The 254,154-nt window shown below is 41.9% G+C and overlaps 6 protein-coding genes and 2 pseudogenes across 12 annotated transcripts; 3 read left to right on the top strand and 5 right to left on the bottom strand.

The window, feature by feature from the left end:
• Positions 1 to 1,212: 1,212 nt before the first annotated feature.
• Positions 1,213 to 18,621, bottom strand: ISM2 (isthmin 2). Its single transcript, XM_060127614.1, has 5 exons — positions 18,342 to 18,621; positions 9,550 to 9,792; positions 8,082 to 8,433; positions 5,918 to 6,001; positions 1,213 to 4,630 (listed from the first exon to the last, which is right to left on the bottom strand). Exons 1-5 carry the CDS (start codon positions 18,471 to 18,473, stop codon positions 4,113 to 4,115), a joined length of 1,329 nt encoding a protein of 442 aa, XP_059983597.1. The 5' UTR covers positions 18,474 to 18,621; the 3' UTR covers positions 1,213 to 4,112.
• Positions 18,622 to 23,918: 5,297 nt separating this feature from the next.
• On the bottom strand, positions 23,919 to 140,254 carry SPTLC2 (serine palmitoyltransferase long chain base subunit 2). Of its 6 annotated transcripts, XM_060127254.1 has the most exons (13): positions 140,037 to 140,158; positions 117,291 to 117,368; positions 113,253 to 113,447; positions 103,033 to 103,187; positions 100,937 to 101,085; positions 98,726 to 98,850; positions 97,181 to 97,274; positions 94,029 to 94,134; positions 92,616 to 92,835; positions 90,191 to 90,317; positions 46,438 to 46,573; positions 43,659 to 43,788; positions 23,919 to 29,198 (listed from the first exon to the last, which is right to left on the bottom strand). In XM_060127254.1, exons 3-13 carry the CDS (start codon positions 113,376 to 113,378, stop codon positions 29,079 to 29,081), a joined length of 1,488 nt encoding a protein of 495 aa, XP_059983237.1. In that variant the 5' UTR covers positions 113,379 to 113,447; positions 117,291 to 117,368; positions 140,037 to 140,158; the 3' UTR covers positions 23,919 to 29,078. The 6 variants fall into 6 exon arrangements, with proteins under 6 accessions (XP_059983237.1, XP_059983137.1, XP_059983319.1 ...); XM_060127154.1 differs by lacking the exon at positions 117,291 to 117,368 and having other exon boundaries at positions 140,037 to 140,254; XM_060127425.1 differs by lacking the exons at positions 23,919 to 29,198; positions 43,659 to 43,788; positions 117,291 to 117,368 and adding exons at positions 53,652 to 53,718; positions 69,642 to 69,682 and having other exon boundaries at positions 46,456 to 46,573; positions 140,037 to 140,254.
• Positions 67,326 to 68,519, top strand: LOC132520555 (small ubiquitin-related modifier 1-like). The gene is made up of 2 exons (XM_060149583.1): positions 67,326 to 67,702; positions 68,413 to 68,519. The coding sequence occupies exons 1-2, from the start codon at positions 67,405 to 67,407 to the stop codon at positions 68,517 to 68,519; spliced, it is 405 nt and encodes a 134-aa protein (XP_060005566.1). The 5' UTR covers positions 67,326 to 67,404.
• LOC132519875 (protein transport protein Sec24C-like) lies at positions 120,038 to 122,974 on the top strand (annotated as a pseudogene).
• A 33,726-nt stretch (positions 140,255 to 173,980) lies between the features above and the next one.
• ALKBH1 (alkB homolog 1, histone H2A dioxygenase) lies at positions 173,981 to 203,769 on the bottom strand. Of its 2 annotated transcripts, none has more exons than XM_060127729.1 (6): positions 203,573 to 203,769; positions 201,210 to 201,318; positions 197,376 to 197,538; positions 184,654 to 184,744; positions 175,987 to 176,180; positions 173,981 to 175,155 (listed from the first exon to the last, which is right to left on the bottom strand). In XM_060127729.1, exons 1-6 carry the CDS (start codon positions 203,762 to 203,764, stop codon positions 174,750 to 174,752), a joined length of 1,155 nt encoding a protein of 384 aa, XP_059983712.1. In that variant the 5' UTR covers positions 203,765 to 203,769; the 3' UTR covers positions 173,981 to 174,749. The 2 variants fall into 2 exon arrangements, with proteins under 2 accessions (XP_059983712.1, XP_059983761.1); XM_060127778.1 differs by having other exon boundaries at positions 197,376 to 197,505.
• Positions 203,770 to 203,845: 76 nt separating this feature from the next.
• On the top strand, positions 203,846 to 215,231 carry SLIRP (SRA stem-loop interacting RNA binding protein). The gene is made up of 4 exons (XM_060127028.1): positions 203,846 to 203,968; positions 211,299 to 211,357; positions 214,562 to 214,669; positions 215,119 to 215,231. Exons 1-4 carry the CDS (start codon positions 203,872 to 203,874, stop codon positions 215,188 to 215,190), a joined length of 336 nt encoding a protein of 111 aa, XP_059983011.1. The 5' UTR covers positions 203,846 to 203,871; the 3' UTR covers positions 215,191 to 215,231.
• On the bottom strand, positions 208,823 to 209,506 carry LOC132519232 (RAD52 motif-containing protein 1-like; annotated as a pseudogene).
• On the bottom strand, positions 215,232 to 251,247 carry SNW1 (SNW domain containing 1). The gene is made up of 14 exons (XM_060126910.1): positions 251,195 to 251,247; positions 246,567 to 246,720; positions 242,341 to 242,502; positions 234,688 to 234,783; positions 234,489 to 234,595; positions 233,450 to 233,554; positions 231,107 to 231,176; positions 230,359 to 230,424; positions 228,623 to 228,739; positions 222,497 to 222,638; positions 219,618 to 219,714; positions 216,504 to 216,621; positions 215,999 to 216,162; positions 215,232 to 215,922 (listed from the first exon to the last, which is right to left on the bottom strand). The coding sequence occupies exons 1-14, from the start codon at positions 251,206 to 251,208 to the stop codon at positions 215,724 to 215,726; spliced, it is 1,611 nt and encodes a 536-aa protein (XP_059982893.1). The 5' UTR covers positions 251,209 to 251,247; the 3' UTR covers positions 215,232 to 215,723.
• Positions 251,248 to 254,154: the final 2,907 nt, after the last annotated feature.

Below are 254,154 nucleotides of genomic sequence, written 5' to 3'. Positions count from 1 at the left end.
TACTGATCCGGCTAATTTAGACCCCCAATATCCTCCTTCGGCTTGAATTAATCAACAAGTGCTGGGCTGAACTAATTTGCATCTAGTTCAGCATTATATCTGCTTCCTGGGGCTTCAAACAGATACTTTTTGATAAACTACCTGTGCTCTAGCTTGAATCAAATCAAGGACCCCTTGGGACTTCCCTGGCAGTCCAGTGGTTAAGACTCCGTGCTCCCAATGCAGGGGGCATGGGTTCTATCCCTGGTCAGGGAACTAAGATCCGGCGTGCTGCACGGCGTGGCCAAAATCAACAAAAACAGCAAATCAAGGACCCCTCCTAACACAGAGACCAGTGACAAAAAAGGACCCCTTTCACATCTGGCGGGAGAGTTACCAATTCCAGAATACCTAGGAAAAATCTGAAGTGAAGTTTACAAGTGTCTTAGTAATAACCAAAGCACCAGGCAAAGTTCCTGTTATATGACAGCTCGGTAACATTCATATCCCCAGGACTGATGGCTGTTCCAATTTTCACCACTTCCATTTCACTGATAACATTTTGGTTAGCCATCGGAGCCTAAAAAGCAGAATGACAGAGCTAAAAACAGAACTTTGGACTTGGGTTTGAATTGTAAATGTGTCACTTCCTAACAAATTGGGCAAATTTCCTCATCTGTAAAATGGGTAGTATAATAGGTACCTATAAGAGCATTAGAGATGGATGTAGAAGCTCTGGCCCCCGGTGGCATGTTACCTGCTGACTTCTGGGCTCCCAAGCCCACACATGTTCCCTTGAGCAGGAATTGATCTTCTGAAAATCTGGTTAATTGGCCAAATTGCAAATCCTAGGCCAAGGGTTCTCCTCAACTAAGAACCTCCTGAGGGGAACCTGTTAAATGCAGGAAAGTGGGCTCCACCCCTAGATACTCTTAGTGGGTGTGAGGTGTGGCCTGTGACCTTACATTTTAATATCCCAGGTGATATTGATACCAGGGGTGATTTTGAGAAGCACTTCAACATGTTAAGAAAATCTAATTGCAATTAGAGGAGCCAAAGAAGCACATCTGGGTCCCTTTTGTGAACGAGACAAAGGATCTGAAACATCCTGTCTTCCAAGAGACGATGGAGGCCAGCAGGATCTGGCAGGTTTGTACTGTTGGTTGTTTTAAACCCTAGTAAGAATTCAATGTGACCAGTCTTTTTTTTTTTTTTTAATTTATTTTTGGCTGCGTTGGGTCTTCATTGCTGCGTGCCGGCTTTCTCTAGTTGCGACGAGTAGGGGCTACTCTTCGTTGCGGTGTGTGGGCTTCTCATTGCGGTGCCTTGTTGCAGAGCACAGGCTCCAGGTGCACAGGCTTCAGTAGTTGTGGCACACGGGCTCAGTAGTTGTGGCTTGTGGGCTCTAGAGTGCAGGCTCAGTAGTTGTGGCACACGGGCTTAGCTGCTCCACGGCATGTGGGATCTTCCCGGACCAGGGCTTGAACCCACGTCCCCTGCATTGACAGGCGGATTCTTAACCACTGCACCACCGGGGAAGCTCTCAACGTGACCAGTCTTGCCTAGCCTAGAACCTTTTACGGGGTAACCCAGAGGAGGAAAAATGGGGCAAAAACAAACATCCAGGTGGCTGGGGCAGCTAAGTTAGAAACAGCTGTGGTGTTTGTGCTGGATGCGTAGCCACGGATGGCTCCTGGTGTCCGGGATGGGAAGAACAGCCAGGTGAGCCAGGACGGCCTACACTGGACCAGAGGGGGGGAGGGTCCTCTCTGATTTCATGGGCCTCTCCTGGCTCTGATACCAGCGGCTCCTGAAATCCTCCCTTTAACAGGGTCAGCGACCCCTCTGTGATTCTTTCTGCTCACACACAGGTGTTCCCTAAGCCGGCAGCCACCTGCACAGCATCTCTTTCTCCTTTGTACAGTTTGAATAAACACCACTTTATAGCTGATCAACGCCCCAGTCCCTTCAAGACTCCTTTTCAGCCCCCTTTTCTTTAGTTTCTCTCACCTGTGGCCTGACGTGGTAGCAATTTAGCATGTCACTTGGATTAAAAATGGGGCTGGTTAAGTTCAGTCTGGGTAATAGACAAAGCATTAGGTATAGATTAAATTTAGGCAGTGTGTTTAAGTGTCAAGGTAAATTATATTAGAAAGGAGGGGAATTAGCCGTTTCCTGGGAAAACAGACTCTGGGATATCTCTATCTTGTTATTTATTTTTTTTAAGTTTCAGCTAAAACATAATTGAAACATTCCTGTGCTAATCGTATTGAATTCCCCAGACAAGAGACAGGGAAGGGAACTTGGCTCCCACCTAGTGACCCGAGATCCTGGCCTCTCTGACCCTGTAATATTCTAGTTGCACCAGAGTGCTGTTAGACGGTGATCCCGGACCAGACTAATAAGCCTCCCTCTAGGTGTGATGTAATTGGAAATATCTGGCTTTCTGAGTTTCTCCAGGTAGTGGCTCTGAACACACCTTGTCTCATTCTGCTTCCTGATGTGACTTCCCCAAATGCCAGAAGTGACAGTGGAGTGTGTGGCAAGGGTACCAACTAAGGTAGGGGTCTCTCATAGGTGTAATTCTTGGGACAACTCTGCATTGGATCCCCTTGCAGCAAGTTGCTTGGGGAAGTGGGGTCACTTCCTCTGGTGTAAATGCAATTGATCTATCTGACCAAAGGACTTGGAGTGAATGTGCCCCTAAGGTCCTGCTAGCTCTTCCCTGCCTCCTAGGTAACCCTTTACGAGTTTGAGTAAAGATAACCAAGTAAAGATTACCTAACTGATGTTTAGTCTAAACTAAACTCTGCACCCCGGACCTCTGCCTGCCCAGCAGGGTTAGGTAATCACAAACGCAGTCCAGGGGAGCTTGGCTTGGACTGTAAGCAAGGGCTCCCTACACCCCTCTGCTCTGCTGGGGCTCCAAATTCTTCATCAGACAGAATTTGAAAATAAAGTGCTTTATTGCTGAGGTTCCCAGAGAGTTTCAGGGCAGCTGCTTAGGGGCTAGGACTGAAGTTCCCTACTTTTGGAGGCTTTTATGAACAGAGACAGTTAGTTGGGATATCAGCACTTCAACCCCGCAGAAGGCAAGAAGGTGTGGTTGCAGAGGGAAGGGGAAGATGAGGGCTGAGGGGAGGCAGGGAAGAGGCACGAGGTGTGCTGGGAGAGCTGATCATATGCATCTCTTCCCAACTCTGAGCTCAGTGTGTTCAGCGACATCACCTTGGGACCCTGAAGTGGGCCACAGTGGGAACGTTTACACCACAGAAATTGCCCAAATGCTACAAATTGAGGCTGTCCCCCTGCCACCCCCCCGGGAGAGCTGATTTACCAGCTCACCCTGCACATGACTCATCCTTCTGGGCTGGTTCTGAACCCACCCCAAGCCTGGCCACTGTGCTCATTCAGGGCGCTGTGATCTCCCAGCCCCACACATTCCTACAACCTGGACAGAACAGAGGTGAGCTGGACAAAGAAAGAGACCAGCATTCACTGATCCGTTCTGCACCTGGATCCTGCCTTGTCTTGGCTGCCACGGCCTGTCTCTCCACTTATGGTCCCACTGATGGCCTTCAGCCCTAGACTGAAGTGGTGTCCAACGAAAGGCCGCTCGGGGCTGAGGTTAACCCTCCCAGCGGGGATGGGCAAGTGGGCCACGTGCGACCGCTCAGCGCTAAGGAGGGCTGCTGGCCCAGGGCTGGTTGTCTGCTGGCCCGCGGGCCGGGATGACGAGACTGGCCCTCACGGCTGGGGCTCTAAGTGACTCACTGCAGGTCCCGGGAATCAGGGTGTGTGGAGAGCCGGGCACACACCTGAGCACAGAGGGAGAGGGAGGACAATGGGTGTCCAGGCTGCGACAGCACCTCCCAGCGGGCAAGAGGTAAGGCCGCCACAGCTACGCATCTCGGGGCAGACCCGGGGACCTTGGGAGCTGAGCTCCCTCTTCTCACCCTGGGCCTTATACACTCTTCAACCTTTTCCCCAACCCCACACCAACACCTGGGGTGCTAACCTCCCCGCCTCAGGTTCAAAGGCAGAGGGCTCGAGGCACCAGACTGGCCTCACCAGGTCTGGGCCAGGCAGGGTGAGCGGCCCGTGAGGAAAGTTCTCCAGCACAGCAGCCCTCATTAGAACTCCTTGGCCTCCTGCAACTGCGCCAGGTATTCCTCCTCGGGGGGGTTGTCCGTGCAGGCCCGGCCATTGTTCGGGGGCCGCACGGCGTGGTAGCGGCTCCAGTCCCCCTTACACAGGATCCAGGGCAGCGTGTCCACCTTGAAGTGCAGCTCGGGCGAGAAGTCGGTGCTGACGAGGTCGGGTGCGCCGGCGCCCTTGCCTCGGGTCAGCAGCCGGCTGCCCGCGTCGTAGCAGCAGTGCTGGGCGGCCAGCGTGCTGCTCTCCCCGGACAGCAGAGAGCGCAGGCAGAAGCGGGCCGTGGGCTGGTACACGTCCAGGCGCTCGCGTGGGCCGCTGGCGTCCCTCCACCGGAAGCTGCGGCCCTGGTGCTCGTCCTGCAGGCTCACGGCGCTGGACACGGCCTCCAGCGGGTACGCACACGGGCAGCTGGGCAGGTCCTGCAGCACCTGGCTCAGGTACTTGGCTAGGAAGTCACTCTTGCAGTTCAGCCACTTCTCACAGCTGTCCACATCTGCAGAGGGCAGGGGAGCGTGGGAAGGGGACCGGTCAGCCCCTGGGGTGGGGGGGACTGGTCAAGGGCCAATGCACGGAGGGGGAAGGCCTAGGCCCCAGCTGGTGCAAAGCTGTGCCTTGGTAGGGCCGTAGGGGCAGGAGGGGAAGGACCCACACCAGAGCGGGGGGCAGTCTGACGTGGCCGCCGCTGTTAACAGATAAGGGCAACCACACACCACCCAGGCAAGCTGAAGCAACAGGCCGTAGCCGAATGGACATCGGCCAAGGGGCTGGAGGAGGGGCCTACAGCCCCTCTGCGGAGCTAGGCCTTGTCCCTTTAGATGCTGGATGGCAGGAAAGATCCTGGGATCGTGGGGAATGAGCTGGGGTGGGTGGGGGCAGGGACAGCAGTTTTAGCCTCTTGGTAAGAAAATGTTTCACTGTTTTCACCACTGGCCCATTCTTGTTCTTAACTTTGCCTTTCTTAGGCTCATTCTGTCTTTCTGGGCCCCCTGTGACCCCTCTGTCTATGCTGCCCTCCCCCCCTCTCCCTACCTTGGAAAATGTGGCCTCTGGCCCAGGCCACCCAGAACAAACTGCTCCTCCCTCTTTGCGGCAGACCCTTGGGCCCACTTGGCAGTGCTGTACCTAAGTGGGTTGTGTGTGTCTTTCCCCCGAAGACCTGAGCCCCTTGAGGGCAGGGACTGGGCTTGGGCTTCTGGGAATCCCCTGCCCCACACAGGGCCGGGTGCACCCTCCCGGCTCAGTGAGCTTCTGTGGCGTTGAGCTTAGGACCCATCTGCAAGGGGGCTGTGGGCAGCTGCCTGCCTCCTTGTGGGGTGCAAGAGACACAGATGTGGAGTGTGCTGGGGAAAGCGCGGCCCGCTCCAAGCTGCCGGAAGGGGCAGTCCTGGAGCTCTGGACCCTGACCTGTTTTTGAGGGCAACTGCTCCCCAGACAGAGCCTGCCAGGAGCCTCCAAGAGTGACCAGGGAGTGGAAGCCAGAATGTCCCCAGCCTATCCTGCTGCCAGGGAGCGTACGCCCCACTAGATGGTCTCCAAGCTCTGGGCTCCCCTCAAGACCTTCTTCCCAGCAGGAATATCAGGCTGGGAAAGGCCAATGGGCCTGGCTAGGGGGTTTGGAAATGTTACGGTCCCCTTGCTGCGGGGGCTAACCTTCCACCTGGCAGATGTACCCTCTGCCTCAGTGGATGGAGGCAAGATTCCTGCCCGCGCGGTGAGGCTCCACCCTCCCGAGAGAGGTTTCCCCCAAACCCCCAGGGGCAGGGCCTAGCCCCCCACTGACCTGGGCTGAGCATGTCCGTAGAATTGTGGGCCAGGGGCCGCCACCCCTCACTGGGGAAGCCCAAGGGGTCCTTGTCCTCAGCGCCTTTGGGAAGAGAGGAGGCCAGGCTGGTGGTGCCGCAGGGCACCTCTGTGCTCCCGATGGGAGCCCAGCCCTCACTAGGCTCTCAGTGCCCGCGGCATCTGGGACAGGCCTGGCACGGGGCAGGACCCCCGTGTGTGTGAGCTTCCTGCCTCCCCTCTCCCAAGCCCACCCTATGTGGGCTTACACGCCCACATTCCCAGGGGACCAAGTCCAGCGTGTAAGCCGCTCCGTCTGCAGGAGCTGCGGCTCATCTCACCAGGACGGGGGGCAGGTCGCAGGCACGGGACTCAGTGGCAGTGCAGGGGTAGCCACAGGGCCGAGTCCTCTGCCGCTGCCGCTGCCGCAGTTCCCACTGCAGGGAGACCAGGGGCTCCATTCCTCTTGAAGCTGGGTCTGCGTCAAGGCAGGCAGCCAGGGGTGAGGGAGCAGAGCCCACGGGGTGCCTTGGTGCGAATTAGCAGAAGGCACCCCTTCCTTGGGAGGATACGGCCCGGGCCAGGACGCCCCTAGCGGACAGAGCACGGGCTGAATTTCAGCCCCACTAGTCTGCTCATCTGGGTACCCCTGTGCAGTGAACACCCGGGCAAATGCAGGAGGTGTCACAACTCCCAGCCACCCACTCTGTGCCCACACAGCAACGAAGAGGTAAAGCCACCTGGAGGCCACCTGACCACTGCTGAGGGGACCTTGGGCAAGTCCCCCAACATCTCTGAGCTACAGTTTTTGTGCCAATCAAAACCAAGAGTGACAATACTTCCCTGGCACTGGGGGTATTAAAGAATGTCCCTGCTCCCCACGTCCTGGTCTGAAGGACCCAAAATGCACCACGACAGTACCCACAAGCCTTTGGCTGCACGGGCCTGAGACCCAGGGCTCTCTGTGGAACCCCCAAAGTACTGACACACACACCCAGCTCTCTCCTCGCTTCCCAGGCAGGCCTGAGCAGGCTGGTACCAAGTGTTTAAGGAAAATCAATGGAAGAAAAGCTGAAGGTCATGAAAATTCTGCCTGTTAGCTTACATGACTTTGGTGAAATGGAAAAAGCCTGCTACGACTTAGTCTGAACCAACGATGAGACACCAGGGCTCTGGGGAGAAGTGCTGTAACTGTGTGTGAAACATGTCTGTACCCAGGAAAATTGAAACTGCAATACGCAAAAATAAAAATGCCTGTCATGGGGCAGGGGACAGGCTTTAGGCGATATTTTCTGAATAGTCTACGTTGTTATGTTGCTTTCTAAAAAAAAAGTAATAGCCAATACTTTATTATGTACTGGCACTTTAAAAGTACTAACTCACGGGCTTCCCTGGTGGCGCAGTGGTTGAGAATCTGCCTGCTAATGCAGGGGATACGGGTTTGAGCCCTGGTCTGGGAGGATCCCACATGCTGCGGAGCAACTAGGCCTATGAGCCACAACTACTGAGCCTGCGCGTCTGGAGCCTGTGCTCCGCAACAAGAGAGGCCGCCATAGTGAGAGGCCCGCGCACCACGATGAAGAGTGGCCCCCGCTTGCCGCAACTAGAGAAAGCCCTCGCACAGAAACGAAGACGCAACACAGCAAAAATAAATTAATTAATTAATAAACTCCTACCCCCAACTTCTTCTTCTTAAAAAAAAAAAAGTACTAACTCACTTACTACTCTCTATACCCAATTCTACGTAGTCAGGGTTGTGCCCATGTCCATTTTAGAGAAGAAGGAACTGAGGCCCAGAGAGGTTAACCTGCCCAAGGTCACTCAGCTGGTGAGCAGCAGACCCAGGGTTCAAAGTCACACAATCTGAAGGTGAGGTCAGTTGTGAGTGGTGGGATTTATAATATTTCTTAATTTGTTGGAAACGGATATGAATATATATATTATTAACAAATGTCTGTTCTGCTTAGGGGATCTCAGGGCTGTTGTGAGGGTCAAATGTTTGAAAAACAAACAAACTTTGCAAGCTATGGGTAATGCTTGCCTGATGATGGTGTCTGCACAGGCCTAGGCTCCAGGCCTCCCCAGCTGCCCCTGCCCGGGAAGCTCTCACCCCCATTTCCACTCAGGACCCCCAGAGCCGGGGATGTCAAGATGGGGGAGCTCACCGGAGCTATCAGGCTCCTTGAAGGCCCGGTCCCCGGGGGACAGCCAGCCCCGCTCCCAGCCTCCTGCGGCCCCACTGAACCCATGCTCTTGGTCCTCGTCGTCTTCCTCGTCGTGGTCCTCTTGGTCCTCACTCTCACGGTACTCTGGAGGGTAATCCTCCTCTTCCCCCGCGGCTCTGCCCTTGAGACCGGGCCTGCCTTCCTCGCCCTCCAGGTAGCCCCAGAATAGGGGCCAGAAGAGTTCCTTGGCCGGCAGCCAGCTGGGGGCCCCCTGGGACCAGCGATTGCTAGGCTCAGCCAGCAGGTCCATCTCCACCTCAGCCTGGGGGTCCTCCACCACTTCGATGGTCACCTGCAGAGGTACAGACACACCCGGCCAGTGAGGGAGGGCTCAGAGCCAGACTCCAGAGGCAGGGGAGAGGACAAGCCTGGGGGGAGGGGCAGGGGCAGGGGGAGAGGCCCGACCTTTTCTCCAAACCAGCCCATTCTTTTGGTCCACCTTCTTGGTCTCCCCGGGCACAGAGGGTCACAGTGTAAGACCTGGCTGTGCATCAGAATCTGCTGGAGATTCCTGAGCCCCTGACCCCACCCCAGACACGGATTTAACTGGTGTGTGAGGTAGGGCCAGGCGGAGTGGTCCTAGCACGTGCCAGGGTGGAGACCCACTCATTTAAGAAAAGCTGGCCTTGAATTCTGGCTCCACCAGCCCACAGGCTGCGCAACTGCTGGGGCCACGGACGGCCCTGAATCTCCATTTCCTCATTCTAGGGCCGGAAGATGAGACCAAATGACAGCAGATCCGCACAGCAGCCCTGGGGAGGCTCTCGCCCACTACATCGTGGACAGGAGAGAAGTAACGTGAAACCATTTATGTGAAAGTGAACTTTAAAAACGTCACTTTGGGCTATTACAAAGCGATAGGAGGTCACAGAACAAAATTTGGGGAAAAGAACAAGCAAAATATAAAGAAGAAAATGGAAATCACCCATATTCCATCTCAGGTAACATTTTGGTGATTAACCTTCCAAGTTTAGATATATAGACACACACACACACACACACACACACACACACACACACACTCACACACACTTTTAAACAACTTTAGAATGTTGTGTGTTCTATATTTTTGTGACCTGTTTTCTCTTTTGGTGAAAGTGTTTTGTAAGCTATAGATGGTACACAAAATGCAGGAATTATTGTCATTAGGGATTCGGGACTGATGGTGGAGTATGTAAACTGGAATTCCACCAACCCCTCTAGTTTTCTCTCCCATAAAGCCCCTCTGGTGGGCAGGCCACCACCCACTGCTCCACAGGCAGGGCGGGGGCTGTCACCTTCTCCGACCTGCACAGGACCCCTGCCCTCCAAGCAATACCGGATGGGACGCCTGACTTCAGAGCTGAGCTCTTCAGCCCAGCTTCTCTCCAGGTGTCCACTGGGCCCACGGCCCCCCCGTAGCTCTCACCTGGATATTGGGGTTTGGGGCACTCAAGTCTGTGTTGGCCAATCCCGGCAGCTTCTGCAGCTCCAGCAGCAAGGGAGCGTCCTCCAGGGTCCCGGGCAAGGAGGTCTTGTCCAGGGTCAGGGCTGCTGGCTCAGTGAGAGCCCAGCGTCTGTGTCGGCGCAGCCCTGCCTGGAGGCGGGCTCTGGAGAGCAGAGGGGTCTCCTCTTCTTCTCTAGGAGAGTTGGGGTCTGGGGAGGCCGAGACCTGAGGGAGAGATGGGAGGGAGGGGTGCCTGAGGTCAGCGCCCATGCGAACCCGGAAAAGGCTGGTGGGGGGCGGGAGCAGGGGGAGATTTGGGAGCCCTGGGAGCAGACCAGGTCACAAACTTGCCTGGAGACCGTGTATCCAAACGTGTCTGCTTTAACACCTCAGAGGGTGGACGGCGTCCACAAAGCGCTCGGGCAAATGATGCCAGCGCGAGGCACGAGAAGGAGGGTTCAAATCAGGTTTCTACACATGGAAGAAACACAGTCCAACCTGCTCATTTCACAGATGAACAAACTGAGGCCCAGAGGGGAAGTGAGATGTTCAAGGCAGTGGCTCCAAAGTGCAGTTTGCAGACACTTGCCTCAGAATCCCCCAGGGCCCTTGTCAGAGAACAGACACCCAGGCCCTCCCACGTCAGGGCAGGAAGGCTCAGGAAGGCCGACAGGGCCGTGGGCAGCAGACCCAGGCCCTTCCCCGCAGCACACTCCCCTGCCACCTGGCCTTCCCAAGCCATCCGTGCGGGGGCTGTATCTCTTGGCATCCCTGACCATAGCAACCTTCCTCCGCCTGCTCACGTGGGGCCCGGCCCCTTTTCCTATTCCAGGCTGCTTGTGTGGCCGTCTGTCTGCCAGTGAATCCCCTCCACCAGCCAGTGCCATGAGGTGCACACTGGGACTGTCCTTGATGCAGCTCAAATAGTAAGTGAAAGCAGTCCTGGATGTCTCTGACTCTTGCTCTGGCCTTCCCTGCTCAGACGGTGGAGCACTGGGTCGGCACCTACCTCCAGGCTGCAGCCATTGCCCAGGTCTCTACACCAGGGCAGAAAGAGCCCTGTCCAGGGCTGCCTGGTGAGCCTCAGGGGCCAGGAGCCTGTGGACCCTGCCTCACCCAGGTCACAGCCTCACCCAGGCCACAGCCTTCTTTCTGCCTCTACACCAGGGCAGGAAGAGCCCTGTCCAGGGCTGCCTGGTGAGCCTCAGGGGCCAGGAGCCTGTGGACCCTGCCTCACCCAGGCCACAGCCTTGAGCCCACCTCCCGCCTCATACCTTGGACAGTGTGGTATGGCTGAAAAGCATGGGTCTGGAGAGTCAGATCAGCTTGGGTTCAAATCGCAGCTCTCCTTCTCACTTGCTCATTCAATTTGATGATTTCCCATCAACAAAATGAGAATAATAATTCCTACCTGGAAGGATTGTCAGAATTTTCTTTATCAAACACTTCCACAGCATCCCCTGTGGCAGGCACTATTCTAAACACTTAAATCACTCATTTAATCCTCCCAACAACGCTCAGAGGTAAGGGCTAGCTGTCATCTCCATTTTGATCATGAAAACTAAGGCACAGAAAAGGCAAGTAACTTGCCTGAGGTCACACAGACATTTACTGTTAGAAGCAGGGTTTGAACCGGGCAGCCAGAGCTCACCCTCTTAACCAGCATGCTCCAACACTGCAGGTGGGAGCGCTGAGAGTCTACTTCACAACTCAGGGGCTGGATCAGTCTTGTTTCTCATGTCTCTCCCCTTTGACTCCCTCCTTCTGTGGTCCCCAGAGGCCTGGCTCCAAGGCTCCTGCACTGGGACTTCCCTGGTGGTCCAGCAGTTAAGACTCCACGCTTCCACTGCAGGGAGCATGGGTTCGATCCCTGATCAAGGAACTAAGATCCCGCATGCCATGTGGCGCAGCCAACAAAACAAAACAAAACAAAAAACAGAACCAAAACAAACAAGGCTCCTGTACTAAACACCTGGTCCCAGGGCAGCCGTGGGCCCATCTCAACCGGGGCCCAGAGTCTCTGGATGAGTGAAAGTGTTCTGGTCCAGATAGCTGGGACGGATGAGCAGAAGATGGATAGATGAGTAATGGAACAACCCAACCCCTTCTCTGGCCAATCCTGGAGGCCTGGAGCATCCCCAGATGCCACCTTCCTAGCAGTTCCCACCCATCATTCCACGGAAGCCCTAACTGTCCCCGAGACTTTGCTCAGCAGTTCCTCTGTCTGCAGCCTCTGGGCACAGAAACAGGCAGACTTGGGGCAGCAGCATTTCAGGGTCTGCAGCCTTTCTAGCTGATTTAGATACCCCAGCCTCCTGGGCACAAACACCAGGTTTCATCTGTGGACATTTGGCAATGACATTTGTAGTTGTCACAGCTGGGGCGGGGAAGGGGGTGCTACTGGCATCTAGTGGGTAGAAACCAGAAATCTTAACAATGCATACATAGCACAACCTCACAGCAAGGATTATCCAGCCCAGAATGTCAACAGTGCTGCAGTTAAGAGACCCTGCTCTACAGTCAGGCTGCCTGCGTCTGAATGCCAGTGGTGGCCTAGCTTCTGATCTGTGGGACCCTGGCAGGTGACATAACCTCTGTGAGCGTCCTCATCTGTAAAATGGAAACGGTGATGGGACAGAGCTGGTACTGAGCAGGCATTCAAAGTGCCCGTTTCCAGCCCTCCCCACCCTGGTGCCCAATCGGACCAGACGATGAGCAGAGACCACAGAAAGCCCTGGCTCAACATCACAGCCACACACACCACCCTTCCTCTCTTGGAGCCTCCTGCCCTGTGTGTCAGCCCCTGGGGAACTCCCCGGAGCGGAGGGGGACATCTGATCTTAGTTTGGGTTCCCTGAGAAGCCGACCCTGAGACAAAGATTCGAGGGCAAGTGGTTCCTTTGGAAAGTGATCCCTGGAGACACCAGCAGGGAGTGAGGCAGCAAGTCAGGGAGGGAGGCAGCTAGTAAAGAATGCTCCATGAAGCCAGTGACCACGGTGCACGACTGGAGCGCATCCCACTGGGCGCCTCAGTTATGCCATCGGTCATCGGCTGAGGGAGGCTGGGTGGGGGAGAGGATGGGCACTCCAGGCGCTTCGGGCTGGCCGTGCACAGCTCAGAGCAGGCCCTAGTACCAGCAAAAGCCCTCAGGCAACTGGAAGTGAGGCCTGCAGGGATGTGCGCAGAGCACTCAGAGCCCTGACGTGTAAGCACCGTCTGAGCGCATCTTCCGTACCGCGCCTGGACCAGGCCCTTTACATACCTTCTGACGCTTACTCCAGCTAGGGTGTAAGCTCCGTGCAGGTAAAAATGTTTGTCTGCTTTGTTCACGCTGTATCGCGTGCCTAGCACAGTGCCTGGCACGCTACAGGCGCTCAGTAAATCATTTCTGAGTGATTGAATGAATGCCAGCAATGATGAGGGGTGAGTGTGACTATCTCTGTGTTAACGATGAGGCTGTGGAGGCTCAGAGAGGGTAAGGGGTTTCCATAAGGTCTCACAGGTTACACTATGGGAGCTTAGGTTCAAACTCAGCTCTGCCGGATCTCAACGCCCAGGCATCGGTGCACACGCGCCTGCGCAGACACTCAGGCCAATTACCCCTCAAGCGCAACCCCCTCTGCATTCAAAAAGCGCTTCGGCTTTCATCTTCTTGTCTGGCCCCGAAGGTGGTGGTAACGAGTGCAGGCTGGAGGCCACATCACCTGGGATCAAACCCCAACTTGGACACCTACTGGCTGTATGACCGTGGGCAGGTTACTTAATCTGCCTTAGTTTCTCCTCTTGTAAATTAGGGAAACGGCCGGCCATCCCTGTCTCATAGGGCTGTTGAGTTAGAACGGCGCCTGGCACATGCAGTGAGTGTTACCTAGAGGTGGTGATAGATAGTTCTCAGAGAGAGAGCAGGCAGCGCCCCTCTCACCAGCACGGTGTTGGTTCTTTACATCTTACTTGGTTTGAAGACCGCCCCCCTCCACTACTGATGCAGATCTCTGGGCGGTGTATTTCCATGACATTCTGAAGCAACTTCGGAGGCTCCCGCCTGTTTAAGAACACCTGCCCTATCCCACGGGACCACCTCCCACATCTTTTATGCTTCAATGTGGAGTTTCACACGTGTACAAATACACAGCTCCATTCTTTTGGGGATGGTGTCATTACCCAGATAAACATGAGATATATAGATATACACCAAGATGTGTCCCCACCATTCATTCTCTCTCTCTCTCTCTCTCTTTCTCTCTCTCTCACACACACACACACACACACACACACACACAAACACGGGCCCACGCGTATGTTCCCAGGCTTGGCAGGGCAGCCCTGACCCATGTGTTTCCAGTTAACATAAGAGCCCCCCCTACCCACAAACCCTTACTGCATTGCTTGAGCATTGCCTGCTAACCTGCTTCAGCTCCCCTCACAGTCCCCCCACTCTCTCTTCTCCCCTCTGCCTCCTCTCAGGGGTCAGGAACTTGTTCCGGATAATGAAATCCAGTTGCCAGGTGCAGTCCAGCATCTCTCCTCCGCGCAGCCACTGCTGAGGCCCGGGTGCATCCCTACAGAGCCCGGCTGCACACACAGTCACCACGGCTTCCCGGAGGTGCTGGAGCCCCATCATTCAAAGGCGGTTGCTTCTCCAGACAGGCCAGAGGACCACCGGCAGAGGAGTGGGGTTGGATGTCACCCTCCTCACTGGTGTGCGCTGTTCTAACCCAGCCCACCCTGGCCTGGGAGGGAGACCTACCTCAGAGCACACCCTCCAAGCACCAGGGCTGGCTTCATGCTGTGTGACCCGTGCACTTGTACAGCACGCTGCACAGGGTTTACTGCTCTGCTGTTGCCATCTTGAAATGCTTAGAGACCCCATGTTTTCATTCTGCACTGGGCCCCATGAACTACGAAGCCAGTGCTGTCGAGCACCCTGCAGGTAGGACCCAATGAATCCTCACAACCACGAGGTACCAGCATCACCCTCACTTCCTGGAGGAGGCAGCCAAGGATCCGAGAGGTGGAGGAACTTGCTCAGGGTTACACGGGGGGCTGGCAGACCAGGTTTTGAGGCAGATGATCTGGCTAGAGAGCCTGTGCTCTTAATCCTTGTGCTTTGCCAGCTCCGGGCACGGGCAGCACCTTCTGGTTCACTGCCTGCCACTGTGGGGTGCGGAATGTGTCGAATGAACAAAACACTAGGACAGGATGTTCTGCTTTTCATATCCATCCTTCCCGTTGATCCTCATAACAACCAAGTGAGGTGAGAAGGGCAGGGACGATTAGGAGACCGAGATCCAGTGAGGCTGGGACTTGCCTGGGACCACTGAGCAGCCCAGCCTCCACGTCTCAGTTCCTGACCTTCCTTCTCTCCCTCAACCACCTTTCCAGTGGTTCCGACCTCTCAGAGGGAGAAGAATGGTCTGGAGGGAGAACAAAGTTCACAGTCAAGAGGCGGGAAGGTGCCCAGCTGCAGGAGGTGGCGGAGGGCAGGGCCACAGGCTCGCCTCACACAGACCTGGGTTCCAGTTCCCCTTCTGTCAGTTGCTCACTGATTAGGCCAGAAAGACCCCAACCAAAGAAGGCCTATCTTCAGAAAAATACCTGCTTCTCGGTGCCACCCACCTGGCAGATGAGACCTTTCAACCCACCATGCCCCTCCTGCAGTCCAGGCCCTGCTGCAGTCCAGGCCCTGCTGGATGACGCACCAGGACTGAAGCGCTGCCTAAGTACCCCTACCACGTGCATGACGCTGACCCGGGTTTGGGGAGCTCCTTCCTCTGTGTTTAGTCCTTCATCTCAGCCTGCACCCTCACAAAGTACTTCCTCCCATGGCAGCTGAATCCCTGCTGCCGCAGCATGAAATGTGCCCAGCTCTGCCCCGTGGGGGAATCCTTCCTGCGGGACAGTCCTTGAAGCCAAGGAGCTGCCCTCTATCAATTCTTCTCTCTCGCCTAGTTCTAACCTCCATTACCCTCTTGTGGCTGCAAGTCCCCAGCTCCCCTCCACCCTGCCCCAGGGTCTTCCCTTGCTGGCCTAGGAGGTGGTGGGTGCCAGGGTTAGGTGCCCAGGGGCTGGAGAATTAAGCAAAGCTGGGTTTGGACCCTGGCTTAGTTATTGGACCCATTGTCAGTTTCCTTGTCCTTCAAATGAGGACAACAAGACTATAGGAACACAAAATGCCCTGCAGCTGTTTGGGTGGTGTTCTGATCCCGACTAGAATAGAAGATACCCAAGGCAGAGCTGTATCATTCTTTGCTCGTCCAGCACCCAACAAATTGCGTGGCTCCAGCCCCTTGTAACGACGAGGCCACCCACGCGGACAGTGCTTTCTCGCCCCGCATGCCACCCAACAAAGTGGGTTCTCATTCCCACTCGACTGTGGGAGTAAACTGAGGCTCAGCAGCAGGCCTGCCCGGAGAGAGGATGGCATATTTTGCTCACGATAGTAATGATTTCAAGACTTTAGATGAGCAGGCTGGAGCATGACACGCAAAGGTCTCAGTGTAGCTCTGGAAAGACAGACCTGGCTCCCAATCCCAGTGAGGCTTACCGTCTCTGTGCCTCGATTGTTTTCATCTGGAAAATGGGAATGATGCCCATGTCAGATATTTGACAATGAAATGACATCATGTTAAGTACTTTGTACTGAGTCTGTCAGGCCCAAGCGATGCTTACTGCCCTGCAGTCATCCTACACCTTTGGATCCGGGGGGGGTTTATGTTCTTCAGCTTCTTCACAAAGCCCCCTGGGCTGGTCAGTGATGTCTGACACATCACCAAGGCCCTAGAATAGCAGTGCGCACTCTCTGAACACGATTCCTCAGCTCACACCTTCGACGTGCGACTGCTTTAGCACACATCATTCACACATGGGAAACAACGCTTGAGCTGGACGGGACCATTGGAGGTGACTTAGCCCCTCCTTTCAAATGTCGGGAAATTGTCCAAGGGGAGTCACACATGAGTTAATAACCAGCTGGGACCAGAACGCCAGGCCTCGGGCTCCAAGCTCTGTTTTTCCTCCACGCCAGTAATTTGTTTGAAAATGTTTCTGAGGGCTCTGCCAGGCTCTGTACCAGGGCTGGGGATGTGACTTTGGCTCTGAAGTAACTCATCCTCTGGGCTGGCCTTGGGGGAAGATCTGGCAAACATACTAAAAATAATTACAATCAAAGGGGTAAGTAAAAATGTATTTATGCCAATTCAGTTCATTTTATTTTCCATTGTCATCTCCACTGAGGCAGTGGACTGGCCAGAGGCTGTTCAGTTCCTCTAGATTTGTCTTCAGCTGTGGCTCCTAACAACGGGCAGGAAGAGGGGGTATCCCACAGGAAATGACGTCTGGCTCTGGGCGGCGGGTGCTACAGGCATCTAGTGGGTAGAGGCCAGAGATGCCGCTAAACATCCTACAGTGCTACAACTCACAACAAAGAAGTGTATAACCCCAGGATGATGGTAGTGTGGAGGTTGAGAACGCCTGGTCTATAGGACGTACTCTCAACAGGGGCAAAAATTAGATCTTGGAGGAGGAGGCAAAAAAATCTAAGTATTATTGCAAAACAATGGTTTGTAACACTCCAAAGGGCCTTAGTGCATGAATAGAGAGCATATCTGTGGTATTAAAATTTCATGGGGGAGGCACTTAGAACCAATAGAGTCTAAAAATCTCCTTAGGAGGGAGGGCAGTCATGAAAAAAAGATGGACAAACAAGGGTCCACAGAGACCACCCCCCCCCCTCAAATGCAGGGGACATGCTTTCTTCCCGTTGCCTCTGGAGGGCCTCAGCAGCCTGGGCACTGACAGGGCCCCAAGCTCAGGCTCTCGCCCACTTCACTGCTCTCCTGCACCCGCCTCGGGCCCTGAGTGTCCTCATCTGGAAAATGAGAAGAGCCACTGCGGCCTCCCCCTAGAATTGCTCCGTGCACTGAGAGGCCAGGACCCCCTGCCACACGGGCCTGCTCCCGTGAACCCTGCAGCAAGTCTGGCGGGCTTTGTCCCCATGGGGATGAGTCCGCTGTGGTCCAGGAGGGAACGGCTGGACCGTTGACCCCTGGCGACGGGAGACGCGGGTTTTGACAGACGGTGATTTCTCTTCGTGTCTAAACTACTCTTGGTCTCACTCCTCTGTCTTCAGTCGCCCGCAAAAGCCCACTCACAGCCCCTCCCCACCCCCAGAAAGCGCTCCTCTACCTCTTACCGACCTCTTCTGCTTGTTCAAGTACCTAATGATATAAAGGTCCCACCCAGCAAGTTGGAGGCCCCCACTTACTACCTCACCTTCTCTCAATTCACACCCTAAAGGACCCAAATCCTTTGAAGATTTGATTGAAGAGGCTGCACCAGGGGCTCACTTCGCCGCTGGAACCTCAGCAACACCCGCCCGCCACTCCGCAAAGCGCTGCGGTCCTTGAGCATCCTCCGGACTCCTCTCGGAGCGCGCACCTGAACCTCATGGCTGCAGGAGAGGTTCGCTCAGGGCGAGGCAGCCGCGGGGACGCGGCGGGCGGATGGGAAAGGAAGCCGGGAGGCTGGAGGGTGTCTGCGCACCAAACTCAGCACAGAAGTAACGTTTCTCCCCAGGGTGACCTGCTTCACAGCCCGGGGGTGTTTTCCGCAGGTCCGGCGCACCTGGCCACCGCCCGATGCCCGCCGACGTCCGGGCCGGTCCCGCCCCTCGCACTCGGGGGCCACCACTCGCGTCCCGGTCCTGCTCCCCGCGCGGCCAGAGCTGGGGGCCGGGGGAGCAGGGACCCAGCGCGCCGCAGCCCGCGCCGCTCACCTCCGCCAGCCTCACGTGGCTCCAGCCGGGGCCCCGCGGCTTCCGCAGGGGGAGCGCTCGCACCGCGGCCAGCAGCGCGGTCAGCAGCACCACGCAGAGGGGGAGCGCCGCGCGGCCGGGGAGTCGAGGCATCCTCTCCCTCCCGAGGCTGCTCCGCCCGGCGTCTTCGCGCCTCCCGGGCCGCTCCGGCGAGTCGGTTGACGCCGGGCCTCGCCTCCTCCGGGGGCGGGAGCGCTGGGACGGCGGCGCAGGCCCGGCAGCGCCAGCGCTCAGGGCTCGGGAGGGGAGCTCCGGCGGCCGCGGGGGCGCGCGGGGCGGGGGCGCGCGGCTCTTCTCTCTCTCTCTCTCTCTCTCTCTCTCTCTCTCTCTCTCCTCTGTCTCTCTCTCTCTTCTCTCTCTCTGATCTCTCTTCTCTCTCCTCTCTCTTCTCTCTCTTTTCTCTCTGTCTTCTCTCTCTTCTCTATCTACTCTCTCCTCTGTCTCTCTTCTCTGTCTCTCTCCTCTCCTCTCTCTTCTGTCTCCTCTCTTCTCACTCCTCTCTCTTCTCTCTCTCTCCCTCTCTCTCTCCCTGGCCCGGCGTGGGCGCCCCGGCTGCTCTCGGGTCGGCGCTCGGGGTGTCCCCCGCCCTCCCCGGAGGGGTGGCTCCTCGCGCTCCCGGACAAGTCTTGGCCCAGCGGGCGGCTCCCTTTGATCTGGCCGCCTCCCCGCCCTGAGTGCCCGCCGCTGTCGCCGGCGCAGCCCCAAGCGAATTCCTGTTCGGGGAAAGTCGCAGCCCGCCTGCCGGCGCTCTCCAGTCCAACTGTGCGACTCCTGCGGGGTCCTGAGGGCGACGCCGGGGCTCACCGACCGCCAGAGCCTCGCGGGCTAGGGACGCGCCGCAGCTCAACGCGGGAGCCTTCAGCTCTTGGGCAAATGTGCACCAAGGTAGGGTGGCTTGGGGAGGAAGGCCTGGAAGTAACTCCCCCAAGGCTCTTCCAGCTCCCCTGCTGGAGGTGGAGACTCGAAAAAACACCTGCCACTCTGCACCCAATTTCCCAGCACTTCAAGAGCCAGGAGAGAGCTGAGACTCAGATGTGAGGATAAAGTCCCGGAAGGACAGCAGCTAGCCACGTTTGAAGGAGTGGTCAGAGATCCTGCCCTGCCACTGGGTGTCACCTAGTTTCATCCTGGGTAAAACAGTGGGGCCACCCACTCCCTCCAGAGGGACACTCGTGCAGGGATCCTCCCGTGTAGGGCGTGCGGTCATGAAATAAAACCTCAGCTTATGATAATGATCAGGGACTATGAGTGGCAGTGACGATTTTCATGGCTGGGGGCTGTTAGGGACTGTGAGCTCCGTGACACAGGGCAGGTGGGGTGGGGTTTGGACAGGTAAGTGAGGAGCAGTCAGAAGGCATTATTAGGAAGATGCCTACCCAGGGGCCATATGGAGGAACACAAAGGCTTCCTGGTTTCTGGGCAGGGACAGCAGATCCCTGGAGGTGCTGGGAAGGATGCCAGAAACCTGGCCATAGGGTAAAATTTGGGATCTGGGTTTAGCCTTAGAAACTCTTAGGAGACTAAGCACATTTCTGAGAAACCATTCCTATCCCTAACAGCACTGCCCAGGACTCTGCAGTTGTTGTTGTTATTTTTTAAATAAATTTATTTATTTTTGGCTGCATTGGGTCTTCGTTGCTGCGTGCGGGCTTTTCTCTAGTTGCGTCGAGGGGGGCTACTCTTTGTTGCGGTGCGCAGGCTTCTCATTGTGGTGGCTTCTCTTGTTGTGGAGCATGGGCTCTAGGCGCATGGTCTTCAGTAGTTGTGGCATGGGGCTCTCCCTCGCCGGCTCTAGAGCGCAGGCTCAGTAGTTGTGGCGAACGGGCTTAGTTGTTCCGCGGCATGTGGAATCTTCCTGGACCAGGGCTCGAACCCATGTCCTCGGCATTGGCGGGCGGATTCTTAACCACTGCGCCACCAGGGAAGTCCTTCTGCAGTGTTTTGAATAGTGCATCACAGGGGTTAGTTACAATGCCGATCTGGAGTCCGCCACAGGGGTTTGAACCTTGCTTCTATCATTTACTAAGAAGGTGATATTATTGGGCAAATTCTTTGACCCCTTGGTGGGTGCTTTTGTCATCTGTAAAAGTGTGGGGTGTAGGGAGGGGCTACCCACCTCACAGATGTGAGGAGTAAATAAGAATCTAAGGACTTATATTAGGATGAACTACATGAAGTTGCCACTTCTGGGTCAAAAGGGTCAAATGTTGGCAATTTCATGTGGTTCAGCCTAATAAGATGCCTGGTACATGCTAAACACTCAAATATTAGCCCAAAGAAATCTAGCATTTGAGCAACCTGCTACGCCATATTGTTTTACTAAATGCGAGGCCACTGTGTTCTTTGTTTTTTAGGATTTTTTAAAAAATTTTTTTGGATTTTTTTTTTTTGTAAAACTATTTTCACATCCAGTCGAATATTTTGTCTTTTCATCAAACTTTTGAACCTTCCCCCAGATTAAACATGAAGTTTGAAAATAAGGAATTCATTCATTCATGTGTATCTGTCTCCAAGTCAGTAACTACCGCTAATGGGAGCCCTTCCCCTTACCTGGCCAGCTATAATAGCCTCCCGATTAGTCCTGCTATATCTACTCGTTCTCACTCTCTCCTCCCCAGATGCTGTTGGTTATTCTTTTCTTTTTCTAATCAACTTTATTGAGATATAACTTACATAAAATAAACACACCTATTTTAATTGTACAGTTCAATGAGTTTTGACAAATGTATACATCCAGGTAACTACCACCACCATCATGACTTAGAAATTTCTCATCACTCCAATATCCTTCTGTGCACTGCAGGAAAAATAAATATGCTTCAGTGGAAAATAATGCATTGTCTACATACAGTGCATCCTTTTAAGTTATCTGATTCTAGTCTTTCATTGTCTTGGGGCTGTTTTACAACTTTGTAGGTTGTAAGTAACTAATAGCAAAGCAAAATACTTCTTGTCTATATAAATGCAAATTCTGTCCTGTTCTGTGGAGGTTCCATTGACCTCCCTCCCGCTGTGTGGAAGAAATCAGTTTTGTCTTCATTTGTACATTCACTTCAGTATTCCTGACCTATAAAGTTTCTGTTTTTCAATATCTCCCTTGAATTGGCTGTAATACCCTTAACAGTTTTCTCATTAATGAGTTAAATAAAATCTTTCATTTTTACATCTGTAAGAGAGTCATGATTTTATTCGTTTTTGAAAATTATCTTTTAACAGTCCCTTTGTACAGTTAATCCCTACCTCCCTACCCTTGGCTCCTGGTAAGCACTTCTCCACTCTGTCATCATAGGTTAGTCTTGCCTTTTTAGAAGTTTGTATCAGTGTAGTCACATTCATGTATTCTTTTGTTTGGCTTCTTTCTTTGAGCATGGTTTTGAGGTTCATCCATCTAGTTGTAGGTGTCAGTAATTTGTTCCTTTTCACAGCTGAGTAGTATTCATCATATGACCATTCTGCTGCTTTTCCCATTAACTATGATAGCATTTGGATTGTTTCCAGGTTGGGGCTATTACGAATAAAGGAGCTATGAATATTCAAGTGCCAATTCTCTTGTGGACATGCTTTCACTTCTCTTGGGTGAAATTGGTGTCAAAAACCTGCCAAATTGTTTTCTCCAACGGCTGTACCATTTTGCATTCCCACCTTTGGCAACACTTGGTATTGTAATTTTTTTTTTTTAGTAATCTTTTATTTATTTATTTATTTTTGACTGTGTTGGGTCTTCGTTTCTATGCAAGGGCTTTCTGTAGTTGTGGCAAGTGGGGGCCACTCTTCATCGTGGTGCGCGGGCCTCAAGCGGGGGCCACTCTTCATCGCGGTGTGCGGGCCTCTTCACCATCACGGCCTCTCTTGTTGCGGAGCACAGGCTCCACACGCGCAGGCTCAGTAGTTGTGGCTCACGGGCCTAGCTGCTCTGCGGCATGTGGGATCTTTCCAGACCAGGGCTCGAACCCGTGTCCCCTGCATTAGCAGGCAGATTCTCAACCACTGTGCCACCAGGGAAGCCCTGTAATTCTTTTTCTATTTAGCCATTCTAGAGGGTGGGTGAGTAGTAGAATTTTATTGCAATTTTAATTGGCCTTTCCTTAATGACCAATGATATTGAGCATTTTTGCATGTGTTTATTGGCCATTAGTATACTTCCTTTTGTGAAGTGTCTGTTCAAATCTTCTGCCAATTTTTAATTTCATAATCTTGCCTTATTGAGCTTTAAGGACTCTTTATATATTCTAAACAGAGAGCCTTTGTCGGATATATGTATTCTGGACATTTTATCCCAGTCTGCAAACTACATTGTCTTCTCAAATTTTCATTCTGATAAAGTCCAGTTTTATCAGTTTTTTTCAGTCATGCTTTTCGTGTCTGAAGAAATCATTGCCACCTAACCCAAAGTCACTGATTTTCTTTAATATTTTCTCCAAGAAGTTTCATATTTTTTTATTTTTTATGCTCAGGTCTATGATTTGAGTCAACTGTGGTATGTGACGTAAGGTTGAAGGTCCTTTCCCCATTTAATTAACTTGGCACTTTTGTCAAAAATCAGCTAACCATACACATGTGGGTCTATTTCTGGACTCCCTATTCTGTTTTATTGTTCTATATGACTAATCTAATGCCAGTTGCAGTCTTGGTTACTGTAGCTTTGTACAAAGTTTTGAAATCAGGTAGTATAAGTTTCTTTACAAAATTGTTTTGACTATTCTAGGTCCTTTGCATTTCCACATAAATTTTATCAACTTGTCATTGTCTACAAAAAAGCATGCTAATGGGTATTTTTTTTTTAATTTTTAAAAATTTATCTTATTTATTTTTGGCTGCATTGGGTCTTTGTTGCTGCGCATGGTCTTTCTCTCGTTGTGGCGAGCAGGGGCGACTCTTCGTTGTGGTGCGCAGGCTTCTCATTGTGGTGGCTTCTCTTGTTGTGGAGCACGGGCTCTAGGCACGCAGGCTTCAGTAGTTGCGGCACGTGGGCTCAGTAGTTGTGGCTCGCGGCCTCTAGAGTGCAGGCTCAGTAGTCGTGGTGCACGGGCTTAGTTGCTCCGCGGCATGTGGGATCTTCCCGGACCTGGGCTCAAACCCGTGTCCCCTGAACTGGCAGGTGGATTCTTAACCACTGCGCCACCAGCAAAGTCCCAAATGGGTATTTATTTTTTCAATGCTTACAACTTTTCACTGGTTTTCCCCGGTGTGTAAGATAAAGTCACCCAGGGCGGCAGCCTCTACCACCTCCTGCTGAGCCCCACTTCACCATTCTTGCGAGCATCAACCACACCCTTGCTTTCAGATCCTCCAATCCTTAGAAAAGCTTCCTCTATCACCTCTGTCTAAACTAGACACTGGTTCCAATCTTACCAGGCTCTTTGCCTTTCCTTCATGGCACTTAGCAGTTTCTAATACAACATATATGGTTCACGTGCCTATGTGTTTACAAAAGTAGGAACCATAACTTTCTGTTCGCTGTTATTGGTAATGCTCAGTGCAGTGCCTGGCATGGAAACAGCACTCAGTATTTATTGGTTTAATGAATAGAGGCAGATACAGCTTTCAGAGTATTTTATTGGAGCAAAACAATATATTTCATGGGATGATTCTTAAGTCATCTCAAGTTGTTCCCCTTCAGCTCTTAACAGGCACTCTCAAAATGGATACACCTCCCCCAACCCATCATTTATAGCTTGACAGTCATCCAACAACAACAGCAACGAAAAGTCATCTGGCAAAAAAAGGAGACCAGGGAGGGGTGTGGGTAAGGGAGAGAGTGACATTTTAACACAACACTAAATTTTAAAAGGTTTTATTTATATTTCCCCTTCTCTTTCTCAGATTGTATGAGCATTACAGGACTGGAGAAGGGTTATCACAGCACCTCTTGCAAATTCCAGTTTACAGGAATGAAAAAATATGGGCCAACAAAATACGATCTCGGCTCTCCATAAGCTATTTCTCTATTCTTATTTTCTCTCTTTCCCCCTTCTTAATGTTAGCTACCTTTATCCAGAGAGGGATCATCAAGACTGTTGGCATGCTGGCTGACATGGTGATCTCACCAGTATCCTGTGAAGAACCGTCAAGGATGCTTTTTATCGTTCCAACCATTAACACCACTGAGATAACAAGACCTAACATCAAGGGGGAAGAGAAGTCACCACTCCCCCCTAGTCAGTGATATGTCCCACACTTCCTTGGAAGGCCGGGAACTGTGTTGGAAAAAGCAGACACTGAGTGGGCTTAAGGCTCCTTGTGTATGGAAGGGTCCACTATCCACGCAGACAGCAACAAGGCAGGACACTTGGCACATCAGGGCACTGCTCTAATTTTGACCTTTCATTCAACCTCCCTGTAACTGCTCCAGAAGAACAGAGCTTTGGGTGTGCTTCATTAAAAACACAGTAAAGGCAGTTTAAGAGCCACTGAATTCTTTATGGTCAGTTTAATAAACTCATCATACCACAAAAAAAATCACAGTTTATAAGGCCATTTATCACGTGCACTACACAGTAAACAAGACCTTGCCCACAGCTCCCCCAAGTCAGTCACAAGGATGACTGGGAATGTGATACCTCAGACTCAGCAGAGACATTAGAATAAACATTTCCAATGAGGGCTCAAGCTAGCCCTTTCGGTTTCCTCCCTAGAAAAGGCTCAATCTATAGCAAAAGGTGCTTAAAAAACAGAAGTCACTAGAAATGACAAAAGGGGCAACAGCATTTTCTACACATTAAAAGCAAAGGGATCACTGGCCAGTCCTGGCATTTCCTCTGTATGATAAGGGAGGAAGCCAGCCTTCTAACCCAGCTATCTGGGCACATGGCAAATGGCTAGGAGCCTGAACACTGCATTTCATGTGGATAAAGCTGAAGAGAGAATGGACAAGCTTTTCTTTATGTGGAAGGTGTTTTAATTAACTGGCTTAATGGATTAAGAAAACAGCTGTTCAACAGCCAAGAAGAATCCTTTGATTTTCGTAACTCCCTCTTCATAACTCCTTTGGGCTAAGATGATTTTACCTGTGTGAAGTACTCAACAGTTCTTGACCTTCATGAAAGTGGACAGAGGAAAACCACAACTTTCCCATTTTTTCTAACCACATGGGTTATAGCAAGTACAGATTAAAACCTATTCTGGCTTACCTAGAACACCAGGAAAGACACCCTGGGAATTAGGGCACAGCAATTCTTTATACAAGAGAACCAGGAGGGACCTCCCTGGCGGTTCAGTGGTTAAGACGCCGCGCTTCCACTGCAGGGGGCGCGGGTTTGATCCGTGGTCGGGGAACTAGGATCCTACATGCCACGTGGCACAGCCAAAAAAAAAAAAAAGAGAGAGAGAGAGAACCAGGAGACAGTCAATTGTATTTAACCTTTTCTAGGTGGTTTTGCCACAAATTCATACAAAACAAGAACCCAAATTCTCTTTCTTCACTGCCTATGACATGACTAGAAGTTCTGTGCTGCTGCCCAATCCAGTATGACAAGGGGCCAGAGATTCTCATCAATTTGGAAAGAGGCACATGGGGGAAGAAATAGGGCCTTGGCCTCTGAAAGGGCATCAGGCAAACACGCAGCCCTCAGTAGTTGTGTCGGGTTATTTCTGTTCACCTTCCATGACTACATGAGGAAGAGGGGTGTCTGACCATATGAAATCCTCACCTTATCACAAAAGTTTAAGACAGTGACGAGAAGTTCTTCAAACAAGCAAACAGTACTCTGGGCTCTGGAGACCAGAATGTTTTTTTAAAGGGAAAAAATGTTCCAAAGCAAAGCGAAAAGTTTAGTGCTTCAAAGACCCTGCCCCTGAACATTCTCTTTCAATGCTCTAGAACGTATGCCATATTCTACGGTAAGGCTTTTAAAATAAAGGTGGGAGGAGAATCTGCCACTGCCACTTGATCCATTCTTTGGGTGTGATTTTGATGTCCCCTAGTTATAAACTTCCTGGTTTCTGATGTGATCTGCAGAAAAAAGGTGGTATAAACCTGAAATGGATGAAGACAAAGCTAAATAAGAGGGATGAGAAAAAGTAATGAGGATTAGTCACACCTCTATCGACTAACTCTGATGACCAGCCTTGGTAGTAATGGTTAGCTGATGCCTGTTTGAATCCCATCAGATTCTTGAAGTAGGCTGTGTTAAACCATGTACTAAACAATACTTATTTGTCCCAGATTTCTACTCATTCCCAATGACAGTATTTATATACACTTGTGTTTCCCCAAGTGCTTGGTTAAGTAATGATATTTGTGATATGACTGGACCCTAGATTTATATTACAGTTTCAAGAAGAGACAACCAGTGTGTGTAATGTTTTGTCCTCTAGAAAGTAGAGGTCCTAGAGAGATCACAGGAGTTTTCTCTCTTCAAAATAAATCTGTAACTTAACTGCATTTATCCTGAAATAACTGCATAGCAAAGTGATATATATATATATTTAAATGCCCATATTAAGTGACATTTTAAGTTGCAGTGACTTCATGCAAGCCAAAATAAAAGACTGGCCATTAAGTTCATTGCTTTAAGTTTGTGACTTCTGCAAACCCTACATCACTAAATGGTAACTTCAGCGCAAAAGCTCTCTGGTTCTAATGGGGTTCTATGGTGAGGACCTAGATGTGCAGGAAAGGTTAGTAATGTATTTTATTTTACAGGACTAATTACTTAGTTACCACAATCTTTTTTACTTCAACTTGTACATGCTAAATGCAGTCCCGGCATCTCTACTTGGTTCTTTTCACTTTTTTCTATTCTTTAAAAAATTAAAATAAAACCTTGGAATATTTCAAGGGCTTAAGGCTCTCAGATGCTGAGAGTGACCAAAGATAACTTAAGACATGAAAACAAAACTTCACAAACAATAGCATTGCTTACATCCTCCACTACATGTATCTGCACAAAAATACCACAGCTGATGACAAGATGCCCAGGAGAATTTGGACTGAAAATTTTTACCAATAAAAGGAGTGATTTCAAAAATAGAGATGTACAAAACTACTTTCACACAATGTTTTTCCATTCTGTTCCCAGTCCTTCCCCTATAATACTAAAAGACAAGCTGATCTTGGGTATAAAAAAAGTCAAAAGTTCTCTTCACTTAAGCTTTGGTCAACAGAAGAAAGTAAGAACTTTAACATGGTGATTTTCAGATTTGCTCTTTGGTCAAGCAGTATAAAGCTCGCTGAAAGAAATCCCCTTACTTGGTATGAAAACAGAGTCAAAATAGAGGATCCCAGTTTAGCAATAAATAAGTGTTCAGAATTTCTCAGGGAAAAAATAAGGGGTAATGGAAGGAGATGGAGCCCCTAAAAGCCCCAGATGCCAGGTTAGAACTGCATTAGGACATTAAGAATAAAAGAGAAACATCACTCAGAGTGATTTTTTTTTTTTTTTTTTTTTTTTTTGCAGTATGCGGGCCTCTCACTGTTGTGGCCTCTCCCGTTGCGGAGCACAGGCTCCGGACGCGCAGGCTCAGCGGCCACGGCTCACGGGCCCAGCCGCTCCGCGGCATGTGGGATCCTCCCGGACCGGGGCACGAACCCATGTCCCCTGCATCGGCAGGCGGACTCTCAACCACTGCGCCACCAGGGAGTCCCCAGAGTGATATTTAAATGGGTCATCTTCTAAAAAGGGTAAGTTAATAAACTTTAATCCTTAAATTAGGAACATGACAAATGATTTCTGAGCGGAGATTTACCAACATTCTCCTTTATCAGTTGAAACCCTAATATGGACCCAAACCCAGGCAGAGGCTGTCATAGTTTTGAAAAGTAGAAAGCAGTCAGAAGGAGACCACAGACATTCTACAAGAAGCAGTCAGCCCTCTCCCTGCTCTCACCACGCAGGAGGGCGCATCACTCTGGAGCAGCTGTGTACACAGAAGGGTGCGGTGTGAGTCGACTTCGGCACCGAGGTCTGACCAGAGGGGGATGTGGGTGCTTTTAAAACATTTAAGTGTTTTAAACAGGGGGTGGGAGTGTTAGATTCCAGCTTGGGAAGAACCCAGAAACTGGACATGCCCTCAGATGGTGACCATTACGAAGAAACATTTGATGGTGAAGGAAGATATCATCTGGTGACCAGAACAAAATGGAATAAGACCAAGCCTTGGAGGCTCCTGGCCAGGGAGGGATATACAATGACAGGGAGTTTCAGCAATGTTAGTGTTTACTACTTTTCTTAAATGGCTAAACTTAAGACACATTAAAACGCTTTGGTTGATTACGTGACTGGTTAAACAAGGATTCCAAGGCTGGCAACCTCTGAGACCTGGACTGGAAGTAAGTGGAAGGCACTTGCTCCCCAGGAAGGAGGGCCAGGTGAGTCTCGAGGCTGTAGTGCCAGGCCCAGCAGGAGCTTTGGATGGGCCCACATCTGTGAGGCGGCTGGGAGAGGAAAATGGCCTGCGTGGTTAGCCAGAGACAGGGTAGGGTCAGTGTGATTTCACAAGTAGAATAGTTATAAAATAAAACATTTTTTAATGGACAAAAAAGCAAAGTGAGTCACCTCTCTTTTTAAAGGTGATGTAGCAAAGGAAGGATGTGAAGCAGTTTTTCACTATTTACAAAATATCATTTAGAGTGGAGGTGGCCACCGTCAGTAGTTGAGGAAATCTCTTGCACAAGAAGTGTGGTTCCTGCAACTGGACTGGAAAGGCCACACACTCTCCTGGGTGAGGGAGAGTTCCTTTAGGGGAGCACCAAAAGGCTCAGTCTTCTGTTTCTTCATATGTAGTCTCGTCAAAGGGCCTGTCCAATAGAGGTACCGACCGATGACGGGAATATTTCAGGTGCAATAGGTCCCCAACTTCATCTATCTCCTTTAAAGCCTAAAATATACAAGACAGAGCAGAGGTTAGTCAGAGCCAGGAGGAGGAAGACACAGTTGGTGCCTTATTTTTCTAAAAACAATCATGGCAAGATTATCCTGTGGTGGGACCATGTCCAATGCATTTACTCTGAGAAGACTAGAGTCTAGCAATGGAAAGAGCTGCTTTTTGAGCAAGGACATCGGGCTGACCATGAAGAACAGGTTGTGAAGAGCAGGGATGCAGAATAAAGGGTATAATTCATCAAAATAGGACATGCTGGGACTTCCCTGGTGACGCAGTGGTTAAGAATCCGCCTGCCAATGCAGGGGATTGGCAGGGGACAGAGGTTCGAGCCCTGGTCCGGGAAGATCCCACATGCCGTGGAGCAACTAAGCCCGTGTGCCACAACTACTGAGCCTGTGCTCTAGAGTCTGAGAGCCACAAGTACTGAGCTCGTGCGCCACAACTACTGAAGCCCACATGCCTAGAGCTGGTGCTCCACAACAAGGGAAGCCACCACAATGAGAAGCCCGCGCACCGCAACGAAGAGTAGCCCCCGCCTGCCGCAACTAGAGAAAGCCCGCGCGCAGCAACAAAGACCCAACGCAGCCATAAATAAATAAATAAATATTTTTAAAAAAGAGAAAGAGCATTTTAATATTTTTAAAAAATATATGACATGCTTGGAAGAAGAAGGAATATGTATCAGGAATTTGCCAGGCTGGCTATAATTTGTCATTTCTCCTTTTACCCTCCAGTACTTGCTCTTTCTGTTATCACACTACCACAAAAGTGAGGAGAAGTCTGCACTGGGATGCTTCCTAGATGCAAGATGAAGAGAGTCCCCAAAGTGGGCTGCTGTGCAGACTTAGTAAGAAAAAGTGGAAGCCAGCAAGGAAAGGAACAGAGCCAGCATTTAAACTCAGGTTTGATTTAAAACCCCCAAATCCTACCATTGAGAGATTATCTTGTCTTTCCATCAAAAGTCTCTCAGTATAACTTTCTTTTCTATAAAACCTGCTCTTTTATTTTTCAAATATGTTTCTTATAAAAATTAAAACACTAAGACAAGTGATGAAAAGTCTCTTCCTGATTGCAATTACCAGGTAGGCCTGGTAATCTGTGTATGGTTTCTTATACGTACTTAAAAACAAACAAACAAAACCCAACTCCTGGTTGAAGTATACATACATACAGCAAAGTACACAACTCATAGTTCACACAGTTAACTTTCCAAAAAGCAGCACACAGAGAGTCAGAATAGAGAATGACAATATAAGAAAGGGATATATGTTCAGAATTTCTTAGAAAATGTTTAATGGAAGGACAAGGAAATTCCAAGCCCCAGATACCTCTCAGAAAAATCCATGGAAGATAGCAAAAATTTTGGAATCCTAGATTCTAAGGCTTTCTAATAAAAGCACCTGGCTCAGGTCACAGAATGCATTTTCAGGTCATGGCAGCTCTCCAGCCCTGTTATTCACTCCCCAAGCACATGTGGATGTTGCCTAGTGGGTCTAATAGGCCTCAGCTCTGGAGACAATGGCTCTATCTAGGACACCATCTCATTAGACTAAGAAAGGGTAATGTGGGCAGTAGAAGCCCTATTGCCTAAGTCTGACTCTCCAAATTTCCATCACATCATATAAATCTTCTGTCCACTCTCATGGTTGTAATCCCATATGAAAATGTACATCTTCTAGTTCAGAAAAGGGAATCAGTTGATTATCAGTAAATAGACACATATACCTGTTCCTAAATTTAACTTTAAAAAAATCAGTGTTTGTAGAGAGGAAAAAGAAACACCAAGAAGTAGTATTCCTTATTTATTCTAGCATAAGAAAAAAATACTCTTCACTCCAAATGTGAAAAATATAAAAAGCAAATAAGAGCTGGACTTCAACATGCTATCTGAACAGTGGTACCTTTGAGAAGAGGTTTAATTAAAAGCTCCATATAGAAACAATTTAAGATAGAATTTCAGCTGAGCGAACCCATTAACTGTTTATTCCCCTGACCTCTGATACAGGATTTATTAATTTAAAACAATACATGACTTACTAAGATCACAAAGTAAAGGATATTCAGAAGAACATGATATTTTTCATCAATTAAAAAAGAAAATGAATAGAGACAAAAAAAAAGCCACAGTAGCCCAAAGGGATCTAGATAACAAGATTATGACTGATACCACACCAACTATCTCAGATGAATGGGTTTTATTAAAGGTAAAATTATGCGACTTCCCTGGTAGTCCAGTGGTTAAGACTCTGTGCTTCTAATGCAGGGTGCCCGAGTTCAATCCCTGGACGGGGAACTAGATCCCACATGCCACAACTAAAAGAGCCCACATGCCGCAACTAAACATCCCGCATGCCGCAACGAAGATGCCGTGTGCCACAACTAAAGACTTGGTGCAGCCAAATAAATAAATAAATAAATATTAAAAAGGAAAAAAAGAGATAAAATTGTAACTAGAAACTGCTGGTCATGATGTGGGGTTACCTGGTTAGATTAGGAATAATGAAGCATTACAAGTACCAACTGTTAACAAATAGTCTACACTTACACTGAACCTCCAGATCACAGGGTAAGATGGGTTCTTAGGGAAAAAACATGTTAATTTAGGGTTGAGTATGGCCCTTGAATAAGAGAATATTCTCGGATACTTGTGCACCCCTGAGCTAATAAGCTTGCTCTTCTTCTTTTAAAAAATAATAGCTTTATTGAGATACAATTCACATGCCAAAATATTCACCTTTTTAAAAGTTTACAATTCAGTGCTTCTGAGTATATTCACAAAGTTGTCAACTTTCATCACTATCTAATTTTAAAGCATTATCACCTCAAAAAATAAACCCCCTACTCACATCCTCATTCCTCCTTTCCTAAGCCCTGACAACCAGCAATCTATTTTCTGACCCAATGACTTTATTTCAGACATTTCATATAAATGTGGTCTTCTGTGTCTTCTTTCACTTGGCATAATGTTTTCAAGGCTCATCCATGTTGTAAGGGTACAAATTCATTCGTTTGCATGTGGTTATCCAGCTGTATAGAACCACTAGTTGAAGAGGCTATACTTTCCCCATTAACTAGTCTTAGCCCCTTGTTGAAAATTCAATTAGCCATAGATGTCTGGGTTTATTTCTTGACTCTTAATTCTATTCCATTGGTCTATAAGTCTATCTTTATGCTAGTACTCCGCTGTTTCAATTACTGTAGCTTTGAAGTAAGTTTTAAAATCAGGAAATTTGAGTCCCCCAACTTCTATTTTCTTTTTCAACATTGTTTTGGCTATCTGGGGCCCCCTACAATTCCATATGACTTTGATGATCAGCTCTTCTACTTCTTCCAAAAAAAAAGCCATTGTAATTTTGATACGGATTGCAATGGATCTACAGATCTTGCTGTACTCCATATTAACAATACTAAATCTTCCAGCCCATGAACATAGGGTATCTTTCCATTTATTTAAATCTTCTTTCATTTCTTTCAGCAATGTTTCATAGCAATATGCAAGTCTTTCACCTCCCCTGGTTAAACTTATTCCTAGGTAGTATATTCTTTTGAATGCTCTCATAAATGAAATATTAATTTCCTTTTCATGTGTTCACTGCCCGTGTATAGAAATACACTAAGTTTTGTGTCTTTTACTCTGCAATTTTGCTGAATATATTTATTAGCTCTAGCAGATTAGTTTTTTGTGTGTGAATTGTATAGCATTTTCTATATACAGAATCATGTCATGGGGCCCATTAATAAATGAAAGTTCATTTTTATCTCATAATTTTCATGTTTACATCCATAAAAAAATCATAAGACAAAAGTCATAAGACAAAATCATAAGACATAAAAAAATCATAAGACAAATCATAAGGTTTGTTGACTTCAACAAACCTGTGGTTTCAAAAAATGCACTTTATGCTTAAAAAAACCTAAATGGGGCTTCCCTGGTGGTGCAGTGGTTGAGAATCCGCCTGCCAATGCAGGAGACGTGGGTTCGAGCCCTGGCCCTGGAGGGTCCCACATGCCGTGGAGCAACTAAGCCCACGAGCCACAACTACTGAGCCCACATGCCACAACTACTGAAGCCCACGAGCCACACCTACTGAAGCCTGTGTGCCTACAGCCTGTGCTCTGCAACAAGAGAAGCCACTGCAGCGAAGAGTAGCCCCCGCTCACACAACTAGAGAAAGCCCACGCTCAGCAATGAAGACCCAACGCAGCCAAAAATAAATAAATAAATAGATAAATAAATAAACAAATAAATTAAAAAAAAAAAACCTAAATGGAAGGCAAAGTCAAATAATCCTGCAAGTGGATCTTCTGAGAAAAATATTAGCACTCTCAACTGGTAAACACGTTTGTTGGCAACAGAAATCTAACAAGATATACTGGTTACATGTAAATTATTTCTCTCTTTTTTTAAAAAATTATTTATTTATTTGGCTGGGCCAGGTCTTTAGTTGTGGCATGCAGGATCTTCATTGCAGCATGTGGGCTCTTAGTTGTGGCATGCTGGATCTAGTTCCCTGACCAGGGATTGAACATGGGCCCCCTGAATTGGGAGTGTGGAGTCTTAACCGCTGGACCACCAGGGAAGTCCCTAAATGATTTCTTGAATGTGTACAGTTATCAGGAGTAAAAACTGTTATAAAACACAGTGAATTACTATAGCCATTGCATTTAATGACACATATTTTTTTAAAAGGTGTGCTGGGCTTCCCTGGTGGTGTCGTGGTTGAGAGTCTGCCTGCCGATGCAGGGGACACGGGTTCGTGCCCTGGTCTGGGAAGATCCCACATGCCACAGAGCAGCTAGGCCCGTGAGCCATGGCTGCTGAGCCTGCACGTCTGGAGCCTGTGCGCCGCAATGGGAGAGGCCACAACAGTGAGAGGCCCGCGTACTGCAAAAAAAAAAAAAAAAAGAAAAATAAAAAGAAAAAAAAGGTGTGCTGAAACTCCTAAACACCCAAATAAAGTAGAGTGGAAGAAAAGTTGATATTGCTGGGTTAAAAAATAATCAATGAAGAAATTCACCAGTAAGATTTTTGAGTAAAGGGAAAATCTATTGGAAAAAATCCAAAAGGTATAATCAAGATAAAAAAGAAGAAAAACAAAGATACAGTATCAATAAACTGAATTCAATTTCAGTGTCAGAAGAAGATTAAGAATATACTCATACTGGTAGGAGTTTTGCTATGAAGAAATAGGGAAGAAAAATCAAAATCTTTAGCAGTTAAGAAAATTAAAATGTCAATTAAACTTTTAAAAACATACATTCATAATATTCTTTAAGATTAGTAGCTCTCCAATGAATTAATATTATGATATTTCTATCAACTAATTTTATGCAAATATGTTCTAGAGCTCTATAAACTCTCAGAAAGTAATACTTATGTAATATAAAGTCTGAAATCTTGAAGATGTTAGAGACAAGATGGTGGAATAGAAGGACTTGAGTTCACCCCCTCTCACGAAAACACCAAAATCACAAGTAACTGCTGAACAACCATTGACAAAAAACACTGGAACCTGCTAAAAAAGATATTCTACATCCAAAGACAAAGAAAAGGCCACAATGAGATGGTAGGAGGGGCGCATTCACGATATAATCAAATCCCATACCCACTGGGTGGGTGACCCACAAACTGGAAAATAATTACATGGTAGAGGTTCTCCCACAAGAATGAGAGTTCTGAGCCCCACATCAGGCATCCCGGCCTGAGGGTCTGGCATCGGAAGGAGGAGCCCCCAGAGCATTTGGCTTTGAAGGCCAGTGGGGCTTGATCACAGGAACTCCACAGGACTGAGGGAAACAAAAACTCCACTCTTGGAAGGCACACACAAGGACACAAGGGAAAAAGCAGTGACTACATAGGAGCCAGGGCCAGACCTACATGTTGGTCTCGGAGGGTCGCTTGGGGAGGTGGGGGGGGCCGATGTGGCCCACTGTGGGGACAAGGTTACTGGTGGTGGAAGTACTGGGGAGTACTCATTGGCATGAGCTCTCTGGGAGTCTGCCATTTTGACACCAAGACCTGGCCCTACCCAACAGCCTGTAGGGTCCAGTGCTGGAATGCCTCAGACCAAACAACCAACACAGCGAGAACACAGCCCCAACCATCAGCAGACAGGCTGCCTAAAGTCTTCCTGGGCCCACAGCTGCCTCTAAACACACCCCTTGACATGGCCGTGTCCACCAGAGGGACAAGACCCAGCTCTACCCACCAGTGGGCAGGCACCAGTCCCTCCCACCAGGAGGCCTGCATAAGCCTCTAGACCAGCCTCACCCACCAAGGAGCAGACACCAGAAGGAAGAGGAACTACAACGCTGCAGCCTGTGGAATGGAGACTGCAAACACAGAAAGTTAGACAAAATGAGATGGCAGAGGAATATGTTCCACAGAAGGAACAAGATAAAAACCCCAGAAGAACAACTAAGTCAAGTGGAGATAGGCAATCTACCTGAAAAAGAATGGAGGCACAGACCAAGAAGGTACAAGAAATGTATTACAAAGAGCTAGAAGATATAAAGAACAAACAAACATAGTTGAACAAAACAATAACTGAAATGAAAAATACACTAGGGGGAATCTGTAACAGAATAAATGAGGCAGAAGAACGGATAAGTGAGCTGGAAGACAGAATGGTGGAAATCACTGCAGCAGAACAGAATAAAGAAAAAAGAATGAAAAGAAATAAGGACAGTTTCAGAGACCTCTGGAACAACATTAAACATTAGACCAACATTCGCATTACAGGGATCCCAGAAGGAGAAGAGAGAGAGATAGGGCCTAAGAAAATACGTGAAGAGATAATAGCTAAAAACTTCCCTAACACGGGGGAAAAAACAGTCACCCAACTCCAGGAAGTGCAGAGTCCCATACAGCATAAAACCAAGGAGGAACATGCTGAGTCACATATTAATCAAATTGACAAAAATTAAAGGCAAAGAGAAAATATTAAAAGCAACAAGGGAAAAGCAACAAATAATATACAAGGGAATCTCCATAAGGTTATAAGCTGAATTTTTCACCAGAAACTCTGCAGGGTAGAAGGAAGTGGCACAATGTATTTAAAGTGATGAAAGGGAAAAACCTACAACCAAGAATACTCTACACAGCTAGGCTCTCATTCAGTTTTGACGGAGAAATCAAAAGCTTTACAGACAAGCAAAAGCTGACAGAATTCAGCACCACCAAACCAGGTTTACGACAATTGCATAAGGAACTTCTCTAGGTTGAAAATAAAAGGCCACAATTAGAAACAAGAAAATTACAAATGGGAAAGCTCACTGGTAAAGGCAAACATACAGTAAAGGTAGGAAATCATCCACACACAAATACGATATCAAAACCAACAATCATGAGGAGAGTACAAATGCAGGATATTGGAAATGCATTTGAAATTAAGAGACCAGCAACTTATAACAATCTTGTATGTAGACAGACTGCTATACCAAAACCTCATGGTAACTGCAAACCAAAAATCTACAATAGGTACACACAAACAAAAAAGAAAGGAATCCAAACACAACACTAAAGATAGTCATCAAATAACAAGAGAACAGAAGAGGAAGGGAAGAAAAAAGACCTGTGAAAACAAATCCAAAACAATTAACATAATGGTAATAAAAACATACATATGGGTAATTACCTTAAATGTAAATGGATTAAATGTTCCAACCAAAAGACACAGACTGGCTGAATGGATACAAAAACAATACTCATATACATGTTGTCTACAAGAGACCCACTTCAGATCTACGGATGTATACAGAGTGAAAGTGAGGGGATGGAAAAAGGTATTCCATACAAATGGAATTCAAAAGAAAGCTGGAGTAGCAATACTCATATCAGACAAAATAGACTTTAAAGACTGTTACAAGAGACAAAGAAGGACACTACATAATAATCAAGGGATCAATCAAAGAAGAAGATATAACAATTAGAAATATATATGCACACAACATAGGAGCACCCCAATATATAAGGCAAATGCTAACAGCCATAAAAGGGGAAGTCAACAATAACACGATGATAGTGGGGGAACTTTAACACCCCACTTACATCAATGAACAGATCATCCAGACAAAAAATCAATAAGGAAACACAGGCCTTAAATGACACATTGGATTTGATGGCCTTAATTGATATTTATAGAGCATTCCACCTGAAAGCAGCAGAATACACATTCTTTTCAGGTGCACATGGAACATTTCTCCAGGATAGATCACATGCTGGACCACAAAGCAAGCCTCAGTAAATTTAAGAAAACTGAAATCAAAGTATCTTTTCCGACCACAATGCTATGAGATTAGAAGTCAATTACAAGAAAAAAACCTGTAAAAAACACGAACAATTGGAGGCTAAACTATATGCTACTAAACAAGCAATGGATCACTGAAAAAATCAAAGAGGAAATCAAAAAATACCTAGAGACAAATGAAAACATGATGATCCAAAACCTATGGGACACAGCAAAAGCAGTTCTAAGAGGGAACTTTATAGCAATACAAGCTTACCTCAGGAAATAAGAAAAATCTCAAAGAAACAACCTAACCTAACACCTAAAGCAACTAGAGAAAGAACAAACAAAACCCTAAGTTAGTAGAAGAAGTCATAAAGATCAGAGCAGAAATAAATGAAATACAGACTAAAAAAAACAATAGAAAAGATCAATGAAACTAAAAGCTGGTTCTTTGAAAAGATAAACAAAATTGATAAACCTTTAGACAGACTCATCAAGAAGAAAGGGAGAGGGCTCAAATCAATAAAATTAGAAATGAAAAGGGAGAAGTTACAACTGACACCACAGAAATACAAAGGACCATAAGATACTACTACAAGCAACTATATGCCAATAAAATGACAACCTAAAATAAATGGACAAATTCCAAAAAGGTACCATCTCCCAAGACCGATTCAGGAAGAAACAGAAAATATGAACTGACCAATCACAAGTACTGAAATTGAAACTGATAGCAGTTAACTAATTTCCAAAACTAATTTCCAATAAACTAATTTCCAAAACACCCAACAGGGACTTCTCTGGTGGTCCAGTGTTGAGACTCTGCACTTCCAACGCAGGGGGTGTGGGTTCGATCCCTGGTCGAGGAACTAGGATCTCACATGCCATGCAGCGTGGCCAAAAAATAAATAGAAATAAAAATACTGTGTGTGTGTGTATAAAAACTCCCAACAAACAGAAGTCCAGGACCAGATGGCTTTGCAGGTGAATTCTATCAAACATTTAGAGAAGAGTTAACACCTATCCTTCTGAAACTATTCCCAAAAATTGCAAAGTAAGGAACACTCCCTAACTCATTCTATAAGGCCACTATCACCCTGATACCAAAACCACACAACAATGCCACAATGGAAGAAAATTACAGGCCAGTAACACTGATGAACATGGTCGCAAAAATCCTCAACAAAATACTAGCAAACTGAATCCAATGATACATTAAAAGGATCATGCACCATGACCAAGTGAGATTTATCCCAGGGATACAAGAATTTTTCAATGTCCGCAAATCAATCAGTGTGATACACCACATTAACAAATTGAAGAATAAAAACTATATGATCATTTCAATAGATGCAGAATTTTGACAAAATTCAACACCCATTTATGATAAAAACTCTCCAGAAAGTGAGCATAGAGGGAACCTACTTCTGGGAGTTGCCTGGTGGCCTAGTGGTTAGGATTCAGTGCTATCACTGCAGTGGCCTGTGCTTGATCCTGGTTGGGGAACTGAGATCCCACAAGCCACGTAGTGCAGCCAAAAGAAGAGGGAACCTACCTCAACATAGTAAAGCCCATATATGACAAACCCACAGCTAACATCATACTCAATGGTGAAGAGTTGAAAGCATTTCCTCTAAGATCAGTAACAAGACAATGATGTCCACTCTTGCCACTTTTATTCAACATAGTTTTGGAAGTCCTAGACACAGAAATCAGAGAAGAAAACGAAATAAAAGGAATCCAAATTGGAAAAGAAGTAAAACTGTCACTGTTTGCAGATGACATGATACTATACATAGAAAATCCTAAAGATGTTACCAGAAAACTACTAGAGCTCATCAATGTATTTGGTAAAGTTGCAGGATACAAAATTAATACACAGAAATCTGTTGCATTCCTATACACTAACACCAAAAGATCAGAAAGAGAAATTAAGGAAACAATCGCATTTGCCGTCACATCAAAAAGAATAAAATACCTAGGAATAAACCTTCCTACGGAGACAGAAGACCTGTACTCTGAAAACTATGTGATGCTGATGAAAGAAATCAAAGATGACACAGACAGATGGAAAGATAAACCATGTTCTTGGATTGGAAGAATCAATATCGTCAAAATGACTATACTACCCAAGGCAATCTACAGATTCAATGCAATCCCTATCAAATCATCAAGGGCATTTTTTGCAGATCTAGAACAAAAAATCTTAAAATTTATATGGAGACGTAAAAGACTCTGAATAGGCAAAGCAATCCTGAGAAAGAAAAATGGACCTGGAGGAATCAGGCTATACTCACTTCAGACTATACGATAAAAGCTACAGTAATCAAAACAGCATGGTATGGGCACAAAGACAGACTTATAGATCAACGGAACAGGATAGAAAGCCCAGAAATAAACCCACGAACCTATGGTCAATTAATCTGTGACAAAGGAGGCAAGGATATACAATGGAGAAAAGACAATCTCTTCAATAAGCAGTGCTGGGAAAACTGGACAGTTACATGTAAAAGAATGAAATCAGAACATTCTCTAACACCATATACAAAAAACCCCTCAAAATGGATTAAAGACCTAAATGTAAGACCAGATACCATAAAATTCTTAGAGGAAAACATAGGCAGAACACTCTTTGACATAAATTGCAGCAATATCTTTTTGGATCCACCTCCTAGAGTAATGAAAATAAAAACAAAAATAAACAAGTGGGATCTAATTAAACTTAAAAGCTTCTGCACAGCAAAGGAAACGATAATCAAACAAAGAGACAGGACTTCCCTGGACAGTGGTTAAGAACCTGCTTGCGAATGCAGGGGACACGGGTTCAATCTCTGGTCTGGGAAGATCCCACATGCGGCGGAGCAACTAAGCCCATGCGCCACAACTACTGAGGCTGCGCTCTAGAACCTGTGAGCCACAACTACCAAGCCCATGTGCCACAACTACTGAAGCCCATGTGACCTAGAGCCTGCGTACCGCAACTACTGAGCCCATGCGCTACAACTACTGAAGCCCACATGCCTAGAGCCCACGCACTGCAACAAGAGAAGCCACGGCAATGAGAAGCCCATGCACCGCAATGAAGAGTAGACCCCAGTCACCGCTAAGTAGAGGCCGCGTGCAGCAATGAAGACCCAACGCAGCCAAATAAATAAACAAACAAACAAACAAAGAGACAGCCTAGAGAATGGGAGAAAATATTTGCAAGTGATGCGACCGACAAAGGATTAATTTCCAAAATATATGAATGGCTCATGCAGCTCAATATCACAAAAACAAACAACCTAATCAAAAAATGGGCAAAGATCTACACAGACAATTCCCCAAAGAAGACATAGAGAGGGCCAAAAAGCACATGAAAAGATGCTTAACATCACTAATTATTAGAGAAAAGCAAATCAAAACTACAGTGAGGTATCACCTCACACTGGTCAGAATGGCCATGATCAAAAAGTCTACTTAACAGGGCTTCCTTGGTGGCGCAGTGGTTAAGAATCCACCTGCCAATGCAAAGGACACAGGTTCGAGCCCTGGTCTGGGAAGATCCCACATGCCACAGAGCAACTAAGCCCATGCGCCACAACTACTGAGCCTGTGCTCTAGAGCCTGCGAGCCACACCTACTGAGCCTGTGTGCCACAACTACTGAAGCCCACGCACCTAGAGCCCGTGCTCCACAATGAGAGAAGCCACCGCAACAAGAAGCCCACGTACTGCAACGAAGAGTAGCCCCTGCTTACCGCAACTAGAGAAAGCCCGGGTGCATCAATGAAGACCCAATGCAGCCAAAAAAAAAAAAAAACAACAGTGGACCAGGCTTGACTAGACATCATGGTACTCTTCACCACTGCACACACTTCAAAAAAAAAAAAAAAGTCTACAAAGTCTACAAACAATAAATGCTAGAGAGGGTGTAGAGAAAAGGGAACCCTTCTACACTCTTGGTGGGAATGTAAGCTGGTGCAGCCACTGTGGAAAACGGTATGGAGGTTCCTCAGAAAACTAAAACTAGAACTACCATATGATCCAGCAGTCCCACTACTGGGTATATATCCAGACAAAACTAAAATTAAAAAAGATGCATGCACCCCTATGTTCCTAGCAGCACTATTTACAATAATCAAGATATGGAAACAACCTAAATGTCCATCAACAGAGGAATGGATAAAGAAGGTGTGGTAATATATACAATGGAACATCACTCAGCCATAAAAAAGAATGAAATAATGAAATAATTTGCAGCAACATGGATGGACCTAGTGATTATCATACTAAGTGAAGTCAGACAGAGAAGGAGAAATATCATATGATAACATTTATATGTGGAATCTAAAGAAATGATACAAATGAACTTATTTACAAAACAGGAATAGACCCACAGACTTAGAGAACGAACTTATGGTTACCAAAGGGGAATGGTGGGGGTGTGGGATAAATTAGGAGTTTGGGATGAACATATACACATGACTAGATATAAAATAGATAACAAGGACCTACTGTACAGCTCAGGGAACTCTACTCACTCCTCTGTAATAACCTATATGGAAAAAGAATCTGAAAAAGAATAGATACATGTATATGTACAAACTGAATCACTGTTGTACACTTGAAACTAACACAACATTGTAAATCAACTATACTCCACTATAAAATAAAAATTTTTTAAAAAATAAAAATAATCAAGATACTGGTGAGAAGACAGACACCTAAATCAATGAGACAGAACAGACTTTTCAGAAATGAATTTACACAATATATTCAACTGATTTTTGACAAAGTTGTTAAGGAAAACACATGGAGGCATGATAGCCTTTTTTCAAAAAATGATGCTGAATATGAATAATAGCCTAAAAGACCTCTAAAAACTTGATAATATGAAAATAAAAGATCAACAATGAAACTTGGACATAAACTTGTACAGATACTTTATCACAGAAGATACACAGATGGCAACTGGGCACATTAAAAAAAAAAGGTTCAACAACATTTGTGATTAGGGAAATACAATCTAAAGTCATCATGTTATCCAATATACATATTAGAGGGACTAGAATTTAAAAGTTTAATGGATGCAGCTTCAATCCCTGGTCGGGGCACTAAGATCCCACATGCTGCAGGGCAACTAAGCTCAGATGCCACAACTAGAGAGAAGCCTGTGCACCGCAGTGGAGGATCCCGCATGCCATAACGAAGATCCCGCATGCCGCAACTAAGACCCGACGCGGCCAAAAATAAAATAAATATTTTTTAAAAATTAATAAGCCAATCCTAATTCAGAGAGAAATAAGAAAAACATTAGAAATACTGATATTGATACGAAGGTGTGCTTTACTAAAATATATGGGATTCCACTGACACGGTGTTCATTGGAAAATCCATATCCAAATCAAAAAGTTAGAAAATAATAGCAAAATAAACCAACAGAAGGATAAGAAAAAATTCAAAAGGGAAAAATACACTAGAAATTCTAAAAAAAAAAAAAATTAAATAAAAAATGCTAAAAAAAAAGTCTGAAGTCTCAGGTGTGAAATAATAGCATATTAAGAGAATATCAAGAGATGAGAACATATTAAGAGACCATAAATAATTACATTCAGTAATAATTATGAGCTCCTACTATGTGCCTGGCACTGTGGTAGGTCCTGGGATACAGAATGAGAAAAATAGACTTAGTCCCTCCTAAAGATTTATCTAATGGTAAAGATTGCCATTAAATAATTACAGGTGTAAAGAATTTCCTAGGGGAGAGTCTTAGGATTTCCAGAAATATCTAGCCAAGAGGGTTTGGGAAAACCCTTGAGCAAGTTTCTTTTAAGTGGAGATGTTAAGAATGAGTAGCAGTCAGCCAGGCAAAGGGGAGAGAAAGGTCAAGAGAGAAACTGCCACAGACAGAACAACCCACGAGAAAGCTCAGGGGAGAAACAGCTAGAGTAGAAAGAGAATGTAGAGCTGTAGAGATCATAATGAGAGAGAGTGGAACAAGATGAAGCCAGAAAATTCTCTAGAGCCCTGATCATGCAGTGTCTGGTGGGTGATGCTAACAGTTTTGCAATTTTTTGTAAATAGCAATGTATTAAGCAGCATTGTGCACTCCCTCCTCTACTTCACCAGTAAATATCTCAGGTGCTCAGAGAGCATCAGGACCAACAGATGATTAATTTCATCTGATATACAGGCCTTCTTAGTATAAGGTATATTACATCAAAGTGAAAATGTCTACTTACAGTATCAAGCATTTCTTTGGTATGAGCTGCTGACAGGCAAAACCTGGCTCTGGACTCAATGATTGGGGTAGCAGGAAATCCTACCACAACTACACCGATATTCCGCTTTAGCATCTCCCGTCCAAAGGCGCTGCAGAGGGAAAACAAGAAAAGAAACCAGGAAGAATAATAAATCACACAGTACAAAGGCCTGAATGATGTAAACTCTTGGGTGATACAGGCACTAGACAGTTCTATGAGGAATTTCTTCTAACTTCTATGAAAGTTAAAATTGACAGTTTACAAAGACTTCTTTCATTCAATCCTAAAGTGGTCTTCTCCCAAATAGTTTCCTTCAGAAAGGTGAAAGAATATTGTTGGCACAGACCAATTTTTAATAGGGCTTGCCTAAAGTAATTTGCAACTGTAGCCTTAAGGTGTCACTGACATGTAACAGTCGTTCAGAGGTTTCAAAATGAACTTGAGTTTAAAACCTGGTCCTTGCAGGCTTGGCAGTTTAAAAAATTCTTAAGATTAAGGATGCAAAGGATCTGGACATCTTTCTGCTGGCAGAAAGGCCAAGCACTAGCCTTCCAGACCAGGCATTTTTTGGATTGACTTAAGTGTTGAGCTGCCTTTGTAATTCAGGGTTTCCTTTGGTGTTTGTGAGGCCAGCATCCCCAGACTTCAGATGACCACCCAGACCACAGTTCTTGTTTAACCCCCCCATCCCAAGTCAAACTCGTGGCATGTGACCTTACTCTACATCTGTATCTTGCCTAATTAATACAATTCTAACTTTCATGTAAATTTTGTTATTTACTAAATTATGTTATTCTTTGTGCTTTTCTCTTGTTGACCTACCTTATTCCTTTCTGACTTTTCCCTTAGCTGTTTAAAGCATTTGTTTGAGAATAAAAAATTCCACTCACTTTAGTAATAGCACCAGCTTTCCCCACTCCTAGTAACAGTACATCCTCTTCAATGTGTTTCCTTTGTGTCAGGCCAAGTCCTGCATCTTTAGCACATGCTCCCGAACTGTCTAGTGCTTTATTCCAATTCTGCCTTACTCTCTCTAAATCTTAATTATAACGTACATAGTCAGTTTCACCTGTATAGAAAAATTAGACACAGTCCTCTCTAAAGAAAGCGTTCTAGACTAAGTCAATCCTCCAGAACAGGTAACTTTTTGAGTTTATTTATGATGATAATTCCATTTAAAGAAGAATGAGGGAAATCCTATACCTCTGCTTTGGTGTAGGATTCCCTCATTTCCTCCATCTCCTCTGAAGGCCATAATGCCAATTGCCCATATGACTTCCTACTGGAAACTAAACTCCTCTTTTTCCCTCAATGAGCACCCTTTCCCAATATCCCCCATTCACTAACTTTGGAATCACCATACTTCCAGGTTCCCTGATTTAATTTTCCCTCCTATATTCACTTTAATCAACACTTATTGAGTGCAAGGGGCTGTGGTGGGCACTGGGGATTCAAAGATGAATAGAAATATTTGCTCCTTTAATGAGTTCCATTAAACCTGAGAAATGATCCTTACTCAATTTTATATTTACAATCCAGTCAAAACTCACAAATCTGAAAAGATGTGCCTTTTTTACTGAACCTATACTAAGCAGATGACTCCTTTATTTTATTTTTAAAATAAATTTATTTATTTTTGGCTATGTTGGGTCTTTTTTGCTGTGCACGGGCTTTCTCTAGTTGCGGCAAGCGGGGGGCTACTCTTCGTTGCAGTGTGTGGGCTCTAGGTGCGTGGGGTTCAGTAGTTGTGGCACGCGGGCTCAGCAGTTGTGGCTTGCGGGCTCTAGAGCGCAGGCTCAGTAGTTGTGGCGCACGGGCTTAGTTGCTCCGCGGCATGTGGGATATTCCTAGACCAGGGATCAAACCCGTGTCCCCTGCATTGGCAGGCGGATTCTTAACCACTGCGCCACCAGGGAAGTCTGACTCCTTTATTTTATATCTCTGGTGCAATTTTGCACATAATTATTTTGCAAATAATTAGATTTGTCCACTTCATATCTGCTTTTCATATATATTTTGGTTTCGTTATACATCTGTACTTCTCAAATACATTGAAAGCTATTCCAGGGCAAAGATTTCCATTATACACGCCTTGCACAAGCCAGAGAGGCTGGTGTAAAGTGCACATCTGACCTCATGGCTCACTGTTCCCCCTTGGGCACTGTACTTCAGCTCCACTCACCTCCTGCTAGTCTTCCATCAGCTAAGTATGTTCCTGCATTGTGGCCTTTGCACAGAAGCTTCTTCCTCCAAGTGGCTAACTTGCTCAGCTAGTTCAAGCTCAGATGTCATCTTCCCTTACCCCTGAGGCTGTCGAGGGTGACCACCCCATTTAATACTGTAATCTGCCCACCCACAGTGCACTCTCAAACCCCATATCCTGCTCTTTTTTTTCCTATAGCCCTTAACACCTTCTAGCGTATTACATAATTTCTTTATTTATTACGTTTGTCTGACTCTTGCCCCAGTAGAGCATAAACTCCACAAGGACATGGGTTTTTCTGTGCTTTGTTCACTGATCTATCTCAATCCCCCAGAAGAGTGCATTAAACTCAAATGTTTGTTTAAGGAAAGACTAACAAGTTAACATATTTTACAAATTGGAATCCACTTGTTTAATCTACGGCAGATCTAGCAAACAAAGGTTAACATAATGAGGCCAAGACAATTTTACCTAACAAAATATATAAGCCTGGTCTCACATCATGGTAAACCTTAAGTCTAATAAGAGGGCAATCTGTAATCTGCAAAAAGGTACCCAATTTTGGCTGGCATGTAGAGCATCAGAGGCACCACTGGAGAATCTTCATTTCCATAGATGATGAAGCCCATATTTTTCAGACGTCTTCTGAAATATCTGACGTTTTCAGCTAACTGCTGTATACACTCTTTGCCTGGAAAATCATGGGGAGGGAAACAAAATAATACTAAGAAAGAAGAAGTGGAAAAAGACAGCAATCTCCTCCATCTCTATTCTATCAATCAATTCTATGTTTTGTTTCTTCCTTTCCCATATAAAATATTTTTGCACAGTAAACTGTATGGAATAATAAGTAGAAACAAATATATCTTGCGTTTGTATTCTGTCATAGTAGGTGTTGATAGCAGACTTTATAGTAATGTACAAAATAAAGTTTAATGACCAGTATTTCCATGGCACATTAGCATCTTCAAACATTTTCATTGATACTACCTCATTTAACACTCTACCACCCCTTTACAGTAGGTTGGATAATTATCATCATTCTCATTTTATATATTAGGAGACTCACAAAGGTTGTGAGTGGCCTACAGTTACACAATAATGAGTGGCACAGTTGACTAGAAGCTAGGCCTCTCAACTTCAATATTCATTCCAAAAACCGTGCTGCAAATAATTTTACACATAAGACCAGAGACAGAACCATTCAGAGCCCCATATTTTCCTCTTAAGAGTTTATGTTACCATTTCCCTAAAACTTCTACCAGACAGCAATAGCATACACATATAATAATGTAAAAATCATATTTTTAATCCTACTTTGTTCATCTTCCCTAAAACACAAATGGATTAAGACACACATTTCTCTAACTGCTGATTGACTAAATATTTGGCCTGGTTTTGACTTTATGGTAGGTCAATCTATGAACAGATGTCCAAAAACAATCGTTCTGTTACAGAGAGCAAGACATAAATTCAAAAGATCAACTTGCAAAGGGCTAAGAACTGTTTAATGGTTTTCTAAATCACAAATACTCACAAATAAGAAAAGGTTGCAGTCATTTTCACATATATTAGAAAGCAAGCAAATTCATATTTTAAAAAATACAACCATACAGCTCAAAGGTAAGTTAATCAATTGCAAATACAGATGACTAACAAATGTCCTTAGAATCAAAACACTAACATATCCGTCATTGATGGGAAACTACTCTAGATAAGTTTGCTGCAAATAACCCCAAATTAATACTCTATATGTAAATAATTTCAAGTTGACCGGAGAAGCAAATACAAGCTTAGATTAGTTTAGTGTGAACCCTGAAGAACATCACTTAACTTATGACATACATCTTACACATATTAAAACAGACATTAAGGTATGTTAAGTTTATGTTGACAACTGATGAGCCACGTACTCTAATTTTCCCCTAGAAATACCAACACATGCTTACTCTACATTTAGAATAAGAGACTTCCACTTCCAGCCATGATAAAGTACTAGGAACCGGATTTTCTTTCCTGTTTGTAAACAACAGAAAGCTGGACAGAGTATATTACAAAATGGTTTTCAGACACTGGGCCCCAGGCAGTGGGGGACTGTGCTGCTGCAGAGAAGGGAAAACAGAAGTGAGTCTCTGGACTGTCCTCATACCACCTGGAGACGGGTTCCGGGCTGCTCCAGGAGTGGGGACCTAGTCTTGTCAGTCGAAGACATCAGATTTTGGAGTTGGGGAGGCTAAGGTGGCTAGAATTTACTGGGCACACAACAGGGGAGGAGGAAGGTGCACGAGAGACCTTTGGGGGTCTACAGAAGAGCATGTGGCAAAGCGCTGATCTGAACACGTATGAAAAGAAACTATGAGGGGCTGGAGAAAGCTCCAACAGAAAGCAGCAGACTGAACAATTCCCAGCACTCATACAGGTGGGAATAGCTTCTATTTTCACCAACCAAAATGGAGAGACCTCAGAATCACACTAGTAGTGGAGCTAAATTAGCCCTAGACTAAAACTTGCTCTGGCCCACCCTAACACCCCTTAAAAGCAAGTCTTAAAAGGATCCAATTGATTCCAAGAACAAAGTCCAACATTATTACCTAAATGAATACAAAATGCAGCCCCTAGTAATGTAAAATTCACAATGTGTGACGTATAATAAAAAATTCTAGGCATTCAAAGAAACAGGAAAATATGACCCACCAACTAGGAGAAAAGTCTATCAATAGAAACAGACCAGAAATGACAGAATATTAGCAGACAAGGATACAAAAATGCTATTATAAATATACTCCATACATTCAGAAAAGTAGAGGAAACATGATGAAGACAGAAAGAAAATACATAAAAAGGGAACAACTGATACATGCAAAAATGATGAATCTCGGGGCTTCCCTGGTGGCGCAGTGGTTGAGAGTCCGCCTGCCGATGCAGGGGACACAGGTTCGTGCCCCGGTCCGGGAGGATCCCACATGCTGCGGAGCGGCTGGGCCCGTGAGCCATGGCCGCTGGGCCTGCGCGTCCGGAGCCTGTGCTCCGCGACGGGAGAGGCCACGGCAGTGAGAGGTCCGCATACCGCAAAAAAAAAAAAAAAAAAGATGAATCTCAAAAGGATTATGTTAAATGAAGTAAGTCAGACACAAAAGACTATACTCTTGTGAATTCATTTACAGGAAATTCTTAAAAAGACATAATTACAATGATAGAAAACAGATTAGTGGTTGCCAGGGAATGGAGAGAGGACTGACAGCAGAGCGGTATGAAGGGGACTTTTCAGGGGCGACAAAAACATTTTATACTTCAGTTATGGTATGGTTACATGGCTGTATACATTTGTCAAAACTCATGGAATTACACACTTAAAATCGGTGAATTTTATTGTATATAAATGATATTAAAGGTTTTTAGAAACTGTGTGACACATCTGCTAATTTAGTGTACATTAATTTTTCCTGTACCACTTATTATTTTACAACTTGCTACCTTTTTCTTATCACAAACTACCTTTTGTTAAAATATTTTTTTCTTATTCCAAGATTATCAAGAAAAATTATCAAGGAGAAGAAGAAAAGCTAAGAGATTTAGACCTTACCTTTTCCACCTATGGCTATATCATTCTAAGCAAGTTCTCTGTAACAAAAGCAAGTGGAAATCTCAGTCTCACCATTCCTTGTCATCTGTTCCTTGACAAGAAGAGTCCCAAAAGAAAACACATCTAAAATAACATTCATAGGCAAAACTGGAAGATACTGAGAATAGGCATTTAAAATTCCCAACTTATATATCCTTATTATTGCTGAATAGTATTCCTTACCAAAGATATACCACAATTTGTTTACCCATTTATGTGTTAATGGACATTAGACTTGAGATTACCAACTTTCATTTTGGCAGTTATAAAGTTCAGATTTAAAAGATTTCTCTCTGAGGGACTTCCCTGGCAGTCCAGTGGTTAAGACTCTGTGCTGTCAATGCAGGGGGCACAGGTTTGATCCCTGGTCAGAGAACTAAGATCCCACATGCCATGTGGTGCAGCCAAAAAATTAAAAAAAAAAAAAAAATTCTCTCCTAAATAGAGGATGTGGATAAAAGGGACCCTTGTACACTGCTGGTGGGAACGTAAATTGGTGCAGACACTATGGAAAACAGTATGGAGGTTCCTTAAAAAACTATTGATAAAAATAGAACTACCATATAATCCAGCAATTCCACCTCTGGGTATATATCTGGAAAAAAAGAAAACACTAATTCTAAAAGATATATGCACCCCAATGTTCACAGCAGCACTATTTACAGTAGCCAAGACATGAAAGCAACCCAAGTGTCCATCAACAGATGACTGGATTAAGAAGATATGGAATATATACAATGGAATATTACTCAGCCATAAGAAAGAATGAAATAATGCCATTTGCAGCAACAGGGACGGACTTAGAGAATATTATGCTTAGTTAAATAAGTCAGACAAGGAAAGACATATACTATATGGTATCACTTATATGGGCATATATCTGGAAAAGATGAAAACTCTAATTCTAAAAGATACATGCGCCCCAGTATTCACAGCACTATTTACAACAGCCAAGACATGGAAGCAACCTAAACGTCCATCGACAGATGAACGGACAAAGATGTGTGTGTGCAAGTGTGTGTGTTTGTGTATACACACACACACAGTGGAATATTACTCAGCCATTAAAAAAAAGAACTAATGCCATTTGCAGCACCATGGATGGACCTAGAGATTATCATACTAAGTTCAGACAGAGAAAGACAAATATCATATGATATCACTTATATGTGGAATCTAAAAAAATGATGCAAATGAACTTATCTACAAAACAGAAATAGACTTACAGACTTAGAAAACAAACTTATGGTTACCAAAGGAGAGAGGGAAGGGGAGAGGGACAAATTAAAAGTATGGAATTAACAGATATAAACTACTATACATAAAATAGATAAGCAAAAGAATTTACTGTATAGCACAGGGAATTATACCCATTATCTTATAATAACCTATAATGGAATATAATCTGCAAAAATAATGAATCACTGTGCTATACTCCTGAAACTAACACAATATTGTAAATCAACTATACTTCAATTAAAAAAAATTCTCTCCTAAATATTTATTTAAGCATCTTAGTCATGCCCAAATAAGGGAAGAATTACTATAATTAGCAACTAACAGCTCAGTTTCATTTGCTTCTAACTGCCTTAGGTGGATATGGTAAAAGAATGTACTACAGTTGACCCTTAATCCATATAATTTATAGTCGGCCCTCCATAGCTGAAGTCTGCAGATTCAACCAACCAGGGACCACGTAGTATTGCAGCATTTACTGTTGAAAAATATCTACATGTAAGTGGACCCGGGCAGTTTAAACCTCTGTTGTTCACAGGTAAACAGTATTTATACTTTATACACAAAGAAACAGGCCCATAAATGTTAAACTACTTTCTCTAAGGCTTTTCATTCAGTAGGAGGAAGATCAAGGTTCTGACTCCCGTTTAGCGCTTTTTCTTCTAAACCACAGCAAGAAATTATGTACTTTTCAAACTTTCAAGTGTTTAACCCTTTACTGGGTAACAATATCTGTATTTTACTTTTTAAACGGCACTTACTAGCAATGAATAGGATAGGGATGAATGGGTGAAGGAGCCTAAGACACAAGGCAAGTATGAGACAAGTGGAAAGTAGTTCTTCCAATAAACTCATCTGGAATAGCAAACTGCAATCATCACTGGTGAGTAGGGAATAAAGACTGAGGGGAAGAATCAAGACCAGTGCTGGAGAAAGAAGCAAACTCAATTAGAAATAGTGGTCATAGTGAATCCCAGAAATTAAGTGGTCTGTTTATCCAACAAAACTACTAGGCTGAACCATGAAACTGCCAATATTTGACTATTTTTGACCTTAAAAAGGCGATTTCTTCTGATTCAACCTAATAATTTCAAAGATAATAATAGGAAAAGCAGCCAAGTTAAGTTACTTACAAATCAGTAAGCTTTTGCAGTTATACGTATTGGGAAAGTGGTTATCCCTTATTCCTGAAGTGACACTGAATTTTAAAGACAACACTGTTACCCATTTTGAATTAAATATCATATAAAATACCAGTTAATATTAATACAAGAAGCATGGTACTTAAGTCCAATCTGCTAGCTCAGTTCTAAAGAGTTTTCTTACTGCAGAGCTGCAGCAAGTATTTGGTCTAACACAAACTTAAAAACAAAGAAAGGTTAGCCTTGTTAAAAAAAAAGATACTGGGCTTTCCTGGTGGCGCAGTGGTTAAGAATCTGCCTGCAGGTGCAGGGGACACAGGTTCGAGCCCTGGCCCGGGAAGATCCCACATGCTGCGGAGCAACGAAGCCCGTGCATCACAACTACTGAGCCTGCGCTCTAGAGCCCGCGAGCCACAACTACTGAGCCCACATGCCACAACTACTGAAGCCTGAGCGCCTAGAGCCCGTGCTCCACAACAAGAGAAGCCACCACAATGAGAAGCCCGCACGCCACAACGAAGAGTAGCCCCCACTCGCCGCAACTAGAGAAAGCCCACACACAGCAACAAAGACCCAGTGCAGCCAAAAATAAATAAATATATTAAAAAAAAAGATACTAACTCTTAAAAGGTCTTTATCCTTGCCTCAGAGAGAACACAGATGGTAATATAAGAGATCAGCATTCTTCTCTACTTTTCAAACATAAATCTTTACTTTTAAGGGTGATAAAAAGCATAAAAGCAATTTAGAGAAAACCTCTGTACTGATTCTCTTGAAGTTCACAAATGAACCTTACTGTGTTGGCTGTCCTTCTGGAATTTCTTAATACAATTTGTTAGAATGAAGCCATTTTTAGAATCTCTTCAATTAAAACCTACAGCCTGGCATGAAAGAGAGAAAAGTAAACACATATGTGTAGTTAATGTCCCAGAAAATGTAGCAGATAACTTTAACTGGTCATTTTTTAGTCCTGAACTTCTTGTAATAAATTTTATGCTAAGGAGGGAAGTAATGAATATGATGGATCAATAGGTTGTGATGGCATCATTAGTTTTAAGAAATAATGATGGCATCATTATTTCTTTTAAGGAAATAGAAAGCCTAAAAAGGGTGGAAGATGGAGGTAGAAGGAACAGCACAATTATCTACGTATTGATAACCATTATATATTGATAACTTTAAATCACTTTTACAATACAGAATTACAAAGAGAGTTATATTTATTAACCACTGCTAAACAGATTTGCAGTTGTACTAACTGCATTCCAGACATTTTCAAAAGAAATATTTTTACCAAGTCTTAATCCAGATTTCTCTGGGTTCTCAGGCTTGTAATCTTAGGGTTTGAAGGAACTACTCTGTTATTACTCAAATAAAATTCTGTAAGCCCTCCCAGACAGTTATTAATCAGAACAGATGGTGTTCCATGAGATAAAAATTTTCTGAAGTCTCAGGGCCAGTTAAAAAAAAAAAAAAGATAAGATCTATGCACAAAACAAGAAATACAAAAGGTAGCAGATATTTTGTCTTAAATGGCATTAGTGCTAACTACTCAGAACTCAGGCTTCAAAAAATATAGCAAGTACTCACCTGTTCACACAGCAATATAACTTTCAATTTAGCTGATGAGCTTTTATATAACTTATAATCAGCAAAATGAGTTTGAGTCTGCAACTTCAAAAAAAACATTTCCGGTGTTAACCAAAATCTTTCAAAATAAAGGACACAAATATGACTGATGTTCAGTCAGAGTTGATCCCCTAACTCACATTATACTCCATTACACAGCTCCTAATCTTCTTAGATTTCCTGGATATGCTGATATAATCTGCCTTCCTGGGAAAAATAAAATAAAGTTACTGCTATTCCTCAGACTTATACTTTCCAATTAATCATAATGGGCTAGAAGAATTTGAAACTGAAGAGCTTCTTCCCCCCTCCCCACTTCTTCTTAAACGTCATAATATCAAAGCACATACGGGTTTTCTCAGTTTAGGGTTCCCAAAACAGAATACATAGCCCCAAGAATGGTTTCAGTTAGCTTTCAGCATTAATTAGGAGTTATGGGACATAAGGCAGGATAAAATATGGAAAAATACTACCCATCACCTTCTTCTAATTTATACTATCAAAGACATTACATTATGGATATTTCACATAATATCTCTTTAATACTTTATGTCTAAGAATTGAACTTAACTATCAATCTTTCAGTTTACTCATCTGTCCAAAGACTTATTTTTACTATCTGGAAGGTTACTTTTTCTAATATTTTACCTTGGTTGGACTATACTGCAGAGTGAAAAGGAACATGTTTCACTCCTGTGGTTTTTCTCTTGAAAAGCATCTTCTTTAAAAAATAGAATAAACTCAGACATCCTCAGTGTTTACTCTGCCTATGTTAAACACATGTCTCCACTCATATCTAAAACTGGAGCTTATATCTTGAAGACTTCTTACACAAGTCTTTATAGTATCAGGTAACTCAAATCACATGCAAACTATGTTTTCAAAGGCTATTTCCAAAGTAATTATGGAAGCTTCTAGTACTGACTCCCTTTAAAGCAAAGAAACCATGTAACATAGTAAGCACAGTGCCAGGCTCAATAAATGCTTCTTCATTTTCCTTTTGCCGGTAAAGCAATTTCTAATCAGGGTAAAATTATATTTAGCTTCAGTTATTATATCTCTAAATATTACCAAGTCAACTACTAACCAGCCTTACTTCCTGATAAGATACTACTTTATAGTCTTCCATAAATGAATGGACGAACGTGTTGATTTATATTAATTTAAACGAACTTGGCATTCTTTTGCACTAGTGGTACTATATCTAAATCCAATATTAGGACAACAGCTCCATCTCCTCAGCTGGAAGTACTCTGGGCTTATGCAAAGGAGGAGTTAGGTGTGCCTTAATTACTGCCGTTATAGCAGCTCCAAGAACTGTAAATAGTTGGCATGGCAGAAAATCTCAGATGCAATCACAATGACACTTTCAAAAGAGACAAGTAAACCTGGGCTAAGAAGAAGAATTCAAATTCCTTTCTTGCTCAACACTTAAAACCACAGCATCTTTCATACACCACATCCGTAACTTCTGAGAAGAAGAAGAGACTATTTTTTTTTTTTTTTTTGAAGAACAGACTATTAGTAGACATTCTCATCTCTCACTTTTGGAAACAGAGGCAACTCTAAGAATTATTTTGCAGCTGAGGAAACTAACCTAACACCCGAAGAGGTTATGTAATTCCAAGTGGAAGGACCAGGATTTGAACTCTCTGATTCTTCTGGTTTCAGACTGTTGTCTTAACCACTACTCACTGATCCACTTTGGCTTCTATATTAAGTAGAACTGACTAAAAGGAAATATTAGGAATAAAACGCCTAGGAATAAACCTACCTAAGGAGGCAGAAGACCTGTACTCCAAAAACTGTAAGACACTGATGAAAGAAACTGAAGATGACACAGACAGATGGAAAGATACACCATGTTCTTGGATTGGAAAAATCAATATTGTCAAAATGACTATACTACCCAAGGCAATCTACGGATTCAATGAAACCACTATCAAATTACCAAGGGCACTCTTTGCAGATCTAGAACAAAAAAAATCTTAAAATTTGTATGGAGATACAAAAGACCCTGAATAGCCAAAGCAATCTTGAGAAAGGAAAATGGATCTGGAGGAATCAGGCTCTCTGACTTCAGACTATACTATAAAGCTACAGTAATCAAAACAGTATGGTACTGGCACAAAGACAGACTTACAGAACAATGAAACAGGACAGAAAGCCCAGAAATAAACCCATGCACATATGGTCAATTAATCTACAACAAAGGAGAAAAGATAAGCTCTTCAATAAGTGGTGCTGGGAAAACTGGACAGCTACATGTAAAAGAATGAAATTAGAACATTCTCTAATACCATACACAAAAATAAACTAAAATGGATTAAACACCTAAAATAAATGTAAAACCAGATACTATAAAACTCTTAGAGTAAAACATAGGCAGAACATTCTTTGACATAAATCACAGCAATATCTTTTTAGATCCACCGCTTAGACTAATGGAAATAAAAACAAAAATAAACAAATGGGACCTAAATAAACTTAAAAGCTTGTACACTTGAAACACTATGTATAACTGAACCACTCTGCTGTACACCTGAAACTAACACAACATTGTAAATCAACTATACTCCAATATAAAATAAAAATTAATTATCTGGCTCTGCTCTCAGGAAAAGATGTGGTGCCCAGAGACTTCCTTTCATCCTGCATTCTTCTTCCCAATTTCCACTGTAAGATTTGTCATTCCCCCATCTTCCAAAAGGGGGCATCCTACAAAATTTTGGTCAACCATTGCCAGTGTTTTTCAATAAGACTGCTATTGGCATTTGGGGCATAACAATTCTTTGTTGTTAAGGCTGTCCAGTGCCCTGTAGAACATTTAGAATCACTGGCCTCTCGGCAATAAATGCCAATAACATCTCTCCATAGCCCAGTCTGTGACAATCAAAAATGCCCCTAGACTTTTCCAAATGTGCCTTAGGAAGGCAGCACTGTTGCTGGTTGGTTGAGAACTCCTATTGGTCCTGTTATTTCTTTATAGGAACCATGGATTTCTTTTCTTTTGTATCCTTAAACCTGAGTTGGAGATGCGTTAGCTATATGATTTGGGGCATGTTTTTATGTCCCTTAGATTCAATTACCACATTTACTCTAGAGGAAGATATAAACGTGGGGCAATTTGATATATTTAGAGTACAAAACCACACATAGGAAAACCTAATATAAAAATACAAGCTAACTGATTAACAGTATATTAAAAGTACCATATACTTATGGTTAAGTAGGGCCTTTATTCAGTAGGCCCTTTCTTTATATATGTTTGGATTCCTTTCTGGAATTTTACTTCCATTTCATTAACTGGACTGTTACAAATTATTATAGCTTACATATAATATATAATTGCATGTATAATTTATATATAAGATATATATAATTACTTGTATTTATAAACTACATATATAGCTTATATATAATAAAATTTACTCACCAGTTCCTCTACTCTTTGGAGTTTTTCACCTCAATTATTATTATTAATTGAGATATAATTCACATCCTTTAAAATTCATCCTTCTAAAATGTACAATTCAGTAGTTTTTATCTATTCTGGACATTTCATATAAATGGAATCATATAATATGTGACCTTTTGTACTGGCCTCTTTCACCTAACATAACGTTTTCAAGTTTCATTCATGTTGTAGCATGTATCAGTACTTCATTCCTTTTTATGGCCGAATAATATTCTTGTACAAATATACCACATTTTGTTTATTTATTCATGAGCTGATGCACACTTGGGTTGTTTTTGATTTTTGGCTATCATGGATAATGCTGCTATAAACATTCCTGTGCAAGTTGTCATGTGGACATACGTTTTCAATTCTGTTGGGTATATACCTAACAATAGAATTTCTGGGTCATATGGTAACTATATATTTAACTTTTTGAGGAACTGGAAACTGTTTTCCAAAATGGCTGGGTTATTTTACATTCCTGTCAGTAATATGGGAGTATTCCATTTTATTAGATCCTTACCAACAATGTTATTGTTTATCTTGTTAATTTTAGACATCCTAGTGGGTGTAAAGTGGGATTTTGTGGTTTTCATTTGCATTTTCTTAATGACTAATAGGTTGACCATCTTCTCTTCTGTGCTTTTTGGCCATTTGTGTATCTTCTTTGGAGAAGTGTCTATTCGAATTCTTTGCCCTTTTTTTTTTTTTTTTTTTTTTTCCGGTACGCGGGCCTGTCACTGCTGTGGCCTCTCCCTTTGCGGAGCACAGGCTCTGGACGTGCAGGCTCAGCGGCCATGGCTCATGGGCCCAGCCTCTCCGTGGCATGCGGGATCTTCCGGACCGGGGCACAAACCCGTGTCCCCTGCATCGGCAGGTGGACTCCCAACCACTGCGCCACCAGGGAAGCCCTCTTTGCCATTTTTATTTTATTTTATTTTATTTTATTTCTTTTAATGATTGCTTTTATTTATCTATTTATTTATTTTTGGCCGTGTTGGGTCTTCGTTGCTGCACGTGGGCTTTCTCTAGTTGCAGTGAGTGGGGGCTACTCTTTGTTGTGGTGTGCGGGCTTCTCAATGCAGTGGCTTCTCTTGTTGCGGTGCACGGGCTCTAGGAGTGCTGGCTTCAGCAGATGTGGCTCACGGGCTCTAGAGCACAGGCTCAGTAGTTGTGCACACAGGCTTAGCTGCTCTGTGGCATGTGGGATCTTCCTGGCCCAGGGCTCGAACCCGTGTTCTCTGCATTGGCAGGCAGATTCTTAACCACTGCGCCACCAGGGAAGTCCTGTCCATTTTTAAATTGAGTTAATTTGAGTTGTAAAAGTTCTTTATATATTCTGGACACTAGACCCTTTTTAGATATATGGTTTGCAAAATTTCCTCCCACTCTGAGGGCTGTCTTCACTATCTTGCTGGAGTGTCCCTTAAAGAACAAAAGCTTTTAATTTTGATTCAGTCCAATTTATCTATTTTTTTCTTTGGTTGCTTGTTCTCTTGGGTGTCATAACTAAGAAACCACTGCCTAATCCACAATCATGAAAATTTTACATCTATATTTTCTTCTAAGAGTTTTATAAATTTAGGGACTTACTGGCAGTCCAGTGGTTAAGACTCTGCGCTTCCAGTTCAGGGGGCACGGGTGTGATCCCTGGTCGGGGAACTAAGATCCCACATGCCGCGCAGCATGGCCAAAAAAAAAAAAAAAAAAATAAGAGTTTTATAAATTTAGCTCTTACATTTAGGCCTGTGATCCATTTTGAGTTATTTTTGTATATGGTGTGAGGTACGGATCCAACATCATTCCTTTGCATGTGGATATCCAGTTGTCTGAGAATCATTTTTTTAAAAGACTATTCTTTCCCCAATGAAATTGGGGAAACTGTCCTGAATACCAACTAACCATAAATAGAAAAGTTTACCTCTGGATTCTCAGTTCTATTTCACGGTTTATATATCTATACTTATGCCAGGATGACAATGTCTTGTCACTACAGCTTTGGGACATGTGAGTCCTTCAATTTTGTTTTTTTCCCGAGACGATTTGGCTATTCTGGGTCTCTTGTTTTTCCATATGATTTTTAGGATTAGCTTGCCTATTTCTAAAAACAGGCAGCTGGGATTTTGATAGGTATGTTGCTGAATCTACATACTTGAGGAGTATCACTACCTTAACCATAGTAAGTCTTCCAACCCATGAGCACAGATATCCTGCCATTTATTTAGGTCTTCGTCCTGTTCATTTTTGTATATTTTTTTCCTTGGGTGGAATTACGTAAATATTCTCAAAATACTGAATTGAGCTGGGAAGATAGGGCAAAAGGAGGAAATGAATAAACACATTAAATATAAAATGATATGTTCCTAATTTGGAGTAAGAATAAATAATGTTTCTCTTTTTTTCTACTTCCATTTCTAATTTCCCCTAATGGGAATGGAATGTGTTTTTAAAGTAGTTGAAAGGTTACAACTGTTGGCAAAAAATATGGAACAATACATTGCCAGTGAGAGACTGTAAACTGGTACTTTGCTAAAAATGGCAATATATGCTGAACCTAAAGATATGCCTACTCTATGACCCAGCAATTTCATTCCTAAGTACATATACCCAACAGAGTTATGTACCAAATGGCACGGGTAAGAATGTCACTCTTAATAACAGCCCAAATCAGGAAATAACCCAATTTCCGTCAGCAGAATGAAAAAACTGTGATATATGCAAACAATGGGATACTGGACAGCAATGAAAATGAATTATTGTTTCACCAAAATATGTGAATGAATCTCAAAGACATATGATGAATAAAATACACTAAATTCAAGAGTGATTGTGTGTACTGTATTGTAGGTAAGATTCCATTTACATGAAGTTCAAGAACAGGCAAAACTAATATATAGTGATAGAAGTCAAAATAATGGTTATCTTTGGCAAGGAGGAATGAATTGGGAAGAGGTACAAGATAACCTGGGATACTGAAAATGTTCTACAACATGATCTGGGTGGTGATTAGACAAGTGTGCATTATTCACTAAACTGTATGTTTAAGATTTCTGCACTTCACTGTATCCATGTCAATACTTCAAAAAAAAATAAAAATAAATTTTAATTATTTGGGAAATAAACTGGAAAGAAAACTGGAATGAGGTTAAATGTCTGATCTCTCATTTTATAATCTTAAGTATATCTAACTACTATTTAATAATCACCGTTTTACTTAAAAAACAAAACCAAAACAGAACCATCTAGACATTATAGGGGTGGGCTCAAGCATTTTCCTCTTAGCCTTTGTTGTTTAAGACAAATCTAAAAAAAACCCAAACTTTTTAGTGCTGGGTGTTCCAGGAATTTGTAAGACAGGGGAAGTGTTATGAAAACAGCACTTTGGAGTTAAAGCCCTTGCCCTGAGGCAGGAAATGAAAGCATAAAGGGATTGGCCCTTCCTTTCTTTCCTTTAAAAAAAAAATCCTATGGGGACTTCCCTGGTGGCGCAGTGGTTAAGAATCTGCCTGCCAATACAGGAGACACGGGTTTGATCCCTGGTCCAGGGAGATCCCACATGCCATGGAGCACCTAAGCCTGTGCACCACAACTACTGAGCCTGCACTCTATAGAGTCTGTGAGCCACAATTACTGAGCCTGTGTGCCACAACTACTGAAGCCCAGGTGCCTAGAGCCAGTGCTCCACAAGAGAAGCCACCACAGTGAGAAGCCCGCGCACCACAACAAAGAGTAGCCCCCGCTCACCGCAACTAGAGAAAGCCCACGTGCAGCAACGAAGACTCAATGCAGCCAAAAATAAATACATAAGTAAAATTTTTAAAAAATCATATGAATGAACGCACAAATCAGACAATACTGGCCAAAAAATATTTATTTTTCATCTGTGCATCTACTTTCATTCCCATAAAGTTATTTTTTCCTAGGATGTTTTAGTATCAGTTTTTCTTATACATACTTTGTCGAGAGAGAGGCTCATAAAAGGTGGCACCAAGTATTACTAACACATCTGGTTCAGACTGCCTACTGTAAGACTGCCTTTTAGGAGAGCTATGGGACATTTGCATATCTTTAATAGGGGGAATTGCTGGGATTCCTGACTCCAATTAGTCAGGAAATCAGAGTTCCAAAAATAACTTTTACTTCTTCCAAGAAAGGGGAAGTGGGTTGGCAAGTGAAAACTTAGATTTGACACCAACAGTAATAAGAATTATTCTGTAATCTCTGAAATTTTGGGGAGCCCAGTGGAAACCAACTGATTTTGAATCCCTATCGTAACAGCTACCTATTTTTATAAAAATAAATATGCACATCTATAAAACTCAACAGAACACGTAAATTTGTTCCGCATCTTATCACTTACTCCATATAAATGATGAACTCTTTCATCACATTCAATATTGTCAATTAAAACAAAAGTGCTCATATTTGAGAAAGATGACCAATTTATATTGGTAAGTCTATCAAGTAAGAGTTTTTAAAAAACCCTGCATGTACAGCAGTTGTGTATATGCTTCAGGATTTCTCAGAGAAACTTAAACATTAAAGAAGCTGAATTTAGGGGCTACTAACATTTTTTAAGCCTCAGGGCAGCCTAACTTTAAGATATAAAACTATTTTTTAAAAAACAGAAATCTTGTACATAAAAATAATTAAATAATAAAGATTTCGTTTATTTCAGTATACATTTGCTAGAGATACAGGAGATACAAAAGTGGTATGATAGCCATTACACCAAAGGCAAAAATCTCACCAGGAAGACTACACAGAAAGGGGAGAATACATTACGTGCTGGCTAAGCACACACTAGACAAATCTATCCTGAGCACCCATCTATTATGTGCCAGACCCTGCTCTAGGCCCTGGGTAGACTGTAGCAAATAAAAGACACAAAAACCCCTGCCTGCTACGAGCTTACATTCCAGTACGGGGGACAGACAACAAAAAAGATGAACGCCTCACTCAAGCACTCATTCTGCTCAAGCGCTGCCTCCATAAAGCGTCAAGACCCAAAAGCAAAGCACACCTGCATTTCCAAGGACCAAGTAAGCCAGTCTGGTTGGAGCTGAGCGAGCCACGCAGGGAAGAGTGGGACCAAAGGAGGTCAACAAAGGGCCAAATCGTAAATTTATTTATTTTACTTATTTATTTTTGGCTGCGCTGGGTCTTCGTAGCTGCACGGTCTTCCTCTAGTTGTGGCGAGCGGGGGCTACTCGTCCTTGTGGTGCGCTGGCTTCTCATTCTGGTGGCTTCTCTTATTGCAGAGCATGTGCTCTAGGCACATGGGCTTCAGTAGCTGTGGCATGTGGGCTCAGTACTTGTGGCTCACGGGCTCCAGGGCACAGGCTTAGTAGTTGTGGCACACAGGCCACAACTGTGGCTCCGCGGCCTGTGTGATCTTTCTGGACCAGGGCTCGAACCCGTGTCCCCTGCATTGGTAGGCGGATTCTTAACCACTGCGCCACCAGGGAAGTCCAGAGGGCCAAATCAGAAGGGCCTCATAGGTCTTCATGTTAAGACTCTGACTTTAAGAAGCAGAAGCCCTCTGAGAGAGTTCTTAAACAAGACTGGCATGACCTCCTATGCTTCAACAGGATCACCCTGAGTGATACATTTAGAAGAGAGTCAAAGACAGAAGCAGAGAGAGCACTGGAGAGATGACTGTGGTTTGGACTAGGGTGACAGCAATAGGTATAAAAAGTGGAGGGAGGATATATTTTGAAGGTAGACTAAACTGTTACCAATGCTTAAAGCACATAGAAAATGCTAAATAAACATTTAATGAAAGAATGAATCTTGAAAGGTGGGAGAAACCAATGTGAACTAGAGTACTCAAGAAAGGTATCAGTCATAAAATTTTACTGGTACTCTGCATGGATAGCTCCTATTCCTAATTTTCAGCATTGTTCATTTATCTGAATCCTTCTAAACCATTTTTCGCTTGACTGATCCCTCTAACTGGTTATTAAATCCAGGTGAAAGTAGACAGGAGTCTAAGTAAAATAAATAACAGTGGGGATTACAGTGAAGTAGAGAGGTTCAAGACATTAAGCAGGCATAATCCACAGGCTCTGGTGATTAAATATATGGAATAAAAAAGGAGAGAAAATATAATAATGATCTCTTCTTCGGACAACTTCATGAATAAAAGATGCCATTATCTGAAATAGGGAACACAAAAGAAAAAGCAGGTTTGAGGGGAAACAAATGGAAAAGGCTAAAAACTTTAGAGAAACAAAACAATTTTGGGAAACAAGTATTTTTGGAGTCTAAAGGTCTAAAATTAAGTATATCAAGACTATTGCTTCCAGGGATTTCCCTGGTGGTCCAGTGGTTAAGAATCCGCTTTCTAATGCAGGGGATGTGGGTTTGATCCCTGGTTGGGGAACTAAGATCCCACATGCCAGGTTTCCCTGGTGGCGCAGTGGTTGAGAGTCCGCCTGCCGATGCAGGGGACACGGGTTCGAGCCCTGGTCCGGGAAGATCCCACATGCCGCGGAGCAACTAAACCCGTGCGCCACAACTACTGAGACTGCACTCTACAGCCCATGACCCACAACTACTGAGCGCGTGTGCCTAGAGCCCATGCTCCGTAACAAGAGAAGCCACTGTAATGAGAAGCCTGCGCACCGCAACGAAGAGTAAGCTGGTGCAAAATTAAAATTTGGTTCCTCCTTAGGTTAAAAGGACGAGCGTTTTTTCCCCTATTCGTCTGCTCTTGATAGTAAGATTATAAAAGACAGATCTTACGTTTTGTCAAAATAATCACTTACGTTCTATGTTGCCTTTATCAGATCTTTGATTATTTAAGTAAACCTAGTCCTCTCAATATTAAAAGAGCTAAGTTTTGCACAGTACTAAATATATAACCTTCAATAATTGCCTGAGAGGGCTTCCCTGGTGGCGCAGCGGTTGAGAGTCCGCCTGCCGACGCAGGGGACACGAGTTCGTGCCCCAGTCCGGGAAGATCCCACATGCCGTGGAGCGGCTGGGCCCGTGAGCCATGGCTGCTAAGCCTGCGCCTCCGGAGCCTGTGCTCCGCAGCAGGAGAGGCCACAACAGTGACAGGCCACAACAGTGACAGGCCAGCATACAGCAAAAAAAAAAAAAAAAAAAAAAAAAAAAAAAATTGCCTGTGAAATCTTTGTCACTTTGATTAAATGGATAACTGAGCATTGTTCCACAGTGACCTATGATCCTATTTGACGAAGTATTTTTAAAACTTTTGATATTTTTGACAAATTTCAAAAATAAAATTTTAAATAAAGCCTTTTTTGACTTAGAAGTAACTCTGAAATATTATTTCAAGGCCCCTGAAATATCTCAAAGATTGGTTCTCTCCTTATAAAAAGGGATATGTTAAGCTAACTAGGCTTATTTCATATATTAAATTACATGGGAAGCATTTCCAAATAAGTAATAGTAAACCTTCTTTATTGTATAGATATATGTTATAAATATTTCAGAAACTATGTGAAATTCCTAGAAATCTGGTATGTCCTGAAATAATGTTATCAGTCATAATTCTAGTTATCTTAAAATATTGTATGTCACAGAAATAACCCAATTTCCTTGTCAACTGCACTGTCATCAGATCTCTAACCATGCCAGGGTAAGAATTTATAGAATTCTAACTTAGAAATGGATGACTTCATAAAACTGTTAACAAAAGATCAAAACCATGAATTAATTCCATGGGACTAAATGAACTGATGAAGATGATTATAATTTTTATGACTTTTTGTTTTAAATATTGTCAGTTCTTTCATGCTTTGTCAGAGTCCCCATTTATGTTGAATTCACAAGCTGACAGACCTCTCACAATGTGACTTCCTTATCTTTTGTTATTCGTAGGCACCATTAAACACTGTGTGGGAGGGGAAGTATCCTAGCAGAACTCATCAGCTTTTTGTTCTTGCCAAAATTATGGAGTAAATTCTAACAACCCTAGAATGAAACTGTCCTCCAAAACTGCTAAATAGGCAATTAATATCCTCATTTTCTTCCCTCCCATAAATGACTACTAGTCAAAACTCTTCTAATCCTGTGGTGTTATTTATGTGCCACTGCTAAAAGTAACGCGAATAAAATTATTATTTGTATATATGTATATTATTTGTATATATGTGTATATATATGCATGCAAAAGAAATCTGTAGACTATATGCCAAATAACTGACACTGGTTATTCCTGTTTATTTTCTGTGACATATATTTGGGTTTTTGAAAATGAGCATGTATTGCTTCTATAAACAAAACAAGAATGAATGAATAGGTAAATTCATTTAAACGTAGTATTAAAGGGTTAGGACTCGGCACTTTCACTGTCGTGGGCCCGGGTTCAATCCCTGGTTGGGGAACTAAGATCCTGCAAGCCGCACGGTGCGGCCAAAAAAAAAAAAAAAAGGAGTATTAAAAATCTGTTTTTGGATCCTTAACAGGCTGATCCCCGAATTGCATATTTTCATACAGCAAGAGGACTCAAACAAAATAAAACTATATAGAAAAAGAATTCCAAAATCAGAACTTAAATCAGAACATAAAAACACATCTTCATATTTGTACAGATAAACATAAACTCTATATCCATCAGTTTTACTTGTTGGTCTCTTACTTTCATTAATTAGAATCATATAACAAAGTTCCCAAATTAATTCATTTGTTCTTCTTGGCTGTTACTGATGATCTACTTTCTAGCAAATTGCCAAGGGTATAAACATCATGTATGGAACCAACTAAAAATTAATTAATGAATAGAAACTAAAATATAAAGTTAACTGAACTTAATATTGTAAAACTGTCAACATTTCAAGGGAACCAGACTTTAGAACCCAAAGTTGGGTCTTCACTGTCAAGCCCAGTATGGAGGGAAAAAAGTTGATAGGCTTAGACAGAGTTTATTCACTCATTTACTTCTCCTGAAGCTGAAAAACATTAGAGGCAAATTTCAGTATCCAAAAAAAAGTGGGCTAATCAACTGAGGATACTGTGATGGCTTTTTTTTTTTAAATATTTATTTTTATTTCTTTATTTGGTTGCACCAGGTCTTAGTTGCAGCAGGCAGGCTCCTTAGTTGTGGCTCACGGGCTCCTTAGTTACGGATTGCCAGCTCCTTAGTTGTGGCATGTGAACTCAGCTGCGGCATGCATGTGGGATCTAGTTCCCTGACCAGGGATTGAACCCGGGCCCCCTGCATTGGGAATGCAGAGTCTTAACCACTGCGCCACCAGGGAAGTCCCCGTGACGGCTGATTTTATGTAACACCCTGACTAGGCTTCATGGGCCCCAGATATTTAGTCAAACATTACTCTGTATGTGTCTGTGGGGGTGTTTTGAATGAGAGTAATATTTAAATTGGCTGACTGCCCTATGTGGGTGAGCCACATCCAATCAGCTGAAAGCCGAAATAGTGCAAAAAGGTCCCCCCAGGTAAGAAGGAATTCCTCCTGCCTGTTAAGGTGGGACATTTTTTTTTTTCCTCCTGCCTTCATACTTGAACTGAAGCGTCAGCTCCTCCTGGATCTTGAGACTGATGGTATCTGGACTAGATCATTTGGGTCTCCAGTTTGCCTGCTGTAGATCTTGAATCTTGTCAGTCTCTATAACTGCATGAGCTGATTCCTTATAACATCTTTCTCTCCCTCTTTCCCTCTACCTCCCTGTAAAAATACTACACAAGGAAAGCCCAGCAAATGCTTTATGATGATGATTTTAGCACTGATGCCTTAGAAAGCGTGGAACCCTCTCCAAGAGACAGCAATCTATTCATTTGACCAAGTTATTCCAGGTCCAATGGGACTTAGATGATACTTAACAGAAAATTTTCTTGATTAATGGCCATACTTTTACTTAGAAGTTAAGAACAATTTCTAACTGCTGTTAGAGCCACTTATCTTCTACTCTCTTTTCCACTTCTCTCTGCAAATGGCCACAATCCCCAGTACTATCATTTGAAGTATAAGCATAGAATTGGAAAGAATACTAACCCATGTAATTACTGTACTTCACTTAAATGGTTTTGGTTATAAAGAAGAGATAAGAACCACTCCCCACATCAAATATAAAAATGACTAAGTACTTCTTTTATCCTTTATCAACTGCAAAAACAAACAGCTCTCCAGGACCCGGGAACAGAGCACCCTATCACTGACGGGGTGTTGTTCAGGAAAAACTGAATGGGAGACATTACTCAAAATCACATATAGCAGCAAATATCTTAGAATAAAAAATCTTGTAGCCATGCTCTCTATATATCCCCACAAGAGCAGGCAGGCTTCCTAAATAATTAAAAACTGAACAAGTAGGAGGCATAGCAGAAGTCCCTCCAGCCATAGTGTTGTGTTGTGGGGAAGAGACGGATTTGTAAATCCTAGAGCAAGGTTCTGCCTACCCGAGGCCACTGCTGGGTGGAGACCCTGGGGGAAGCCACTGTCACCATGTCTGACCAGGAGGCAAAACCTTCAACTGAGGACTTGGGGGATAAGAAGGAAGGAGAGAACACTAAACTCAAAGTCATCAGACAGGATAGCAGTGAGATTCACTTCAAGGTGAAAATGATGACGCATCACAAGAAACTCAAAGAATCATACTGTCAAAGGCAGGGAGTTCCCATGAATTCACTCAGGTTTCTCTTTGAAGGTCAGAGAATTGCTGACACTCACACTCCAAAAGAACTGGGAATGGAGGAAGAAGATGTGATTGAAGTTTATCAGAAACAAATAGGGGCATTCAATGGTTTAGATTTTTTTTATTCTTCTCCCTCAATCCTTTTTTTATTTTTAAAAATAGTTCTGGGCACTTAAAAAAAAAAATAGTTCTGGGCTTCCCTGGTGGCGCAGTGGTTGAGAGTCCACCTGCCGATGCAGGGGACACGGGTTCGTGCCCCGGTCTGGGAGGATCCTGCGTGCCGCAGAGCGGCTGGGCCCGTGAGCCACGGCCGCTGAGCCTGCGCGTCCGGAGCCTGTGCTCCACAACGGGAGAGACGACGACAGTGAGAGGCCCGCGTACCGCAAAAAAAAAAAAAAAAAAAAAAAAAAAGTTCGTTTGTAATGTAGTGTTCACCACAGAATTGAAAACTGGCACCGCATCTCTTTAAAACATCTGGTAATTTGAATTCTAGTGCCCATTATTCATTACTGTTTGTTTTCACTGTGCTGATTTTGGTGATCAAACCTCAGCCCCCTTCATATTGCCCTCTCCTTTTTAAAAACTACATGTGTGCACAGAGAGGCCGCCTTTTCCAGGACTGTGCATTTGCACGCTTGTGATAAATAACAGCGACTAATGCGAGTGTTCATAATGACTTTCCAATTGGCCCTGAAGTTCTAGCATGTGATTGCTTCACTCCTGGACTGTGACTTTCAGTGGGAGATGGAAGTTTTTCAGAGAACTGAACTGTGGAAAAATGCCCTTTCCTTAACTTAAAGCTACTTTTAAAATCTGAGGGTCTGGACCAAAAGAACAGGAATATCAGGTTGGAGTCAAGATGACAGAGGTGGTGAGAATAATGACTAACTCCAAAGATGGCTTCACTGCAGAGAAAGCATTTTAAGATGAAAGAAAAACCTTGCTTGAGGGGCTTCCCTGCTGGTGTAGTGGTTAAGAATCCGCCTGCCAATGCAGGGGACATGAGTTCGAGCCCTGGTCAGAGAAGATCCCACATGCCGTGGAGCAACTAAGCCCGAGCACCACAACTACTGACCCTACGCTCTAGAGCCTGCGAGCCACAACTACTGAGCCTGTGTGCCACAACTACTGAAGCCCGCCCGCCTAGAGCCCGTGCTCTGCAACAAGAGAAGCCACTGCAATGGGAAGCCCGCGCACCGCAAGGAAGAGTAGCCCCCGCTCGCCGCAACTAGAGAAAGCCCGTGCACAGCAACAAAGACCCAGTGCAGCCAAAAATAAACTAAATAAATAAAAAATTAAAAAAAAAAAAGAAAACAAAAAAAAAACCGTGCTTGAAGATCCCAGAAAAGTTCTACTTTTCGTTAGCAGTTAAAGTTATTCATGCAGAAGTGTATACAACAGAACACTGCTCTTTTTGGTACTTTTTGGCCTGGGATATGGGTTTTAAATGGACACTGTCTGTACCAGCTTCATTAAAATAAACAAAATATTTGTTTAAAAAAACTGAATAAGTAAAGGTAACAGTGGGGGGAAAAAAACCTTTTCTACAAGTAGTAGCAAATATTTGGTACTTGTTAAAATTTTGATACTTTTTGCTTATTTTATGAATCTTACAAATGTATAGATACTGAAGTTGATTTTCATGCCAACAGAAATATATTGATAATTAACAAGGTTAAACCATGAAGGAACTTCTACTTCATGATATATATATTTTTCACATTTAGATGATACCGTAGTTTGTGAGTTGGGCAGAAGAGGGATTAATCCTTAACTAGGTCCTAAAGTTTTCTTCGTTAAAGAATCAGTCTCTTCTTCATTCATCTTTCTAAATCATCAGTAGTCACTCTCTTTGAACAGCTCTAAAGTGAGGGGGCAAAGCAGCAGACAACGCTCTCAACTCTCACCACAGCACTTTCTAGATCAATAAATTATGTACTTGTCACAAGTATCCAGTCAGGATGAATCATGAAGAGCAGCAACTCATGGCCTCCTGGAAGGAGCAAGAGAGACAAAAGAATGCCAGCAAACACACAAATCAACTGACCTTTATGGTCATCCTTAGTTCTTTAACTTCTACATGAACACCTGCAGAGATGTAGATGAAAATTAACATCATTATATCTAAAAATATCTTAAAATACCAAAAGGGACTGGAGAAGGAAGTAGTGGTGGAAGAGAGAATAGAGCATAGGATGTAAAAAAAAAAAAATCAATGAAGCTATTTTTAAAACCACACTATGCTGGAACTTGAATTTATCTATTCATGTTTTTCACATGACCTCAGACAAAGAAGAATAAAGTATCCTATTTAAAAATGTTACCTTGGGACTTCCCTGGTGGTGCAGTGGTTAAGAATCCACCTGCCGGGGCTTCCCTGGTGGTACAGTGGTTGAGAGTCCACCTGCCGATGCAGGGGATATGGGTTCGTGCCCTGGTCCGGGAAGATCCCACATGCTGCGGAGCGGCTGGGCCCGTGAGCCATGGCCGCTGAGCCTGTGCGCCCGGAGCCTGTGCTCCGCAACGGGAAAGGCCACACAACAGTGAGAGGCCCGCGTACCGCAAAAAAAAAAAAAAAAAAAAAAGAATCCACCTGCCAATGCAAGGGATACGGGTTTGAGCCCTGGTCCGGGAAGATCCCACATGCCGCAGAGCAACTAAGCCCGTGCGCCACAACTACTGAGCCTGTGCTCTAGAGCCTGCCAGCCACAACTACTGAGCCCACGTGACACAACTACTGAAGCCTGCACACCTAGAGCCCATGCTCCGCAACAAGAGAAGCCACCACAATGAGAAGCCCGCCCACTGCAACAGAGTAGCCCCTGCTAGCCGCAACTAGAGAAAGCCCGTGCGCAGTAACGAAGACCCAATGCAACCAAAAGTAAAAATAAATAAATTTATTAAATAAATAAAATATAAAAATTAAAATGTTACCTAAAACAAAAGTAAAAGAAATATTAGCTAAAAGGCAGGGCAGACTGACTTTAATAACACTTAAGTCCCAATTAAATGGCACTAGACAATCTTCCCGTTAGGCTCTTAAGAGTTCCAGGGAACAGAGGAAAATAAATGTACCTTTCTGCTTCAGTGAACAGTCTTGTAAAAGGGATATTTATAAGGGACTTTCAGGAAGCAAGAGTTCAGTAACTTTGGAACACTGAAGCAAAATGAGTGGGAACTAGGTTTACCATCTTCTAGACGCAGCCCCTGTTTTGCTAGACCGTCAACAAATATCAAAGTGCTCAGCTTGGGCAATTGTTAAGTTAATGAACATCAAAGGAGACAGCCCGCCCCTCCCTACCCTAGGGATACTGTTCTAAAGCAGCCCTTTGGTTCTTTATCTCCCTACAAGAATGCATACAAGTATTTGAATCTACTCTCCCATTATTACTACTGCTATTTCTCTCCTCAACAGCTAGAGCAGCTCCTTAACACCAAGCACTGCACAGTGAATTCCTGTCACAAGCACTTGTTTATCACCCTCTCCCTAGTAGTAGTTTAATCCTTTAACTAGTTTTAATGCCCCAAACTAGGATTTCCTGAGGACTGCCACAGGATGTGCAACAAGCAGCAGGGGCCAAGGCTTTAAGTTGTTGATTCAATATCATCAAGAATTTTTAAAAATGGTTGCTAATGCAGAGCCAGAAACAGGGCCCTAAACAAAAGGAAGAAAAGAGGCCAAGTGCCTCTGAAAAATTAAGGAACTGAGTTTTAAAGGGTGCCAGCTCACAATTAGGACAGAAAGGCTTAATTTGTCCAGACTGTCCTACTGTCCTCCTTTGGTACTGGAACATATTACAAGCTACTTTTAGACAGAAAGGAAGGGATGAGGAAATATGCGTACTGTGGTCAAGCACCCACGGACAGATGAAGAGGGTTAGCAGATACAGCAATCACTGGTGAAAGCGAGGCTTGGAATTAAACTAGTTTCAGAGGTAGAAGGCAAGGCAATAAGTAAGAATTTCACAAAACTGATTAGTATTGAACATTTAAAAAAAGAGTATATAGTGAGCAAGGCCTTTTGTAGGTTACGTACGAAATTTGAGAATCTGAATTAATGGGCTATAAAAAATACAAGTAGCATTAAAAAAAAAATAAAACAAAGTAATTCCAACCATCCTTAAGAGACCTGAACATAGGTCTCTGAATCCTTAGTTGTCTCTTTTCCCTCTCCTAATTTGTTCTAACTTCACCTATGCCACTGATTCATTCAGCAAGGACCACCAGCTCTTTAGAAGGAAGCATCAATGCATTTAGATTTCCAAAAACAACGAAAATTGGCAACTTAACATCACCACCAAACTCCTGTTCCACAGGCCAATATTTCCCTTATTTTTCTTTTAAAAGAAACAGATCAAATATCTTGTCTTCCAATTTCCTTTCTTTTCCCCAATTACCACCAATCAGTAGAGTGGCTTTTGGTTCTCATTGATGTAAACGAGCTCAAGAAAAAAAGAGAGAGAATCCTCAAATCTCTTAAAAGTTAGTTTGCATTATTAATTGAGATTTTATTTAAAATGCATAGTCTAAGGCCTTTGTCCACCAAGACTCATGGTCTGGTGAAACAGACTCGAATCCTCATTTTTAACAAGCTCTATAACTGTGGTGCTCAACCCTGGCTGCACATTAGAATCATCCGGGGTGCTTTTAAATAACATCCTGCAGGAGCCTCACCCCCAGATAGGCATGGGTCTGCAAAGGGGCGTGACACTGGCATTATTACTAATTTTTAAGCTTTCCTGTGTGTGACCAAGGTTAGGAACCACCATACTAAAAGTAACTTTGACGCAGGTGGTCCATGGACAAAGTTTGAGAACAGGGGCTTAAAAGAGTACACCTTAATGAGATCCTTCTGAAACTCATTCCACATATCTACGTCAACGTAGATAGCAGGCAGACACAAGTATTTAGATAATTTATTTTTTCTAAACCACAGGTGACAATTAAAAAAAAAATCAGGGCTTCCCTGGTGGCGCAGTGGTTGAGAGTCCGCCTGCTGATGCAGGGGACACGGGTTCGTGCCCTGGTCCGGGAAGATCCCACATGCTGCGGAGCAGCTGAGCCCGTGAGCCGTGGCCACTGGGCCTGCGCGTCCGGAGTCTGTGCTCCGCAACGGGAGAGGCCACAGCAGTGAGAGGCCCGCGTACCGCAAAAAAAAAAATCAAATGCTCTTCAAAAAGCTCTCAAATCTTAAGGAAAGCCTTAAGGAGGATATCTGTTCTTAACTGAGAAGAGTCCATCTATCTTGTCACTTATTTATACATATTAAGTATTCCTGTGGCAATAAACTGCAATAAAGTTGATGAAAATCTAGGATCAAGTCTCCTAGATAAAGCCCTCAAAAATAATTCTGGGGGGGCTTCCCTGGTGGCGCAGTGGTTGAGAGTCCGCCTGCCGATGCAGGGGACACAGGTTCGTGCCGCGGTCTGGGAAGATCCCACATGCTGCAGAGTGGTTGGGTCTGTGAGCCATGGCCACTGAGCCTGCGTGTCCAGAGCCTGTGCTCTGCAACGGGAGAGGCCACAACAGTGAGAGGCCTGCATAATGCAAAAAAAAAAAAAAATAATAATAATAATAATAATTCTGGGGGAGGGACTTCCCTGGCGGTCCAGAGGTTAAGACTCTGTGCTTCCACCGCAGGGGTCACAGGTTTGATCCCTGGTCAGGGAACTAAGACCCCACATGCTGCACAGTGCAGCCAAAATTAAATAAAAGAAAAGACAAATAAAAAAATAATTTTTGGGGAAAAAAAGCAATTCCAACTGTGTTAATATTGAGAAAGGGACTTCCCTGGTGGCACAATGGTTAAGACTCTGTGCTCCCAATGCCTGGAGCCCGGGTTCGATCCCTGGTCAGGGAACTAGATCCCACATGCATGCCACAACTAAGGAGCCCATGAGCTGCAACTAAGGAGCCCGTCTGCTTCAACTAAGACCCGGCCCAACTAAATAAATAAATAAAATAAATATTAAAAAAGAAAAGATTGAGAAAGTTATTCCTCTTCAACAAACAAAACAGAGACTGGGCTATAAAGTTGACAAATTATAAGTGATGAGAAGAAATGGTCATTCATCTCACCCAAACAGTAAATGAACAAATCAAATCATGGAAAAAAATCTTTAAAATTAATTTTATTATGAAATAAAACTAAGGTAGTTCACCCACTTCAATCTTAAAAAAATAATAATAATGTGATTCACAGTAGTTTAATTAAGAGTTTAGTTCCCTTATATCATCTTACCACATCGTCTCCAATATGAGGGGCATCGACTTTGGGGCTCCTTTCCTGTCCAAGGGGAACATCCTCAAACTCCTTATTTATGTTGTGCATTAATAACAACATTCTACTAAATGAACAAGTCTACATTTGCTCAAAGGTTAGCTTCCAGCCTGCTGCCTGTGGGCATCTTAACAGCCAGCTTAAAACAAACTCTGAAACAAGATGCAAAAGGAGAGACCACTCTTGTGGCAAGAAATTTTTATTAGCACTTGGATTTGAAAGAAATAAATGGGAGTGGAAGAAGTAATAGACAGACCGTGCTACAAAAGCTCTTGAGTATTCAGGATAGATTTCTGAAGCAGAGAGGGAGGTTAAAGGGGTTACTGATCCATGGAGAGGAAAGAGGTAGGCTTTCATTTGTAGGGGCGATTACTCACAACTAAACTTAGCTGTTTTTTTGAAAATTCACAGACAAGAAATCAGAAAATTAAAAATAGATTATGAAGTGGATGGAGTTCAGGAAAGCCACATTCTACTTGAAGACAAAATATTGAGAAAACTTATCTTGTGTGTGAGCTCAATTTTCTCTACCTGTAAAGTGGTTATACTGCTTGCTGATTTCAGAAGGCTTTAGCCATTCGTTAAAAAGCCCTTTTTGCTAGGTAATAAAGAGGCTACTTTACAGAAAGAAAATCTTTTTCTTTGATTGCTGGTAATTTACTAAAGTGATATATATTCCATAGGAAAAATCCATTTAGATAGAAAAATTAGTAAGAAACATAAAATCAATAAGATCTGAATTTGCTTCAAATAATTAGCTGGATTTAAGGAAGTTTAAGGGGGTTTTTTGGGGGTGGGGGTGAGGGAGGAGGAGAAGGAAGGAGGGAAAACAAGAAAAGGGGAAGCTGAAACAAAGAAGAATTTATTTGTGGCTCTGAAACCAGTCCTTTCTGGAATCTTACCCCTACCACTAGACTATACGCATTTTCAAAGGCAAGGATCATGTATTGTTCAACTCTGTACCCCTTAACAGCATACCCACCACAGGATACAGAGCAAGTGCTTGAGAAATGTTTGATAAATGAAGAATTAAATATTTCTCAACAGTGTTCTAGGCTGTAAGTTACAAGAAAGGAGGGATCTAATCTACTCTCCAGCATTAGATATACTGCTAAACTGTACTGTGGCTAAGAATTAAACTGTGTTCTCTAGAAAACTTGATTTATACTTAGATGAATCTCTAATAGTGAAATAAACAAATTACATAAAAGCAGATACATAATAATAAAGAAAAAAGTGGAACCCAAATATTCCTAGGCTCAGAAAGCATAGGGATTGGAAAGAAGGGTACCCAGGTTCAACCAAATGAAAAGCCTGCCTGCCAAAGGTAACGAGCGGATGTCAGCACCCCCTCTCCAGAAGCAGGAAATTCTCTTTATGACCACTCCCACCGCCACCCTCTCTCAAGACTGTTTTCTTTAAGGGTTCTGCCCCCTCAGCATGGGGATCCTGGAATGCTTTTAAAAAAAAAAATGTTTTAAAAAAAGGATGGGCAGAGAATCTGAATAGAAATTTACAAAAAAAGCTTCTCAGTTCTAATTAGCTTTTGACAGTTCTTGGGATTCTCAAGGTGATCATTTAACACCTCATTAACAAGTCTATTATAGGAATTAATTCAAATGAGCCAAACCGAATTTTAATTAAACCTCTATCTGCCCAAGGTATTCTTTTTCTTCCTCCTATGCCAACAGCCACCTGAATGAGCTCTCAGTTCCCTTCAATACTAAGAAGTACAAAAAGTGCAGTTTTCTACAAAGAAAGTTATTTCTGTCATCATATTAAAATTTATCTAGTAAAATGTACCTATCTAGTTTATTTTGTTCCACAATTTGGCCATTCTGGCTTAACATTCAAGTATACAAGCAACGTACTTTAAGAACCCATCCATTTTCTAATATTTCTCGATCATGTGTGTGTTCATTCATTCACCAAATTTATCAAAAGGCTACTAGATTTCAGACACTAAGCTAGGTGCTGTGCTTGTTATTAACTACATCTTTGGACAGAAATAAAATACATCAAAACACAACTCTGGAAAATGGAAAAGCGCAATTTTAGTTCCTTTGGTCAGACATTTTGCCTTGATTCATAAATAGATCTTACAGCTAAATTTCTATTACTGGACGTGGATTAGTGACGTGTGAAGTAAAATCTAGAATTTCAAATGTCTTGTGTAATTTGTCAGAATTTCCTAGGTCTCATTTTTTTCTACTCACCAGCCTGTTCTAACTCAGTATGTCTACTCAAGGTACAAACACAATTCCTAACCACTGTTATCTTAGGTAAGACAGCTCTTAGGTGGTTCCTAGGCAAGACGGCTCTCAGTATCTACCCATCACTGTAGTCACATGGCCCTCTCTTCTTTGAGAAAAGGATAGGAATTGGAGGGGAAATGTGGAAAAGATTGGGAGAAAGAAGAAAGGAGTGCTTACAAAGTAGGGTAGGGAAAGGATCTCAACTGCCCCTGCATGCTGCAGCTTTTCTGAAGGCTCTACACTCTCATCACCGAAGAATAACAAGTCTTCCCACAAAAAAGATGAAAACATTTATCAATAATCAACCACAGACTATTTGTGTGTATGTTTAAGGCTTACTTTCAAACTTATCTTAGGCAGGATTTACTTTCATGTAAGTTATTAATGTACTCTGGAGTCTAAAACAAAAAAGGTTTTACATATAAAAGTAACATATTCAATCTGGTAAAATAAAATTCTAATAGTACAGAAAATTATTAAAAAAAAAAAAAAGAAGTTTCCCTCCTCCACCCAGCCACCTCCATTCCCACTCCCAGCAAGAAGTTCCAGGCTCTGTTTCTGGCTCTCTTCGTGGCTAGTACCAAAATGCTGAATAATAAACTTACACCTCTGCTGCCTCTTCCGTCAACCCTGGATGGTGCTTAGATAAGGCATCTGTACTCCTACTTTCCATGTTTCCTCCACTAATCACCACCACTTTTTGTAATACTACTATTTTAAAATTCTTCTAGTGGCTAGTTATCTTTATAAATTTAAAGACTATTTCTTTCTTTTTTCTTTTTTTTTGGCTGTGCTGCGTGGCTTGCAGAATCTTAGCTCCCCAACCAGGGACTGAACCCAGGTCACAGAAGTGAAAGCACCGAGTCCTAACCACTGGACTGCCAAGGAGTTCCCTAAAGACTATTTCGTAATTTCAAAATGTGTTGTTTATAAACTTAAGACGGTATCTACTGACTCTGAAGAGAAAAAATAAAGTATGAATACTAATAAGATACACAGGACTCAAACTTAATTCATTCAGGACAAACCCAAAAATTATTAGACATGCTGAATGTGGCAATAATAAACTTCATATACTCACTGGAATTATGCTATTATTAGCCAATTAGCGACATGTTAAAGAGAAAAAAAATCAAAATTCAGTAACATAAAATACTTGAGATATACAGTCAAAATTACAATGAGGGGGGGCAATAGAGGGGTGAGGGGTGGGAGGCACAAACTATTGGGTGTAAGATAGGCTGAAGAATGTAGGGTACAACACAGGGAATATAGCCAACATTTAGTAATAAGTGTAAATGGAAAGTAACCTTTAAAAATTGTTTAAGAAGTTAAAGATTTTTTAAATAAAAAAATCTTATTTACATTTAAAAAATTGCATGAAAAGGCTTAGAGAATTGCAGTGAAAAGGCTTAGAGATTTCATTATATATTCAGTATTTAGGACTGGGACAACATTGTAACATCTATCATATAAGTCTATTGATTGACTTACACACTTTGAAGAAAACATTGTGTTCAAACATTAAGCACTGGCTCTGTGAGACAAAATTATAAATGTGAGATATAAAGTTGTGAAACATGGCTTTTGGAAGGAAAAAATGAATCAGCACAAAGGTGTCATAAGAGACAGCATTTCACTTTGCTGTGAAGAATGAACAGAATTTCGGTGACAGGAGGATGAGCATTCTGTCAGAAGCACCAAATTGGTTTAAATGAGGGTACAGGAAAAGATGGTTAAGCTAAAGTCAAACTATAGAGGATCTCAAACATCATATAAAGAATTGAACTTTATTCTGTAGGCAACTAGGAGTTACTAAAGACTGTTATTCTATATTTCGGCATCTTTAGGCAGACACCAACAGAAGCTGTATGTTAGGAAGATTAATAAGTGGTACAGGAAAGACTGGAGCAAGGAAAATGCAGTTATGAGTGGTGCAACTGTTTAAGGAACAGGGAGTCAGGGCCTGAAACAGTCATATGGCAGTGGGAATAAGCAGAAGTGACAGGCAGAATCAACAGATTTTGACTTAGACATGGGGAAATGTGGCTACGATTTCAGGCCTACATAACCTGAAGACAGTTACATATTTAGTTGAGAAGATGAAGAGAGGATACAATGAGAAAAAGCAGCATAATTTCTGTGCTGTTCCTGTTAAAGATACGTAGGCTGAATCTTAACCACGAGGAAACACTAGATGAACCCAAATTGAGGGATATTCTGTATAATAACTGGCCTGTAATTGTTAAAAGTGTCAACGTCACAGAAGTCAAAGAAAGACCGAGGAACTGTGACTGAAGAAGAGTAAAGAGACGTGACAACTAAGTACAAAAGGTGACTCTAAACCACATCCACAGCCTCAGGATGCTAGTCTGAGGAACAGACAGTAATAATGTATCATTATCAGTTACTGAAATAATTAATAACATGTTCATATTAGTTAATCAAATAACATATTAGTGTAAATTTCTTGCTGTGGTCGGTTGTATTATAGTTCTGTAGGAAGTACACACTAAAGCATTTGGGATGATGGGGCTTCAGATCAGCAACTAACTCTCAACTGGTTCAGGAAAAAAGGTTTTTTGCGGGCTGTACTTCCAACTTTTATGTAAGCTTGTGATTGTTTTACGGATAAGAAAAAGATTTAAAAACATTATGATGAGGGGCTTCCATGGTGGTCCAGTGGTAAAGAATCCACCTTCCAATGAAGGGGATGTGGGTTCAATCCCTGGTTGGGGAACTAAGATCCCACATGCCTCGGGGCAACTAAGCCCACATGCCACAACTAGGGAGTGTGCACGGCACAAACTACAGAGCCCATGCGCTCTGGAGCCCACGTGCCACAACTAGAGAGAAGCCCTCGTGCCGCAACGAAGAGCCCACGAGCCACAATGAAAGATCCCGCATGCCACAACTAAGACCCGACACAGCCAAAAATATAAATAAATAATAAAATAAATATTAAAAAAAATTATGATGAGAAACATCAACTCTGCCATATGACTACAGGTCTACATCACAGAATTTAGGGACAAACATTTGAAATTATTGTGACTTTTTTTTCATAATTTTTAGTTCTCTTCCCCAGCCCCCAGTTCCTTAAAGCCAACAGGGAAAAGCAAGAACACCAAGGAAGATTAGAATGCTCCTGTTTTTCCCTACAATGTCCATTTGTTTCCAGAAGTTGCAGGAAGTTTCAAAAAATGAAATAATATATACATTTAAAAATAAAAGACAGGAAAGATGATCGTTGTACAGCAACAAGAGACGTGCACTACATATCCACAAGGGTCCATATTGGGCCAAGAAAGAAGAAAATAAATACTTTTGTAGATGTAATATATGAGCTCCTTAAGTTCCTAAATCAGTCTCAAAAATGAAATTGTGCCTCAAATTTATGATCATATATAAAATGCTAACAGCTCCAATAACAGAGTAGCTTAGAGAAGATATAAAAATTCATGATCTTAAAACACACACACACACATACCTTTCAAACACTGTATGTTCAGAAAAGTGAATCTGAGTCTCAAAGGGGTAAGGGTGTGGTAATGAGATTAGAACCCATAGATGGTAGTGCAACTGGCCCAGGGAAAAAAGCAAACCAAAAAAATACTGTGCTGCTCAAGATGGTGGACTAGAAGGACATGTGCTCACTCCCTCTTGCGAAAGCACAGGAATCACAACTAACTGCTGAACAATCGCTGACAGGAAGACACTAGAACTCAACAAAAAAGATACCCCACATCCAAAGACAAAGGAGAAGCCACAATGAGATGGAAGGAGGGATGCAATCACAATAAAATCAAATCCTATAACTGCTGGGTTGGTGACTCACAAACTGGAGAACACTTACACCACACAAGTCCACCCACTGGAGTGAAGGTTCTGAGCCCCACATCACGCTTCCCAACCTGGGGTCTGGCAACGGGAGGAGGAATTCCTAGAGAATCAGATTTTGAAGGCTAGAGGGATCTGACTGCAGCACGTCAACAGGACTGGGGGAAACAGAGACTCTACTCTTGGAGGGCACACACAAAGTAGTGTGTACATCGGGACCCAGGGAAAGGAGCAGTGACCCCATAGGTAGGTCTGGAGACTGAACCAGACCTACCTACTAGTGTTGGAAGGTCTCCTGCAGAGGCGGGGGGTGGCTGTGGCTCACCACGGGGACAAGGACACTGGCAGCAGAAGTTCTGGGAAGTACTCCTTGGCGTGAGCCCTCCTAGAGTCCGCCACCAGCCCCACCAAAGAGCCGGGTAGGCTCCAGTGCTGGGTTGCCTCAGGCCAAACAACCAACAGGGAGGGAACCCAGCGCCACCCGTCAACAGACAAGCGGATTAAAGTTTTACTGAGCTCTGCCCTCCCCAGAGCAACACCCAGCTCTACCCGCCACCAGTCCCTCCCATCAGGCAGCTTGCACAAGGCTCTTGGATAGCCTCATCCACCAGAGGGCAGACAGTAGAAGCAAGCAGAACTACAATTCTGTAGCCCAAAGAACCAAAACTACATTCATAGAAAGACAGACAAAATGAAAAGGCAGAGGACTATGTACCAGATGAAGGAACAAGATAAAACCCCAGAAAAACACCTAAATGAAGTGGAGATAGGCAACATTCCAGAAAAAGAATTCAGAATAATGATAGTGAAGATGATCCAGGACCTTGGAAAAAGAATGGAGGCAAAGATCGAGAAGATGCAAGATATATTTAACAAAGACCTAGAAGAATTAAAGAACAAATACCTAGAAAAATAAAAGAACAAACAAACAGAGATAAACAATACAATAACTGAAATGAAAATTACACTAGAAGGAATCAATAGCAGAATAACTGAGGCAGAAGAACAGATAAGTGACCTGGAAGACAGAATGGTGGAATTCACTGCCCCGGAACAGAATAAAGAAAAAAGAATGAGGGCTTCCCTGGTGGCGCAGTGGTTGAGAGTCTGCCTGCCGACGCAGGGGACATGGGCTCGTGCCCTGGTCCAGGAAGATCCCACATGCCGCGGAGTGGCTGGGCCCATGAGCCATGGCTGCTGAGCCTGCGCGTCCAGAGCCTGTGCTCCGCAACGGGAGAGGCCACAACAGTGAGAGGCCCGCGTACCGCAAAAAAAAAAAGAAAAAAGAATGAAGACAGCCTAAGAGGCCTCTGGGACAACATTAAAGGCAACAACATTTGCATTACAGGGGTTTTAGGAGGAGGAGAGAGAGAGAAAGGACCCGAGAATATATCTGAAGAGATTATAGTCAAAAACTTCCCTAACATGGGAAAGGAAATAGCCACCCAAGTCCAGGAAGCACAGAGAGTCCCAGGCAGGATAAACCCAAGGAGAAACACACTGAGACACACAGTAATCAACTTAACAAAAATTAAAGACAAAGAAAAATTACTGAAAGCAGCAAGGGTAAAATGACAAATAACATACAAGGGAGCTCCCATAAGGTTAACAGCTGATTTCTCAGCAGAAACTCTACAAGCCAGAAGGGAATGACATGAAATATTTAAAGTGATGAAAGGGAAGAACCTACAACCAAGGTTACATTACCCGGCAAGTATCTCATTCAGATTCAACAGAGAAATCAAAAGCTTTACAGACAAGCAAAAGCTGAAAGAATTCAGCACCACCAAACCAGCTCTGCAATAAATGCTAAATGAATTTCTCTAAGTGGAAAACACAAGAGAAGAAGACCTACAAACACAAACCCATAACAATTAAGAAAATGGTAATAGGAACATACATGTCGATAATTACCTTAAATGTGAATGGATTAAATGCTCCAACCAAAACACACAGACTTGCTGAATGGATACAAAAACAAGACCCAAATGTATGCTGTCTACAAGAGACCCACTTCAGACCTAGGGACACATACAGACTGAAAGTGAGGGGATGCAAATGGAAATCAAAAGAAGCTGGAGTAGCAATACTTGTATCAGATAAAATAGACTTTAAAAAAAAGACTGTTACAAGAGACAAGGAAGGACACTATATAATGATCAAGGGATCAATCCAAGAAGAAGATTTTACAATTATAAATATGTATGAGCAAACACAGAAGCACCTCAATACATAAGGCAAATGCTAACAGCTATAAAAGAGGAAATCAATGAAAACACAATAATAGTGGGGGACTTTAACACCTCACTTACTCTAGTGGACAGATCATCCAGACAGAAAATTAATAAGGAAACACAAACTTTAAATAACACAATAGGCCAGACAGATTTAATTGATATTAATAGGACATTCCATCCAAAAATAGCAGATTACACTTTCTTCTCAAGTGCGCACGGAACATTCTCCAGGATAGATCACATCTTGAGTCACAAATCAAGCCTCGGTAAATTTAAGAAAATTGAAATCATATCAAACATCTTTTCTGACAACGCTATGAGATTAGAAATTAATTACAGGGAAAAAAATGTAAAAAACACAAACACATGGAGGCTAAACAATACATTATTAAATAACCAAGAGATCACTGAAGAAATCAAAGAGGAAATCAAAAAATAACTAGAGAGAAATGGCAACGAAAACACGACAATCCAAAACCTATGGGATGCAGCAAAAGCAATTCTAAGAAAAGTTTATAGCTATACAATCCTACCTCAAGAAACCAGAAAAATCTCAGATAAACAATCTAACCTTACACCTAGAAGAAATAGAGAAAGAAGAACAAACAAAACCCAAAGTTAGTAGAGGGAAAGAAATCATAAAGATCAGAGCAGAAATAAATGAAATAGAAACAAAGAAAACAGTAGCAAACATCAATAAAACGAAAAGCTGGTTCTTTGAGAAGATAAACAAAACTGATAAACCTTTAGCCAGACTCATCAAGAAAAAGAGGGAGAGGACTCAAATCAATAAAATTGGAAATGAAAAAGGAGAAATTACAATGGACACTGCAGAAACAGAAAGCATCATTAAGAGACCGCTACAAGCAACTCTATGCCAATAAAATGGACAACCTGGAAGAAATGGACAAATTCTTAGAAAGATACGTATAACCTTCCAAGACTGAACCGGGAAGAAACAGAAAATATGAACAGACCAATCACAAGTAATGAAATTGAAACTGTGATCAAAAATCTTCCAACAAACAAAAGTCCAGGACCACATGGCTTTACAGGTGAATTCTATCAAACATTTAGAGAAGAGCTAACACCCACGCTTCTCAAACTGTTCCAAAAAACTGCAAAGGAAGGAACACTCCCAAACTCATTCTATGAGGCCACCAACACCCTGATACCAAAACCAGACAGAGATACTACAGAAAAAGAAAATTACAGGCCAATATCACTGATGAACATAGATGCAAAAGTCCTCAACAAAATAGTAGCAAACAGAATCCAACAGCATATTAAAAGGATCGTACACCATGATCAAGTGGGGTTTATCTCAGGAATGCAAGGATTCTTCAATATACACAAATCAATCAATATGATATACCATATAAACAAACTGAAGGAGAAAAACCATATGATCATCTCAATAGATGCAGAAAAAATTTTTGACAAAATTCAACACCCATTTATGATAAAAACTCTCCAGAAAGTGGGCATAGAGGGAACCTACCTCAACATAATAAAGGCCACATACGACAAACCCACAGTAAACATCATTCTCAATGGTGAAAAACTGAAAGCATTTCCTCTAAGATCAGGAACAAGACAAGGATGCCCACTCTTGCCACTATTATTCAACAGTTTTGCAAGTTCTAGCCATGGCAATCAGAGAAGAAAAAGAAATAAAAGGAATACAAATTGGAAAAGAAGTAAAACTGTCACTGTTTGCAGATGACATGATATTATACATAGAGAATCCTAAAGATGCCACCAGTAAACTACTAGAGCTAATCAATAAATTTGGTAAAGTTGCAGGATACAAAATTAATGCACAGAAATCTCTCGCATTCCTATACACTAACAACAAGAGATCAGAAAGAGAAATTAAGGAAACAACCCTATTCACCATTGCAACAAAAAGAATAAAATGCCTAGGAATAAACCTACCTAAGGAGGTAAAAGACCTGTACTCAGAAAACTATAAGACACTGATGAAGGAAATCAAAGATGACACAAACACATGGAGAGATATACCATGTTCTTGGATTGGAAGAATCAATATTGTAAAAATGACTATACTACCCAAAGCAATCTACAGATGCAATGCAATCCCTATCAAATTACCAATGGCATTTTTTCCAGAACTAGAACAAAAAATCTTAAAATCTGTATGGACACAAAAGACCCCGAATAGCCAAAGCAGTCTTGAGGGAAAAAAACGGAGCTGGAGGAATCAGACTCCCTGACTTCAGACTACACTACAAAGCTACAAAATCAAGACAATATGGTATTGGCACAAAAACAGAAACATAGATCAATGGAACAAGATAGAAAGCCCAGAGATAAACCCACACACCTGTGGTCAACTAATCTGTGACAAAGGAGGCAAGGATATACAGAGAAAAAACAGTCTCTTCAATAAGTGGTGCTGGGAAAACTGGACAGCTACATGTAAAAAGAATGAAATTAGAACACTTCCTAACACCATACACAAAAATAAATTCAAAATGGATTAGAGACCTAAATGTAATACCAGACACTATAAAACTCTTAGAGGAAAACATAGGAAGAACACTCTTCGACATAAATCACAGCAAGATCTTTTTTGACCCACCTCCTAGACTAATGGAAATAAAAACAAAAATAAACAAATGGGATCTAATGAAACGTAAAAGTTTTTGCACAGCAAAGGAAACTATAAACAAAACGAAAAGACAACCTTCAGAACAGGAGAAAATATTTGCAAACGAATCAACAGACAAAGGATTAATCTCCAAAATATGTAAACCGCTCATGCAGCTCAATATTAAGAAAAAACAAACAACCCAATCAAAAAATGGGCAGAAGACCTAAATAGACATGTCTCCAAAGAAGACATACAGATGGCCACGAGGCACATGAAAAGCTGCTCAACATCACTAATTATAAGAGAAATGCAATCAAAACTACAATGAGGTATCACCTCACACCGGTCAGAATGGGCATCATCAGAAAATCTACAAACAACAAATGCTGGAGAGGGTGTGGAGAAAAGAAAAACCCTCTTGCACTGTTGGTGGGAATGTAAATTGATACAGCCACTATGGAGAACAGTATGGAGGTTCCTTAAAAAACGAAAAATAGAATTACCATATGACCCAGCAATCCCACTGCTGGGCATATACCTAGAGAAAGCCATAATTCAAAAAGACACATGCACCCCACTGTTCACTGCAGCACTATTTACAATAGCCAGGTCATGGGTGCAACTTAAATGCCCATCGACAGATGAATGGATAAAGGAGATGTGGTACATATACACAATGGAATATTACTCAGCCATAAAAAGGAACAAAAATTGGGTCATTTGTAGAGACATGGATGGACTTAGAGACTGTCATACAGAGTGAAGTAAGCTAGAAAGAGAAAAAACAAATATCGTATATTAACACATATATGTGGAATTTAGAAAAATGGTACAGATGAACCGGTTTGCAAGGCAGAAATGGAGGCACAGATGTAGAGAACAAACGTATGGACACCAAGGGGGGAAGTTGGGGTGGGTGATGGGGTGGTGGGATGAATTGGGAGATTGGGATTGACATGTATACACTAATATGTATAAAAGAGATAACTAAAAAGAACCGGTTGTATAAAAATAAATAAATAAATAAATGCTGTGCTAATTACAGCTTATTTAAAGCCTCTATAATTTAAATTAATTTATAATTTATAATTAAAGCCTCCTATAATTCTTTGAATTATTTGAAACTGAAACAGGAGGAAAAAATAAATAAATAAAGGAAATCAAGTTCCTGGTGACTCTTTGCTGTCTTTAGTCCCATCTGCAAGGGAATTCCATTGGCTCGGCATCCTGTGTGGTGAGAAAAGCTTCTGGAGTGGCCCCACAGGAAGGACTGTTTATGATGAAATAAGTTTACACAACAGAGAAATATAAAACATGCAATATATAAAACTATTATGTCTTACAAGAAGGAGAAGATATTATGTCAAAAATGAGCTTTTTCAAATAATGCTTAATATTTGTATGCCTGGTAACAAAAGTCAGAGAATAATAGTACGGACATGGCAAGAAAACCAGCTTCTTACTTTTAATATTCCCTTAAACCAACATTAAATCTAGGACCAAACCCTAATATTACATGATCTTTTCCCCTCTCATTCCTAAATAGAAATCATATGTGAGATATTTACCACAAAGTAAAGAAAGATTTCTTCCATTTGCAATATCAGTATTATCATGTAACAGTCTCTTCTGTTCATATATGGGTTACACTTTGCTTCCCCCATTCCCAACTCACAGTGCTACTGAAATTCACTGAAAGGAAAACCACTCGTATAGGTCTTAGGCAAATCTGACTCTTTCTAGACAAATTTCTTCAAAATATAATCATGGGTATATTATATTCTGTACTTTTCATGAAATCTGAAGGGGCAGTAAAATTCTTAACCTATCTGAAACAGGCCACAAGCCTGCCAATACTAAAAAGCCCACAGAAACTATTCAAGAATTTGAGTTTGATACTAGACAAGGCAAGAGAACCAGTGTGTCTGTGTTCTCATATCAACCTAACACCCCTGCAGGACAAGAGTCTCCCCGCTGTCCTCACCTCACTCACTCATCCTCAGGCACTCTACCTATACTATTATGCTCCTGCCACAGTGGCCTTCATACTATTGCTGAACATGGAGTCACCTACATCTCGGGGCCTTCTAGCCCTGGATTTTCAGGGTTAAATTCCCACCTCGCTCAAGCGCTCCATAAAATCTTACCTTCTCAGTGACCACCCTATTTAGAATTACAAACTGTGTCTCCAGGACTCCTCAACACCTACCTTTCCTGCTTTTTCCCAGAGTACTTACCACTTTCTAGCAACTGTATGATTTATTTCCCTTATTAGAAACCCCGCAAGGCAGGAATTTGGGGGTATTTTATTCTTTGATGAATCAGCACCTACTACACACTGCAGGCACTCAAATATTTGGTGAATGATTAATAAAACTTCAATTTTTCTATGGTACGGTAATCTCTGGGATTAATACAACAGCCCACTACCCTCTACAGCCCCAGTAACCCCCAAGTGTACACCTCATTCAAATGACCTGCTTGGATGCCCACTGCCTATGAATTCTGATTCACAGAGTCTAACATGTAGTGAGATACTCAATGTTTGTGGAATTAATGAAATTCAATGTTCTGAACATATGAAATTAAGTTTCTCTTAAGGTAGGTGACTTCCATTATAAAATCACACTCAGATAATTAATTGCAGATACCTCTTTTTTAAAGGTCACCTTAAGGCATAGTCAAAAGGCTACTGTCTGGTTCCACCTTTTTTTCTTCAAGGACAATGAAAAGATGCATTAAATGATGTCATAGGGCTTCCATGGTGGCGCAGTGGTTGAGAGTCTGCCTGCCAATGCAGGGGACACGGGTTCATGCCCTGGTCCGGGAAGATCCCACATGCCGCGGAGCGGCTGGGCCCATGAGCTGTGGCCACTGAGCCTGTGCGTCCGGAGCCTGTGCTCCGCAACGGGAGAGGCTGCAACAGTGAGAGGCCCGCGTAGCGCAAAAAAAAAAAAAAAATGTCATAAAAATAAGCACTGCCTTAACCCACTCAAATCTAAAAGCAATCAGGCCAAATTTAAATAGGATCAGGTAGCAGGCTTTATGAGAAATGGTTAGATTTTTATTATCCTCTATTCTGGGAGAGAAACAACATAACCAGCACAAGTCTGTCACACTAATTAAAAGTTTTAGGGACTAATTTTAAAATATATTATCTAAAGGCTGGTAGTGGCAAGTTTTAAAAATGGCCACAAATTCTTTGACCTGCCTCCCATTTGCAGTGGAGTCTGATTCCCCATGCCCTGCAATCTGGGCTGGCCTTGGTGACTTGCTTGTTAACAACAGATCACAGAAGGTCATGGGGTTTCAGCAGGTTCTTTGGGAATGCTCGCTCTCTGCAGGGTCCTATCTGGATACCTGGTCTCCATGCTGTGAGGAGCCCACGCCACATGGAGAGGACACGTGAAGGTGCTCTGGTCAACAGCCTCAGCTGAGCCCAGCCTTCAAGTCACTCCAGCCCAAGTGATGTGTAAGTGAAGAAGCCTCCAGATGATCCCAGCCCCCAGCCATCAGAGTCTTCCCCAGCCGCCTGGGTCTTCCAAGTTCAAGCCCCAGACACTGTGGAGCAAAGACAAGCTATCCCTGCTGTGCCCTGACCGAATTCCTGACCCGCAGAATCTGTGAGCATAATAAGATGGCTGTTGTTTCACACCACTAAGCTTAGGGGGTGGTTAGAGAGGCAACAGATAAACTGGAAAATGAGTGCTAACCCGAAGTCTATATCTAATTACCATATTTCATTTTCTGTCTACCAGTAGAGCCTAGATTTCATTATCTAGCACAGATAGGTCATTTATCCAGAGGTCACGCATCACGTGGATCCATGCTCTAGGATAGGGCAAAGAAATTATCTACAGTAACTTTGAGAGCTGTTACCATTCGTTTTTCAGTCACCTAAATCTGTGTGCTGAGTCAACAAGGCTGATGCACCTATGGCAAATAACTAGCTAAGTGCTAGCTACGTGTATATATATATATATATATATATATATATATAAAAAAAAGCATAGATACACATACATTTACATATATGAACATATATGTACACTTAGGTCAAAGCATACTATTTCTAGTTAATACCTTATATGAGAGAGAGAAGATAACACTGTAGCTTTGTTAGCAGGGAGCTTCTCACAAGGCTCCATGTGGTGTTCACGACATTAATGAATTATATTCTTCCCCAAAGAATCAATTTATGAAACTAAAAATGATCAACACTTCCAAGAGACAACAAGGATGCATGTACCACAGATCAGAAAAAATATTAAGGGAAAATTCTGATTTAAGAAAACAGGCTTAAATCAATGAAAATGAGACATACTACTTTTTTCTTGTTTTTCAATGCAAACCAGATCAATCCTACCACAAAATATTATACAGCTGAAGAGTAGAGAGCTCAAGGCTGATAACATGAAATATTTCACTAGAGCAAAAGTGATTTTAGAAGTATTAAAAAAGCAAAGAGCAAATGTATGTCTCACACTCACAATGGAGATTCTTCTCAAAGTGAAAAAACAAAACAAAAAAACCCAATTGCTCCCCCTTTATTATAACTTTTCTGTAGTCAACACTGCCCTCTAGTGATATAAAAGTCAAATATCAGAAAGCGAACATCACTGTTGGTTCACTTGAGTATGTTTTAGTCAGAGAATCTAGTTTGGACTACAAATCCCACCAAAGACAGAATAAATAGATTCAGGATGACCTTTATTATATACTGTATGTTAAATTAGAAACTCTTTTAAAAGGTATTAAATCAAGGACACTAATTCACGGAAACAGCAGCTTTTAAATACTATGGGAACAAAACATCGCTACACAGTGAATTACATCTTCACATAAAATTATGCAATTCAAGAAAGACCCTGAAGGGCTTCTCTGGTGGCGCAGTGGTTGGGAGTCCGCCTGCAGATGCTGGGGACACGGGTTCGTGCCCCGGTCCGGGAGGATCCCACATGCCTTGGAGCGGCTGGGCCTGTGAGCCATGGCCGCTGAGCCTGCGCGTCCGGAGCCTGTGCTCCGCAGCGGGAGAGGCCACAGCAGTGAGGGGCCTGCGTACCGCAAAAAAAAAGAAAGACCCTGAAGACTTATCACCTAAGATATGAGAATACGTAGGATAGTGAGATTAAAGCCTCACCATCTGTAGACAAGAAAATTCAACAGGAAACGAGCCAGGCTAGTTCTCATGGTGTATGTAAACACACTGAAAAGTGTCCCTAGAAACCAAGACCTCACATACCTGCCAGCGCTGCCCATTAGTATACCTGACTCCTCCTTTTAGGAAAAGAGCTCAAGAAAAAGAGTACTTTTGGTTGCTAAGTGTTTACTGAGCCCAGGAAATTTTCCAAGAAAAGAAAGACTTACCAAGGGTGGTGCCGTCCTGCCCCGTGATGCACTTCATAGAAGTGATGATCTGCTCCACAACAGGTGGTGACAGTGACGTGGCATACACTGCACTATGAGAATGTGTCCGCAGGTAGTCGATCAGCTCCTGGGGAGTTCACAGAAGCAAGTCATTAGAGGCAGTGCGTGAATTCACCGGCAATGTCACTGCCTTCCTCCCAGGTGACAGAAGCCTCCTCCCTTCAATAGCACTGGAATAGGCACATCTATCTGAGACACGAGATCAACCAATACGGTCAAAGCACACTGTCAGCAACAACCGGGTCAGACACATGGCAACATCCTTAGGCTTTTTTTTTTTTTTTTTTTTTGGCTGTGCTGCGCAGCTTGTGGGATCTTAGTTCCCAGACCAGGGATTGAACCTGCGCCCTCAGCAGTGAAAGAGAGGAGTCCCGACCACTGGGCCGCCAGGGAATTCTCTGTTTCGTTTTTTAAACGTGCCACAACATGAAAGGAAGAAGAACTAGCTTTAAAGAAGACCTCTAAACTTAGAGAACGTATCATTTAATGTTATAAACAGCTCTGCAATGCTAAATTCAACAAGAAAGCGTTTGAATTGCTGTTTAGATACAACCTACTTCTAAGTATTACAGAAAATATCATTTGCATCTTATCCCATGCCTGCAAAGCTCATCCTTACATTCCCAAATAAGAGACAGGTCTCTAATATCAATTTTAAAGACACTAAATGTCCTCTCCAGATAAACAGAGATTTATAAAGTGATATAAATGTGGCAAAAGTTAAACAGAAATTCATTGGGTCTTTCATAAGGACGCTAAAGCCATCTCACTGAATAAAAAAAAAAAACTTGTCTGTCAGTCACAAAAATTTCAAAACAATCAGTTGTATATCTCTATTCTCTGATACCTTTTAACTTCACTAAGTCTTTATATAAAATGTGCACACAAAGAAGCTTATGTTCCAGAACCAAAACAGGAGACAGAAAATGCCACCAGAAAACAGTGTAGATACTAAAAATTGTACAAAACCAAAAAAAACATAAATACACGGTACCTCAATGATCTCCCAGAGTATTATTTTTCTATCCTTTTGTTTAGCAACAAATCTTACCAAAAACCAATCAATTCTCCAAAGTGAGCCTGGTCCTTTCAAAAATTGAAGTAAATATCTATTGAACTTGACTAAAACCACTGATAATGGGGTTTCTCTAAAAGACAATGAATTATTAAGAGAAAGTCCATGCTTTAAGACTCCCAGCGTCAAATTTTAAAGAGGAATTTAAGGACATTTATTTAAGGACATTTAAGCACCTATCATGTACTATGTACAAATACTTGACATACACTGTTTTTTTTCCTAATACTGGAGAGTTTTTTAAAATAACAGTTTTATTGATATACAATTCACATACCATAGTATTCACTTTTTCAAACTGTATAATTCAGTGGCTTTCAATATATTCACAGAGCTGTGCAACTTTCATTACTATCTAATTTTAGAACATTTTCATTACCTCAAAAAGAAACCTCATACCCATTAGCAGTCACTTTCCACTTCCCCCATCTCCCGAGGCCCTGGCAACCACTAACCTATTTCTGTCTCTATGATTTCCCTATTCTGGATATATCATATAAAAAAAATACTTTAGCCTTTTGTGACTGACTTCTTTAATTGAACATAAGGCTTTCAAGGTTATTTCTACGTTATAGCATGGACATGTATTATTTTTTAAACCTTAACTACAATCTTATAAGCCAGGCACATTTATCTCTGTTTTCCTGATAAGGAAATCGGAAGGTTAAATACTTTGCCCAAGGTCTCATGAAGTTTGGGAAATACTCAAACCTAGGGCTCTGTCTCCATGGTTGAACCATTTCCACCATGCTACATTGATTCTCAAATACCCCAGAGTTCATTACGTAATTTTTGAATTGGAAAATACAATGCCTTGTTAGTACACGAGAGCTAGCAGAGTAATCTTTTTTCTTCCTGTCTTGATGCTCACCCAAGATGCATCTGAATCCAAGGGTAGGGGAAGAAACTGGTCTTCTATCCCCCACCAGTTCCTCTGACATCCCCCACTATGTTTGAAATAGTGAGCACAGCTCAAACCCAATAGAAGACTATGGCAAACAGGCAGCACCACTGTGCGTTCTTTTATACAAGAGGGTATTCTGTACTCAGACCAGGATGTAGTTTAGAACGAATAAGAAAACAACAATGAACAGAACCAGCTTATCAGAGTCACTCACCAGGCAGCTGAAGTGTGAAGTGTGCTGGCATTATACGCCTAAATCACAAACAAATTTAGGATCTCCACATCCAAGTTTGGGACTCTATCTGCTAAATGTGAGTAACCAAATCGAAATCTAGTAGCCAGTACCTTTATGAACCTTAACTGCTTGATTCTCGGGGCCCATTTACCTTCTTGCCTCCGATGTATCCTCCAGCAGCACCAAAGCTCTTTGTGAATGTTCCCATCATAATGTCCACATCCTCAGGATCCAGGCCAAAGTAATCCACCACACCTCGGCCTGTAGGGCCCAGAGCCCCAATGCTGTGAGCTTCATCTAGATACAAGTATGCCTTGTATTTCTTCTTAAGGGCAATCACTTCAGGAAGGCGAACAATAGATCCCTCCATGCTGGCAAAACAGGGTAAAAAATACACACACTGAGACTTCTTAACTCTCAAAAATTAGGAGTTGGACACTTTATTATTATTAATTTTTTAAGTTTACTGCCTTTCTAAATGGTCTGACAACTCTGCCTGTGGTTTTTTTTTTAGCAGTTTTAACAATTCTTTATTTCCTTGGGTTCATACTAACTCAGGTGAACTTCCAGACAACTTTAGAATAAAAAAATTTTCCCCAGATATATTACACTTGTGGTCCATAATCTTCTCATTCGGTCTCAACAATACCATTGGAACCAAGTTGCAATCTATATTATTAGTCTTCTACATAAAACATGTAACAGTTCTTAACTTACTTTTCCAGTACATTTTATAAGGCAGTTCTGTTATTAACTCACTACTCTCTTCCAGCACTTATTAAATCTTTGTTCATTAATAGACTGCAATGGTTTTTTATCCCCCAAAGGAAAAAGAAAGGATTAATATTTATTGAACATCAACAAGGTGCCGAGTTCATTACACTAGTTTTCCATATTCAGAGTTACAACAAGATTTGGGAACAAGAAAAAATAAGATTACCCTCCAAAGGCTAAACTACAAAGCAGCACATGGTGAAGGAAATTAGCCAGCCTTAAAAGAAGCATACCTCTGGTTTTAAACTGGCAAAGAAAGACAATGCCATGGATAGGCAGATATCTAAAGGAAAGGAGACTGGATCTTTTAAAACAAACACCAGAATACAAGTGATCTTAATTCACCACAGAGGGACAGAGGTCACAGTAGATTCTTCTGAAGTTTGTAATTATAGGCAACATTAGACTTTGCATCACATTGCATGTGTAATTAAAATTACATGAAAAGAATAAAAAACATTAGGAGAGGAGAGAATAAATGCAAGGGCTGCAAATAGGTAAGCAAAATAAAGTATTTCTTAAAATTAAATGGCGTGTAATTTGTTCTGACATATTAGGAAACATATTCCAATTCTTGCCCCTATGTATAAACCCCCTCTACAAACAGTGGAAAAAATAAAGGAGCCAAATAGAAAGGAGATCTGGAGATCATACAGCATGATGGAAAGAATAAAGAAGAGCCAGGTATTTTAACAAGTCAGAAACCCTGTCTCCTTAGTTCCAGAGGAGTCTAGATTAGTCTATGACTCCATGGCGCAAATCAGACATAAGAATAATAAAGCAGGATTACCTATATATTCCCTCCACAAGGATTAGAATTTTCTTCCAGGGCCTTCGTGTCCGAGGTTGACCATAAACAATGGCATCTTTCAACAACTTCTCTAGGCTTTGCATATCTATGGCACACAAAAAATAATTTCAGCACAAAGTATCTTCCTCTTTGCTAACTTTATTCCTAAAGTGCAAATATACATTTCTTATTCAGGAAGTGTGTCTCAGATAGCAAAGGACATTAACATAATTAGAACTGGGCAGAAAAAGATAGGGCCAAATGGGTAAGCTACTGCTGGCTTGAATTAAAATCTCATCTAGAATGTAACAAGTGTTCAAAACCACAGAAACTCAACTAAATGAGTGTGGCACAAGTGATTCAGTTGGTTAGCATGCTTATGAAATGACCAGTGTTTCATGTGAAATACCTTGCCATTCAGTTAGCTTTTTTTGTATTTATACAATCAACTGTATCTTTAATCCTAGTGAGTCACTCAGAAGTAAATGCATAAAGAAGGCTGAGCAAGAAAGTGTGAATGAAGTACTACAAATACATGCACCTCCTAAGAAGCAAAATATGGGAGAAAAGCTTCAAAGTGTACACCCCATTTCCTTTCACCTAGGATATATTCAATAAAAGCCTGCTAAGTAGCTTCATCTTGGTAGTGGGTTGAATATACACCAGTCTGGGCAAGCATGAATCTATGTGTTAGCAAGCTTGGCCATCAGTTGAGACTGTTCCATGTCTGACTTGACCAGTTGCCTGTCCACAACCAAGGTCTTCTGGCTCTGTTGGTCATTAAGGTGGTTAACAGGCCCAGGAAACACTTGGCTAGTACTACCACTAATGAGGAGCATAATTTTCCTGTTAAAGACAAATGCTTTGAAGACCACTGCTACCACCACTACAGACTGCATACTTAAAATACCTGCCCTGAAACAATGCCCCTACGAACCCCCCGCCCAAAAATCTATGCAACATTAAGTCTAGGGTGTGTTTACCAGGGGTGGGAGGCATCCCATAAATCTGATTTTATATTCTTTACTGTTCATCACTGAAGGAAGGGGTTACAAACTTACATGAATTTGCTCTCTTCATAAAAGAAGAGAGCAAATTGGCAGAAAAGAGAAATAAGATAATAAAAACACATACTACAAACACAAAATGGCCAAAAGCTGTGACTGTGTTTACACCTTTGGTTATTCATAACAAAATAATCTATCTGCTATCTAACCTAGAGATAGGAGATGCTCCCACAAAGTAAAAAGTCTCATCTGAAGCCACTAGTCTTGCTGCAGAGGGCGACATGTGGCAAACAGCAGGAGACAAGTAAAAATGGACTCATTGTTTCAGTTTCCTCTGTTTATATACAGAAGGGAAGGGAAAAATAAACACTGATTCAAAATTTTAGATGAAAGGAAATATCTATGGAATGCTTGACCATATTATCTACTCAGGAAAAAAAAAATTCAATATCTCTCTCATAGTATACTCTCCAAATCCCATGTAAACTAAAGATTTAGATAAAAATGGGGAAGGCCATTACACAAAATCCAAACAAAAGTCTTAAGACAATAAATGTGACAACATAAACATTTTAATAAGTCTACACAGCAAGACACTAAAAACAAAGTTAAAAATAAAAAATACTGCAACATAAAGGGCTTTATTAATCAGTAAAAAGAGAAACAGTTTGGGGCTTCCCTGGTAGCACAGTGGTTGAGAGTCCGCCTGCCGATGCAGGGGACACGGGTTTGTGCCCCAGTCCGGGAAGATCCCACATGCCGCAGAGCGGCTGGGCCCGTGAGCCATGGCCGCTGAGCCTGTGAGTCCGGACGGAGCCTGTGCTCCGCAAGGGGAGAGGCCACAACAGTGAGAGGCCCACGTACCACAAAAAAAAAAAAAAAAAAAAAGTTGCTCAACACTTAATAATCAAAGCAATAAAAATTAATATGTTATTGGACTTATTAGATTAGAAAAGATTTTAAATGATGCATAATGGCCTATGTTGGCCTGTGAGTAGAAACAGTCACTGTTTTTGAGTTGAGTTGTTGTGTAAAAATTTGTACCATATTTGGAGGCAATCTGGAAAAGCATAGCAAATTTATACCATTTTAACCATGCATTCTAAAGACTGCTGGGAATTTATCCTAAGGTACTAACCAGACCAGTGAGCAAAAATGTGAATGTTAAGTAGTACTGTTTCTAGCAGAAAAATTCAGAAACAACCTGGATGTTCAAACTGAGGGATGGACTGAATGAGGGCACTGCCTGCCACCCCGGCATTATGGGAGGAGGACAGTCACACGTACTCCAAAGTTCCCGATGTGTTGCAAGAAAACAGCAAGTCACACAACAGTGTTTAATAAATCCCATTTACATAAAACAAAATACTGTATATATCTTTCTCACTGTAAAACATTTTATACAAAACAAAGACAAAAGGAAGAAAGTTATTACCATCCATAAACCTCCATCCAGAGGCACAGACCTAACATTTGGGCGTATATTGTTTTAGCCTTTTGTCTATACATGTACACAGTCTGGTAAATGATGATACTGAACAGCTTGGTAATCTTTCCTCTCTACATGAGGGTTTTAACTTGAAAAGTTATGCATTTTTATTGTGATTATTTTAATAATGCACAAAGATATTTCCATTTAGAGAGAAAGGTCTGGCTTAGTGCCACTCTTCTCCGTGCTTATACAGCACCTGTTCATATCTGCATTTCAGTATTCGTCTGTTGTATTCTAACTACTGGTTTGTCTATAGTCTCTTTAGCAACCCAGTCAGAGATCCTTGAGATCAGGGAGCTTGCTTTATTCACCTTAATACCCCTAATGTTATGGCAAGACATACCACAGGCATCTAGCAAGTGCATACTAAACAAGTGACTTGTAAACAAGGAAGATGAAAAAGTTCAAAGTAAAAAAAAAGAACAATTTTTTTTTCAATGTTTTTACTTTGTACCAAAAGGCTTCCTTCAGCCTTTATTTTTATTCCAATGAGAAAGATAATAACTTTTAAAAGACTGGACCAGAAAGACATTTTAAATGTTGCTACTTCAGTTTCACTTGTATTTCCTATTAATGTAATTAATGTTACCACTGCCACTAACCCAAAGAATATTACACACTAAAGCCAGCAGTAAATTCCATAACAAACTCACTGTTGTGCTTGAAGACTCGAATGGTTGCTCCTGAGAGTCTGGCTCCTAGAACCAATGATGCATGGTTCAGTTCATCACTCAGAATCAGGCAACCCTGCAAAACCACAAGCACAGGAAGGTAAGAAGCTGGGGGGAAAGGTTTAGTTAGCCAAACTACAAAATGCTAAAATCATTAATAATTATATCTTATTAAGGAAAGCCTGCACAATGGCAAAGTTATCAATTTGCTCTGAAATCTTTTATTATATTAATATTATATATGATATTGATATATTTATTAGTTTATATTATAATAAAATATTATATAAATCATTATTACTGTTTACATGCTATAACTTTTTCCATCCTTTTACTTTTAACCTGTGTCTTCAATTTTTTTTTTTTTTTTTTAATTTTGGCCATGCCGTGTAGCTTGCAGGATCTTAGTTTACCCAAATAGGGATTGAACCTGGGCTCACAGCAGTGAAAGCACTGAGTCCTAATCACTGGACCAGGGAATTCCCTGTGTCTTTAAATTTAAAGTAGGTCTCTGGTGGAAGCCTATTTAATTTTATCTAGTCTGACAATCTCTATCTTCTAATTGTAATATATAAACCATTCATATTTAATATGATATCAATATAGTTGTGTTTAAATCTCTTCTCTTGCTTTTTGTTTTCTATTTGTCCCATCTATTCCTTGAGGAACCATATATGTATGTTAACGTAGTCCAAGTACCTCATTTCAAAAAGGAAAATTTGAGGCTCAGAAAGGTTGTGACATGCTCATGGTCACACAGCTAAATCTGACCATATAACCAACCAAAAAAATCTCAGGTCTTCTGCTCATTAATACACTGATTTTTCAATATACCATGCCTAGATATCAATGTTAAAATGAGATGTGTAGGGCCAGCCCTTGAGGGCCCTTTCAAGTTGATAGTGCCAATCTGTTAAAATGTGATTTACAAGGTCTCTTATCTTTTATCTCTTCCACTGTCCCCTCACAAACTCTACCCACAGAAAATAAGATACATACATATATATTACTTTTATTATTTACCTATATTATTACTTTTAACCTATATTATTACCTATATTATACATATATGTATTATATATATACACACACATAATTGGCCCATATATCTCTGATCAACATGCATTACCATAAGAACAAGTATTAGGGACCTATATATTTTCATATTTTTCTATTACAAAAAAACCACCTGATAAATAATTTCCAAACTAAACATCCTTTCTTCCATAATTTTAGTCTTTTATGAGAATTTAGTTATGAGAATCCCTTTAAAACTGTATGAAACGAAGAAGGCAAGAGTCATCTAATGGAAGGAGAAAAGATCATGGGTTCCAGAGAAAAAGCTTCAACTGATAAAAGTCTCCATGGGATACACTTACACACAAATTATATAAAATTTTATGATAGAAATATCTTTGGGTAAACTATGTTTAAAGTTTACAAGAGCTTCTGGCTTGCCTGAATGCCTTACAAAACAAAAGAAGATATATACGAGGGAGTTTTCATAAATGACAGACTAAATCTTACTTTGCTAACAAGAGCAGGAATGTTCATTGAGTTTGTTGCAAATCCCATGCCATATGTCATAGCAGCTTCCACTCCCAAGAAATTTGCCACAAGCTTCTCTAGCTCTTCATGCTTGTCCAGGTTTCCTGTGTGATGAAGTTAATGAAGTCAATACCACCAAACCCCAAATCTAAGAATTACTCATTACTTTATAAAAAGAAATCATAGTCTATGTGTTATAACCTTTTCAGACTAAGGTCTATGAAGGAGTCAGTATTACGAAGAGTAAAGGCTCATAAAGAATACAATAGTTGAATAAAATCAGATGCAGCACCTGTGGTGGCATTTCTATAAAAAGGGTTGCCAACAATTTCTCCCATTCCTGTTCACACATGCTGGTTCCAAGTCTATGCCTTAAGGGGACTGGCAGCATCTGCTTTTATACATTTGAAGTCAGCTGCCATGTAAAATAGTCTAACTAGCCTGTTGTAAAGACAGATCATGTGGACAGGGAGGGGCTCTGGAGGATGAGGGACCATGGAAGGAAGGGGCAGGGCTCACCACTCAGCTGAGGCGCCAGACATGTAAGTGACACTATCTTGGATACTCTATCGTCAGTCATAATGCTCCACCCAACTCCACATGGAGCCGAGATAAAATGTCAAGTCCTTTCCAAATTACAGAATCACAAGCAAATAAGTACATGTTTCTGTTTTAAGCCACTAAGGTTTGGAATGATCTGTTATGTAGCAAAAGCCAAGTTAAAAAACACCTTCCCTCACTTTGTATTATGATTTTACATCAAATGCTCAAATTTTACATCAAGTGCTCAAATCCTTAAGGACCGAACAACACTGATTAACGATAATGGCTGCATGCAGAGAGAAAAGCAGCAGAGAAAGAAGACTGCTGAACTTGGATACTCTGTGTCCTCAAAGCTTAAGCAAGTCATTTATCCTCTCTGGGCCTGTTTCTTATCTGTTAAATACCAATAATAATATTTGCTCTATCTACCCCATGACATTGTTGTAAAGATCAGAAGGGATAAGATGTTCAAGAAATTTATACAATATAAAGCGCCGTAAAGACATAAGGTGGGCTTCCCTGGTGGCGCAGTGGTTAAGAATCCGCCTGCCAATGCAGGGGACACGGGTTCAAGCCCTGGCCCGGGAACATCCCACATGCCACGGAGCAACTAAGCCCGTGTGCCACAACTACTGAGCCTGCGCTCTAGACCCCGTGAGCCACAACTACTGAGCCCATGCGCCAAAACTACTGAAGCCCACGCACCTAGAGCCCGTGCTCCACCACGAGAAGCCACTGTAGTGAGAAGCCCACACACCGCAGCGAAGAGTAGCCCCCGCTCACCACAACTAGAGCAAGCTCGCGCACAGCAACGAAGACCCAATGCAGCCAAAAATAAATAAATAAAAATTAAAAAGTATCCTTTTAAAAAAGATGTAAGGTATGATTACTCTATGTCGTCACTGCACAATGCTCCCTTAACCACATCACTGGGGATAGACCCATGTGAAATAATAATGAATTGTTGTTTTAATCTACTAAGTTTTGGGGTGATTCACAGTAATAAACATCCAGAAAGTTGCCTTATAACTTTTATGGTTATCAGTTCTCTTGAACAAAATGGAAAAATTAGGAGTCCTCCTTTGAACTTAAATAAATCTCTTTGTAGCAATCTGTTCACTTTCACATTTTATAGACTTGTAATAATAATAAAAGAGTTAATGTTTATTGAGGGTTTACCATGTTACAAGCACTTTACATGAATTAGCTTCTTTAATTCTTGAAACACCTCTATAGTGTAGGAATTATTATTAGCCCCAATTTACCAGTATGGAAGCAGATTAATGCTCATATGCCCATGAGCTCAGTACTAGTAAGTAGTACTCTCAATCACTATCATTTGCAAAAGCCAATAAAGTCAACATTTAAGTTATAAATGAAACAAATACTTAATGGAACTTCTCTAGAGATGTTCTGTAAGTGTAACACAATGGAAAAGATAAATATATCTCAAAACACACTGAAAGCATTAAAATCATCCATCACTTCAGAAAAATAAAGCATTCTTTTTACCTGATCTGAACTACATGGGAAAGTATGTATTTGGATGCTCTATACAGTATTCTAGCTCTATCTCAGTATTATTCCCTCCTGAGTAAAAAAGTTAAGAATAAGAACATCAGCTGGCCAAACAGAGCCTACACTTACCAATTTCCTGCCGAGTGCTGCACACTCCAACTCCATATTCCTCCAGGACTTTGGCAGCCGCCTCTTGACATGGTCCAGTATTCCGTGCAAACCCAAGATAGTTGTAGGAACCCATGTTTATAACATCTTTAATTACATTCCCTGTGTACCTGTATTTCAATAGCATAAAAGTTCATGAAACTCAAAAGCAAATCAAATACATGTGATAATAAACTTATTGATAATACAAAAGGAAGCACCATCTATAGGAAGTAGAGAGAATATGGTCTAGATGAAAAGCAACTCAAACTCACTACCAATTAGGAAGACGGAAGTTAAAACAAAATACCAGTTTTTACTTATCAATAGGGATGTTTAAAAACTGACCATATCATGGGAATTCCCTGGCAGTCCAATGGTTAGAACTTGGCGCTTTCACTTCTGTGGCCCTGGTTCAATCCCTGGTCAGGGAACTAAGATCCTGCAAGCCATGAGGCAAAGCCAAAAAACATTTTTTTAAATTTTTTAAAATAAATAAATAAAAATAAAAACTGACTACATCCAGTGTTGGCCAGGACACTCTCATACGCTGTAGATAAGAATATCAGTCAGTACCTTTCTTTGGAGGGCAGTTTGACAGTACTTCTCTATTAAAAGATATACATATCTTTGACTCAGCAATTCCTACACACATATAAAAGGATATACGCTTAAGGATCCTTTAAGAGTCACTACACAATTTGTCTACTGTGTCCCTTTCCCAGGCACACAGACCAGTGACTTTCCACATGGTGGAAGCTCAGTCAGCCTGGGACCCCGAGTGAGGACAACATGGTTCAGAGGCTCCACCGATCTAAGATGGACATGAAGTAGGGACAAGAAATAAACTGCTTCTGTCTCAACGCTGAGGTTTTGGGGGTTTTTAACACAGGATGGCGTAGCCCAATCTACTCTACATTATATGTATCTATACTGTAGAACACTAAGCAGCCACTACAAATAGTGAGCCTGCTGTGAACGTACACAGGAAGGATGCTGTTACCGGTATGTTAGCAAGTAAAAAAAGCGAGATATAAAATAATTTCCATAGTATGATCCTATTTTTGTAAATCAAAAACTACCTGTGTGCAACCCCAGTAGTACAATATACATATATATACACGCCACAGAAAACATATTGAGGAATAATATACAATAAACTGATAACAATGGTCACCTCTGGGAAGTGAGGATTTGTGGCGAAGTGGATTTGCAAAAGGATAGTGGTTAGCTGTCATAGGGGACCTTCAGTTTATTTGTATTACTTGTCTTTTTTTTAAAATAATGACCATACAACCATGTACAATATAAACAAAACAAAATCTTACGAATATAAAAAGTTTTCTAAACAATTCAATCCATTTAAGTAAAAATACTCCTTGAATCATTTGAGAAATCAAAATATCCATAAATAAATTCAGATAACTGATTCTGGTAAATGGCATAAGAGAAAGGATGTTTTTTCTTTGTGTGAGTTTTTTTAATAAGTCAAATTTTGTTTTCAACTATAATCCAACACAGTGACAAACATAGTAGCAAAATGCATTTAAAAAATCTCAGGACTTTCCTGGTGGCACAGTGGTTAAGAATCCACCTGCCAATGCAGGGGACACGGGTTCAAGCCCTGGTCCGGGAAGATTCCACATGACGCGGAGCAACTAAGCCCGTGCACCACAACTACTGAGCCTGCACTCTAGAGCCCGTGAGCCACAACTACTGAGCCCTCACGCCACAACTACTGAAGCCACCTAGAGCCCATGCTCCGCAACAAGAGAAGCCACCACAGTGAGAAGCCTGCACACCGCAACAAAGAGTAGCCACCGCTCACCGCAACCAGAGAAAGCCCGCGTGCAACATCGAAGACCCAACGCAGCCAAAATTAAATAAATACATAAATTTATTTTTTTTTTAAAAATCTCAGTAACAATGAACAATATGAAAGGAAACTAATCATGCTGTATTGTACTCTCAGCTTCCACTCCTATTTTGACCGAATATTCAAATTGCAATACAACATCTTCTGAAGTGAAGAAATTCTTTTTTTGTTGTCAAGAAACAATTTCCCAACTGAGACTCACTTGAACGACCAGTTGTAATCATGAGACTGTCTCTCCATGATGTCCACCCTGGCCCCAGGCACACTGCAGATGGGCCGATTCCAGTTGTCTCTAATCCTCATGTAGAGGTTCCTTGTATAGAAGTTTTCGAAATCCTGATACAATGACACAAAGTCCTGCCAAAAAATGGTGAAAATACTATAAATTAAACTGAGTTCCTTTGAAAGTTTTGCAACTTCCCTTTCTGTAATGCAAAAGCACTTTAGACTAAGACGTCAATTATACAGAATTAATTGATATGGAAAACATTGGAAAGGCATCAATTCCTTATGTTATTTTTAAACAACTCAATCAGGTAAAATTCACTTAGCTTTGACCATTGAGCTATAAGAAATGGTTGCAAGTAACTATCTGACAGCTTGAAAGTAGAGCCAAAGAATTTAACTTAGTAAAGCAGGCCTCATAAAAATAAACCTGGTTTGTACAATTCTGTCATTAAATGGTTTTCTTTCCTAAAAACCTTAAAAACATGGCTCTTCTGCCCCACCCCCACCAGTAATATATTAGGGGAAATGCCATAAAAACCCCTATAATTCCAGTTTCAACCAAGAAAAATAATTCCAACATTAAGATTTCATCCTCTGCATATTTTCAAGGATCAAAATGAAACAAATCCAAAGAAAAATTATAAACAAGAAACACTAAAAGGTAGGTTATAGAAAGACAGCTACTTGAGGTTTCTTTCCTTGGATGGGCATTTTTTAAAAATCTCAAAATGGGACTTCCCTGGTGGCGCAGTGGTTAAGAATCTGCCTGCCAATGCAGGGGACACGGGTTCAATCCCTGGTCCGAGAAGATCCCACATACTGCGGAGCAACTAAGCCCGTGCGCCACAACTACTGAGCCTGCGCTCTAGAGCCCATGAACCACAACTACTGAAGCCCACACACCTAGAGCCCGTGCTCCGCAACAGGAGAAGCCACCACAATGAGAAGCCCGCGCACCGCAAGGAAGAGTAGCCCCCACTTGCCTCAACTAGAAAAAGACCGCACGCAGCAATGAAGACCCGGTGCAGCCAAAAAATAATTAAAAAAAAAAAATCTCAAAATGAATTTTCATGATCAGGGATTTAAAGCTCACCCTTCCTCCCTGAAAATAAGTTATGCTAAAATTTAAGTCTGTAAAAATTAAGTCACAGTGGAGCTTTAATTAATGCACAATGTTCTGCTCAGAACACAGTGACCAGACCACACGAGGTCTACTTGAAGGTAAAGAGTAAACCAAACAAAAAGAAAACTGTACTACAGCTTTATGATAGCCAGCAAATCACTGAGCTTCTAGCCCTCAGATCTGGCTTGGTGCCAATCTAAATTCATCTTTTAAATAAGCTAGTCAAAAACATTAAAAGTTTAAGCCTTATTCTGTAAAAGATTTTCATTGCTAAAGAAGGCTCTACATAAAAGTTTAAAATTAACCTTCTCTGACATTGGACTCTAGAAGTGCCTACTAAATAAGCCTCACAGTAGATAAGAATCTCCTTAAATAAAGCTAAGCAGAGTCACGAAGAACTCAGGAATTTGTGGTAGCTGATACCATCTCTCCTGCAACTGGTTCTAACATTTACATTTCCTAAAGAGAAAATATCCATAAATAATGTGTCTGTCACAATTGGAAATTTATTACTTAAATACTATGTCCCGTTTGATAGTCTTTTCTTTCAACATACTGGATCAATTAAAACTGGAACAGAGACACCCAAATTCTAATTAAGGACTTTCCTTTAACTATTATTCACCATGCATTTATTTCACAAAGGAAAAAACAAAAAACCAGTCTCCAGTCCTTCTCAATGGGTAAACAGTACTAACTCTTCTTGATCTCATTTCTTTACAACTTCCTAAAACTGCACATCAATCTTAAAGGTATTAACTCAAATACTTGAGAGAAATACTTCATCATGGACAAGTTTTTATTAGCGACAAAACGCAGTATTTTTTGCTTTTAGTATATAAATATCAGAAAAAACTTAGAGTCCGGTCCTATCTACCAGAAGGGTTACTAAACCCCAAAGAGAAAAGGGCTGCAGACCAGAATGAGGTGAGCTTTGGGTAACCTGTGACAGAGCTGTCTGAGGTTAGGAGGGCAGGGATGGGCTCTGATCTGAACAGAGAGACCGCCAAGATCAGGGAGCTCTGCCTCTCCTTACAAGGAGAGAACGACTAAGTCCCTGAGAAGGGAACAGGCTTGCACAGTGAGGAAGTTGTCACAGTGAGGGATGTTTGAGACCCAAAGCAGGTGAGACAGATGGTAGAAGACAGGGACTTGTGGCCCGGGTAGCAGCTTTGACTGCAGTTAGAAGGTTCGGTAGAGATCTGAAGGGATGCTAACCAAACTCGCTGCAGCCTTGCGATGAAGTAAGAAAGGGGATGGAAGGGGACCACGATTTGAGGTTCTAGTTCTAGGCAATAAGAACGTCTGTTTCTAAAAACATATACACTTTACACTTTAAATATTTTAGGACTAGGGGTAAACTAGAGGACTTTTCATTCATTCTTTCAAATCTTTTATTGGACACTCTATATATGTTTGATTCATTGCTAGACTTGGGATACATTAAGGACAGGAGAGTTCTCTCTGCAAACAATGACACCCCACACCCCAGCCTGCTCCACATCCCCCTCCCCCTCTTCTTCCTCCTCAGTTTAGTCACTGTGAAATGACTTTAGTCAGGGCCAACCTAATACTCATTTGTTCAGGCACTGAACCAACATTTACTGAGCAGTACTTTCCAGGCACTTAAGCAAGGCACTAGGGATAAAAATGAGTAAGACACAACCTCTACACACTGAAGGATCTCTTAATGTAGTGGAGAGGCACACAGATAAAGTTACAACACAATATAACAAGTACTGTAGAGGGAGGCTTGCCCAGAGACAGCCTAACTGGTAGGTGAGTGGCAATGATAGAGTCAAGTTCAAACAGCCTTACGGATACCCTCCTCATGGACACCTCTGAAGATCTTTACAAACCCCATACACCAGCACATATCCATGATAAGCAGAAATAAAACCTAGCTGAGACCACCTTGGATTGTTGGGCTTGAGGTACTCACAAGTTAAGTGACTTCTACTACTGGCCTGAAAGGTAAAATTGAAATTCATGGATTTGTTAATTAGGGATCAGTAAAGACCTTACCCAAGGTAGTCTGGGGTCATCTTAATTACCCAATAAATATCCTTTATTATTTAAGCCTATTTGAGGTAAGTCTTGTAGAAAACATCCTATATATTGTTTAAAATAAATAGGCACCTATTCTACTGTCTATACAGGCCTTAAGATCACAGGGTAATCTATTAATATATAACCAGTGGGATCTGCAGCACCCCAAAACCCAACACTTTAATATATCTGCAGGAAAGCTATGATTGTTCATACCAAGTGGGATAAAAAAGAGCTGTAAAGAGCAACACATCTGTTCAGGTCAGGTTTTACCACCAAATGTGTTAAAAAAAACTTTTGGTTTTCAGATATTTTAGAGTTTTGATTGTAGATATGGGACTGTGAACCTTCTGGAAAAGTATAGGATGATCCTGACAAGTGAAATTGTGCCCCAAAGAGTTAACAGAAGTTGATAACTAAGAGAAAGTCTTGAACTTGTCTTACAGAACAACAGATAAGGGAACAGCTTGTTAAAAACCCTTTGCTCGTAAACTGCTTTCATTGATTAAGTTCGCCTTAGTTTTTTTCTTTCTTTCTTTTTGCCTCTTCTATAACTGCAGGCCCTCCCAGCTTTCACACAGCCCCAGTTGTTTTAAAGGAACTTGGAGTCTGCTCCTGCCCAGTGTAAGCTGGCTGGGGGCTGCATGGGACCACTGACCCTAAACCTGGGGCTGCGCAGATGTTCAGTAAATGGCCTTTTAACATCAGAGGGCCAGAAAACTCTACCCTCAGACCAAGCTAAGCGACTCTAGTTTGAATATGAAGAAGCATGTAACCCAAATGTGCCTGTGCAGAACAAGGATTACCTCACCTTTTCTCTGCCTTTAATCACCTTTCTCTATGCCTAAGACCACTCTTGCTTATCCCATAAATACCCCAACCTCCTTGCCTTCAGGGAGGTGGACCTGAGACTTGTTCTTCCATCTCCTCGCTTGGCTGCCTTATGAATAAACTCTTGGCTGTAAACCAACCCGAGTCTCAGTGTTCGGCTTGCGGCATCTTGGGCAAACAGACCTGGTTCAGTAACGCAAGTATTATTCTGGTATTTACATATTTAGGCACCATGTTAACCTCTGCACATAAATGAGTTCTGAAAGCTAATTTCAAAAAAAAATCACAGGGGAAAAAGGTTGGGTGCTACCACTTTCAGAAGTTGACTTTATAAAAATTGGCCATGTTCGTTAAGACAATTCAGGCCAACACAGGTGCATGCCCAGATACTTTTATATGATGAGGATAAAGATGATGAATAATCACATCAATAGAAACAGGAGCTCCCAATTACTGAGCACTTATGATATGTGTTGCCAAGGGCTTCACACATTTTTTCTCTTAAGTATCCCTGAACTCTCTTACAGAAGCTATTACTCCCATTTTCAGAAAGGCAAAATGGCTTTCCCACCTAGAGACCTGGCCAGAAGCAGAGCCAGGAACTGATCCAGGTCTTTTAATCCCAGAGTCTATGCTCCTAACCCTAGCCACAATGCCTCCCATTCTGTGCTGCTACTAAGTCAATCTGAAATCACTTTCTACGGCATTCAAAGCACGTTAAGACCACTGGACTATTGGCCCTCCCACCCCTTTCCTATGGTCGGCCTACAGCCAGCATGTGTGTATGTGCAAGCACACAAAGAAGCACACATTCACACACACACACATTCACACACACAGTAATAGTGTACAATAAAACTCTTTAAAAAGGTTTATTTTGGATATAGCTTTTCAGTGAGAAATCCCAAGACGAAATAGATGACTGCTCTATACAATGGAATATGATTCAGCAATAAAAAAAATGAATTACCAAAATATACCACAACATAGATGAACCTCAAAAACATTCCAAGTGATAGAAGCCAGACACAAAAGATCACACACTGTATGATCCCATTTATATGAAATGCCTAGAGACAGAAAGTAGATTAGTGGTTGCCTAGCATGAGGTGCAGGAGGAAGGGGTGATTGTTAATGGGTATGGGGTTTCTTCTTCAGATAATGAAAACGTTATAAAATTAGCTTATGGTGTTGGCTGTATACTTTCTGTAAATAGTAATAAAAATCATTCAGCTGTACATTTTAAACAGGTGAACTTTATGGTACATAAATTATATCTCAATAAAGCTATTTAAAAAAAAATTAAGTAGGGAATTCCCTGGCAGTCCGGGGGTTAGGACTCTGTGCTTCCACTGCAGGGGGCATGGATTGGACCCCTGGTCGGGGAACTAAGATCCTGCAAGTGGCACAGTGCGGCCCGAAAAAAGGTGACTGCTTGACTGCTGTCCTGGGATCCACACTTACCACAAAACTATGGAAAGTAGAGCTCTTTTTAAACCCACAGAACTAAAAAAGACAAACCAATTGATAATCCCCCAGCTTAATATATCAAGCAACTATACTCATTGTTTCCAAAGATACTGCTAAAGTGACAATTATCAGAATATTCTTAGTAAGCTACTTTTTGAAGGAGGTCAAGAATAAATCCTTCCAGGAATTTGAATTAATGTATTTTAATTCTTTTGTATCTTGAAAATTAAAATATATCAAGATATAGACATATAATGTCCCTTCCCAGTATCCTATCCCTCCCATTTCTGAATATATGATCATGAACTGTAGAGGCAAATGTTAAAGTTTAGTAAGTGTGTGGTAACTATCTACCACAATTTACTCCTTAGATTTCTAGGTATTTCCTATCTAGATACTAGAACATTTTTATTAATTCAAGCTTTTACTATACCTATCACATACATGTTTCTGAACTACTAGCCTCACCTCACACAAAAAAGAAACCAGACTGAGAGAAAACATTTTTATCCAAAACACCACCAATAACAGAAGATCAAGCAGTAAAGAATTCCAATAATTTTAGCAATTTATATAAAATAGAACACATTTATGCTAACTCATCTTTATTAGCATGACCATGTGGTTCATTTCTACCCAAAGCAACATATGAAGAACTTGTATAATTAGTTTAAACAGGCTCTCTTTTATAATGGAATGAGGGAGAAAATAAGGATGTGGTTATGAACACTACTCACTCAGAGAAATGAGAAAGTAGCAACATTATATTTGCATTTTATGATGCTAAGCAAGCACTTTCCCTCACCTCTTCCCAGTGTAACACTTAAAAACTGGCCTATCCCTCTCACTACATCTAAACCAGCATCAGAAAACAAACACAATCTGCCATAACGCTAAATGAGCCTTCCCTCCCTTCTCATAGCTGAATTTTTATAAGAAAATGGCAGAATTCCGCTGTTTTAACTGCTAATATTATCTTCTGTGAAAATCCTACTAAAATGAATTTGAATAAACTAGTACAGTCCTCCCCTAAACAAACTCTAGAGGCAAATGTCCCCCTCCATCCTACATATTTCCTCCTATTACTTCTTTCAAGAATTATTTCCTGGGGACTTCCCTGGTGGCACAGTGGTTAAGAATCCACCTGCTAATGCAGGGGACACAGGTTTGAGCCCTAGTCCAGGAAGATCCCATATGGCACGGAGCAACTAAGCCCGTGCGCCACAACTACTGAGCCTGTGCTCTAGAACCCAAGAGCCACAACTACTGAGCCCGTGTGTCACAACTACTGAAGCCCGTAAACCTGGAGCCCGTGCTCCACAACAAGAGAAACCACTGCAATGAGAAGCCCACGTACCACAACAAAGAGTAGCTCCCACTCGCTGCAACTAGAGAAAGCTCGCACGCAGCAACAAAGACCCAACACAGCCAAAAATTAAAATTAATTAATTTTTTAAAAAAAGAATTATTTCCTGATTAACTCTATGCTACTCAGTTTACTTTTTTGTTCTACATCTGCATACAATTCAAGTACTATTTACCTGCATAGTGCTTTGCAAAGGCCCATAATTTTGAAGTGTTTATGTTCCCTCAACAAAATTAGAAACTACTTAAGAAGAAAATCCACGTGTTCCAATTCTTTTTTTTTTTTAATTTACTTTATTTAAGTAATTTATTTTTGGCTGTGTTGGGTCTTCGTTACTGCATGCTGTCTTTTCTCTAGTAGCGGCAAGCGGGGCTACTCTTCGTTGCAGAGCATGGGCTCTAGGCGCATGGGCTTCAGTAGTTGTGGCACATAGGCTCAGTAGTTGTGGCCCGAGGGCTCTAGAGCGCAGGCTCAGTAGTTGTGGCGCACGGGCTTAGTTGCTCCACAGCATGTGGGATCTTCCTGGACCAGGGATCAAACCCGTGTTCCCTGCATTGGCAGGAGGATTCTTCTTCTTTTTTTTTTTCTTTAAAATAGATCTTTATTGGAGTATAATTGTTTCACAATACTGTGCTAGCCTCTGTTGCACAACAAAGCGAATCAGTCACGTGCATACACATGTCCCCACATCCCCTCCCTCCTGAGCCTCCCTCCCACCTTCCCTATCCCACCCCTCTAGGTCATCTCAAAGCACCGTGCCGATCTCCTTGTGCTATGCTGCTGCTTCCCACCAGCCAACTATTTTACATTCGGTAGTGTATATATGTGGATGCTACTCTCACTTCGCCCCAGCTTCGTCCTCCCACCCCATGTCCTCAAGTCCATTTTCTATGTCTACATCTTTATTCCTGCCCTGCAACTAGGTTCATCAGTACATTTTTAAAATATATATTCCATATGTATGTGTTAGCATACGTATTTGTTTTTCTCTTTCTGACTTACTTCACTCTGTATGACAGACTCTTGGTCTATCCACTTCACTACAAATAACTCAATGTCGTTTCTTTTTATGGCTGAGTAATATTCCATTGTATATATATGCCACATCTTCTTTACCCATTCATGTGGCGGGCAGATTCTTAACCACTGTGCCACCAGGGAAGACCCCTCCAATTCTTTTACACAAAGTTAAGTACACACAGGCAGCCCCAATACTTAAACAGTCAATTTACCCTCTAGAGACATGAAAAAGTTCCAAAGATAATGTCCTCATTCACAAAATAATTCAGATGCATCCCCATCGGTTCACTCATTCGTTCATCACACTTTGAGACAGCACCAGCTGTGCAAACTCTCCAGTCACTCCCCTGCTCAAAAATGCCCATGACTCCTCATTGCCTACCAAACATTCAAAACACAATTTCTCATACATTCACTTTCCAGGTTCTCCCAAACATTCCTCATGCCTTTGCATACACTTCTATCCCCTCAGCAGGAACGCTGTCTACACCACAGTCAGCACTCCCCGCCACCCCCATCTCTACATGTCAATTATTAGGTCTCTATAGTGTTTAGACACTATGAGAGGTCCCTGTATATAAAGACTTTCTAGTTTGAATATATGAATAAAACTTTAGCCCCCATCAGTCACAGCCACCATCACCTCAGTCTAGCAGGAAGATGTTGGTTTGTACACAAATCATTGTAATACTGTACAACACAGTAAGTACATAGTAAGCTAGTAACCTATAGCAAGTAGGCCATACCTAAGGGATGTAAAAAAATCAACATATTGTGGACGCACCCTACCAGGAAATCTGTTTGGGATGTACAGGGGTAGAAAAAAGTGAATCAAAGAAATTTAATTTTTTTTCAATGATGAAAATTAGTTTCGCCTACTGGACCAAGTTCTGAATGCAGGGCTTTGCTTGTTTTAGCAAAAAAATATCTTTTTTTTTTAATATATACACAGCAGGTTCTTATTAGTTATCCAAAACATACCTTCTTAATGAAATGAACTTGTAGGCATTTCAGGGCAATGAGAAAGAGGGCCAACTTGTGGTACCAGGGCTGCGAAGGGTGCAGAATGGATGAGATGAGAGAAGAACGCCTGGATCCTCAGTTCTCCCAGCTTCAGGATCCTCAATCTCTATGCTGATTGGTTTTGGCTTCCTAGTAGATGATGAGGTCCTTTCCTTTCCCATGTTTCTTGGTGCTTTCTCCCCCTTCCCATGTCTCCATCATCCATTCCCAGTGTTTACTGGCTCCCCTCTCAGTGTTGATCTTAATGCCACCACATCTGCCTCTCTCCTCTAATGTCCCATGAAAGTGAGACGTATGATAGACAAAAAATTTCTAACTTCTGAATCCCTTCTCTAATCTAGTGCATTCCCTGGGCTAGAGGACAACCCTCTCTATACTTCACATGCCAAGAACAAACAAGTTTGTTTTTCATAAAATCAGGCATTTTTCACTCTAATTTATTTTTTTAATGAGAAAAAAACTTTATTATGGGATAAAGAAAATCTTTTATCATTTTAAATAATAAAATTTAAAGCATTAAAAAAAATGCCCATAAAGAAATATTTTGGTTTGGGAAAGAACATAGTGTTCCTTAGTCCAGGACAAATTAGGTTGTTTTATTTTCTTTAATCTTATTGGAGTACAGTTGACTTACAACTATTTTTTTTAAAGAGTAGATAATACATGTATACTGTACAAAACTCTAGAGGCATAAAGGAGTATGCAGAGAAAAGTGAAGTGAGGTGAATGCCGTCCTCCTCCCCAGAGACAATCAGTATCATCTGTTTACCATTACTAAAACAAGATAGTTTTCCACAGAAACAGAGTAGCTCAGCCAAATTCTGCTTCAGGGCTTGTTTTTTTGTGGAGAAGAGGCGATCTATGAACCAGACATGTATGTGTAATGTGCCTATGTGAAAACACAACATGAGTTCTGAAGAACACAATCTTTCCAGAAGACTGTAGACACAACTTGGGATACAGTATGGTATTGTGAACAGAAAGGACATGGCTTCTGGCTCTTCACAGAACTGTGTCCACATACCAGCTCTGACATTAGGCATCTTGGGAAATGTTACTTAACCTGGGAACTTTAGCTTTCTTGTCCATAAAATAAGAATAGATTTTTGTGATGATTAAATTAAAACATGTTAAATGCTTTGGTTTCTCCATGGCTTTACCCTTGTTTTTAGCTTCCCTTGTGGAGTGTTTTCATTTAACTGCATCTAGAATATTTTTTATTTTAATGTATACCCAAATATCTAAAGAAAAAAATGAGTGAAAACCGCAAGATAAGAGGCTTCCATTTACAGAATCAAAGACTAACAATTACCTTTTGTTCTTCTCTTTCTGTTGCATGGTGACACTTTTCAATTCTCCAATGCCTTAAGAAATCTCGAAGATATCCAAAGAGAGTGAGGACACCATACCCCACATAAGTAAGCACAGCAACCAGCATTGGCGTCTCTTCAAAACCTTCATTAAACGGTCTTTTATATAGTCCTCCATTTTGTGTAACATGATGTATCTAAAAGGGAGGTTTAAAATGTTTCTTTCAGTCATGGTAACAAAAAGAGTGCTACTTAAAATCTGAGTCCTTACAGATTTGCATACCTTCAGAATTCTCTAAGTAATTGTCAACCCCCCACCACCACCACTACCAAACATCTGCTAAGTTCTAAGCGGGGCCTAATTTTTTTCTGTGGAAATAAGTTTTAAGTTATACATACTTCAGATGAACAGCAAAGAAAAGCAAGGGGAGAAGGACTGTGTAAGAACAACGCTTAACACTGATTTCTATCACTTGATTTTACGCAAGAGATCCTAAAATGCTATGCTTAGAGAATGCATAATTTTCTTTGTCCTAATGAAGAAAATAAAAAATATAAAACAAAGAGAAAGCCTATCCTGAAAATAGTATATTAGCTTACAAATAATCGAAAGTAAATTCAGTTTTAGAATAAAATAAAATATTTGTAAATGTTTTACTGCTAAATATTCTTAAAGCCACCGAGCCACAGCATTTCAAATAATTATTAGCACTAGGCATCTATGGAAACACATAGTTTATACTAGCTTTGTTGTCAGTGGTAACACAAATAAATTATTCACAAAAATAAAACGCTTACATTAAGTGATCCAGCACTGTATAACGCAGGAAGAAAGTGAAATCCAACACAAGGGGAAAAACTGTTAGAGTGATCACTAACAGTCCTGAAATCATTCTGTCCTCCTTCATCTTGACCAAGTGACCTTTTCCAAACATAAGATTATCCCTACTTTCCTCTTTAGGGATATCCAAATTTTAACATACAAACACCAAGGTACTGTACTTAGATCTCATAGCTGAAAGCTGTTTACTCTTTGGTCAATTTTAATGGAAATGTTGTTTTACAGAAAAATTCCACTAAAGTAGTTTCTGCGTCAACTTTAATCTTAACTCTGAAACAACACATTGCTGTGAGGATGGTCAGTCACAATTTACCAGGAACATATTTTCTACTGAGCACTGTACTAGAGTTAAGAAGAATTCGAAAGGAATAAAAGATTCTTTCTTGGCCTCTCAGGCAACCTGATCGAAGAGCTAAATATTAGTTTGGGAAAGCTACTAGAATGCTACAAGTTAGAACAGTTTGGAAACAAATTACTGTATCTGACAAAGGAAAGACACTTGGATAGGCATGATACATGAAATCTGTTGGTAATGATTCAATTTGATGGCCTAAAGAACCTCTGAAAACTATTCATAAAACTGACTTAGGTCTTCATCAATCTCTTCCCCAGTGGTGGAATTCTGTGCTAACATTTACTGCTTAAACTTTCATGCAGGAGCAAAGTTGTAATGTGTTTAGAACAGAATAGCTAAAAATGAACCAATATCTGAATATAGAAAATTGTTTAAAAATTAGTAATAACATGTAAGCAAGCAATTAACCTGGAAAAAGCAAAATCAAGAGCACTTAAAACACAAGAAAAATAACATTCTGATTATCTTGTTTTTTAATAAATTTATTTATTTTATTTATTTATTTTGGGCTGCACTGGGTCTTCCCTGCGGTGTGCGGCCTTCTCATCGCGGTGGCTTCTCTTGTTGCCGAGCGCGGGCTCTAAGTATGCGGGCTTCAGTAGCTGTGGCATGTGGGCTCAGTAGTTGTGGCTCACGGGCTCTAGGGTGCAGGCTCAGTAGTTGTGCCACATGGGCTTAGCTGCTCTGTGGAATGTGGGATTTTCCCGGACCAGGGCTTGAACCCATGTCCCCTGCACTGGCAAGCGGATTCTTAACCACTGTGCCTCCAGGGAAGCCCCTGATTATCTTTTTAAAAAACTATATCTAAAAATACTTTGCCATAAGAACACACCAGTACCCAACTCACTGTTACTCTGAAATTGTTTACACTATTTTCTCTCAACTGAACATACTAGTAAAAAGTAAGGCAATTTTCAGAGCTCCTAAGTCTCTAACAAATGTGTGGCAGATTTATATGCCAGGAATGCTGTGGGTGGATCTCTTTAAAAAGAGATCCACCTTTATTTCAGACACACCCAAACCAGCAAGACCAAGTATATTTATACAGTTGGTTGGACTGACTAGGAAGGAGAAAGTTAAATCATTAGTTTGCTTTTAAATATTGTGTGATTCTATCATAGCCTCACTTAATAAAATTAAATGCATTTTAAGGAACTGAGATTCAACTATGAAGTAACTTTTACAATGTGGCCTCAAAGCACAGTTCACTATGATCATTCACAGAGTCAGAATGGACAGACCAACTGACATGCAAACTTCTGATAGGTGAAAAAGTCTTAGAGAAAACAAAATTACTTGATCTTCAAATTCAGATGCTAAATGCTATCTCTGACATGATTCAAATAAAAATAATGGTATTACCATCTTATACGTGTATAATATTCTATAAGGGAAAGCACCAGGCTTATTTTGTTCACTGCACAACTAGCACTCAGGATAGTATTTATTAAGTGCTAACAAATAATAAGTACTCAATAATGTTTCCTTTTGGGAACTCCCTGGCAGTCCAGTGGTTAGACTCCGAGCTTTCACTGCCAAGGGCATGGGTTTGATCCCTGGTTGGGGAACTAAGATCCTGCAAGCTGCATGGACTGGCCAAAAAAAAAAAGGAAAAATAATAACGTTTCCTTTTATTACTATTAGTATTACAGAAAGTGGCACCTTATAGGAGCTCAACAAGTATTTGTAAATGAAAATACACATTATGCTCTTTGCTCTGTCACAGAAGGGGTTAACTTATGATGATTATACAATTAATATTAGAACATTTCTAGAACCCATATCTGATACCTTCTAGTCTCAACTGGACTGGAGATCAAGTTCACTCTAAACAAACACAGGCTACAAACCCTTACAGAATATTTCATATTCCGGATTCACCATGCAAGAGGGCTCTTAAGAGGCCTTTCAGTCACTCTAACTTGAGAATTACACTGTCGACAAGGCAATCAAGAAAAATATTAGCATATCACTCCCTCCAGGTCAAAAAATTTCACATTAAGCAGACACGAGTGTGACACTCTGTATTATTATTCAAGAGAAGTTTAAGAACACCAATGAATACCAAGACACATTTGCCTGAACAGCAATATTTTTTCTAGAAAATGAAGAAGGAAAAAAAAAAAGGCAAAGGAAGAAATTTTTTTAAAGTCGACTAAGCACACACCATAAAACATGACTTTTAGGAGGGCCAAGGGCAGAATGTTAGAGGCTGAGTGTTTGTGTCTCTAACCCCATTTATATGTTAAAGCCCTAAACCCCCAGTGTGAAGGTATTTGAAGGTTGGGCCTTTGAGAGATAATTACGTTTAGGTGATGAGGGTGGGACCCTCTCAATGTGATTAGTGCTCTAATAAGAAGAGAAGACAGAGATCTCCACTGAGGAAAGGCCATGTAAGCATACTATGAGAAAGTGGCTGTCTACAAGCCAGGAAGAGGGTTCTCGCAAAGAACTGAACCTGCCAGCACCTCTGATCTTGGACTTACCAGCCTCCAGAATCGTGAGAAATAAATATCTGTTGTTTAAGCCACCCCATCTATGGTATTTTGTTATAGCAGCCTGAACTAAGACAGAGGTAAAGAGACATAATGCACATATCCTACCCTCAATTGGTTCAGGAAAAAATAAGTGTGAGTGTGTATGTGTGTGTGTGTGTGTGTGTGTGTGCAGAGAGAGACAGAATGATGGAGAATTTCTTCATGAACCATTTGTGAGTCAGTTGCAGTTATACTGTACCTTTATCTTTTAATACTTCAGTGCATATTTCTAAAAACAAAGATATTCTTTTACATAACTATAGAACAATTATCAAAATCAGGAAATTGCTAGAATACTAATACGTACTTTATTTAGATTCCGCCAATCGTCCTAAGAGTGTCCTTTGCAGCAAAAGAAAGTCCTGGAAAATGTATTGTATTCTCTCTTTAGTTTCAGAAAAGAAAAAAAAAAGGGGGGTTTTCATTACTCTGTAAAATGACTTAGAAGGAATAATCCTGAGCAGAGGTTTCGAGAATCCCATGAAAGGACACAAAGTAACTATGCAATTTTGGGGAAGTAATTATTGGAAAACAGAAGCTTACATTCCTGACATAGATACAAAATCACATAAGCATGATTTTTTAAAGCAAATAAACACATTCCCGCTTAATGTGACAGCAGGATGACAGAACCTGCCTATCACAACAGAACCTGCCCAACTGGTAGACAGCTTGGGACATTATTTTAAAAATTAATGTCCAATATGAACCACCCATTATGCATCAGCAATCAAAGGACTGTTATGTCTTTTCCTTTAAATGAACCCTATTCATTTCCAGTGATACGCTGTGTTGTTCCTTAAAATAAGTTCTGCTGAAATGGTTCTTTATTGGAATTTTACTGAAAATATACTAGCCTCTCACTACTGCCTACCACTCATACTAGAGAAAATAGTTTGGAGCTTCATGCCCATCACACAAGCTGTGCCACACTCTGAACATATATTTCCAGAAGTGTCTTCATTTTCTTGGCAGGCAAATTTTGAAAAGTAGGGAGTCCACATTTTATCTTGCAATCAGGATAAGTTCCCGAATTTCTGTTGGTAAGTAACTCATATGGAATGGACTAAGGAGTGCTTCCAAAGCCAGCTGTGAAACAAACCTATATTCTGACATTACCATATTCCTACTGAAAACTCAAAAATGCAGACCTCCAAGTATATATGCACTGCAGGATTTCAGTCAGTGTCATCCTGTGCACTCTGGGCAGTGATGTTCTGCACAGGAGTTATTATTTTCACTTGCCACTCACAGCTCTGTAGCACTTCCCTATCTCTAGATAAGCATCAAGGTATGACAGACGGATGTAATAGGAGATTGGCGTACCAGTGCAGTTCTGCCACAAATTCCACGTCTTTTTCTGAGCTATATTCCACCTCTAACATGTTCTAGGCCTGTAACACCGTGCCCTCCTCTCTGGCTTTGTAGTTGACATGAACTGGAAAGGCAACCCAGTTTGCATCAGTCTCCCTTCTCTGGGAATACTCCCTTATACCAGGGGTGGGTCCCTGGTGGTCACATCTGTGCAATATGACCGATTTCCTGGGTCATAACTGACTGGCACAGCAGTAGGCACCTATGCCAAAATGAACCCAACAACCCTCTCTCGTGGGGATTTAAAATTTCAGTGGGGAAGGAGTCTGAAGGACACTGGACTGCCAACGTCCTGGAGAAAAGGTCCATAAACTCCTGTTGCCAAGGTGTCAAGCGCTGTGTTATTTCCTGCCATTTTACCTTTTCTGAGTTGTTCATCAATTCCTCCCTACTTTTTCCTTTTCTTTTGTTGTATACCTATCATCCTTGCAACAAATCACCTTTTTGTTTAGCTGGAGTCAGTTGCTATCAACTGAAAGAAATTTAACAGATACAGACTCTATGTTAAAATTCTTAGAACTTCTTTTCTGCACTTACTGAACAGGTTTTTATATGTTGGCATAGCCTGCAAACTTTTACGTCTTTAGCAAATTTTAAAAAATGGCTCCCCACTTTGTCAATTTTGTGCATTTGGAATATTGTTGACTGTCTTATCTAGGATAAGGGATACCTGGTTCAAAATCCTAAGTACTTACTTCCCTATATTAAGGGACATCAGATTCTAATTGCTCGCTATAACTAACCTCTTCCCAGGTTCTCAATAATACCCATGAAGATAGAGCCAAAAGAGAAAAAAAGTCAGAACTAGTATTTTTTTTAAAAAGGGCAATAAAATGCCTCAAATCAAAATTCAGACAGTATCTGTCTGCTAAGCTCATCTAACTACAGAGAATATGCGCATAACCGTTAAACAAGACTAACTTTTCACAGTAGAAAAATCACAAACTAAAGGGCAAGTAATAGACTATTTAATATAAGATTTTTTTTTTTTTTTGCGGTAACGCGGGCCTCTCACTGTTGTGGCCTCTCCCGTTGCGGAACACAGGCTCCGGACACACAGGCTCAGCGGCCATGGCTCACGGGCCCAGCCGCTCCGCAGCATGTGGGATCTTCCCGGACCAGGGCACGAACCCGTGTCCCCTGCATCGGCAGGCGGACTGTCAACCACTGCGCCACCAGGGAAGCCTTAATACAAGATTTTAAGGGAACTGGAAGTGGAGCCTGGGAGCCTTGACATTAGGAATGAAGTCGAACCTGGATCTGGAGCCGGGTGGAACCAAGTCAGTCAGCCCCACCTGTGCTGCCATTTGGGGAGCCTCAGCCTGTCCACCCAGGGTGTCATCAATCTGGCTGTGGTGGGCAACCAGGACCCACAGCCCCACCCCCTGTGGAGCCTTCAGTGGCCCAGTGCCAGGCTATGGGCAAACCCCTCCCCCAGGTGTTTCAAGAGTCCCACCTTCTCCAGGGGCACCTCCAGCCTCAACAGCACAGGGCCCTTGAGGCCAGACAGCATATGGCCAGTTTGGCCAAGGAGAGGTACAGAATGGGCCAAGCTCCACTGTTCAGATGCAGAGGCTCCCTAGGTCTCAGCCATTTGGATTAGTCCCACTGGCTCCCGTGGTCCGCCAGCCAGCTGTGCTTCAGCCCCATGGCCCTCCCCTGACAAGTACAAAGGTGACTGCTCAGCTGGCCAGAATGCAGATCAGTGGTGCTGTGGCCCCAGCGCCTCCCGCTCTGGGTCTAGCCTATGGTCCGCCAACACCACTTGCCTCAACCTCAGGAAGTTTCCCTAACACCGGTCTGCATGGCTCCTACCCTCAGGGCCAGGCCTCTCCCCTTAGCCAGGCCCAGGGTCATCCTGGGGCCCAGCCTTCCCAGCAATCTGTCCCACCACAGGCCTCCAGCTTCATATCCCAGCTTCAGGGGGTCCTTGAATGCCTCTGATGACTGGCCCACTCCTGCCTGCACAGAGTTTGGGGGGGCCCCCAGGGAGCGAGCCCAACCATGTGTCCTCACCTCCTCAAGCTCTGCCCTCTGGCACCCAAATGACTGGGCTCCCAGGACCACCACCACCTATGCACTCCTCCCAGCAGCCAGGCTACCAGTTGCAACAAAATGGTTCCTTTGGACCAGCCCAGGGCCCTCAGCCCAATTATGGAAGTCCCTACCCAGGAGCAGACACTTTGGGCAGCCAGCCAGAAACACCTCAACTATTGCCTCCTAAGCGCCTGTACCCTGATGCCATCCCGAGCCCTATTCAGGTTGCTGAGGATGACAGGAACAACCAGGGTTCAGAGCCAATGGTTGCTGGTGTATGGGGCCAGGTGCCACCCTTAGTCAACACCAACTTCCTGGTGAGAGACCAAGGAAATGCAAGCCCCCGATATATCCGATGCACATCCTATAATATCCCTTGCACATCTGAAGTGTCTAGCAGGCTCAGGAGCCCCTGGCAGCTGTCATCAAGTTGCTGGCAAGCCTGCCCCAAGAGGAGGCTTCACCATATATTGCTGACCACTGGGAACCTGGTCCTTCGTGCTGCAATCGCTGCAAAGCATACATGTGCCCCTTCATGCAGTTCATTGAGGGAGGGAGGCGTTTCCAGTGCTGCTTTTGCAGCTGTATCAACGATGTTCCCCCCCAGTATTTTCAACATCCGGATCGTAATGGCAAATGTGTGGATGCTTATGACCGTCCTGAGCTATCCCTGGGCTCTTATGAATTCTTGGCCACTGTAGATTGCTGCAAGAACAGTAAGTTCCCCAGCCCTCCTGCCTTATCTTCATGACTGATGTCTCCTACAATGGCATCAGGAGTGGTCTTGTTAGGCTCCTCTGTGAGGAGCTCAAGTCACTGTTAGACTTTCTGCCTAGGGAGGGCAGAGCAGAAAAGTCAGCAATTCACGTTGGCTTTGTCACCTATAGTAAGGTGCTCTGCTTCTACAATGTGAAGAGCTCACTGGCCCAGCCACAGATGATGGTTGTATCTGATGTGGGTGATATGTTTGTGCCACTGCTGGATGGCTTCCTGGTCAACGTCAATGAGTCTCGGGCAGTCATCACCGGCTTATTGGATCAGATTCCAGAAACGTTTGCAGACACAAGGGAGACGGAGACAGTATTTGCTCCTGTTATCCAGGCTGGCGTGGAGGCTCTGAAGGCTGCTGAGTGTGCAGGGAAGCTATTTCTGTTCCACACCTCCCTGCCCATCGCAGAGGTCCCAGGGAAACTGAAGAACAGAGACGACAGGAAGTTGATCAACACAGACAAGGAGGAGACTCTGTTACAGCCTCAGACAGGTGCCTGTCAGACACTGGCCAAAGAGTGTGTGGCCCAAAGCTGCTGTGTAGACCTCTTCCTCTTCCCCAGCCAGTATGTGGAAGTGGCCATGCTCTCTGTCATACCCCAGCTAAGTGGTGGCTCTGTCCATAAATATGCTTGCTTTCAGGTGGAGAATGACCAGGAATAGTTCCTTAGTGACCTGGTCAGAATGTACAGAAGGTCACTGGCTTTGATGCTGTAAAGAGGGTCCCCACAAGCACTGGTATCCGTGCTGTAGATTTCTTTGGGGCTTTCTACATGAGCAACACAAAAGATGTGGAGCTGGCTGGGCTGGATGGGGACGAGACGGTGACTGTGGAGTTCAAGCACGACGACCGGCTCAATGAAGAGAGTGGAGCCCTCCTGCAGTGTGCCCTGCTCTACACCAGCTGCGCAGGGCAGTGATGGCTCCGCATCCACAACCTGGCCCTCAACTGCTGCATCCAGCTGGCTGATCTGTACTGAAACTGTGAGACTGACGTGCTCATCAACTACATGGCCAAGTCTGCATACCGGGGCCTCCTGAACAGCCCTGTGAAAATTATTTGTGACACTCTCATCACTCAGTGTGTCCAGATCTTGGCCTGTTACAGAAAGAACTGTGCCAGCCCCTGCTCTGTGGGACAGTTGATCCTTCTTGAGTACATGAAGCTACTCCCAGTTTACCTGAACTCTCTGTTGAAGAGTGACGTCCTGCAGCCTGGAGCTGAAGTCACTACTGATGACCGTGCCTGTGTCCGACAGCTAGTTACCTCCACGGACATGGCTGAGACCAACGTCTTCTTCTATCCTCAGCTCCTACCATTAACCAAGTCTCCCCATTGAGAATACCACTGAACCACAGGCAGTTCGGGCATCTGAAGAGCATCTAAACAACGGGGATATATATTGGGTTGGCCAAAAAGTTCGTTCGTTTTTCATAACATCTTATGGAAAAACTTGAACAAACTTTCTGGCCAACCCAATATTTGCTGGAGAATAGGCTCAACCTCTTCCTCTGCGTGGAACAAGTGTCCAGCAGGGTGTTGTCCAGAGGCTCTTCGGCGTCTCCTCCTTCAGTCAGATCACCAGTGGCTGGAGCATTCTGCCAGTTCTGGATAATCTGCTGTCCAAGGTGCGAGGCCTCATTGATAGTTTGAGGGCACAGAGATGACGGTACCTGAAGCTTATCATGGTGAAATAAGAGGACAAGCTGGAGATGCTGTTCAAACACTTCCCAGTAGAAGACAAGAGCCTGGGCGGGGGAGGATCCGACGTGGACCCTGTCTGTCATATGCACACAAACACTTCCCAGTAGAAGACAAGAGCCTGGGCGGGGGAGAATCCGACGTGGACCCTGTCTGTCATATGCACACAAACACTTCCCAGTAGAAGACAAGAGCCTGAGCGGGGGAGAATCCGACGTGGACCCTGTCTGTCATATGCACACAAACACTTCCCAGTAGAAGACAAGAGCCTGGGCGGGGGAGAATCCGACGTGGACCCTGTCTGTCATATGCACACAAACACGTCCCAGTAGAAGACAAGAGCCTGGGCGGGGGAGGATCCGACGTGGACCCTGTCTGTCATATGCACAAGGAGATTTGGCAGCTACCAAGCTATAGTAAGTGGGTAAACAGCATAGGGTCCAGGCCAGCTTCCAGAAGATACCCCAGGACAGCAGAGAAATTGGGACAGTTCCATATCTTATAAGTTATGTAAGTTGACCTCAGTCTCTTCGGAGGAAGAGGGAAGAATAAGGAGACACCTTTTTTCTGGGCTCAAGTATCCTACCACTCTATCACATCCTGCTGTTGGAAGGTGCCCCTATTCCCTCACTTTACCCTCCTTTTTCTAACTAATCCTGTCATAATGAATGGAGTTTCTCAGTTCACTGTATATGATTTGGTGCTGGAGGATTTGGAGCCACCCAGACCCTCGCAATATTATGTGTCCCTTTGGACCAGCCTCCAAGAAGAGAAGGGCAGGCGGGAAGGAGTAGGGATCCCAGGGGGAGGGGCTGCTAATTCATCTCAGTGTAATCAACTTCCTCTATTAGGGATAAACATACATACAGGTGCACAGGAGTCAGGTATAGACCATACACAGTAGACAGAAAAGGGGTCAGTCTTCTAGGGCCTGGAAGTCACTAGCCAACTCAAGAGTCACTAAGGGTGGTTGACTAGCTTTCTTGCTCTGCTTCCACTGTTCTTTCTCTCTCCTGCAATGATTGGTGACCGCTTGGTGGACAGAGGAACATCATCAGAGATGAATGAGCTTGGGAACAGAGTTGTAAAGTGTATTAACACCTGGGAGAGGTATCAGCCTCCTTTCCAGCTGGAGAGGCCCCAGCACTGGATGGTTCTGTAGGGAGCCTGGCCATCAACTTGCAGTACCTCACAGAGCCAGCCCGCATCCCACTCTGAGCTGCTGCTGGAAACACTGCTCTCCAAGCTGGGGGCTGCTGGGGAGAGAGGCAGAGGTGGCTAGTCTCTCCTGCCAGGACACCACTCAGGCTTTCGTACTGACAGAGTGGCTGACGGTTATCTCCCAACCTGACCTGGCTGCGGCCGGACAAGGGCTAGGCTCGATGGTGGCCAGGCTTGCCTGCTCCCAGCCTGGGATACCCCTGCTCTGGACCTCTCATTTCTCTTCATTAGTTTATTTTTCAATGCACCTTTAATTTGCAAAGAAATAAACTAAGATGTAGGGAATTCCCTGGTGGTCCAGTGGTTGGGACTCCACGCTTTCACTGCCGTGGGCCTGGGTTCAATCCCTGGTCAGGGAACTAAGATCCTGGAAGCCATACGAAGCAGCCAAAAAAATAAAATAAAATGTAAAAAAATTTTTTTAAGAAAATTGACTGTTCAGGAAAAAAAAACCCAAACCCCTAGTTAGAGCTTTTCCTCATACCGTACTGTGGAAGAGACAGCTAACTCGCCCCTTGTATATATTCTCCGTAAGTTCCCATTGGTAATAGACTCTCTCAGTTTTAGCTGGGTACAAGGCTACCCAGCTACAGTCCACATTCCCAATCTCTCTTGCAGCAAAAGGTAACCATGTGAGGAATTTGGGCCAATAGGAAGTGAATAGAAATGATGAGTACCAGGGCTGGATTACATCCTTTAAAACAGCAATTGCTTTCCCTCACTTCTCTTTCCTTCTGCCTGTGGCCTAGAACATAGATGTGATTGAAGATGCTAACTGAAGACAACATCCTCAAAGACTGCAAGACAACAGAGAAGATACCTCATAACCTACCTGCCCAGGACTACCTGTCTATCTCCAGACTTCACAAAGAGAAATCATTTCCATCTTGTTTATTTAAATGTCACATTTATAGCAACAAAAACAAATAAATCAGAAAACAATATTGAGACTTTTGCTTCCAAGTTGGAGGTAATATGTAGAGGCAAGCCATCACTTTCACAGAAAAACTACATAAAACTAAACAGATTACTCAAAACAAGAAGTAGTTTTAAAGACAATGAAGAATTGTTTTCCATGCAAAGAGAACAAGATGACCCAAAATTCCGAAGAGGGAAAAGCCTTTCCTTACTGAGCTGAAATTGCTAGTCATTTTCTCTCCTCGTGGTACTTGCAGAGTTTGAACAGGAACTGATCATAACTGGACTTGCCAAAGGCAGAGAAACTCTACCAAGAGAAAGAAAAACCAACAGAGTCTATAACAGCTATATAGGTTAGTATGAAGAGTCACAGAAAAGTGACCAGTTTTCTGCATAGGACGTTTACTAAGTGCTGGAGAAGCTGGGGAGATGGACTAGAAAGGTGACTTGAAATCAACCACAGTCTTACAATGCTTAAGAGGTAAAGTCATACCAGAGGGAGGGGCCTACCACAAACACACAATGGATCTCATCCTTGAGACACTGTACTCACTAGAGTGAACTGAATCTACCTAAAAACTCAGCCCAGGACTTCCCTGGTGATGCAGTGGTTAGGAATCCGCCTGCCAATGCAGGGGACACGGGTTCAATCCCTGGTCCGGGAAGATCACACATGCCATGGACCAATTAAGCCCGTGTGCCACAACTACTGAGCCTGCACTCTAGAGCCCGCAAGCCACAACTACTGAGCCCATGTGCCACAACAACCGAAGCCCGCGTGCCTAGAGCCTGTGCTCCGCAACAAGAGAAGCCACCGCAATGAGAAACCCGCGCACTGCAATGAAGAGTAGCCCCCACTCACCACAACCAGAAAAAGCCCGTGCACAGCAACGAAGACCCAACGCAGCCAAAAATAAACAAATAAATTTATTAAAAAAAAAAAAAAAACTCAGCCCAGCCCACCCAGCTCAATCCCTGGTTAGATGGAGGTGCTCAGGCCCTTGCCATATCTAAAATAGCAAAAGGCAAAAATAACACTGACTTTAATCTCTGCAGGTTTTTTTTTTTTTTTGGCAGTACGCGGGCCTCTCACTGCTGTGGCCTCTCCCGTTGCGGAGCACAGGCTCCGGATACACAGGCTCAGTGGCCATGGCTCACGGGCCCAGCCGCTCCGTGGCATGTGGGATCCTCCCGGACCGGGGCACGAACCCGCGTCCCCTGCATCGGCAGGCGGACTCTCAACCACTGCGCCACCAGGGAAGCCCTCTGCAGGTCTTTTATTCACAGTGTCCAGCAATCAATCAAAAAATCCTGCTTTCCCAAGAGGCTGGGAGAGAAAATAGGAGTATGACTGAAAAAGAGAAGGCACGGTATACAGTAGTCTACAGTCACCTTATATTTCAGTACTGCTAGTCTTGGGAAATCTCTCACCCCTTGATCCCTCCCTTTAATTTCATGTCCTCAGAAGTGTAGATTCCTGTTAAAGTTTTTTAACATTTCTAAAACTGCAAGAATAATTTTCAGACATCAAAGACTCCCCTAGGAACCCAGAGCCCCCTTTTTACCAAAGAGCTCAAAATCATCATAATCATCTCATTCTTTTCACTCATTCAACAAATATTTCATTTCTATTTATATGTCAAGATCTGTACAAGGTATTTGACCATACAAATAAGAGACAGTCCTTTTTCAAGTCTTCAAGAATTCTGCATTTTTTAAGAGAAAAAACATGCAAAGATCAACATGATTTTTGAGATAAAAGAATAAAGAGGGCTTCTCTGGTGGCGCAGTGGTTGAGAGTCCGCCTGCCGATGCAGGGGACATGGGTTCGTGCCCCGGTCCGGGAAGATCCCACATGCGGCAGAGCGGCTAGGCCCGTGAGCCATGGCCACTGAGCCTGTGCGTCCAGAGCCTGTGCTCCGCAACGGGAGAGGCCACAACAGTGAGAGGCCTGCATACCGCAACAAAAAAACAAATTAAAAAAAGAATAAAGAAACTATTTTAAGGGATACTGTCTAAAGGGATTTATATATAAATGCAGAGGATGAAAAATGCACACAAAGTGAGAAGCATTTCTATTACAAGCAATTCTCAAGTTGTCTCACTTTTCTTCTTCACATTATTAATGACAAAACCAAGGAAAATTTAAGCTACTTGTCCAGTCACAAGAAAGTTAGATTCAAAGTCAGGACGAGAATCCAAGTCTCTACATTTTCCATTTGTTACCATTTCTTAGTCATATTCCTGAGATTTTCTATGAATCAAATTTTCTTTTAATTATTTCAGAGATAATACAACTTAAAATGATTGTTTTAAAATTATCAGTGGCTTAAAATTAGAATTTAAACTCAAACTTCGTGCTCATTTTTGCTATTTCATATAATTAGCTATTTTTGCTATTCATATTATCAGCTATACATGGATTGAGATAAATGGTTATATGAGTTTCGTTTCCCCTGCTAAAAAAATGTCTGTTTTTAGGAAACCAGAATGAACGCTAATTAACTTAGCTGCCCTGGAAATAACCTGCTTCCTTTGCCTACATACAAAGCCACAATTGTACGGGAGGCGATAAAGATATTATCCTTTAGCATGAACAGCAGAGGTCTCCAACAGATACTTCTATCACAGTCTTCTGTCCATTTTAACACTGGGTTGTCTTTTTCGGTTTTGGCCGTGCTGCAGGGCGGCTTGTGGGACCTTAGTTCCCCGACCAGGCATTGAACTGAGGCCACGGAAGTGAAAGCGCCAAGTCCTAACACTGGATCGCCAGGGAACCTCCTTGGGTTGTCTTTTTATTGTTGAGTTATAAGAGTGCTTTATACATTCCAGATAACAAGTTTCTTATCTGCTATATGATTTTCAAACATTTTCTCATTCTGTGGATTGTCATTTCACTTTCTTCATGGTGTCCTTTGAAATACAAGCTTGTAATTTTGATCTAGTACAATTTATCTACTTTTTCTTTGGTTGCTTATACTTTTGGAGTCATAGCCAAAAAAGCACTGCCTGATCAAAGTCTATAAAGGTTTATACCTATGTTTTTTCCTAAGAATTTTATAGCTGTAACTCTTATATTTAGGTCTTTGGTCCATTTCGAGTAATTTTTCTGTATGTGGTATAAGGCAGGGATCCAAGCTAGTTCTTTTACATGTGGACGTCCAGTTCCCCCCACACCATTTTTTTTAAAAAGGTCATTCTTTCCCCCCCTTGAATTATCTACTCTTGTAAAAAAAATCAACTGACTATAAATGTAGGGGTTTATTTCTGGACTCTCAATTATATTCCACTGATCTCCAACTTTGTTCTTCTTTTTCAAGACTTGGTCTATTCTGGGTCCCTTACATTTTCATATGAATTTTAGGATCAGCTTGTAAATATCACCAAAAAAACCAACTGGGATTTCAATGAGTTGCACTGAATTTGTAGATTAATCTTAATATTAAGTCTTTCAATCCCTGAACATCGGATGTCTTTGCATTTATTTAAATCTTTTTTGATTTCTTTCAAAATGTTTTGTAGTTTTCAGTGTACAAGTCTTGCACTTTTTCTATTGCATTTTTTTCTAATCATTTAATTCTTTTTGATGCTATTGTGTGCAGAAGTTGTGCTTTGATGACATTAGGGTAATCACTCTATATGCTAAGGTCATAAACATTTTCTTTTATATGCTATAGCTTTATATTTTTTGATGTTCACATATGAATATCTAACAACCTAGGACTGATTTTTACAGAGTGGTGTGAAGTTGGGATCTATTTTTTTTTCCATACTACTTGTCTCAGCACCACTTAATAAAAAGGCAATCCATTCCCCACTGATTTGAAATGCCACCACCCTTATCTATCAAATTCCATATTCATAGTGTACTCTTTCTGGGTTTTCTATTCTGCTCCATTTATATACTATCTGATCAAAATCTACTGCCTAAATAACTGTAGTTTTATGGCAAGTCTTATTATCTAATAAAGATGACTACTCCCATCTAATTTTTCTTCAAAACTGCCTTGGCTCTTCTTGGCCCTTTGCTTTTGCACATGCATTTTAGAATCAATTTGTCAAGAAAGAATAAGAGAGAGGGAGGGAGAAAAACAGAAGAGAAAAACACTTGGAGGGTAGGATTTTAACTGGAACTGCATCGTCTTAAAGATCAATTTGAGGAAACTGACACTTGTAACACATTTTCACCTGTGAATTTTAGGAACCCAAGCTGACTCTGTGTAACATTATATTTTGAGATAGTGGTTTTATTCATTTAAAGATACGGTTTGGGGCTTCCCTGGTGGCACAGTGGTTGAGAGTCCGCCTGCCGATGCAGGGGACGCGGGTTCGTGCCCCGGTCCGGGAAGATCCCACATGCCGCGGAGCGGCTGGGCCCGTGAGCCATGGCCACTGAGACTGCGCGTCCGGAGCCTGTGCTCCGCAACGGGAGAGGCCACAACAGTGAGAGGCCCACGTACCGCAAAAAAATAATAATAATAAATAAATAAATAAAATAAAAATTTTTTAAAAAGATACGGTTTGGATCACTTAAGTGGTGGTTCACTGCATTTTAGAAATCAGAAAAAAAATTTTAATCTTTAAACCTCCTTTATTTTACAAAATGATATTCTGATTTTATACACATGCGCGCGCACACACACACAAACACACACATCTTCTGAGTGAGCAATCTCATTTCTAGGCATTTATCCTAACAAAAAAACCCAAAAGTGTTAAGAGAAGTACAAAGGGCTCATATATCAGAAATACTGAGAAAAGTCTAAACATTATGCATGAGGATTGGTTAAATAAATTACGCTATGTATCTGTACTATATAATTTATGCACCCTTTAAAAGAATGATGTTTGTGGGGGAGGGGCTATATAGGGGTAAGGAGAAAAAGAGTTATTATGGGATTACATGAAATCATGTGTGTGAAACTTTTTTCTTTTTTTGGCCATGCTGCACAGTTTGCAGGATCTTAGTTCCCACACCAAAAATTGAACCCGTGCCCTCAGCAGTGAAAGCACAGAGTCTTAGCCATTGGACTGCCAGGGAATTCCCCTGTGTGAAACTTTTGAAAATTGTAAAGCACTGTAGAATTTACAGAATCTTTCATTCAACCAAAAGAAAGAAAATACATTGTAGGGACTTCCCTGGTGGTCCAGTGGTTAAAAATCCGCCTTCAAGTGCAGGGGACGTGGGTTCGATCCCTGGTCGGGGAACTAAGATCCCACATGCCGCAGGGCAACTAAGCCCATGCCACAACTACTGAGCTTGCATGCTGCAACCAGAGAGCCCGCACACTCTGGAGCCGGTGCACCACAACTAGAGAGAAGCCTGTGCCGCAACAAAGGATCCCGCATGCTGCAACGAAGACCCCGCGTGCCGCAATGAAGACCCAACAAAGCCAAATAAATAGGTAAATAATGTTTTTAAAAATACATTGTAAAAAAATGATGTTTGTCTCTACTGACTGATGATATTATATTCATGATACTAAGAGAAAAAAACTGTAAAATAGATGTAGTACGATCTCTTTTATGTAAAATTGTAACCCACTCCCTCTCACATTTGTGTGTGTATATATATATATATATACACACACACACACATACACACATTTATATGTATATATATACACACACACATATATAAATACATGGCAGGATATATATCCAAATGTTACAGTATTTATCTCCAGGTTATAGAATTTCAGGAGATAAAGCTGACCCTTGAACAATGCTGCAGTTAATCTCAGTATAATTCATAGTTGGCCCTCCGTATCCAAGGTTCCTCCACATCCACGGATTCAACCAACCACAGACTGTGCAGTACTGTAGTATTTACTACTGAATAATATCTGCATAAAAGTGAACTGGTGCAGTTCAGACCTGAGTTGTTCAAGGGTCAACTGAATTTATTTTCTTCATAATTTAAGAAATATTTCATATTTCTTCATTTATTTCATATTTCTTCATATTTTAATTTAATTTCTTAATTTATTTTCTTTAAACATTAACATATTTAATGTTCTGCAAGTATGGTATTTTTCCAACTCCTATATTTTCATATAAAATAGTATGTAAAGTATGTTGACTTTACAAGAGAAACACTACATCTGTTCATTTTAAATCTTATTGAAAGTATGCAAATTTTCAAGAAATACTTCTTTATAAAACGAAAAAATTTAGAACTTTTAAGTATATGAACTATTGTAAAGAGTGTAACACAGGTGCTAGTCTACTTAAGGGCAAACTCTCCCCACTGAAATTTTAAATCCCCACGAGAGAGGGTTGTTGGGTTCATTTTGGCATAGGTGCCTACTGCTGTGCCAGTCAGTTATGACCCAGGAAATCGGTCATATTGCACAGATGTGACCACCAGGGACCCACCCCTGGTATAAGGGAGTATTCCCAGAGAAGGGAGACTGATGCAAACTGGGTTGCCTTTCCAGTTCATGTCAACTACAAAGCCAGAGAGGAGGGCACGGTGTTACAGGCCTAGAACATGTTAGAGGTGGAATATAGCTCAGAAAAAGACGTGGAATTTGTGGCAGAACTGCACTGGTACGCCAATCTCCTATTACATCCGTCTGTCATACCTTGATGCTTATCTAGAGATAGGGAAGTGCTACAGAGCTGTGAGTGGCAAGTGAAAATAATAACTCCTGTGCAGAACATCACTGCCCAGAGTGCACAGGATGACACTGACTGAAATCCTGCAGTGCATATATACTTGGAGGTCTGCATTTTTGAGTTTTCAGTAGGAATATGGTAATGTCAAAATATAGGTTTGTTTCACAGCTGGCTTTGGAAGCACTCCTTAGTCCATTCCATACGAGATACTTACCCACAAAAATTCGGGAACTTATCCTGATTGCAAGAAAAAATGTGGACTCCCAACTTTTCAAAATTTGCCTGCCAAGAAAATGAAGACACTTCTGGAAATATATGTTCAGAGTGTGGCACAGCTTGTGTGATGGGCATGAAGCTCCAAACTATTTTCTCTAGTATGAGTGGTAGGCAGTAGTGAGAGGCTAGTACATTTCAGTAAAATTCCAAGAAAAGATCAGCCTCTATAATCAACTCTCAAGAGATGAAATCTATTGTCATCCCTAATATCTAATTTAAAATCCTCAAAAATCACCAGTAAGTTCTGAATTGCCAAATCCAGTGACATGATAGAGTAAGATAAAGAATACAACCCAGGCTCTATTAACTTCCTAACTGGGTCAGTTATTTAAATGATTTGGAATTCAGTCTTATTTGTAAAATGGAGATAGTATTCACCTACCAAGGGCCCTGTGAAGATCAGATAGGTTAAAAGGCTGGGAGAGGCCCTGGCCACAGTAAATGATACCTATTACCATTATTATTCTTGGTTTCTGACCACCAAGATGTTGCTTACACTGCTTAAAGAAACACCCTCGGGCTTCCCTGGTGGCGTGGCGGTTAAGAATCTGCCTGCCAATGCAAGGGATACAGGTTTGAGCCCTGGTCTGGGAAGACCCCACATACCGCGGAGCTACTAAGCCTGTGAGCCACAACTACTGAGCCTGCGCTCTAGAGCCCCTGAGCCACAACTACTGAGCCTGTGTGCCACAACTACTGTGCACAGCAATGAAGGCCCAACACAGCCAAAAATAAATAATAAATAAATAATTAAATACATAATTTCTCTTTAAAAAAAAAAAAGAAACACCCTCCGTTTCCTTGGGCTTTCACACACCACTTGCCAACACTTCTGTTCTTTCTCAACCAAACTTCTGCAGCAGTGGTGTGTGTTTGTGCTTGCCTTCTCCCAAGAACACTGATTCCCCAATATTACATCCTTAGTGCCTCCTCTTCTTGCTTAATGCCCTCTTCTATCTACTTTACCAATTCCCATGGCTTTAACTACCACCCATTCATTCCTTCAACTAAGATTTCCTGAGTTCCTATTACATACCAGGCACAATTCAAACAGTAAAACCTCAGATGTTTGCTGAAGGGGCTGACTTATTAGGCAGCAAGAGGCTTATTTAGAATAATTCAAAACCACCACATTTGACAGGTCAGTACTTCATCTGTACAGTAGTTTCTAAAGCTTTCCAAGTCATAAAAATTGTTGAATATTTTCCCCGACCTCAATATGTATTATTTGGAGTAAGGCTGGATCACAACCATAGTCTCAGTATAACTGCATATTTCACTGTACTTAGAAATTATCAGAAAGCTGGGACTTCCCTGGTGGTCCATTGGTTAAGAATCTGCCTTCCAATGCAGGGGATGCAGGTTCGATCCCTGGTCGGGGAACTAAGATCTCACACGCAGTGGGGCAACTAAACCCGCACACCGCAACTACTGAGCCTGCGCACCACAACTAGAGAGAAGCCCCTGCGCCGCCAGCGAAGAGCCCTTGCGCAGCAATGAAAGATCCCGCGTGCTGCAACTAAGACCTGGTGTAGCCAAATAAATAAATAAATATTTCTAAAAATAATAATAATAAAAATAAATAAAAATGAGCCACCACCACAGGGGTTATCTCAATCCTTTAGGGTCTTAGAGTATACATGTATTTTTTCTACAATCAGAAGCAAAAATTATTTTAAAACAAAAGGAAAAATTGCCACCTTAACCTTCATAATGGGTCTTGAAGGTAGTCTTAAAGACAACAAATGTTAAGCTAAATTTTCTGAGCTTAAATCAGTCAAGAGCAAAAGGCTTACTTGCTTAATGGGTTTAATGGGTCACAAATTACAAATTATATTACAGAAGCCTTCTTAGAAGCTATTCAGAAGGCAACTGGCTGTTGAGGCCACAAACCATGTATTTAATCAAATAAGACACACCCACTCAGAATGCAAACACAGCCTCTACCCATCCTCTCAATTGCCTATTCTGCCAATAAACACTGCTTCTTTCTTTCAAAAATGGAATCTGGGGCTTCCCTGGTGGCGCAGTGGTTGAGAGTCCGCCTGCCGATGTAGGGGACGCGGGTTCGTGCCCCGGTCTGGGAGGATCCCACGTGCCGCGGAGCGGCTGGGCCCGTGAGCCATGGCCGCTGGGCCTGTGCGTCCTGAGCCTGTGCTCTGCAGCGGGAGAGGCCGCGACAGTGAGAGGCCCGCGTACCGCAAAAAAAAAAAAAAAAAAAAAAAAGAAAAATGGAATCTGATTGAATCTCAACCAATTAACTACTCGTTCAGAACACTATGAAGTTTCTGGGGCACCTAGTCCAACCTTAAAAAGTGGGCAAGTCTGCATTCCCTGAATATCCAAGTTCTAAAATACTATATTAAGAATACAGTGGTTTATATATTAAACACGGGTCTCATTTCCCAAGAATTTTTATTAAAGAGAATTCCTGAGTACCTCAAATGACTCTGGAATCTTTCACATCCAACTAGTAAGACTTGAAATGTTCTTCCCCTTGGAACAAAAAGCATTTGAAACAAAAATCTAGTCCCACGAGTTGTAAACAGTTAACAGCATTATTTTTGCAAAGCTTTGAGGTCTTTGGATGTCTCATCAGGCCCTGAAAAACTTGAACAGGTATACTGGCCATTCTAGTTACTCCTCCAGTTCCTCTGTCATAACTAACTTCTCCTTTTCCCAGGTAATGTTTCCTCTCAGTGGAAACAAAAGCCTAGTCGCTACTTAGTAAACCACCGCTCATTAGTTATTCATTTGCCTTCTTCTAAGTATAAGAAACAAAACCAGCACTTTGTTCTTTCTACTTTTCTTATCATTTAAATAAGAACATAACTTGTACCCCAATTCCTCCTTAAGAATCTTATTTATTCTGGCAGCTAGAAGGCTATCATCCTTCTAATATCTCATTAAAACTATTCCTAAAGGGAAGAATCTTAGGTCCAAACTCTCTCCAAGGCAGATAATTTTTTTCTTCCATATTTGTTAGCTAATTAAGGAAGGTTAAATGTGTGAACAAATCTCAAAAGTTCTTTAAAGAAATGGAAGACCAAAAGAAAGTAATGTTAACAAGGGGCTTTAAACGTAGAAACCAACTGTATTATATTTCAGGTGCAACCAAAATATGCCGTTTATTTAATCAAATGTTAAATCCACAGTAATAAACTCTTGGTAATTAAGATCACTGAATACTCCAAATCGCTGCTGAGAAAATTTCCTGCAAAGCCTCTAGAGGTCTTTAAAAATAGGATAGAATCATCTATCAAGATTAGCTTTAATAAAGTCCTACAAATAGAAAAGGGAATGAATTACATAAACCCTCAAAGGTTCCTTCTAGCTCTAATTCTGCCAAAGCTTCCAATTCTCTTTCTGTTTCCTTAATACTAATTGCCACCTGTTACCTCAAGAAAGGCTGACCCGCTTCTCTCACTCCTCTGAATGGCAGGGAGGAAAAACTACCATTTCTCTTCCTTGTGAAAACTCTATCTACCGTCATCATTAAAAAACAGTAATGTCTACACCCATAAGGATGGCTACCGTAAAGAAAAAACCTAATTCTCCTGCGATGTCTCTCCTTTACTCTCACACTACCTTGCCACTAACACTTCTGACCAGATGTTTGGGAGGTGGGGGGTACACACCACTAAGCAATACTGTGACATCAGCTGGGCGTCCTACATTGTTTTTTCCTTTTTTTAAAAATTGAAGTATATAGTTAATTTACAACGTGGTGTTAGTTTCAAGTGTAGGTGTCCTACAATTTAACTTACTTCTATCGCTATCTACCTGGAGATAGCGGCAGATCCCACAGGTAAGGGCTCAGTCCCACAAGACTGCCTCCACCTCAACTTCAGATGCCAATCTCAAGTCCAGGTTGTCACCTGTGCTTCTGACCAACCAGAGGTTCCTGGGACTCTCTCTTCGTAGAGCAGCTCACAGAACTCAGAAAAATTGTTTACTTACTGTTTACCAGTTTATTATAAAGGATCCAGATGAACACCCAGATGGAAGAGATATGTAGGGCAGGGAAAGTGGGGAGGGTCACGGAGCTTCCAGCTGTGCCACTCTCCCAGCATCTCCACGTTGTCAGCAGCCCAGAAGCTCTCTAAACCCAGTACTTTGGGGACTTTTATGGAGGCTTCATCATGCAGGCATGATTGATCATTAACTCCATTTCCAGCCTCTCTCCCCTCTCTGGAGAACTGGGAGGTGGGGCTGAGAAATCCAAGCTTCTATTCATGGCTTGGTCTTTCTGGTGACCCCATCCAGGAGCCCACCAAGAGTCAGCTCATTAGAACTGAAGATGTTTCTATTGTCTAGGAAATGTCAAGGGATGTAGGAGCTCTGTGTCAGAAACTGGAGGTCAAAGACGAAACATTAGGACAAAAGATGCTCCTAGTGCTCTTATCACTTAGGAAACTACACAGGTTTTAGGAGCTCTATGCCAGCAGCAGAGGAAGTTATATACATATTTTTTTTGTCCCTATAATCTCACAGCTACTATCAAAAAAAAAAAAAGAAAAGAACAATTGTTGGTGAGACTGTAGAGAAACGGGAACCCTTGTGCACTACTGATAGAAATGTAAAATGGTACAGCCACTGTGTAAACAGTACGGTGTTACCTCAAAAAATTAAAAATACAATTACCACATGATCGAGCAGTTCCACTGCTAGGTATATACCCAAAAGAATTCATGGTCTAAGAGATATTTGTACATCCATGTTGATAGTGTCATTATTCACAACAACTGAAACAGGGAAGCAATCTAAGTGTACACTGACACATGAATGGCTAAGCAAAATGTGGTATATACATACAATGGAATATTATTCAGCCTTAAAAAGGAGGTAAATTCTGATACATGCTACAACATGCATGACCCATGAGGATGTTATGCTAAAGGAAATAAAGTCAGTCACAAAAAGACAAGTACTTTTACTTATATGAGGTACTTACGGTAGTCAAATTCCTAGAGACAGAAAGCAGAATGGTAGTTGCCAGGGACTGAGAGGAGGGGAGAATGCAGAGATACTGTTTAACGGGTACAGAGTTTCAGTTTTACACGATGAAAAGAGTTATGGAGATGGATGGTATTGATGGCTGCACAACATTATGAATGTATTTAATTCCACTGAATTGTACACTTAAAAATGGTTAAGATGGGGCTTCCCTGGTGGTGCAGTAGTTGAGAGTCTGCCTGAGGATGCAGGGGACGCAGGTTCGTGCCCCGGTCCGGGAGGATCCCACATGCCGCGGAGCGGCTGGGCCCATGAGCCATGGCCGCTGAGCCTGCCCGTCCAGAGCCTGTGCTCCGCGGCGGGAGGGGCCCCAGCAGTGAGAGGCCCGCGTACCGCAAAAAAAAAAAAAAGAAAGAAAAAAAAATGGTTAAGATGGTAAATTTTATGTTATGTGTATTTTACCACACACACACACACACACACACACACACACACACACACAAAATTTGGGAAAAAAAAACCCAGAAAACAAAACCAAACAGTAATGTCTGATTGTTTCATAACATCCTTTCTACCACAGGAGCTATTTACTCAAACTCTAAACCCAAATCCAACAAAGAGGCAAGCATATAGACTCCTGAGAAAGTAGAGGGATCTTAGAAGTTTCTAACTTCTCTTCTGTTCGTTAAAAGGCAAATGGTGGTATATGTGAGGAAATGAACTTATATCCTGGGTTTAAAAACCCTGTTACAGGGCTTCCCTGGTGGCACAGTGGTTAAGAATCTGCCTGCCAGTGCAGGGGACATGGGTCCAGGAAGATCCCACATGCCACAGAGCAACTAAGCCCATGTGCCACAACTACTGAGCCTGCGCTCTAGAGCCCGCAAGCCACAACTACTGAAGCCCGCCCGCCTAGAGCCGGTGCTCCACAACAAGAGAAGCCACGGCAATAAGAAGCCCGCGCACGGTAACAAAGAGTAGCCCCTGCTCGCCACAACTAAAGAAGTCTTGTGTGCAGCAACCAAGACCCAACGCAGCCAAAAATAAATAAGTTTATTAAGAAAAAACAAAACAAAACCCTGTTACACTGTATTTTAGAAAAGGCAAGACACACGCCTGTGCACTTGACATCTTATGTGCATTTTTACGGCATAATTGGCAATATTTCCCCCAGAAACTGGGGAAAAATACACAGGGCTTGGAGCACTAGCACATCACTTTAATCGAAACAAAAACAACTTTAAAAAATATTTTAAAGATACTCTTGCTCTTATGAAGTTTCTTTTGCTTAAGGAAAAAGAAACGGGGGAAAAAAACACCCCACAGACAATAGTCCTCTTATAGTGTAAAAGCTACATACCTAAAGTCTTTGTTTTAAAAAGACTCCCGAGAAATTGTTTTCTAGAAGGGATACTGCACCCCTAAACATTCTTTAGGGCATTCCACCAGACCATTCTTCCAAATGCCACCATTGTGGCTTGAGTGAATTTTTTCACTAAAATATATTAGAAAAAGTCAGGCAGATTTTCCAGTTATACAGATTTTTAAATTTCATGCTAGCAACTTGATATTTCTTCATCTTATCAGTCAGCAATCTCTGAAGAAATGTCATGCCCACCAATGCTAAACTGTTCAGGATTATGGGAGGGAGAAATCTGATTTACTACTAACTCAGAACATAAGTGTGTTAAATGAAAAGAGCACTTAAACACAAAGCACCTCTATCGTGTGGACACCTTGCTCTTGATTTCCTTCTCCCTCTTAAAAATCATAACGCACTCATTGGCCTGCAATGTATTTTCTAACTCCCACCATGAGGTTTCCCTTTTACAATTTATACAACAATTTTGTCTTATTAGCCATTTACACTGCTGGGAAAACAACTTCTTCTATGGCTTACAATGAGCTGATTCTTATCACTTCCTGTCTCACACAATTATTTCTTCAAAAATGAAAACAAATTTTTTGAATCTGTATATTATGTTGCCTTACACCTTACAACTTCAGGGGAGGTCAAGTCTCTTTTATGTATTTCCCCCCAACTCTTGTGGTCTTAATATCTCAACCTGACCCGGAGAAATGCTTTACTTTCTGTTTCACACCAAACAGTAACAGGCCTGTCTCTCCTATCTACTGACCGAGGGAGAAGGCTGCCAGATATTTATGGTAATGCCAAATTACAACAGTCACATTTCCTGCCGTGGGGAACGGACTATTTGTGAAAAAAAAAAGGATTTCCTTAATTTCTTAAAGAGATTTATAAGTACCAAAGTCAACTGCAGACGTCTCAACACTCTCTTCCACCAACACTGACCTTGCATCTTTTTAACCAGCTCATCGTTAAAAAGACATTTCAGCATAATAGCTGTCAGTCCAGAGAACGTGAAGCTTGATGATAATTACTGCCTTGAATTCAGAACTTTTCAAAACATTTCAGAACTGCCTGGACTGGGTTGGTGATTCAGCCTTGGTGAATTAGTACAGACTCATCACATGTCACCACCAGGCTAAACCATCCCCTTGTGAGATAGCACTCTTGCTCAAGGGGTCAGCAGGACCACCTAACTCAACCTGGAGCCCGAGATGGGGGTCTCACCTCGGGCCAAGACCGTAACGCTTTTTAGGCTCTGGACCGGGTTCACTGCCAGACTTGTGGTCCAAGGCCTTACTTGTAGACGGGGGTAGGTACGTGGTAGGAAAAGACTGGGTGTTTCCGCCTGGTACCACCTCCTAACTTGCTTTGCCTCCTGAGGATCCTAAATGTGGTTTTCCCTGGAGGGCTTCAGAGCTCTAGGAGGAAGCAACCACCCGAAGGCCACAGGAGGGAGGCTCGGGGGAATCCTCCTGGGGTCCGAGGGGGCACTCCCTGCCTCTCCTGGAGGGCAGACCCCACTTCTGGCGGGATCGGGTAGAGGAAGTAGAGCCCAACCTCCGGGGAGAGGTGAGGAAGACCTCAGGCACGGAGAGACTGGGGAGCCCCAGCGCCGCCCTTGAGCCTTCCGGCCCGGGGCAGGCCCAGTCAGTGCCCGGACACTGCCACCAGCACACCTGAGCCGCGCCCGGCCCCGCGGACAGTCACCGCGACCCCGCCCGGCCCCGCCGCCTCTCCGCAAGGGCGCCAGCCCGCGGGGTCCCGGCCCACCGCCCCCAGCCCGGCCCGGCCGCCTGGTCCCACAGTACCTGGCCGGCAGCGGCGGCGGCAGTAGCGGTGCTGATCCTCACGTACCCGTTGCGCACCTCCCCGTTCGCCACGCAGTCGTTCGCCCGCACCGGGCGACGGCAGCAGCACCCTCCGGGCTCCGTCCGCATCGTCCCGGCAGCACTAGGCGCAAGGCAGGATCCGTAAGCAGCGGCCGAGGCGGCAGCGGCTCCAAGTCCCCCTCCGCACCCCTCCAACCTCCCCGAAACCGGAAATGGCTGCACGCCGCCGCCAATTCCCTGCCGGGCCGTCACATGGGGGCGGGACCCACTCCCCCATGAAGCCGCGGATCGCCGTAGGCTGGGCCCGGGAGCTGGAGACCAGGCGGGGCGCGCAAGAGTGTCGTGAGCCTGAGGACTGCTGACCAATCTGGAGGAGGAGGAGGCGGACCCCAGGCTCCTACCTGTCCAATGACGGGATGGAATAAAACGGCCCGCGGGTGTCAAGGGGGTTTTCTGAAGCGACCTTTGGACCTGGGACCAGGTCTCTAGAGCGGGTTCCCTCTTCTGGACAGGTGGCACCCTCTCTACCCTTGCCTCCCGGGAAGTTCTCGGGTTTGAATCCCAGCCCTTAATTTAATTAGCTAATTCTTCTGTGGGTTTTTATAGTAAGCCTTTTTCGACATTCCTTCACCATTCTTCAATATGCATCATACATGACCACATTTTAAGTAATGATTCGGGTGTCTCTTTGCCCTTCACATCTGTCCCTATCAGGGTTTTCTGTACAACTTCCTTTTAAGAACACTTCCTTGAAAAACAAGAAACCTGGTTGTTCCAGCTCTGACAGTAACCAGAAGCTAAACCTTGAGTGTTTAACCACTTTAGGAGCCAAATTCTTTAAAATGGAGTTAATACTTCCTGCTTCATAGACTCATTGCAAGAATTACATTAATAAGCCATTTTGCACCTATCACAATACCTGGCTCATATTAGAAGCATAAGGTATACATATTATTTTTCATCTCTTTAGCTCTATATTCCCATAGTTATTAGAAAGAGAAGAAATGGATTTACATTGTAGCAAGAAACTTTTGGTTACCCATAAGGAATTTAGTGTCGGGGCTTCCCTGGTGGCGCAGTGGTTGAGAGTCCGCCTGCCGATGCAGGGGACACGGGTTCGTGCCCCGGTCCGGGAGGATCCCACATGCCGCGGAGCTGCTGGGCCCATGAGCCATGGCCGCTGAGCCTGCGCGTCTGGAGCCTGTGCTCCGTCAACAGGAGAGGCCACAACAGTGAGAGGCCCGCGTACAGAAAAAAAAAAAAAGAATTTAGTGTCATGTTTAAGAGTATGGACTCTGGAGTCAGTCTGGGTTTGAATACTGGCTGTGCCACCTAGAGGGGTGGGATAGGGAGGGTGGGAGGGAGACCCAAGAGGGAGGAGATACGGGGAGGTATGTATATGTATAGCTGATTCGCTTTGTTATAAAGCAGAAGCTGACACACTATTGTAAAGCAATTATACTCCAATAAAAATGTTTAAATAAATAAATAAAGTATACAACAATAAAAGGCTGACCAAAGGCTGGAATGATTAGGCAACAGGAGTTCTGGTGAGGAAGGCTGGTTGACAGTGACAAGTCTAGACTTTCTATACAGGAAGTTTTCAGGGCAGGAATCTGGTTGGAAGCACGGGTAACGGATTTAACTGGGGCTTAGACAGTGAGCTGAATGAAGCTAGGGAAGGCCTGGGAGGAAGATGTGGAATGAGCTTGATCTTGAAGGATGAGCAGTATTTGGAGAGCCGGAAATTGAGAAGGAAGGGGTGGGTGATCCTGGGAGAGGGAACCTTTGGAAGCTTAGGTATAGAGGCTGGAAACAGCAATGCCTTACTGGAGAGTGAGAGTTAAGGAGCCTGGCTAGATTAAGGAATCCTGCTAGGCAATCCCTCCCTCCAGAGGGTAGGACACCAGGGCCTTGTCTTGTTCTGCCACTTACTCACCATATGTGGTCTTGTACAAGTCATGCAACATCAACCTTGGCTTCCTCACGCATCTTACGAAGTTAATACCTGTACTACTTACCTCACAAAGTTTTTGTGAACATGAATGATATAATACATAAATGATCTGATGATCTTGTACACCATTGCTAAATCACAAAAGGGATGCCTCAGAAGGCAGTAGGAAACACCCCAGACTCCATGTACACAGGAAAACAACTCCTTCCAGAGGCATAAGCTGCCTTATCATCATTTTACTGAGTTCATGTGTAAAGTTCTGTGCAAGGCACCAGGCTTACAATTCTTCTCTTCCTCCAAGATTGCTCAAACCTCTTCAGCTGTGAAACCTTTCTTGAACTCCAACCTCTAGGCAAAATCAGTCACTTTCTTCTCTGTGAACTTTATACACACCTGTGTAGGCATATGTCCCATTGCTTTGGTATTCTTTATTTTGAGAGGGAGGTCACACAATGATTAGAAGCAAGAGCTCTGTAGTCAGACAGGATTGGAGCCCCACCTCCAGCACTTAGAAGCTTTGTGACTTAACCTCTTTGTGACTCAGTTCCTTCATCTGTAAATTGGGACATATCTCATAGAATTATGAGAATTAAATAAGAAAAGCATTTAGTACCAGGGCCTGTCACATAATATTCAATAAGTGCTGGCGATGATTAGTTCATTAGAATAAATGAACTACTTGTTAAATGAATGAATGATTGAAGACATTAATACCCCAACTAGACAGAGAGCAGGCTCCGTGAATTCAGGGGATTGTCTAATTCCTCTTGGTGTTCTCAGCACCTACCATAGTGCCTGAAACATAGTAAGTGCCCAATAAATGTTTTTTTTGTTTTTTTTTGGTTTTTTTGCAGTATGCAGGCCTCTCACTGTTGCGGCCTCTCCCGCTGCGGAGCACAGGCTCCGGACGCACAGGCTCAGCGGCCATGGCTCACGGGCCCAGCCGCTCCGCGGCATGTGGGATCTTCCCGGACCGGGGCACGAACCTGTGTCCCCTGCATCGGCAGGCGGACTCTCAACCACTGCGCCACCAGGGAAGCCCCCAATAAATGTTTGATCAGTGAATAAATGGATGAATGAATGAAAATCCGGCCCTGCCTCCAAGGAGCCTTCTATCACATGGAGACTGTGAATTGAATTAAGGTTGTTTTGATTGCAGATAAGCCAATATTAGAAAACTTAATCAAGAAAGTTATATTTTATACACTACCAAATGTAAAATAGATAGCTAGTGGGAAGCAGCCGCATAGCACAGGGAGATCAGCTCGGTGCTTTGTGACCACCTAGAGGGGTGAGATAGGGAGGGTGGGAGAGAGATGCAAGAGGGAGGAGATATGGGGATATATGTATATGTATAGCTGATTCACTTTGTTTTAAACCAGAAACTAACACACCATTGTAAAGCAATTATATTCCAATAAAGATGTTTTTAAAAAAAAAGAGAGAGTTATATATATTTATTGTCACTCTCCTCAAGATAGGTAAGTGTTGGGACCCAGAAAAGAATCCCAAACCTCAGCAACAGAAAATTATAGACCTTCCCCCTAGAACCAGCTCACTTCTGAGGCTTAGCGGTCAGCCACCTACAACTTTCACATTCCCTAGGTAAAGCTTATAAATTCCCAGGAAACAGAAATTTGATTGGCCCAGCTTAAGGTGAGATATCTAATGCTTGACCAATCAATGATAGTCAAAGCCCAAGGTCAAGCTGCTATAGGTGAGGAATCAGTTACAGAGAAGGAGGATTCACGGTGGAGAAGGAAGGAACAACCCTATCATTGCCCACTACAAGGAATGGAATGGAAAGGACAAATAACAATTGCTTGGAATCAGTATTAAAGGAGGAGGCTTCCAGTATAGTATTTTTTTAAAGGGCCATGCAGGACTGCAGCCTAGGAAGAGAAATAAAGCGAGAGAAACTATACAGCCAGAGGAGCAGCTGGCCTGCGCTGTCAAATAGGGGTCTTGGTTGCATGCAGCACAAGTTAATGCTGCCTGACTTGCACAGATGGGAATTCACTGGAAGGTTATTAGCAGCTCAGAGACCTGGCTAAAGGCTGGGGGGCCAGGCTTAGAAAAACTCAGGAGTGAGCGGAGATCCAGAGGGCTAGGCAGCAAGGACCTTAGCGAGGGTTTGTGGCAGAAACTGGTGAGCGCACCACCATCAAAATAAATGAGCTCTAACCAGCCCTTCCATCCTTGAGTCACTTGCCCGAGAGTCAGTCATGGGAGAGAGTATCTGATTGGCTGACTTTAGGTCACATTGGTCCATGGGGGTGGGTGGCAAACAAAGAAAAGGGTGTGATACCTTCATCTTTCATGGTGGAAGGTGCCTAACAGGATCCACCTCTCCAAAAGAGGACACAAAATGAGCAGAGGACTTTCCCAAAAGGAAACTGAGGACCTCATAGAAAAAGGGAACAAACACTGGGCAGGCGAAAATGGCCAATGTCCAATAGTAGTTAAAATGACAATAGAATCATAAGGTAGAAAGGGCCCTCCAGAAGAAATCTGCTTTGGTACAAAACCCAGGGCTGGACAACTCAGAGCTGTGTCGATCTGATCCTGACTCTAAGAGCATCACTTGGTCTTCCCTTTCCAAACCTTTCATGCTTCATTCAATCAGTTATCTCTTTTGGACTTCCCTGGTGGAGCAGTGGTTAAGAATCTGCCTGCCAATGCAGAGGACACAGGTTTGAGCCCTGGTCCAGGAACATCCCACATGCCGCGGAGAAACTAAGCCCATGTGCCACAACTACTGAGCCTGCACTCTAGAGCCTGCAAGCCACAACTACTAAGCCTGCAAGCCACAACTACTGAGGCCCGTGTGCCTAGAGCCAGTGCTCCACAACAAGAGAAGCCACCGCAATGAGAAGCCCAGGCACCGCAACAAAGAGTAGCCCCCGCTCACCACAACTAGAGAAAGCCCGCACGCAGCAATGAAGACCCAATGCAGCCAAAAATTAATTAATTAACTAATTAATTTTTAAAAAATCTGTTATCTCTTTGGTCAATCATTCAACAAATAGTTTTTTCTGGGCATCATTCTAGGTATTGCAAATACAATGATAAGCAGGTAGAAACATGGTCTCTGCTCTTGTGGATCTTACAATCTATTTTTTTTAAGATTTATTTATTTATTTAATTTATTTTTGGCTGTGTCGGGTCTTAGTTGCAGCACGTGGGATCTTTCGTTATGTCATGCGGGCTCTTCGTTGTGGTGCGCGGGCTTCTCTCTAGTTGTGGCGTGTGGGTTTTCTCTTCTCTAGTTGTGGTGTGCAGGCTCCAGGGCACATGGGCTCTGTAGTTTGTGGCACGCAGCCTCTCTTGTTGAGGCACGCAAGCTCAGAAGTTGTGTCATGCAGGCTTACTTGCCCTGCAGCCTATGGGAATCTTAGTTCCCCGACCAGGGATCGAACCCTCATCCCCTGCATTGCAAGATGGATTCTTTACCACTGGACCACCAGGGAAGTCCCCAAATTTATAGTCTTGATTTACAAGAAATGGGTCCGTTAGTTCCCTTTTTATTACTCTTAAGCTAATACAAGGAATTTAGAGTCACTTCTTCTTTCCTAGAGTTTCTGGCCCTATTTTTGCTGGAATATCTTGAATAACGTTTTTGGATCATTTTCAGCGACAATGTTTGCATTCACAAAACTTAGTAGGCCCTGAGACAAGAGTTTAGAATTACATTGTTGTGAGGCCTGAGCTGTTTAAAGGAATGATTGCAAAAGCAAAGCTTTAAGAGGAATGATGTTTCCTGATTGGTTTGGGGTGCCTGCTGAGCATCCAGTAGAGTGATTTTAATCTGTGTCTAACGAGGCATCTGCAATCAGAGCTCAGAGATGAGACAGATGAACACTCCAACAATAGGCAGCTGGAGCCTGTCTCTCAGTGGTAGAGCTCTGCCTGGTGTTTCCTTTGCCCTACTCAACCACCACACTCGCACTGCCACCCTGGACTTCCTGTGGGCACTCACTCCACTGATTATTGTAATCATCTGAGGCTCTGCTTCAGGAAGTGGACTTTTGCATCTAGCTCCAGGAAGGAGGAGAAGGGCATGGTGTTGCAGATAACGATTACAATGATGGTGGTGGTATTAGTCAAGACTCTGCTTTGCAAGTTTTGAAACTGAGTTCAAACTGGATTAAGCATAGAGGAGGTTCGGCTCACATAACCAAAAAGAGTAGAGGTGGATCTGACTGGATCCAGGTGATCAGGAATCAGAAACAAGTTCCTTGGTTTAGCGTCCCTCTGAGTTGGCTTCATTCCCAGATAGATTCACCAAGTGATGTTAAAGATGGCTCACGGCTGGCAAGCTTGCCTTCCATCAGCTTTAAAATCTCAGCTGAGAGAGAAAGCCTCTTTTCTGGGGTCCCAGTGAGAATCCTAGCTAAGCTCCCATTGGCCCAGCTCAGGTCACATGTCTCAGGTGGATGCTGAATTGTTTGGCCAGGCCTGAATCTTGTGCCCACCCACTCCTCCGATTCTGAGCCACAGGCTCTGAGAATGGGAGATCAGTGGTTTCCCAAATGGAAAGCAGAATTTGTTTACGGTGAGGCAGCCATTTCTTTTCCACTTCATTATAGAACTCTTCAAAGATTTTGCTGTCTTCCCCATCACTCTCTTTATATTCACTTGACAATGCTACATAATTCTTGTACAAAATAACTACCTTTAAAATGGCCTTTTGGGGTTCTTCCCCCATCCTCAATATTTCCTAACTTTTTTGCACTTTTTTTTCCTATCTTTTACTAGCCCCCAAACCAATTCTGGTACCTGCTGTCTGGGAGAGCCATTTCAACTTGTATCTAGAAGAGGGCTATTCTGTTGTTTATGCTCTCGGGGTATCTCCAAAGTCACACTGCAAGTTCTCTCAGTAGATGTCCTGAAAAGCACAGGAATTAGAACAAGTTCTGGGGATGCAACAGAGGTGCTCAAGCAGTTGACAAGGAAAAAGAACTTTCTTGTACCTACTTTATGACACTGATACTCTAACATTTCAAAACACAGTATATTTCCGTTTTATATCAATAACACCTTTTAAGACATAAATGACAACTATAGAGTCACCTTCAATTTCAATCCAAATCTGCCTTTCCCCATGCTGACCATCCCATGCTAATCTGCCAGTCTATATCTCACATTTCAACTGGTTGCTTCTCCATCATCTATTCCATTCTTCCTTCACTGGTCAATAGTCATATATTTAGAGTTAACTATTGCCCGGAGCCTTGCCACAGTGATTGGTTCAGGGACAGACACAGGAACTTAGTTGATTCAGTCATGGTAAGACTGGAGATTTGGGTTCAATGCTTGGAGGGAGGAAATCTACCTGTTCTTCCAGAAGGTGTGCTGTATGAATGTGAAGCCTACAGCTGCTGTAGCCATTTGGCTACCAAAAGGAAAGCCCAAGTAAGAGTGACGCAACATCAGGAAGTGAGCAAAGTCAGAATGGATCAAAGAACTAAAGGTAAGAGATAAAAACTATAAAATCCTTAGAAGAAAATAATGGTATAAATCTTCGTGACCATGGATTTAGAAATGGTTTTACATATGATACCAAAAGCATAAGCAACCAAAGAAAAAATACCAAGATTGGATTTCATCAAAATTAAGAAATTTTAGTATTCAAAGGACACCATTAAGAAAGTGAAAAAACAGAGCTTCCCTGCTGGCGCAGTGGTTGAGAGTCCGCCTGCCGATGCAGGGGATGCAGGTTCGTGACCCGGTCTGGGAAGATCCTACATGCCGCGGAGCAGCTGGGCCCGTGAGCCGTGACCGGTGAGCCTGCGCATCCGGAGCCTGTGCTCCGCAACGGGAGAGGCCACAACAGTGAGAGGCCCGCGTACCGCAAAAAAAAAAAGTGAAAAAACAACCTACAGAATGGGAACAAATAGGGACTTCCCTGGTGGCAGGTGGTTAAGAATCCGCCTGCCAATGCAGGGGACACGGGTTCAAGCCCTGGTCCGGGAAGATCCCACATGTTATGGAGCAACTGAGCTCGTGCACCACAACTACTGAGCCTGTGCTCTAGGGCCTGCAAGTCACAACTACTGAGGCCCGTGTGCCTAGAGTCCGTTCTCCACAACAAGAGAAGCCATCGCAATGAGAAGCCCGTGCACCGCAACCAAGAGTAGCTCCTGCTCACCACAACTAGAGAAAGCCCGCGTGCAGCAACAAAGACCCAACGCGGCCAAAAGTAAATAAATAAATAAATTTATTAAAAAAAAAAAAAGAATGGGAACAAACATCTGCAAATCATTCATCTGATATGAGACTTGTATCCAGAGCATATAGAGAACTCTTATAGTTTAATAATAAAAAGACAAATTATTTTTAAATGGGCAAAGGATTTGAATAAACATTTCTCCAAAGAGGAAATGCAAATGTCTAATAAGCAAATGAAAACATGCTCAACGTCATTAGTCATTAGCGAAGCTTTATCTGCCCCTCCCCATCGCTCGCATTACCGCCTGAACCACCACACCACTCCCCTTGCCCCACCCCCATCCATGGAAAAATTGTCTTCCATGAAACTGGTCCCTGGTGCCAAAAAGGTTGGGGACCGCTGCCCTAGAGGATCAGTAACAGACTCAAATCCATATACTAGTAGTGAATGGCAGAGGGAAAATCAGAACCCAAGGCTGTATACACTGAAGCCAATAGCCTGTATATTAATTTCTATAATTCTGGTGGTGAGGCTTAAGGACAGATTTCAAAATATAGGGGTGAATCTCAGCTATCTTGATATGAGTAAGAGAACTGTAGATGCATGTGCATCAGGGCATTGATGGGGGCACTGGGAGGGGAAGGAAAGGGATAACTGCTGAAAATCCATGTTAAGTGTCACTGGGGTTCAAAGGGGCCCAGTAAATAATAACCTTAACTTCACTAAAGTTCTGAACCAACTGAGAAGTAAGACAAAAGGGTCAGCAGATGCAGAATTAAAGCGTTGGGTTAAATTCATGGGCTTGGGGCCTTTGTGAATTGCACAGGGCCCTGTACTTGGTTTAATGTTCTGCCATCACCATCTTGAAATTTTCAGTGACTCATTTTGTACTGGGTCCCCCAAATTACGTAGCTTACAAAAATGTCACCTGAAAAATGTCACCTTTATTACTGTTATAAGGGATCTGTGGCTTGTGTGTGAGTGACAACTTCTCACCTCCAATCTAGACCTTGGGCAGCCCACCTAAGGGAAAGTTTGAGTCTGCAACACATATGCATGTTTCCGTCTCCCAGTGGTCCTGGTGGAGAGAGAAAGAAAGAAACCAGATCCTCCTAGCCAGGACCGTCAATAGAGCATCCCCACCCAGGGGAGAACATACCCCACACCAACCAGGTACCCCATTCCACCTCCCTGGGGAAGGAGGGGCAGGAGGTAAGTCAGAGAAATGCGGAAAGAGGTATTCTCTTTTTACAGGAGTCTTAGTCAAGATTCTTTTAGTTACAAGTAACAGATAGAGTTAAATTAGCCTAAATGGAACAGGAAGTTTGAGGAAGGTGTGGCAGACACTGTTTGTTTTATATGCAACACCAACCCCCTCCCCCTCTTACCTTCTTCCTTGCTGATTTTATTCAGGTGCAGGAAGGATATTCCTTGATTTCACAGCAGCTGTCCTGCCAACCCCACTAAGCTAATCATGGAAAGATAATCATGGTCTAAGCTAATCATGGAAAGATAATTCCCCTTTGCCACTCACTTTTCCAGCCTCCCTTGCATGTAGAGTAGATATTCAACACTGTTCTAGCCAATATAAGAGGAAGTCTTCTGCGGAGCCTCTGAGAAAGAGGTATTTCTCTTTATTAACAAAAATTGAGCCCCTTCCTCTGCCCTCTCTTCTTTCTTACTTGATGCAATGATGTGAAAACATGATGTCTAGAGCCATGGCAGCGATATTGAGACCATGAGGCAACAACAAGCACAAGAATGGAAATTCATCATGCTGAGTAGCATAGCCAAAAGGTGGAAAGAACCTGGGTCCTTAATGACATAGCTGAACTGAACACACCCCAACTATGCCTGCCTCCAGACTTTTTAAACGAAAAAAAATGTCCTAATGGTTCAAGCAACTGTCATTTAGGTCGGAGGTCCCCAACCTTTTTGTCACCAGGGACCGGTTTCGTGGAAGACAGTTCTTCCACAGACAGCAGCGGGTGGGGTGGTGGTTCAGGCGGTGATGTGAGCGACAGGGAATGATTGGGGAGTGACTGGGGAGCAGCAGATGAAGCTTCGCTGGCTCACCCGCTGCTCACCTCCTGCGGTGCAGCCTGGTTGGGGACCCCTAATTTAGGTTATCTCTTACTTGCAGTAAAATACATCCTATCTCACACAGGCTTATATATCACATTCATTGCGAATCTCAAGGAACCCAAGGGCAGCTGCTCTCAAAGGTCAGGAAGCAGGAACAAGAAAGCTGTCATATCCTTAGGGAGTTACTCTTCTAGCCTCATCTCTGCTTCTGAGAATTTGTGTCCTTCTTTCTTCTCTACAGACCAGTTTTCACTGATTCAACATTCACATGGCAAAGCCTTCCCTGTCTGCATTTCCTGCACCTAAGAGACCAGCTCAGGTTGCCATTGGAGTCTCCAGCTCAATTCCAAAGTCTGGAAGAGAGAATAGGCTTGACCCAGTTGTGAGTCCCGTACCTCCCTGGCCCAGTTAATACCATGGAGGCAAGGTCATGTGCTCAAACTCAAACATGGCTGCGAAGGGCTCACCCAGAAGTGTGGTGTGTGTGAAGTTCTCAAAGAAGGGAGAGACAGGGGCTAAAAGATACCCCTAAGTGTCTACCATACTGGGTGAAGAAGAAAGGAAGGGAGATAAAAATCATGTTAAGTACTTTAGGGAGTGGGTGAGAAGGGGCCAATCAGCTTGAGAGAAACAGATTCCAACAGCAGGTGAAAAGCTGAGAGGTAAAAGCTATCCCTGGGCATTGCTGAAAATTCCTCAGAAAAGAAGTCAAATTTCGATCTTGTAAGGACTTTTCTTGAATGAGGAGTGAGGAAAAGAGGTGGGTAAAGAAATAAGAAGGAAAGAAAGGACTGGCCCTGGAGAAGAAAAAGAGTTGTCACTGAGAAAATAGAGGGTAGGATTAGGCATCCCTCTAACCTCTCAGCCCAGGCCCACCCCGGAAGAGTGAAAAGCCAGGACTTGAGGCTGTTTCAGGCCGAAGTCCCCAGAGAACGTGCGTAGGTGTGCATTCCCTAGCAATAGCTAGCAGCAACGTTTCTGTCTAGAAAAGGTCACTGGAACAGATTGGGGTTAGCCTTAATATTGTTTCCCTACAGAGATCAGAACACTTGCGTGGAGGCCAGAACGCCGCCCTGCGGGTCGCCAGGTTTTCACGTGGCCCGAACTGATAAGTGCAGTAATGGGGCGTCGGCTGTGCGCGGGGCAGTGAGCAGTTCCGAGAAGCGCGAGGGAGGGGGGCTGGGGGCGTGCGGGGCAGGAGGGTGTGACTTCCAAACTCTTTCCCCTCCTGTGCGCTGGGAACGGCAGGGGCGGAAAGGATGCGCTGGCGCAGGCGCTAGCCCAGGAAACTGAAGCCTGTGTTTGGCGATAGCACCGGAAGGAAGTCGGGGAGGTAAGATACCAGGGGTTCGGAATGACAGTTGGACAATTCTTGGAACACAGAAGCTGGGGTCGATTTCCATCCAACTGTCCCTCCCTCCCTCTGTTCCTCCCTCTTTGCCAGCATTCGTACGTGGTCCATCCGCACAGCACTAGCCATCCCCCCGCCCCTTCTTTCATCACTCGGCTCCTTCGGGAGAAATCAAGTCTGTTTTGTTCACTTCAGAACCTCCAGGGTGTGCGCTGCACATAGGAGATGCTCCACAAATGTTTCTTTAATGAGTGAATGGAACTTTGTGCGTAGAACAAATATATAAACAAAACATAAACAAACATACTGATCGTCTGATAAGGGAGTACTCAGGGAGGAAAGTAAACTTTTACGCCATTTCGTCTCTTCGAAATGTTGGATTTGTTTTGTGCTGGTAAAGAACGAGGAGGCAGGGGAAAGAGTTGGAACCCCTGGATCAATTAGTAATTTCCCAAATTAATTCGTTCGCGGGGAACTTTTGTTGAAATGACATTTTTACCTGGAAACCTAAACAATTAAAAAAAGATTGAAAACAGGAACAGCAAAACCAACAGCTGCTCTCCTGCCCCATCCTCACGGAAGAGCTGGTTTTAAAAAACACTCATTTACTACTACTCCGGGGTTACTGGGAAAGAACTGAAGCCCAGATGGATGTGAACTAAAATTATTGTGGTATGGGACTTCCCTGGCAGTCCAGTGGTTAAGACTCCGGGCTTCCACTGCAGGGGAATGCAGGTTCGATCCCTGATCAGGGAACTAAGATCCTGCATGCTGGGCAGCAGGGCCAAAAGGAAAAAAAAAAAAAAATTATTGTGGTAATCATTTAACAATATATGTTATGTCAAATCATTATGCTGTACACCTTAAACGTATACAGTATTGTATGTCAATTATATCTCAATAAAACTGAATAATTTAATTAAAAAACCCTGAAGCCCAGAGAGGCTAAGTGACTTACCCAGTGTCACACAGCAAAGAAGGAAAGAAAGGGCAACAACTAAAAAAGCACAGGAACTTGACTAAAAGCCATCAGAAAACTATGGCCTGCAGGCCATATTCTGCCTGCCACCTGTTTTTGTACAGCCTGAGAGCTAAGAATATTTTTTATATTTTAGGTATAGCTAAAAATCAAAAGAAGAATAATATTTTGTGACAGGTAAAAATTATATGAAAGTCAAATATCAGTGTCTATAAATACAGTTTGATTAGTACACAGCCATGCCCATTCACTTTCTGCTCCTTTCACACTAAAAAGGTGGAACTGAGTAGTTAGCATGCAAACTGTAAGTGGCCTGCAAACAAACCGTGAAATATTTACTATCTGGCCCTTTACAGAAAACATTTGCTGATTCCAGGTCGGGAATTCTCAGCAGTTCCTTAGGTTTTCGATGGCTTTGGAAGGCCTTGGATGCTGGGGACTGGCTGGGGTATGTGAAGGGTGAGGGGTGAGGGGAGAGAAGACTGCATATATTGGGGTGCTTTTTATTGGCTGCGTTGGGTCTTGGTCGCTGCACACGGGCTTTCTCTACTTGTGGAGATCAGGGTCTACTCTTTGTTGCGGTGCTCAGGCTTCTCACTGAGGTGGCTTCTCTTGTTGCAGGGCACGGGCTCTAGGTGCATGGGCTTCAGTAGCTGTGGCTCGTGGGCTCTAGAGCGCAGGCTCAGTAGTTGTGGTGCACGGGCTTAGCTGCTCAGCGACGTGTGGGATCTTCCTGGACCAGGGCTCGAACCTGTATCCCCTGCATTGGCAGGCAGATTCTTAACCACTGTGTCACCAGGGAAGTCTGATGTTGGGGTCCTTTGGTTAAAGGCCCGGAAACCAAGGGTGAGTTCAGGGCCAGGTGTAGGTAGTACAGAAAAAAAGGCAGGCCTAATGTAAGGTGTTCTGTGGTAATTAGGAAATCAGGGCCAACCTGACTTCCTGAGACTCTCCCATAATGTGTTCCGGACACTGATTATAAACAAGTTTCTAGGATGCTGTGCGAGAGGCTCCCAGCACTGTTAGGAGACTGACTACACATCGCAAATGATAAGAACGCTCTGGTAATTATGGCCGACAATGTCAGCTCCTCACAGGCCCTGTCCCTCCTCCTATTATATTAGCTAACACTTACTGAACACTTTCTCTGTGTCAGGCACTGTGTTAAGTACCTTTCAAGCATTATTTCCTCTGTGGGCTAGACTTTAATATTCTTATCCCCATTTTGCAGATGAAGAAACTGAAGCTTAGTGAGACTAATGTTACACTTTGGCGACTGAACAAGGAAGTGGGTGGGGTCAGGATTCAAACTCAGGTCAGCCTAATTTGATAGTGTCTTTCTTAAGCAGCACACTGCGTTGTCAGTGAAGGAAGCTGGATATATCTTAGTCCATGCAATGTCTTTGAGAATGATAGAGTGAATCATTCAGGGTCTGATCAGGAAACGGGAAACCACTGTGAGCACTTGAAATAGAGGGAGTTTAATGCAGAGAATTGGTGATAGAAAAGCTGAGAAGCCCGAAGGAGACAGTGAGACAGCCCAGAACTTAGCAATGCCAGGCAGCTACCAGAGCTCCTCAGCTGCAAGGGTGTCTTCGCCTGTTCATGCTGCTATAACAAAATGCCACAGACTGGGTGGCTTACACAACAGAACTTTATTTCTAACAATTCTAGAGGCTGGGAAGTCCAAGATCAAGGTGCCAGGGAGGTAGAATTCATTCTGAGGCCTCTTTTCTAGGCCGCTACTGACTCACTGTGTTGTGTGTGATGGGGGAGAGAAGGGGTGGGAGGGAGGGAGAGAGAGAGAGAGCTCTCTGGTGTCTTTCTTAAAAGGATCAGTATTCCATCCTGATGACCTCATTTAACAGTAATCACCTCCATAAAAGACCTACCTCCAGTACAGTCATGTTGAGGGTTAGGGCTTCAACATATTTGAATCTGGGGCGACACAACCATTCAGTCTGTAAGGAAGGGTAAAAAAGGAAGGTGGTGTTATGGAGACCAGGGATGGGGTCAATTGGTTTAAGTCATAACTGTGGAGGGCCTGCCCAGCAGGAGGTAGAGGCACTGAAAAGATTCAGCAGCTGCTGGGACCTCCCTGGTGGTCCAGTGGTAAAGAGTCTGCCTTGCAGTGCAGGGGATGCACGTTCGATTCCTGGTCAGGCAACTAAGATCCCACCTGCCGCAGAGCAGCTAAGCCCGCATGCTGCAACTACTGAGCTCATGCGCCTCAACTAGAGCCTGCGTGCCACAACTACAGAGCCCATGCGCCCTGGAGCCTGCGCGCCACAACTAGAGAAGAGAAAACCCGCACGCCACAACTACACAGAAGCCCGCGTGCCACAACGAAAGATCCTGTGTGCCTCAACGAAGATCCCGCATGCCACAGCTAAGACCCAATGCAGCCAAAAATAAATTAAGTAAATAAATAAATAATAAATAAATCTTAAAAAAAAAAAGATTCAGCAGCTGCTACAGATGCTGTTCAAGGCAATGAGAAAAGGGGAAAATACTCTGGCCTTTCCCTTTCTCCCACCTCCTGATTTCCTGTCTTCTATTGGCTAGGCCCAGCAGGAAGCCAGCTGACTCAGGAAGTCATGGGAAATGCAGTCTACAGGAGCCAGTCCTGCTTTGGCACAGAGCAGGGGGAGTAGGTAAATAGATCTGGGGCTTGGACTGGCCCAAGGAGCTTCATAGAAACTCTCCTGCTCTGTGCTTGACAAACATAGCTTAGGTTGTCATTACTCAAGAGCCGTGGTGAGTTGCCTACCAAGAACTCATGATGAATTTAAGTATAAATTCAATATACATGTAATGAAAACACTCCTAAAATATGTGGGTTTTTTAAAGGTGCCAAAAGACATACACACACACACGTATATTTATGTATAAATATATACCATGGTCCCGCCTGTGTATGTCTTACAGTAATTAACACTATAGCTGTTGTAGTAGACAACCCCAAAGACTCCATAGCTTTACAGGATAGCAGTCTAATGTGGGCTAGAGGTTCTTGCAAGTGGCTCCCCTTCCAGTGATGACTTATGATGGGATCCTCCTATCATGTAACTGTGCCCCCTTAGAGCCCTTCATTTCCATGCAAACATAGAGAGCCATACATATAGCAGAAGGGCTGTGCAGAAAAGTGGGCAGGTCCCTTTAGGGGATCTTTCTGGAAGTAGTATATATCACTTCTGCCCACCTTCCACTGGCCCGAGCTGTCACAGAGTTCCAACTTAATTGTAAAAGAGGCTGAGAAATGTAGTCTTTCTGCAGGCCCAGGAAGAAGAAAAGGGCTTGATGAGCCACTGTGTTTTTTGGGGGTTTTTTTGTGATACGCGGGCCTCTCACTGCTGCGGCCTCTCCCGTTGCAGAGCACAGGCTCCGGACGCTCAGGCCCAGCGGCCATGGCTCATGGGCCCAGCCGCTCCGCGGCACGTGGGATCCTCCCGGACCAGGGCACGAACCCGCGTCCCCTGCATCGGCAGGCAGACTCTCAACCACTGCGCCACCATGGAAACCTCCGAACCACTGTGTTTTTTAAAAAATAAGCAAACATATGCTTGTGTGTGCATAAAAATGTTTCTGGAAGGATATACATAAGCAGAACCAGCTACATAATTTGGGGGCCCAGTGCAAAATGAAAATGCTAGGTCCTTGTTCAAACGTGATTAAGAATTTCAGATGGTAATGGTAGCACATTAAACCAAGTGCAGAGGGCTGAGCATGGGGGTCTGGGTGACTGCAGAGGTAGTACACCCATGAAGCTGGCCCTGATAAGAAACTCCTAACGGGATTACTTCTGTAGAGTGGTACTGGGAATTGGGGCAGGGAGGGAGAATTTGCTTATCATTTTATACTCTGGCATTTTTTTCCAGGTACATGTATTATGGCAATAATTTAAAAATATTTCACTCATAATGGATTTGAGCTGAGACATACACAGCCACCTTAAAGAGGCAAAATGCCTTCCAGGTTAGCAGAACTTGACACAGTAGCTTGATTGAAGCCATTGGCTTATCTCAAGAAAGAATATGTCTGTTGGAAAGGGGTTTGTTCAGCAATGGGTACTTAAAAAAGGATATGCAAAAAAGCAAACACTGACAGTGCCCCATCTAAGCTTTGTCCTGGGAGGGTGATACATGTGTATCTGATATGTATATCTATATATCTGTAATTTTATGTATCATATAAAGAGAGCATTTTATGAGTATATAATTATTTTATGAGTTTAAATTTACGGCATTTACTGGACTTCCCTGGTGGCACAGTGGTTAAGAATCCGCCTGCCAATGCAGGGGACACGGGTTCGAGCCCTGGTCCGGGAAGATCCCACATGCCGCGGAGCAACTAAGCCTGTGCACCACAACTATTGAGCCTGCACTCTAGAGCCTGCATGCCACAACTACTGAAGCCCGCAGTGAAACAACTACTGAAGCCCATGCACCTAGAGCCCATGCGCCACAACTACTGAAGCCCGTGCACCTAGAGCCCATGCTCCGCAACAAGAGAAGCCACCGCAATGAGAAGCCTGTGCACTGCAAAAAAGAGTAGCCCCTGATCGCTGCAACTAGAGAAAGCCCGCGTGCAGCAACGAAGGCACAACGCAGCCAAAAATAAGTAAATTTATGGCATTTACTTCTCAATGAATGAGAAAATGTAAATCATTCTGATACACAGAAAAAAAATTGAAATTTTTGCAATCTGTTGTGATATCAGAGGCATCAGAGTTAGTATTTTTGCTTTGTTTGCCCATGTCTTGGTCAGGATAAGTTAGATTATGCTGCCGTAACAAATGATCCCAACATCTCAGTGGCATTTAACAAAGGTTTATTTCTCATTCAGGCTCTATATCCAGCAGGGAACAGACTCTGCTCCATGTTGCCTTCACCTCAGATCCTGGCTCTCCTCATTGTGGTCCAGAGAAGAGAGAACAACGATGAACATCTGTTAGCTCTTAGAGCTCTGGCTCTGAAGTGACACATATCACTTCCACTTGCATTTTATTGTCCCAAACAAATCACATGGTCAAGCCTGATGTCAACAAGGCAAGGACATATAGTCTCATCCAAGGGAGAAGCAGTGAATACTCTTAAAGAACAGTACAGTCTACCACAGCAAGATACTACAGAAACTGGATTCATTAGAAATGATAAAAGCTCACCTGACAATCTCAAGGATTCTAATTAAATGAATCCCCAAGCTTGAAGTAAAAATGAGAAAGTTTATTTCAAAGATGAATCACTAGGTACTAAGCTTATTCTTATCATAAATATAAAAGTCAGATAAGAAGCACCCATCTTAGAACAAACATTAAGCTCTCTATATTATGTTACTATCACCATGTGATGTGTTAAGTATTCATGTTTTATTGCCCGACTGATTCTTACCCTGTGATAAGAGCAAGTCTCTAGGAGATAAACCTGACCTTTGCTCAGTATTCAATTGAGTGCACAGGGCATGTGCTCCTGTGGTGTACCCACTTGGATAATTTCCCATGAGCATACATGCCCAGGCCTAGTATTTTCAATAAAAACCAGTACAGAATCACAGTCTTCTCCGTCAGTGTCCCATTTACAAGGTGTTCAAGTATATTCATAGACGTGCCAGGAAAACCCATCCGAAGGACTGCTCCAAAGTCTAGCTGCACTAGTTACCATGCTGTGGTACCCGAATAAAGAAATAGGGCTTGGAAATTCGAATACCTGAAAAGGTCAGGTGATAACTTTAGTGATAAAAAGGATGACAAAGAGCCCTTGGCCTTCAAACTCATTGTCAGCAGGCTAGGGGGAAGGGAGGAGACTGACAAAGGGAAGAATCTGAGTTTCTAGGAAAAGCAGGTGCTACTCAGCTCCAACCAGTGGTTGCTATGTAGAAAAAAAAACAACACACCTTTTTTTCCTTAAGTTGCAAATTAAATTTATGTGTGAAACCTGCCGATTTTAAATTTTGTCACTAATTCAAATTTTTGAATAACTGTGTGAGCCAATCTAAACACTGTTGTAGGCTAAGCTTCGAGCTATCAATCTGCCATCTCTGAAGTAGGTAAACCAGGATAGAGAGATTTGGAGGAGGGAGGAGAAATCTGGAGAGAAGTAGAGGAGGACTCCCGAAGGAGGGAAGGTGGAATGGAGCAGAGCAGCAGGAGGAAAGGGATGGGGACAGATCCTAGAGGGAGAGGGACCTGGGAAGAAAGACAGAGATGTTGAGACAGCATATTTAGAAAGCTTCATGATGTGTAAACTCTTCACTCTTCTTTTCATAAAACCTTCAGGAAAATAAGACTTTCAGCACAGGCGCTTTGGGAGTCAGATCTGTGCTTTCTTTGTACAGTGGTCCCTCGGTTCCAGGACCCCTGCGGATACCTAAATCCAAGGATGCTCAAGTCCTCTATGTAGGATGGCTAGTACAGTGGGCGCTGCGTATGTGGGATGCAGACCCTGTACATCACTGTGTTGAGACTGGCTGCAAAGAGGCCCAGTTACATTTGAGTTGTGTTTGAGACTCCACATAATGCCCCTTGTTCTGAGTCCAGATCGCAATCCAGTTTCCCAGATGGGAGGAGAGGCCGGGGAGGTGGGAGATTCAGAGCTTGGGTCTCAGAGGCAGGAAGAACTGGGTTTGAATTGTGGGTCCACCGCTTATTTGCTCTAAACATTTCTGAACCCCAATGCAAAGTGGGGATAAAAATAGTACCCACTGTATAGTGTTGTAGAGAGACTTACTTATGAAGATAAAATGCTCAGCACAATACCTAGCACATGGTATGCACTCAAAAGAGTAACTGTAATTGTTATCGTTACTATTTATATATTATTATTTTCCTTTGTAGTCATAAGCGCATAGGGAGAGAACTTGCTGGTCAGCAAACACAAGTAGCCTATCCATCCATTTACAAGTTTTACTTCTTACTAGAAAATGATTAAACAGCTCTCCTGGTTTTATACATCGGTCTCTCGGGGTTTGGTGGTGTGAATCAGCCATTGGGGCATGAGTCCTGCTTTACACAGTCTGGCATTTTTCCTTTTGCTGAGAAATTTACCCTTAGTGCCTCCCACTCTGGAGGAATTATTCCCACAGTCTGTGGGCTTCTCTGGGCGGAAACCAGGTATCAGCTTCACAGTCCGCGCTTCTGGAAGGGATGAAAGCCTGCTGTCTGCTGAAGTGGCTTCGTCTCCCTCTCTCCCTAAACCCTGTGCCATGGTCTGCTCAGTTGTAAAGGGAAGAGAGCAAATTACCCAAGAGAGCAGTGTTTCATTACTATGGAGGGAAATACCATGTCGCTTGGCTCCCTTAGTTTTGGTAATATGAGTAGGTAGGAACTTAGCTCTGAGCAAATAGTATAAGATGACGTTCCTACGGCTTTAGTAAAAGCCACTTTAGACGTAGACCTTTTATGACCAATTGGTATAAGGACCTCAGGAATCTTCTGGAACCAAAGGTTCCAATATTCCCTATCCCTGTTCTTAGTCCTCCCCCATGGAAGTATGAGAATTCTGTTCAGGTGAATCTGGTTGGTTTTTGACCTGGATCTTGTAGCAGCCTTATTGTTTCAACCCAGGACTGCTGGAATAAAATTACCATGAGACAGGTCTTCATTTACAATTCAGACTAATATGGAATCACACACACACACACATCTGGAATGCTACAAACCCAACTGAAAACAGTGATTATCTTGTTCAGGTGGGATGGCTGGCAACTTTCACTTTCACTTTAAACGTGTGTATGCTTGCATTTTTCACAAGACTGTATTACTTTCATAATCAGGAAGAAAAAAAATGATCCTGTATTTCCATTTTGAAGAAAAAAAAGAAGAAATGATAGCAGCCTAGTCACTTGAGTATTTCGGGTGGACAAAAAAGTGTTAATTTAATGCTCGTTGCCTAAATTAGAGGACAGAGAGCAGAGAAGGCAGGCAGTCGGGAGAAAGGAAGGAGGGAGCAGGGATGACACACGCTGGTCCCGCCAGGGGAAGGGGGACAGCAGGGACTGTGGGCAGCCCTGCGGGGCACAAAGAGTCCTGTGGGAGCAGCTGGCTGTGTTAGCACAAACCCTGACAGGTCGCCAATTTGGGTTATTAATTTAGAGATGGGGAATCAGGGATCAGTTGTTTTGGCAAATAGCTCAAAGTTACACCCTGTTTCTTATTCTTAATCTTTACACTGCAAACTATGCCTACGGGTCTGCCCTTCCTTGTTAAGAATGTGTGACCGGCTCTGAGTCTGGAACAAGATGGGAGATTTAGAATCAAGATTCAGAACCAGGAACTTCCCTGGTGGCACAGTGGTTAAGAATCTGCCTGCTAGTGCAGGGGACACGGGTTCAAGCTTTGGTCCGGGAAGATCCCACATGCTGCGGAGCAACTAAGCCTGTGCGCCACAACTACTGAGCCTGCACTCTAGAGCCCATGAACCACAATTACTGAGCCCATGTGCCACAACTACTGAAGCCCGTGCGCCTAGAGCCCGTGCTCCGCAACAAGAGAAGCCACTGCAATGAGACACCCGAGCACTGCAACAAAGAGTAGCCCCTGCTCGCTGCAACTAGAGAAAGCCTGCGCACAGCAACGAAGACCCAAGGCAGCCAAAAATAAATTAAATAAATAAATAAATAAATTTTAAAAAGATTCAGAACCAAAGGACCTGAGAAGAAGTGTGGCAGGCAAAGCCAACCCTTCCTGTCTGCCATTAGTTCAGGAACTAGACTGAGGGCTTTCCAGGCACCAGTCACAGGGGTGGCCGTGTCCCATGCTCAAGATCCAGAGACAAGAGAACAGGCTTCTCTCAGGCTCCTTGGCAGGAAACAAGGACATGTGTCTGAGAGCCGTGGTCGAGGAGGTGGCTTGGAGCGCAAGAGAGCGTTGTGGCTGCCCCGCTCTCACTTGCTGTCCATGTGTCCTGGGAATGTGACTTAACCCCTTTCCTGTCAGTTTCCTGGTCTGTAAAATGGGGATGATCATAGCGCCTGGCTTTGGGGTTATAGTGAGGATTAAAGGACATAGTGCCTCTAGAGCCCTCAGCGCTGGGACTGGCATTACTGCTCAGTCAGCATTAGCTATTGTTCTATAGAAAAGTGCTCAGAGGGACCCCCTGAGGGGTCGTGAATTCTCCCCCAGGGAGCTGCAAAGCAGAGTGAAGTGGGTCTCTATGGAGGAGTAAGAGTTTGTTTGATGAGCAGTTTATTGCCAGCAAAAGAACAGAGGTGCGAAAAGAGCAAGCCCTCCGGCCTGACCTAAGCACAGGTGTGTGTGCCACGTGGGAGGCAGAGGTTGCGGGGGTGGAGGTGTGTGTGCGCGTGCGTGCGCGTGCGTGTACGTGTGTGTGTGTGTGTGTGTGTGTGTGTGTGTGTGTGTGTGTGTGTGGTGGTGGGGCAGAGGCGGGTCCTGGAAACGTAGGCTCGCTTAACATTGAGAAGGGCCTTGTCAACCAGGCTGAGACCTGGGCTTTTTTAAAAAAAAAACAAAAAACTTATTTATTTATTTTTGGCTGTGTTGGGTCTTCGTTGCTGTGTGCGGGCTTTCTCTAGTTGTGGCGAGCAGGGGCTACTCTTCGTCGTGGTGCATGGGCCTCTCATTGTCGTGGCTTCTCTTGTTGCGGAGCACGGGCTTTAGGCGCGTGGGCTTCATTAGTTGTGGCACGTGGGCTCAGTAGTTGTGGCTTGCGGGCTTAGTTGCTCCGCGGCATGTGGGATCTTCCTGGACCAGGGCTCGAACCCGTGTCCCCTGCATTGGCAGGCGGATTCTTAACTGCTGCGCCACCAGGGAAGCCCAAGGCTTGGGCTTTATTTTTCATTTGAAGCCCATGGAGGGGTGTGTGGGGCGCTTGAGAAATTTTGCTTGTATTTGAGGTTTCTAAGCAAAGAACAATAGGATCAGATATGGATTTTGGAAAGTAGGTTCTGGAAGAGGTGTCCATTCAGGAAAGTGGCCAAGAGCCTCTAGCTGTTGTCCCCGGACTGGTCACTAGAGGGAGGCCTGGGCTCAGAAGTGGCGCCTCACTGCCTGTTGTTGACAGTCTGCTGGTCCCTGGCCTAAAAGGGATGCTACGGAGGCAGTCAAATCCTGACTCACATCAGCCCTTCGGCTGAGGCAGGCTTGCTAGGTTATGGACAAGCACACTGGCAAGTTAGGAAGAAAAGGAACGCCCCTGGTATGCTGTGGGCACCTTGACCTCCATGCATCTATAGATACATGCATCTATACAACTGACCCAGCCCATCTGCCTTCTCTTCCTGTCCCTGCCTCGCCTCCACACCATGTGTGAGGACACCCCAGCCTGCATGGCCAAGCTTTGTCCACACTCCAGCAAGTAACCTGTGGGCCCAGGGGTGCATACACTGGTGGGAAAATGAACCTGAGGGTGAGGTCTGCAAAGGCCCAGGGAGCAGGCTCGGGCCATTTGGGAAGAGAACTTTGGGATTCTGGGTGCTCAGAGCACAGTCTAGAAAGAGGTTAAGAGCTCTGGGTAGGCACCTCTGTTGGGCCTTGAGGAGAGGATTGTGGCTAAAGCAGGGAGCAAAGGATGTGTCCTGTTTCACCCAGATCCTGAGTGAAGGATTTTGTGTTATTTCTGTCTTTCCACGTGATATCCAGCTTGAAGCCCAGAAGCTAGTGGGCAGAATTGCTTCTCCTTCTCCAGCTCTTGACTGGCCTCTTGTGTGAGACAGCAGAGTCACTTTTCCTTTGTCGAGGACTCTGTGGTTTTAAGAAAGATCTCGAGTTCTTTGACACTCTTCTGGAGAAATGGAGCTCAATTCCCCTTCGGGGCTGGACTCTTTTCTGAAGAATACAGAGAAAGTGATGGTGTTCGACTTCGGAAACTAGGTTATAAAGGCACTGTGACTTCCTCTAACTGCTCTGGTGACGCCCTCAGCTGTGTCAAGGGGGCCCTCAGGCAGTCCTGTGGAGAGGCTGCGTAGGGTGGAGCTGAGGCCTCCTGCCAACAGCCATGCTGGAAGCTGATGCTCTAGCTCTGAACAAGCTTCAGACGAAGGCAGCCCTGACCTGCAGCCTCATGACCATTCAGCTAAGGTGCCCCTGGGACATGATGTGAGATAATACACATTTGTCATTTTAAGTTACTGAGTTTGGTAGTAGTTTGTTATGCAGCAACGGATAACTACTGCAGGCTTCAAGGGGTTCCCAAAAGTTAGCATTCTTATTTCCTGCCTGGGTTTTGCGTAAGTCAAGACATAAAACAAATGAAACGTGCAAGATGAAATATCACCTTTATTGGTAGTAAGAGACCAGTCTTCAGCCAACTGAGTCTGCTAATACTGAGACCCAGACTTTAAGCAGACGTACCCACCCAATCCCAACACTGAGTGGAGACAGTCCTTCCCCTCGCAGAGGGGTCCTGCCCTATAAGAGTAAAAGCAAGAAGGTGGGAAGAATGTTTACTCAACAGGTGGGCTCACACCCAAGGGAGACAAGATGTGGGCCGAGTCAAGGATGCCCAAATATTCTTTCCAAAATTAACAGTCAGTCTCTACTTACTCTTCACCACTCTACTCACCAGGGCAGGAGGAGCAGTGGGGCAGAGAGAGTTCCAGAAGTTCCACTAATCAAGCTTCCTTCACCGGGAGGAAATGTCAGGAGTGAGGAAGAAGTTCCCTCCCTCATATCCTTCCTTTCTACCTGTCTGTGGTCCTATCCCATGCACGTGACCTGTGACCTCTTTCTTCCCTCTAGGGTTGGCACCCCTGGCATCTTTCTAATAATGTTATTCTTATGCCTGTTGTGTCCTGGGAACTTGATGCTTTGCACAGTGCTCTGCATATAACAGGCCCTCACTCAGGACATACTGGGAATCATGATGCTTCAAACTTGCCATTTTGAGACTGAGGTTTTCTATTTTCTCTTTAGCTTGCCCTGTTGTTCCTAGCCTTGGGGGCACTGTTTTATTAAATCATCAGTGCCGATGGACCAAACCATCTTTGCAGGAATATTGTATAAGTGTGAAATCATCAATCTTCTTCTTTTTTTTTTTTTTTATACAAAGACCTCATCAAGGAGAATCATTACATTTTATGGGTGAAAATGTGGTTCTGAAAATTACTTAATGATCAGCAAGCAGTGGCAGAGATCCAGAAGAGAACAGAAAATCCTGTCATCCATTTTGATAGCTCAGTAATAATATGCACATCTATTTCACATATACAGCTATTTCAAAGTCTGATTACATTTATTTCTTATCATCGGGAATCTAGTGAAATAGCTATACTTTCTTTGCTCTTTCTCTAAATTTATTTACCTGTTCCTTACTAATGGACACTTAGGTTATTTCTGATTGTTCACCGCCACGAATATCATTGCTACGAACATCCTCGTGCTTTCAAGTCTCCCTGCCCTGATCCATCCTGTCCACTGCTGCCTGAGTTAAGGGAGGGGCAGGGACAGAACCTCAGTAGGTGCTTAGGGGCCTCTGGGTAAATATCTGCAAGGTTTTGGCCTAACCCCTTTCCTCTCTAGAAAACAAAGAAGCATTTGTGCACCGGCCACCACTGTTCCTCTCTCTCTTTCTTATCTTCTTGGGCATCATGAAAGGGTTGGAGATGACGCACAAAGATTTATAAAGGAAGATGGAGATATGGCTCTGTGTTAGGAACACAGGAAAGCATATGGACCCTGGCAGGCTTCCATGTGGACCTGTATGGGGGCTCTGCACTCATGTAGCCCTTTAAATTCCCTGGAGGGCTCTGTGCTGTCTGGGGGTGCTTTTGGAGTCCACATGATTGGCCGAGGTGTTGCAGGAAAGGGTATGAGCTTGGGTGCCTACGATGGGGAGGCAGGCGCAAGAATGGGCTTTGCTTCTGCAGAGGGATTTCTGCCAGAGGGGTGTGTGTGTGTGCATCGCGGGGGCTGCTGACAGGGAGCTACATGTGCCTGAGTGTGGATGTGACCAAACTCAGGGATATGCTGCTGTTAAATGAAGCGAGGCATTGCCATGGCAACATAGCTCTCTGTTCCCAGCCAGATGCCAAGCCCTTAAATTATATTTTTCTGGCTGAAAGCGCCTCAATCACCTCTGGTCTCCCAAGCAATGGGGGTGCGGGGGCAGCAGATGCCTCATCTCCAACCTTTTCACAAAGCCCAAGAGGTAATAAGCAGGGGAGGTGTCATGGGGGCACTGATGAATCTTGTCTGGGGAAGGCCCTGGGAGTAGCCTCTGGTGAAGGGGCTTGGGGACAGCCATGGATAGGCCCCCCCTTCTATTATCTCTGGGTCCAGTGATCTGGGGTTGACATTCTCCAGCACTTCATTCTAGAAGGAAATTTGTACAACGAATGTCAGTAGAGATGCCAATCATTTCTTCTGCTAATCATTTCCTTTCCTTCCACCCATTAGCCTTCCTTTGATTTTGATGAGCAAAGTATCCCTGTGTCCCTGGCCACAGCTGACCGGACAGGGGGAACATGTAGAATACCAAGCAGATTCTCCTCCAGCAGTCTGGATGGGGGTTAATTATCTACTTGAAAACAGCCTGGAAGGTTTAAGGTGCAACTTGGGGTCAGCTTTGTGTAAGTAAAGTCAGCAAAGAGGGTCTGCAGTCCCAGGAAGCAGACACAGGCAGAGGGAAGTCAAGACCAGAGAGGGTGGTTGAGGGAGGGAAATGTGGCAGTTGCTGTGGTCCAGGGGTCTTTCCTGCTTCTGGTTCTCAGGGAGGCTCTGTGCATTTCCTGCCCTCAGATGCTTTTTGTAATTTGGTAAGTTTGTGTCTTGCAGTGGAATGGTCCCTGATTAAGGCATAAGGAGCACTTGGATAGGGTTTGGTTGATGATGCTGGAAGTGCCTTTTCTAGCCACATTCCCACTCAGGATAAGCAGTAAACTCCTCAAAAAAGTTGCCTGGAAAATTTTCAATTGTCCAACAGTATTTTATTGAGCAGCTATGTACTAAGCAGTATTCTAGATGTTAGGGAAATATCAGTGAACGAGACAGAAGAGAACCTGCCCTTAGGGAGCTTGTTTTTTGGAGGACACATATAATAGAGTGAACAAAGGACATGACAGCAGACATTGCTAAGGGCTATGAACAAAACGAATGAATCATACAGAATCATAAACTATTAAGGTTTGAAAAAGTCCTCAAAAGTTTCCAGATGCTTTTATTCCCACAAGACCAAAGAAACAAAAGAGATAATAAATGGCCTTTAGCCACACAGGAGGGTAGTGAAGCTACGTCCAGCTCATTCTTTGCCAGCTTTTATGTTCCTTCCTGTAGGAAGCCTTTCCCTTCCAGCTCTCTGTTACATGCCCATCCTGTTGCACCTTGCACTTGGCTCATCACAGCATACTTTATTGTGTTTACAGAGGTATTTTTCCCACGTACTGTAGGACCTGAGGGCAGGAACAATGCCCATCGCATTCACATAACACAGTGACTCACACTGCATAGATGCTTAATAAAGTTGCTGGATTCATAAATAACAAGGGCTGCTGCTTGACAGACAGCAGCAACACTGATGTTTCTTCAACTCCTGTAGGCAATTCTTCTACCATGTGACCCCTCCAAAGGCAGGAGTAGTTGGATGACACAGACATGGCATGGTTGTCTTCAGAGATAGGAGAAGAATCTTCCATGGCCAGAACCCAGGCAAGGCGGTTTGTTAACTCTTTTACAGCTGTTGAGATCGGAGCCTTTGTGTTGAGCACCTCTTAAAAATGAAGGCAAAACGTTTAGGGCCTCTATCTGGTGGCTCTCAGGAAGTGCTTGATTCCTGTTGATGGGAGCAAATGGGAGCAGCCGGCCATCAGTTGGGCTCATTTTCAGGCCTAATCTCACTTTGGAGACAGGACAGTTAACATCTACCAAAAGGGAACACACACTGAACCCAGGAAAGGTACACGCGCACGAACACCCACCCGTGTGCCCCAACAGCAGGTTTTACCTCTCCTCCCTTTCCCCTCACCTAATAAACAATAAATCTTAGGGCCCTGTGGACTTCCATGCTATCTAGCCAGCCAAAGCCCTAGAATACAGTAATCATTTTCAGGGGAGGACTGTGGCCCTCGCCAACTGGTTCAACCTTAAGGTTTACTGCCCTAGCGACCAAAGCCCACGCTGGTGTTTCCATGGCGGAGGTAGAACAGGGTTTCCAGGCGTGGCGAGCTGAGCTTAGGACAGACACAAACGTGACGGAGGCTGATTCTCTTGCCTGGATGGATAGGATCATACACTCCCTAGTCAGCCCATGGAGAATCCCAACCCAGAAACGGGAACTAAAGCCTTTGTGGGAGCAGCTGAAACTGGCTGCTTTCTGCATCACTTAACACAGTACCCGATCTTATTTATAATAGGAAACTTCCAGAGAGTTTGGAGATGTATTTCCTCCATTTTTCATTACGGCATATAATTCTTTATAGGGTTTGCCATGCATAATTAAAAAAATTATATGAATAATACATAAATATGTTCTTACAAAGAAATCAGACCACACAAAAGCCTATAGAGTAAAAAGTCCCTTCTACCACCGCCCAGCCCCTCTCCTTCCCACTGTTACGTTTGGATGTATCTTTTCCCCCATCTTTACACACATGTACGTGCATATACAGATAATAGTCTTGTTTAGTTTTTACATTTTAATTCATACACTGTACATAGAGTTTTGCTATTTCATGTTTTTCAATAAGCAATGTGTCTTGAAGCACTTTTTTTTTGGGCCACACTGTGTGGCGTGCGGGATCTTAGTTCCTGGACCAGAGCCCCCTGCGGTGGAAGCGCGGAGTCTTAACCACTGGACTGCCTGGCAAGTCCCTTGGAGCACTTTTCATGTCAGTACATTATTGTGAAGGGCTCCATAGTATTAATATTCCATAGTGTGTATGAACCATAATTCAAATAACTCTTTCCCTACTGATTAACATTTGGGTTGTTTCTAGTTTTCCACTATTTTGAACACTGTAATGAACATCTTTTTACACATATCATTGTGTCCCTGATAGGCATTTCTATAGGGGAGATACCTAGAATTGCTGCGTCAAAATTTAGCTAAACACTGATAATATAATAGCTTTATCAATGTAAATTTCATTTTCACACATCCCACCAACACTGGCATCCATCCATTCATTCAATATATATATAGTGAGAAACTACTATGTGCCAGGCACTGTTCTAGAAAACTAGGGCACACCTCTGCCTCAGGGCACTTAGAGTCTAGTGGTGGGAAACAATATTTTTTCCTTATTTCTTAAAAATAAGGAAAAAAGAAATTACTATTAAAAAGAAATTATTTCCTTATTTCCTATAATGAAGTTTTATGTCATAAATGCTATGGAAAATAGTGTGGTAAAGAAAATGAGGAATGGCAGTGGGGTTGAGATTTTGAATAGGATAGTGAAGGCAGGCCTCACCCCGGTGATTCTGAGCCTTCCTTGAAGGAAGGAAGTACAAATCTCAGAGAAGAGAGTGTTCTAGGCAAAGGCAAGTCCAGCTCAAAGGTCAGGTACGTGCTTGGTCTGTTCGGAGGGGCAGCAAGGAGGCCAGTGTAGCTTGAACAGAGTGGGCGAGAGGACCAAGAGAAAATGGGGGGCCAGAATGGCGAGGGACTGGTAGTCAACTAAAAGGGCTTTGGCTTTTACTCAGCGCAACAAGTGACATTAGAAAGTTTTGAGCACCAGAGTGACATGAGCTGCCTTAGGTGTTAACAGCCTCTCTCTGGCCATAGTTAAGAATAAACTATGAATAAACTATAGGAGTAGAAGGTGGGGACAAGCATGGAAGAAGTCAGAAGGCTACTGCAATAATAATCCAGTTGACGGATGATAGTGGCTTGGGTCAGGGCGCTACAGGCAAAAAGAAGGGATTAGACTCTGGATACTTTGAGAGCAGAGCCATACTGACCATTAAGAAATAGGGTGGAAGTAAAAAGAACAGTCAAGAGGTTAAAATCTCCTTAAATTTTCCAAATAGATGGGTACAAACATCTAATTTACTTACGTCTCATTGCTTTAATTTGCATTTCCCTAATCCCTCCTTACCCTCCTCTTTCTCTTGGTTAACACTTGATTTCCTTACCAACAATCCTGCTTACTGGGTAGCCTTGCTGTTTAGGCCAAATTCTGAGATTAATTTCTCATTTTAGAAGAACAGCATTGCAGAGCTGGTAGGTAACACAGGATTACTTGGTCAAACCTCCTTAAAGGTGAGAAAACTGGGTTGCTCAAAAAGGTTAACTGAGGCTCAGGGGAGTGACTTATACAAGGTCACCCAGCTAAGTGTTGGAGCTTTACTAAAATTTAGCCTTCCTGATAACCACTCTATTTCACTTTCCATCGTCTATACCATCTTCTTAGAAATCTGTTTTTCCAATAAAACTAATTGAGAACCAACAAACTCATTTCCATGAGGGCTCAAATTTGGATAGGATAGTTGATCAAAAGGATTGTCAATAAAAATTTACTACGCAGGCTAAGAAACTAGATTTGCATTGCTTTTTCCACTGTAATCTTCGAAGCAGGAGAAAACAGGTGAGGTGTCTTTCCTGCCTAGCTCTGCCAGCCCCTCATTCACAGAGATCAGTAATCATTCCTCGGGCTCCCTTCCACCTCATTACCATTCTAATTTGCCTTAGTATAATCTACCTAGGATATTAGGGTTTTATTTTTTTCCCCTACTCTAATAAACCAACCTTTTAGATGAAGGGAAAACAGAAAAGGGGTAAGACCAGCTTATCTTAGTAAAAAAGGAATTGGGAAAATTAGAACGTGGCAAGCCAAGTCTTGCTGAGTTTGTCCTGTTCAGCACATCTCTGTCTCACTGCAGGCCTGGGATGCTTTAGGAAAAATCTGATGTAGGGTGCTGGAAACGGGCAAGAAGCTCTACTGAAATAATAAGGAAGCAGTAGTGAGAAGATCCATCTTAGCCAGATGAAAGGGCCTCAGACTGGAACGGAGCTGATGAGGGCAGTTAAAAAGGTGAGTGGACACTACAAAGCTGCTGCTGCTGAGTGCAGTGTGTGCCTTACCTGCCCCTTCCAAAAAAGCAACACAAAGGCCTTCTTCAAAAGAGCAGTTTGTGCTGGCGACAGAAAATTTGGGAGATGTAAGATTATAATCCTCCAGCCTTTTCTGTGCATACAAATTGTGCATACAAAAAGCACTGGTAAAATGCTTGTGCATTCTGTTAAGCTGTTTTTCTCAGTTAACATATTGAGCATTTCTTCTGATTACTGAATATGTCCCTAAAACGTGATTGATAGTGGTTATATGGTATCTTATTACATAAAATAGTTTCCTCCAACAAGCTCTTCTTCTTCTTTTTTTTTTTTTTTGGTAGTACGCGGGCCTCTCACTGTTGTGGCCTCTCCCATTGCGGAGCACAGGCTCCGGACGCGCAGGCTCAGCGGCCACGGCTCACGGGCCCAGCCGCTCCGCGGCCTGTGGGATCTTCCTGGACTGGGGCACGAACCCGTGTGTCCCCTGCATCGGCAGGCGGACTCTCAACCACTGCGCCACCAGGGAAGCCCAACAAGCTCTTCTTGTTAGACAATGCTGATGTTCCTAGATTTGCATTCTAATATATTTCAGGTAGAGGCAGAATTACAAGGTAAAGGACTATTTTTTTTAATTGGAAAAAAAATTCAAGCATGTATTCTTTATTTAAAAAATGACTCAGGGACTTCCCTGGTGGCGCAGTGGTTAAGAATCCGCCTGCCAATGCAGGGGACACGGGTTCGAGCCCTGGTCCGGGAAGATCCCACATGCCGTGGAGCAACTAAGCCCATGTGCCACAACTACTGAGCCTGCGCTCTAGAGCCCGGGAGCCACAGCTACTGAAGCCCGCGTGCCACACTACTGAAGCCCGCGCGCCTAGAGCCCGTGCTCCGTAACAAGAGAAGCCACCGCATCACAACAAAGGGTAGCCCCCACTCGCCGCAACCAGGGAAAGCCTGCATGCAGCAACGAAGCCAACGCAGCCATAAATAAATAAATAAATTTATTTAAAAAAAAGACAAAAAAATTTTCAATGTAAAAAAAATAGAAATACAGAAAAGCACAAATAGAAGAAACATCAACTATAATCCCACTATCATTCACACTTTGGTATACCTATCCTTCCAGTTTTAAAAAAATATATAAACAATCTATACAGAATTAGGTTACTATGCATGGTTTCATAACTGGGTTTTCTCATTAAACACAAGTATTTCCTCATATCTTTACTTGTTCTTCCAAAACATGAATTTTAATGGCTATAGTTTTCCTCTGTATGGTTATGTCATTTCCACTAGGATATAAGCACCACAAAAGCGGGTACTTTGTGCAAATCAAAGAACAGTGCTCAATAACCATTTATTGAACACATACATGAATTTAATCAACTCCTTGTTGCTGGACATTGAGCTTATTTCAAACTGACTATTACATTCTTATACAAAAATCTTGCAGACAGCTCTAATTACTTCCTTAGACTCAACTAGAAGTGAAATTTATTGGGTCAAATGGTACATTTTAGAACATTATTAGGATGACCATATAATTTATCATCAAACCAGAACCCTTCTGAGAGGAAAAGGGAACATCATTCAGGCCTGCCCTGGCCCAACTGGGATGTACAACAGAATTACAGGTTACATGATGCCAAACTGAGCCTTAAAGGTTATACAGCAAGTTACACTGCCACTTGCAGAGCACGAGTGCCAGTTTCCCCAGACCTAACATTTGTGACTCCACTCTTGATATCATATACATCCTAGAACACAGAGTATCTACCCTGGCATTTTTGATATAAAATAATAAAGAAAACAAAATATCTTCCCCTTGATGTTTTCTCTTGGTTTCAGGCTCCTTTCTAGGGGTCTTGTTTCCTTTCTAGATGTTGGCAAATGTTTGCTGTACAGCCTGGATCATATCTTTTAGACTTTGTTGCAATTATTCAACTCTGTCATTTTAGCATGAAAGCAACCACAGATAATCTGGAAATGAATTAGTGTGGCTGTGTTCCAATAAAACTATTTATGGACACAGAAACTTGAATTTCATATAATTTTCATGTGTCACTAATATTATTCTTCTGAGTTTTTCCCCCCACCAGTTAAGAATGTACAAATGATTCTTAGTCCATGGGCAGTACAAAAACAGAGGGTAGCTCACAGTTTGCTGACACCTGACTTAGAAAACATCTGGTAGACAACTAAAACAAACTTGGTGGTGGGGGGGGATCATCCTCATTTAAATGTAGAAAAATCACCAACTTTTCCTTTTTCCTTGAGCTGTATCATTTCTGCTGTCAAAGTATAGTTGCATTATATACATCTTCAACTATATGTGCCTCACAGAAATATACATAAAAACGAGAGAAGTGAACTGTGCAAACAATTCTGCTCAACCCTCTCCACCCCACAAATGAGTCCAGGAGCACATCCCTAGAGGAAGCGTGGGCTGGGAGACAGGAGTCTTCCATCCTCTTGGCTGGCCTCAGTTTCCACATGCTTCTCACAGCATACATATCTTGCTTGATGGAGTGTGAGTTTACAGTTGGAACATGTATTTTTTGTAAAATATTGACCCTGAACACAAGGCAATACCTTCATCTGATAACTGACTAAAGAGCAATCTTCTAATGCTGAAAGATAAGCTGACTGCTGGATTTATTAAATGACATGTGTTGGTGTTCAGTGGGTCACATATAACGTACACAGTGTTCATATAATGTACATTATTAAAAATTTAAGGGATTTTTCCAGTGGTAATTTTAATTATATAAAATTATCCTATCACGAACGAATTTTAGAACCTATGTATGTACACATAAAGGATGAACCTGTTAACTTTTATTCCTTCAAACAAAAAAAAACCTACCAAGGATTACAATAGAAACTCAATATTCAACACTCGTAAGAAAAAAAAGGCAGGACAGAGGAGAAATGCAAATTTGGCAAGTCATGTCGCAAGCAGCAGGTATCAAAGCAGCTTCTGGTCAGTCGTCCACACAAACAAATAAGCCAGAATGTTTCTAAGAGTCCAGATAGTAATAAAATATTGGCAATATTATGTTTCTAGAAAGGAGCACTAAATTTCCATTATTGTTTGAAATAGCAATATCCATCTAGGAAGATGGTAATAAATATTTTCATTTTATGAGTGAGGAAACTGAGGCCCACCGAGACAAGGTAACTTAAAGGCTCAGGGTGTACCAAGGTGAACTGGTGGGGGTACACAGATTAAACGCAGTGCTTCATGCATTTTCCCTACTGTCTACAATACCAAAAACAGCAGTGACTGGAATATCAAGGAATATTCTCTCCTGTGAGACAGCCACAAAGAATACTTAGGGCAGAAACAGCTAGAAGGCTTCAATAGCATGAATACAGCAAGTGAAAATAGGAAAAAAACGAATCCCAGAATCACTTACCCTCAAACATAGATACAGATCTTTAATTTAAAACTGAGTAAGTTTATTCATGGGGAAAACAGTTACAGAATACCCTTAGGACTTTTTTAGTCCAACAATTAAAATTGCATTTAAAAGCCAACGGGAAGAGTTTATTTACAGACCTGAAAGACATCTGGAGAAACTACTGTCCCTCTTTCCTTGGGTTTATGTATATTTACCCTTTAGGCAAGAGAGATAACTGTGATTGTCTTTTCTAGGAGATGCGATTTCCAGTTCCACTGTCTTAAGTGTATAGGATTTTTCTGTGAAGGCCAGAGAAGATCAAAGAATTTGGTGTTGACTGGAAGAATTAAGAAGGTAAGACTAATGGTTGGTTCATGGAACCACAAATCACTAGATGGGGTGGTGGAAGGGGAATTATGTTTCCCATCAATAAAACCTGAGGTATTTAAAGATTCCACAGACATGGAAATTCACGTCTACCTTGCTCAGAGATAACGGCGAGGCTGAGAAGGCTGTTGTGGGAGCTCATACCTCCTTGGACTTCGCACATACGTTAGTGCCAAAACCTAACCGGGACTGGATCACGTCAAGCACTTCTCTGACCGAAGTGGTTAATCAGTTTTCTCTTCAGGATGGGTTCCAAGGCAACAGTGTGATCAATGATGAGTTTTTCCCTGTCTCTGCTTTTGGCCTGTCTTTGTGCTAAGTCTGCGGCAATACAAAACAGCACGGTCATTTACTGTTAAGACCTGCCTGAGTAAAAGAGTGGGCTCTCCAAGTCTCAGCAGTCAGGGTTTAACCTAGCTCATTTTACTTGGCTGTTCTCATCATCCAGATGGCAGGAACCCTCTGGGGTGATGTCTCTTTTATTCTCCTCCATGAGTTCCAAAGGGAAGTCCTGACCTATGGCCAGCACCTGCCGGACAGTCATGTTAACACGAGCAGTTTTCAAGTAGCTGGCGCACACCTGCCAGTCCTCCACAGAACAGGGCTCCACCACTGAGTCTCTGGGGAGGTCAGCTGGGAGAGGCGTCTCTAGGCAGCAAGGCAAGCTTTCCCCTTCCAGACTGGGAAGGACCCTCGGGACTGCATGGTTCAACAGGCGGCTGAAACCTGACATTACCATGATGTCACCACTGTGCAAAAACATGGGCGTGGGTGCTTCATCTCTTTTGAGGCCACCCAGGAGAAAGATGGCAGACTGTCCGAAGCTATAAAAAAAAAGTAAAACAATACGAATAGTAAGTTTCTGTTACTAGCCATGACTGAGAAAGTTACTGCCCACTGCTTTATTTTTTGGTTGCACTGTGCACCTTGTGGGATCTTAGTTCCCTGACCAGGGATTGAACCTGGGTCCACAGCAGTGAAAGCATCAAGTCCTAACCACTGGACCACCAGGGAAGTCCCAATCCTCCTTTTTATACCATGCTAAGATCCTTCTTTTCTGGCTTGTGTCTATGAGCGACCAGCCCATGATCTGTTATTTAAACTTATTATAGCCCAGAGAACTGCTGCAAAATAAAATCTGAAGCAATTAAATAAGCAAATTAAAATTTATTTGGGTCCTTTAATATATATTTATAATTCCTGTTCACTTTAAAGATAAGGCAATTAATAAAAGATTCTGTTCCTGCACTTTCCTCATGAGATACAGGTGCAGTACTTTGCAGAAATATAAACTTACATTTAGGGAGAAAAGGAGAGTAAACTTTTCAGGCTTCTGTGCTTTGCTCTCCTCTATTCCAAAAAGGTTGCTCACTTTGCCTTATGGCCTCTACCACTTATCTATTCCACAGACACTGACAATACCTCTCATTATAAGACAGACTCCATGCATCTTAAACAGAAATATTCATTGTAATTTGGTCATTACTCGAAAAGGACTAGGCTAATTTTACTTATGATACATGGCTAAGATGCCCAGAAGTGAAAGATTATAGAGTCCAACCATTTAAAAAATCTAATGTTTTATTTAAGCTTAAAAGTGCTTTAGAAAAAGGAATGAACTGATAAGTAATTCAAAATCCCTAGACCCAACTTACCTGAACGAAAGCAGGGGTTTGGAGTGATCTAGTTCAGATTTGTCTACATGGATTCCTAGTGTGGAGTCTAATCGGTAGTAATTCAGGATACCTGCTTCAGCTCGGAAACCCTGAAATCCACAGGCAGCGGCTACTTGCTCTGAGAGGAAAGCCAGGTCAGAAGGGAAAGGTGTATAATGATCTGCTGAGTATTTCTTTGATAAAAGTAGGGAGAATAAGAAAAATAAACAATGATCTCAGGAAAATAGGAAAGTGTGGCATAAGATGAATTACCACTTTAAAATCATCTAATTTACATGTAATATATTGATTGATTTACAATGTTGTGTCAGTTTCTGCTGTACAGCAAAGTGACTCAGTTATACCTATGTATACATTCTTTTTTTTGTTTTTTTCGGTATGCAGGCCTCTCACTGTTGTGGCCTCTTCCGTTGCGAAGCACAGGCTCTGGACGCACAGACTCAGCGGCCATGGCTCACGGGCCCAGCCGCTCCGCAGCATGTGGGATCTTCCTGGACCGGGGCACGAACCCGTGTCCCCTGCATTGGCAGGCGGACTCTCAACCACTGTGCCACCAGGGAAGCCCTACATTCTTTTTAATATTCTTTTCCACTATGGTTTATCACAGGATACGGAATATAGTTCCCTGTGCTATACAGTAGGACCTTGTTGTTTATCCATTCTCTATATAATAGTCTGCATCTGCTGACCCTAAACTTCCAATCCCTCCCTCCCCCATGGCAACCACAAGTCTGTTCTCTATTACATGTAATATTAATATAGCATGATTTACCCATCCCTCAAATACTATAGCTAGTTTGATTTTGGACCCCTCAGCCTGCAACGTAGTTTCATGTGATTTCACTGGTCAATCTGATGGGATGACATGCTCAAAACATCTGAATTTAAACCGACTTACACTGTGGTCAATGCACGACCTTAAAATGGAAGTAATTTTCAGCAATTTACCCCCTGAACTACCTCTATTTTTTGTACCTAAGGATCATAAATATCCTTTTCCTCTTAAAAAACAAAAAAACAAAGGCCAGAATACTCTCTCTACAAAACATATACAATTTCGGAGAATGACAAGGCAGCAGCCTCCTACGCAGATGAGGCTGATGGCTAGTCTGGCTATGTAAGCCAGCAGCATCCTGATCTCTTCCTTGGGCTGATGCTCCTCTCTCATTCCTCCCGTTACTCAGTCAACCTCAAATCTGATTAGAAAATCCACTTTTGTCTCACATCCCCACTAGTGTTGACTAGCTGGAGCAATGGTCATGGCTCTGGAGAGATGTGAGGTTCTTTTTTTTTTTTTTGTCTTCAGTAAGTGATTATTACTGGGACAAAAGACAATTTGGTACACATCTGCTCCAAAGCACAGAGGATTCTATACAGCAGAAACAATCCATTAACAGGAATGCGAACAGTAACACCAACTAGAAACCTATCACACACACACTAATCTTTCATCCACATTTTAAAAAATGGGCTTCAGTATATTTTTGTTATTTCAGTATGTTAACAATATACTTATTTCCTGTTTCTTTCTCTTCCTCTTCCTCATTTTTCTTTTTTTATTAGTCATCAATTTTATACATATTAGTGTATACATGTCAATCCCAATCTCCCAATTCATCACACCCCCACCCCTGCCCCCCCGCTGCTTTCCCCCCTTGGTGTCTATACGTTTGTTCTCTGCATCTGTGTCTCAATTTCTGCCCTGCAAACTGGTTCATCTGTACCATTTTTCTAGGTTCCACATATATGCGTCAATATACGACATTGGTTTTTCTCTTTCTGACTTACTTCACTCTGTATGACAATCTCTAGATCCATCCACGTCTCAACAAATGACCCAATTTCATTCCTTTTTATGGCTGAGTAATATTCCATTGTATATATGTACCACATCTTCTTTATCTATTCGTCTGTCTATGGGCATTTAGGTTGCTTCCATGACCTGGCTATTGTAAATAGTGCTGCAATGAACACTGGGGTGCATGTGTCTTTTTGAATTATGGTTTTCTCTGCGTATATGCCCAGTAGTGGGATTGCTGGATCATATGGTAATTCTATTCTTAGCTTTTTTTTTTTTTTTTTTGCGGTACACAGGCCTCACTGCTGTGGCCTCTCCTGTTGCGGAGCACAGGCTCCAGACACGCAGGCTCAGAGGCCATGGCCCATGGGCCCAGCTGCTCTGCGGCATGTGGGATTTTCCAGGACCGGGGCACGAACCCACGTCCCCCCCATCGGCACGGGGACTCTCAACCACTGTGCCACCAGGGAAGCCCCTATGCTTAGCTTTTTAAGGAACCTCCATACTGTTCTGCATAGTGGCTGTATCAATTTACATTCCCACCAACAGTTCAAGAGGGTTTCCTTTTCTCCACACCCTCTCCAGCATTTGTCGTTTGTAGATTTTCTGATGATGCCCAGTCTAACTGGTGTGAGGTGATACCTCATTGTAGTTTTGATTTGCATTTCTCTAATAATTAGTGATGTTGAGTAGCTTTTCATGTGCTTCTTGGCCATCTGTCTTCTTTGGAGAATGTCTATTTAGGTCTTCTGCCCATTTTTGGATTGGATTGTTTGTTTTTTTAATATTGAGCTGCATGAGCTGTTTATATATTTTGAAGATTAATCCTTTGTCTGCTGACTTGTTTACAAATATTTTCTCCCATTCTGAGGGTTGTCTTCTAGTCTTGTTTATGGTTTCCTTTGCTGTGCAAAAGCTTTGAAGTTTCATTAGGTCCCATTTGTTTATTTTTATTTCCATTACTCTAGGAGGTGGATCAAAAAAGATCTTGCTGTGATTTATGTCAGAGTGTTCTTCCTATGTTTTCCTCTAAGAGTTTTATAGTGTCTGGACTTACATTTAGGTCTCTAATCCATTTTGAATTTATTTTTGTGTATGGTGTTAAGGAGTGTTCTAATTTCATTCTTTTTACATGTAGCTGTCCAGTTTTCCCAGTACCACTTATTGAAGAGACTGTCTTTCCTCCATTGTACATCCTTTCCTCCTTTGTCATAGATTAGCTGACCATAGGTGCATGGGTTTATCTCTGGGCTTTCCATCTTGTTCCATTGATCTGTATTTCTGTTTTTGTGCCAGTACCATGTTGTCTTGATTACTGTAGCTTTATAGTATAGTCTGAAGTCAGGGAGTTTTATTCCTCCAGCTCTGCTTTTTTCCCTCAAGACTGCTTTAGCTATTCGGGGTCTTTTTTGTCTCCATACAGATTTTAAGATTTTTTGTTCTAGTTCTGTAAAAAATGCCATTGGTAATTTGATAGGGATTCCATTCAATCTGTAGATTGCTTTGGGTAGTAGAGTCATTTTCACAATGTTGTTTCTTCCAATCCAAGAACATGGTATATCTCTCCATCTGTTGGTATCATCTTTAATTTCTTTCATCAGTGTCTTATAGTTTCCTACATACAGGTCTTTTGTCTCCCTAGGTAGGTTTATTCCGAGGTATTTTATTCTTTTTGTCGCAATGGTAAATGGGAGTGTTTCCTTAATATCTCTTTCAGATTTTTCATCATTAGTGTATAGGAATGCAAAAGATTTCTGTGCATTAATTTTGTATCCTGCAACTTTACCAAATTTATTGATTAGCTGTAGTAGTTTTCTGGTGGCATCTGTAGGATTCTCTATGTATAGTATCATGTCATCTGCAAAGAGTGACAGTTTTACTTCTTCTTTTCCAATTTGGATTCCTTTTATTTCTTTTTCTTCTCTGATTGCTGTGGCTAGGACTTCCAAAACTATGTTGCATAATAGTGGCGAGAGTGGATATCCTTGTCTTCTTCCTGATCTTAGAGGAATTGCTTTCAGTTTTTCACCATTGAGAATGTTGTTTGCTGTGGGTTTGTCATATATGGCCTTTATTATGTTGAAGTAGGTTCCCTCTATGCCCACTTTCTGGAGAGATTTTATCATAAATCAGTGTTGAATTTTGTCAAAAGCTTTTTTTGCTTCTACTGAGATGATCATATGGTTTTTCCTTCAATTTGTTAATACAGTGTATCACATTGATTGATTTGTGTATGTTGAAGAATCCTTGCATCCCTGGGATAAATCCCACTTGATCATGGTGTACGATCCTTTCAATGTGTTGTTGGATTCCGTTTGCTAGTACTTTGTTGAGGAGTTTCACATCTATATTCATCTGTGATATTGGTCTGTAATTTTTCTTTTTTTGTAGTGTCTTTGTCTGGTTTTGGTATCAGGGTGATGGTGGCCCCATAGAATGAGTTTGGGAGTGTTCCTTCCTCTTCCATTTTTTGGAAGAGTTTGAGAAGGATGGGTGTTAGCTCTTCTCTAAGTGTTTGATAGAATTCACCTGTGAAGCCATCTGGTCCTGGACTTTTGTTTGTTGCAAGATTTTTAATCACAGTTTCAATTTCATTACTTGTAACTGCTTTTGCTGCATCCCACAGGTTTTGGATTGCCGTGTTTTCATTGTCATTTGTCTCTAGGTATTTTCTGATTTCCTCTTTGACTACTTCAGTGATCTCTTGGTTATTTAGTAACATATTGTTTAGCCTCCATGTGTTTGTGAGTTTTACATTTTTTCCCTGTAATTCATTTCTAATCTCATAGTGTTGTGGTCAGAAAAGATGCTTGATATGAGTTAATTTTTTAAAAATTTACTGAGGCTGGATTTGGGACCCAAGATGTGATCTATACTGGAGAATGTTCTGTGTGCACTTGAGAAGAAAGTGTAATCTGTTGTTTTTGGATGGAATGTCCTATAAATATCAATTAAATCTATCTGTTCTATTGTGTCATTTAAACCTTGTGTTTCCTTATTTATTTTCATTTTGGATGATCTGTCCATTGGTGTAAGTGAGGTGTTAAAGTCCCCCACTATGATTGTGTTACTGTCGATTTCCTCTTTTATAGCTGTTAGCAGTTGCCTTATGTATTGAGGTGCTCCTATGTTGGGCGCATATATATTCATAATTGTTATATCTTCTTCTTGGATTGATCTCTTGATCATTATGCAGTTTCCTTCCTTGTCTCTTGTAACATTCTTTATTTTAAAGTCTATTTTATCTGACATGAGTATTGCTACTCCAGTTTTCTTTTGATTTCCATTTGCATGGAATATCTTTTTCCATCCCCTCACTTTCAGTCTGTATGTGTCCCTATGTCTGAAGTGGGTCTCTTGTAGACAGCATATAGATGGGTCTTGTTTTTGTATCCATTCAGCGAGCCTGTGTCTTTTGGTTGGAGCATTTAATCCCTTCACATTTAAGGTAGTTATTGACATGTATGTTCCTATGACCATTTTCTTAATTGTTCTGGGTTTGTTTTCGTAAGTCCTTTTCTTCTCTTGTGTTTCCCACTTAGAGAAGCTCCTTTAGCATTTGTTGTAGAGCTGGTCTGGTGGTGCTGAATTCTCTTAGCTTTCGCTTGTCTGTAAAGCTTTTGATTTCTCCATCGAATCTGAAAGAGATCCTTGCCGGGTAGAGTAATCTTGGTTGTAGGTTATTTCCTGTCATCACTTTAATTATATCATGCCATTCCCCTCTGGCTTGTAGAGTTTCTGCTGAGAAATCAGCTGTTAACCTTATGGGAGTTCCCTTGTATGTTATTTGCCGTTTTTCCCTTGCTGCTTTCAATAATTTTTCTTCATCTTTAATGTTTGCCAATTTGATTACTATGTGTCTCGGTGTGTTTCTCCTTGGGTTTATCCTGTATGGGACTCTCTACGCTTCCTGGACTTGGTGGCTATTTCCTTTCCCATGTTAGGGAAGTTTTCGACTATAATCTCTTCAAATATTTTCTTGGGTCCTTTCTCTCTCTCTTCTCCTTCTGGGACCCCTATAATGCGAATGTTGTTGCGTTTAATGTTGTCCCAGAGGTCTCCTAGGCTGTCTTCATTTCTTTTCATTCTTTTTTCTTTATTCTGTTCCGCAGCAGTGAATTCCACCATTCTGTCTTCCAGTTCGCTTATCTGTTCTTCTGCCTCAGTTATTCTGCTATTGATTCCTTCTAGTGTAGTTTTCATTTCAGTTATTGTATTGTTCATCTGTTTGTTTGCTCTTCAATTCTTCTAGGTCTTTGTTAAACATCTCTTGCATCTTCTCGATCTTTGCCCCCATTCTTTTTCCGAGGTCCTGGATCATCTTCACTACCATTCTGAATTCTTTTTGTGGAAGGTTGCCTATCTCCACTTCATTTAGTTGTTTTTCTGGGGTTTTATCTTTTTCTTTCATCTGGTACATAGCCCTCTGCCTTTTCATCTTGTCTATCTTTCTGTAAATGTGGGTTTTTTTCCCGCAGGCTACAGGATTGTAGTTCTTCTTGCTTCTGCTGTCTGCCCTCTGGTGGATGAGGCTATCTAAGAGGCTTGTGCAAGTTTCCTGATGGGAGGGACTGGTGGTGGGTAGAGCTGGCTGTTGCTCTGGTGGGCAGAGCTCAGTGAAACTTTAATCGGCTTGACTGCTGATGGGTGGAGCTGGGTCGCCCCTCCCACCCCGCCCCACATTGGTTTTCTGGCCTGAGGCGACCCAACACTGGAGACTACCTGGGCTGTTTGTTGGGGCTAATGGCGGACTCTGGGAGGGCTCACACCAAGGAGCACTTCCCAGAACTTTTGCTGGCAGTGTCCTTGTCCCCACGGTGAGCCACAGCCAACCCCCGCCTCTGCAGGAGACCCTTCAACAGTAGCAGGTACGTCTGGTTCAGTCTCCCCTGGGGTCACTGCTCCTTCCCCTGGGTCCCAATGTGTACACTACTTTGTGTATGCCCTGCAAGAGTGCAGTCTCTATTTCCCACAGTCCTGTCAAAGTCATGCAATCAAATCCCACTAGCCTTCAAAGTCTGATTCTCTAGGAATTTCTCCTCCCGTTGCCAGACCCCCAGGTTGGGAAGCCTGACGTGGGGCTCAGAACCTTCACTCCAGTGGGTGGACTTCTGTGGTATAAGTGTTCTCCAGTCTGTGAGTCACCCACCCAGCAGTTATGGGATTTGATTTTACTGTGAGTACACCCCTCCTACCATATCATTGTGGCTTCTCCTTTGTCTTTGGATGTGGGGTATCTTTTTTTGGTGAGTTCCAGTGTCTTCCTGTCGATGATTGTCCAGCAGCTAGCTGTGATTCTGGTGTTCTCACAAGAGGGAGTGAGAGCACGTCCTTCTACACCAGCGTCTTGGTTCAGGGCTGAGAAGTGAGCTTTAACTTTTCATTAAGAAAGACTTTTCTGAAAAGTCTTTGATGGATGGCCAAGCCTTTTCAGTTGGAATGTGTTTTACTTTTTTCTTCCTTTCCTGAACTGCATATGAGAGCTCCTATTTAATTTCTGAAAACTAAGGGTGTAGTTAGAGAACTTTAAGGTTTTCTCTAACATTTTGTTTTAGTCCTTCAGAAGACCAGCCACTTAGAGCTCCTATTCTATCACTAGATTGCCTCTGCTATAATATAAGAATTACCTTTTTGGGCTTTCATCCCTATCCAAACTGTCTATGTACTACTCTTCTTTCTTAATTCTCTTTTTCTGATTACCCTTTCAGTGCTTTTGATAATTTTCACTCCATGTTTTTCTTAGTAAATGAGGCTAACTTATTCCTTGGAGAATAACAATATCTACAGTAAAATTCATATCATAAAAAACAATAAGCTAACATTTATGGTGTTAATACATTTAACTGCTTAGAATAGCCAGGTACTGTTGTTAATACTACAAAGGTGTTAATCATTTAATCCTCACAACCACCTTATGAGGGAGGCACTATCCATACTGAAGGCAAGATTCAAATCCAAGGTGTCTAACCCAAAGAAAACCACATGGCCATTTCCCCAAATACAGATGTCTAGTTTTCCATTAAATCTATATCACTGAAAATAAGAATTTTATCATGAATAGTTCTGAGCAACATTTACCATTATTTTGAGTAGTTAACATATTTATTAATGAGCTGGGTTGACTGAAACTATGGAGCTCTTAAAAAGTAACTGATTAGTAGGAAGATGGTCTATACTAATTTGCTTTATTCAGTTTACTCTCAGAATTAGTCCTTCCACTTGGTGGCAAACATATCATTGCGAAAAGAAGCACTGAGATGCCAGCGATAAAGGAGGCGTTTTCTGAATCGTAGGGGTCACAAAAGAAGAAATTGTACCTCAAGAAAACATGGAACTTTGTTAACTGTAGGACATTCTTTCCCATCTCTCTCCTGCTCAGACCTTATACAGCGGTCAAAGGCGTCTAGATCTTGGAAGTTCTTTTGTGAGTTGATGGAAGAGAATACCAGAAGCACATGGAGCTTCTTTACTCCAGGCACATATTATGTAGAAAATAAATGATCAACAAACACTAAATAATAATGGAAATAAAGACTGTAATTGAGAATTGCTCTTGAATACAGTAAAGAAAAATCTGTATCCCTGAAGCCTCCCCAGAAGAAGCACCAATGACTTCTGATAAAATAATATAACCTGAGAACATATGAAAAAGTAATTTTCTCTTGATAAATTATTCATTCCTCTCGAGATACCATATCAAGAGGATTTTAGGAGGGAATAAATGAAAGAAATCCTTCCACATATGTATAATCTGATACTTTAAGCTTGGCCAGGAAGAAGTCAAACTATGTGGGCCCAAAAAGAATAAAAATGGAAAAACAATGGAATTAGCAAGAAAATTTTAATACCTTATTGTCCCAGTTATAATGGTAGCCTAGGGTCACCCAGCGCAGTTTCTCTAGTAAACTTCGGGGTCTCCGTTTATTCACTTCTTTATACCTGCAAAGATTGGAGACAAAAATGATTTATTCACTTCAAATGGCAGCAATAGCCTGTTGTATGGATCCTGGAGTCTAAATTTGGTATTCTATATAAGCTGTTAGCCAAGACCTCCACAGGGGAAATTAGAACAGAAATGAGTTGACCAAGAATACAATACTACTGGGGCTTCCCTGGTGGTGCAGTGGTTGAGAATCTGCCTGCCAATGCAGGGGACACGGGTTCGAGCCCTGGTCTGGGCGGATCCCACATGCTGCGGAGCAACTGGGCCCACGAGCCACAACTACTGAGCCTGCGCGTCTGGAGCCTGTGCTCCGCAACAAGAGAGGCCGCGACAGTGAGAGGACCGCACACTGCGATGAAGAGTGGCCTCCGTTCGCCACAACTAGAGAAAGTCCTCTCACAGAAACGAAGACCCAACACAGCCAAAAATAAATAAATTTATACAAAAAGAATACAATACTACTAAAACACATGTTAGCATTTCTAATTTCTAATCGTTGGTTCTAAATCCTCTGCTGAACGGGATCAATTTTAAATGTCGAGTTTCCAGCATCTCAATAATAATTAAACAAAATGACAACAGAAATGCCTTTACCAGTCCATGGGAAATGGGACAAAGAACCCTACAGATAACCGAAAATTTGGCTAACAGAACATGTTCAATTTGGTTTGCTAAAAGCAGGACGTGATTAATTACAGCTATCAACTATGTCTAGAATAATGGCGGCTTCCCAGAATTGCAATTTGGGGAAAAAACATTTGGCAAAATACAGTATACAATCAAAAATTACTGGTTTAACATGACTTCTTTAACCCCATATAACAACTTAGATAACTGAGGCCCAGCTAACAATTAAGGGCCACTGTAATTGATTTGGTTTCTGACATTCCCTTATTCAAACCACAGGAGGTTTCTGTAAAATGGAGGTATCATTTCTGTAATTATACCTTGTTTAATCAAATCTATGGGATTAACTACTCTTTTTCTTTTTTCTTTTTTGGCCGCGCTGCATGGCTTGCGGGATCTTAGTTCCCCGACCAGGGATTGAACCCAGGTCATTTGTCAGTGAAAGCACGGAGTCCTAACCACTGGACCATCAGGGAATTCCCTAACTACTCTCCTTCTAAAGAGGAAGATTGTTTGATTTACCTCTAAGTATCTAAAAATACAAGAATGCTAGGTCTAATCATTTTATTTAGTTTGTTTTTTCTATGTAATTTACATCATTAATGAATCAAAAAAATTTTTGGGGGGGTCTAGGAACCACTGCTCTTTAAAAAAGAAAAGATTAGGCTGCTTTAAGGAGTTTATATTTTGACAGGAGATGACAGATAAGTATAAGAAATGAGGGGAAAATTTAAGGCAGTATAAAATTTAGCACTAAACTGAATAGCACAAGACTTGGAGGGCCACTAGAATTAAGAAAAAGCAGAGCTCAAAGTCAACTGTCTAATCAGTTAAGGCTTCATGGCAGAGTTGGGGAGTTGAGTATGGCATTGAACAATGGTCAGCATTTAAACAAGGAGTGATGCAATAGGCAATATAGGCACAAAGCATGAACAGAAGCCAAGGATTTATTACAGGCTCACACTGTAAGTGGCACTCATCTTGAGGTCTGACAAAGTTTACAGAATAGATGCTATCTGTCCTCAAAGAGTTTACATTCTAAGGAGATTGCCACACAGACACACATCAAGACCAGTAACTCAATAAAAAGAATGGATCAAACACTGATATATTTAGGACAGCTGTGAAGAAAGAAGCATAGCAGGTCCGACTGCTATCCTTTGAAAGCACTGCATATTAGGTTGGCCCTTGGCAAGAATCTGGAACTTGGATTCTGGGGAGGTTCACACCATTGCCAGAACTCACTGTGCCTACATTGTCTGTATAAACAATACAGTTCATGCTGAACACCTGCCTCCCTTCTGGGAGTCTGAATTTTTGTCAGGCAGAGACTGCCTATGCGCCATCCCCTAGTAAAATTCTGGGCACTGAGCTTCTTTAAATCATACTGATGCTGCTGGTCCAGGAACCACACTTTTCTAGCCAAAATTAAAAAACAAAACACCTTCTATCTCTTTCTAGCTCAATAAGAGATCATTTTATTCTTGACAAAGAACCCCAAATCAGATTGATCTGTACAAATAAAGATAACAAGGCAGCTCTGAAAACTTGACGGCATTTTAGACATTTGATATGGCACCAATAAGTTGCTTTTCATCAAAAGATTGGGTCTAATGTTCTTTAAGAACAGGGTATACATTATTATAATTAACACAGGTTTATGGTATTAATAAAATTATTAAAATTATAGTAACAACCAAACATGAACATATAGCCTATAACATATCCTTTAAAATTTAGTTTCTTTAGGAAACCAAAAAGAACATGTCTTTTCTACCTTAACTGTATCACTATAAAAAAGGCTTTGGGTTTTGCCTATATTATAGAGGGGGATAGGTCCAGGATGCAAAAGAAGTCAGAGAAGAGCCATGCTTTCACAAGCAATAAGTCCAGTCCTCATAACAAAAAGGAAAAAAAAAGCTTAAAGACGCTTAGTGAAAGAACAGTTGTGATCACCGAGTATGCCATTTTGAGGTGAAAATGTGTGTGTGTGTGTGTATGTATGTACTGTGTTAAACCCAGGTAGGTATGAGATTCTATCCCTTATTTCATATCCTCTTCTGAGAACTTGACTTCCATTCTTGCCTTTGTATAGAATTTCTGGAAGGAAAAGTAGCAACAATTGTTGTAACACTTGCCTTCAAGATGTGAGAGAAGGACTGGCCAGTGCTAGACATTTCTTGTCTTAGTACCATTTAGGGACCTTTCTGGTCCCCACGGGCCTCGTGGGTTAACAAAGATTCCAAAAAATTCACTTGAACATTGTGAATAGTATAAGGCCCAAACCAAGTTTCACATGCTCCCAGATCTTTTTCAAACAGAAAATACTGAGGGATTAATGAAAGGATGGGTGGGCTGTTCTTTTTTTGTACCTGATTTGTCCAAAAAAGAAGCCAAGAAGGCTCAGTGCCAGTGGAGCCACGTATCCACCCAAAGGAAGGCAGGGAATCTGCTGGCACCTAACCTAACTTTAAATCTTCACCCAATTACCCAAAAGAATGTTTTCAAGCAGGTGTCACCCTAATTATTGGTTCTCACTGCAAACAGAAACATGCTGCCCCTCCAGGCACTAGCTGGAGGATGACGGATGGGTGGGCTGGCACCTTCTCCCCTGGTGAATGTGCCCACCCAGCACTTTGCTCACTTTCTGTCAGGGGTAAAATCTTAATGTAAGCGTTGGCATTTCTTTCAGCAATCTCATCCTATAGCACTGCTTTCAACTGAACCCTAACTGGGTGGAAACGAACTCCTGTCCTGCTTGTCCACTCTCTATGCAGTGGCTAAGCACTGGTATTTTCTTTTCTTTCTTGCCTCAAGGGACAGTAGTGAACCACTGTGAAAGCAAAACTACTCACTCAGGGCAGAAGTCTGAAGGTTGTTTATGACAGAAAACCTTCAAAATCCTATTGCAGGTATTGCTTTTTCGATCATTTTTAAAGATTTAGGGATTGAGTCTTTCACAACTCTGAATATTTCCCTCCACGACTACAGCTTTCTGTCCTTCATCCTTTCCTAGTCTCTCATTTCCATTAAAGCTAAAATTCCATCTCCTGTCCCTAGAACTCCATTTTTTCAGTATTTGAGTGCTTCCAGTTTTGTTTCCCTTCTCAACCTGAATCTGTCAGTCAGTGCAAATAGACATCCAACTCTACCTTAACACTCTTTTGCTATCTTGCAAATGTTAGTCTTATCTAATCTTCTACCTTCTGCTGTAAACTTTCACCATTTATCCAAAGTCCTCAGTCCTGCTCTTGCTCCCTTCCAGGACAAGGAGAATACAGAGGCCTGATCAAGTGATCCAGTTACTGATTTCAACTTTCCTCCCCTACACCTCTAAACTTTTTGAAATCCTTACTCTGTCCTTCCTTCCTGGTTTCAGCAGTGGTCTTACTTCTTTTCATTAAGGCCAATTCTCCATCTATACTATCTCCCATTTCCCCGATGTGGCCTCTGAGGCCCTTCTCCATTATCATCCTTCTTCTCATATTTTCAACTCTTCCTGTGTACTTGTTTCTTCCTCTTGATCTGCAAAAATGTTCAACATTTCCACATACTTGAGAAAACATCATTTCAACTTGACCTCTTACTCGGATACCCTATATGTCCTGCCTCCCTCTGCTCCACATTGCTTCTTCTCTTCACAATTAAATGTTCCTAAAAGGACTCAATATTTCCTGCCCCCACCCCTCCTCTGAGATCTGACTTTTGCTTACACCACTCTACCAAAACTAGTTTAGTTTCAATTATACCATTTAATTGTCAAATCCCAGGCCTACAGACATGGTTGGTCCTTCTCTTATTTTGGAAACACTTCCCTGCCTTGGCTTCTAATAGTACCTTTTTTCCCACCCAGAGCTGATGCTTCCTAGGGCCAATCGCCGCCTACTCTGTATGTTTTCCATAAACAAACAAAAAAACACATTATTCCCACTGTTTGCTTCACTATGGCCTTCATGTGTAACTCCCACATCTATATCTATCTCTGTTTCTCTCCCTCTCTCTCATTATGCTCCTAAGCTCAGTTCCATATTTCCAAAGGCATACTAGACATCTCCATGTGGATACTCCACAGGCATTTCAAAAACAATAAGCCCCAAACTACACTAAGGATCACCTCTGCTCATTCTCCTCTTCCTCCAAACCCTATTTCCATTAAATCTTAGTATATAATGTTCCACTGAGGAACACGGAGGTGCAGGTATGTTTTTGAGATAATGATTTTGTTTTCTTTGGATACAGACTGAGAAGTGGAATTGCTGGATCATATGGTAGTTCTATTTTTAATTTTCTGAGAAACTTCTATACTGTTTTGCATAAATAAATAATTACAGCATTATTTACAACAGCCAAGACATGGAAACAACCTAAGGGTCCAACAACAGATGAATGGATAAAGAAGATGTGATACACACACAGAATATTATTCAGCCATAAAAAAGGGAAATCCTGCCATTTGTGACAACTTGGATGAAACTTGATGGCATTATGCTAAATGGAATAAATCAGAGAAAGACAAACGGTCATACTTTTATGTGGACTCTAAAAAATCTAAAATAGAACAGACTCGTGGTTGCCAGAGGCCGGTGTGTGTGTGTGTGTGTGTGTGTGTGTGTGTGTGTGTGTGTGTGTGTGTGTGTGTGTGTGTGTGTGTGTGTGTGTGTGTGTGTGTGTGTGTGTGTGTGTGTGTGTGAAATGGGTAAAGGTGGTCAAAAGATAAAAACTTGTCATTGTAAGAGAAGTAAGTTTTGGGGATGTAAAGTACAGCATGGTGACTATAGTTAACACTGTATCATATACTAGAAAGTTGCTAAGAGAGTAGATCTTAAAAGTTCTTATCACCAAGAAAAATAATTTGTAATGATGTGAGGTGACTAACGTGAACGAAGTTTATCGTGATAACCATCTGGAATATATACACGTATGAAATCATCATGCTGTACACCCTGGACTAACACACTGTTATGTGTCAATTACCTCAATAAACTTGGGGGAACCCCCACAACTGAAGTGTAAACCTGCCTGTCACTTAGAAATCTGTGCATAATCCTTAACTACTTCTCTGTCACTTTTCATAATCTCTTGGTTCCCAAGCCCTATACAAAATGTCTTTTCCAGGCCTTTTTCATCTTTTGTGTGGGTTATTAAGCTAAATTCTTTCTTTTTTTGGCCGCACCGCACAGCATGCAGGATCTTAGCTCTCCGACCAGGGACTGAACCCGCGCCCCCTGCAGTGGAAGTGCGGAGTCTTAACCACTGGACCGCCAGGGAAGTCCCTTAAGTTAAATTCTTTTTTTTTTTTTGTGGTACGCGGGCCTCTCACTGTTGTGGCCCCTCCCGTCCAGACGCGCAGGCTCAGCGGCCACGGCTCACAGGCCCGGCTGCTCTGCGGCATGTGGGATCTTCCCGGACCGGGGCACGAACCTGTGTCCCCTGCATCGGCAGGTGGACCCTCAACCACTGTGCCACCAGGGAAGCCCAAGCTAAGTTCTTAATTGTACTTTTTGCAATGACTAAATTTTCAATCCATTTTCCTCACTGCCACAAGAATTATCTCTCTAAAGTGAAAAATCTATTACTAATCTTGATGAATTCCTCCTGTTTATAAGGACAAAGTCCACATTTTCCTATTGTGAAATGAAATTTATGTTTTATGGCAAGACGAGATAAATTCATTCATTCATTCATTCATTTGCTGCGCCGCACTTTTTTGTGAGATCTTAGTTCCTTGACCAGGGGCTGAACCCAGGCCCTTGGCAGTGACAGTGTGGAGTCTTAACCATTGGACCGCCAGGGAACTCCCAAGACAAAAAAAATTTAAACATAAAAAAATCTTCTCTGCCCTTTGGCTCCCTCTCTTCCCCTTACTGTGCATTGTGTATCTGCATTATGCATCGAGCAAACCTCCCCCCGTAGGCAGAAATACCTGCTCACGTAAAGAGCAACATTCTCTTAGCAACAAGACAACTCCTTAAAAGATAATGTTCCTTCTTGATCTTGTAAGGGGATGCTTAGATCTGGATTGTGTAAATTGTCAATAATCCATCACTTAATATACAACTCTCTGTGTCAAAAAACTTATATAACTGTGCCTTGACTTCTAATGGCTGAACAGTGCTTGGAGCTTTCTGACATGCTGTTCCCAAATAATAATCCTCAATTTGGCTCGAATAAAATGTTTCCATTTCTTTCTTAGGTCGATTAATTAATTTTTTGTCTACAGTACACGGCATGCAAACCCCCTTATAATCTGGCACAAACCTTTCTACTTTCATCTTCAAACATTTCCTACAACGTAACCTACCCTCCTCCTTTCATGGCTGTGTTTTTGACCATACAATTTTCTACTGAAATGCTCTCTCCTCTCCTACTCTACTCTCTGCATAGCAGATTTTTCTAACTTGCTTTTCCACACAGTTTAAACACTTAAGGGAAATCTTTATCCTCGACTCAGTCTCTCCCTCTATCTACTGTGCCCATACAGCACCTTGCAACTTCCTCTATTAAAGAATACAGCTTTAGTGCTGTAAATATCTTATGAAAGCACCTGAATTCCTCCTTTAATAGTCCCTTCCTCAAAGACATGTAATGAGTTTTATATCCATGCTAGCACCAAATATTTCCTAAAGCACAAATGTACGTTATTTAATAAATTAATGAAAATAAGATGGAAAGGTATTGTACTATACAGTTTTTAATTGATGATTCTCAAGTTCAGCATTATGCTTTTATTGGACTAATAGAGAAGATATCAATTTACTTAAAATTAGTATTTACTGAACACCTTCTAATATATACTAAGAATTGTGGTTGGTGCCAAGGCTACAAGAATTTCAAGGTCTGGGGGCAGGGATGGGGCAGGGCAGGTAGTAGGAAGGAGAAGGGGGCAGATGACAGGATTCACTACAATAAATGCTATAACAGCATCATAAAGTCTTAAAGAAATAGAAAGGGGAAGGAATTAATTCTGCTTCCACATTGAGAATATCAATGGAAAAAAGCACACATACAAAAATGGATACAAAGCACTTCATAAGCTAACTTATGGAATAAATAAAGCTAAGTTGCTTTATTTAAATGTATATTTTCCCTTGCCTTATTCTTTTTTTTCTTTTTCCCCGGTATGCGGGCCTCTCACTGTTGTGGCCTCTCCCGGATGCACAGGCTCAGCGGCCATGGCTCACAGGCCCAGCCGCTCCGCGGCATGTGGGATCTTCCCAGACCGGGGCATGAACCCGTGTCCCCTGCATCGGCAGGCGGACTCTCAACCACTGTGCCATCAGGGAAGCCCTGCCTTATTCTTTAAAAAGTTATTTTTGAATAGATAATACATTCACAAAATTCAAAAGGCATAAAAAAGTATCCATTAACTAAGTAATTCTACAAATATTTAGTAACTACCATGCACTGAAGAATAAAAACACAGGGCAAAGGGATAAAGAGGACGGGAAACAGGGGCTATTTTTAATTGAATAAAGGAATCATCTCATAAAATGACACCAGAACAAACAGCTTGTACAAAGAATCTGAGTATGCCTGATGTGTTTAAGGAACAGAATGGAAGCCAGTACTGCTGGAGAATAAATGAAAAGGAATAGGAGATGAGGTGGGAGAGCCAGATCATCTAGGCCTCATGGCCTTGATAAAGACGTCTGATTTTATTCTAAGTGTGATGGGGCTGTAAACAAAGAATCTGACTGGCCTTTGTCCTTGGTTCTTTACAGCAAGGTTTTAAACCCTTGGAATTTCTGGGAGGGATAGGAGTATTTGTTATTCACTGTGGACCCTAAGACCACACCTGAGTTTATGCTTAAAAGATGACTCAGGATGTGGGTTTGTTAAGCTAGAAAGACCAATGTCAACTTAGAGGGTTTAGGCTTGAAGTGATATTAGCATGACCTACTCGATAGGTGGAGGGCTAGAGACTGAGTTCAAGCATGCGGCCAATGAGTCAATCAGTCATGTTCAAGTAGTGAAATCCCAATAAAGCTGTGAACACTAGGCCTTGGGAGAGCTTCCTGGGAGGGCTACATGCCCTGATTCCATGGGAAGAGGACATGGAAGCTCTGTATTCAGGACCCTCCAAGACATCACCCTACAGATCTCTTCATTGGATGGCCCTGATTTGTATCCTTTATAGTGAAATTATAATCATAAGTATAATGCTTTCTTGAGTTTTATGAGCTGTTCTAGTGAGTTAATGAACCCAAGGAGGTCATGGGAATTCCCCTGAATTTGTAACCAGTTGTTAAGAAGTGTTGTACAGCCTGGGGCCCTCCCAAACTTGTAGGTGGTGTCTGAAGTGAGGGTAATTTGGTTAAGGACCACGCCCTTAACTTGTGATGTCTGTGCTGACTCTGGATGGTTTGCATTAGAATTGAACTGCAGTATTGCACATTAGAAACTATAAAAGAAATGACACAATTTCTATACTCTGTAGAAAACAGACTGAAGAGGCACAAGAGCAGACACAGGGAGACTGGTTAGGAGGCTACTGCAGTAAATGATGGTGGCTTAGACTACAGTGGTTGTGATGGAGATGCTGAGGAATGATTTTGTTTATTACAACTGTAGACCCTACTATATTTGCTGGAGGGTTGGAGTTAGGATTTTTTAATGGCTGTATAGTGGCTGCATTCTACTGCTGGGGTCTGTCATGCTTGATTTATCTGATCTCCTGCTGACAGACACTTGTTTCTCATTTTCCCCCCATTACAAACAATGCTGCAATAAAGATGCTTACACCTAACTATAGTACGCTTGTGCAAGAATCTCTAGCTACACCATTCACTGACAATAAACTTTGAACAAAACATAGAATTGAGGTGCCCTAATATTGTGAACAAACTATTTTTGCTAATATGTTCCAAATATTCCTTCATTTCCTACTTAAAAGTTTCTTCCTCCCTGACCACAGAAACCTAGAAAGTTAAAATCGAAAGGATTCTTAGAGGTCCTCTAGTTCAGTGGTTCTCAATGTGAATGTTATGGTAGATAATCAGAATCTCTAGGGAAATCTTTTTGAACCACAGACCTTCTCCCTTTCTGATATGCTCTGGGACAGTGGGAGAACTGGCATGTACTGTCTAGGTGACTCTGACCGTGATTCAGTCACCTTGAATGGCTTATCCAGCCCAATCCCTTTGTTTCCCAGATGAGGAAACTGTAACACACATTCTATACAGTGACAGAAGGAGAACTAGTCCCTCATTGATTTTCAGTGCTGCCAGCAATGTCTGAGCATATCAATTTCTTCCAATCCTTGACAACAGAAGGTATGACCATAGCATTTTTCATTTTTTGCTAATTTATTAGACCAAAAAAAAAGGTATCTCACCATTGTTTACAGGATGATTTATTAAAAAGATTCATCTGAGCTATTATAGAAAATGACAACTGGGATTTCTACAGAGTCATTTGTCAGAAACAAAAAAATCAATTACTTGAAAACACAGGCTGGCTTAGTAACAAACTCTAACCTCTCTGACTAATTTCACTCAGCCATGATCTTCCTTTACTTTGCTCTCAATTCTACAGAAGATACACTTGAGAACAGGATTTTCCTTACTGCTCTTGTCTATAACATAACCTACAGACCAAGAAGGTTTTAAAGGAAAACCAATGCATTTAATTTTCATTTTCCTTTCAACTTAAGAAAATCGTCTATTTCCCTGCTAGAATGAATATGACATAGTTTCTGAAAACTATACCATTAGAGCCACTTAAGTTCAAACAGACCACACAAAGCTGGTATAATGGTTTTAACAGGATGTTCTAAGGATTTCTCACATATTATCTTGTTTAATCCTCACACTATTAAATGAGGAAAAGACGACTCTGAGGTACAGAAAGGTTAAGAAACTGCTTAAGTTAACAAAGCTAGTAAGTGGCAGAACTGGGATTTGAACCCAGGCAATCTGACGCTAGAACTAGTACTTTACATCACTGAACTCTTTACAATCTGGCCCTAACCTACCTTTCCGATGTCATCTCTTGCCAATTCTATTCATGACTTCCAGGAAGCATCTCCCATCATCTATCTTTAATCTAGCCACTTAAGTGACCATACTCATAATCTTATAAACTCTATCCCTGTAAATGCCAAATTGTATTTAATTATGTTTACATGTCTCTGTCCTCGACTAACCTACAAACTGCTTGAAGACAGGAAGTGTGTCTTTTTGGTCTTGAATCTCTAACACACAAGCACAGTTATCTGACACAGCAGAAACTCAACAGGTATTTGTTGAATGAACACATGAATGTACATATTCTGTGCTCCTATCTCACAGAACAAGTTACTCTGTCTTTGCTCAGGCTGCTTTCTCTATCGACAACACCTTCTTGCTTTTCTGACTGGCAAATTCCTAATCATTTTTTTTTTTTTTTGCGGTACGCAGGCCTCTCACTGTTGTGGCCTCTCCCATTGCGGAGCACAGGCTCCGGATGCGCAGGCTCAGCGGCCATGGCGCACGGGCCCAGCTGGTCCGCGGCATGTGGGATCTTCCCGGACTGGGGCATGAACCCGCGTCCCCTGCATCGGCAGGCGGACTCTCAACCACTGCGCCACCAGGGAAGCCCTCCTAATCATTTTTGAAGACTCATTTCAAATGGACAGAGAAAAAAAGAGGATAATGGGCCCAATTAAAAAATCATTTTTCCTTGACACCTCCTTCTTGCCTAGAAGAATTATTTCTTCCTCTGGCCCCCACTGCATTTTCCTAAACACCTATCATAGCAGTTTCTGAGCTCTATTATTTTATTCCTTTTGATACTGAGTTCCTGCTGTAGACTATGCACTCCTGAGTGCAGGGACAGTGTCCTGTTTATCTTTTTATCTCCAATGCTTAGCATCACACCTGGTACATAACTGACCCTCAAAAAATATTTGTAGGGGCTTCCCTGGTGGCACGGTGGTTAAGAATCTGCCTGCCAATGCAAGGGACACAGGTTCGAGCCCTGGTCCGAGAAGATCCCACATGCCATAGAGCAACTAAGCCTGTGCGCCACAACTACTGAGCCTGTGCTCTAGAGCCTGCGAGCCACAACTACTGAGCCCATGTGCCACAACTACTGAAGCCTGTGCACCTGGAGCCTGTGCACCTGGAGCCCGTGCTCCACAACAAGAGAAGCCACTGTAATGACAAGCCCGCGCGCCGCGACGAAGAGAAGCCCCTGCTTGCGACAACTGGAGAAAGCCCGTGCACCGCAACGAAGACCCAATGAAGACAAAAAAATAACTAAATACATACAAATGATAGTAAAATAAATAAAAATAAATAAATTAAAAATATATATCTGTAGAATGAATGAAATGCTGAAACAACATTAAGGTACAAGGACTAGTTTCCACGAACAACAGCTGACCTACCATAAAACAGGCAATAACACTGACTTCATCTAGGAGAGTAGTGCTTTCAGTGTTACTTTCTTCAGGATACCGTAAGTCTTCAAAAAAGACTTTTGAAGTCTTTTCTACTTTAGGTAGAAAAAAGGGCTGAAGCCGAATGAAAATGGATAATCTGGGCTTCCCTCGTGGTGCAGTGGTTGAGAGTCCGCCTGCCGATGCATGGGACATGGGTTCGTGCCCCGGTCGGGGAAGATCCCACATGCCGCGGAGCGGCTGGGCCTGTGAGCCATGGCCGCTGAGCCTGCGCGTCTGGAGCCTGTGCTCCGCAACGGGAGAGGCCACAGCAGTGAGAGGCCCGCGTATCACAAAAAAAAAAAAAAAAGAGAGAAAATGGATCATCTGACGATTGAGGATGAACTCATTATCTAAGATATGATAAGCAAATCTTTAAAGTTGGCCTCAATTTAATATAACTGTCAAAGTGTCTGTCCAAATGTTCCTGGGGGAAAGAATATAACTGTGCTGTATTTGAATGGAAATGAGGAAAAATAAATGTTAGTAACTTTCACTGAACTATTATAGAGTAGTTCATTTAAAGATCTGTGATGACGTGAACTGAATACGAATGCTTTACTGTGACTGGTAAGACTTACCTTAGACACTCTTTGCTCTGTTCCCACAAATCTTGGGTCTCTTCTGTAGTCATATGTTTGTCCAGGTTACATACATTAGGTTTCTGAGAATATAACTTAAGGCACTGCTTCACCCAGTGCCACTGGTAACCTGGGAGGAAGGGGTTTGGGATAAAAATAAATCCTATACAAAAGATGGATGAGAAAAAAAGAAGAGGAGGAAATCCTCCATCAGTTAATCAGATCATGTATTTTTGGTGACATCCTTATACCCATTACATTATTATTTATTCCGTGTCTCCTTTTGCTAATGCTTCCAGTGGCTTCCACACATAAGCATATATTCTCATTCCTATTCTCTAATTTCAGAGGAAGAGGAGTTCCTTCAAGTTAATAAAAGTTGTTTTGATGATGAATGTTAGACATCTACCACTATGCAATTATCTCTAGTTTTTTGGGTTATCCTCAAGAGAAACAAATACTACACAATTATCAATTGTGTTATTCCAAAGCAAACTTCAGAACTGAAACTGACAAGTCACCTCTCAAATTTCACCAGGTATCATTTAGAGAGGTGGAAACTGCTTCCTGTAGTTACTACTTTTGTGATATCGCAGTGTTGCCTTTTTTGTTTTCTAATATCTGGCTAATGATTTTTTAATATAAAATCATCTGTTAAAATAATTGGTGTGATTTCTGCTTCCTTTGAACTTTGATCACTATAACAGGGAAGAAAGGTGGTATACACATCTGCTCAGTATGCAAATACCTAACCATTTCTCCTCTGTAAAAGACGAATAACAATACTTAACTGGAATCCTATGCATGGTTAAGGATTCATTCATCAAACATTCAACAAACATACACTATATGTACTTTCTTAAGAATTAGAGATAAGGAGATGAAAAACTTTGTCCTAAGTACCTGGAGATAGAACAGTAGAGACGGTTATACAGATAATGCCTTTAGAAGTCTGGCTGTGAAAGGAAACAAAGGCTGAGGAGTAGTCACAGAAGAACAAGGTGGGAGTTTATCGTTTTTAGGGTTTGGAAAGACCTAAGCATGCTTACATGAGCAAAGAGCCAGCAGAAAGGAACTGGCTGAAAACAGAAGAGAAGAAAGAACCACAGCAAGGTCTTGAAAGCTGGAAGGGGTAAAAGAAGGCGGGATTAAAGGGTGAAGGGAGTCGTTTTGAACAGAAGCAATCCCTTTTCCTCTAAAATTGGAGGAAGGAATGGACGTTCATTTATAAGTGTGGAGGCCACTTCTGCATGTCATGTATTAGTCAAATTCTCCAAGTAATTTAGGAGTAACAAGACTGCCAATATTTATAAAGAAAAAAAATATGAAAAAAATTTCCAATAACCTACTGTCTGCTATCACCACTATTTCACAAAATAAGAATATTGTAATACCCACAAAGATATCACATCAAAGGAAGAATACTTCTGATCTAATTCAAGTTTGAACAGTGACAGGAAACTGAATACTTTTATAGGCAGTCCATTCCAGACAACTGTTGTCTTCCTTTTATGGAGTTCAAATTTGCCTCTTTTTAATTTTTCATGCATTGGTCTCAGGTCCTGACACATACAGCAACCCCAAATCAGCTGTCAATTCTTCTTGATAAATGCCTCTAACTCTGTAGCTAACATTTACTGAACATTTACTATGTGCAAGGCACTGACCTAAGTACTTTACATGTACACTCACATTTAATCCTAATCTTATGAAGTGGGTACTACCTTTAGACACATTTTACATATGCAGAAACTGAGGCCAAGAGAGATTGAGAAACTTGCCCAAGATCATACAGTAGGAAGTGACAGAACCAGGACGTGAAGCCATGTAGTCTGGTGTCAGACCTTAATCACTAGTATGCATTGCTTCCCACCCCTTTTTGTGTACAACAAATTTTCAAATGTTTGATGCTGTCATGTTCCCACTCAGGTCTACTCTTCCCCAGGCTCAGCTTCTGGTCTTCAGACCCATAACCTTCCTGCTCACTCTTGTAAGGACAGCTTGTGGTATACTCAGATTCCTTCAGAATAAGCAGGATCCGGAAGTAAACATAATCCTTCTGATCAAGTCAGAGTAAGAGGAGACTCCTTTCCCATGTTCTGGACATTGTACTTCAATTAAATGCAGCTTACAATGGCAGGAAACATAACACAATGAGGTACCAACTCAAATGATGTGGCTTAAGTGTGAAGTCCTAGGAAACCTCAAATAGCAAGTACAATCATATCTCAGAGATACTGCGACTTTGGTTCTAGACCACGGCAATAAAGCAAATATTGCAAGTCACATGAATTTTTTGTTTCCCAGTGCATATAAAACTTATACTTATGCTCTACTGTACTCTATTAACTGTGCAATGGCATTATGTCTAAAAAACAATGAACACACTTTAATTAAAAAATTTAATTAATTTATTTTAATTATATAAAATAATGCTGAAAAATGCTAACCATCATCTGAGCCTTTAATGAGTTGTAACTTTTTTTGCTGGTGGAGGGTTTGAAATATTACGAGAATTATCAAAATGTGACAGAGACACAAAGTGAGCAAATGCTGTTGGAAAAATGGCACTGACAGACTTGCTTAATGCAGCGTTGCCAAAAACCTTCAGTTTGTAAAAAAGAAAAACAAACAAACAAAAAACAGTATCTGTGAAGCACAATAAAATGAGGTATACTCCAATCTGGACAACAGAAAACCGAAGTGGGATTGATAACTTTGTAGTCTGAACAATCTGTTAAGGGAAGAAGGCACAACAACAGAAACATGGCCGTGAAAACAGGAGCAAGGCCTGAAAGGTAAAGAGCAGCATTCAAGAACAAAAGGTGCACAAAACACTACTGGTGATGTATGCTCCTCATTTACTCAAACTCATGAAGAGCAATGCTTTCATATATAAAAGCCACCATTCAACTGTTTTCTTTGTGACTTCAGACACAGAACTGGTCTTTAGTTCTTTAATATAGAACTAAAGTGCACAAGGCCTTTTATAAAAGTTTTAAAGCTGTTACCCTTTCCAATGTTATCAACATATACTTCAGTGCTGATAATGTACTAATAACTGTAACACAGACCTGGCCCTTGGTACAACGAAAATTAATTTTTTTAAAGGAATTTTTCTTGCTTTTAACCCATATTTGAAATCACAAGTGCAATGTTAACTTTATGTCTTCTAGAAACAGGATGCAAATATAAAATCGTTCGGCCAAATAAGGCATTTACAAATTTTCTAAATCATTCATGATAATTAATCTATCAACACAATGGTCCCATGAGCCTAGAAAAAGGGTTAATAACATTACCCACTCTTCATCATTAATTTCTCTACCTGTAAAATGAACTACCTGATATCACTAAAATTCAAAATTCTAGATTATTTAGTCTTTTAGGACTTTTGATCTCATTAACCTCAATTCTCTTTTCAAAAATTCAGCCTTGATGATAGCAACAATTTTTAAGTTGTTATGCCATTCGTGAATGTAGGGATTATGCAACTTGAATGAACATTATGAGTTACTCTATCAATTCAAAGTGCTTCTTTTGCCAGAGTAGATGTTCAGAGCTGCAGCAAGGAGTCCAGAGTCAGTGCCCTAATTTTTGATTCGTACCTGGTTTGTCACTTTCTGCACTATAAGGCAGGCATTACTGACTCCTGTTCTATCCTTTGGGAATGCCAAATAAATGGAAATCTTAGACATGGCAGAATTCAGGAGGGGTTTGGGAGTGGAACATTTGTGTGTTTAGTTTTCTTCTTTGTCTATTTACTTGATTATAACTCCTCCTCCAAAATTAGACAAATGATTGATTTTGCCTTCTGAGCTCAACTGCACTCACCAGGATAGCCTTGGAGACCGTAGGCTCTCCACTTGCTTACGGGCTGAAGTCCAGCTCTGTACGCATCATGGTCACTGACTGAGGACACATTTAGGTGAGATTTGACCACCTGGCAGAGGAAGGAAACAGAAGTCAGTGGGTTAGAGCTATTTTACAGATTAACTGTGAGAATCTCAAACCTCTAAAGGCATTTGTGATATGGGGCAGTTAGGAGTCCTAAGTTTGGGGTACTAAACTTAGCTCTATCACTTACTTAATGCATGACTCAGATAAGTCACTTAACTTCTTAGAACCTCAGTTTCCTCAGCTATGTACTAAAAAACACAACAGAGCTATAAAAAATTGAAGTAGTGATGAGCAGCAGACTGACTTTGGCCTTTAAGACTATCTTTTCCTATGATACCACACCTTTGTGATTTCTTATAGGACTCTGAATTATGAAAGGTGTTTGGTATATGGAATACTCTAAGTCACAATGCTATTTACTTCGGTTAGGGCTAACAGTAATGCTCCTGAGGAACTTGTACACAGATGGTGCTTAAACAGAGCTATGAGGAACACCAGGCTGGGGAGGGTGAGTGCTCAAACCACTCAGAAAAAATGGTTCAATAAAACATTGGGAATCCTGTTTGCTAGAAGTACAATATTTGCTCTCTTAGATGGAGCTTCAAAATGAAACTTGTAACTTTTTGTCTTTGTTAGTTACTTAAAAATTAAGCTTTTAAGGGGCCTATGAAGGTTTCTTTGCATTTAAGAGTATCTTATGGATGGCTCATTAAACTAGTTGAGAAATCCAATATTCAGTCACTAAAGTAACTAAGGATATTTAAAAAAAACCAAACTATTCTTACATTAGTAATAAACTTAGGGTCTGGCTTGCCTTAGAATACCTCCAATGTTCTCTCCCCAAAAGATATGATGATCTCTTAATCTGTTAACTTTGCCAAGAGTGCAGATTTCCAGACAAACCACCACCAAGTGGCTGCTGTATACCCAGTCTCTATAATGAAATGGCTATCTGAAACTCTCTGAGAGTCCTGACCACCTAACTCTTTCAAGTACCCAGAGAACAGAATGTTTTTATTTCAAACATTTCATAATGATTTCTTAAATAGATCTTACTTAATACTGCACTGTAATTAAGCAACACTCTCAAACTGGAAAGAAGTCTGTGGACCTAATCTATCATATTCTAAGCTGAATCAAACCTCTCAGCCTTTTAAAGTTTGTCTGCTTCCTCCCTTGTCAGACTGTTAGCCATCACTTTCTCCTCTGCTCTCATCTGATGTCTTATTAATAGCAACTTTCTTCTTCTCTAATTTGCTACTTTTAATCTGTTTTGAGCTGGAGAATGAAATACTACCCATGTTTTTATGTACTAAATAGATAGTGCATTTACTGTGTACTTACTGCTTTAGGTACTGTGCCAGATACAATGTCCCCTTCTCAGGTGGCTTACATTTTAAAATTATGTAAGTATTACAGTAAAATATGGGCAAAAGGAGTTGAATGAAAGTCTGAGGGGTTCTTCCATGAGCCAAGTACACTATTCCTGGACTTTCTCTATGTTATTTTGACAACTCTAAGGCCATCTCTGCTAACAAATGAAGTTTCTAAGAAGCTGAGTTCTAGATAAATACGATGTTACTATAGCATTCCAATTTTATTGAGATCTATTACTAAGCTTGAAAAGAATGCCTCATCCAGCCATCTGTGGACAACACCAATGGCAAATTAGGGATCTATCTTCAGTGTTAAAGCGACTGAAAAGAAACATACGTTATAGTTGTGATTCTCCCTGCGTCCCCTCCCCTTCTCCCCATGTTTTCTTCAATTTCCATGAGGAATAATGCAGAAATAAGGTAGAAATAATGTATAGTGCTTGGATTCAGTTGCCCTTTACTTTCAACCTGGAGGGATTATCTCAGAATCTTTCAATGCCCTCTTTCTAAAAGTCCCAGAGAAGACAGGCCCTTTTATGGACAACGGCTTCTAGGAAGACTCGGGTAACTGGTTTCAAGCTGTAGAACGCTACCGTAACGTCTGCGAACACGATTTACGGGTTTTCACACAAATCTAGGTGCAAATTCAAATGGACAGTTAATGTAAGTAATAAACACCAATTCCCAAGCATTTTTTGACCGAGGCCGCAGCCAGGAATAGCTGCGTGGAAAAATGGTCAATAGAGCCCTTCATCGCCAAAGTGTGATACTTTCTGGGCAGTTCAACTGTGCACCCATGGAAGGCGGGGATCGCTCAATAACCATCAGTCTGGAAGCGAAAAGAGGATAGGAGAACACTGAAACCTCTCCAAGAAGCGAGGCGTGGCGACGGGGAGGTGCGCGCCGCTCCTCTCTCCGTACCTTGTGGGCACCAGGCCCCGTGCCGCGGGCTGCGTGGGCTACCGAGAAGTCGATGACCCCTCCCAGGTCTACGGTCCCGGGGCGGCTCTGCCGGTAGAAGCGGAAAAGCTTCCGAAAGGCGTCCTCCCCAGGCTCCGCCGCCAGCGTCGCCACAGAGCCCACGGCGGCCGCCATCTTCCCCATCTCCCCCATCTCGCTGCCCGGCCTCCTTTGACCCGGAAGCTGATTTCCGTGCTCCGGATCAGGCAAGTTCTTCCGGGGTCGTGACCTCAGGTCACTGGAGGTCTCTCATTCTGAAGATGGCGGCTTCGGCAGCAAGGAGAGCGGTCGCACTGCGTACGAATATCCGCCGGCCGGTTGCGTTTGTCAGAAAAATTCCATGGACCGCGGCCTCGAGTGAGTTGCAGATGTAGTAAGGGCGGAAGTTTTAGGTCCAAGCAATCCTGAAAAACCTTGCTTTCTGCGGAGCACTTAAATCAGCGTGGCGGTTGGATTAAGGCGGCTGAGTATGCTTCTGAGCAAGCCACTGAGTAGAAAAAAAGTTTGTTTGCAATTAGCCGTGTAGGGATTCCCCTTGAGGTTTTGGGGCACGTATTCACGGTCTCTAGCCTTTCGGAGTTTAAAGGTTTAGTTACTTGGAAATTTAAGACTAACGATTTAGAAGGGGTTATTTTGACGGCAGGGTGGAGGATGGATTCAAAGTGGCAAAAGTAGTTTCAGTGATTTAGTTCAAAAGTGAGGATTTCAGGGTAGTGATAGAAGGAAGGGTCAGATTCACTTATGTTAACCAAACAAAATCGACAGATGGCTTGAATGGGGGAAGAGTACGGATGGGGGAAAGGGTGGAATGACTTACAGGTTTTTAGCGTTGGTGAATTTCGTGGTTAGAATGTAGGAGAAGCACATCGAAAGAAGATGAGGAGTAAAGTTTAAATGTGTTTAGTTTGAAAAACCTGTGAGGTCTCCGTTAGTTGGACAGAGGACGGTGTGTATCGATGGAGAAATGCACTCTGAAGCCGTACTCCTTGGGTTAGAGTTCCAGCTTGGCCATTTGGTAGTTGTGTAACCTGACTAACGGAAGTAACTGGGGAAAAGGGCTCACTACCGTGCCTCAGTTTCACCATCTACAAAATGGAGTCAATAATAACTTCCTCCTAGGATTGTTGATTGGATTAAATGAATTTATATGTAAACTGCTTAGACTTGTGCTCAATACAGAGTAAATACTCAATAAATGATAGTTGTTTTCATGATTACAAAAATTGAAGCTCATGGGAGAGGCCTAGGTTGGAGATAGAGGGCTGGGAGTAATCAGTACTGAAATCTCTCACCAACGTTGATTTTTGTCAGCTGCAGTTTTGAGTTAAGGTTTTTACATATGCTTACAAAACTTTAAAAATCCGTGGTCACTTTTGCAGACATTCAGGTATCAGGTCAGCTCCCTTAAACAAGGAATGGAATGAGTGTGGGTAGTAGAATGGGAAATAGATCAGTTTGTGCCCCACCTTCTCAGACCACACCCAGCAGAATGTCTTGCTTTAGGCCCTGTGAAACTGGAAAGGCCGAGGGGTTTCTGCAAGCATCTTGCAGATGCGTTTCCAGACCATAATGAACTTGCTCAAGATCCTTAAAGAGTGTATAAAATACGACCTTGACTACAGTCTCTCTCAGTTCATTCATTCAGCAGATGTTTAAGGAGTATCTGTTATGTGGTAGGCATTGTTCTTGGTGTTTGCAGCTGTTTTTCCATAACAGTTGTAGGTAATTTGGGAAAAGGGTTACTTTCTAGAGCTAGTTTGTTTTGGAAGTGAATGTTTTCTAGAACTTTTAATACCTGGTTTAAAACTATTTTGTTTATCCTCCAGTAATATGTTCTGTGTGAGAGCCTGATCTTGCCAACTGGTTTGATCAACTATTAGAGCACTACAGAAATTTAGCCCCTGTGGCTGGTTGAAGGATTACTGGACATTTATTTATTCATTCAGCAAATATTGCCCTGTTGTGTACCAATCACTGTGGACATAGTGGACTAAACACTTGGCAAGCTTATGGTATAGTGGTGGGGGTGAGGAGACTTACAAACAACAAATATAGGCAGTTTTTGAACCAGTGAGGTTTAAATGAACTAGGGTGGTGAAACAGGTAACATGAAATGTAAATCAGTGAAAGTACAAGCACTGTAGTACAGAAGAGAAAGCGATCATGTAGTTTTTTGTTTTTTGTTTTTTTCAAATTTAATGTGTGATTTTTAATAGATCCTGTGTTGAGGGGGGACATTTTAAAAACACATTTAGGAAACAATTTGGAAGTTTAAAATATATACTGGTGTTACCAAGTCCAAGCTTGTGCTACTCACTGCACAACAGGCAAGTAAATTGAGAGATGAGTTGTTGGGTGGGGCAAAGAATAGCAGCTTTATTCGGAAAGCCAGCAGACCAAGAAGACGGTGGACTAGTGTTCCAAAGAAACACCTTCCCTGAGTTAAAATTCAGGCTTCTTTTATGCTGAAAGGGAAGCGGGTAAACCCCTGGTTCCAGCCAGACTCCGGAGGGGATGTGTTAATTTCTTCTTTGGAACAGCCATTCACAGGTGGGCCTGGTCCGGACATTTCCTATGAGCTAAACAAAGGTATTTTAGCTTAACACTCATTACCAGGGAGGCAGGGTTCCCAGAGATGGGCCATTATGTATAATTTTTTTTTTTTTTAAAGAAGATGTTGGGGTAGGAGTTAATTAATTGATTAATTAATTATTTTGCTGTGTTGGGTCTTTGTTTCTATGCGAGAGCTATCTCTAGTGGCAAGTGGGGGCCACTCTTCATAGCGGTGCGTGGGCCTCTCACTATCGCAGCCTCTCTTGTTGCGGAGCACAGGCTCAGTAGTTGTGGCTCACGGGCCTAGTTGCTCCGCGGCATGTGGGATCCTCCCAGACCAGGGCTCGAACCCGTGTCCCCTGCATTAGCAGGCAGATTCTCAACCACTGGGCTACCAGGGAAGCCCCATTATGTATAATTTAAGCTTTATAGGCAACATCCCTTTAGTGATTAACTTGTCATAGAATACAAAAGTTCTTCCCTATTACACTGGGAGTTAGATGAAATTAGGAAATTATCATTGACTTGTGTGATAATGATATTGTGGCTATAAATTATGTCTATTCCTAGGACAGGAGTGCTGAAGTATTGAGAGACGTAATGGCACTGATGTGTGTATCTTACTTAAAATGTTTTTGAAAAACTACATATATATGCATGCATATAGATATGTGTATATGACAAAATGTTAAGAATGACTGAATTTAGATTGTGGGTGGATTTGTACATCTCTGGTTGCAGCCAATATGTGTAGATGTCACTACCTAATTCAGGAAGCAATTTTTTGAAAACTCCTCACTGTTTAACTGTTACACCTCAGGGAAGAGGATCTATGTTCATTTTGTGGGGTCTCTCCTCTGGCCATGCCCAATGATCACATCAATCTCCAGGTTCAGCTTCCTATCTATGCTTCCCAGAGCTGTTAATTTGTTCTTGGTAGAGATGGACAAATTAATGTATTGTTTCTTCTTTTACTTCCTGTTCTTAGAGAACAAATTTAAATAAGTGACTTTTTGTCCTATATTGAGGTTAACATCCAGTTTCTCTATGGATCCACTGGTGTGTTTTAACATAGTATTGTGGGTCATCACCTTTACTACTCCCAACTTTAGCACAGCTACTCACACACTACACACTCACATCCCGGAAGGTCTGTGTGTGCCTCAGTTTGACTCTGCTAGGTGAACAATGCTTATTTTTTTTATATGTATAACTGATTTACTTTGTTATAAAACAGAAACTAACACACCATTGTAAAGCAAATATATTCCAAAAAAGATGTTAAAAAAATAAAAAACAATAAAATAAAATGTTGCCATTTCCTCCAAACTCTCAGTATTCACGTCTTGTTATTAATTCACCACTCTGTTATTAGGGGTTACCACTGAATCAGTGATGACTCCAGAACTTCTGTAGAAGGGGTTTGGGGCAGGTGAGCAATTCATTCTGGGAAAGAGAGTCTAAAAGCAAGTGAATGGCCGTTAAATTAGCATGGGCAAACTTCCACATCCCACCTTGTCTCAACAGAGCCATTAACCTAGAAAAAACTACAGTGTCACTTTTCAGAGTTCTACCCTGTGTGCACACATGGAGAAGACACTTAGAATGTTAAAGTCAGCATGTTAAGCAATTTTCTTGAAATACTGTAACTAGCACCCTATTTACTTTCTTCACAGTCCTTTTCATAATCTATTTAATTTTAGTCCTTTTTAATTGTCTGGTACACCTTTAACACCTAAACTCCAAGAGAGAAGGAGCTTCATCTTATTTCCAGTGCCTAGCACATAATGGTTTCTAAATGGAACTGATTCCAAAATTGGCCTCATTTAGGAAAGGATCTGTTGTTATAATCAGGTTTCCGAAATCTTTAGTATCAATACGGAATCCTTTCCTCTCACATTTCACAGGAAGCTAAACTTCTTAAAGCCCAAACATGGATACGTCTGAAGTTTCCTTGACTGATTTAAATTGAATTAAAATAATTATATTGTACAGGAAAAACTTGCAAAATTTTTACATTTTTCAGAACATAACCACCTTTTCTTTCTCTACCTTCTTCCCTTCGAAACAAACTTTGCAACACTGGGGTGAGTTAAATAATCAGAAATCTAGCCCCAAATTAAGCTCTCAATGACATGAAACACATTTTTTGCTCCTTTTTAATAAAAATCCTATATGCAGTACGTTAATGTTTTCTTTTAGAAATTACGTTGACAACTTAATCCCTAATTTGAGGCATCCATATAATTGGTTTACAGAAAGGTTCTTCGGCAAAATATTTAACACAAGATATATATGAGATGCTGAGATCTGGGTAATATACGTTACTTGAAAGGCATGAATAGTTTTTAAACACTAGCATAATCACACTTAAGGCCATAGTTACTTTCTTCCCAAATCCCTGCAATTCTATTAGAGGGGAGTTCTAAAAGGCCTGTGTCTTCTCCTGTGTCCACAACTGTAGACGTACACTGATGGCCCTCAATCCTGCTCTCCAAACTTCAAATAAGGGGCCCTAGACAAGGCTCGGGACTTGGAAAAGTCCTAGAAATTCCCTGCCTCCAAAGCAGTTTCAGAGTTTCACCTTTTCCGAAGGATGACAGAGCTGAGTAGACATGCCAAAGTCTTCCAAATCCTGCTGGTTGTTTTGAATTATGGCTACACTGGCTGTGTACCCCTTGAGTTTTTATCTCCACATACTTGAATTAAATCCTGTAGTTCCTCTTCGGTTCTAGCATCTGTGACCTCTTCACACCGTCTATATGCCACAGCTATTTTACCACTTTCTAAAACCACAGTCAGCAGTTTCTGGAATGCATCTCTCATAGCCTTCTGAACAGCAACCTTCTGGGTTACCTTCCTTTTCATAAGGAATGATAATGACCCTTCCTGCAAGTTATCCAAAGGTTCCTCAGCCATGCCAACTTCGGGACTCCTGCACTCGTGGGAGGGCAACACCACCTCTTGATGATCCTTTTTGACCACCCATTGAAACCAAAGTAGTAATTTGCCAATTCTTGGCATCTGGAGCTGTTTAGGGCAGGCGTATTATGTTGAACCGCCTTTTGTCTGGTGCCGAGACGAACCTTCACTGGAGATGTCTGAAAAAGTTGCTTCTGGACGCATGGCTTTTGGGCTCTGCGGGCATCCCTTGCTGAATAAAACTTGATGATGGCATAGAACCCAGGACCGGCCACTGCTGCGTTTGGGAAGACTCGGACCGAATACAGAAGGCCAAACTGGGAGAAGATTACAAGGCCTCGGCCGTGGGTCCAGAGCTCAGCACACCAGCAAGGTTTTGTCACCCACGATGGGAACCGCAAAAGGTACCAACTCCACCATTTTACCGTCACCGCGCGTGCGCGGCTCGGGGCGCAAGCGGACTGCGCCTCAACAATGCTTATTTTGAACTCTTCTGCCTGCTGCTGCCTGCTAGCTAAAAGGTCAGCAGTATTTTCAGTGTTTCAGTATTTTAAGGTTAGGCTGCTGGTTTGCGTCAACAACAGACAACAGTAGTTAGGAGAAGGAGCAGCTGATGGGCTCAGCCAGCGTCGCAGGCCAATAAAGGCTGTTTCACAGGGCCAGGGAAGGGTCTCTTCACAGTACAAGTGGTCAGTCGGGCTGATGCAGTGAGGCTGCTCAGTAACTTACTGGGAAACCAAGGGCGGTGGGCACATACTTGAAGGCTGCAGGCACTTTGGGCAGAGTGAGGAGCAGCGCGAACGTTCAGCTTCGGGGCCAAAAGGAAACCGGGGATCCTGCCGCCATCTGCGCAGCCATCCGGTCAGGGACACGCGGTACCCACTTATCCAAGTCCGGGTGGGCAGCCACGCGGCGGGGAGGAGGCCAGCGGCGGCCAGGTGGGATCTGGTAAGGATTCAGCAGACGCTCTGGGGGAGGCGGGCTCCAAAGGTGTGCAGCAAGCCCCGAAGCTGCCGGCGCCCTCCGTGTCCCCTTCAATGAGATACACCTGGGCGCGCAGCCAGAGTGCTGGAGACATTAGGGAAGCTGTGAGGCCTCAGCTGCATGCATACGGCCAAGTTTGTTGGACACCTTCGAGTCCCCAGGCCTGGTGAACTACACTGGGGGTGAGCCACTGCTGCACGGTTAAATTTGAGCCTGGGCCTCTGCAAACCTGTGAGTTCTGGTTTGCAGCTGCAGGCTGTGCAGGAAAAGTAGCACCCACACTTCCTCGTCCCAGTCTCACGCTTCACGCTCTTCCTGGGTGCCGAGAGTATCATGACGTACGGATCCCGCACCCACCCAGCCCTGCACAGCTACTGCAGCAGGTGCGGGGTGCAGAGTTTCCACACATTAGTCTCTCACCCCAGCGTTTACAGTGTCACCCCACACTTCCTGGACGCGGGCACGCCGATCATGTAGTTTTTGATCTTTAAAATAATCCACTATTCATCTTTGAGGCCTCACAGGGTTAGTATGTTGTCTTGTTTTGCGGTAGGAGCCCAATAAAATCTGTGAATGTTTTTGGCCTGGGTCTTGAAGGATAGATACAATTTAGGCAAAAGGAGATTGGATTACTACATGTTAAAGGGAAAGAACAGCAGGCAAAGACAGGAATCCACAGGACAGATACACAGATTTTCATTTGTTGTACTAGAAAGTAACTATGGGCATGCAATGGGAAGTAAGGCAGGAAGGATAGGTAGGGTCGACTCAACAAACTTAAGAGTAACAACGATATAACCCAATGTAAACTGTAAATAATGAAAGGCAAGTAAATTGAGATTTTATTTGGAAATATATAGCTAACAACATGCTGTACTGTAATTGTTTTTCTGTCTTCTGTGTAATCTTCTGAGGGATTATAATCCATGCGTTTAGCACAGTACCTGGTGTGGTGAAGACACTCAGTATTTGCTGGGGATGAAGATTACAGTCAACTCAGCAATTTATCTGTCCATGTTCCCACCTCATCACCTTCCCAAATCTAGTACATTACAATTTTATAATCAATACCATAGCTATTTCCTAGATCTTAAGGCTTCAAGGGAATACAAAGTAACTCCTGTTCACAAGAAGTTTGGGAGCTCTAGGAGCCCTTTTGGTTTCTATATCAATCTAGGATGGAGGATACAAAATTAACAACTCTTAATAGTTTTCTCTTCTTACACAGGTGAACTGAGAGAACACTTTTCACAATTTGGCCATGTACGAAAGTGCACTGTTCCTTTTGTGAGTATTATCTTTTTTAAAAAAAAGTAATAATGTTATCCTCTAATTCTTGATTTTTTTGTGTGAAAGCATCAATTTATAGAATTTGTAATGAAGTGAAGCTGTTCAGTCTTTGTTGATTAAATTATGGGTGATACTGCTTTAAAAAAATAAACCTTATCCTAGGTATTTGAGGTATTTGTGTTAGTTTTTTATTGTTGCATAAAATTATGACAAACTTAATGGCTCAAAACAACACACATACATTATCTCACAGTTTGTACAGATCAGGAGTCCAGGCATAGCTTTGCTGGGTCCTCTATTCAGAGTTTCACGTAGCTGTGATCAGGTGTCAGCTGGAGCTGCAGTCTCATCAGAGGCTCAACTGGGAACGATTGATTTCCAAGCTCCCTTAGGTTGTTGGTAGAATCAGTCTTTCAGCTGTAGGAGTGGGGTGTCTGCTATCTTCCTGGCTTTCAGCTGGAGGCTGCTCTCAGCTCCTAGGAACTGCCTGCAGTTCCTTGTTAGCCAGCTTCTCTCCCATGTGGCAGCTTGCTTCAAAGTCAGCAAGGGAGTTTCTCTGGTCTGGTAAGATAGTTTTATAATGTAGTCTTTGGAGTGACACGCCATCATCCTTGCTGTATAACCTGATCAAGGGAGCAATATCCCATCACTTTTGCTATATTCTTATGGTTAGAAGCGTGTCATAGGCCTTGCCCACATTCAAGGGGAGAGATTATACAGGGTCAACATGGTGGGACACATGGAGATCTTGGGGCTGTTTTGGAATTTTGTCTATTACAGTGTTGTAATAAGGACTTCAGAGAGTAGAGGATAATTTTATCATAAAACTAACTGGTGGAGAATATTTTAACCTTTATCCTCATTGAGTTGAGTGCTTTTTGTGTGTGTTTCTATTTGTTACATTTTCTTTGCCTCCTCATGAGGGTTCAGAAATCAATCTATAGGGAATTCCCTGGCGGTCCAGTGGTAAGGACTCTGTGCTCTCACTGTGGAGGGCGTGGGTTCAATCCCTGGTGGGGGAACTAAGATCCCACAAGCCTCGGGGTATGGCATAAATAAGTAAATAAGTTAAAAAAAAGTAATGGAGTCCTTTAATTCCAAAAAAAAGTCTTAAAAAAATCAATCTATAGATTTGTTCTACTTTATCCTGGGCTGTCTTTTTCTGTGGACTCTAGATTACTGTTTTTTGGGGTGTGTGATGTGAATACACAGATTTACACATGCTTCACTAAAACTGCTTTTTTCCTCATGGCACTGAAAAGGCTGTGGTAAAGTATCAACTTAAATTCTTAACGCTTGGTTAAACGTTACTTGCCTTACAAAGATCTAACAGATTACGCATATCCAGTGCTAGTAAAGGTGTAGGGAAACTGGTACTGAAATTGTTGAGAAGTTAACTGATACCTTCACTGAAGGGTAATTTGGCAAAATCTATTAACAGTAAGAATTTGCCTTTGATCTAGCAGTTCCATTTCTAGGAATTTATTCTACAGAAATGTGAGGTCAAGAATGTTCAAAACAGCATTGTTTAATAATATCATAATTGGAAAATCTAAGTGTTCATCAGTGGGGTTGGTTAAATAGATACTAATTCATTGATACAATGGGATTTATAGTTGATTAAAAAAATGAGCATGTGTATTACAGACATGAAAATCTATAAGCATAAAAAATAGTTTTAAAAGTGTATGAAATTGGGCTTCTCTGGTGGCGCAGTGGTTGAGAGTCCACCTGCCAATGCAGGGGACACGGGTTCGTGCCCCAGTCCAGGAAGATCCCACATGCCGCGGAGCGGCTGGGCCCTTGAGCCATGGCCACTGAGCCTGCGCGTCTGGAGCCTGTGCTCCGCAACGGGAGAGGTCACAACAGTGAGAGGTCCGTGTACCCTCCCCCCCAAAAAAAGTGATGAACTTTGTATTTTTTCAAGAGCATTAAAAAAAATGTTTCTTGGGAATTCCCTGGCAGTCCAGTGGTTAGGACTCCGTGCTTCTACTGCAGGGGGCAAAGGGTTCGATCCCTAGTTGGGGAACCAAGATCCCACATGCCACGTGGCCAAAAAATAAATAAAAATATTAAAAAATAAAGTTTCTCCAAAAGGTAACATTTTTCTTGGTTGCCATTTCCCTCTTAAAAGAATTTAGGAGCCAGAGTTAACAGATTTTAGATTTAAACATGAGGTTTTGATTCTTGGGAAAATTAAGTAATGTGTAACAGGAAGAAAAATAGTTTCTAGTAACAAGTTCATTGTACTCAAGTTAGAAATGCAGGTTCCAATTTTAGATACATAGTATCTAAATTTTAGCACAAAAATGTTAATGCCTTTACAAATGGAAATGGCCACCTGGAGTAGAGTGCTTTAGAAATCGTCCTATCTCAGGTAAGGAGTGAATCACTGGGACATTAACAGAAACTTTTCCTGTGTTCTAGGTTAATACTTATAAACTTACCTTCCAGGTATATGGGGGCAATTTCCAAGAATGTGTTTTTGGGGGCAGAGCACAACATAACTTTGTAACAAGACTGATGATGTACATTGAGTGAATAGACATCTTGGCCTTTTTTACATAGAAGGGCTGGAGGGCTGGGCGGGGTACGTCTAAGCACACTAGAATCTCTGATGTATAAGACATATAGAATCTGATGTATAGGTTGAATGATAAGCACTCTGTCTTTTGCACAAAGGGAAGTAGCAGAACTGCTTAAATTAACCAGAAGTCTAGAACTAGGTAAATAAGGGTAACTTTTTTTCCCTTTTTCATTAGGAGCATGTGATGATAATGATGGTAGTTGTGATGAGGGTAGTTAATCTCAGAAATTACTAGAAATGCACCTAGGTCTTAAGGGTTAATTTTCTAGTTTCTAGAAGTGAAGAAGTTAGAAACAGGAAGAGTACTTCTTTATGTGATCAAAATTTCGCTTGACTGTTGCTGTTAATGGTTTATATCTAGAATGACAGAGAAAGCTCTTTACTCATATTTTATTTCTCCAGTGGCGGTAGAGAAGCAGAGAGAGTGTTATGATTAAGAGATTAAGCTTTGGGTAAATAGGAGAGTATTTGTATTAAAGCAGGGTTTTTTATATTTATTAAAATGTGTTTTACTCCATTTTGGCAGATGAAAAAGTTGGTAGTTTGATTTGGAACTCCTGGAAACTTTCTCAAGTTCATGATTATTAATCTCTTCCTAAATTTTGAATTTTTAGGACAAAGAGACTGGCTTTCACAGAGGTATGGGTTGGATTCAATTTTCTTCAGAAGAAGAACTTCACAATGCACTACAACAGGAAAATCACGTTATTGATGGAGTAAAGGTAAATATTTTTCTGTATCATGTCATGAGCTTTCTGTATATCAGTTAAATAGGTCAGAAGTGTGAAATGACAGGGACTTTGGAAGATGTGTAATTTAATGTTTGTTAAAGAATGGTGGTGGTGGGAGAGTGCCCAGTTCTAAAAGGTCTGGAAAGGGAAGTACAAGAAGACACTTTAATGGTTAGCAAGGTATATGCAACACAGAACGGTGGAAACAGCAGGGAGACCCTGGTTGAAATCCTGGCTTTTCCACTTACTGTGTGATCTTGGGCCAGACTGATTTACAATTTTTAATTGAAGTTCAGCGAGTCTTAAGTACAAGGAACAAATAACATCCTTTGACTTCCTGGTGCTGACTCCCTAATAAAACAACAGTTTTCAGTTTTAATGTTTTTGCAGACATTGCCTTTCCTTAGAGTGCTTATTATGTGATTGCTTTTTTTTCCCAGCTCCATGTTCAAGCTCAAAAACCCAAAGCTTTGCAAGGGGACCAAACATCTGATGAAGAGAGAGATTTTTGAGAACATCACTGCCTATTAAATAAAGTAAACAAAACTGGAAATTCTGTCTAAATGTTTTTATTGGAAACAGATAGTTGCACCAAGCAAGAGCTTACTTTCCCCACTCCAAATTAAAACAGAGCACAACAGGGGCCAACATCATTTGGCAGGACACTTCCAATATGTGAACATCCTTCTTTCTACGCACTGTGGTTGGGCTAACTTTATTTGTAAGCAGTCATTCTTAGACAAAATATTAACCCCAAAGTACTAATGTCACTCGAAAGGGAAGTGGCCTTAATTTCATGTGTGGGGCAGTATGTTCTGTAAATGCCAAAAGGTGGGAGAAAGCACAAACACAACCCACTCTTTAAAAAAAACTAAATAATTCAAAGTAGAATTTTTCCATCCCCCCCTTTCTCCTATAATAAAAAGTAGTGCTGGGCTCTGACACCCAGATTTTGTTTTCATCCTGGCCATTTACAAAGTGTTCCCCTATATGACTTTCATCATTAGGGTTATGAATAATAGTTCATTCACTCTGAAGAAAGTATCTACTCCTTTCTCCTCTTCTTGCCTTCATGCTCATGTTCCTTGGGGCGGCTGCTATCTGAGGGTCTTTTAGAGCCACCGTGCTGTTTGGCTTCTTCCAAAAATTTGTCCAAACCAAAAGGATCCTCCTCAAACTGAACTGGTCCTTCTCGGCCTCTTTGTCTACGGTCTGAACCAGAAAACTCCTTATCGGGAACAAATCTAAGGAAAAAGAAACGACCATGAACTACTTTGTTTTCACTGGTGCAGACACAAACTAAACTGTCTGCCTTGGTACCTGTTAGTCTTTATCCTGGCTTCTAGGTCATCACCATACATGTCCTTGTCCAGATTTTTACTGGGCCTGTAAATATTCTGGGCCATATCTTTACCACCTCTCCAGGCTTGATCATAAACATTGTAAATTTCATCTTCTCCACCTGCAAAACCACTGTCCATACCCTGTGGAAAAATAGAGGATGTTAAAAATGTACGTTATTATTTATTAAAAGTTGAATCTGATTACATTCTTGTGAAGAGTAAAAACCCTTGCTCATTTATAGCTCACATTTTCAGTAATCTGAACTGCAAATAAAAAGGTCATTAAAGAAGAGTCACAAAGTCCATTAACTTTTGTTCATACCCGCTTTGGGTTCTTAGGTTAAGTGTGGTGCTCACTAACAACTGACTGCTTTAGCATAGTGGTCTTTAAAATTGGAGGATACTAGTATGTTAATTTCCTTTTCCCTGAGGATTGGTATTCATATAACAGCTAATATATGCTATTTCTAGACTCTTTGTACCTTGGACTGGTTGAAGAGCCTTTGGTCATACTGAACTTCATTGGAAGTCCGAGGATTGGGCACACCCAGAGCAATGACTTCGCTGATATCTCGATTTTCATTTCTCTGCAGTTTCGACCTGTTTTGAAATACCATGTCACAAACTGAAAATTCTTCACAAACAAGTTGAATTTCCACTTAAATACAATCGATATCAGAAGCAGAGTAAATATGTACATTCACATCTTGTGAATATATATATTCCTTGATAATGCATCATCAGGATGGCAGCTCTTAAGGCATTTCAGATACATGATTATAAGAGATAGGGTTTTACAGTTAAGCCTTCATGATAGCAGAAAAGAACTGCTAAGAGACCCTTCTTTCCTTGAGATAAAATTGGTATATAACATATAAGTTTCAGGACTACAACATAATTTGGCATCTGTATACCCTACACAAAGTGATCACCAAAAGTCTAGTTACTATCCATCACCATACAATTGACCTTCAGCCATTTCACCAATCCCTCAACCCCCTTCCCCTCTGGTAACCACCAATCTGTTTTCTGTATCTATGAGTTTGTTTTTGTTTTGTTTTGTTCATTTTGTTCTGTTTTTGTAGACTTCACATGAGTGAAATCACACAGTATTTTTCTTTCTCTGACTTGTTTCACTTGGCATAATACCCTCAAGGTTCATCCATGTTGTCACAAATGGCAGGATTTCATTTTTATGCCTGAGTTGTATTCTAGTGTACACACACATGCCCCAGATCATCTTTATCCATTCATCTGTTGATGGGCACTTAGGTTGCTTCCACATCTTGGCTATTGTAAATAATGTTGCAGTGAACACAGGGATGCATATACTTTTTTGAATTCGTGTTTTTGTATTCTTCAGAAAAATGCCCAGAAGTGGAATAGCTGGATCATATGGTAGTTCTATTCTTAATTTTTAAAGGAATCTCCATAGTGTTTTCCATACTGACTGTACCAATTTATACTCCCACAAACAGTGCATGAGGGTTCTCTTTTCTCCACATCCTCTCCAATGCTTGCTATTTCTTGTCTTTCTGATAACAGCCATTCTAACAGGTGTGTGCTTTTAATTTGCATTTCCCTAATAATTAGTGATGTTGATTATCTTTTCATGTGCCTGTTGACCATCTGCATATCTTCTTTGCAAAAATGTCTATCCAGATCCTCTGCCCATTTAATTGGGTTTGTTTTTTTGTTGTTGAGTTGTATGAGTTCTTTATATATTTTAGATATTAATCCCTTGTTGGATATATGATTTGCAAGTATCTTCTCCCATTCAGTAGGCTGCCTTTTCGTTTTGAAGATGGTTTCCTTCACCGTGCAGAAGTTTTTAGTTTAATATAGTCCCATTTATTTTTCCTTTTGTTTCCTTTGCCTTTGGAGTCAGATTCACAAAAAACATTGCTAAGACCAATGTCAAAGAGCTTATTACTACTTGTGTTTTCTTCTAGGAATTTTATGGTTTAAGGTTTTACATTCAAATCCTTAATTCATTTTGAGTTAATTTTTGTGCATGGTGTAAGACAGTGGTCTAGTTTCATTCTTTTGCCTGTAGCTGTCCAGTTTTTCCAATACCATTTATTGAAGAGACTGTCCTTTCTCAAAAGAATCATTCTTGATACGGAAGTCTTTAATACAAGCAATCACCTTGTAATGCATGCTGAGATATGAAACTGCTATGGTCTATATCTGCTATTATAAAGGGTTATGGGGAGTAGATGCAAATTAGATGTATCACATGAATCATTTTCAATAAGCTAGAGTCAGTTCTTTTACCTAACCACACTTAGTAAGTTTATTCTATTAGAATTCTGAGGTAAACATGTCAATGACTAGATTACTCAGTAAGATTTTTGACATTCAGATTAACTTAATTCCCCTGCTGTTTCAGTACATATGCAATCTACATCGCAGTGATACCATAGTAACCATCATCATTTATTTTACTAGAGACTTAGGTCTTAAAATGATTTCTATAGACAATCTAATTTTCATACAATCACAAGTTTAAAGCTTTTCTATGTTATCAATTCTCATAGTTACATTACTGGTTTTAAGGGCTCAATTTATCCACAGAGCCATTTTGATTTTTGCAGCTTAGGAATTTCAGACTAAGAGTGTCATTAACTGTGCACTTTCATACTTTGTTCCTCTCTCCTACACTGTACGTTTAAACACAACTCTAAATTCAGATTTTCTGCTTCCCTATGACTTCACTCATCAGGGAGATGAAATATGCCATTAAACAACAAAGAACACCACCAGCAGGAATCTGTCGTAGATATGACTTGAAAAAATAGATTGTATCAGCTCAGAGGAGGATGAGAGCATGGAAAACTGCTTATTTGGAAAGAAAATGTTTTACATTTGCATTTAACCCTTACTCAGAATTCCACCTCTGTATTACAGCATGTCTTCAACGTTTCAGCAATTTCAGTCCTCGGCCTTTGGTGAACCACAAACTTCACTAATCCCTACTTTATTCCCAGTCTCCATACATGTATTTCCTTTGTTCTATACAAGTCTGTACTTACTAAGAGCACTCTGTCAATTTTCCTAAGTAATTTGAAATGACAGCTCTGTCTTTCTGAATTTTAAGTAAAACTGCTCATGAAAAGAGGCTGACCTTCACTTCTTACAAAACCTGCTCTTCTTCCCCACTGTACTTGGTACAGTACTCTGCACGTGAAAGCATCTAAATAAAGGTACAGAAGCTTATTTCCTGTCTAGAGGAATAGGCACATGATAAATTTGTCTCACCATTTGAAACAGGAAAAGAACAGACCAGAACAGGCATATCCTCAACTTTCTATTCACAAACATGATCTCAATTCCCTTTTCTATATCCCCATCATTCTCAATTCTAGCTGACTCTACAAGGTAATGGAAGAAAAGATAACTTCCATGGGTAGTTACTTCTTCTGCTAAGACAGAGTAAGCAGTTAAGTGCAAGAAAATAAGTGCTGATTTATTAAGTTATCAACCTGAAGAGGAAAGAGAGAGAAACAAACTCGTCTTAGTGCACTAAACCTCCTCTCTAAAAGGTTCACAGAGGCCACTCTTCATAATTCGTATTTATCTCAAATAGTACCTACCTCTTATCTGGAGCTGCCCTGGAAAGATTCCGGTCATGCTGTCTCTCTTTTCGCCTGTCATGCCGGATTTCATCCCTCTCACGTGCCTCCCCATCCTCTGTGTGGACACAGTTGAAAATTATTATTATTTTCAGTATGCGGGCCTCTCACTGTTGTGGCCTCTCCCGTTGCGGAGCACAGACTCCGGACGCGCAGGCCCAGCGGCCATGGGCTCACTGGCCCAGCTGCTCCGCAGCATGTGGGATCTTCCTGGACCAGGGCACGAACCTGTGTCCCCTGCATTGGCAGGCGGACTCTCAACCACTGCGCCACCAGGGAAGCCCTGAAAATTATTTTATCACTATATTACCCATTAATATTTTGAACAAGAGAATATTCTTTAACCTTAGACAGAAAAATCCATGAATTTCTTTGTACTCACATTCAGCCCTTTTAACCTTACTTGCAATTAATTTAAATCCAACAGTATTCGTTTAATTTTTGAATGTGAATTCCAGAATCATGCATGCAGCTAAAGTGTTTAGGCATAAAGTGTACTATCTTTATGAAACACATCAAAGTAGTATGGTGGATTAACAGATGGAGAGAGAGCTGGGTAGGTATGTGATAAAGCAAATTTAGCAATGCTAATAGTTTTTAAATAAATGTTAACTGTAGAATCTAGGTGGTGGAGATATGGGTTTTCATTGTACAATTCTTTCAACTTTTCTATGTGTTTTAAAATTTTCATAATAAAATGTCAGGAAAAAAGAATTATGCAAAGTTTATCCTTATATTTTCAAAGACTGACTTCGAATAAAGAACCTTTTGCTCATGGTACATTGGGGCTGGCTGCACCTTGATCTGTATCTATTGTGTTTATGTCTATCTTCATTTCTCTGACCTCTCCAGGCTGAAGGGATATAGTGTAGATATAGAAGGAATACAGTGTAGAGCATGAGCTTTGGAGCCAGACTGTGTGGATTCAAATCCTGTTTCTACAACAGATTAGCAAATGTGAAATTGTGCTGATGACTTAACCCCTCTGAGACTTCGTCTCCTCCTCTGTAAAACAGTGATAATAACAGAACCACTGCATAGGGTTGCTGTAGGGATTATATAAGGTAATATATGTAAAGTGCTCAGAGTGGTGCCTGCCATAATAAACACTCAATAAGCGTTAGCTTTTATTAATATTTGGCAAGATATTTTTAAAATTTTTAACTAATTTCTCAAGAACCATTCTGTTTTTTGTTTTTGTTTTTTAATCAGTTTAGAGAACTTAGATACAGGGAAGTTTTACTCTGAATTACCTTCAGAGGCTAGGTTACAACAGGTAGCTTTTTAAATCTTGCCTCATTAAGACATATATATATGATTCAAGGAAGTGGATTACTACTTATAACCTTAGTTACTTCCCTATAGTTGAACTCTAGACTCCTATAACAAATTGTCTGCTTGACACCTCCATTTTAAACTTAACATGTCCACAACTAAACTCTTAATCTTTCCCTCCCAAATATCGTCCCCCTGCAGTCTTCTCAATATTAGTAAATGGCAACTCAATCCTTCTCAAATATTTAGATCAAAACTTCTAGTCATCCTTGACTCCCTTTCTGTCATTCCTCTACCAAATCCATAAGCAAATTTTGTCAGCTCTACTTCCAAAATACTTCCAGTAACTGACCATGTTTTCACTACCTCTCATTATTATCTCTCATCTGGATTACTGCAATAGCTTTCCAAACGGTTTCCCTGCTTCTCCAAATGACCATTCCATAGCCTTCTAACATATGCAAAATCATGTCACTCTGCTCAAAACTCTTCGAATTGCTTCCCTTGTTACTTGAAGTAAAAGCTATGTTCTTACAACGACTAGAAGGCATACATGACCTGGCCACTTTGCCCTAACTACTCTGACACCTCATCTCCTACTGCTTAGCTTTCTCAGTCTAATCCACCCATACTGGCCTCCTGCTTTTCCTTGAACACACCAGTTACACTCCCAACTCAGGGCCTTTGCACTTGCTGTTCCTTCTATCTGGGATGCTCCTCCCTCAGATATCCACATGGCTCAGTTCCTTACTTCCTTCAAGTGTTTGTGCTAATGTTACTATCTTAGAAGTGAGGCCTATTCCAACCACTCTCTCCTTCTGGCACTTTTATACTCCTTCTCTATTTTTCTCCATAGCTATTATCACCTTCTAATATACTATATGACTAACTTTTTTTGGTCTATCTACATTCACTAAAATGCTCACTGCTATACCCCCTACCTGTCTAGTAGAAAACTCTGTGTCTAGAAGAGAGCCTTGCACACAGTAGGTGCTCAGTATGAACTGAATAATTACACTAGTCTAGGATTTATTAATGAAAGAAAAACTACCCTCATAATTTTCTTGAATTAGAATTAGTCTTCTCACTCTACCTGAATTAATATACCAATGTAGACCACTAGATAAAGCCAGAGAGAAAATACTGACAAATTTAATGATCAAAGGCCTACAAGATAGAAAAACTCTCGATCAGTTTACCATGTGGGGGAGATGAATTATTCAGTTGGAGATAAGATTTCTCTAAGTTTCAAGAAAATTAAAATAAGAGAAAACTAAGCCTATCATTTGAGTAATATGTGATTTTTAAAAGTATACTGCTCAGAACTTTAATAACTTCTGGTGTTCTTGCATATTAGAGGCCCACATTTAAATACACATTCTTTATTTTCTACTGCTTCAGCTTAATAAGGCAGAAACTACTGTTTCACTTCTAAATTATTTCTGAAATATCTATATTTATATGTATGTACTGCTCTGTATGCAATAAAAAACAATAGAGATTTTCTAAAATGAGATAGATATTATTAACAATGCAAATTCAGTTTAGTAATGAGTATGTCATACCTTTTTCCACATGGGTTTTGATCCCAGCTCTTCTCTCCCTGGCTTTCTGGGCCATTTCTCTAAGTTTCTCTTCATGTTTCTCCTTTTCTTTTTGAGCCATCTTTCTCTCTACTTGAGCACGCATTTCCACAGCTTCACGAGCCTGTTAGTAAAGTCAGATGTTAAATAAGACACTACTGGGGATAAAGAATTACAGCTGTCATGTAACTCCCTGACTAAACTCTGGCTTGAAAGAAGTTATAAAGAATTCAAATTTGTTACTGCCGATTAAAACAAAGATTCTTGTCTACAAAAAGATTACTTGCCTAGACGACATTGCAAATTTAGCTTTTTCACTCAGAGAATTGTTTTAGTGGTTGAAACTATAGTGACCCCAGTCAATCTTGTAAGTCAGTGTTTCACTAATGTTTCCTCAGAAACAACCTAAAAAATAAAATTAAACAAGATTCCAGTAAAGAAAATTTCAATATCAATAACAGGAACTGGTTATATTCTCAAAATCAATCAGACCAACTCAAGATAAAGCCTTAGAGGGCAGATAGCAGATGCAAGAAGAATTACAATCCTGCAGCCTGTGGAACAAAAACCACATTCACAGAAAGATAGACAAGATGAAAACGCAGAGGGCTATGTACCAGATGAAGGAACAAGATAAAACCCCAGAAAAACAACTAAATGAAGGAGATAGGCAACCTTCCACAAAAAGAATTCAGAATAACGATAGTGAAGATGATCCAGGACCTCGGAAAAAGAATGGAGGCAAAGATCGAGAAGATGCAAGAAATGTTTAACAAAGACCTAGAAGAATTAAAAAACAAACAGAGATGAACAATACAATAACTGAAATGAAAACTACACTAGAACGAATCAATAGCAGAATAACTGAGGAAGAAGAACAGATAAGTGACCTGGAAGACAGAATGGTGGAATTCACTGCTGCGGAACAGCATAAAGAAAAAAGAATGAAAAGAAATGAAGACAGCCTAAAAGACCTCTGGGACAACGTTAAATGCAACAACATTCGCATTATAGGGGTCCCAGAAGGAGAAGAGAGAGAGAAAGGACCCAAGAAAATATTTGAAGAGATTATAGTCGAAAACTTCCCTAACATGGGAAAGGAAATAGCCACCCAAGTCCAGGAAGTGCAAAGAGTCCCATACAGGATAAACCCAAGGAGAAACACACCGAGACACATAATAATCACATTAGCAAAAATTAAAGACAAAGAAAAATTATTGAAAGCAGCAAGAGAAAAACGGCAAATAACATACAAGGGAACTCCCATAAGGTTAACAGCTGATTTCTCAGCAGAAACTCTACAAGCCAGAAGGGAGTGGCATGATCATACTTAAAGTGATGAAAGTGAAGAACCTACAACCAAGATTACTCTACCCAGCAAGGATCTCATTCAGATTAAACAGAGAAATCAAAAGCTTTACAGACAAGCAAAAGCTAAGAGACTTCACCACCACCAGATCAGCTCTACAACAAATGCTACAGGAACTTCTCTAAGTGGGAAAAACAAGAGAAGAAAAGGACCTACAAAAACAAACCCAAAACAATTAAGAAAATGGTCATAGGAACATACATATCGATAATCACCTTAAACGTTAAATGGATTAAATGCGCCAACCAAAAGACACAGGCTTGCTGAACGGATAGAAAACCAAGACCCGTATATATGCTGTCTACAAGAGACCCACTTCAGACCTAGGGACACATACAGATTGAAAGTGAGGGGATGGAAAAAGATATTCCATGCAAATGGAAATCAAAAGAAAGCTGGAGTAGCAATACTCATATCAGACAAAATAGACTTTAAAATAAAGAATGTTCAAAAGACAAGGAAGGACACTACATAATGATCAAGGGATCAATCCAAGAAGATATAACAATTATAAATATATATGCACCCAACATAGGAGCACCTCAATACATAAGGCAACTGCTAACAGCTATAAAAGAGGAAATCGACAGTAACATAATAATGGTGGAGGACTTTAACACACCTCACTTACACCAATGGACAGATCATCCAAAATGAAAATAAATAAGAAAACACAAGCTTTAAATGACAAAATAGACCAGATAGATTTAATTGATATTTATAGGACATTCCATCCGAAAACAGCAGATTACACTTTCTTCTCAAGTGTGCACGGAACATTCTCCAGGATAGATCACATCTTGGGTCACAAATCCAGCCTCAGTAAATTTAAGAAAATTGAAATCATATCAAGCATCTTTTCTGACCACAACGCTATAAGATTAGAAATGAATTACAGGGAAAAAAACCCTAAAAAACACAAACACGTGGAGGCTAAACAATACATTATTAAATAACCAGGGGATAACTGAAGAAATCAAAGAGGAAATCAAAAACTACCTAGAGACAAATGACAATGACGATCCAAAACCTATGGGATGCAGCAAAAGCAGTTCTAAGAGGGAAGTTTATAGCTATATAACCTACCTCAAGAAACAAGAAAAATCTCAAATAAACAATCTAACCTTACACCTAAAGGAACCACAGAAAGAAGAACAAACAAAACGCAAAGTTAGCAGAAGGAAAGAAATCATAAAGATCAGAGCAGAAATAAATGAAATAGAAACGAAGAAAACAACAGCAAAGATCAATAAAACTAAAAGCTGGTTTTTTGAGAAGATAAGCAAAATTGATAAACCATTAGCCAGACTCATCAAGAAAAAGAGGGAGAAGACTCAAATCAATAAAATTAGAAATGAAAAAGGAGAAGTTACAACAGACACCGCAGAAATACAAAGCATCCTAAGAGACTACTACAAGCAACTCTATGACAATAAAATGGACAACCTGGAAGAAATGGACAAATTCTTAGAAAGGTATAAGCTTCCAAGACTGAACCAGGAAGAAACAGAAAATATGAACACACCAATCACAAGTAATGAAATTGAAACTGTGATTAAAAATCTTCCAACAAAGTCCAGGACCAGATGGCTTCACAGGTGAATTCTATCAAACATTTAGAGAAGAGCTAACACCCATCCTTCTCAAACTCTTCCAAAAAATGGCGGAGGAAGGAACACTCCCAAACTCATTCTATGAGGCCACTATCACCCTGATACCAAAGCCAGACAAAGATACTACAAAAAAAGAAAATTAGAGACCAATATCACTGATGAATATAGATGCAAAACTCCTCAACAAAATAATAGCAAACGGAATCCAACAACACATTAAAAGGATCATACACCATGATCAAGTGGGATTTATCCCAGGGATGCAAGGATTCTTCAACATACACAAATCAATCAATGTGATACACCATATTAACAAACTGAAGAATAAAAACCATATGATCATTTCAATAGATGCAGAAAAAGCTTTTGACAAAATTCAGCACCCATTTATGATAAAAACTCTCCAGAAAATGGGCATAGAGGGAAACTACGTCAACATAATAAAGGCCATATACGACAAACCCACAGCAAATATCATTCTCAATGGTGAAAAACGGAAAGCATTTCCTCTAAGATCAGGAATAAGACAAGGATGTCCACTCTCACCACTATTATTCAACCTAGTTTTGGATCCTAGCCACAGCAATCAGAGAGGAAAAAGAAATAAAAGGAATCCAAATTGGAAAAGAAGAAGTAAAACTGTCACTGTTTGCAGATGACATGATACTATACATAGAGAATCCTAAAGATGCTACCAGAAAACTACTAGAGCTAATCAGTGAATTTGGTAAAGTTGCAGGACACAAAATCAATGCACAGAAATCTCTTGCATTCCTATAAACTAATGATGAAAAATCTGAAAGAGAAATTAAGGAAACACTCCCATTTACCACTGCAACAAAAAGAATAAAATACCTAGGAATAAACCTACCTAGGGAGACAAAAGACCTGTATGCAGAAAACTATAAGACACTGATGAAAGAAATTAAAGATGATACAAACAGATGCGGAGATATATACCATGTTCTTGGATTGGAAGAATCAATATTGTGAATATGACTATACTACCCAAAGCAATCTACAGATTCAATGCAATCCCTATCAAATTACCAATGGCATTTTTTACAGAACTAGAACAAAAAATCTTAAAATTTGTATGGAGACAAAAAAGACCCCGAATACCCAAAGCAGTCTTGAGGGCAAAACACAGAGCTGGAGGAATCAGACTCCCTGACTTCAGACTATACTACAAAGCTACAGTAATCAAGACAATATGGTACTGGCACAAAAACAGGAACATAGATCAATGGAACAAGATAGCAAGCCCAGAGATAAACCCACACACCTATGGTCAACTAATCTATGACAAAGGAGGCAAGGATATACAATGGAGAAAAGACAGTCTCTTCAATAAGTGGTGCTGGGAAAACTGGACAGCTACATGTAAAAGAATGAAATTAGAACGCTTCCTAACACCATACACAAAAATAAACTCAAAATGGATTAGAGATCTAAATGTAAGACTGGACACTATAAAACTCTTATAGGAAAACATAGGAAGAACACTCTTTGACATAAATCACAGCAAGATCTTTTTTGATCCACCTCCTAGAGTTATGGAAATAAAAGCAAAAATAAACAAATGGGACCTAATGAAACTTCAGAGCTTTTGCACAGTAAAGGAAACCATAAACAAGATGAAAAGACAACCCTCAGAATGGGGGAAAATATTTGCAAACAAATCAACGGACAAAGGATTAATCTCCAAAATATATAAATAGCTCATGCAGCTCAATATTAAAAACAACAAGCAACCCAATCCAAAAATGGGCAGAAGACCTAAATAGACATTTCTTCAAAGAAGACATACAGATGGCCGAGAAGCACATCAAAAGCTGCTCAACATGACTAACTATTAGAGAAATGCAAATCAAAACTACAATGAGGTATCTCCTCACAGCTGTTAGAATGGGCATCAGAAAATCTACAAACCACAAATGCTGGAGAGGGTGTGGAGCAAAGGGAACCCTCTTGCACTGTTGGTGGGAATGTAAATTGATACAGCCACTATGAAGAACAGTATGGAGGTTCCTTAGAAAACTAAAAATAGAATTACCATATGACCCAGCAATCCCACTACTGGGCATATACCCAGAGAAAACCATAATTCAAAGACACATGCACCTCAGTGTTCACTGCAGCACTAATTACAATAGCCAGGTCATGGAAGCAACCTAAATACCCATCGACAGATGAATAGATAAAGAAGATGTGGTAAATATATACAATGAAATATTACTCAGCCATAAAAAAGGAATAAAATTGGGTCATTTGTAGAGATGTGGATGGATCTAAAGACTGTCATACAGAGTGAAGTAAATCAGAAAGAGAAAAACAAATTGTATATTAACGCATATATGTGGAACCTAGAAAAATGGTACAGATGAACCGGTTTGCAGGGCAAACATGACACACACGCAGAGAAGAAATGTATGGACACCAAGGGGGGAAAGTGGCGGGTGTGTGCGTGTGATGAATTGGGAGACTGCGATTGACATGTATACACCGATGTGGATAAAATGGATGACTAATAAGAACCTGCTGTATAACAAGATAAAATTCAAAAAAAAAAAGATAAAGCCTTAGTGTAGATGTGCAAGAGATAATTTCCATAAGGGTGCTCACTGTGACACAGAAGGTGTACTCTTCTATATTCTATACACACGCCATGATGTATGTAAAGTTCAAATACACATATTAATACCATGATATTAATAGACAGCCAATATTATGAATGTCATTTTCTATAGCATTCAACACATCGGAATGTTTATTTGCTCCTCCCTGATACCTTTTGGGAGACACCTACATTTAAAAGAGAGAAAAATGATGAAACCTAAAAAGAGCAGCTGGCAATCTTCCCAAAATGTGATCGGCCTAGTTAATCATTATTCTGGAATGTTGTGAGGAAGCCGAACCACCAGTGGTGAGGAAGGTGTACGAGTCTACGAACGCTGAGACCAGGTACAGAGCTGGAACCAGCACCTGTCATCTCTCGAACACATCCACAGGTGACAGCCTCTTCAGGTACTCAGCAGTGTAGCTAAAATAACAGTATCTTAGGTAACTGAGAACGGATTTACAAATTATCAAGAGCATTAAACATCTTAATTATAACAGATCAACCTTCCGATCAGCAATGTAGAGGGCTTCGGCCAGTTTTGCAAAATTTTCATTGATGTGAACTGTCTGCAGTCCTCTTCCATCAGCTGCCAGACGTTTATCTAATGGAATTGTATAACCCTAGTGTGAAGGCAGATAGAAAACACTGGTCACAAAAGAGCTACTGCAGAGTCTTTAAAACTATATTTATATATGTCCGTTTTGACAACCATTTAAAGTTTTTTCCTTACATCTTTCTTCACAATTAAGCAACAACAGCAGCAGCTAACAATGAGTGCTTTATGTGGAGGATTGTTTAAGCACTTTATATACATGGCCTCACTTAACCTTCACAACAATTCTGTAAGACTGGTAACATTATTATTTCCATTTCACAAATAAGGATACTGAGGTAACGTCCCCAAGGTCATACAGTTAATAAACAGACAAACTAGGATTTAAACTTGGGAAGTACGATTTCAGAGTGCACGCTCTGGGAAAACAGATTCTCATGTTAAGATTGTGGGTTATAATAAAAGGAAATCACTATCAAATAGTTAAAGTTGTTCATCAAGTAAATGTAACAGCCATACAAAGGTAGAACAAATCACTAAAATCACAGCGTCTATAGGTAGCTTAATCCGCTATACTGTTCTCATGACTTGTCAGATTCTAGGAACCCTGCAAGTTTTAGTAAATGGAAAAAAGATAAAATTTGCTAGACAACTAAGATTCTGTGTTTTGAAATTTTGCATTCTACTTCAACAACTCAAGGAATACGTTTGAACATTCATGTAATTTTCAAACTTAGCTTTATTCTTCCAGATTTCTGACTAGACTCCCAAATACTGACCTCTAGTCCATGGTCTTTATTCCCAATATAAGGAAGTGTTACAGAGTCAGCTCAAGATACCATAGTTACACATATTAATCAATCCAAACCAGACCACCCAACAATCTTTTTGTTTCAGGATGAGTGTATAACTTCTTCTTTTTTTTTTTGGACACGCTGCACAGCTTGTGGGATCTTACTTCCCCGACCAGGGACTGAACCTGGGCCCTTGGCAGTGAAAGTGCGGAGTCTTATCCACTGGACCACCAGGGAATTCCCTAACTTCCTTTAAGGAATAATTTATATTTAAACCATGGGTTAAAGTAGCCTTATTCACCCATTAACATCAGAATCATGAAATATTATTTGACAGAAAAGAGGAAACAGTGATTAGGAAATTTATTCTGCATTATTTTTACAGATTCTTCATGACTCCTGGTAGCTTTGGTGATTAGTACATATAGTTTATACTTGCATTGTTATAAACAGAAACAAGTAATTTAAAAATTAAAGCACTGAATATATCCAAACATTTACTCTGTTTTGTCATATGATTATTTAAATTGGTTTAAATCCTTTCAGGAAGAATTTTAGATATAAATTTGAGTTTTCTAAAGAATGCTATCTTTCATTGATATGTTACTTTATTCTACCCTTTCCTTCTCTATATGCTTCCAGTAACTACAATTTACTAGGAGAATCCACATGGTATTCATGTGCCTGGCATACTAACATTTCTATTACATTAAAATAAAAAGAGAAAAGTCACATAAGTTGAGTGTTCCTTCTTGAAAATCTTCAGCTAAATGAGATGCTGAGGTTTCAGCTAAAGGTACCCAGGCTGAAGGTCCTTCCTGGGTGTTTTCCAGGAGGTTCTAAAACTAAGACAAGTTAATTACCTTTTATGATTTTATGACAAGTTAATTACCTTTGCATTTTTCCAGTTTGAAATACAGGGAGGAATCTTCCACTCTTGTTGTTCCTTCACGGTCATCTGAATTGAGAAAAGAGAGGAAGAAGAGACATTTTTAGATTTATAGTCTAGCTAAAAACCTAAGTGCAATCTTTCTCTTCAAAGACAGCTCAGTATACACTACACATGGATGGATTTAGTCAAAGGTCCTAATTCCATTTGTTTGGTGGCACTATATACTATGTTCCCATATCATGGGTTCTAGTAATAACTTTAATATAAAAAATAATCTGTAAATTATTTTTGACAGTTATAAATGCTGGTTAGTATTTTTACATATTTAAACTGATGTGACTTCTTTCAGATGAGAAACTTGTTTTTTTAGTTGGGTAATAAAATATCTAAAAAAAGCCACTTGGACTATGAAGCACAGACCTAATGATCCCAGGTACTTCCTTCCTATAACTATGATAACATTCTTCTTGTCAAATACCAGACCCTTTTCATTCCATTAAATGCAGGGGTTAGGTTAATAATAATAAAACTACTAGCTAACATTTTACATACATTCTCATAGGCACTCTGGAACTGCATATTATAGTCTTGAGTGGGTCCCTATTTGGTCTTGGAAAACAAATTAAAGAAACAGTAAGTGTGGTGAAATGTAACTACATAGGCATCTAGACTTTATTCTATGCGAGGTTATTTATAAAATTAGTAATCATGAGTACAAAAAGAGATTTTAAACTAGAGCAAAGATTACCTTTCGGCTAGGAGAATGCATGACAGGTGCAGGAGGAGAAGGTGGTCCCCGGGGAATTTTCTTATTAATCCTGAAGGATAAACCAAAGCACAACCACAGAGTGATACAGATTTTTCCTTTTTAGTTAATATGTCGTCTCCCCTCCTTATTTTTTATTATGTAAAGCTTCAAACAGATACAAAAACAGAGAGTATATAACAAATGTCCACCTATTATATAGCAACGCGTTGAGAAGCTAGAGCTGGTGTATTCAATTAAGAATGTGCAGATTATGACCTGCTGAATGAGGGGCACAAGACACCCACCCAGGGTCCGCAGATAGCTCTCTGAGCATCCAAGCTCCCACTCTGGGGAAGTGAAACACATTGGGTTGTTTCAATTAAAGGTGCAGTTTTAATACACCCACCTGAAGAAGTAGAGTCACAAGATTTATTATTACTTTCAGATCCCAGAAGTGAGGAGTGAGGAATGAGGAAAGAACTGGAGGAAGGATAATCTTCTGTCCTAGGCCACAAGTGAGCAGGAGATGGAGAGCAGCATAGTAATACCTATTACTTATAAGGTAGTTGGGACAGAGGATACTAACTTTTCCTGGGGCTTAACTCTAAGTAGTTATAGTCACCCTTTGGTATCTGAGGAGGATTGGTTCCTCGACGCCTGAGGATACCAAAAGCCGTGAATGCTCAAGTCCTTTATTAAAGTGGCGTAGGGGCTTCCTTGGTGGCACAGTGGTTGAGAGTCTGCCTGCTGACGCTAGCGGACACGGGTTCGTGCCCGGGTCTGGGAAGATCTCACATGCCACGGAGCGGCTAGGCCCATGAGCCATGGCCGCTGAGCCTGCGTGTTCAGAGCCTGTGCTCCGCAACGGGAGAGGCCATGACAGTGAGAGGCCCACATACCGCAAAAAAAAAAAAAAAAAAAAAGTGGCGTAGTATCTGCATATAACCTATACACATCCTCCCATATACTTTATTTATTTATTTATTTATTATTATCTTTTTGCGGTACGCTGGCCTCTCACTGTCGTGGCCTCTTCCGTTGCGGAGCACAGGCTCCGGACGCGCAGGCTCAGCGGCCATGGCTCACGGGCCAAGCCGCTCCACGGCATGTGGGATCTTCCCGGACTGGGGCACGAACCCGTGTCCCCTGCATCGGCAGGCGGACTCTCAACCACTGCGCCACCAGGGAAGCCCCTCCCATATACTTTAAATCATTTCTAGATTACGTATAATATCTAATACAATGTAAATGTTATATAAATAGTTCTGGTAGGTGTGGCAAATTAAGTTTTGCTTTTGAGAACTTTCTGGACTTCTTTTTCCTGAATTTTTTTTTACAAACTATTCTTTTGGCCATGCCACGCGGCATGTGGGATCTTAGCTCCCCGACCAGGGACTGAGCCCGTGCCCCCTGCAGTGGAAGCACAGAGTACTAACCACTTGACCACCAGGGAAAACCCTCCCAAATATTTTTGATCTGTGGTTGGTTGGAACCATGGGTGCAGAACCTGCAGATACAAAGGGCCAACTATATTTTAAAAGGTTCCCTGGGAAAGGCAAAGTGGGAACTTATGACCGGCATCCTAAACACAAGTCTTAATCTAAATGTCCAGTCTCTAGGTGTGAGCAGGGTTATCATACTGTAAAATGCCTAGGCAGCAACTCAGGAAAAAAGAAGTTGTTTTCCTCAAAAGTTGTTTTTCTCATCACAACCACTCAGCTTCAACAATTATTAAAACACAGCCAACTCTGTCATCATCATTACCCACTTCACCTCCACACTACTAACATCATTTCATCGAGCAATATACTTTTGCCTTCTTAAGAAACAGCTTTATTGAGGTACAACTAATGTACAATTAACTATACATGAAGTGTACAATCTGATTAACTTCTGACACAAGTAAATACCTGTGAAACCATCATCACAATCAACATAGTGAAGATACCCATCACTACCAAAAGTTTCTGCATGCCCCTTTGCCTATCCCTCTTTTTCCTCTCATCGCCTATCCATACTCCCTCCTTCCCAGCAGGCAACCACTGATCTGCCCCCTGTCATCGTAGACTAGTGTGCATTTTCTAGAGTTCTATATGAAAAGAATCATACAGTATGTACTTGTTTGTGTCTCACTTCTTTCACTCAGCATAATTATTTTGAGATTCACCCATTTCACTTTCCTGCACATATTTAAATAAAGTTTATTCCTTTTTATTGCTCAACAGTATTCCACGTATAGATGTCTCACGATCTGTTTACCCATTTACATGTTGATATACATTTTCCTCCTTTGATATCTCTTTTTAGGAATAGTGGTTCCTTCTCATGAAACCACCTACTTACTTGAACCTTGGAGGTTCCATCGGATCTTTCTGCATTTCCACCATTCGAATAACTCTCTGTTTAGCTCCAGAGTTGAAAGCCACTCCTTGTTGAGATGGTGTATATCTAAAGAATGTAGATGAAACTAAAGGTATAACCAGTGCAAGTTTTCAATAGGTATTTTTCTTCTATTACAATCCTAAACTGGACTACACTGTCAATTTCTCTCACAAAGTATTAATCGAAAATTGCAACAAAATTTAGGGAGAGCAGATAGCAACAGAGATAAGAGAACTAACAGCAATTCTGAATTATAAGCACAATGTAAACTATAGTTGTATTAATTTGCAAATAATTCATCACAGTCCATTTTGAACCATGGAAGCCACAGTGTTCAATTTCACAGATAAGAGGTCTAGAAAATAGCACCTATTTTGTAAGTCTGCACCTATTTGAGGAAAAAATGCCTCATGATATCCTCAGCAAGCAACTTATAGTTAGTAGTTTTTGACTAAGCATAGGCTGTAAAACAGAAAGAATAATGGCAGCAGTCCTACCAGCTCTCAATTCTCCGTTAATATCTATATATGAATCATCTTTCCACATAAAGATTTAGTTGAGTGAAATCCCTCAAAATTTGGAAGTATTATAAGGATGCCTATTATTATATAAATGATATTAATATATTAATATTTATAGTATACTATTATATTAAATAATTATAATAGTATTATACTATATAATATTTCCAATATACTAATGTTATATATTATATAAAAATGGAAAACTATAATCATTGTGGTTTGCATCACATACTCTATGTAATTGTTAATTTCGAAAAACAAAAAATGTTTTAAAAATAGCATAATAGCTAATATCTTAAAAGTGGATAGCTTAAAATATTCTGCTTTCAACTGAATGCACAAAGAGTCAATAGGCTTCAAGTCATTTTTCAAAAAACTGCATTTACAGTTGTGACTAAAGATAGTGAAAGAATACCAGGACCCCCAACTCCAATCACTTCCAACATGAAACTAAAACCTCCAGGCATGATTCATACCGGATATACTGAGCAGGAGCCAGTTTATCAGCTGCTCGGACTGGCATGGCTGCAGCAACCTTCTGAGATACGGATTTTTCTAAGGCTACCCTTGTCTTTTCTGTTATCTGAAATAAGAAACAACATATAGAGTGGTTTGAAAGTTAATAAAGATGTAAAACGTCATCTAAAATAATTATATATATCAATTCCCAGTTACCTCTTTAATGGCTTCTTCATCAGGTCTTTGCAGGTCTGGGTCATCTGCATTCATGACTTCTTTGGGAACCAGGTCAGTGTACTTGCTATAAATGACCTAAAATGTTCAAACAAAAGCAGGCTTAAGAAAAGCAAAGAATGAAGAGAAACAACCTCATTAAGTCATTTCAGAAGTCAAAATGTCCTCTCAGCACACTTATAAATTTAGGACACAGATTTTGTCTTTTAGATTTTAAAACCAAGGAAGTTTAAAATATATATACACAAATTGCTACCCTGGCTATAAAAGTTAATAATTTTCCTCTGACCTCATGCATTTAAATTATTTGAGATCGTCTAATCAAGTCAGTGTCCAAATAAATTGTGCCAACAAAATCTTATGCATCAGTGATCCCTATTTTTGAGCCTCACTAGGACTTGAAATTAATGATGATATAAACTGCCTATAGCACCATTATCTTGGATTACAAGCTCACTGGAATTTAAGTCAGGTTACTGAATAATTTCCAAATTCAGAAGGCCTAAAAAATTTCATTGACCTCGCCCTACTTATAATGTTTGTCTTTTACGGCATCAACTCTATTCATAGACTAAGAAAATGAACATATGCCATGGTCAAAAAACCCAGCACACTTTCTTCCATGAAAAAAAAAAATTCTATACACATACCTTATTTTACACTCATTATCCAAATTTAGGACTGTTATCTGATTGGTAAGCCTCTGCCGAACAGAATATTACTGACTTTCATGTCCATCTATCCTTTCGAATACTTCCATAATAACTTACATGGCAGATTTTATAGAAAAACAGAAGTACTGGAAATTTAACAGATAAGCAGCATTCTAGATTTTGCTGCTTGAGTTAGGAATTCTTTGACACACATACAGATAAAGGACAACTTATAAATATGAAAGAAAACCAAATTCCTGGGCACTTGAGATCTTCAGAAATTTTCTGCAGAAGAAAATGTTTACTACTATAAGTCAAAGTCTTATATCAATAATTGCATTCTACCATGACATTCCTTAAAACAGCTTAAAGGAAATGCATGCTATTGCTAATTTCTCACTCCAAACAACAGAGCAAAAAAACTTAATGGCCTATACGACCTGACCTGGCTTTGCCTATAGCTTCAATCTTCCCCTGTACCTCTCGCTCCCTCATTCTTTATGCTTCAGTCACATGGACTCTTCTGTTTTTCAAACACAACCTGCTTTCCCCCAATTCTGGGCCTTTACAGAGTATTGCTCCCGGTTCTTCAATTGGGTTCTCAACCTGAGTCTTCGTTCAAAGGTCAGGTATGCAAGGGGGAGGCCTCCTATGACTACCCTCACTAAAGGAGCAACCCCCTCCCTACCCAATCATTCAGTGTCACAGAACTCTGTTTACTCTCTTCAAAGCACTGCTTACAGTATGAAATTATTAACTACTTTAAATCTTTACCTGTCTTGCCCATTAAAGTAATAACAATTATAATAGGTAACATTTATTAAGCACTTATTTTGTGCCACTGTTCTTTTGCTTTATATATATAAACTAACCTAACTTTCGCATCAACCCTATGAGGTGTGCACAATGATTATACCTACATTATTGATGAGGAATCTCTCATTCATTAAAGTATCTACAGTGCTTCTAACAATGCTTGGTCCCCAGGAGGCATTCAGTCAATAGTTTTTGTACAAATGATTGAATGTGTGACTTTCAGAGATGCTCTATTCTATGCTAAAGGTACATATATTTGGGGCTTGTAGAATGTTCTACATAAGCTGTTGATTTCCTGGAAAAACTGTATCATGACTATAGACTGAAATCTCTAGCTTGTTTTTCTCAGGAATAAGAAAAGGGATCAGGTAAGAAATGTAGATAATTTACCACAAAACATGTCTATTGATATGGGAGCTACTAGTGTCACCATCCTCTCAGAGTATTCATTTTGGAAGGGACCCTAAAGCTTACTCCAGTGAGAAAAGCAAGGCTCAGTGCGTTAAGATCACACAGCTTGTAGCTGACCTCAAAAGTTTTACTTCTTGGGCTTCCCTGGTGGCGCAGTGGTTAAGAATCCGCCTGCCAATGCAGGGGACATGGGTTCAAGCTCTGGTCAGAGAAGATCCCACATGCCGCAGAACAACTAAGCCCGTGCGCCACAACTACTGAGCCTGCGCTCTAGAGCATGCGAGCCACAACTACTGAGCCTGCGTGCCGCAACTACTGAAGCCCGCGTGCCTAGAGCCCATGCTCTGCAACAAGAGAAGCCACCACAGTGAGAAGCCCACGCACTGCAATGAAGAGCAGCCCTGGCTCGCCACAACTAGAGAAAGCCTGCATGCAGCAACAAAGACCCAACGCAGCCAACAATAAAAATAAATTAAAAAAAGAAGTCTTACTTCTTTTCAGTATGGAAAAAATCTATATCATAAGAATTAAAAGTTATATAACAGTCTCTAGAAAATAATACCAAGACTATGAAGAGTTAATTACTTTTACACAGTAATTGCTACAGGAAGGGATTCTACTCCCTGGTAGTCGTATATACTCAACATAAAGTCTCAATACTAATTTAGCATACAAGAGCCATTTGCTGCTTCTTATTTGGGTATTCCAAAGTTAATAACCCTTTAAATGAGCATCAGTAAGATTCTAGCATTTCACAAAGCTGATGAAGGACATTTGAAGAGCAAGATTCCTCCATGGTATTAACTATAAAACCCCCAATTTTTATTGCCTGAGAACCAAATGTGCTGAAGAAACTCAGTATATCTCAGGGGGCAAAGGGGCTGGGGAGGATTATCCGAAAAATTACAATATACCTTCCAAGGTATCAGGAGCACAAATGAGTTTTGTGAGCAAGATAAAGTAATAACTCATCTATGAAACAGAAGTTTTTTATTACTGAAAACTGGCAAAGGATTGGATTGACTAAAAGGATAAGCTTGTCAGCATAGCTACCATTTCAGAGGCAGAGAAAGAAAACACTGTCTTTATAGACATAGTTCGTGAAATCCCATGAACAAGGTAATAACATACAATTTATCTTGGGGTTAAGGTTGTTTGGAGTTTTTTGGGGGGCGCTGAGGGGTTGAAGGCATTCTTTTAGGCAATATCATGTATGTAACATTTCCTATTTAATAATTTCAGAAGAAAAAATGTAAACACCAGGCTTTTTATTTCAAGATTTATGACTGAAGTCACAACTGGAAAAAAAAAAAGGATTTAGTTCTATTGAGATTTACTTAAAAATTTTTTTCTCCTTCCCAATTTTGTATTACCATTAAGTCTTGTACACAGTATTTACTTTACATTTAGAGAGATCAATCGCCTTAGACTTGCCCTAGAATATTATCCCTTGGAACCTTTCCTTGTTCACCTCTTATACCTACAGCTAGTATTTTCCATTCTTGCTCTTTCACTATTAATATTTCAGTGAGAAGTCCCTGGTTTCTGAAGAATGCCAGATCCCTCTGATACAAATCAGAAACCACTGCAGTATAGTGCAAATTCAATAAGCCATTTTCATCCTATGTCAAGGACCTTGCATATCAGCATTCTGAATGACAATGAATTTTTAAAAAATCTCATTTTGTGCATTTAATAGCCAATTCCCACTTCTAAAACAGGAAAATCAGTGGTTTTAACACAGGGCAATGCTAACGCCTCCAACTCCCCTCCCAGGGCCTATGAAAATATGTGAGATGTTTCTGTTTAAGACAATGGTTGGGGCGGCAGGAGGGGGCACTACTGGCATTTAATAGGTAGTGCCAGTTATGTTAAACATAATACAATGCTCAAGACAGTCCCAAACAATCAAGAAGTGTCCCTCTCCTCTAAATGCCAATGCATAGTTAATGCTGAATTATTACATGCAGTCTAGAACTTCATGCATTAATACATCCACTTTTTAAAATAACGTATTAATTAAATTTGTATAAGGAATTCAAGTGTATATTCCAGGGTATAAAGTGCAGCAAGGAAATACATCCATCATAAACAATGTTAGAATACTCCAGGTAGTCACTCTCTTCAGTATCTTTCCTCTCAACTCATTGAGTGCCCTATTCTTTTTTTTTTAATCTTCATTGTGGTTATTTATTATGATTTTTTTTAAGCAGTCTTAGGAGCAGTTTTCAGAGCAGTTTTCGGTTCACAGCAAAATTAACAGGATGTAGAGAGATTTCCTATATACCCCACACATATACAGCCTCCCCATTACAGTCAGGGTTAGTATGAACCTGAGAGTGGTACCCCTATAAACTACTAGTCTAGGGTTCATTTCCAGTGGCTGATTTCTAGGCAAACATGTAAGGCTTTTACTGTGTAACGAACAATACTATGGAGACCTTATTTGGCCAGAATACTGAAATCCAAAAATAAACAGTTCAGTTTTAACATTTCTACTCTACTTTCAATACAAAAGAATCACCAATATACATGTAAAATGGGCTAAAACTGTATTTCATTCAAAATTACACATCCTGTCAAAGTCAAATTATTGTCCTAAAATGCTGCTTTTTCCTAATAAATGAGAGGAGAGGTAGCAAATACCGATAAAGCATAGTTATTATTCCAGAGAAGGAGAGGTGCACCAAAACAAAGGTGAATGAAGTCCTTCATGGCCCAGGGTAAATTTCCAGTATATGCCCTGCAAGTATAGGGACCTATTTTTCCTTTTGCAGGAGTGGATCATGCTTCCTTAGTGGCTTCAGGAAAAGTGGCTTTCTGTTATTCAATAAATATTGCTATAATACCTCCAACAAACACTTCTGAATGCCTGTGTGTCAAGCTGTCAGGCACTAAGTTAGGTGCCAAAGAGGAAAATGAAAAGATATAAGCTCTGTACTCAAGGAGCTTTTAGTCAAATGACATAGAACATTGTTAGTGAATGGATAACTACAACAAAAGGATAATTGCAACAAAATGGATAATTACAACTGCTACTTTATAGTAAACACAGGGAATAGGGAGGAAGGACACCCAGTCTAGCTAGGGAGGATCAGGGACAGTATCCTGGAATAGTGAAGAGCGAGTTGCGACTTGAAAACAATAGAATTTAGCCAGAAAAAAGAATAGGGAGACGGCTTTCCCCAGCATCGGAGGGCACCCAGGGGAAGCTCCCAAGGCAAGAACGAACGTGCCATAATAGGGGAGCTGCAAGAAGTTCCTCATAGCAGACATTCATAGGGAATGCCTGCAAGTTTCTTCTTCTTTAACAACCACCTGTTATGGTGATTATTTTGTATTGAAAATAAATAGAACGGCTAAAACTGGACTCTTTATTTTTGGATTTCAGTATTCTGGTCATGAAAGTTGATGCTAGGCTAGAAAGGTAAGCAAGGGGTCAAGTGTGCCGTAAGGTGCTTGGCTGGTTCTTATCCTGAAGGCTATGGAAAGATTTTAAGTGTGCATGCTTGTATGTGTTTTTGTGGGGGAGAGAGGGAGAGAAACAGAAAAACGTGAATGACTGTTTCTTCAGGCAGGCAAGACAAATGCCAAGGAGATGGGTTCAGACTCTGCTGCAGTAAATTAAGCAAGAAAAAATAAGCGTCTGAACTAAGTAGCAAAGAAGGGACAATACTAGAGAAATGTTAAGGAAATAAGATAAATCATGGTGACTAACAGATGGAGGGTCTGAGGGAAACACAAAAGAATGGAAAGATTGTTAAGCAAAGGCTTTTTAGAGAACATACTGGCATTATGTGTCACATTTGAAATGTGAATATCCTTTGACCCAATGCATAGACTACTAAGAATTTATTTTACACAAATACTCATGTGCAAAAAGATGTTTATATATGGATCTTGAATATAGCACTGTATGCAAAACTAAAAAATTGGAAACCACTAATGCTTAGAATATCTATATAGATTTTTCTTAATGAAAATCTTCAAAACATCTTAAGAAAAAAAAAGCGTCTATGGGAGTTATGAGAATTAAAATCTCATTCATGTAAAAAAAGGATGTGTATGTTTGAGTGTGTACGTGTGTGTGTATATATGTAAAGTGGGAATACATGTAAAGTTGAGGTTACAAAGAAAAGGGGAAGGGACGAGATCCAGGATACACTAGAATACACCTGGCAAGATTAGGTTTAGATAGGAGAAGAGATTTGTTATGGAGACAAAAGGAATAGTCAAGACAAAAAGACACGTGCAGGATAAAGAAAGCTACAATTTTCTTCCAATAGCCTTATCTGCAAACAGATGGGGAGTCGCCTATTAAACTGAGGGGGGATGGAGAGGAGTAGGAGCTAAGCTTGGAGGAACATCAAGACAGCTCTGCTGAAACCTGAGATACAAATTTGCATGACTGCATAATTGTTTTCCCCAAAAACTAGCAGCCATGACGGAGGAGCAAAGGATGGTTTATCATTAGTGCTGTCTTACAGGGTAAAATGAAAATGTTTGGGAGAGAGAGAAGCAAAGGACAGGTAGTGAAGGTTCTCAAGTACCTTCCCCAATATCTTCAATTCTGAAGAGCCCTTTTACCTCCAAAATACTCCAAATACTTGGAGTATTTATTAAAAAAAACCAAACTAGGTCTTAAAAACAGTTCCTTGGCTCTGGGTGTGGCTGCTCTGTGATGAGATTATTTTAAGTAAACTTCATTTTTGGTCTTTGGATTACTTTGTAAGCAGGGCCATCCTAAAAGTAGCAAGTGTCAGTTTTGTACTTAATCAAGGGAGAAAGAAGTTTATATGATTAATTCTATTCAAATGAACCATTAAAATAATTAAGTATCTATGTACTCTTTTTTTTTTTTTTTTTTGTGCGGTACGCAGGCCTCTCACTGTTGTGGCCTCTCCTGTTGCAGAGCACAGGCTCCGGACGCGCAGGCTCAGCGGCCATGGCTCACGGGTCCAGCCACTCCGCGGCATGTGGGATCTTCCCGGACTGGGGCACGAACCGGCGTCCCCTGCATTGGCAGGCAGACTCTCAACCACTGTGCCACCAGGGAAGCCCAGTATCTATGTACACTTTAAGTACATGGAAGAGAAATAGAAGACTATACACAAAACTAAATTTAATTTTTTTAGGGTGCTAGGATTGTAGATTTTAAAAAATTTGCTAGCCTTTAAAAAAGTTAGTACTATAAAAGAATTGTTTTTAATATACAGTGCTGTATGTCAATTATATCTCAATAAAACTAGAAGGGAAAAAGAAGAACTGTTTTTTAAATGTAAAACAAATACATAAAAACCCTTAAGTAGGGTTCCCCTGGTGGCGCAGTGGTTGGGAGTCCGCCTGCCGATGCAGGGGACGCGGGTTCGTGCCCCGGTCTGGGAAGATCCCACGTGCCGCGGAGCGGCTGGGCCCGTGAGCCATGGCCGCCGAGCCTGCGTGTCCAGAGCCTGTGCTCCACAGCGGGAGAGGCCACAACAGTGAGAGGCCCGCGTACCGCAAAAAAAAAAAAAAAAACCCTTAAGTATACATAACCTATCATCAATTTGGGGAATTTCAAAGGAAAAAGTCATTGCTGTTATGAAGTCATATTATACTGTTCATATTGTTATGAAGTCATCTTCAGTTAGCCTAAGTATACGTCACTGTTACTTTTAACATAAACTAAATGGCCAAATTTATCATTTTTCATACAATTAAAAAAACTCCTCACAAAATATTTATCAATGGGGAAAAAAATCAATGAGAGGGTTACCTTGTCTTTTGACTGTCCCTGTCGAGCAATTGCATCATACTTAATTTTTCCTTCAGCATCCACCTGAATGGCCAGTGCATTTGACATTTTCTTCTTTCGTCCCATATCCAGGGGATACTGGGCCACATGGATCTCTGGAAAAGCACCTCCATCTCCAAAATCCTATATATTAAAAAGAAATAAAAAGAATATTTAATAGTAGTTTGAGATTTAAGATATATTCACTTATTGAACAAATAACCATTGAGCCCTTATTATGCTAGATGCTACAGAAATGGCAGTAAACAAAACAGAGGTCTCTGACCTTGTGGAGTGTGCATTTTAGTGGGCAAAGATATAAAAAGCATAATTTTTGGCTTGTGATAAATGCCTTGAAAGCAATAAAGGGACTGGGAAGAGGGGCTATTTTCTTTATTATTTTTAAAATTTATTAATTTATTAACTTATTTTAGGCTGCATTGGGTCTTTGTTGCTGCGCGCGGGCTTTCTCTAGTTGCGGTGAACAGGGGCTACTCTTCCTTGCAGTGTGCGGGCTTCTCATCGCGGTGGCTTCTCTTGTTGCTGAGCATAGGCTCTAGGTGCGCAGACTTCAGTAGCTGTGGCTCGTGGGCTCTAGAGTGCAAGCTCAGTAGTTGTGGCGCACAGGCTTAGTTGCTCTGCAGCATGTGGGATCTTCCCAGACCAGGGCTCGAACCCGTGTCCCCTGCATTGGCAGGCGGATTCTTAACCACTGTGCCACCAGGGAAGCCCAAGAGGGGCTATTTTTGATAGTGTGGTTGGGATAACCTTTGTGAAGAGGTAACATGAGCTAAAGCCTGAATGATGAGAAATCAGTCGTGGGAAAATCTGAAGGAAGCATTTTCTAGGCAGATTATACAGCAAGTGTGAAGGCCCTGCTGCAAGAACGAACTTGGCATGTTCCAGGAAATGAGTGTCCATTGGGGCTGTAGCTTACTGAGGGCAGAAGAGCAGACACATAGGTGATAAGTCTGCATGGTGGACAAACACCAGATCACGAAAGGGCTTCTAGACCATGGCAAGGATGTGGATTTTATGTACATGACAGGAAGAAATTAAACAAAATGTTTAACATAAGGAAAAGATTTTTCATTTTAGCATACATAATTTTCTTAGTGAAGGACAGGTCATGCATGCTATAGGTAGAGCAAAAATGTAAAGTATTAGGGAGTTCCCTGGTGGCCTAGTGGTTAGGATTCCGGGCTTTCACCACTGTGGCCCAGGTTCAATCCCTGGTCGGGAAACTGAGATCCCGCAAGCTGAGCAGCACAGCCAAAAAAAAAAAAGTATAGAATTATATTTCTTCTTCAGATTTTAACAACATCTTATTTATTCAGTGTTCCATGAGAAGCAAATAGGAAGGACCCAGAAATGAGTTTACCACATTTCTAACGATGATTATACAATTACTTAGAAGAGAATTAAGACTTCTAAAGTAGAATAAGCTAAGTCTGTCAATGAAGTTTAATATTACAAAAATGTATATCATCAAATTAATATATGAATATTAAATATAATTTAAATAGTTTTGTTAAATTTAATAATACTTGCCTACACATATATTCTCATTTAATTCTTGTAGTTCTTCAACACCTCATATTTTCATATGGAAAAAATTCAAGTTTAGAAAAGTTAAAAGTGATTTTTCCAAGGTCTCATGGATAGCTATGAGGACCTGAACCCAGATCTTTTGACTCCAAAAGTTGTTAAATTTTTTACTAAACTGAAATACCCTGACTCAAAAAAAGGCAAATCATTTCACTAAGAAATGAGAGAAAAAATATATTAATATTAATCATTTAGAGGGGGTTTGATGGAAAAAAATTATGAAAATAGCCACTTTTATATGATCTCCTCCTTCAAGAAATATTCCATTAGATCCTGGATATGTGATTTTCTAGGTACAACATGCTTACTTGCTAAAGAAAGGTTTGACATTTTTTAAAACAAACAATAAAGCTAAAGGAGATGTTTTCTTGTAAATTAGGCAGAAAATAGTTAAGGTATTCCCAAGAAAGGTACTACCTGTAGCCAGGCCATCAATCTGACATGGGCTCAGATTTACTAGAGTTCTTCAACTATAATAAGCACTTCAAGACTGTAGATGTGGCATTACGTGGTCATAAAGCTTGCCAGAAAAATCATAGCTTTTACTTTAAAAACTAGAACAAGATGCTTTCTTCCACAGAACTTTCACTCTCCTCAAGAAGCACTCACAGTATTTCTATTAGCTGGCCATTTTGGTTTGATTTTCAAATAAAATGTTCTGCTCCACCAGGATATATGACACTTTTGATAGTCAAGTAAGATTTTAAAAGCTAATAGTACCTGAATGTCCTGATGCTGAAATGCAAGTAAGGATGAGATTTCTACTGTAGGTAAAATGATGCCTGCCACCCCACCCTAATCTATCGAGAGGCCAAAAGTAGAGCATCTGTAATCCCTAAAAAGAAACACTCAAGCCTTCTGTTAGATAATGACAAGTTCTGTCTTTCTTGCCACAGATAAGACGGCATCACAGCTTCCTTGATATCTTTTATTTTGCTCTGCTTCTCACAAATTACATTATCAGTGAAAACAAAAGCAACAACAACAAAAATCCCATCATAAGTGTGGTAAGACTGGCTTTCACACACTAGAATTAATAAGGACCAGAGGACCGCTGAACAAAAATCAACCAGAGAAACAAAAAAATCACCAGGGAATATGTTAGGAGAAGACATGATCTCTTTAGTTGAGTGTTCTTCTAGGCTGTACAAAGAGTTTGGTAGGGCAGGGGTAATGACAAACATGAGAGAGGCTGAGAATACAGTTGCCTTTTTATAGGTGCTAAGCAACATATTTCAATCCACTGAATACTTAGTTCACTATGACCACTTGCAGGCATATGAAAAAAAGCTAAGGACACTTGGCTCTTCCCATTTGTAAAGTAAAATTATAACCATATAAAGACAGAACACGACAAAGTGATAAAATGAAAATAACTGGGTACAAACATGAATAGGCACAGAGGTTTTCAATAGGGCAGGTATATCCCTTGGGAATTGGAGGAGGAAAATCTGCAGGTGTCAGAATGAATACAGGGAGCTGGAGAACAGGAAGCAGCTTGGAGGAGGAAAGTCTCAAATGTCTGCGTTTCTCCCTAGATTAAAAAAAAGGTGATCAAGCATGGGCAGTATGCCCTGGAATTAGGGAAAGGAATACGCACTGAACTGACGCACAAGATCCTGTGAATAGGTGCTGCCAAAAAAGTTTGTTCTTTGGGAACAAGCTAGAGATATAAAAAGATCATTTCAGATTCCTCCTTCTCCCTCACTGCCTCTGAATCAACCAACAAATTCTGTCTCTTATACCTTCCCCCAAATTTATCTAATCTGTATGTTAGGATATATTAACATTCTCAAGTTGAAGATAAGAAAACAGATGAAGAGAGCTTAGGACCTGTCCAGGGTCACACAAAGAGTAAGGAACAGGGCTTCCCTGGTGGCGCAGTGGTTGAGAGTCCACCTGCCGATGCAGGGGACGCGGGTTCGTGCCCCGGTCTGGGAAGATCCCACATGCCGCGGAGCGGCCGGGCCCGTAAGCCATGGCCGCTGAGCCTGCGCGTCCGGAGCCTGTGCTCCGCAACGGGAGAGGCCACAGCAGTGAGAGGCCCGCGTACCGCAAAAAAAAAAAAAAAAAAAAAAAAAAAGAGTAAGGAACACAGCTATAATGCAAAACAATTAATTTTAAAAAAAACCTCCTTGTCAATGGTCTATCCACTATACCAACAGGAAGAAATCAGAAAAGGAAATGCTGCTGGAGTTTTCCCTGGAAGAAACTGGTTTCTTCAGGGTGATGCGGCATTGTGCATGAAGGGGAGAGGGAGGGAAAGGCACCTGAATGTGAAACCATTTTTCATCTTTTTCCTCTAACTTTCCCATTATTTTCCATATACTATAATCCCCCCCCAAACATAAAGGGTTTGTTAGTTTCTTCTGTACATAAGTAACAGTTTGACATAAGAATAGACATAAATTGTACACTTTTTCAGTGATCATAAAGCAGTGAGAATAAGCAAGAAGAAAAAGCTCAATCTTCTGAGGGAAGTACATGTCTTGAGAGCTCACAACCAGAATTTCTATCATACTGACATTCATATGCAGAAGTTCTAGGGTTTAAACTTATTTTACAAAGGTGCTATAATAATTTTCAGCACAATTATTTACCTCTAATAACCGAGGTATCCAGCCTTTCCGGTACCCGTATGGGGGAGGTTCTCTTCGGGAGGAGACCAGTGAGGTCTGTCGTGATCTCTGCGATCTTGCTTTTTCTTCAGCCTCAAGCTGGTCCTGAGATAGCTGAGTAGGTGCAGGTAAAAAGCTATAAGCAAAGATAATAAAAGTCAGAATTTTAAAAACTCTTATATTTGATTATTGCAATTTGGCCATCAGACACTATTTTCCTGTAATACTTTTTGCTTTGAGCAAAAGAACAAACTTTTGGATTATCAGTCATTTTATTATGCCTGGAAAGAAATAAGTACTAACAGACATACAGTAAAAATATCTGACCAGGATGCAGGCAACTGGTGCCCAGAATAAAAAATTAACAGATATTTCACATAATAAACCATTGAGTTTTTATGCTTCCACCTTTCTTTTCTTACAATAAGTAAATTTTCTCAATTACCAAGGGGTCAACTCTTTAGTATATGGTTTTCTTAGTGTCTTTACTAGTCTTTTACTCCTTATTTTTAACTATTTTACTCTTATGCTTCCTACTTTTAACTATTTTAGCATCAATACAAAAAAATAATTAGCACTGAATGTAGCAAAGAGGTGGATAAAAAAAGAAAACACGAGTTGCACATTTAAGTGTGTTTTCCCAAGGTATCTAGTTTAGAATGGAATTTAAAATTTAAGAGGTCAAAGATCCAAAGCAGAAATTCTAAAGATGTAATTTGGTACTCTTGAATCAAAGCAGCCTTTCTACTAAACCATTCTTAACTTTTAAGTATGATAAATGTTATTATAGAGATATCCCAAAGTACCACAAAAGGATTCCAGTATATGAATAATACATTTAATGGAAAAGTTAAGGTTCCTTTGTGATTCTTGACTAGTAAGAATATGTGAATAGGGCTTCCCTGGTGGCGCAGTGCTTGAGAGTCCGCCTGCCAATGCAGGGGACATGGGTTCGTGCCCCCGTCCGGGAAGATCCCACGTGCCGCGAAGCAGCTGGGCCCGTGAGCCATGGCCGCTGAGCATGTGCGTCCGGAGCCTGTGCTCCGCAACGGGAGAGGCCACAACAGTGAGAGGCCCGCGTACCGCAAAAAAAAAAAAAAAAAAAAAAAGAATATGTGAATAAGCAGTACAGCTTATTTATTCAAAAATATTTAGTGGTTGCTGGGGTGCAGGCACTGTGTTAGGTAGGCAATGAGATGATGAACAGAAAAAGACAGCTGAGTCTTGCAGGGGAGAGAGACAATCAAAATCACACAAATCCATAGTAATCCACTTACTAAGTGATAAGAAAAAGTACAGAGTGTTATGACAGTGTATGTCAGAGGGCTCTAATCCAGTCTGGAGGGTCAGGTAATGTGATGGCTAAGAACTCAAGAGTTCAAATCCTACCTATGCCACTCACTAACCTGGATTAGTTGTTTACCTCTCTGAACCTCAGTTTTCTCATCTGTAATGACAGACCATAAGATTACCTATCTCACAGAGCTGTAATAAGTATTAAATGACAGTACCCATGAACTACTTGGCACGGTGTCTAAATACCATTCAATATGTGTTCCATAAATATTTGATTATTTGGAGCTGTTCCCCAATTCCCCCAGTTTGGGTCAGTTGCCCAAACTAAACACCCATGCTCTCACAAGACCCTCTATGTATCATTATTACAATATCTACCTTATTTACTGCTATCATCTATTTATTTACCTTTCTTTCTCTCATTAGACTGTAGGCAACTTGAGGGCAGGAATCACGCCTTTTGTTTCTTTTATTCCTAACTCTCTACGCATTGGCTAGCTAGCTCACAGCAGGGCCTACTTCAATGTTGGCAAAAGAAATATATTCACTCTTCTCTTTGCACTCATTTTTATGTTACTTGTTCCTTTAAACAAGCCATCTCGGGATCTTTACATTTGCTTTCCCACTGCCATAAAGTAGTCTATTTACTTATTAAGAAAACTCTTCCCCAGATTTTTTAGTGCTTGCTTCTTAGTATTCATTGGCCCTGCTCAATTATACCTCCCAACAGCTGTCACATTACCACCTTGTCCAAAACAGCATTCCACCCCACACTTTGAGTCACTCTCTATCCCTTTATTTGTATTTTATTCTTAGTACTTACTACCTGAACTTGCATTACTGATTTGTTTACTCCTGCAGTCTGTCTTCCCTAGAATATAAGTTCCGTGAGGATAAGAGGTTTGCCTGACTGATTCAATACTGTAAAACCAACCCTAGCCTGACACATGGTAGACTTTCAACACATGCGATTTAATAACTGGATGAATGGAGTCAAACGTTTTGGGCTTATACCACAGTTGGTATACAGTTGTTTTCAGTAAACCATGTATACCCAATACATAGGAGGGATACAAAGACAGTAACAAGCCAAAACATTTACTTATGTTTCATTTCTCTTGTCTTTACCTTCTGTTGGAAGAACCAGTCAGTAAAATGATCAAAAGGCAGAGTTTGGACAAACCAGTAAACACAAAATCTGGCCTGGATTATGATTAGAACACACCCTAGCCTTCCAGGGGGTCTTAATTTTGTTGTTCCCTGTAAAGGATGATATTCCCATGAGGTACACTCCTATGGTGGGGGTGGGCTGCATAAGCCAGCAGAAAGTCTACCTCAGTGTTTCTCAACTGGGAGCAAAATATCTACAATGTAGACATTTGACAATGTCTGGAGACATCTTGATTGTTAGAACTTGGGAGGTAGGGGGTAGAAAGGGGTTTGGAGTTTCCACTGGCATCTAGTGGGTAGAGGCCAAAGATGCTGCTAAACATCTTAATATGCGCAGGACAGTCCCAAACAAGAATGAATTATCCAGTCCAAAACATCAGTAGTGCCACTGTGGAGACATCTTAGTCTATCCTTTCCCCTTTACTAAAGTAAGCGTATTAAATGCAAGTGATATTATTAGATACATAACCTTAAACACACGAGTTTAGAAAGTTAAATCAGTATGACTTTAAATCTTTAGTTAGTAACACCAGGACTGTAACACATCAGCATGTCCAGCCCCTGCTGTTAAGAATCCCTGGCAGATTTCAGAGATAACAGTTCACCTGGAAACTTGAGACCATCTCTAGAAACCAAATTAGCTAAAACTCAACAAAATCTGAAAGCTATGTAAGTCAAGCTATTTAAAGACTGCACTCTGCCCCTGCAATTTTAAGGGAAAAAAATAATAATTTTTTGGCCACGCCACACAGTTCCCCCAACCAGGGATTGAACCCGCGTGCCCTGCATTGGAAGCGCTGAGTGTTAACCACTGGACCACCAGGGAAGTCCCTGCCACTGCACTTTTAAGCACACAATACCCACAATATCTCTGATATTTTTCCTTTGTGTCCTTTTCCAATTCCACCTTTTCCACAAAGCCTTTCCTCATAACTTGACTAGTCTTTGTCACACTTCTCCCATCTGGAGAGCACTCAATCAAATGTTTGCTGCCTGCAACATTTACTAAAGAACACGCTCCATTTCATTCAGCTCATTCCATCTAATTCTTTTTGCACTTAAGGTTAGTACTACACAATAAGCATTCTGTGTGGTTCTTTGTTTCATATCTGTATGCCTTGTACCCCATCTTGCCTGCAGCCAAAGACTGTCAGATTTCCTTCTGTATACACACAAGCCCTAGGATAGAGCAAGGCATCCAAAAGTAATTCCCAAAAGAATTTTCTCACTCAAATATGTTTAGGATTCGTAACTGTCATCAGCCAGGAAAAACGTATGTGAGAATGAAGGGTGTTTAGGGAACTCAAGCGTATGTACTAACGTGGTCACCTTCTTTACCCTCTGTAACACTCAACTTTTCCTGTTGCGTTCGTTCACATGGAAAGTTTTTCTATTTAGATGGGGCAGCAAGGTCGACAACTAACAGGAGTTACGTAACTCCTTGGAATCTCCCCCTTAAGCATCTTTCTCTTAAAGGCGGGGACCACTTTACTTGCGGTTGCCAAGGCAACCGGGACAGCAAAAATCCGAAGTGGTTCCATCTACGAGAAGAAATTCTAAGGCCCAAAGTTAAAGTGCGGAGCAGCGGCGCGAATTAGTAGACAGCGGCCAGTACTATGGCTGATTTTAAATCTCCGTTCAGTGCCGCGCCCCCACCTTTTTTTCCCCGGGAATCCTTGTTTAGGGACAGAGACAGGAGAGAGACTTCGGCAGGCGAAGGGCAGTAAGCCAGGCGGTCGCCTCCCACCCGCTTCACTCTGCCAAGACAAATAAGCCACTGCCCTCCACACTCCCATCGCGCCCACCCGAGCCGCGGACCCGAGGGAGCTCTCTCCACACCCCCAAGATGCTTAAGCGAAAACACATGCAACTCCTCGGCATCTTAAGCCAGAGAACTATTCCCCACGCCGCGGCTTTCGGTCCTAGTGAGGGGGCGAACTCAACCCGGGAAGCCGCTCAGTAAAGACCCCAGCTTCGGCTAGGCCTAGTCGCCCCGGCGGCCGGAGAGAGGGCCTAGCCGTGGCCTCGGCCTCTGTCGCTCTGTGACCCGGGCCGGGTTACTGCCCGGAGAGTGTGGGAAGAGAAATGAAAAAGGTGGGTACTCCCAAACCCTTCCGTAACGAGGACCCAAATCAACAACTCACCTGGTGAGCGCCATCTTCTTCCGCTTCTTCCAGCGCGAGCGACAGCACCGCGGGGCGGGTCTTTCCCGGTAGAGAGGTGGGGAAAGGAAGGAGCGCGCGGTGCGCAGGCGCCCTTGCCGAATGGCCTTCTGGGATTTGTAGTTCTTGGAACAAGACTACAATTCGGTTCTCTTGTAACTGGAGTTATCCCGGGATAAGCGCTTCAGTTAAGAAAAGGCAAATGCATCTTTTCCACTGTGACACGATAGAGCGTTCTCTAGGCAAAATACTAACGAAGTTGAGATGCTTTTTAAGTCTCTTTATTTTATTCTACACTTAATCACATTTTCCTTTTTGGGGTCCCAAGTACGAAAGCCTTCCGGGGGCGGCAACGTTAAATAAAAGAGTGGGAAATCGTGAGACTGTCGAATGCAGAATTATTGGACGCTGTGAAAACATTCACACTCAAAAATTTTTACACGCTTTCTTTCTCCACACTCCACCTCCAAAACACTCTCCGGGGGGGAGGTATTGTGTGATCCTTAGTAAGTTACCTTTAGAACACTCCTTATGTGCATTATGTATGTATGTTTTTATATACGTAAGTGTTTTAGATAGATTGTCTTTTACATAGATTATGGATTAAACACAGTCTTTGATGAAGTGATAGGATACATGAAATCTGCTTCAAAATATTGGGGAGAGGGAGGTGGGTGGAATATACTGTAGATGAAACAAGAATAGCTATGAGTTTTGATCACTGTTGAGGCTAGATAATGGGGAAATGGATATTTATTATATTATTCTCTCTACTCTTGTATACGTTTGAAATCTTCCATGATGTAGAAACGAACTTTTTTTTTTTTTTTTTTTTTTTTGCGGTACGCAGGCCTCTCACTGTTGTGGCCTCTCCCGTTGCGGAGCACAGGCTCCGGACGCGCAGGCTCAGCGGCCATGGCTCACGGGCCCAGCCGCTCCGCGGCATGTGGGATCTTCCCGGACCGGGGCATGAACCCGGGTCCCCTGCATCAGCAGGCGGACTCTCAACCACTGCGCCACCAGGGAGGCCCGAAACGAACTTTTAATAGCAGTATAGCACACATACAGAAAGGTGCATGCACTCAGTGTACAGTTCTTTGAATTTTTCCAAACCACACACACTAGTTTGAGCAGCAGCAGAAGCACCCCACATCCAAGATCACTTGATTTCTGGTGTGACAAGATGTTCAAGGCTAATTTAGTGCTTTTTCTGCCCCAGACCTTGAATCAGTCCTTTATCCAAGAAGGTTTTCTTTAAGTGGAAAGTGATATTTAAAGAAAACAATCTGGATGCTACAAATGCTCATCGTTACTGGACAATTATTGTTTGTAAGCCTTTTCAGTGGACAGAGCTAAAAAATTCACATATACACATAGTTTTGGAGAAAATGCATCATGCATTTATACTAATATTCCAATCCAAGTTTAGGATTATACAGATTTTACTTTGATTTTATATGTGTATCTCTTCTGAAAATCTCAGTACCTAATGGTGTTAACATAATTACTCATTTGCCTTATCCTACTATATATATAATGGTTTCAGAATAACATTTCTAATATGATTACTAAACATATGCCTAATGATAATAGTTTCTGAATTTTTTTTTCAAGTCTTTTCTGTCCTCAGGGTATATCTCTCTAGGCATGTACAGTCAAGTTGCATTGCTTTAAAGTGACTTGGAATAATTCCTCCGTGTGTCATTATGCCACTAGCTTGATACCCAGTTAGGTCTGAATATTTCATTTTGCTTTGGATTTTTGGGAGCTGCTTTTTAAAAAAAAAAGTTTTGTGAAACACTAATATGGTTTCAAATCCAAAATTTACCAAGCAGGTAGTACATTTAGAGAAGTCTAGATTATTTCCCGTCTCTTCCTTCTTTTTCCTTTCCTCACCCTGTAGATAACTTATAAAAATATTTTTATAGTTTATCCTTCCACTTAAAAGTATACACAAATAAGTATATATATATTTTTAAATAAATTTATTTATTTAATTATTTTTTGGCTGAGTTGGGTCTTCGTTGCTGCGTGCGGCAACGAAAGGTGAGGCGAAAGGTGGCCAGTCTTAGTTGTGCTGAGCGTGCTTCTCATTGCGGTGGCTTCTCTTGTTGCAGAGCACAGGCTCTAGGTGCATAGTCTTCAGTAGTTGTGGCACGCGGGCTCCATAGTTATGGCTTGCGGGCTCTAGAGCGCAGGCTCAGTAGTTGGGCATGGGCTTAGTTGCTCCACGCATATGGGATCTTCCCAGACCAGGGCTTGAACCCATGTCCCATGAATTGGCAGGCGGATTCTTAACCACTGCACCACCAGGGAAGTCCCCATATATATTTTTTTATGCTTCTTTTTCTTTCTTAGACAAGTAGTAGATACCATACACACTTTTGTTCACTTTGCTTTTTTCCACTTGTCAATATATCTTGGAGATCACTCCTTTGCAAGATATAGAGATTACATCGGAGGTTCTGAACAGAGAAAAAACTTGATCTGACGTATGTTTTTAAGACGATCATTATGACTACTATGTTAAAAATGGATTCCAAGAAGCAAGGAAGGAAATGGGGAGACCAATGCGTAGCTTTTGAGATAATGTGGGGAGAGATGCTGATGGCTTAGGCAGGGAGTTAGTAGTGGATATGGTAAGAAGTTGGAATCTGGATCTATTTTGAAGGTATAAGCAACACATTTTGATGATGGAATTGATGTGAAAGAGAGTAATCAAGGATGATTCCAACCAGGATAGAGTTGCCATTTATTGAGATGGGAAAACTGCAAGAGGGTCATGTTTGGGGTGGGGGGAGGAAGATCAGGAATTTGGTTTTCAACATGTTACATTTGAAATGCCTTGTTAGACAGCCAAGTAAATGTGTCAAGTAGGCAGTTTGTATACAAGTTTGAAGTATGGGGGAAATGATCTAGGTTGGAGACAGATAGTACTTACA

The sequence above is a fragment of the Lagenorhynchus albirostris genome, chromosome 1 (genome assembly GCF_949774975.1).
Source record: "Lagenorhynchus albirostris chromosome 1, mLagAlb1.1, whole genome shotgun sequence".
NCBI classification, from domain to species: Eukaryota; Metazoa; Chordata; class Mammalia; order Artiodactyla; family Delphinidae; genus Lagenorhynchus; species Lagenorhynchus albirostris.
Note: the sequence above shows the minus strand (reverse complement) of the source record. Positions and strands in the feature narration are given on the sequence as shown.

Bases quoted from the DNA above. Each gene is read 5' to 3' on its own strand.
- ISM2 (XM_060127614.1), bottom strand. From the start codon at position 18,473: ATGCCTCGACTCCCCGGCCGCGCGGCGCTCCCCCTCTGCGTGGTGCTG. The intron at 8,434-9,549 runs GTGAGAGCTACG...GTACCTCTGCAG, and splicing joins CCCCAAACCCCAATATCCAG to GTGACCATCGAAGTGGTGGA. The intron at 6,002-8,081 runs GTGAGCTCCCCC...CTCTTCCCAAAG, and splicing joins CAAGGAGCCTGATAGCTCCG to GCGCTGAGGACAAGGACCCC.
- LOC132520555 (XM_060149583.1), top strand. From the start codon at position 67,405: ATGTCTGACCAGGAGGCAAAACCTTCAACTGAGGACTTGGGGGATAAG. The intron at 67,703-68,412 runs GTTTAGATTTTT...TTAAAATCTGAG, and splicing joins ACAAATAGGGGCATTCAATG to GGTCTGGACCAAAAGAACAG.
- SPTLC2 (XM_060127154.1), bottom strand. From the start codon at position 140,165: ATGCGGACGGAGCCCGGAGGGTGCTGCTGCCGTCGCCCGGTGCGGGCG. The intron at 113,448-140,036 runs GTACTGTGGGAC...CCTCCCTTTTAG, and splicing joins CCGCCGCCGCTGCCGGCCAG to ATACATCATGTTACACAAAA. The intron at 43,789-46,437 runs GTACCTTTTTGC...TTCCCTCTGCAG, and splicing joins TACATGCCAGCCAAAATTGG to CGCCTTTGGACGGGAGATGC.
- ALKBH1 (XM_060127729.1), bottom strand. From the start codon at position 203,764: ATGGGGGAGATGGGGAAGATGGCGGCCGCCGTGGGCTCTGTGGCGACG. The intron at 201,319-203,572 runs GTACGGAGAGAG...TTCCTCTGCCAG, and splicing joins CGGGGCCTGGTGCCCACAAG to GTGGTCAAATCTCACCTAAA. The intron at 175,156-175,986 runs GTAAGTTGGGTC...TTTTTTTTATAG, and splicing joins AAACCCCTGCTTTCGTTCAG to CTTCGGACAGTCTGCCATCT.
- SLIRP (XM_060127028.1), top strand. From the start codon at position 203,872: ATGGCGGCTTCGGCAGCAAGGAGAGCGGTCGCACTGCGTACGAATATC. The intron at 211,358-214,561 runs GTGAGTATTATC...TTGAATTTTTAG, and splicing joins GAAAGTGCACTGTTCCTTTT to GACAAAGAGACTGGCTTTCA. The intron at 214,670-215,118 runs GTAAATATTTTT...TTTTTTTCCCAG, and splicing joins ACGTTATTGATGGAGTAAAG to CTCCATGTTCAAGCTCAAAA.
- SNW1 (XM_060126910.1), bottom strand. The intron at 234,784-242,340 runs GTAACCCTCTCA...TGAACATTTTAG, and splicing joins AGGGACAGTCAAAAGACAAG to GTCATTTATAGCAAGTACAC. The intron at 215,923-215,998 runs GTACCAAGGCAG...CTTTTTCCTTAG, and splicing joins GCCAGGATAAAGACTAACAG to ATTTGTTCCCGATAAGGAGT.